Source organism: Lepidochelys kempii, chromosome 12 (assembly GCF_965140265.1).
Source record: "Lepidochelys kempii isolate rLepKem1 chromosome 12, rLepKem1.hap2, whole genome shotgun sequence".
Classification (NCBI taxonomy): domain Eukaryota; kingdom Metazoa; phylum Chordata; order Testudines; family Cheloniidae; genus Lepidochelys; species Lepidochelys kempii.
The window spans coordinates 32,996,308-33,284,665 of NC_133267.1; the positions used below are offsets into that span (position 1 = coordinate 32,996,308).

General features: G+C 43.1%; 5 protein-coding genes, 1 long non-coding RNA gene and 1 pseudogene across 16 annotated transcripts; 4 read left to right on the forward strand and 3 right to left on the reverse strand.

The window, feature by feature from the left end:
• Positions 1 to 1,676: 1,676 nt before the first annotated feature.
• Positions 1,677 to 95,848, forward strand: PLCG2 (phospholipase C gamma 2). 7 transcript variants are annotated; one of them, XM_073308054.1, is made up of 35 exons: positions 1,677 to 1,950; positions 2,830 to 2,946; positions 3,973 to 4,042; positions 8,880 to 9,118; positions 34,324 to 34,464; positions 38,104 to 38,197; positions 39,582 to 39,629; positions 44,625 to 44,709; positions 45,508 to 45,591; positions 47,064 to 47,107; positions 48,397 to 48,469; positions 50,024 to 50,125; positions 50,317 to 50,435; positions 52,556 to 52,641; positions 53,709 to 53,829; positions 54,858 to 55,026; positions 56,998 to 57,102; positions 57,393 to 57,482; positions 61,549 to 61,727; positions 63,195 to 63,395; positions 64,536 to 64,655; positions 66,187 to 66,367; positions 66,944 to 67,012; positions 68,000 to 68,109; positions 69,603 to 69,699; positions 71,404 to 71,470; positions 71,707 to 71,864; positions 74,558 to 74,660; positions 75,563 to 75,772; positions 77,364 to 77,509; positions 79,864 to 79,978; positions 81,721 to 81,888; positions 82,815 to 82,903; positions 86,869 to 87,053; positions 88,375 to 88,462. In XM_073308054.1, exons 4-35 carry the CDS (start codon positions 8,923 to 8,925, stop codon positions 88,421 to 88,423), a joined length of 3,804 nt encoding a protein of 1,267 aa, XP_073164155.1. In that variant the 5' UTR covers positions 1,677 to 1,950; positions 2,830 to 2,946; positions 3,973 to 4,042; positions 8,880 to 8,922; the 3' UTR covers positions 88,424 to 88,462. The 7 variants fall into 7 exon arrangements, with proteins under 7 accessions (XP_073164155.1, XP_073164154.1, XP_073164156.1 ...); XM_073308053.1 differs by lacking the exon at positions 2,830 to 2,946; XM_073308055.1 differs by lacking the exons at positions 2,830 to 2,946; positions 3,973 to 4,042 and having other exon boundaries at positions 88,419 to 95,848.
• Positions 95,849 to 99,509: 3,661 nt separating this feature from the next.
• SDR42E1 (short chain dehydrogenase/reductase family 42E, member 1) lies at positions 99,510 to 109,048 on the reverse strand. 3 transcript variants are annotated; one of them, XM_073308060.1, is made up of 3 exons: positions 108,958 to 109,048; positions 102,172 to 102,278; positions 99,510 to 101,422 (listed from the first exon to the last, which is right to left on the reverse strand). In XM_073308060.1, exons 2-3 carry the CDS (start codon positions 102,237 to 102,239, stop codon positions 100,315 to 100,317), a joined length of 1,176 nt encoding a protein of 391 aa, XP_073164161.1. In that variant the 5' UTR covers positions 102,240 to 102,278; positions 108,958 to 109,048; the 3' UTR covers positions 99,510 to 100,314. The 3 variants fall into 3 exon arrangements, with proteins under 3 accessions (XP_073164161.1, XP_073164162.1, XP_073164163.1); XM_073308061.1 differs by lacking the exon at positions 108,958 to 109,048 and adding an exon at positions 108,076 to 108,776; XM_073308062.1 differs by lacking the exon at positions 108,958 to 109,048 and adding an exon at positions 106,765 to 107,007.
• A 27,695-nt stretch (positions 109,049 to 136,743) lies between these two features.
• HSD17B2 (hydroxysteroid 17-beta dehydrogenase 2) lies at positions 136,744 to 166,949 on the forward strand. 3 transcript variants are annotated; one of them, XM_073308051.1, is made up of 6 exons: positions 136,744 to 136,758; positions 141,952 to 144,235; positions 151,659 to 151,871; positions 152,308 to 152,493; positions 158,850 to 158,987; positions 159,656 to 161,306. In XM_073308051.1, exons 2-6 carry the CDS (start codon positions 143,923 to 143,925, stop codon positions 159,802 to 159,804), a joined length of 999 nt encoding a protein of 332 aa, XP_073164152.1. In that variant the 5' UTR covers positions 136,744 to 136,758; positions 141,952 to 143,922; the 3' UTR covers positions 159,805 to 161,306. The 3 variants fall into 3 exon arrangements, with proteins under 3 accessions (XP_073164152.1, XP_073164151.1, XP_073164150.1); XM_073308050.1 differs by lacking the exons at positions 158,850 to 158,987; positions 159,656 to 161,306 and adding an exon at positions 164,878 to 166,949; XM_073308049.1 differs by lacking the exons at positions 136,744 to 136,758; positions 159,656 to 161,306 and adding an exon at positions 164,878 to 166,949.
• A 61,584-nt stretch (positions 166,950 to 228,533) lies between these two features.
• On the forward strand, positions 228,534 to 236,283 carry LOC140896364 (arylamine N-acetyltransferase, pineal gland isozyme NAT-3-like). The gene is made up of 2 exons (XM_073308063.1): positions 228,534 to 228,707; positions 231,339 to 236,283. Exon 2 carries the CDS (start codon positions 231,344 to 231,346, stop codon positions 232,214 to 232,216), a length of 873 nt encoding a protein of 290 aa, XP_073164164.1. The 5' UTR covers positions 228,534 to 228,707; positions 231,339 to 231,343; the 3' UTR covers positions 232,217 to 236,283.
• Positions 233,788 to 238,783, reverse strand: LOC140896367 (uncharacterized). The gene is made up of 4 exons (XR_012154533.1): positions 238,573 to 238,783; positions 235,531 to 235,600; positions 234,272 to 234,405; positions 233,788 to 234,037 (listed from the first exon to the last, which is right to left on the reverse strand). It is a non-coding gene; the product is annotated as an uncharacterized lncRNA (long non-coding RNA).
• A 3,332-nt stretch (positions 238,784 to 242,115) lies between these two features.
• LOC140896366 (arylamine N-acetyltransferase, pineal gland isozyme NAT-10-like) lies at positions 242,116 to 250,865 on the forward strand (annotated as a pseudogene).
• Positions 250,866 to 253,851: 2,986 nt separating this feature from the next.
• On the reverse strand, positions 253,852 to 266,685 carry MPHOSPH6 (M-phase phosphoprotein 6). Its single transcript, XM_073308064.1, has 5 exons — positions 266,490 to 266,685; positions 259,394 to 259,506; positions 258,109 to 258,199; positions 255,218 to 255,315; positions 253,852 to 254,771 (listed from the first exon to the last, which is right to left on the reverse strand). Exons 1-5 carry the CDS (start codon positions 266,538 to 266,540, stop codon positions 254,636 to 254,638), a joined length of 489 nt encoding a protein of 162 aa, XP_073164165.1. The 5' UTR covers positions 266,541 to 266,685; the 3' UTR covers positions 253,852 to 254,635.
• Positions 266,686 to 288,358: the final 21,673 nt, after the last annotated feature.

The following is a 288,358-nucleotide window of genomic DNA, read 5'->3' on the forward strand; positions in this document are numbered from 1 at the left end:
TGGTTCTGTATATCCTGCTGGATAATGTGTGCAGTGTTTATAGTGCTCATAATTGCCATGGTGATCTGAGCGAGCTCCATGTTCCCAGTGGTATGGCATCTGTGCTGAGAAAAGGCACGAAATGATTGTCTGCCATTGCTCTGACGGAGGAAGGGGCGACTGACAACATGGCTTACAGGGTTGGCTTACAGGGAATTAAAATCAACAAAGGAGGTGGCTTTGGATCAAGGAGAAACAGAATGGCCCCCTCAAAGATAGAACTCAGAACCCTGGGTTTAGCAGGCCATTGATTTCATGGAGGGAGGGAGGGGGGAGAAAATGAATACAAAACAAATCTGGTCTATTTCTTGTTTTGATCCACTTCATCTATCTTTATACATCTTGCTGGCAGCAGACGGTGCAGTACGACTGCTAGCCATAGTCGTCTCCTGGCTCCTCCTCAGAAGATGGTGCAGTATGACTGCCGGCAGGACTGAATCACCATGAGATGAAACTCAAAAGGAAATGACCTGGCTGAGTCACTCCCATGTCTACCCAGGTGCCTGTGACCAAACTCACCGAGGTTGGCTAAAAGAGCACCCTGGAGTACGGCGATGATGGCTACCAGTCATACTGCACTGTCTGCTGCCAAAAGGCAATGAGCTGCTGCTGTGTAGCAATGCAGTACCACATTTGCCAGCACCCAGGGACATACGGTGACGGTGAGCTGAGCGGGCTCCATGCTTGCCCTGGTATGGTGTCTGCACTGGTAGCCCAGGAAAAAAGGCAAGAAACGATTGTCTGTCATTGCTTTCACAGAGGGAGGGAGGGCCCGGGGGGGGGAGGGGGGCTGACGATATGTACCCAGAACCACCCGCGACAATGTTTTTGCCCCATCAAGCATTGGGATTTCTACCCAGAATTCAAATGGGCGGCGGAGACTGTGGGAACTGTGGGATAGCTACCCACAGTGCAACGCTCCAGATGTTGACGGTTGCCTCGGTACTGTGGACACACTCCGCCGATTACATGCACTTAGAGCATTTGTGTGGGGACACACACAATCGACTGTATAAAAACGCTTTCCACAAAACCAACTTCTATAAATTCGACCTAATTTCATAGTGTAGACATACCCTTAGTCTTACCCCTAAAGCCCCAGCATCTGGAGTCCCCTAAGAGATGGGCGAATCTCAGCTTTTAGTGAAACATAATGACATTTCTAGCCCTCCAGGGGAGCAGAGAAAAGTTCTCGCACCCTGACCCCCAAGCCCTACGCACCAAAGCCGGGGGGAAATAGGCTGACCAGATGTTCCGATTTTATAGGGACAGTTCCGATTTTAGGGGCTTTTTCCTATCCAGGTGCCTATTACCCCTCCCACCCCCATCCGGAGTTTTTACACTGCCTATCCGGTCACCCCAGAGGGAAAGGACTGGGAGCTTAGTATTAACAAAACCGTACAGCCCCGCAACCCCCCCGCCTGGGATTTTCAATCCGAGCTGGTTTCTGGGGGTCTGTGAACTCTTGGGATGGGTCAGACTGAAGGCTGCGCTACGGCCTCGACCCGCGGGGTCCCGACCTGCCCCGGGGGTGGGGGGAGCCGGCCCCCCACCCCCTCGGATCCCGCCCAGCCTCCCCGCCCCTGAGGGGAGCCGGCCCCCAACCCAGGGTCCCGCCCCCGCCGGCCGTGGGGGCGGGGGGGGGGACAGAGGCGCCTGCCCCGCCTCAGCCTCCCCCGGGGCCCAGGCTCCTCTCCCCGCACCGCCAGTAGGTGGCCGGGGCAGGTCACATGACCCCCCCCAGTTGCTACCGCAGAAGCAGAAGCGGGGAGCCTCGGAGAGTCCCAGCCACCGACCGGCCCGGCAGCGGCAACGGGGGAGGCACCGGCACCGGCACCCTCGGCTCCGCCGCCGTCTCCAGCGCAGGGCACCGGCCGGGAGGCTCCCGGGGCTGCAGCTCCCCGCGCCCAGGTGAGGCGGGAAGGGGGGCGAGCGAGCGAGCCCGAGGCTGCGGGTGAGGGGGCTGGAGGAGGGTGCGCGCGCTCCCCGGCCGTTGGCCCGGCGCGCCACCCCCCCTCCCCGGCCGTTGGCCCGGCGCGCCACCCCCCCTCCCCGGCCGTTGGCCCAGCGCCCGGGCGGCACCTGTCCCCCGGCCGGGGGCTCTCGCCAGCCCTGGGCTCTGCAGCGGCGGGGCCGGGGCCGGGGCCGGTCTGCAAAAAGAAGGAAGGAAACGCTGCAGCGCTGGGAGCCTTTGACAGCTGCAGGCGCGGCCCGAGCGAGGCGGGGCGCGTGCAGCCGGAGCTCCCTGCGCTCGGGGTCGGGGAGGGCGGCGGGCGAGCCGGGGAGCGGGTGCAGAGCTCTGGGTGTTTGGGCCTGGCCTTGCAGGGTTGTTCCTGGGGCTGCAGCGGGGCACTTGGGTAGAAAGGCCCTCTGGGGCTGCTTCTCCCTTCCCTTCTGGCCGGCCTGAAGCTGTCCCGAGGGTAACTTCTGCTGAGAGCCCTGCCCAGTTGCGCTAGGCGCTGTACAAACCCAGCTCGAGGCGGTCCCTGCCCAAACAGCGCTTGCGATCTAAGTAACTAAGACCAAGCAGGGTGGTGAATGCAGGTACTACTAACTCCTTTTACAAAGGGGATTTAGGCCAAACAAATAGTGAGTGACCTGCCAGAGGTCTCCAGATGCTGCTGCCACACCATCCTTCCTGTCCCACCTAGGATCCCTGGAAAGTACCTTGCATATCATGTGTGCAACTACAAGAAATTATTATCATAACAAATGCTGCAGCATCACATGAGCCTACATTTGTTATAATTTGCATTTAGTGCAGTTCTTTCTCTTTTCCCTGCTTCGCAGAAAAGATCTGTTAGCAGGTAGGTGTGGAGAGCTCTTGGAATACAAAGAAGTTGTCTTTACAAATTATGAAGCACTATAATAGAGTAACTCAAGTTACCGTTGCCTGAATAAATAAAGGTAGTATATCTTCTGTTCGCATTGTAGTTGTTCTTAGTTATTTGAAATGTTTTTCTAGCCTTTAGTGCCAATTAGTGAGATTATACAGTAAATTCAGCGTTCCCAGTCCTGCAGTGTGATGTGTGCAAGACCCCCCATCACCTCTATTGTCTGCCCACATCAGACTGTGGGAGTAGGAAGGGATAATCTAGTTAACTGGGGACTAGATATGTGTTTAGAACTGTTACTGTGTTCAATTCCCAGCTCAGTCATAGACTTCTTTTGCACTGGTCATTTATTTTCCCCTCTACTCCAGGTCCTTATCTTTAAAAGAGGGATAACACTTCTGTTCGTCACAGTGGTACTGTGAGGCTGAAGTCCACTGACTGTGACATGCTCAGATACTGTGATAATAAATAAATACTTTGATGAATAGACAAAAAAAATTTCTGATAGGTCAAATAGTACATCTACATTGGTTAAAAAAAACAAAACAAAAAAACACAAGGAGTCCTTGTGGCACCTTAAAGACTAACAAATGTATTTGGGCATAAGCTTTTGTAGGCTAGAACCCACTTCATCAGATGTATGAAGTAAAAGATACAGGACCAGGTATAAATACATGAAAGGATGTGAGTTGCTTTACCAAGTGTTAGGTCAGTCTAAGGAGATAAATCAGTTAAGAGCAGGATACCAAGGGAGGAGAAATAACTATTGAAGTGGTAAGAGAATGGCTCATTACAGACAGTTGAGAAGAAGGTGTGAGTAACAGTAGGGAGAAATTAGTACTGGGGAAATTAAGTTTAGGTTTTGTAATGACCCAACCGCTCCCAGTTTTTATTCAGGCCTAATCTGATGGTATCTAGTTTGCAAATTAATTCCAGTTCTGCAGCTTCATGTTGGAGTCCGTTTTTGACGTTTTTGTTGAAGAATTACCACTTTGAGGTCTGTTACTGAGTGACCAGAGAGACTGAAGTGTTCTCCTACTGGTTTTTGAATGTTATGATTCCTGATGTCAGATTTGTGTCCATTTATTCTTTTGCATAGAGGCTGTCCGGTTTGGTCAATGTACATGGCAGAGGGGCATTGCTGGCACATGATGGCATATATTACATTGGTAAGATGTGCAGGTGAATGAGCCCCGGATGGTGTGGCTGATGTGGTAAGGTGTCCCTTGAATAGATATGTGGACAGAGTTGGAACCGGGGTTTGTAGCAGGGTTTGGTCCCTGGGTTGGTGTTTTTGTTGTGTGGTGTGTAGTTGCTGGTGAGTATTTGCTTCAGGTTGGGGGGCTGTCTGTCAATTTAAGATTTTTAGTCCACCCAACAGATCTTTCTCCATGTCTGTTCAATGAAGTAGATATAATTAAATATAGGATGATTTCAGAGTACAGCACAAACCTGATCACTGATATGTATCTTGAGATTTAGAATAAATGATCAAATAACTAATGAAGATGGATACATCTTTAGCGGGGAAAAGATAATCTTTTATAATTCTCAGAAAATTTAGGAGCAGAAATTTATTAAAACCAATGTACCATAAACATTGAAAAGTGTACAAAAGACCACCCTCACTAGGCAACTTCCTGTGTTAAAAGACTGCCCAAAAGCATTCCTCAAATGAAATAAACATAATTCTTTAATTTGTCAGGTTTCTCTTCACAGTTAGTGTTGGTCCCTATAAAAGACTGTTTTGTTAGATTATCAAGAAAATGAGATAAATTTAGTAGTCAGGCCCTTGACTGTATATAATTCAGTGGAGCATTAAAAAACCCGAACTTCTAAAAGTTATTTTTTTAAGACTCAGTGCTACAGATTTGAATTATGGTCTGATGGATGTTAATGCAATTCTTAATTTTGGGTCGTGTGCGGGGTGGGGGGGGCGGAGGAAGGAAGGAAAGAAAGAGTGAGAACAGTAGTGCATGTTTAAAAGTCAGATCAAGGATTTCCTTTGATTTTTTTTCCCCCCCTCATGAATTGCCATTATATCCTGTTATTGGAAGGCATTGTAACAAGGGATTATGGGTAGATCACTAGATATGAATCCGCTATAATTTCATGAATGAATTATGTGATTAGTCCTATAGAGACAAAAGGGTTGATTGCACTTTCGGCTAAATCCTACCCACACAATGGCCCTGATAGGTAATTTGTCATCGTTCCCTGGGGATTGGCATATATAACTCCCATTAGAGTTAGTAGAAGAATTTAATATGAATAAATGGGTACAGAACACCATAAACCTCTGTAGTGCTTTGCAAAACATGGGCTAAGGCATGGTCCCTGCTCCAGAGAGCTTAGAATCTAATATAAAATGAGATAACAGGGAAGGTAAGAGATCATTATTTTCTTCATCAGTGTACAGTAGGAAGAATTCAGTGAAGAAGTATTATTTAAGAAGGGATTTGAAAGAGAAGGGTGACTATAGCACAGAACTTTGAGAAGGTTGGGAGAATGGACATTGTGAAAGGAGTGGATGATGAGATGGTGAAAAGAAAGTAAGTATTGAGAGAGAGGAGGAGGGAGATCTGAAGAGAATAGTATGTAGTAAGGATCAGGTCGGGAAACGGTGATGGGGGGGAAGATAGGTTAAAGAAGGAGGTTACAAGGGAAACAAGCAGCAGCAGATTCAGATTGGTTATCCACATGGAAACTGAAACTGTTCATGTTGAAGGGTAGTGGATTTAGGAGAGGAAGAGAACCAGAGGAGATTCTGGAGCTGGTAGTTGAAGCTGCTCTGAGGGGCTTTAAGCCCTTCCTACTACTGGCCTTGGTTGAGAGAGATGTCAAGAAAGCTGTGGTGACAGCCACTGCTTCTTGTGCAAAAATTAAACCACTTCCTCCTTTGCTCGTGGATGAAAGAGTAGGCTCCACAGTGTCCATTGTGTGCAGGATTCTGCACCAGGGTGAGGTGTACCTGCGACTGTAATTAATTCACGGCTGCAGTGATGTGCAGGAGACTGAGACTTGGAAGCCTTTCGATATTTATGAGAGTTGCAGCATGTGTATTGGGCCTCTTGTGTCTCTCAGCAGTGCTTAATTTGTGCCAGGTCTCTAGGCTTGCCAGTTCATAGTCCCGGCACCTCTGGGCTTGCTGCATTAGTTATGAATGTAAAAAAAATGGCTTGAGCCTCTGCACCTCTCTCATTACAAATTAAGCACTGTGTTGCAGTGGTCTCCTCGCTTGATGGCTGTCATGTACAGAAACATGTGCCATCTGTCACATAAATAAGAGTTGAAGTGACCATGTGGAGATGTAAGTACCGTATGGTCATAAGGCTTTAAAAGTGCAAAGACTGACATTAAATACAATATTGTAATTTGTTTGTATTTTTCCCTGTGGTCTTTCTTGTCCTCTTCTGAGTCATGGGTCATAGCCTCAACTGGTGTAAATTGTCATCACTCTACTAACTTCAGTGGAACCTTGACAGTTTACACCAACTGAGGATCTGACCCAGGATGTAGCCTTTTCTTGCATTATCCCAAGTTTCAGTCACCATCCTTCCTGCAGCACTCTCAGCTCCTCTTGGTGTAGTGGCAGAGAGACAGCAACACTAATTTGGGTTCTTCCCAGCCAACTTTCTGCCCAGACATCAAAAGCCCCCTCAAGTGTCAATTTAATACTTTCTTTATAGGACAGAGCAAGAGAAGAATTAGTTCTTTTTCCCTTCTCACCCCAATTAGAAATAATCCAGGCTTTCCCCCAAGCAGTTTATAAGCAGCATTTGCACCCTGGGAGAAGGCCAGACTCAGAGTTAGGGATAAATTATTTAAGAATGGTAAGTTTTTTGGCATACTTGAAAACTGTTGCAGAGCCTTTTTCTCCCTTATTGGTATCTAAGCCACTATGCTCTTAATACCCAGGATGTAAAGGGTTTCTAGAGATTTCTGACAGGAAGGGAAATCGTAATATCCGGCTTTCAGGCTCAAAGGGTATGTCTACACTGCAATTAAAAACCTGTGGCTGGCCTGTGCCAGCTCACTCAGGCTTGCTGGGCTCAGTCATGTAGATATCTGCAGGTGGGAGGGTCCCAGACCTCAGGCTGCAGCCCAAGCTGGAATATCTAAACCACAATTAAACAGTATGTTAGCCCAAGCCCTGTGAGTCTAAGTCGCTGGCACGGGCCAGCCGCGGGTGTCTAAATGCAGTGTCAACGTGCCCTAAAAGTTTTAGTTTGCACATAGAACACTTGAAAAAAACTGATATAGAAGATAAATATGGTGGTATTCTAAAATGGGAAGACTTATAGGGAGAGAAAGTGAGCAGTGCTTTCACATTTGGAATAAAGCTGCTACCTTCTCTATATGTGTCTCTATTAAAGAGAATTGCTAAGAGTGACGGGTCAGTGGTCCCTCTCTCCTTGTAAAACTAATAATTTTAAAATAGAAAAAACCCTTTCTGACGGTTGTTGGAGAGCTGGGCCATGGGGTGGAAGGTACGTCATTTAACATGTGCTGAGACTACCCAAAGAAGGCCAAATTCTGGACATTTGCCTGTGATTTAATCTTTGAATTCATCGGATCCAGACTGCATTGGCCCCTCTAGTGATACTACTGGGTCGCCATGTAAAAGAGAATTATTCGCTGAAGGATTCAAAGCTTATTTTTTCCTTTTGGTGTAAATGGGGTGTACCTTAGTAAAAGAAAGACCCTGTAGACATTATTATGTGGCGTAAAAGGACCCAGGGCACACTTCTTATGGAAAAGTTTACTGACCACACAGAAATGAGTTCCAGTGGTTACAATACAATTTGGATCAATTTGTTAGGCCAAGTCTATGCTGGAAAAGGGTTGCCAGTCTAGATATACTAGATATACTGGTATACTAGATACTAGGTATACTAGATATACTGGTATAGCTATACTGGCAAACTCTCCTGTTGTTGACACAGTTTATACTGGTAAAAAAGGTTATTTTGCTGGTATAGTTTATACTGGTTTGGTAAGCAAAATAAGATATACTGACAAGTATTTTTGTGCCAGTGGAAACTGCATTATACTAGGCCTTTTGCTGCTTTAGAAATGTTGCAAACAAATCACACTTCTAACTGAGGTTCCTATACCAGCAAAAGTTTCTAATGTAGACCTAGACTTAGAATTTGAACAAAATAATCCCTCACACTTATCTGGTTTCTTGATTATTTTTAGCTGCTTTCTTTGTTATAAGATAGGCACAGTCTTCTCTCATGTACACGTGCATCTCCTTTTAGTTTCAGATGCTTTCTCCTCTTTGTCACAGCTATGCTTATAGTGAGCGTATCTCTTATGTCTCTTCTTATACTGTTTTCTCTCCCATGTCTTCTCTGTTGTTTCTGGGGAGAATCAAATCATCCACTGTATAAAATATAATTTTGAGCCTCCTGCATAATGTTGCAGATAATATTTGAAAGAGACAGACCACATTTGTAACTGTGTGTGCATGCAAATCAAGAGTCGTGCATTTGTGCTACCTTTTCATGCTTGCAATCCCAGCTTTCCTGCATACACCAAAGAGATGGGGAGAGCATTTGTTCACATACTGTTATAAATTTGGGCCAGAATGACCTTAGCACGCCTTATGCTACTATGGAACGTTAGATAGTCATTATCGTTGCATTGTTGATGAAACAGTGGAGTTCTTGTTTTGTTGTTTAGAATCTGAGATCATATTTCATTTAACGCTAAGGCTGCTCCACCCAGCTGATTGTTCTGAATCCTGCTACACTGGGTCACTGATCCCTCCCCCAGTGAAACACTTTTCATAAAACCTCACAGACTAGGTAGGACTGTTGTCAAGGTTAACCAGATAGCTATAAGACAATATGCTTGCACCTGAAGTGCAGTGATTCATACTGATCTTTTTTCAACACTGATGTGCTTTTTTTTTTTTTTTTTGGTAAATTGAAGGAATTAAAACAAAATAAAGTTATTTAAATATTAAATTTTGCTCCCTTCTCTCCTCCCCCTTTTCAGCACATCAGGAACGTATCAGTTTGATGAAATTTGATTTTAAAAAATGTCCAGGAAGAGCACAGACTATGGAGTGCTGCCGGAGTATGAGAAGAGCCAGATCAAAAGGGCTCTGGAGCTGGGAACAGTTATGACAGTATTCAGTCTCAAGAAGTTTACTCCAGAAAGGAGAACTATCCAAGTCATAATGGAAACCAGGCAGGTGGCCTGGAGCAAGACAGCTGACAAGATTGAAGGTTTCTGTGAGTATTGGCAAGGCATGTCAGAACTTGGAATTTATTACTGATAAATGTAATTGACAAAGGGTCATTTAAATCAGTATTTAACAGTTTGCTTCTTTTCACCCAAGAGCATAATTAAACTTTAAAAATTGCATTCTGCGAGCCCTGTTGGTTTACTGTAATGTAGACCAAATGTCTCCTACAGTTCACTAGTTAGGCAGCTAGCCCCGCTGAAGGCTAACTTATTGCTACTCAGGCTTTTCTTCAGGCCTTTTGTCAAAGACTAAAGATTCAGATCCTGATTTTGCAACCTTACTTTCCATGAGTAAGGGATAACTTGCATAATTAAAAGTAGTAGTATCAGGCTGTAAATACTTACTAAAAAAACAAACGCAACCAAATTTAAAACATGCTGGAAAGAAACTTAACTCAGTTTGAATGAACTAGGGAGGCTGGGTTGGGAAAGCTGACTTGCAAACTTTGTTGTTGTTTTTCTTTACCTGTAACTCATTAATGTTTTTAAAAATAAATGTTTGCAGATTATTAGTTTGTACTAAGAGTCCGTGTCTTAGATTATTTTCAATTCTGAGCCATTTCATTACAAGAGGGGGAAAATATTCTGAGTATCGATGGCAAACTGGGATCATCCATTAATTGCAGTCTCATTGTAAGGGCACAGAGGTCTGAAATGCAACCCTACCTTAAATTTTACTAGATGTGCAAAGGTGTGTTTCCTTGGTATGAAAGCTTTGTTGCCATAGGCTCTGTGTTTAAAAAAATAAAAATCATTTCTGTATACATGGATCTCTTAGTCTTCAAAATCAAATCAAATCACAATTAATTAAAAAAATAAAACCAGACAACAAAAATAACACACAAAAATGAAAGTATCCCACAAAAACTACTTTGGGATCTGAAGGAAAAGGACAAAAGAATCACAGAAATATAGGACTGGAAGAGGCCTTGAGAAGTCATTAAGTTCAATCCCTGTGCTGAGGTAGGACTAAGTATACCTAGACCATCCCTGACAGATGTTTGTGTAACCTATTCTTATCAACCTCCTTTGGAAACCTATTCCAGAACTTAACTACCCTTTCCTCGGTGGGTGGGATTGAACCGGGGACCTCTGGAGCTTAGTGCATGACCCTCTACCGCCTGACCTAAAAGCCCGCTGGATGAAGTGCAGACTCATTTAACTCTCTCTCTTTCTAAGTGGTCTTGGTGCCACTAGATGGGACAGAACACCACCCCCACGAGATGTGTAGGTTACATACTTCCCCTAGCTGAGAAAGCACCTCCCGAGCTTCAGAGACTTTTTAGTTGAAGTCCCAGATGAGCCCCTACTTGTAATGCCAACAGACCCCAGTTGTTGGTGGGATTGAACCAGGGACCTCGGGAGCTTAGTGCATGAGCCTCTACCGCATGAGCTAGAAGCCAACTGTCTGTTAGCTACGGCTGTAGAGCAGACTCATTTAACTCTCTCTCTTTAAGTGGTCTCGGTGCCACTAGATGGGACAGAACACCACACCCAGAAGGTGTCTGGGTTATGTAACCACATCACATTGTTGACTTTTATTCAATTTGTGATCCTCTGTCACTTCCAGATCCTTTTCAGCAGTACTACCACCTAGCCAGTTATTCCCATTTTGTAGCTGTGCATTTGATTTTTCTTTCCGAAGTGAAATACTTGTCTTTATTGAATTTCATCTTACTGATTTCAGACCAGTTCTCTAATTTGTCAAGGTGGTTTTGAATTCTAATTCTGTCCTCCAAAGTAATAGCAGCCCCTCCCAGCTCGGTGTCATCCATGGATTTTATAAGCATGCTCTCTACTCTATTATCCAAGTCATTAAGGAAAATGTTGACAAGTACCAAACCCAAGACTGACCCTTGTGGGACTCGCTAAATACATCCTCTCAGTTTGACAGCAAACTATTGATAACTACTCTTTGAGTATGTTTTTTCAACCAGTTGTCCACCCATTTTATAGTAATTTCATCTAGACCATATTTCCCTAGTTTGTTTATGAGAATGTCATGTGGTATTGTGTCAAAAGCCTTACTAACATCAAGTTATATCATGTCTACTATTTCTTCTCATCCACTAAGCCAGTAACCCTATCAAAGATGGAAACTGTGTTGGTTTGGCACAATTTATTCTTGACAATGCCATGCTGGCTACTCCTTATAACCCTGTTGTCCTTTAGGTGGTCACAAATTGATTGTTTAATAATTTGTTCCAATATCTTTCCAAGTATCTAAGTTAGGGCTGCCTGGTTTATAATGCCACGGGTCTTCCTTGTTTCTCTTTTTAAAGATATGTACTGTGTTTGCCCTTCTTCAGTACTCTTGGACTTCACCCGTCTTCCATGAGTTCTGGAAGATAATTGCTAATGGTTCTAAGATTGCATTAGCTGCTTAAAGTATCCTAGAATGAATTTCATAAGCCCCTGCTGACATGAATACATTTAACTTATCTAAATAGACTTTAACCTGTTCTTTCTCTCTTTTAGCTTGCATTCCTTACTCCTTGTCAATGTTAATTATCTTGAGTATTTGGTCACCATTAATCGTTTTAGTGCAGACTGAAGCAAAATAGACATTGAACCGCAGCCTTCTTGTTGTCATCATTTTTTAGCTCTCTTTTGCCATGAAGTAGAGGACCAATACTTTCCTTCATATTTCTGTTGCCCCTAATGTAGAAAGTAAATTTGAAGTACTCTAGTAGCTAGCCATTATGGACAACTACTAATTATTTTCTCGTTATGCCCAGGAAGTCCCTTTTGCCCGGATTCTGCAATGGAATCTATCTGGTTAGTCCAGTTGGCTTCAGTGGGACTCTAAACTGGTAGATCTAAATTTGCAGAATTAGGGAGATAATCTGGAATTTACAGGTTTGGGTAATTTTCCCCTGGTCCTCTCCTTTAACCCAGTGGTGTGTGTGTGTGTGTGTGTGTGTGTGTGTGTATGTATGTGTGTTTATATATATATGTGTGTGTGTGTGTATGTATGTGTGTTTATATATATGTGTGTGTGTGTGTGTATATATATATAATTAATAAGCATATGTGTATGTATGTATTACCATAGGAGATGTCTGATTGCAGAATATCAGGTGCAAATACTTTGTCAATGTGGTGCAAGTTTCTGTAAAAGTGAAATCCACAATTTTTGGCCTGAAAGGTATTGAATTAGCCTCTGTTTCTATATAGCATAAAATCTGGTTTAATATCTGAGGCTGATCCCATACTTCAAGGACCTTTTATTTTATCACTGTACTGTTTTTGTCTGCCTATTTCCATTATAATATTGTACTATGTAAGAAAGCAAATTAAAATAGTTAAAAGAACTATAGTGGTGTGTGAGAGAGAGACAGGAATTAGACAATAATTTTACCAGTATACATTACTGACAACATTTTCCTTTCTTTTTACAAAGTTGCATTTAAAATGAAAATGATATATAAATGTGTCAGTCCTGTTCAAGACATTAAAATGATGAATTCTTGTCCATGTTTCCAGTAGAAATAAGTATGTTGACATTTTAAAATGTATATGTATTTAATTTTTTTGTTTTAATTTTCTTCCTGTCCCTGTATACGGAAAAAGTTGTCCTTTCCTCTCTGTGGTAGTGGCAAGCTTGCTTTTCCATGACCCGCCCTTATTCTTTCAATAAAGAAATTGAAGATGAAAGGGATGCTGTTAAGTATTTTAGGTCCAGAATGTGAGGTTTAATTATATTTAATTAAAAAGTAAAATTGAAAACATATTTTCCATGCAAAGTTGGACACTTTAACACTAACAGTATTCTGATAATGGTAAAGAGCCAGAAAGTGAGAGTGATTATAAACAATCAAACTGACAAGTTCAGCTTCATTGTCCAATTTAAGTGTCAGGTATATAGTAGTAAAAAAAAAATTATAAATTGTAAAATGTAAATTTTAAACTTCCACAGTTAAAGTGTTTCCTTATCTGTTTTATTCATAGTATCTTAATTTTTTTTAAACATCTAAGATTTTGGAGTCTCATTCACCATTCTGTTACTCTAGTTGTACACTAGTATGACAGTAATATTATGGCAGTAAAAATGGTGTATTGTAGTGATCGTCAGAGATGCTTTCTGAAGCTTAATCAATAAATATTTAAACAGTGCTCTGAGATTCTTGGATGAAAGAAACTGTATTGTGGGTGGGGCTGGTAGTGCTACCTATTCAGGTTACTTGATCTCCCCATTACAAGACCCTGTTTTTAGTTGCTTATAACTTTGTCAGACTTTAACTATTTGAGCTGAAATGTTCCATGCTGGATGTCTGCCTCAGGGGAATTATTATTATTATTTTATTTTAATTTCAGACACAAGAGTGAAGCTAGATATGTTGTTTTACCCTTGTTAAGTTCTGATGACCTTTTATTTGAAAAGCTCTAACGCCCCCATGCTTTGGAGCAGGGACTCGAAATTTAACAGGTGGGCTAAAGATGTGTCTGGGATGTGCCTTTTGCATCCCTGTGAAAATCCACTTAAGTTTGGCCAAGGCCTTTGAAAAATGGCAGTTTGCACATGCTCAGCAGACATGACTTAGACTTTAGCAGCTAAATTCCACAAAGATTCTGTCCTCAGTGAGCATGCTCCAGCACAGGGCTGAGCAGGACTTTACTTGCAGTTCTGGACTGCGGTGGGCCATCCTGGGTCTGGGCATCTGAACTGAGATCAGGGAGCCTATATGTCCTGTGCTCTCAATGACCTCCCTACTGGGCCCAGGCAGCATGGAGGGGAAAACTGCTTGCTTCAGATGCAGAGGGGACAAGTGCTAGACCTGTGCGAGGGGAAGGTGGCAGGGGAAATGTATTGGGACAAGGAGCCTGGGAGTGGGGCAGAAATTGGTACTGGAGACTGATAGTGGGTAGGGAAGAGGGAAACTGGGATTGGGAGGGTAGGGTAGATTGGGATTGACTGGGTAAAGAGACTGGAACTGGGAGCCAAGAAGCAAAACGGGTGAGTGTGCTGGGAGCCAGAGAGTGGGCGGATGAAAGACTGAGACAAATAGTATGTGATAATGCAATTAAAGACTGTATCATGATGCATACACAGAAGGGGGCATTTCCTAACTTTTGAATGATTGACTTTGCAACCTTCTTTTAATGTAGCTTTGGTGGTTTGTGTAATAATAATCCTTGTTATTTATATAGTTCTTTACATTCATAAAAATGTACCAAAGCAATTTGCAAAGGTGGATGAGCAACGTTATCTCCATTTTACACTTGGGAAAACCAAGGCACAGAGAAGCCTAGCAACTTGTTTATGGATATGCAGTGATTCAGTAGCAGAGCTGGGAATATAATCCATGTGTCTTGATTCTTAGTCCTGTGATTTACCATTGGGGCCATGTTGCTTCTCTCCGTGTAAGCGCAAGTATTAATGTAATTCGACTTCACAGTTATGTAATTACCCTTTTTAACGATGGAATTTTGCAAATATGAAGTGTCCCTAGGCATGAAAATCAAAAGATTCCATTGTAAAATACTATTTTGCAGGATCTTTTCTTTAGGACATGCTGTAACTCATGTTAATGACAAATCACAGCTGATCTGCTTGAAAGTAAAGTTACTGTAACTTTGACTGGTTGACAGTGTTTCTGCTTAAGAGGAAGAAAACCTGTTTTTTTAAATTAAAGCTTGTTTTTGCCTTTTTTCACAAATATGAACCCAGACTTCCACTTTGTTGAGGCAGTAGAGGTAGTTTATGAATCTAAAGTTTATGTAGCACAGTGGTTAAATGTCAATGGAACTCAAAAGAATTAAAAATATCTCCATCCAAAAGAATTATAACTCTTATTTCTACAGAGCTATAACATAGAGATATCAAGCTTGTCGTAGTTTTAAAAAAAATGAAAATCCCTGTCAAACTGTGTAAAATATAAAAGAGAGAAAATATTCAGCTACAAATTATGGTAACATTGTAAAAAACCACATCTGGAATATTTTAATGGTCAAGAAAATGAGTCCTTACTCAGTTTTCTATTACACAGTTAAAAAAAAAAGTCATGTAGAAGTTGCAACAAAACTGAAGTTGCACTAATAAAAGGGTTTTTTGAATATAGTTTAATAATTTTCAATATATCAGGCAACATGGCACGGTATGGTGAAACCTGGAGCTTCTGAAAGATAATCCTGGTAATAAAATATACACTGAAGACAGCAAATATGTAAGTGATTTTATTACTTAAATAGCACACACAGAAAATGTTTTCTTACTGTTAAAAATGTAGAAAATTTGAAAACAAAAAACTTCATTTAACATTAGTTAAGTTTGTTCTCATCCATAAATTAAACCATAATATATTAGGAAATACAAAGTTAAGGATTAAAAGGTTGCGAATTCAAGCACTCTCAAATTGGTACCAGAATTAATGTTCCCATGCAGCCTTAATTTGTCCCCCTGATTCTTTCAGCGTACAAGATGGATCTGCTCTGGGGATGAATCAGGATTGTGTAATGAAGGAATCTGTTTTCTGTAGAATCCCTGCTTCTTCATATCTGCATGTTGTTAAAGGCTGTATCATAATGCATGCTCACGGGGGGACCAAATTAAGGTTGCATGGGCAATGTTCATTTTGGCTTTTCCTGTTTTGAGAGTTCTTGACTTTGTAATCTTTTACAGTAGAACCTCAGAGTTACAAACACCTTAGGAATGGAGGCTGCTCATAACTATGAAATGTTTGTAACTCTGAACAAAATGTTATGGCTGTTCTTTCAACAGTTTACAACTGAACATAGACTTAATACAGCTTTGAAACTTTACCATGCAGAAGAAAAATACTGATTTCCATGTATTTTTTTAGTAGTTTATTTAACACGGTACTGTACTATATTTGCTTTTTTTTTTTTTTTTTGTCTTTGCTGTTGTCTGGTAGTATACTTTTGATTCCAGATGGGGGGTACGGTTGACTAATCAGTTCGTAACTCTGGTGTTCATAACTCTGAGGTTCTTTTTTAATCCTTAACTTCGTATTTTCTAACTTTGCGTAGCTTTGCTCATTGATGAGAGCAAACATAATTAATGTTAAATGAAGTTTTTTGTTTGTGAATACCAGTATAATTCCCTGTATATACATTCATATTCTGTTATATAAGAGGGTCTTTTTCTGATTTAGTTTGTCATTTTGGAAGTGGTTAAAGTTAAGATTAATAAAAAAGCCACTTTTTTGTTCTGAAATAAGTGCGTCCATGCAGAAGGGATATATGGGTATAATTACAGCTGTTTATTTCTAAGGTATAACTCGAAGAATCTCCTGTATAGATGATTCCTGAGTCTCAGGGCATGACAGTACTTGTATGGTTGAAATCCTGTTTCCTCTTGGAGAGAGTTGTGATTGTGGTCATTTCTGTATAACAGCCTGTCTGTCTTTAATGGGATGGTGGAGTTTCTAAAACTGCACTTCATTTCCAGCCCAATGCAAGCGGTTGTTGCTGGACAAAGAATTTTGGATGGAGATACTTCCCTGGTTCCAGAAGAGGTGATCCGTTAAAGCCTAGAGACCTGGGCCTTACAGGTGATAGCAAATGAGGATGCCCAGAGGCTAGCCAATCTCCATTTTCACAGTCCTCAACTCCACTATGGTATTTTATGTTCTGTTTTAAACTTAAAACTTCCCTCTGCCAGCTTGACTGGACGAGCATTTCATTATAGAGAGTATCAACAATTTAAACATCGCGGTGTACAAAGGAGATTTTTTTGACAAAAGTAGTCTTGTGTGAAACCGTTTTGTGTTTCTTTCACTCAGAGTTACGTATTACTCATGTTCTCTTGGAAGGAAGTGCTGTGTCAATGAAAGATCACTGGGCCAGATTTACAACTGAAATAAATCAAGTAAATCCCTTGACTTCAACAGAGCTACACTGATTTAGAGCTGCTAAGAATCTGGCCCCTATGTGTTTGGCCTATGCATTACTCCAATGGAAATGAGACTGCTGCTTCTAATATCTTTGGGACTAAGAATACTTATTTATTTAGGGAGGAGGGGTCTGACTTTACAATCCAGCCTGAATAAGGGATAGCAGGTTGCAATCTTGTTCCTGCTTCCCCTGGCTCTGTGTAGGAGGAAGAGGAAGTAATGTGCCCCAGCACTTCTGGCACAACTTACTTCCCACTCTGCCCGTCAGCAATAATATTGCTAAGTGCCTTGTTGACAGAAGAAGCAAACGTCAGCCCCTGATGTGTTTGTTATCAATCTCCTTTGTGACCTGGAGAATGTCTAGCTTTAGTGCTGTGGCATCTGAGGTGAATCTAAGGAAATCTAAGTTGGGCAAGAGGATTAAAGTAGATTTTATTAGGTGCACTAGAAATTCCAGAGCCTTTAGGAAATGCACTGTGGCTGGTGTGTGCAGATTCCTAGCTCTGCTGAAATTGAGATACCAGATCAGTTGCTTGCTTTCCTTTGTGGCTGCATCTTCTGTTGCAGAGGAGTAAGACTTGCCTTCTAGTTGGAAGGTGAGAGGTTGCCAATAAGTAATCAAGCATCTGCGTGTCCCAGGCTGCTTGACTAGATTTAATGTGTCCCTTAAAGGTTCTTGGTGCCAGTATTCTTTTTCTTTCCACTCCCAATATTTTATTACTGCAGAATAGCCTATGTAGCCCTCCTGCTAGCTATGCTGTGTAAAAATCAAATGTAGCCTGTTGTGCAGTTTAAAAGCCAGATAGACTGAAGAAAATAACACACCTTTGTGAGAGAGCTTTTCCCAGCAGGTGCTGGGCACAGAGGATTTTGTGAACTTATTAAAATTAAAACCAACAACATGTGTATCCTTATATGGCAATGCAAAGTATTATGCAAATAGCTGTCTGTGAGAAACAGATCTGAGCTTGCACTGGCCATGTTCACTCATGCTTGAGGTGTTTTTGGCCATCTTGATATTGTTCTGCACAAAAAGACATTTTTTATGTTTGTGCAGCACTGAATTCCCCAAGATACAAAACAGTGAGATAAATTCAACTGCAGAAATTGGCTGCAAAATAATGGGTTTCTTCCCAAACCCCCAGTTGTTATATACTGTTCCTTATAGCACCTCAGATAGTCCTCCTGACACCTTAGAAACTGTCATACATATAAGATATTTTAGAGGGGCGAAGGTATTGGTGATCAGCTACCAAACCTCTAAGTCACTAGCTCAAAACCATCCTATATTAGCAGTAACCAAAAATTATTTAACCTCAGATGGCTGAAACTTTGCCCGTAAACTGGTTTCCATTGTGCTTAAATACCACACCCTCCCATTTGTAGTACATGGGATTACCCAGTATTCAGAAACCTTCATTTTATTTTTATTTCAAATTTTTGGTAATGCTGTGCACTTTGGGCTCCATCTTGCGTCCTCCAAAGTCCGTGGGAATCTTATCATTGATTTCAATAGGAGTATTGGTCCCATATTACTTCAGTGGATTTGCACTGATGAGCTTTGCAGAAGAAGTGTGCTTTAAGGATAGATCTGAGTGATTACCGTGTGGTCATTTTGGTGTAAGAGCACTGGACTGTTCATCAGGAGGCTTGGGTTATATTTCTGTCTCTGCCTCTGTGACTCTTGGCATATTACTTAACCTTTGTGTCTCAGTTTCTCCATCTGTAAAATAGAGATAATGCTGCTGTTGTAAAGCATTTTGAGAGTAAAAAAACAATTGTTATCTTAGGATAGGGCAAGAAGTTCTGGATGGAGGTGATAGCATGTGAGAAAGTGCAACGAAAGATTTTTGTGACAAAGACGCACCGTCCCACTAGAATTTTTACTGGAGATGCTCACAGGCCCTGAACTTTGACACACTGCTGCTAGTATCTAACACATCTTCAAGATAAGGAAGCTGATCTCATAAAGGACAGGTCTACGCTACCGCTTAAGTTGATCTAACTTATGTTACTCAGGGGTGGGAAAAAGACACTTCCTGACTCTGAGCCAGGGGTGCCAGAACAGGGTGGGCCAGGGGGCTGTGTCCCTCCAACTTTTTACCAGCCGTAAAGGCGAGCAACAGGGAGAGGTGGTGGAGAGGAGCAAACGGGGGGCAGGGCCTCTGGGGAAGAGGTGGCGCGGGGGAGGGGCCTCGGAGGAAGAGGCAGTGCGGGGGAGGGGCCTCAAAGAGGTGGCATGAAGGCAGGGGCTCAGGGAGAAGGGGAGGTGTGAGGGCAGATATTGGGGGAAGGGCCCTGGTTCAGGTGCCTGTGGCCCTCCCACTTTCAGGACGCTTCCACTGCTCCTACCTTGAGTGATGCAAGTTACAGCAACCTAAGCGCTGTCCACGCTGGTGCTGTGTCGGCTGGAGATGCTCTTCCACCAACATAGTTTCCACCTCTCATGGAGGTGGAGTATTTATGCTGACAGGAGAGCACTCTCCTGTTGGCATAGAGCGTCTTCACCAGAGGTGTTATATCATCGCAGGTGTGCTGATGTAGGACTTAGACCTGCCCAAAGTCTAGATCCTTTAATCACTGTAGCAAAGCTGAAATAATGGTGGTATCATGGTCTAATCCAGAAAGGAAGGCTTGGAGTGTCTGACATTGGGTGCATTAATTTGTTCTTTTAATTTGCAGCAATTGTTTCTGTTTTGCCCATACCATCTTAGAGATGTTGGGGATGCAGTTGCAAGGTTCTAACTCATGCTGACCTTGGTTAGCAGTGCCTTGTTCGTTATGTGGTTTCCTGACAGTTCTGCTGTATATTTTCAGTGCCTAGGTGGTCTTGAATTTAAGACTAAGTATGCGTCTGGCTACTTTTGGACTGTATGAAAGGTTGAAGATCTCTTCGCCCATGAGTTTGCTAGTGAAAGTGTATTTTCTGCTCCAACCTCTTCTGTTAGTGTAATATGAGAACAGTCAGCGAGAGTAGCAGGCAGTTGTTGTTGGTCTTTTCTAGCCAAGCCAGGATTTCCTATAATAATAATAATTAGAATATTTTCATCTAAGCCTATCTAATTTAGCCTCACAAATCTCCTGGTATTATGATGTCCCTTTTACAGATGAGTAAACTGAGACCTAGAGAAGTTATGACTTGCTCAGGATCATGCAGCAAGCAGTTGACAAGATCAGGGCTCCAAGAGACCAATCCATAACAACCATTTCATCCTTTAACTACATTGAGCTGCTTCGTGGAAAGCCTCTGAGGGGAAGTTTGTGGTGACTAGGTTCTGCTGGAGTCACTGGAAGATTTGCAATTTTCTGCAAACCTGTTCCTGGATTCCCACTGCTTAACTTCCAGCTGGATGATTCACAGCTGTGCGAACTTACACTCAGATGAGTTAATGGTGTCGCAGTTGAATGTGAAAAAGGTGTGTGTGCGTGCGTGCATGCATGCAAAGATTTTGAAAAGAAGCTTCTTGCTGAAGGTAACAGGGTGCATTATCTTGACATTTCTTTATCTACTGGGTCATTTTGAGAGCACCTCCAATCCTCTGTAAAATGACTTCTGCAATCTTTTTTTAAGAAAAAGGACGTTGACCTAGATTGTCAATATTTTTGATTTCTTCCATTGTGGTAAAATCAAGTTAACTTTCAGATATGTGGGAATGTTTATAAAACTGGGACAGGTCATATCTACTAGTCAGGAAGTGGGGGAAAATTTGGGAAGGTTCCTCTTTTCGCTAGCTCTTGGCAATAAATGCCAGCAGTTTGATCCTACAGTTTGGAATAAACATATTATGGGCTAGCTCCTTCCCAGGTGTATATTTCCCTCTCCCACTTGTCAAATTTAAAAAAGACTTTGATTTTAAAGATATCCAAACTAGAGTGGTAAATTTTATTTAAAAAAAACCAATTAATTGATTTAAAAAGAAATTAAATTAACTACAGGGTTATTTCTTAAAAATAAATAATTTTTTAAAATTAAATTTGAAATTGACCATGTATGTTAAGGCCTACATTTATTATAATCTATTAACATAATTTAAATTAAATACAAAAATATTAAACAGTACCTGTTTGCCACCAAGTTAAAAATTTTTTAAAAAAAACCACTGAACTGGCGGAAGTCACTAGCTAAGCACCTAGAAGGGGCTAACCCAGTTTTTGACAACAACAGCCTCTTCTGCAGGTGCAGAGAGAATATTTTTTTCAGTTTATTCAACCAGTTCAGTTCCATTGATTAGTTCATTCAAAGTTAGGAAACCAGCTGGGAGTTGAAAAATAGGGAAAGCTTGTCTTCATTTTCCAATCTATGAATGAAAATGAGATGTGAGAGTATGAGACCTACTAGTTTTTAAAATCTTAAAGGACATGGTGATGAGAAACAATCAGTTTAATTAATTAATTACAGGTAATATTTCCTTTGTTTAATACATTGAAAAACATGTTTTGATAAAGTTTTTTTTTCTTATGTATCCAGCACATTGAAGGGAATTTTATTTAATAATAAAATTAAAATGCTGTTTTTATGTATTTTAAATTAAATTTGGATTTCCATCCAAACAGAGCTTGACTCAAATTGCAAATAAAAAAGAAATAAGAAATGGATTAGTCACCATATCCTGACACAATAAAAAAATAAAAATTAAGAGTATAAAGTTAAGCTATGTAATTGCTTAAATAAATGTGTATAGGTGTAGTCTATTCTGTTGGTTAGCAAAAAGAAACACCAAATTTACTGTAAAGGCTATATTTAATTGCAAATCAACATGTTTTAAACCAATGACAATCAACCTTTCTTTAGGAAAATAACTAAAAAGTAAAAATGTAAAACACATTTAAAACTGATAAATTAAAATCAAGGTTTCCTTCTTGCTGAATTAAAATCAGTGATTTAAATCACTTTGATTTAAATCAGTCCACCTTGATCCAAATCAGTCCACCCTGATCCAAAACCATTAAGCTTCTGTTTGGAAGCTGGTATGTCAGTAGATACTAACTAGGTAATCCTAGCATCCCATCAGACTACTGATATAGTTGTCCGTAGGGTGCATAGTTCTCATCCTCTGAGAACTCTAAACTCCTGTTGGATTCGTTTAGGCAGGGAGTGAGGTAACAGGAAGGCTGGTTAAAATAATCAAGGCAAGAGGTGACCAAGGCACAGACAAGGATTTTAGCTGGTAGAATGGAGAGGAAAGGATGAAGTTTAAAGGAGGAAGTTACAGGATTTGGTGATGGTCTGGTTGTGGGAGAAGTGGGCAGAGATACATCTGACGTGCAGATTGTGAGCATCACTAGGCTGTAGGGAGGGCGATGGAATTATTGACATTGATGGAAGGGGGAAGTTTTGCAAGGAAGCTGAGAAGTTCAGTTTTCAGTTGGAAGTGGGATATACAGAAAAAAATGGTCAGTCATGTGTGGCTGCACAGAAGGTAAAGGTAGATTTTGAGAGTCAGCAGGGTAAAGGTGGGAATTGTAGCCATAAGAATAGACTATGCCACCCAGGGATAAGTTGGAGAGGCAGAATAGGAGGGAGGTCAAGGACGGAGGTAGGCTGACAGTTTGGGAGGAGAGAAATGCGTGTAGATGTGGTCTCCTCTTCTTATTACTTATAATTATTAAATTGTCTGTTCTCTGTCTCTCTCTGCACACTTCTGCCACAGTATGGCTGCTAGTCCCACATCGAGCCCCTGTCAGCTCTCTCTGAGTTTGCAACAAACATGGGGTTTTGCTGTTGTGCAAATCCAAGCTCTTCATGAGCTGTCTGTGATCTGCATAAGAACTGGACTGACAGTAAAGCTCACAAAATTTCATTTGGAATGGAGTCTCCAAGTCTTCTTCCTCTTTCTCATCATCATTCTCTTTATAGTATTGTAGTAGCTGCTTGGAACCTGAATCGGGGCCCATTGGGCTAGGTACTTTACAAACACTTTCTAGAAAGATGGTTCTTGTCCCAAGAGCTTACAATTGAAGTATAAGATGGGAGATAACAGTTAGATACAAAAAATGGGTGTGGGGAGTCAAGACAGCAGTGGGATGGTTATGAAGAGTCATCAACTGTGGTTGTAGCATATCAGCTGTCAGACCTTTATCTGATGTGTTTTTTGGTAGGCCTCACATCAGCAGGGAGTTTCAAGGAGAACAATCAGGAGGTTTTTTTTAACGGTCTTTATTTTTTCTGCAATTGTTGTTTTTCTTAGAAGGTTAAACAGCTGTGTTTGTGAGTGACAGACATGGACACCCAGAGGCTTTGCACAGATAATGGGCTAACCGTTGCTAAACACTGGAATATAAGCTATCTGAATTAAGGCTTTTAATGCTGATGATATGCATCAGAGTAGAGCATAATAACCATTTATTCTTTCTTAAGCCCAGTGCTAGCTGGATGCAGTGTAAGAATATTGTGCTTGCTGCTGTCTGCTACTTCCTTCATTTCTAGTGGAAAGATGTGAAAAGCTCCATAGTGCAGCATATTTTATTTTAGTATAAACTAAAATAAAATACTTATTATTTAACATAACCTCTTGCTGCCTCAGTTTCTTAATTTGTAAAAAGAACATAATTTTTGTATTCTAGCTAAAAAATAAATCTGGCTATGGAGAACTTTTTCCTCTTAGTTCTCCCCTTTCCAATATTGGCATGTAAATATGTCTTTATAACATATGGCCTGTGTTTTCTGATTGCAGCTACCCTTCTTGCACATGCAAATATTAAAGATTTGGGGAAGCATTGTGGCCTAGCAGATAGAGAACTGCACTAGGGTCAGAAGATTTGGGGTCTATTTCTGGCTCTGTCACCGGCCTGCTGGGTGACTTCAGCAGGTCACTTCCCCTTTCTATGCCTCAGTTTCCCTGTCTGTAAGAGGGGATAATGATACTGACCTCTTTGTAAAGCGCTTTGTCATCTACTGATGGAAAGCTTTATAAAAGGGCTTGGTATTATTATTTGTGCTTGTAAATTGGGTGGTTAAGTTCCCAACTATCCGATGTACAATCATGAACCATATGGGTTTTTGTGAGAGACTGCATTGTGGAAAATGTGGGCTTAAGAGCTTTGTAACAGCCCTGTGAAATAGGCACTATTCTACCCATGCAGTCCAGGAGCCTTGAGAGTCCCGCTGCCTAACAAAGGGAATTCCACTGAATTCATGTTTAAAACAATCAACCAACCAACCCTTTCCCTCCTCCCCCACTTCCTTTCTGGAGGATAGGTGGGATTTTCATGCTCCAGTACTGTATTTACAGTGGATGAATTTAAGGCAGAGAATTAATCTGGCAAGTCAGTGGCAGACAGAAATAGAATCTAGGAGTCCTGTTTTGTGGGTCTGCTCATGAGATTGCACTGCTTTTGTTCTCATTCTCAGATTGGATTACTCTGTAGATAGGAAACTCTGCCCGTGAAATGTGTCCCTTGTAGTATTTCACCCTTTTAAGAGGATATCTGATTATCAAGGTTTGCCAGAGCTGCACTACACAGAAGCATAGTGTGATTATCTGGATACCAGATGGCAGACCGGGCAGCCATCAGGATTGGACAAGAGGAGTTTGATGTAGATATTGATACAGTCATATCTATCATGCCAAAGATATCGCCACTCTGATTACTAAGGGTGGTATTTCTTTTAAATTAAATTCTGATCTGTATAGCTCTTGAACTGTATACTGTTGTGCAAAGTTTGTGTCTGAAAACAACTGTTAATTTTAGTTTGAGAATCTTAGTTAATGGCCTTCCAATGAGAGAACAATTCAATTGTGCACAACTCCCCAGCCTTCAGAGACAGGGGTAAACATTTTTTAAAACACCTGTGAGTGCTATTTTAAAAGTGATGTAAGTGCTTAAATCTCATTGAAAGTCACTGGGATTTTGCCTCCTCAGCATGTGAGTTGCTTTTGAAAATGTAACTTAGGCACCTGACTCACTTAGTTGCTTTTGAAAGTTTTACTCAAGATCATCTTGCTGAAGGGAACATGCTGTGTTGTGGAAAACGCTCGTCTCTTTCCCCTTCATATGAACTGATCTAAAAACCAAAAATAAACATTCACGCCACCTACACCTTATGGGAAAAGTGGTGAATATTTTGCATATTTTCCTATTGAGAAGTGAAGGTTTTTACTGTGTGTAAAACAATAGGAGTGCTTCTGTTGGCTGAATTTTAGGGTTGATTATGTCAATTTCTAGGAGTAACTTTTATTTTCTTGGTTGTCAGAGCCTTGTCACTCTTCCTTTTACCTGTCTGAATTTCCTTAATTAGCAATGTATGTATACATGTAAAGTTTTACCACACCAATCTCTTTAAAATTGCATTCCATCACTTCCTTTTTCTTGCATATCCTAAATGCCAGCTATCTGTTTTATTAGCTCATCTTAAAAATATAATTTACTTTTTGATTTGTATGAAGTTACTTTTCAAAGAGACATTAAAATTCACCATTTTTTTCCCCTTTTGAAGCTGATCTATTTCAGTTCTTACCCAAGGGACTTTCAAGTACTTTGGTGTTAGTGTACATGTGTTTTTTTTTTTTCTGCTGGGTATTTAGAGCTTGGTTTCTGTGGTAAAATGAAAAGATGAACATGTGTAGCTTTTAACTGCTATGTGATCACTTCTTCCCTTCAGCAGCTCATGCACTTTGTGTTTACATGCTAATTTACAAAGGCCAGACTTCCTGTTACGGCCAATCAGTGAAACAGGGACAGCGTTAAATGAACTTTATAGCACTTCTGCACCATAAATGTCCATAAATGCACCAAGCATCCACAGCTCCCATTGACTTCAGTCAGTATTTTATTCTTCAAAGCCCAGGACTCCATTTCCATTAAATGTACCTTTTATTTATTTTTATTTTACTTCTTGGGATTTAATCCTCCTCTCCCCCCACCTCACGGCCGACTTTTTTTGTGTGCAAGTAAATCAGGGGTGGGCAAACTTTTTGGCCCAAGGGCCACATTTGGGTATGGAAGTTGTATGGTGGGCCATGAACGCTCATGAAATGGGAGATTGGGGTGTGGGAGGGGGTGCGGGCTCTGGGGTGGGGTGGGGTGGGGGATGAGGCGTTGAGGTTGCAGTAGGGTGCTCCAGGCTGGGACTGAGGGGTTTGGAGGGCAGGAGGGGATCAGGGCTGGGGCAGGGGGTTGGGGCATGGTAGGGGTGAAGGCTCCGGGTGGCGCTTACCTCAAGCAGCTCCCAGAAGCAGTGACATGTCTCCCCTCCAGCTCCTACGTGGAGGCGTGGCCAGGCAGCTCTGCGCGCTGCCCCGTCCGCAGGTGCTGCGCCTGGAGCTCCCATTCACCGTAATTCCTGGCCAATGTGAACTGCAGGGCAGTGCTTGGGGTGGGTGCAGGTGCGGAGCCTCCTGGCTGCCCCTATGCGTAGGAGCTGGAGGGGGGGGACATGCTGCTGTTTCCAGAAGCTGCGTGGAGCGGGGCAAGCCCCTGACCTCGTTCCCAGGCTAGAACACCAGAGCGGGGCAAGCTCAGGCCCCGGATCCCGCTCCCCAGCGGGAGCTTGAAGGCTGGATGTGGCCCCCAGGCTGTAGTTTGCCTACCCCGATGTAAATGTTACAAAGTGGGATAGAAATAGTTACATGATTAGGGTGACTTTGCCTTACAATTTCAAGCCCTAGCCTTTTCACATTGACTGCTGCCTAATCTAAAAGATCCCAAACTAGAGAGAACTATAAAAAGTTCCGTGAAGTTTTGTGAGCTGCCTAGTGAGAAGTCTTCTGTTTAAAATGTAGTTATAGTCAGGAAAATGGTACTTGTGTGACCTGAATTTGTTAAACTATGGGTGTTAACTGTGCACCTCCCACTAGTTCAGTCTGTCACATGGCTAAATTCCCTGTCCTTTGGAACTTTAGCCCTGTGTGTCTTCTGCGTTGTATCAAATCCTTAGGTTTTGTAACTGTGTTTCAAATAGTTTTGTGGTTTATAATCTTTGCTCAGTCCACTACAGTATAGTACTTCTCATTAAATTTTACTATCCTTGGATCAGGGCTTAATTTCTCAGAGTATTTCCTGGAGTGCCAGGGTTAGGGGCTTATGCCCCATGAGGGGCACTGGGGCTCAGGACTTGTGTCCCATGGCGGGGGGGCGAGGCTTGGGGCTTCTGCCCCACGGGTTTGAAAATATTTACCAGAGCTCTGCTCTGGACAGCTTCGGCTGAACTGAAGCGCTGCCTTGAGTCAAGTTTGTTTTCCAAACTGTATGTACACCAAGGTGTGTGAGTTTTCTAGGGTGTGTACTGTCTGTAGATGGCCAGGCCACCTTACTCTCTGATGGAAAAACATTGCTTTGCACTCACAGCCGCACACCATATTCATGTTTTGACTAAAACAACAGGTGTACAGTGGCACACCTTGTCAGTGGCAATTTGATAGTTAATTCTTGGGTTATGTGGAAGTGAGAATGGAGCCATTGTCTCTGCTAACCACAGCAAGGTGCATTTGCAAAAGGAAACTAAAAAAGCTTTTTTATATTCGCTGGGTGCTCATTTGCACACTTTCCTACACTGCAGAGTTCTGTGTGTCTGTCGGATCAAGTCAGGTTTCTGCCCCTCCAAAGAAGAAACCTTCTCATTTTGCAAATGGCTGATTATATTTTTGGAAATCCATTTTTCAAATGCATGAGCAAAATTTTGGCTACAGGCAAAATCATCCTCTGTTCCTGTGTTTTAAGTATGTATGTGTACTCCTATCCATACTTACGTATATATTTCTCTCTGATCATACCACTAAAGTTTTCGAAGCTTCTTATCTTTTCACATTTTATAATCTGTCACCGTCTTCTCTCTCGTCTTCCTGAGACCCTACTTATTCCATCAGGTCCATTCAAAGCACTGCTCCTAAATTACACTTCTTGACATGTTGTTCTGACCATGTTGCCCCCTCTTTGAGTCCCTTCACGGACTCCCCCTTCTCCAGCACATCAAAAACTGACTTCTGGGTCTGATCCTTAACCTGTTGATGTCCTTAGAAAGACTCTGATGGACTTCACTAGGGTTTGGATAAGGTTCCTGGTCCTTACCTGTAAGGCAGTTCATAGCTCAGTTTTTCCCTCCCTACTTACTTGTCCTTATGTATTATCACTTCAGCCCGGCCCCACTAATGAAGTCAGCCTCCATTGTCTGTTTGTCCATGTCTTACACAGGCATCTTTATACGTTCTTTTATGCCTACCTCTCATGCACACAAGACCCTCTGTGGAGTTGTCCATCAAACCACTACTCTTCCTTCCTTCCTGGAAGAAAATGGAGCAAATAATTAAGCAATCCATTTGCAAACACCTAGAAGATAATAATGTGATAAGTAACAGTCAGGAACAGATCGTGTCAAACCAACCTGATAGCTTTCTTTGACAGGTTAACAAGCCTTGTGGATGGGGGGGAAGCAGTACACATGATATATCTTTCAGAGTAGCAGCTGTGTTAGTCTGTATTTGCAAAAAGAAAAGGAGTACTTGTGGCATCTTAGAGACTAAGACATTTATTTGAGCATAAGCTTTCGTGAACTACAGCTCACTTCATCGGATGCATTCAGACTAACAAATTTATTTGAGCACAAACTTTCGTGTAGCTCATGAAAGCTTATGCTCAAATAAATTTGTTAGTCTCTAAGGTGCCAAAAGTACTCATTTTCTTTTTTTGGTATATCTTGACTTTAGTGAAGCTTTCGATACAGTCTCACATGACCTTCTCATAAACAAACTAGGGAAATACAACCTAGATGGAGCTACTATAAGGTGGGTGCAAAACTGTTCCCAGAGAGTAGTTATCAGTGGTTCACAGTCATGCTGGAAGGTGCATAACGAGTGGGGTCCTGCAGGCATCCGTTCTGGGTCTCGTTCTGTTCAATATCTTCATCAGTGATTTAGATAATGACCTAGAGAGTACACTTATAAAGTTTGCGGACGATACCAAGCTGGGAGGGATTGCAAGTGCTTTGGAGGATAGGATTAAAATTAAAAATGATCTGGACAAACTGGAGAAATGGTCTGAAGTAAATAGAATGAAATTCAATAAGGACAAATGCAAAGTACTCCACTTAGGAAGGAACAATGAGTTGCACACATACAAAATGGGAAATGACTGCTTAGCAAGGAGAACTGCGGAAAGGGATCTTGGGGTCATAGTGGACCATAAGCTAAATATGAGTCACCAGTGTAACACTGTTGCAAAAAAAGCGAACATGATTCTGGGATGTATTAGGAGGAGTATTGTAAGCAAGACACGAGAAGTTACAGTTGGTAACAGCTGGGTAGATGGCTTGTAGGGATTTCTGAAGTTTATTTTATTTATTGGTTACAATGAATAAATATATATCGGACTTGGAACCATTTAGCTGGGGTGAAGCTGGCCTATGCATATGCATTTTCTTAGAGAAACTTTCTGTTTCCAATTGTTTGTTACATCCAGAGGGTTAATTTTGTCATTTATTCTGAGTTTGTACAGCACAATGCATAAGGGTCCCAGTCCTGATTAGTCCTTGCCTCTAGGCACTACTGTATTAAAAATAATAGTCAGATTGTTCAAAATAGGCATTATTTAAATAAGTATTTATCTTGGTAACTTGTTTGAATAGAGAAAAATAAAGATTTCTTGGGTCAAAAGTTGTCGGGCAAAAAACTTGAGCCCTGCTGCAATGGGAGCTCCTGGAGGCATGGTGCATATAATCCATGCAACATCTGTGTTGTTATACTATTTATCTACTTCCCAATCCATAGAAATTAAGACTTGCCTAAAGCCATTCATCTCATTGGCAGAACTGGAATTTGAGCCACATGCTTAGGCCACTATACCACGAGTCCACTTGAATAAGTTGTCAAAATCGAGAAGATGACTGACTAGCCTCCCAAGGAAATCCTTTTAAACTCCACAGAAATAGCCATATAATGGAATGGATGAAATGTAAACTAGAAGCCTGACATTTTGAAACTGGTTTAGCGGGTTCTGGCTGTCCAAACTGGCATGAGATTTACTAGAATAAATGTGAGGTTTTTCTCTTTCTCACCTTGCTGGGTTTGAGTCTGTTGCTTTATTTGATTTGTTTTATGGTTCTATATTTCCTTGGGATGTGTGCCAGTTGTATTGTTCTGAGTACTCTTTTATGGACTAACAGAGTTTCAGAGTAACAGCCGTGTTAGTCTGTATTCGCAAAAAGAAAAGGAGTACTTGTGGCACCTTAGAGACTAACCAATTTATTTGAGCATAAGCTTTCGTGAGCTACAGCTCACTTCACCGGGGTTGAAACTCTAAGTACTACCTTTCAGGCCCTGTGTGATTTCCATTATCTGGTGGGAGCACGATCAGGCCATTGGTGTCAAAATTTACCCTTGGACATACATACTGATGTAATGGGAGTCCTTGTGCATATCTGGGGGTGGAACTTGGCTTTATATTTTGAGCACACAGTTGGGAAGATGAAAGGGTCTAATGCTTCAAGACAGCAAGAGAGTGTCAAATGATAGAATTTCTGGTGCATTCTACGAGTATCGCTGGGGCAGGAGTTATTTTCTGTTTGTATTTCCCAGTAAAAGACCATTCTGTTCAACTGCCAGTGCATTATAGATCTTTGATTATAAGATCTTGTCAGTATAGCAAACTTATCAGACTGAATTTGCGACATTTTTAATAAAATCTTTCTCCAGGGTATGGATTTCCCTGGCTATACCCTTTTCTCATTCAGTCAGGGGCAGCCAGATTGGATAGTGGAGTTGTAGAGTTTGATCCTACGGTGAGCTCTATGCCTGTGAAGTCAGCAGAACTCTGCACAACAGCAGGGTCATGTCTGTTGTGGCTCTTCCCCTCTCTCTCTGGGGGTCTAGCCCACGATTTTCACCATGACAGTGCCCTGGAGAGAGCACTTGTTCCATGCGTGTTGTCCCCCCTCACAATACACAATATAGGCCGTATGGAGAAGCCTATAGTACTTAATACAAAAGGATAGCCTTCTTTAGGGTGGCCTAGTTTTAGTCATATAAAATTCAACACACAATTATGTATCTTTATATAAAATTCAACAAAGGTGGTTAAAAAACAGCCTTATAGAATGGTTATCCTTTTCTATTCTAGAGTTTATTTAGGATAGTTTCTACAGCAACCTATTGATTTCATCCCTATAAAGTTCTATAGAATGTTTTTTCTAAGGGAAATAAAGTATAATAATTTCAGGAACATAAAAGATACTGAATTTGAACTCTTGAAAGGGAAGTTGACCTATGTCACACTCATTTTTTCTGTTCTCCCTCCCTCGTAACCTCCTTCCCTCATGGTTGAGCTTAGTCACATAGGTCCAGTTTTTTAAAGGTATTTAGGTGTTTTTGTGCTCACTTGGTGCCTAAATCCCTTTTGAAAATGAGATCTAGACACCTAAATCTGTTAGGCATTGCAACACTGAGCAGAACAATGCCTAAATATCTTTTAAAAATCTGATCCTAACCATTCAGCTACCTGTTCTAACTGGGTAATAAGTTTACTACCTTATTTGTCCTCCAATTAAATGAATTCTAAAGCACATCTGAGCAGAGCCTGGGGTGCAGTGTGGCTCTTCTCATCCACACACAAAACTTGTTCCACTTTAACTATGCCGATATAGTTAAAACTGTATAACCCCTGCTAGTATAAAAGTGCTTATAACTGGTATAGCTTATCCCTGTAAGGAAAGGGGAATGAGCTGTACCTTATATCAGTATAACTGCGTCCATGCTAGGGGTTGTACCAGTATAACTATATTGATTTAAAAAAAAAAAATCACGTCCTTAACCAAAATAACACACACACACACACACACATACACACACACACACCCCAGAGAGGGTGAGAGCACGAGAGTGAGGTATCAGGGCTATAATGCAGAGAAAAGATGGGGTGTGTGTGTGCGTGTCTGTGTGCGTGCGTGCAATAGAGAGAAGAAATTAAGCAAGCTTGACTCTTTCTATGTTAGAGGTCAGTATGGAGAAATAGTAACTCAAAGTGGAAACAACAATTAGGGTTGGGAAATCTTAGTTTTTATCTCTGGGTTTTGTGTATGGTGTTCAGTAGAGTTACAGTGAAGTCAAATTTCAGAGTAGCAGCTGTGTTAGTCTGTATTCGCAAAAAGAAAAGGAGTACTTGTGGCACCTTAGAGACTAACAAAGTGAGCTGTAGCTCACGAAAGCTTATGCTCAAATAAATTTGTTGGTCTCTAAGGTGCCACAAGTCCTCCTTTTCTTTTAGCGAAGTCAAAGTTTCCCCAAGCCAATGGCTCATTGGGCTGACATGGTTAAAACATGTCAGTTTCATAGCTCACAGTACACAAGGGAGGGATGAGGCCAGTATCATGTCAGACTGCCTTTGACTGCCCTAACCCCATGGATCAGGTACCCATTTTGCAGTTGTGTGAACTGAAGGTGGCCTTTCATTTTGAGATCCATCAAGACAAAACCCATAACCTTCAAGACTGGAGGTCTGGAGTGGTGGCTGAGTGGTTAAGGCACTCAAGTAAAGTTACAGGGAATCTGATAAATGTTTCCCTGTTGCTTTACTTTGAATTGAAATCTGCTATCTGCATCCTGATGTGTCTTTGTCAAACTCCTTTTGACATGCTTGAGAAGTAACACCAACATTTTCAAATGTGGATGCTGTGACACTACGGTAACCTGTCACAGACACCTTAAGATAAGCTGAGATCCATTTTAGGTACCTAAGTAAGAATTTCAGAGGGGCTGAACATTCAGTGGGAGCTCTTCATTGCTCAACATTTCTGATATTCAGGCTACATATTTCAATACCTAAATGTATATTTAGGAGCCTACTCTATGCAGCCACATTTGAAAAATTTGGATGGAGATTTTTTCCACACTATTCTTACTGAGAGTTGTTGGGTGGAGTCTGGGAGAAGGAGTGGTCACTTTATTTTGCAGATAAATATCTGGGGGACATAAAGCTCCTTGGGGCAGGGACTGTATCTTTGTTCCATGTTTCTACAGAACCTGGTCAAAGGCTGCAGCTTATAAGGGCTACCTCAATACAAAATAATAATTTTCTTCCCCTTTCCTAGCAGTAATGTCATCTCTGGGATAAACAACTCCAAATGGAGAAGTAAGTTTGGCCTGGGATAGTCTCACTCACAATAAGAACTTCCCAGGTGTATGACTATTCTACCATCCAGGCTTTGCTGATCAACCCTCTCCACCACCGCACACCAAACTACATCACACAAAAATTAATCATCCCACAGAGCTTTAGAAACAGGTGGTTAGCCCTTCCCCTCTTTATTTCACTACATTTGATATGTTGTGATCTAGTAGCAAGGAGATGCTCTTTTAAAATACATTGTCTGTATCCCTGAATTGTAAACACACACAAACAGAAACCCCCAGTCAGTTTCCTCTGACACTGTATGGTTTGATAAACACATTTCAAGAGCAGCTGTGCAACTTTATTTATTTATTTATTTTTGGTTCAGTCCTCATCCTGTAAGCAGTAACTCTTGACTTGTCAAAAGTAGGAAGAGCCGTGTGTACTTCTGTCCAGTCTACGGGCAGAACGAAACCACTTCCTCAGTTTTCTAATAAATATCTTATCGTAAGAGAGCACATATTCTATTTCAGTGCTGCCTCACAAATATTATGCAGACCCAGGCCTCCGACTATGATAAGCAGAGGACTGACTCTAGGCCACATATCAGCACAGTGTTCTCCTTTCATGATTTTTTTAAAGTGTAGCTGTGCTCTGTGGGAAGGCATAGGTCACTCAGCAGTGCTAAAAGCTGTATTAAAAGACAGAGACCTGTTTGGATCTGAGCAGAGGAAGGTTCATAGATAGCTTAATGGTTACATTGAGGCTTAGCCAAAGAAAGTTCTAAAACATAAGTGTAAAGTGTAGATTTCCCCACAAAAACTGCTCAAGTTCTGCAGACCAGAAAAGGTTTGAGTTGGTTTCATGGTGCAAATAAAGTAACATCAAGTGGTGGTGGTGGTGGTGTGTTGTCCCTTTAGAGTACCCTCAAACAGTTTGCCAGTCAAAAAGGGAACTCCAGCGTCAAAGTAAATGACACTTGCAAAAGTGTGCGGACAACTCTTCCCGTCAAGCCTATTGATTTTATACATAACTTGGTCAGTGGAGAGAGTGTAACAGTCCCAGGAATGTTGTCACTGCATTATTTTAAGTTTCTGCAAAAAAGCTACCCTCTTCTTCCTCTCCCACTCTCCTCTGTCCCAGCCTTGAGGGCAGAAACACATTTAAGCAGTCACCACCATAGCAAGTCCCAATACAATGATAATAATTAATAAATGTTTTGACATGTTTGTCTTCCTGCATTGGTCTCTGCTGGAATTATGTAAGTACAGTTTGTACTGACACATGTTATTTTCTTTCAGTGGATCTGAGGGAAATAAAGGAAATTCGCCCTGGGAAAAATGCAAAGGATTTTGAGCGCGGGAAAGCAACACAGCATAAAGAGCATTGCTTCACTATTTTTTACGGTACCCAGTTTGTTCTCAACACCTTAAGCTTAGCAGGTAATTTTTTTTGTCTGTCTTCTTTAAGCCTCAAATAGTAAACCTTTTAGACGAGAGACCTATAGCATTGACAGAGCAGTAATGCAAAGCTTAGGCTGTTTTTCTTTTTCCCTGGCCTTCCTAAAACATACCAAACATTCAAAATTGAGGAGGGTGAGAGAGAGCACCCTTTCCCACTTACTGCTTTTAATGCCCTTGAATTGTGGCATTTGTAATTTTTGTGTAAAATAATGTAATTTTTATGTAAAAATAATTTATTAGGTGAGAATTTTTTCCTTGTGCTGTTTAAAAGGATCATTTTCATGGCTTATGAGTGGGTCATTTTAGGTGTTTGAATTGTTGCAAGCAGTCTTGTACCCTCCTTGACACCAGCTCTGTATGTTTTAGGAAGATGAAATGCCTATCACTCATTGCAAGGCACAAGTATAAGTGAGGTATAAGCAGCAAATATATAGTAAATCCCTATGTGTGTGTTTCTGTTGATTCATTTCTTTATACCCTGCAGCTCCCTGATGTCCCTTTAGAAGGAACATTATAGAGAGGCTTTTTTATGAAGTACTTATCTTTTATTCATTCACTCATGTTTAGCAGTGTAGATCCTTTCTGGTTAAATATCTCAGGTGAGATTTTTTTTTTAACACTGGAGGCCTGTGTGAAATCCTGGCCCTATTGAAGTCAATGGAGATTTTGCCATTGGCTTTACTGCGGCCAGAGTCTCGCCCCTGAGTCTGAAACCTGCTTGGGGTCACACATAAAAGTGAATTTAGGATCCATAGCCTACTTCTTAGTGACCACATCAGAAAAAACTACCACACAACTGGCAGGGTCTGTTTACTTAGGCCTGTTTATACTGCAAAATTAAGTCAACCTAACTTACGTTGGCATATGGCTGTGGCAGTAATTACATTGCTTGTGTGTGTCTACACTTTGCTTCTTGTGTCAGCAGTGTGCTTCCTTACCAGGAGCACTTGTATCAATTGTACTGTCAGTGTGGGACGGCTTGTGAAAGCCAGCAACAGTCGATGTAAGCAATGCAGTGTGTGCGCTGACGTTGTATTGACCTAGCTATACGACTGTGACTTTACACTCCTAATGGAAGTGGAGTTATTAAGTCGGCGTAGCAGGGCAGTTACATCAGTGGGAGTGAAATTTAAGTGTAGACACTTCCATGGTTAGGTCAACCTAAAATGGCTTGCCTCGACCTAACTCGGTAGTGTTGACCAGACCCTACGAGAGGGCAAGGACTGGAATAGGAGGTGAATTGCATGCTCAAGTGCACCGTAAGGGCTGTGCATGTCTATATGAGGAGAAGGGATGTTAATCAAATTGAAAGACAGGGAATCAAAAACTAATACAAGGAAATACTTTTTATGTGCAACACAATATTATGCTATGAATCTCTTTGTCACAAGATATCATTGGACACACAAGCTTAGAAAGATTAAAAAATGGATTGGATATTTTTATGGAAAATGAGATAATCGAATTACATTAAAAAGGGTGTTTTTAAAAAGAGCAAAAACTAGAGTTTTGGATGTGATATAAACCCTTATACTTCAGGGCATAAGACAGTTCCTAATCAGTGAGATTAGGAAGAAATTTCTCTTTAAGACGGGGATAACTACCTACTGAAGGGGTCTTGAATCTTCTTTGTTACAGGAATATATGGACTGCTGGTTTCATTGCTTATGGGAATTCCCTTGGTCCTATGCTAGATCAGCATTGTCAGTTTCATGAGCATTAAATTCATTTGCAAAATTGTAATAAAAACTGAAGTAATTTTTAAGATGTTCCTAGTAGAGTAGAGAAGTGATCAGTGTGTTGTAAGTGTTATAATCCTAACAGTCATAGAGATTTTTTTTAAATGTGGAAGTGATGCTCTCCCTAGTTGAGGTACTTTCCCATGTGTGTAAGTAAACCCTGTATTTATGCTTGTAAAATAATGTACAGTTAATTGCACAGAGGATTGGTGTACTAAATGTGGGTTTGCATGTGAAGGAGTATGCTCAAATTTTGTGTGTTGAAAATTAATGGTTGCTTGTGAAAATTTGGCTCTACATACCAGATTTGAATTTAGATTAAGCCCAGAATATCCTTGAAATTTCAGAATGTGCAGCATCATTTTAAATATAATTGTGCCCTGAGCACTGTTGGGCTGTATTTTCCCCTTGTTTTTTTTTTCTCAGAATCTAGTCTCTGTAAGTAGTTTGAGAACAATCAGTACGAGGAGGTCTGTTGCCATAACACAGATTCTTAGAACAACATGACTGATATTTTCAATATCAGGAAAATCCTTTTCTTTGTTAAAGCACTTTGTCTTGGTTTCTGAGAACAATACAAGGTAACTGTTACTTAACGGGGAATGGCAGCTTTCTTTACACACAGAATAACTTTGGGACAGTTAGACTAGCAGTGGGTGGTGTCTGTCCTTTCCAGAAACGTAACTAATTGAAAAAGATTTCCACAGGGATCTGAAGCTGGGCTCTGCTTCAGTTTTGGAGAATACAGCATTGTTTGAAAGTATAATTTTAAAAACAATGTGTATCTTTTGAGAGACTGTTTTTGTTTTAAAGGATATTGCAGAAATTGCTCAAGTTGGAGATATTGGCAGGAAATAATTCTTCGGGAGGACTGTTTTGGTGGAGGGAAGCTTTGATGAATTTCTGAACTGGAATGCTATAATGCAGGGCTGTCCAAATTCTGCCCAAAGGCTGCACCTAATCTGCAGCATGAAAGGGAAATTGCAGCCCACCTGCACCTTTAATAATACAAATTTGTGTCCCTCAGGGTCTGTAGCTCCCAGAATGCAACGCATGAACTTGATCTGACTAGTAGGTACTCAGATCAAGTTGGATCATTACCAGCAAGCCCTTCTGGTTTGCATCTGGTACTAGAAGTGTAGATGCAAACTCATTTTGGAACAAAATAAAATTTCTAGCTATTTTCCTTCTGAAAATAGACTTGAAAATGTAAAGCTAAGGATGAACGGATCAAGCATTTGAGCTCTAATCCTGCCGCAGGAGTCTGTGGGAACTTAAAGACTCTTCTCCCAAATGCACCTTTTATGCAAGAAGTTAACTTTCCCACAAACCATAGTCTGGCATAGACTGTGCATAGTGGTGTGATTATGGCAGTCAGGATGAAGGATTTGTTTTGCAAGCCACTCAGAAATGTTAAGGGTTAGAATTAGAGCATTGCATGTTGGAATCTGTAGTATCCACAGGTCACATGTTAATTTTAAAGGAGAGGGTGGCTCTGGGCTACATTCAGCCCACGGCAGGTACTTTGGCCACCTTAAGAACAGAAGATGGAAAAAAGCAAAAATTCTGCTGTTGTCACAGTGAGAGTTGTAGGTTGGCAGTAATTCTGTTGCAGCTTTGGAACGTCTTATGTTCTGATTAACAAAGTTTTAAAAGGAGATGTTTTTGATAGGTCTAGCGGTTTTTTTTTTTTTAATCCTTAAAAACTAACATAGATTCTTTCACTGGGATGTGTTGGATTGATAGCGTAAAGCTCTGTAATGAGATTATCACAGAGAATGGGTAGCCAACCCACGTTATACACTAGGGTTTATATAAACATCACAGATTATGTCTTTGTTATGTATTAATGTTTCTCACAGTGTATTAATCTTTGCAGCTGATTCCAAAGATGATGCTGATAAATGGCTGTGTGGCTTGAATATCTTGCATCAAGAGGTTATGAATGCTTCCACACCTGCAATCACAGAGAGGTACATGGAATTTTCCCCCTTTGTTTATGAGAGACTCTTCAACAGCTTGACATTTCTTTGCAATTTGATAGTGAAAAACTGAAAAGACATTTTCAAGGATGAAACCAGTGTGGTCTGTAAGTTACATTAAGAGCAATACTCTACAGACAACATGCTATACTTAGAAAGTGTGGTCCAAATTCAGGTCTTGTAAAAGCATATGCCACTTAATAGTCTTCTATGGAGTTATGGCTACTTACACTGTGATGGATTTGGCTCTCTGGTTGGTTGGTTTGTTATATAAACTCTCCTGGTTCCAGGTTTGGATGCCAAAGAAAGTATTTAAGAAGTTCATGGGAATGTCTGGTCTATGTGTGTGTTGGCATCTCCATTTCAGGTGACTCAGAGTTTCTCAGGATCTCACAACTAGACCCTCTCCCCCTTCCCACCACTCAGCCATGGGCAGAGAATCCCTCTCTTCTCAACAGGCCCTGAGCCCCCTCCCAGACTTGATCTTTTCTCACCCCATTCACCTTTCGTTCACAGTGGGGAAAAGTCATAGCCTGTCTTTCTTCATTGGTTGTTTGTCCAAATTACAGCTCAGGTGTTGACGCCCTGCCCATCTAAATCCAATTTCAGCTGGGAAAAAGTATTCCTCACTTCCTGTCTTTAACTTTTGTGTGGTATTGCTCTGTACTGTTATACAGTTGCTGTGCATCACTCTCGAGGTGGCTGCATTTCAGCAACAACAAAGTGATTCCTGTATAGACAGAGTATATGAGTTTTTTAGTGAAATGCTATGATTATCCTTTGGGGTGAAACCTGTCTATATGAACAGAGCTTCCCTGTCAGTATTGCCAATATCATTAAAGGGATGCTGGTCCTAAAATTGACACTTCTGTCTGATTTATGGTTTTTTAACCTAAGATAGGTAAAAGATTACTACAGCTGAAAGAGATTAAGCGGATTTTCTTTTTCATTTTTACTTCATGCATTTGATGATATTTGGGACCACATCCTCAGCTAGAGCCAATCAGTGTAGCTCCATTAAAGCTATGCCAGTTTATACCAGCTGCAGATCCTGGCTCTTTTGTGTCCAGTTATTTTCACTGTTTCCCATTTGTATGGTTAGTCATTACCCTTGTTTACATGGGCTTGTCACACACAACAAGGGGACAAAAACATTTTGTTTAGAAATAGGAAAATATTATTGTAAAGCCACAAAAATGAACCAGGGCAGATGCAGCACCTGAAAATTCTTGTGACTCGTTTTTCAGAATGTGCTAGATTTCCAGTTTAAATATCTCTGCTTACTTTCATCACTGAAATTGCGATATTGAACAGGCTCTGTTTGTTTTTAATTCTTAAAATAACTTTTCTGTTTTGTTTTGTTTTGTTTTTTAAGCTGGCTGAGAAAGCAGATCTACTCTGTTGACCAGACTAGAAGGAACAGGTATGAATCTCACCCTTTTTAGGTTTTGCTTAGTTTTCATGGTCAGTTTTTCTACATGAAGTATAGGAGTGGAATTTAAAGTAACAAACATCACTTTGTATAAGAAAGATGTGACGTACGTAACATGTGAGAGTCCAGGACGCTGTACCTGCTCTTTCGTTAGGAATTTGTGTTCTGTTTTGTTATGGAGACATCAAGCATATGAAATTCACTGATGTGTATAACAGAGAAGGAAATGACCACCACTGTATCATTTTGCTTTCTGCCCTTTCTTCATGGCTGGAACTGGGATACATGTAGTTTTAGGCAGGGAGAGGGGATTCTTTCTCCCTCCCACTTTTAGCTCCCCACTCCCAGCAGCACCTAGCTGCTTCCTTTGTAGAGGCTGTTGCCCCTTTGCCAATCAAGTGGGAACCCAGAGGCTGGGACTCTGCTCTCCTGCCTTGGCTAGGCCCCCAGCACTGCCTGAGAGGGTGAAGAGAGTGAGGTGGGTCACAGAGGGAGTTGGACTAACAGCAACAGCCACAACAGTCATTTTTCCCCACAGTGAGTCAGAGCCTTGAGGAGGGAGAGCATGATGGGGTGAAAGGACAGGGGAATTCTTGGAAGGCGAGGTAGGGACAAGGAGATCCCTGGGGGACAGTGTGAGTAGGGACAGAGAAACCAACGGAGGGGCGTCATCATGGAGATCTTGGGAGTGGGGTAGGTTAGGCAATGGGAACACAAGATAGTCCTTGAACATAGAGGTGGGAGGAAGCCAGCAGTGGTCTTTCAGAATTAGATTGAGGACTCTGGCACTGTTCCAGAGAGTTTGTAGAGTTATCACTTGCAAGGACTTGCTTTGGAAAATATAACTTGGTGAAACTGGCTTGGTCGTTTGCGATTGTTACTCTGTTATGTGTTGGTGAGGAGACCTAGGCTTAGGAGTTACCTCAGGATTCATGCTTCTCAGTTGAGGAAGCCGCAGCATATTGTAACTATGGAGGTGGCATATTTGGGTTCTTGTGGGAAATGGAAGCTGCTCACTGCAGGCCCATGCAAAAAATGGTGTAGATTTTAGTCTTCAAAATTTCCTTTTATGGTGAGTGAGAGTGAGAGAGAATCCTTGCTCTGCTAGCTGAGGTGCCGGATAGCCTGTTGCAGTGCAGAGTATGCTCTCTTGCAAATTCAGCTGCAAATTTCTCTTTAGAATTTTTGTAAGTTGTACGATGCCTTGAGAAGGAAATTAACTCCTTGGTGGGTGACACTTTAATGCAGCTTAGCTACCCCCTTTTCCCAGCAGCATTAATGTTTGTACTTCTAGTTCAGTGCAGAAAATAACATTCGTTTCCTCTCATTTAGCCTTTTCCTAAGAGTAAAATAAAACATGTTCTCATTGTGTGGATGAAAACATGTTATTTCAGGAAATAACACCATTCTTCAAGCAATCTGTGGTACTGGGAAGATGATTGCTATACAAAGAGAGATGGAAGGGCATGAACGGAATTTGGTTCCCAAGCATAGGGGCTCAGAGAGATTTTAGATATCAGAGACAGACTCGCTTAGTCAGGAGGGGAAGGACAAAGTGTGCCAGCTGCACCATTCTTTACTGGATGCCAGATCACGTCACTGCACTTGGCTCTTGCTCTGCTGCTGCTGTGTTTCCGTAAGAAAGCACCACAATAGGGGAGAACCATGAAACAAAGGAAAGCCATAGGGCAGAGAAGCTTCAGCTGATACTACATCTAGTTAAGGTTATGTTAGTTTCCATAGTTGTTTTACTACTGGAAGGTAACATAACTGATCCCCCTTTGATATGTGCTGAATTGTGAGGTGATGGTGTTTCCACTTTACCCAGAGAGAATTCCCACCTTTAGAAAACTCCAGGAAACAGATGAATGCTGCAATTAACCTTTTTTTTTTTTTTTTTTTTAATTTTTAGTCAGCTAATTATAAAGCTGATACTTCCTGGCTGGCCCCAGCAGTGAAGCTTTGCTGCCATATACAGTAATGAAGTCAGCCCTAGCTTAAGGCCTTTGCTTGCCTGTCCAGAAAGAGCTGTTGAGTGGCAGTGTGATCAGCCCCGGGGGTGCAGTGGGAGAAGTGCGTGTTCTCATGGTCTGACAGCAGGACCGGGAGCCAGGAGCTTCCTGAGTTCTAATCTTGGCTCCAACACTGACTCCCTCTTTGGCTATTGACTGATCTCTCAGTTTCCCCATCTCTCAACTGCTCTGCCTCACTTTCCGTATCTGCAAAGTGGGGATGATGACACCTCACAGGGCAGCTGTGTGGATGAATATTTGTAAAACACTTTTTGAAGAGCAAAAGGGTTTCTTATAAGTGTTAATTGTTGGGGTTTTTGATCTCTGGTGAGCATTTCTGGCCAGTGCTTGGAGCAGCATTGTCATCTAAAGGGTCACAACAAAGGCCTAGAACTTGAGGCCTTGGTTCCCACCCCTGCTCTGCCAGAGACACCCTGTGTGACTACTTAGTCGTGGTGTGCCTCAGTTTCCCCATCTGTAAAATGGGGATGATAGCACTGCTCTGGAGATATGTAAATTAAAGATTGTGAGGCACTCTGATACTGTGGTAATTGGTGCCATAAAAGTATCTAAGATACACTGAAACCAAAGCTGAGGTTGATGAGGGAGGTGGGAGGTCTGAAGCCCCATTCACTCCTCAGTTGCTGTGGGAGGGGTCACTGTACAGAGGGAGCTGCTCCACAGTTTGCTCAGCCCCCTTGCATCTGGACTCCCCCACTGAGCCCTCTGCACCCGAGCCCCTACCCTGCTGAGCCTTACCTCTGCATCAGGACCCTCAACCCTGCACCCAAACCACCCCCCACTGAGCCCTCTACACTCGGAGCTGCACCTCCAACACCTGGACCACCCCAACGAGCAACCCGCACCTGGACCCCCACCCCACTGAGCCCCAACCAGCGACATCTGGATCCCCACATCTCCAGCAACCGGAGCCCCTGACACCCAGAGCCCCCCTTAGTCCCAACCACCATTGCTTGGACCCCCCCTGCAGAGTCCCATTACCCCCCACTGAGCCCCCCCCTACACACCCAGGCTCTCCACTGAGCCGCCTGCACCTAGATTGCCCCACACAGAACCTTATTACCCCACAGCTGGATCCCCACACTAAACCTCTCCACATTTCGATCTTGCTAGGCTGAGCCTGTGTGCCCCACACATGGATTGTTCCTCTTGCACCTGGATTGTCTTGGTGCACCTGGCACAGGGGGGCAGGACCCTGGTGCATTTCTGGGGCAGACCTGGCCCTTGTGCTGTGTCTGCTTCAGGTGCAGCCTCACTGCCAAGTCCGTGTCCCAGGGTGGGAGGATGGGAGCTGCAGGGTTTTTAGTTTTTTGGTGTAGAATTATTATTTTTTTGGCACAGAATTCCCTTGGGAGTATTGTAGTTCTTCTCTAAATCCTCTCCAGTGTATCCAATTGTGAATTATAGACAATGGACAATGGGTGTGGATGATGCTATGTCTTCAAAGGAACCCATTCCTGGAGTTATTCACATGCAAATTCTGCTTGAGTAAGGAGTATAGGAGCATGCCCCAGCGTTGCATGAGGAGTCTTTCACCAATAAAAACCAACTGTAATACCTTAATGTAAAGCGATTGGAACTGAGGTCTGACATTATCAAATGCTGTTCTAGATTTCACATTCCTAAAAATGTGTGTAAAAGTGTTGTTCCTGCATGATTGCAGAATACCTGTTTTGCACATGGAGAAGGACAACTGTTGGAGATGTGCCAATTATCCATTTGTGTCTGTATTTGTCTGTGCATAAACAGGTTCAGGCTGAATTTTATGGGCCCCAGAACTGATATGCTATTTTTTTATCACAAAACCAGGGACTGATTTAAGGGCCATTGAATTTTTTATCTTCAACTTTTACAACATTTGCTACCTACTTATCTTTAAAAAGGAAATTTACTGTTTTTATAACAAGGTCAGTATAGTTTAGTCCAGGAGTGGGCAAACTTTTTGGCCCGAGGGCCACATCTGGGTATAAAAATTGTATATTAGGCCATGAATGCTCACAAAATTGAGTTTGGGGTGTGGGAGGGGGTGAGGGCTCTGGCTGGGGTGCAGCGCCGGGGCGGGGTCAGAAATGAGGAGTACAGGGTGCAGGAGGGGACTCCTGGCAGGGGGTTGGGGTGCGGGGTAGTGGGCAGGGCTCCGGCTGGGGGCGCAGCTGGGGATGAGGGGTTTAGAGTGTAAGAGGGTGCTCTGGGATGGGACTGAGGGGTTCGGAGGGTGGGTGGGGGATCAGGGCTGGGACAGGGGGTTGGGGCATGGGGGGGTGCAGGCTCTGGGGTGGGGCTGGGAATGAGGGGTTTGGGTTGTGGGAGGGTGCTCTGGGATGGGACCGAGGGGTTTGGAGGGTGGGAGGAGGATCAGGGCTAGGGCAGGGGGTTGGGGCACAGGGGGGTGGCTCAGGGGTACAGGCTCAGGGCAGCACTTACCTCAAGTGGCTCCTGCGAGCAGCAGCATGTTCCCCTCTCTGGCTCCTATGCAGAGGCACGGCCAGGTGGCTCTGCTGTGTGCTGCCCTGTCCGCAAGTGCCGCCCCCGCAGCTCCCATTGGCTGCAGTTCCTGGCCAATGGGAGCTGCGGGGGCAGCGTGCGGAGCCCCCTGGCTGCTGCTACGCATAGAAGCTGGAGTGGGGACATGCTGCGGCTTTTGGGAGCCGTGCAGAGTGCCCCCAACCCTGCTCCGCGGCTAGAGTCCCGGAGTGGGGCAAGCTCCAGACCCCAGTAGGAGCTCAAGGATGCAATTAAAGTGGCTGGGCCGTAGTTTGCCCACCCCTGGTTTAGTCCAACTCCTAAAGAAGTCAGTAGACTTCTGTTGCACTTGGATTGATCTATGGACAGAGAATGTTTTAAAAGTGTATCAATAATTCAACTTACGTGTTGATGAAAATGGTATACCGCTGGATAGTTGTAGGTTGCATGCATACTAATAGAATGCTGTTTTTGCCCTCTTGTTTTTCAGTATCAGCCTTAGAGAACTGAAGACCATACTTCCCTTAGTAAACTTCAAAGTAGGCAGCGTGAAATACTTGAAGGATAAATTTGCGGTAATTATCCAAAGCACCTGATGTCCAATATTTGGTGAAAATATGTATTGATTCTTACACACAGCATCTTGCCTGTGGCTTTTGCTTCTTAGCATGTGAATTAATCTGATTTGTATTGGTTAATTTCAGAGTTTAGGTTTGAATGTCATGCAGAAGAGTTTTTTAATGATCTTTATTACTGGTATTAATATTGCAGTACTGTCCAAAGTCAAAATCAGGCTCATGGCCCTCTTGTCGGCACTGTGCAAATATATACGAAAATCTGGTCACTGCCTGTTTTAAGGGTAGAATTTACATTATGAATGAAGTGATACTTTTAGTTTCTCTTCAACATGAACTACTGTTAATAACTTTTGAGGCCCCTTTGCATCCCTGCAGGAACATTAAAGATCCCTTTATTTTTCCTGCTTTATACCTCTCTATTCTCCAAGTCCCAAATTATAGTTACTGGTACTCTGGATAATGAGCACTGAATGAGTCATTCTTGAGAATCTGCCAGCAGTCGTCTTAAGGGAGCAACTGGCTAACTGCCTGCTGGTACTCTGAGCCTGGGTGGTGGACAGAGATGAGGGGCAGGAACAGTGTATTACAAATTAAGATTCTGTTTGTTCAATTAGCATATTAATGTTTCTCTTAAGAAATCAATTAGCCATCATGTCAAAACAATTAAAGTAAAAGTATGGCAGCCATATGTGCCTTGGAAGACTATGGCACCTGGAAAGGGTATGTCAAATTTGTTGCTATACAGATATAACCTAGGATATTCCAAATATGCTGTTTAATACTTCCTCCTCACAGGAAATAGGAGCTCCCAAGGAAGAACTTAGCTTTGAACAATTTCACCTGTTCTACAAGAAAATTATGTTTGAACAGCAGAAATCGGTAAGCTCATATATAGATAGATACTATTATCCTGTCTGGTTTGAATAAAAGGTGAATTCTGATTTCTCCTCCCTTCCCCCACCATCACCACCATAGAAAAGCCCTCACTTACCGTATTGTATTTGATGTGTCTGTGACAAGCAATGCCAATAACTGGATTCATAAAATAAATAGATAAGAAGTTTGTGTTGCTTCTTGGGTGTTTAAAAGGTGAAATTGTGCACACATGTAATGGGATTTTGTTTGTCATGTGAGTCTTTCTGTCTGGTTTGTAGGATATCCTTAGTCAGGTGCAATTAATAAATGTTAAGTGAAATACAGGTTTCATTTTTGCATGACTTCCCAGTTTAATTTATCCCATATGCCAAAGGATACTCTTTTATTTATGGCGCTGACATGTCATGATCACCAAATAATGACCACTGCCATTCTCACTTGTGTCTGGAGATGATACGTGAATATATTCGGTGTACTGCATGACATGCTTGTGACAGTCACTGGGATGTGTCAATGCCATGGAATTATGCTAGGGATCTATTTGGCTAACTATTTTATCACTACTTCCAAATGTTCATTCCATCCAGATTCATGAAGTCAATGGGAGCTGTAAGTGTTTAGCATCTCTGAAAATCAGGGCTCTTATTTAGGTGCCTCACTTTAAACACCCAAGTTTGAAAATGTTGACATAAATATCTGAATGCTAGTTTCTGTACCCTGTTAACTGTGCCTGCAAATATGTAGGACATTGTTAAAACTGAAACCTTCTTTCCTCAGTTGTACATGGGCATGGTTTATTAGTAATTCTCTTTTTCAGCTTTGCAGATTAAGCATAATCATTGTAATCTAGATCTGTACAATGCTATTAAAAAGAACCATACGCTTGAAGTAAGACGACTTTGTTTTGCTAACCTTATTGATATGTCTCTTTTCATGATACTTCACTTAAACACTGTAAACAGAAAGAAGTTACTTAAAAAGGAGAGCATAGCACAGTATAGTGAGGTTATCTGATGTACTGGTTATCTGATTGTCCACACCTTTGGTGCACCATTTCAAGGAGACTCCTCATCTTGCTTAACTACTGTTTACAGCTAAGTTTCCCAAGCTCTGTACTCTGCTGGTCCAACCTGGAGGCCATTTAGTTTAGATTTTGTAGCCAGGTGACTAAATATGATACAAGATACACGTTTCCAGTTTTTCCAGACTATCTAGCAGGAAACTTGACTGCTTGTGTTTATTATGTGCATTAGCAAAACCAAGTTTGGCTGTGAATTGTGTGCTTTTACATGGAGAAGGCCTGAAGTGAAATCACGACACATGACAGCCTGTTGTTTCTCACCTTTCATTTTAACTCAAAATTTATTGCGCTACCATAGCTTGTATAAAATGCAAGTAGACATTTCTGTTCCTGCTAAGAGTTACAGATATTTCTGATTATTGTGTGTCTCTCTTTTCCCCCCCTTCCTCTTAAGATTCTTGATGAATTCAAAAAGGATTCTTCCGTGTTCATTCTTGGGTGAGATTTCCTGTTACTATAATTTTGTGCATGTATGCGTTAGTTATAACACTGCAGGACTTTGCATACCCAAAGTTTTCATGGAATCTCAAAGTCCATTCATATTTTTAAGTGATGTCACTGTTCTCTATCATGATATTTTCATTAGTGACTAGAGGTGGCATATCTTGTTGCTCTGGTATTCGTTAAGATGAATGAAAATTTTTCATATACCGTTTTATACAAATTTTAACATCTCACATTTTAAGGCACTCTTCCTAAAATTCTGACTTAAGTGGAAGATTTCCTGAGTAAGGACAGAGTAAAAGTGGCATAAGGAAGCTGTGGATAATAGCCAACACCTTGCCCACAGATGGATTTCAGTCGGAGGTGCTCATGCTTAGCGTAGGACAGAAGTTGTCTCTGTGTTTTCTGATGGAGAAGTTTTAATTTTTAACTGAAGAGGTGTGTGGTGCATGGACTTGACAGTAGCAGGGCAGAATTCTAATCCCAAATGATGTACTGTCATTGCATCTCAGTTTCCCTGTCTGTAAAATGGGTATAATATTTATTTAGGGGAGTTGAAAATTAACTGATTGTACAGCATGTTGAAGAAATGAGATGCTGCAGCATAAAAGGGACAAGCATTGCTGCTATTATGCTTTTCTGAAACTAGTTTATCATAACTTTGAATATTACATCTACAATTTTGTTTAAAACATTTGAGAAGTTCCATTAGAAATGGTTGCCTTTTAATATAGGGCCCAATTCTTTAGCCTCCTGGGTAGAATTTATAGAACTTATTGGGACTGCTGGCATCAGGTTTTGGTTTTCCATGTCAGCTCATCCAATAAGTATCCAGAAGAAATGGCTTGTGGGATTATGGCTATGCAAATAATTTACAATAATAATATTTTTATAGTGCCATAATTAAGCTGCACAACCTCCTAATGAGATAAGTCAGTGTTGTTCCCACTTTACAAAAGGGTAAACCGAGAGAAGTTAAGTAACTTGCCCAGGGTCACAGAGTGAGTCATTATGAAAGCTGGGAGGGGAACCCAGAAGCTCTGATTCAAAGTCTTCTGATCCAGATGCTAGACAGTTGCTTGTGGGGCCTGATCCAAAGCCCATTAAAGATAATGGAAAGACCCCCTTCAACTTCAGTCGATTTTGGATAACGTTGTAAATTCATGATATAATATATTGAGTTCTCTACTATGGCTCTGACTTAAATGATATTTGATCTACTCCCCCCCCTTTTTTTTTAATGAAACATTTTTTCTAAAATTTTTCCCTTTCCTCTGGTCTAGAAATACTGACCGTCCAGATGCTTCCGCAGTTCATTTGCATGACTTCCAGAGATTTTTGCTACACGAGCAGCAGGTGAGAAGGTTATGAAACTCTGAATTCTTCCTCACCAAGGCTCAGAGCGTTATGTATTTTTCAAAGAGTCACAGTCTGACATACAGAATGACTGATGATAATTGGCATTGAACCTTGTGGGCTAAATCTGAGCATTAGTCTTAATGATTAAGATGTGATCTTTCATTGAGCTAACGTTTTTCAACTGCACAAAGAACAAAAAGGTGTGCAAATGGATTTTTCTGGCCTTTGCTAGGCTGCTAAATAAACTGAGGTGGTTATTGACAGACATCATGTAGATGTCAAGGATGATATCCTGTCCCCATTGTGGGTGAAACCTTGTAAACCTTTGGACTGAAATCCTGGCTCTGGCCTCATTGTGGCTGACACGATGTAAATGTTTGGGATGGTGTGCTGTCCCCACTGGAATCAAAGAGAGTTTTGCCATTGACTTGAAAAGGGTCAGAATTTCACTCCTGATGGGTGCTCTCTTTGAAGAAGTTGCTGTGTACTTGCAGGCAGTTGTGTTCAGTGATCTGGGAAGGGGCTTGTCTTCATCTGTAACAGCTCTGATCCTGATTCACAGACAGCATGGTTTAGTTGGACTGATAAAATAATTAATGAATTAAAAAAATTGTAGGCAAAAGATTCACTAAAGGAACAAAGCAGTTCATTTTTGAAGCTGCCTGTTGTTTACAGTGTGCATATTCTACGTCTTTGAAAAGTTTGGAGGTCTTCTGTATGTTTAAGCTTTATGATGTTCCACAGCCCCTTCTGAACTCCAGGTTTGCAAATTTGTTTGGACGCTCAAATCAAACACAGAAGTTCATTGTTCCCATGCATTCCCTGTATGGGAATACCTAATATCTTTTCCCCTACAAAACGATGTTGAAAGAGCATAAAGGTTGCAAAGTCAAGCACTCAAAAGTTAGGAGAGACCAGAATGAAGATCTTTTCTGTCTTCAGTAGGGCCAGGATTTCATCCATATATAGAGTACTCACCTGTGGCAGCCTAGCATTTAGACAGAGGGCATCTTAGATCCCTAAAACATCACATAGGCTTTTCTTCAGCTAGGAAAGACATTATCTTTTATTTTTAAACTATCATTTATTATTTGTAATTTTTTTTATGCCTACGAGCTGAGTCACTGACCAGAGCTTATTGTGCTAGGCCTGGACAAACATTTAACAAAAAGACATTCCTGACTATCCTTTGGGGGAAAAAAGCATGAGCCTAAATTACAGTAGAAAAATTCAGTGAACTCAAACAGCTAGAGAGGTTTGTAAAAGCTCCAAATATTCTGGTTTCACCCGGTACGTGATCTTAAACACTGATTTTAAATGCAACAGTAGCCTGAACCACTGATAGTCTTTCTTACTGTCTGGGTTCATCAAAAGATGCAGTTCTGTTAACTGTAGGCAGTTAAGAACGCTGTTTAGTAAATCACTGCTATAGGTGTCTGTCTGTCTGTCTCTTTTGTATTATATAATATATAATTTCATTCACAAAATCTTATTACCTTTTTTGGTAATAAAATAAAACAACTTAAATGATAAACTTTTCTTAATTTAAAGGAATCTTGGGCACAGGATCTCAGTAAAGTCCGAGAACGAATGACAAAGTTTATAGATGACACTATGAGAGAAACTACTGAGCCCTTCCTCTTTGTAGATGAGGTGAGATAAAATATTTTCTCTTACTCTATATACATTTAACTTTCTCTTCTAGTTCTTTGAAATTTAGTTTGCTGGGCAAATCCCCCTCTATTAGCAAGAGAGCAGTTTCTCTAAGCTCCATTGTTAGTGTTATATTCTTTTCTTTTTTCTATTGAATGCATTTAAATCCATTCTCTTTTTTTATGTTTTAGTTTCTCACTTACCTTTTCTCAAAAGAAAACAGTATTTGGGATGATAAATATGATGTAGTAGATGCTCAGGATATGAATAACCCTTTGTCCCACTACTGGATTTCTTCCTCTCACAACACGTAAGTTTCCAAAATCTTTATCGTCTCTGATCAGACAGACCTGGTGTATGTTAAGAGAAGCAAATATTAATTTAAGTTTTATGCCAGGGGTGCTCAAACTGGATCTGTGAAGGCTTCCTGAGAAATTGCATCTGATAAGATTCACTCAGTTATAGTGTCAGAAAACACACCCCTTCCCTCCATCTCCTGCCCCCAACAGAAGAGCACAAGAAACTTTGTTAAAAGAATGTAGTCCAGAAGCTGAGCTCAGACTGCCACAGTGAGCTTCCTGAAACTCCTTGATGCCAGAAGATGGCGATTGAATGACTGCGGGTGCAAAATTTCATGCTAATGAGGGAGTCTCCACTCCTCCTGACACCTACAGCCCTGTTCAGTTAGCCTCATTACAATGCCTAAAGAGTCAAATCCTGCTGGCCACATGTAGCAGGATGTTTGCCTGAGACTGGGCTGCAGAATTTGGGTCAAAGTCCTCTGTCAGAGAGTCTCCCTGGCACACCTTATTTACCACGTCATTTCACTGTGGTGGGTTGTATTTACAGAGAGATACCGATACTCTGAGCATCACCTGTATTACAGCATTTTAATCTGTTGGGCATGCATCTGTGATTATAAACATCTAGAGAAAGGTTATGATAATATTTTGAGTTTATATGTTATCTGCAGTTACAAAAGAAGTGTGTGACAGGACCTGGAATAGAACCCTGGTGTCCTGGCTCCCAGGCTGCTTCTAAAACCAAGATAATATGTAATATAACTTTAACATGGTTGGATCATCTTGAGGAAACTGTCATCCTCCTTTATGTGACCTGAAATGTAGCAGAACTGTGGTGGTTGTGCTGAGCAAGATGGGGGAAGAGCAGGCTGCTGGTGGGGGTGGGAACTCTGGGCGAGACCACAGCTCTGTGACAGTTTACACTGCAGAAGGGGGTGACTCAGGGAAGAGAAAGCATGTGGCTAGTGGATCTTGGTACAACATGTTTCCACTGGTCAGGAACTAGCCCTTTTTATGGGAGACAAGGATTCTAGCAGAGAGGGACCATATGTGCCTCTATACCCAGGCATGTGGGAGCGGAATTAAAAGTAACAACCTTCAACAACCTTCCTTATTGTTTGTTACAGTAGTGCCTAAGGACCAAGAATGGGGCCCTGTTGTGTTAGGTGCTGTAGAGAGTATTAGATGGTCTCTGTCCCAGACAGCTTACAATCTGAATAGACAAGACACACACAGCATAAGGGAAGTATAACACAAGTAGAGTGAGCAGTTTGATGGCAGCAAAAGGCATGTTTGTGCCATATTAATTTTTTGGGGTGGGTTTACTTAGGGATCAGCTAGATGGAAAGAGAAGAAAACCAGGGTGAGGAGGTACAGGTCAGGGGAGAAGAGGGTAAGGGGAGCAGGTGTGGAGTGAAACTGAGGTGAAGAGACTGCGTAGGAGTGGTAGGGAGAGAGGGGGACGGTTGGAGCAAACAGCCAATCGGCACAAGGCAGAGAAAGCTTGGTCAAAACCGTAGAAATTCTCTGAATTGTTGTAAGGCTCTCAGTACTTGTCCTCTGTGAACTGTGACATGCAAACTGCTAGGCCAGATACAAATCTATGTGATGGTTAATTTTCATACTTAAACAGTACTGGATGCAACAACAACATAACAAACTAGAACGTTCATTCACTGGAATGGGGAATTTTATCATCTAACATTGTTTTAAAAAAAGAAAAAGTGGAGAAAATATCCCAAGGAATTTAAATAACATGTACAATTAAAAAAAAAAAAAAGGCTTGTGAAGTGTATAGGGACCTTTCCCTTTCACTAGACAGGTATGCTGTTTGACCTGGCCTCGACTTGGTGGAGTTTGGATATATTGTAGAGATATGTTCTACTCTACAAAAAGCTGGCAAGGGGCAATGAATGAACTCTTGGAAATTCTTGCTAACTGATCCATGCCAAGGTGCTTTAGCATCTGATTCAGAGGAGTCCACTCGCTTCACAGAAAGTCAAAAATTCAAGTATTCCAAGCCTCCACAATAGAAAAAGATTTAACATTCAGAAACTCAGCAACAGAATATATGGGACCCTTTTTGGAATTGTTGCCTTCCTTCTGATGGTCTCTCTTTACTGTTCAGATACCTCACAGGAGACCAGCTTCGAAGTGAATCTTCCACAGAAGCTTATATCAGGTGCCTTCGAATGGGATGTCGATGTATTGAGTGTGAGTAACAAGCTTGTGGAGTGGTTTGTGACAGGAATGCTTTTGTTCTCCACCTTTGCATAGCTTCCTGTGGTTGCTAAGCACAGCAAAACCAAAACTTGTTGTTTTTTAACACAAAATTATTCCTCTCTTTTTGTTTAAATGATGTGTTAACTATTAGAACCAACATTCTTCAGAATTCCATCATTTTCCTGCTCTTCTTTTATTCCTTTGAAGCACTAAAATTCAAGCAGCTCTTTTAAAACCTATTTGAGTGTGTACACCAGAGATGAAGCTACCAGAATGACCAAATTAATTGGTTAAGCCCCAGCATGCCCTTCTCCAGTACATCTGTGATAGAGGTTTGCAGCTAATTGTTTTAATTACCTTCATGCATATTTTCTTAATTTAGACAAAGCCACAATCCCTCTAGATTTTTATGTTTTGGTGTCACAAAATTCATATCTGCCCAACTAACTTTTTATAAAAGTTAATTTCACCATGCTCTGTTTTCCACTAACTGCAAGAAAAGAGCTTCTTTAGTTCTGCTCTTGTGCATCTTACAGAAGGGTTTGGCCAGAACCTCATGATATTTCACCACTTCAGTCTGGCCACTGACTCTTTGTTGCACTTATTGCTATTGCTTCTCAGTCCTAATTACAGGAGTCCCCCGTCTGCAGTTGTTTACTCTGATACTCAAGAGTTTATCTTGAGTAAGGACTTCAGGACTGGGATCAAGAAGACTTCACAGGACAAACTTTCAGAATCTCTCTTGGAGCAGCATATTTGCCACTTTGAACTCTGGTGAACACTAGTAAACCCAGAATTCAGCTGCCTAAACTCCTACTTTTCTGTTCCTAGCTGTGTGCGCTTTTAGAACCTCCATACTGTATTTTTTTTATCACCATTACTTCATGCAAACTTAACCTCCTCTGTGAGGGATATAAATCTACTTAGCAAATCATTTTAATATAACATAAAAGTATATGACTCATTGTAGGAAACACAGTGGAGCGCTGAATGTGTGTTGCATTCTGTATATTGGAGTTATTTAGATGCCCTCTTCTTTCTTCCGTTGTCTGCTGTAGTGGATTGCTGGGATGGTCCTGACGGGAAGCCGATCATTTATCACGGATGGACACGGACAACAAAAATCAAATTCGATGATGTGGTGCAGGCAATCAAGGATCATGCATTTGTCACATCTGAGTGGGTTTTTGTTAATTTATAAACCTGGTTTAGAGGATTTTAGAACTTTCCTCAGGAGAAAAGGAACCTTTCATATTTGGTTAATTGAAAAGGCCAAGGTGCCTGTCTTTTCCCCATTTCCCTGCTTGAGATCTTCTCTATAAAGATGAGTTTGCATCTGTAAAACTTTAATAAGTGTGATTTTTAAAAATACGAGAAGTGGAAGACAGAGCATTAGTGAGAGGGAAGCTCATAGCCCCAAACTTACCGTCGTAGATGAGGTTGCAGCTGAGGAGATGGGGAATCCCTGCTCATGCTTCCTGCAGTGGTAACATGGGCTGCAGCAGTGTCTCAGCTCTCTCCTCTTCAGGCCCTTCATTAAAACACCTTTAATAGGAAAAGTGTTATCTGTCGGCAGGGAAGGGATAGGAGGGAGATGGGGCTACAGAATCCTTTACTCCTCACCGTGTAAGGTAACTGGCTGGCCATAGAGGAGAGAACAAATTTCACCCTCTTGTGGGTGGGACAGGCTAGGAGATCTAGGAGATGACGTACTTCCCAAAGCTCCCACTGGGGTTGTTGCTGTCTACATGAGTCTGAGCCTGTACTCAGTAGCTGCAATCCGGCACATCATTATTTTGGTTGGAAACACTTCCTGGATGGGATTTTGGGAGCTCGATAATGAAGAAAAGGCATGTCTTAATATTCAGGGTGTTCCAAGCCTCTTTTCTGTGGTTGGCTTACTGAGCTGCATGGGTATCCTCACCACGGATAGACATTCAGCTAACCATGTACAGTGCACATAGAGGTCCCCGTGCTTCAGACGTGTCAAACCATCAGCATGGTGAACGTATCGAGGACTGCAGTGACACTTCCTCACACTGCTCATGTTTGGTGGTGGTGGTGCGACCCAGTGATTGTACGTCTGTGGACTTGCCCCAGAGCCACTCAGTCCTCAGTTTGCTTTGGATATTTTTTTTCCCCTTTCCTGGCTTTTTTAGATGCAGAAATTGAATGCAGCCTCTGCCTTTCTGTTCCCTTCTACCAAGGTTCCCAGTGATCCTGTCGATTGAAGAGCACTGCAGTGTGGAACAGCAGCGCCACATGGCCAAAGTATTCAAGGAGGTGTTTGGGAATCAACTCCTAATGAAGCCAGTCGAAGTCAGTGCAGATCAGCTGCCGTCGCCAACCCAGCTGAAAGAAAAATTCGTCATCAAGGCACGTGTCCTTTCTTTCAGACCGGATCTGGATACTAGAATATTTGAAAGCAAGTGGATTTAATGCAAACACTGTTAATCTATTTTAAAAAATAAATATTTGGCAAAATTTAATTACAAAAATGAACGGCATTGTCCTGAAATAAGAAACTGAGGGTAGAACTATAGCTTGGCATAACAGGTTTTTCAGATCACTGGCAGTTTGGGGGGGGGGGGGGGGGAGGAATGTGGGTTGAACTGAAAATAATTCTTTTGTGAAGGCAAATATTTTCCCCAGCAAATTGAAAAGTTGAAAAAAATAATTTTGTGTCAAATGAAACATTCCATTTCAGCAAAATTGAAACGTTTCATTTTGATTTCAACCATTTTTAAATGATTTTTATTTTTTAAAAATAAAATTAAAGGAAATTTTGAAATTAAGTAATTTTGAACTAGAAAATTGAAACTTTTTGTCTCTAAACAAATGTCAAAATGAAACATTTTGATTTTTTTCTGAGATTTTTCTTTTCCCAACTGAAACAATTTGGCAAAGTCAACACAAATTCATGCAACATTTCAGTGTAATCAAATCTACATTTTTTTTATGAGAAAATGGTCGAAAAATTTTGCCCAGCTCTAGTAAGAATCCTTTCTGTCTACTTCGTGCATCATATGCCCTGTCCAGTTCCTCTTTCAGAAACTCCTGTCATAAAATATTGCATCTACTGCCATTTCATCTGTTTAACCTTCTTTGGAGTATCAGTCACATTGGTTAGGTCTTCACTTCGTTTTCTATTTGTGCAGTCCTGTTCTATCCCTTTACAATATATCTCCGTGTCACACTGGGATGCTTTGAATCTTTGCTGTATCTTTTTTCATTATAGCTGAGGACTTTGTTCCATATATCATAGTTGAGATTACACACAAGCTGAAAACTCTCTTCTCCAGGGTACTGGCATATGCTTTGCATGTACTTTCCATCAGCCAAAACTTGGTCCCCTGAACAAAATAAAAAGCTTCATGTCTATATTTGTACAACAAGAATCCTCTTCCTCCCCCATCTGTGAGCACCCATGTAGTTCCTTTGCTCCCAGTAGGTGGGATTTTGTAATTACAGACCCACTAGCTGTGCCCTTAAAGTGCCCACATCATGCCTGAGTCCCCACCTTCATCCTCCCAGTATTCTCCCCCCCTCACCCCCACCACTGCTCTAGAGAGATCTGCCATGGAACACTTCTCTGTGGCATGCATGTGGCCTTTTACCCCTTGCACAGTAGTAGTGGTGCTAAAGAGGTTAGGGCTTTATATCCCTATGTGGAGAAGCAAGCAGGATTTGGTCACACTGAGAAATAATCACCCCTGTTTCCTTCTTGTAGTCCTTTTCCTGTTTCCTCTTTAATTTCTCTCCTTTTACTCATGTTCTTTTTCTCTTCACCTTGAGGTCTGACAACTACTCCTCTTTTATCTTCATTCCTTCCTTGCCACATAAAGGTCACTTAACTTTCTGTCTTCTCTAATGAATTGTGGACTCTTATCAGAGTAACTGATCCTCTGTCTCCCTCATTTGAAACTTGCTGTCAGGAAGTTAGAGGAGCACTTGGCTCATCTATATGGTGAGCTACTGCCAGGGTGTAAATCTATAGCACATCAGCATGCTGAACCTTAATGACTCTGTGTGGACATTGCTACAGTGCAGTGCAAGCCCTCGTGTGTGGTTCTCATTGCATTGTAGCAATGTCCAGTGTGTGGCAGGCTGGTGCACTGTCGATTCGCACCCTGGCTTGGTGCACACTAACTCACCATGCAGACAAACCCTCAGGTTAAATTTGCAGTCAGTGGGGAAAACTAATGTTTAAGACTGCATGTAGCCTCCACTCTCAACGTCCAAACAAAGGAGAGACGCTCGAGAGGAGGGGTGTGTCAGATAATATTACCAAGATGTTCCAAGGTGATCTGACCAGGCTTACGTATGATTTTTATTTATATTTTTTAGCATAAAAAATTGGGACCAAAGGGAGACATAGATACGAACCCAGAAGACAAGAAAGAGGAGAAAAAGCAACAAGGAGAACTCTACATGTGGGATACGATAGAACAGGTATTATTTCCTAGATATTTGCTGCAGTTTGTTGCAAGGTTTTTTAATTTCTTTAGCATTTGAGATTTAAATGAGCATTCTCAATAGCAGTAGGGAAAAATATTTGCTCTTAGCTGACCCAATGTGAGTATGGAAAAGAGACGCTGCGTAAGATGTTACATTGTTAAATTACTACTTTATTATTACAGCTTCTTGGTGGTGGTTAGGAGTTTCTATTTTTATCTCTTTAATTTTATGGATAGAGTTGTCGTCTTGTGTTAACAGTTTTAACACTTGTCTTTGTGTTCTAGACATGGACTCGGCACTATTGTGCTATAGCAGATGAAAAGCTCTCGTTCAGTGATGATATAGAACAGAACGCTGATGACGATTCGTCAAAGGTGATTACTGGGCTTTTTGTTGTTTAAGTTTATTCCTGTTACTCTAATCCCTTGGTAAAAACTAGCTAAATGTATTTTAGTGTCCTCATTAGGCTGGAGAAATTAAAAATCATCTAGTTTGTTATCCCAAACTTCCAGAAATGAACACATTTCCATCTTCCTCACTTCTGCTTTAAGCCAAATAGAGAATTCTACCACTATGGGTTTCTGAATAAAAAAGGAGAGATGCACTGAAGTTCTTTTCTGCTTATATGGAATAAGTTTAAAGGGAATTGCAGTGCAGAATGATGTGGGGTTACTCACTTCATAGTATTAAATACAACTCCTGTCTGGTTTGAATACTTAATTATATACCAGGGGTGGCCAAACTGTGGCTCGTGGGCCACATGTGGCTCTTTTACCATTAAAGTGTGCCTCATGGAGCCCCCCTCTCCCCCCCATTCTCCACCTACCAGACTGGGACTGGGGGTGGGGTGGGAAGGGAAGCTCGGGACCTCTGCCTTGCAGTGCGGAGGGGGGTGTAGGGCCTTCTGCCCTGCGCAGAGGGGGGGCTGAAGCCCGGTCCTGGCAGGCACCTCCCATGGAGCTGAAGCCCTGAGCCCCAGCAGGTGCACCCTCGCTCTCAAACTTCTGAAGATTGTCATATGGGGCTCAGAGGGTCAGTAAATTTGCCCACTCCTGGAAGAATTACACTGTCTAAGGGAGTGTCATTCTTCCTTATCTCTTGGCCAATGGGAATTACGTGCTCACATCAAGAGAATAATAAAATATTCTTTTCTCCCTTTAATATAAAACCAAAGGGAGATGAGTTATACATGAAGCTTTTTGACATGTAAGGTCAAATTCATCCTCTTAAACTGCCCCTGCAGTGTTTACAGATGCATTTGTTTGCAATTCACAAATCATTTGCACGTGCAATTGTTCAGTGGAGGGTCTGTGCCAGATAATTGGGTGCACCTGCAGAGGTCACTTAATGAAAATTTGGGTCTTTATTAAGCACTTTGATAACCCAGTTTTCAATAAAACAAAATATCTTTAGTGCATGGTTAATGTTCAGTGTAGACGAGCATACGAGACAGTGAAATTGCTTGTGGGCAGTTAAGTGCTGAAACAGGTGTGTTTAACAACAGTCAAATGCTTTATTGTGAGTATATTCATCTGCCAGGATATTATTCCTATTCTAGGACTAAACAAAAAATGATTAATTAAATAATGATACATAACACAACACACCTTTTTTTTTTCTTTTTACTGTTTGTTTTGGAAGCATTAACAAGTTTAGAAATCTTTATTATGTAAATATCAGACACAAAACAATAATCATTACAACAGTGTGCTTTTTGTTTAAAGAGGCATTACACAGGAATATGGTAATCAGATCTCTCTAGCAGGGTGTTACCATATTTCAGAATAAGCATCATTATAACACCTATAACATGTAAAAAGAAAAGGAGTACTTGTGGCACCTTAAAGACTAACAAATTTATTTGAGCATAAGCTTTCGTGAGCTACAGCTCACTTCATCGGATGCATTGTTGTTTCTAGTGATTTTATGAAACTGAGTGAAATGTCTGATTATGCGTATTTAACAGACCAGGCAAGACTACCAACTGTTAATATTCAAAACAATTAGACAAGTGTACTGGTTTGTTTGCAGGTGAATCTACTTTGCCTGAGTATTGAATAAAAGATAACCAAATATCTAAGTTTATTATTTATCTTTGTTTATTTTCCTGGGTTCACAATCGGTCTGTTAATTTTCCCATAGCAACAACCTCTCATTTGTTTTAACTGTTCCTCTATGGTAGGACTGTCTTTCTTATCCAGTGAGAGATTACTGATAGCTGTGCAACTCCTAACAAAAGAGAGGTTAATTTTTCATTTCCTTTTGTGTGACCATTTCCACTAGAAATCCCCAGGAGAATTTCCAAAGGATCATTTGGGAATAAATATCTAATAGTTTGTGATATCTGGTTATGGATTGCATCCCAATACTCTCTAGTGACTGGCAATGTTTCCTCTCATTTTCCCATGCATGTGCGGAATGAATTTTGTTATGGACGTGATGTGTGGCAGGGGTGGGGCCAAGGGGTTCGGAATGTGGGAGAGGAGTCATGGCTGGGGCAGAGGGTTGGGATGCGGGGGGGGAACGGGTGGGCTCTGGCTGGAGGTGTGGGCTCTGGGGTGAGGCCACAGATGACGGGTTCAGGGTGCTGGAGGGGGCACAGGGCTGGGGCAGAGGATTGGAGTGCAGGGGGGCGAGGGCTGGGGGTACGGGCTCCGGGCTGGGACCAGGGATGAGGGGTTTGGAGTGCAGGCGCCTCTCCTCGCAGCAGCATCTGGGGTGGGGGGGAGAGGTGCCTCTCCCAGCTGCGGCAGCTCCAGGGCTGTGGCCGGGGGAGAAGGGTCTTTCCACGCCTCTCCCTGCCATGGCAGGTTTGGGGCTGGGATTGCGGGAGATGGGCCTCTCCCCGCCGCAGCCGTGAGCACCTGTGTGGCCCTTGATAGGCTGATGCATGGCTGCGCAGCTTAGAGGGAACTTAGGTGACCAGAGAGATCCACCATATATGCATAAAACCTCCTTCTTCAGCATAATTTCTCCAACATGTATTCCTGTTCAACATATATTAACCTGATTGGTGCGAGGTACCATTGAAATAGTATCTTAAAGAAATTTTCTTTTATTGGTTGCTCTGAGGTTGCGGGCCCTCATTTCCAGATCAATCCCCATTCCTCTGGGATAATTTGTCGATCATGGTCCTTTTCCCAGTGTATCACATATGGACATTTTTTGGTTAGGAAAATTGTCTGCAGAGATTGATATAAATTAATTATAATAAAAAGAAAAGGAGTACTTGTGGCACCTTAGAGATTAAGCAATTTATTTGAGCATAAGTTTTCGTGAGCTACAGCTCACTTCATCAGATGCTGTAGCTCATGAAAGCTTATACTCAAATAAATTGTTTAGTCTCTAAGGTGCCGCAAGTACTCCTTTTCTTTTTGCGAATACAGACTAACACAGCTGCTACTCTGAAACCCATTAATTATAATGTTTTTGTTTCCTAATTGACCAGGTGCCATCACTTCTACTAAAGTTATCTTTCTGTATAGACAGTTTGCTAGAAAGTTGAGAAACATAATGCCTAACTTGAAAGTACTGGTACGATGGGAGAGTGGGCCATTTAAAATGACCTTTGATCTCTAAATAAGTTAGAAAAGTTTCTTTACTAGGTAGTTGGCTTCCACTGCTTGTGTATTTCACTGCGCTCCCAATCTTTAAAGCTCTCTGGCTTGACAGCACATCTCTGTAAATAGCACTTGTCATCCAAAGGTCTTTAAGAGATGACCAGTTATTATCCCCATTTTATAGATGTTAAAGCTGAGGCACAGGACTCAGTAAGGGCTGGAATTTCAGCGATGCCTCAACCTGGCTTCCACCTGTCAACATGGAAGTTTGCATGTGCGCTCTTTTATCACTAACATCTGTATGCACAGTTCCGCCACATGCAAGCCAGATCACCTGTTCATGCAGGTTTTAATGGTGGGAGGGCCATATATGATTATTCAGGGCTGTGATTAGCTAAAATCCTCTTGTCAAAAAACCCTAAAATAGAAGATGCTCTGATCTATAAGAGTATTTTGTTTAAATTTCTGGCCACAGATCATAACTACTTGCACAAGTCTAGGAAGGTGAAAATCTTTTGAGCTTAAGTAACCTGAAAAGTGATCTGAATTACCTGAATGCACGTTATAACCATAATAAACCTCTCCATGCTGAGGAAAGGGGAATGTGAAAATCCTGACACAGAACTTTTTGAGGAATATTAAGAAAAGGTGCACAATAGCCATAACCCCCCACAGCACATGTCTAATAGTTTGTTTTTCGTTTGACAGCAAACCATACTTCAGATTTTAGACAAATATTCCTTTTTTTTAAGGGTATTGAAAGTTCAAGGAAGCTAGAAAATTGACCTACCATTGTAGAAGTCCTTTTAACCGAGACAGAACCCTTTACTATCATGGTAAAATATAAGTTAAAAATGGGAACTCTTCTCTTGTGATCTAGGAGGTGAAACATACTGAGCTGCACTGCAGCGAGAAATGGTTCCATGGGAAAATGAAAGAGGGGAGAACAACTGCTGAGAGGCTGATCCAGGAATATTGTGCTGAAATGGGTGGCAAGGATGGAACATTCCTAGTTAGGGAAAGCGAAACTTTCCCTAATGATTACACCCTGTCATTCTGGTATGGCTGTTTTTTTGATACTGGTGTTGTTTGTTCTACTATATTGTGTAAGAATATATTTTTTAGAAAATATGATTTTACAGCTGCTATGGGAGGAAGTAGGAGTGGGGGATTTAGTGCAGTTGTGGAAAGATCACACTTTTTTAATTAAGGTTGTGACGGGGCAAGGCCAGATGGCTATGGAAAATGGAAAGTGGGAGATAGATATATTAGCTCCAGGCTAAACAAATCCCTGGTACCAGGATAAGTGAAATGGCAGCTGCTCCAGAGCCAATTAAGAACTTTCCAGAAGGCAGGGAGAATGCTAGGTTGATTGGGACACCTGAAGCCAATCAGGGTCTGGCTGAAACTAGTTGAAAGCCCCCCAGTTAGTCAGGTGGGGGTGCATGTCAGGAGCTGTGGGAGGAAGTTGTGCTGTTGGAGAGACTGAGTAGTACACACCATATCAGGCACAAGGAAGGAGGCCCTGAGGTAAGGGTGAAGTGGAGCTTGAGGAAGTAAGGGCTGCTGTGGGGGAAGTAGCCCAGGGAATTGTACATGTCATGTTTCTAAAAAGTCAGCTACCATAGCTGATACTATTAGGGTCCCTGGGCTGGAGCCTGGAGTAGAGGGTGGGCCTGGGCTCCCCTTCCCTTCCACCTTTGCCCCCGATTAATCACTGAGACTGGGAGACAACAGAGACTGTGCAAGGAAGGATAACTTCTCCTCACCTCCCTCGCTGGCTTATGATGAAAATGGCTCAGTAGACTGTGACCCTTGTCTCTAGAGAGAGAAGGGTTACGTCGAGGGTCACAGTGAGCCTCTGAGGCTAGCGAAATCCGCCAGGAAATGCAGGACCCATGGAGGCAAGGACAGAGCTTTGTCACAAGGTGCAATTTAGTCTAACGTTCCTAGGCATGATTGGGCTCCATTTGGGGTTATGTTCATTGATTGGAATAGATAATAGAGGTCTAATTGGTCTAATCTTCCACTTCTCTAAAGCTATAGGAGCATGAAGGGTTTGTTACAATATTTCTTCAATATGTGGGCCAAAATTGTATTTAATTTGCACTGGTGTAAATCATCGGTTTCCAAGCTGAGCAGATAGTTTCCCAAGTTCGTTTCCCAAGTTCATTTCCCTTGGCAGAGTTTGATCTTGTTGATAAAAGAGGATGTCCCTATAGGGGAAAAAATAAAAGATTTTGCCTAACTTTTCCCAGTCTGGAGTTATAAATAACAGTATATCAGATAGATCTACTGGTGAGAGAGCCTTCTGCGCTAATTCTACAGTGATGCATATTGCGACATCTGAAACTCTGTAGGTTGAAAAGAACAACTCCCAACAATCTTATTATTTGTTAAAGAAAGAACATGATTTGCTGTGACTTTATAAACTCACAAACTAGAATTAACCAGGAACAAGTTAGATAACATCCTAAATGTCCATCTTTATTAACTGTTATTTTTCCTCCCTCTTCATTTTTTAAGGAGGTCAGGTAGGGTCCAGCATTGCCGTATCCGTTCTAATAGTGAAGGAGATACCATGAAATATTACCTGACCGACAACCTCACCTTTGATAGTATTTATGATCTCGTTCAACACTACAAGGAAGCCCACTTGCGATGTGCCGAGTTTGAGCTGCGTCTGACTGATGCTGTGCCTAACCCCAAACCTCATGAAACTAAAGAGTATGTACAGATGAAGGGAAGTGCTTGGGTTGTGTTAAAGGGTGGAACTTTTTGTTGTCATTTATGGCCATGGATTTCATGCATTCAGGAACACTTTGGTAGCAGCTGTCATGGGAATAAACTTCATTGATTTCTAAGAACCTTGAAAGATTCAGCTTCTACTCTGGGCTTCATGGGGGGCTAATGGTAAAGCAGGTGCTCACTGGTAACTATCCTCAGTTCAGAGAAACAGTGAAAGCTGCAATTCACCCAGAGGGTACCAAGTCCTTCGTCTCCCTGCTCTCTTTCTTTGCTTGATAATTTAAAGAACTCAGCAAGTAGGGTTAGGTGTTGAGTTGTTGCCTGTGGTCTTGCAACGAATTCAGAAGTTACTGTTCGTGCACCATGTGCACTTTTGGTCCATTGTTTGGTCTACAGATTGAAAAAGAGATTATTTTGTGTTCAAAACTTATGTCCATGACTTTCGACAGTTTTCATGGTCTGGTCCCTGGTTCTGTACGGTCCTATACATCCTGAGATATCTTTTGAAGTCAGTGTGAGTTGAGGATGCCTGCTGGGACTCAGCTGATTTTGTTTTTACACCACCGCAACTAATGTAAATTGTTCTAGCTCCACTGAAATCAATGGAGCGAGAACATTTTACATCAGCTGTAGCTCTCCCCCTTGGTGCTCATTAAGAGCCAGATTCTACCATTGTTACTCACCTTGAGTAGTACTTGTGAGAGACAGAATCTGGTCCTAAGGAAGTATCCAATGTCTGCTGTTTTTCCCTAGCCCATATCTGGACTCTTCCTTAAAATCTTCCACATCAAAACTCTGGCTCCTGTCTGGCATTTGGTTATGAACAGATAAAGCAGCATCTGCCACTGTTCTATGGAGACAAGTTGATTTATGTTATATTACTATAAGCAGACAAGGTGTTCTGATGTTTTCCTGATGGTTTTACCCAAAATAAGCTGATGCGTTACAGTATTTTGCTTTAAGATGCTGTCATATGTGCCATGATGAGGAAAATCTAATGTATAATTTATCTTGTAATGTCTCAGGCTATAATTCTAGTAACACCGCCAGTTATTCTTACTGAGTGACACTTTGACAAGCTTTGTAATCGCTTGTCCATTTTCTTTCCCTCTACTGTAGCTGGTACTACCCTAACCTGAGTCGAGGAGAAGCAGAAGACATGTTGATGCGAATTCCTCGAGATGGAGCATTTCTGATTAGAAAGAGAGATGAGCCCGATTCATTTGCCATGACATTCAGGTAAGAGAAGACACATGTGACTGTGCAAGGGATAGCTCAGTGGTTTGAGCATTGGCCTGCTAAACCCAGGGTTGTGAGTTCAATCCTTGAGGGGGCCATTTAGGGATCTGGGGCAAAAATTGGGGATTGGTCCTGCTTTGAGCAGGGGGTTGGACTAGATGATCTCCTGAGGTCCCTTCCAACCCTGATATTCTATGACTCTAACATATAGGGCCATTCATGCTCTCTGGTTCTGAACATTTAAAATCTTCCTGTTGTATCTTTTGCATGTATAAAATCTGAGTTTGCTCTTGCAGCTTAGGTAGTTAGCCACACAGTTTCTTGATGTGCACACATAAGTGGATGCATGGGCAAAATATATGTGCACGTATGGATGGAGTGGATAATTTTGAGTATGGCTAAAAACTTGGCCCAGGATATCTCATACTGTAGTGCGTGTGTGGACCTTTCTTGGCTTCTGTGGAGCTGTATGCCAGTGCAGTTCTCTGTGCCGGATCAGCACTACAGATCCCAGGTCTCTGACCAGAGGAAACCTAGTTAAGTTGCATAATAATTTGAGGTTCATTCATTCAGCATCTGTTACATTATGCAGCTCACTAAAAACGAAAGTTGCCATTTGTCTGCTGTTAAGTATCCTTGCTAATAGCAACTGCTTTATAACAACAGTTTCTCTTATTGAAACTGTGTGTTTATAAGAACTGTAATGTACTCTATTGCAATTTTGAATCATATTAAGTTTCTTCAATCGTGTCTGTTAATGCAGTATAGAATATTGTCTTGGAGAGCAGATACATGCTGTCTTTTATTTATGTACTTTACATTGAAGATTTTCAGACTTCTCAAGTCTGCAGTGAGCTCTAGTTTCATCTTTCTCCTATTGGGAAGATAGGGTATTAAAGTCCAGTATGGATTCTAGACAGTAATGTCCTTATGAAAACAATTCATAGCCAGAAAAGTTTGTAGGTCTGGAAATTTTGTAGGTATCTTCCATGTATAGAAAAGTGGTTGGGTGGTGGTTTTTACAGTGATTACCAAAAATTCAAAAAATTTTCAAGTTGATAGGAATTTTTCCTTTAAAAGTAGATTGTAGTGGCTATCAGAAGCATTATGGGGATAAAGTAGCCACTGTTTCTGGGGAGACTGCTTCTTGTCACTTAAGTGATTGACAGTGACAGGCTTCCAAAGAGAATCTTAGTCCAGATAAATTCTTTTTGGCTAGATGACTGGTGAAGCTGAGAGGAGTCTGGAGTGTGAGGGTTAGTGGGCAAACGAAAACAGGAAAAAGATGAGGATATTTCCAATGCTCCACATATTGGAGATGGGAAAGACAATTCCTGAATCCGTTCTATTTGTGAATTGAATGGGGGAACCTGAAATTAATTTGGATAAATGAGGCTTTGGAAAAGTGCAGAACTTTTAATACATTTACATGTGTCAAGGGATAATGGTAACAGTTCATGGTAAGTGAGGTTTTACTGTGTTAGGCCCCAGTGACTTTTAAAGTATCACAGCACCTGTACTAATTCCACAGAGCTGAGGGGAAAGTGAAGCACTTCAGAATTCAACAAGAAGGCCGCCTCTTTGTGCTGGGCACCTCTGCCTATTTTGAAAGCTTAGTTGAACTGGTGACCTACTACGAAAAGCACACGCTGTACAGGAAAATGAAACTGCGTTACCCTGTGACTGAGGAACTGCTAGAGCGCTACAGCACGGCAAGTGATTACCTTTGTAATGAAGTGATTCAGTGAAAGATAAACACCCTCCTCCGTAGTAGTAGGAGGTGAAGGAGGATAAAATTCCAACCCTCCCTCCCCCCTCCCAGGGGAAAAAAAGTAACCGCGTACATCAAAGCAGCTTTTTGCAGCTTAGTTTTTTGTCTGTTAAAGAAAAGCTAGGAGACCTGCAGTGATTATGAACCAAATCCATAGCACCACCTGCTAGTTTTTTCAGTTCCACATAATCTCCCTCAGCCTCTCCAAGTTCTTCACAAGCATTTAATGAATTAAGTGATACTTCTGTGAGGTGGTGTGGTTCTACTACTGTTTGATTAAAGATAGGCATAGGCAGGTTAAATGACTTTCCCAAGGCTACATGATGAGCTAGTGATAGAAATGGGCCTCTAATAGAAGTCGGGACTCCCAGCTCTGGTCAGCCCCACAGTTTCTGAATTGCTGAAGTGATACTGTAGATACGTGTGTACAGCACATAAGGATCCCCCACTCTGTAGAACAGTCCTGTTGTAGATTTAAAATATATTTTCTTAACTGTTTTTTCCTCTCCATTTTTAGGAGAAAGATATTAATGCGCTCTATGATGTCAAGATGTATGTGGAGCCTAATGAAATAACCCCATCAGTGGTATGTTTACGTTCAAGTGGTTTTTCGAACTAAACCTTCCTGTAGTGCCTGAAAAGATGTCAGAACATTTGTGTTGATTTTTCTGTTAATTTCAATCACACTTTTCAATATTTGTATCTGGCTTGTGGGGGAAGGTAAAACTCAAGAGGGGTATAATTTTTCCCTACACATTTTCTATATGCAAAGCTAGTATTTACTCATGCAGACAAGAAATTGAGCAGCTGGCTTCTCAGTGTGCATAGGTGATTCTGATATTCACATGAATGCTTGTGTGGATGTGCCTGGAAATTTGAACCTACATATATGCACCGAGTAAAAATGATTACTTGTGCAGGGTTTTGCATGCAAATGAAGGTGGACAGTCTTGCACACTTCTTATACAGTATTGAACTTTTAAAATTTCTTTTATTATGCATGTTTTTAAATGTTAAACAAAAATGGCATGGTAAATACATATTTAGCTGTAATTCTCGCAAAAGCCATCTTGGCTGTAAATGCACATTCAGCTGTAATTCTTTCCCTTCGTGACTAATGATTGTGCATTACTGTGGAAGAATTCAGGTAGAAGTAAATTTCAAGATAAGGAAATTGCTTGTCCTGACAGAAACTTGGGTTTCCTAGAGGAAATGTATTCTGTAGTATTGTTGAGGTTTTGAAGGGGATGATAGGACTGATGCATACCCTGAAGAGAGAGAGACCGCATCCCAAACCCTGAGGCTCAGATTGTATCTGGGTATATGTGAGCAGGGATGATAGCTCACAGTTCTCTGTGTAGAATAACCATGCATCCACAAAAGAAGTACTCTTTTGGCTGGTGTTTGAAGAATACTGGTTAAACAGTGCCACTTCCTTACACCAGCAGATGTCACTCTGGAACCTTGGAGTTAAGCTTACCCAGTCTAAGATCTTTTTTCTTTTGAGATGGATTTATTGATCATTTTGTGACCTGTCCCTCTCTCTGACCCTTTTATTTTGTTTTTTTTACAGCCTCAGAGAACAGTGAAAGCCATATATGACTATAAAGCTAAGAGAAGTGATGAACTGAGCTTCTGCAGAGGGGCCCTAATTCATAACGTCACAAAGGAATCAGGAGGCTGGTAAGGAGAGTGATTCCTTGTAGAAGAGCCGCCACAGAGTGTATGTGATGAGGAAATGAATTCAGCTTTGTGCAGGGGTTCTTAAAATCTCTGCTTCTGACCCAGCCACTGTTCCTTATACATCCCAGAAGTTGATGAAGAAAGAAAATCCCCTTTTACTTTTCTCACCTTCCCACCTTGACACACGTTGTTCCTGCCTGGCTTTTTGACAAGAAGTACTGTAAAGTGTTTGGTAACTGTCAAAGAGCTTTTGAGAGGAGTGACCATGTGGATAGCGCTCTCTGCTGCTGTGTGACATCCAGGTTTGAGTCCTAGCCAGTCCTTTGCTGTCTGGGATGGAAGGGGCAGGGGTCACTGTCTTTACCAGGAGGGAGTGACTTGCATCGCTTGGTAACTGCATTGTGGACAAGCCAATAATGAGGTTGATGGGATCTGAAAGTAGTCCTATCCGTCTCTCCTAGGTAGTGGCATTGCTAGCCCTCGAAGGAAATGGGAGAGAAATGGGCAGGGGAAAAATCTTCCACTGGGAATAGTAAAACTTCTGCTATGAAGGAAATCAGTGCTGCTCTCTGGAACAGCTGGCAGTAGTGGTTCCAAGTATGGCATGGCTTGATTTTTTGCTGCTACCCACATTCTTTTGCAAAAAGAAAAGGAGGACTTGTGGCACCTTAGAGACTAACCAATTTATTTGAGCATGAGCTTTCGTGAGCTACAGCTCACTTCATCTGATGAAGTGAGCTGTAGCTCACGAAAGCTCATGCTCAAATAAATTGGTTAGTCTCTAAGGTGCCACAAGTCCTCCTTTTCTTTTTGCGAATACAGACTAACACGGCTGTTCCTCTGAAACCCACATTCTTTTGATGATCACCCTTTATTGCAGCCTCAGCGCTCCCTTCATTGCTTTCTCCCACTGTCATATCTGTACCTTCCCCCGATACCAAGAACCTATGCTTGGTACAGCCTCCCTATCTCAGGGTGTCAGGCCTGCTTCCTTTCCCCATTCATATCCCTCCCAAAAACCCACCTCTTGCAGGAGACCCTCCAAAGGCTAACCCTGGGTCAGTGCAGCATCCCTCTCCATGCTTTGCACAACACCCCTTGAAAACCAAAATGGATTTAGGTTATCTCCATCCTCTGAGTATCTGCCCACAAGTTTTCATTCCTACCTGGCTTATAAATTGATTGGAATGCTTAGGAATCTAATGTCCTCTAGTTGTTTCCACGAAGCAATCAACCACATAATAGTGTTTAGTGCTGGAGGGGAAGCTCCTTAAGTCATTAACTGCAGTTTGCAATAGCTGCAATCCCTTTGAAATCACCTACCACAGTTAATGATCTCTTTGTTAGAGCTTTTAGCTGCTTCATCACTTTTATTTTGGCAATAGCCAACTAGCAAGCTGGTCTTGGGTATTAATGACCAATTTCTTGAAGATTATTGCTTAATTAATGGTCTGTGTTTGAAGGTCTTCAGTTGTCTCTTTTTTAAATTTCAGGTGGCAAGGAGACTATGGAGAAAAAGTCCAACACTATTTTCCATCTAATTACGTTGAAGACATGTCAACTGATAACTTAGCAGACCTTGAAAGCCAGGTGAGGAGTTCAGGGTTTGGTTCATGTCTTCCATTAGCACGATGCTGCCCTCTGCACACTGAGTTGGTTTCTCTCATTCATGGGATTATAACTATATGTTGTGCATGATGCAGCCTTAGCATAGAGTAGAAAAGTACACATAGTGTTTGCCGTCCTTGGGGCTGTGCAGACACAATTGTCTTCTGTCCTTGATGCCACTAGTTTTGTTTGGCAGGTTATTCCTAGTGGAACTGCATTTGGGGAGAGGTATTGACGGGGTGTGTTATAAGCAATTCCCTGCAGGCTAAAGATTAGCATACAGTAACTCCTCACTAAACAGTCTAGTTATGTTCTTGAAAAATGCGACTTTAAGCGAAACGATGTTAAGCGAATCCAATTTCCCCATAAGAATTAATATAAATGGGGGGGTTAGATTCCAGGAAAATTTTTTTTCACCAGACAAAAGACATTATATACATATACAGTATAAGTTTTAAACAATTTTAAACAAATAATTAATTTAATACTGTACTCAGCAGTGATGATTGTGAAGCTTGGTTGAGGTGGTGGAGTCAGAGGGTGAAAGAGGGTGGATCGTCTGGCTGCTCCTCTTGCTATTCTTTCCAATGTGCTGGGCTACTCAACCCCCCAGCTCTGCCCCAGGCCCACCTCCACTCCACACCCCCGGCCTCTTCCTGCCTCTGCTCCACTGCCCTCCCCAAAGCATGCCATATCCTCACTCCTCTCCCTCCCCCTCCCCCAGCCTCCTGAATGCCACAAAACAGCTGATCTTGGAGTTGCTGATCCATGGGGCTGCCGGTGGGTGGGAGGTGCTGGGTGTGGGTGTGGAAGGAAGCTGATGGGGGCTGCCGGCCCACCCTGGTTCCAAGCCCCCACGGCCAAACAACGTTATAAGTAAACATTGTTCTACTTTAAATAAGTATGTTCTCTAATAGATCAACAGCGTAACAACAAAACAACGCTACCCAGGACAACGTTAAATAAGGAATTTCTGTACATGGTCAGATTTTCAGATAGATATGTGGAACAATTATGTGCCCCACATATGCACTTAATTTGCCAACATAGTTACTGCAATGGTTTTTGCAAATGGGAAAACGGAATGCACAAATGCATCTAATTAGCTGTTTTCACACCCTGTTACCCAGTAGGTAATTGAACCAATTGTGCCAGCCAAAAGCATGTGAAAATGTGTTCCAGAGTCTTTGACAAAGAGCAATTTAATCTAACAAATGAAAGCAAAAGTCTGAGTAGGCAGTTATTAAATTGCATGAATCCTTTTGGTTTTTTAAAATAAAATGTTTGATGAACCCTCAGATCAGTGATGCCTTGGGTGTGTGTGGGGAAATTTATATGAACACTTCGGTTTTTCTGGTATTGTAAAGGAAAGCTTTAAAAATGAGTAATTATGCTAGGACAGTAGCTTTGTAATGTAATAGTCAAAATACAGTGAACCGGTTGAATTGAAGACCCACAGATGAACCAGGGTTATTCCCAGCCTCACTAGACATCTTTCATCCATAATGAGAGATCCTCTCACTAAAAGTGAACTTTTTAAACAGAGCCCTTGACGGTTTCTCCATGACACTGTGGGCAGTTATAGGCGGTTAACTTTGTGTTTAATTTTTGTTATGCATCCTGTGACTACTGATTAAAAAGGGAAAAGATTAAGAGAATCAAATTAAACCCATTGTTTCCTCACAGATTATTGAGGACAACCCCTTAGGATCTCTGTGTCGTGGCATACTGGTCCTCAATGCATACAATGTCGGTACGTAGCCTCTGAAGCTTGTAGCGGGATTCCTAGATTTTCCTCCTTTATTTGGGCTGTTTCCCCTAGAGAAGGAAAGATGATGCTATCTATTCAGCCTGACAAGAGATTTTATCATAGTGGAAATCTGTATGGTTGGCTGCTGCATTGAACCAGCCATTCATACAGCATGCAGGTAAGACTAAAAGAGTTGATACATTTTTGTATGTGTCTGTTGTTACTGTGCTGTCCAATAGTGAAAATGCCACAAGGGAAGTATGGCAAGGCTTTTGTCTTCGTACTGGAACCCAAGAATCCAGAAGACCCTCCGGTTGAATTTGCAACAGATACAGTGGAAGAGCTGTTTGAATGGTTCCAAGGCATCAGGGAAATCACACGGAAAACTGCAGAAGAGGTACCAGTAGAAAAGGAAATTTTTGTTTTATTTTGCAATGGATAGTTATAAAATTAGGAAATAATGAGTCTTCGGCCATTTGAGAACCACTTAAGCTCCCCAAACCTCACTAAAGCCTGAACCGCTGAAGTCTCTTGCATATTTATTTTACAGGACTTGGTTCTGCAGTTTGACTTCAGTGCGACTATTTACATGGTTAAAGTAAAACACCTCACTAATCTGGGTCTTGTTTTCTAAATTTTCAGGCACCTCAGGATAGTTAGCAGAACGTCAGCCATCAAAGAGAATTTTAACACTTTCAGCAGAGTTCTCCCTCAAGTTGATGACTTGAGTGCTTTATGCCTTGTGGTGTTGCCTGCATCTATGCAGAGTAAATAGGATATACTAAAAAATGATAATGGTAGTGTTTTACGTCCACTTAGCACAGGTGTAAGTTATGGCATGCCTTGTGCAAGGCAGTGGAGAACCAAGCTTGACAAGTATTATAGTAAATCCCCGAATGTATGTGCTATCTGAGCTCCTTTGCCTAAACTCCTCTTCATAATCCTGCTTCCTACCTCTGCTGTCTAGTGTATACATTTGTAAAACACTTTCCTACTTGTGCCAATAACTTTATTATATACGGCTAGTAATAATTTGCAGTTTGGAATTCCTCACTTTATCTTCACCTGGGTGTTTTCCAGGTCTCTGAAGATTTCCCCCCACTTCAGCTTCTCAACTCAGGGCTTTATCCACTTTGTCATCCCTGTTTTATATCGGCACTAACCGTGTCCTAGGAATAGTCTATTATTGTTGGTATTCATTCCTGGTTAGCTATCCTTAGAAGTGTACTTTTAAGAACGAGTTTACAGCACCTGGAAATGCTCCTTTGCTCGTGAAAACATTGCTTTTAAGTGAAAGCTGTATGTCTATTAGGATGTTACACTGTGGTGGGTCACTATGTATTACAAAGAGGTAATAGCTTATATCTGCACTTCTCCAAGGCTATGTCAGTTCATAATACTAAATTCCTCTTTGCTTTTCTTAGACCACAGCACACAGTCTCTGGTCTGGTGACTGCTTCTGGAAAAACGTCTCTCTGCAGCTCCTGTTTTCCTCCCTCCTCCTGCTGTTGTGAGAATTTCTTTTGGAGATTTCCTATTTCCTACTGCTTTGTAGCCTTTTGTACTGAAGCTAGTAACTATTCAGTATGTGACTCCATTTATACTTCCTATCCTGCAATCACTTCTTGAATCTTTTTTGTAATTTTGATCACTTCCTGCCAAATTCTACCTTCACTTGATGCAGGGCTCTCATTGACTTCAGTGGCTTCTAATCTGCACCAGGAATGGCCATGAATAGCTGCTGCCTGCCAAAGTGAGGAGTAGCCTGGTTCCCCAACTCCCATTTGAATGGGTTGCAGGTATCCTCATTCAGCTCCCACAACACCAAGATTTAAACCATCTAGTATTGCAGTAGATTATGGACTTTTCCATAATGATGCCTGTTTGATAGTAAATTATTTTTTCATACCTGGAAACGCTGGCTTGCTTTGCAAAAAGTGAACTGCTGGAGCAGCGCGCTTTGCATTTGGAGACAGCTGGAATTCAGTCTTGGAGGCACAAGAGATACTTAATCCTGATCGAGATCATAAATAAATGGAGATAAACTTCATTATGCTTTGCATTTTTTTGTCTGTGCATTTATATGAGGGTGTTGAGTCAAGAATTTAGCTAGATTTATATGGATGTACATAAAAACAGTAATTTAGCTGCCAAGCTTCTTTATATGATTCCGATTCAGGAAAATGCTTAGGCCTAGATTTTTAAAGGTATTGAGGCGGTTGCTGCACTCAACTTGCAATGTCTAAGTCTCATTTTGAAAATTAATTTAGATACTTAGGAACCTGAGTGCCTAAATCCCTTTTGAAAACGAGACTTAAACTGCTAAACCCATTAGGTATTGCAACACTGAGTGCAGCAACACTTAAATGCCTTTAAAAATCTGGGCCTTAAGCACATGCTTAACTGCTTTCTTGAATTGGGGATAAATGTGTATGTAGGACCTCTGGTTTTAGGTTTTAACCAATAAAGACCACCTCCCCCCATTAAAAAAATGAAATAGGTGTTTTTATCCAGCAAACACTGGATAAACACTGTAAATGGTTATTTGCCTCTAAGGGCCTGTCCAAACAGAGCAGTAATGTGGACTACAGGAGTGTGATTCCTAAAGCACAATAGGATGTTGTACATTAATTGGTCCATGTAGACCCTGCTGGTGTGCACTAAAGGCTCCCTAGTGTGCTTTTATGTAGTGCTGTTTGAAACAGCACTATGTTAAAGTGCCTTAGGGAACATTACAAAGAGATTACTTGTTACAGTATATACTACTGTAATGAGTAATGGATATAAGATAATATCCATTACTCATTACAGTATACAAGTGAGAGACCCGAAAACCCCGAGTTATTGGAAACCTACATAAAACTAAAAAATTGTTAAAAATGAACACCCAAAATTATATTAATAAACCCTGAAAAACAGAAGCCCTAAATATATGTCACATCCAAGTGCATTTATGAAGTGTTAAATATGAAATCAGGGAGCTGGGAGTATTTTAACATAATCATCCTTTCTTTAGAATATGTCCTAGTTTATTGTGCCATCATGTTCTACATATGTGCAATCTAAAAATATTTTTTTAATCTTAAACAGGAGACTAGGAGGAAGTACTGGGAAAAGAATCAATTAATTGCCATTGAATTATCTGACTTGGTAATCTACTGCAAACCTACAAGCAAATCCAAGGACAATTTAGGTGATTTATTTTTAATAATAATTTTCGCCTTGCCTGCTTGCATGCTAATCCAGTTCAAAGAAACATTATTTGAAATTTCAGAATTGAAAATAAAATACCTCCTTTCTGTACTGGGAGAGCTCATGCAGCAGGATTTTCAGTGGCAAATTGGAACTGTACACTGGAGAGAGCTTTATAGTATTCAAATGATAAAGTGTCAGGTAAAATCTAGTGAGTTATTAGAATTGTTTTGAGCATACATCTCAACCTGTCGAGGCTCAAGTCTGGGACAAAATGTGGAACAAACTCAATCTAAAATAGACTTGCTCTACATTATGTAATATTTTGCTGTAACAGTCTGATTGTCACTTACAATAAGACCCCTTGAAGCTACTGGAGTGACATGAAGATGTCTTAATGTAAATGAGAATGTGGGGCAATAACAGTAAAAATTTCTGGATTGACACTGAAATTGATTACTTGCTGGGTTTTTGCCATTGTAACCAGATCCATGGAATACCCAACAAATATCCCCTTCCTGCTTAAGATTCTTTGTGAATGCTTGCAGTAAGCCGTAAAGGTAGATTTGAGGTGTTAACCATGGCTTGCCCTCCATTCCTCCACTTACATACAGGAAAGGATGTGCTGCAGTGCTCAAATGAGCATTATTAGCAGTGATGGGATGAGAACAACACTGTAGCCTTCATCCAGTCCCACCACAATGAGCAGTTAGAGAACTTGTCAGGCAGACAGGTTATTTTAATTTTCAGACTTGATGTTCAACTTGCGGTGTGTGTATTAACAAGAAGTCAATTATTCTGTGTTAAAGGGTGAGGTAAAGCAAGGCTCCAGTGGAAATGGAGAATAAATGGTGGTTTCTTTCTCCTTTTTTTGCCTTTTTCTCCTCCCCTCCTTCTGTGTAGAAAATCCTGATTTCAGAGAAGTCCGTTCTTTTGTGGAAAACAAAGCTGAAAGTGTTGTCAGGCAGAAGCCTGGTGAGCTGTTGAAATACAACCAAAAGGGACTGACGCGGGTCTACCCTAAAGGACAGAGGGTTGACTCATCTAACTATGACCCATTTCGCCTCTGGTTTTGTGGCGCCCAGATGGTGTCTCTTAATTTCCAGACCCCAGGTAACATTCTCATAAAGAGGAGCTTTAATTTGTTTTTCATTCTTTCAATTGACCATTAAGAAGTTCCCCCTCTAGTTTCTCCACCACCCTGGACATTGTGGTTGATATCTTACGAAAACAGGAAGATAGATGGAAGAAGGAATGTGAGTGCTTGAGAGGATTGAAACTATATGAGTTGTTTGCTTGTGACTCTGTGGATTGGCTACTTGGGCAGATCACAGAAAATTCATCTCCATACACCCTGCAGAGTTCACTTGTGGGACCTGATCCAACTCCTTTGAAATAGTGGAGTCTTTCTCTTAACTTTAATGGGTGTTGGACTGGCATGTACGACCACAACAAGTGTAAATCAGCATAGCTCTACTGATTTCGATAGTGACACCGATTAACAGCAGCTGAGGATCAGGCCCTCTTACTTCCGTAGGCGCCGACTTCTACTTGCGCCGGTTGGTGCTCGACCCCCCCTTTTCCCCCGGCCCGGCTCCACCCGCTCTCTCCCTGCCCCTATTCCAACTTCTGCCCAAAATCCCCATCTCAGCCCTGTCTCCTCCCCTGAGCGCACCACGTTCCCGCTCCTCCCCCCTCCCTCCCAGAGCTTGCTACACTGCCAACAGCTGTTTGGCAGCAGCAAACGCTGGGAGGTAGGCAGAGGAGCAGGGATGCGGCTCACTCAGGGGAGAAGGTGGAGGAGGAGATGAGGGGTAGGGTGGGGAGAGGAGCTTGGCTGCCGGTGGGTGCACAGTAGCTACTAATTTTTCCCCATGGGTGCTCCAGCTCCGGAGCACCCACGGAGTCGGCACCTATGCTTACTTCACATTGTACTGTGTTGTGTTAACTGAGTAACTCAATTTAATGATCAAGAGATACTAGATGAGCTGGTTGGAGAAATTTTGGTGTCAGAATACACAGTACCATTAAAATTGATACACTTCATGAAATTGTGTCAGGTGCACAAGAATTTCATTTCCTGTTTTAACATTTTTGGATATGAATTGTATAGATTTTTTTTCATTTTGAGATCACTTTCATTTTGTTTCTTAATTTTGTATGATCATAAAACTATTTTTAAAAGATCAGAATCTAAACGAAATATTTCAATTTTGTCAAAATGAAATGTTTTGATTGACTTGGAAAAAAATTGCAGAATTTTCTTTCATGGGGAATTTTGAAATGTTCCATTTTTGTTCCTTTCAAAACCTCAAGATGTTTTCTGAAAGTAGCTTTTTCCCTTTGCACAGCTCTAGCGATATCAGCTTGTATTTGTTACTATATTGATATTTTGACCAGTTCACTGGCAAGGGAAAATGTGTTTGAATTGGAAATTCACAACATTTCTGGTTTGACAGAATTTTCTCTTGGCTTTGATATGAAGTTCAGTGTGAATCCAAGTGTCTCTTTTAGATTTCTAATCAGTGGACCAATGACAATCAGTTCTAATTACTGAAGTGAAACGTTAGTCATCACCTAGTCTTTGTGAAAGTGGCAACCAGTGGGAATGGCACTAAAGAGCCATCAAATTGATACTTTGTCGTCCTTTTGGATTTAATAAAATGGGAACTCTACTGTCATGGCTATTTCATTCTTTCCCTAGATAAATACATGCAAATAAACCATGCCTTGTTTTCACTTAATGGACGGACTGGATACATTCTGCAGCCAGAAAGCATGCGAAATGAGGACTATGACCCAATGCCAAGTGAATCAAAGAGGAAACTGCAGATGCTTTTGACAGTGAGGGTAAATGTTTTCTTTTGTAAATATATTCTTACTAGTAGTAAAGGTCTATATGACTCACTACAAATAAAACTATTATATTTTCAGAGCAAGAGCTGTGACAATTATCAAAACATACTTTATTTAAATGTCAGTGTTTTAGGAATAAAACTAATTCTGCTACTTTCCCTGAAATGAAATAAGTTTCTCTCTGTCACGTCAATGAATATAGAACAGAAAAAAATGGAATGCATATGGTGACTATTCAAAATCAAATCAAATCAACTTACATTGAACCCCACCTTAGTTCTCATTAGAAAGATCCGATTAGAGACTGGTTAGCAACAGAGTTATTAGTTCAGCAGGTTTCCAATTTGACAGAAATAGGTTTTTATAATGAAAAAAAGAAACTAAGAAAAAAATTAGCTTTAACACGATAGGGGAAAATGCAGCTATTTTGGTTCACTTCATCCTTTCTGAATCTCATTTTTCATTAAGAAAAAGAGTTTCTTGTTTGAAAATTACACTACAGTGGGTCCTGGCACCATCTGTAAGCTGAACTTGTTTGTGTTCTCAGCTGCTATTCAGTAAGAGAGACGTCTTCCAAAATAGCATATGTTTTATGAGAAATGATGGTAAGGAACAAACACACTGTAACCACTTCTCACTGCAGTTTGGATGCAGACACGGGCTATAAAAGTAAAGCAAAAGAACAAGTGCTTTTTAAAAAATGTAAGAAGTGCTAAAAGAGTACAGAACCTCACTATTATCTCGTCATCTTGAGAGTGGAACTGTGGCATTTGAAGTGAGGCATCTTCTGTATGTTCTGTGAAAGTGTGGTATACAGAGCTGAATTTTCAGACACAGTTCTCCATTTTTGCAGACACATTTTTGTACCCATACTTATTTATGCTCATGATTTAGGTCACTTAAATGTTTGTCAAGTGCATTCATTGACATGCATTTACAAGTGCATTCATTGACCAGCATGTGGAAGTGACCAGAACTGTGGTCACAAATAATTGCTTGTGCCGGATTACACCTCAAATAATTTGTGCTTGCAAGAATGGAGGTCCACTTAAAACTGGATTGAAAATTTGATTCAGACTCTTGAATGCATATGAGCAAGAGAGAAAGAAAGAAAAAGAGGTTGTGTGTGTATCTATATATTGCATCCAAAAAAATCGACCTTGAAAGATGTTCAGATTGCAAAGATAAGCACACACAAATCAGGAAATGCCAGAGTTATGTTTGCATGTGCAACTCTGATTCAACCCCCTTGTGTATACATTGAGGTACAGTCTTTAATTATATAGTCACATACTATTTTTTCCACAGAATCTCACCTCATTCGGTAAGATTGAGGTGCACTCCCTTTCCTCTTATCCATTTTTCACTCCTCTGCATTTGAGTCAGGCACCTTCCTCCTTCTACACCATGATGCCTGCAGGGAAGTATTGAGAGCACAGGAGGAACAGCCTCCCTGCTCTCAGTTTCTGTGTCTGCTGCCACAGTGGCCCCTTAGCAGCTGGGAAGAGCAATTGCAAGCAAAGTCCTGCTCAGCCTCCCTGCAACCCTTCACTCACTGTAGGGAAGGCACATGCACAGTCTAGTTGGCACATAAGAGCTGTGAGGGGATGGAGCATGCCCAGTACAGAGAGAATCACTGGAGAATTTAGCTGCTAAATTCTAACAAGTCTGTTCTGAGCATGTGATTTTTTTTGGAGGCTTATAACTTGGCCATATTTGCACGTATCTTCACAAGGATGTCAATGGGCACCTCCCTGACAGCAGGGAAATCCCTTGCCAAATTTCAAGTCCCTGCTCTAGAGTGTGGAGGTGCTAGAGCTTCTTAATGAAATGGTTATAAGAGGGGTTTTTTTGTTTGTTTCCCTCCCCTTCCCCCTCCCACCGCAGACCAAATATCCTATTTTTCTCTAATCTCATTTCGGAAATGGCTGAACCATTTTAGCTGAAAATTAAAAATAAACAAACAAGCCACTCTTCCCCATCAGCCTGAGGCAGATACTCAGCATGGAAAATTTTAGCTTGAATCGTTCAAGCTTGGAGTTATGCAAAGTTATAAGCAACTGAAAACAGGATTTTACATTGGAAAGTGTAGGGCAATCTTAACTATAAGTGTAGTTACCTGTGCCAGTGATACTTGTGTGTGTTTGTAAATATATATATTTCTACACACATCCATCTGTCCAGGAGAGAAAGGGCATATATGCGTGCTCTCTTGAGGACTATTTGATAAGAAAAATAGTTGCCTTTTTCAGTGGCACTGTTTAATAGTTCTGTAGACCACTAGCAGTGGTAAAATGCAGTGCCAAGTTTTTTTTCAAATACTGGTATAACCTATTGTCCGTTTATAGGTTTTAGGTGCTCGCCATCTGCCTAAACCCGGCAGAAGCATTGCCTGTCCATTTGTAGAGGTGGAGATTTGTGGGGCCGAATGTGATAATAGCAAGTTCAAGACAACAGTTGTGAGTGAGTATCTGCACAACTTTCTGGGTGGGAGTGGAGTTATATTTGCAGTGCACTAAATAAAATTGGTAGAGGACATCCATCATGCATGCTATCTATAATTAAGGTTAAAATTTTGTCATGATTATTTTTAGTAAAAGTCATGGACAGGCTGCGGGTAATAAACAGAAATTTACAGAAGCTTGTGACTTGTCCGACTTTTACTAAAAATAATGGGTAGAGGGTTGACCGGTGGACAATTGAGCGGGAGGGAGGGCGGGAGCCTTGCTGTGGGGCGGGGTGACCAGCACCTGCTGCATGCAGTGCCTCGGAGCTGCAGGGTCTCCCCACAACCCCAGTGCTGAAGTGGAAAATGTCACGGAGGTCTCTGAAAGTCACAAAATTCGTGACTTCCATGAAATAATCTTTTCCTTATCTATAATTTACAAATATCATAGACCAGAAGGATAAGGTGACTTTATTGCTCTTAACTGGTGATCATGTATTAGTAGGCTAGTGCTTGCCTCAGAACCAATTAATTTTAGAACCTTCACTTTGTGTCAAATTCAGGCAGAGAAACATGCAAGTGTTAAACTGTGTTAGGTTCATAATGTGCATTTCTGTTAAGTTTCTGACTATGTGTAATTTCCATATTTTAAAATTGCTTGGTAAGTTGAAAGTGTCTCTGAAGATGCTAGATGCAGTGTTCAGAGCTCTGTGTAGCTTGAAAGCTTGTCTCTTTCACCAACAGAAGTTGGTCCAATAAAAGATATTACCTCACCCACCTTGTCTTTTTGAAGATGCTAGTCAGTTTCTGAAGGTGCACTCCAAACAGAAAGATTCTAAGTCCTGAGGCTATTATATTTAGGTTTGAGTTCAAAGATTAGATCATTTCTTTGGCGATATCTTGGACAAGAAGGGCGGTAATACAGCTATGGAGCATGCAAAGTGTTATCGTCTTGATCCAGAGCCCAATAAAGTCAAGGAAATACCCCATTGATCTCATGGAGCTGTGTGTGCAAATGAGGTTCATTTACTAAATGTATCTGTGTGGGCCAGAGTTACACTAAAAGCCAAACCGGGGTAAGGATTTTAAATGTGAGGGTCCTACTCCACGATTTTTCTTACTTTAAGCCATGTGATTGGCTGTCTATTTTAGTGCCTGATTTTGGCATTTCTAGATGCACTGCTGTTTCTCTGTGACAGATGAGGCCGTGCAAAATTCTGGGTGTGGAATGAGTTCAGAATGTTCAGTAGAGAGCTGCACCAGTAGGGGAAACTGCAGTGTTTCCCAGAGAAGAGTATTTTGACCTTTATATTTTGTATTTGTATCGACCTTCAGAGCCAGATTTTCAGCCTCCAGCACACGTGCAGATGACCCCACAAAACTCCACCAATGAGTATGCAAACTGGATAGGTGCATATCTGTCTACTTAGTATGTTTCATGCTAGTGTCTGTTTTTAAGCTCAGACCTGGGGCTTGTTTTTCATTAATTCGTGGGAAGCAATTCCCCTTTTAAAAATAGATGTCCAGGGAGGTTTGTTTATATAAATATATTAAATATGAAGAAATGTATTTAAATTTAGATTTTTTAAAATAGATTTGTCCTCCCCCCAAGAACTTCTTGAGTGGGCATACAAAAACAGCTGGGATAAGGAATTTCAGACTTCATATATAATCCCAGCATCTGCCCTTGGATATACACTTGTATGTGCATAAAGGGAAGTGATTGCATCATATCAAAAATTTTTTCTTTTCATTTCAGATGACAATGGCCTTAACCCAGTTTGGGTACCCTGTCCAGAGCAAGTGAAGTTTGAAATTTATGATCCTAACCTAGCGTTTCTGCGCTTCGTTGTTTACGAGGAGGATATGTTCAGTGACCCCAACTTCTTAGCACATGCCACTTTTCCCATCAAAGGAATCAAATCAGGTAAAGATCAATAGGGTGTCATAAAGTGTTAAGCAAGAAACATGGTCTTTAGAACTGGTAGTACTGCGCATTTGCTCTCAAAACTTAGGTAGTAAAGGGCCCATCCAGCTGAAACACACCTTGGGAGATAGCTACTCTAAACTGAAAATACCACACCCTCGCTCTGAACAAGGATGTCCGGCGTGTTGAAAATAATCTTTTAAATGAATCGCCCACCACCAAATTGTTTTTCATTCTTTCTGCAAGAGGAAAGGGTTACACAGAACAAGTTGTATCAGCAACGAGAAAGTGGGTATGGAACAACCTACTACTGCAGTATGATCAGTTTCACGGTGGGAAGTAAAGGCATCTCCTGCATTCTTGGTCCCACTAGTTTGAGACTGATAGATTTAAATCTGACCCTCTCGATTAGGAGAGAGCAAATGCCAAAAAAGGATCGATGTTCTCCACCCTGCTCAACACCCAGTTATAGGTTTATTTTGGAGAGGTAACAGTATCAGCAGTGCTGTGTTTGTGCCTACCTTCTAATGATTTGATTATGGAATGATTACTGTGATTTAATTCATTTTGCCACAGTCTCCGTTTCATTAATGTGATTGTGTGCCCAGAATGAGTTCTGGAGAGATCACTGCTTAAGATTCTTCTGCTTGTGTTCTACCTTTGCTTTTTTAGCTGATCCAAATGTGGGCATCCCTTGAGTTAACTTCTGATTTCTCCAGACCTGGTTTGATTTGCAGGGCTGTGGGAAAACTTCGTCACCCCATCTCTGCCTGCCGCTTCCTTGTAAACTTCAAAGCTCTGCCTGCTCCAAGGAATGGAGCAGGTGAGCAGAATGGAAGGATCTACCCAATCCCATACATGCTTGCCCCCAACTGCAAGCAACCCTTCCTCCTTACTTTAATTACCTCTGTGTACCTTCTCCCCAGGTTTTAGGTCAGTACCTCTCAAAAATGGTTACAGTGAAGATACAGAGCTGGCTTCCCTTCTGGTTTTCTGTGAAATGCAGCAAGTTCTGGTAAGTGCAAAGCCACTTCCTGTGTGTTACACTTTCCTCATCACTTCCGCTACGCCCAAAGCATGGGTCAGTGAGTCCTTTGTGGTAACTAAGAGGTGATAGTTCGCTCATATATTTCTGCCTGATATTGTGTGACCCTTAAATCTTTCACACTGGTTCCTGAATGTTCATTAACCAGAATTCAGTTGCTCGCTATCTGGGTGGAGAGATGTCTCACTCTTTTAAAGAGTGTTCTGCTCACACAGCAGCATTGCCGCTGGCCTCCTTGATTTGAATAAAACCGGCTAGAATTTAATTCTCTGGCAGTAGGAAAGAGCTCTTCTCAAGCTTTTATGCCCTTCTTGGAGGTGAGACTCACTAATATTGAAGCCGCACTTGGCAGTAGATACTCAGGACAGAATATATTCCTTCTCCAGTCTTCAGAATCAATCTATGGGAAAAATAGAAGGCTTTGCCAAAGAGCAAAAGTAAAAACAATAATTGCCAATATTTCATAAAAAACAGAGACCCAGCACTGGATCCCATTGCAGATAAACCTGCCTCATTTTAAGCCTTCACAGAACATCTGTTTGAACCACTATAATTTTGTGTGCACATAATCCTCTTCTTGGAAAAAAATTACAAATCGTTAGGAATGGAATCAGCCAGGCAGGTGGGTGAGCCACACGCAGTTAATTACTATTGATACCCAAAGTTATTGCATACAGTACTTTAAACCAGACCCATCTTGTCTAGTTAGTGCTCTTTCCACTTTCCAAATTTTCAAGTCACAATTCTCCAGGCTTGATAGACACTCTATGAAACAAGTGAGATGCTAGGGAGTCAAGGTGATCTCCCACATACTGCAAATTTCAGAGGAAAAAATACTCTGTTTCTGCTTTACGTTGGTGTAAGCCCACTGGAGTTGATGGAGTGACTCCAAACACAAGCTGCTGTAACTGACACCAGAATCTGGCCACTGCATTTCTTACAGCAGAACACTATGTGCTTCTCATCAGTAAGTCACTGGGTTTCTGGAGGGATTTAGTCCTGCAGCTATGTAGACACTGAACTGGAAGGTATTGCATTTACAGACATGCTCAGTTTCACAGGAGAAGCAGCAGACTTGGAGGAGTTGGGAAACACTCTTTTCCAAGTTGTGCAGAAAGTCTCACGAGACCCCCTATGCAATGACTGTATGCAATCCTGTCAGCTTCTTGGCAGCCATTGTAGCTTTCCATTACCCACTGGAGAAGGGAGAGAAAAGAGGAGTTGCAATGAGCGGGGGTCTGAGGGAAAATAAGAGGTCAGGATCATGAGGGGGAAGGAAGGGTGCCAAGGAAAAAAAGGGGTCAAAGGTGAGGGATCGCAAGGGGGGAGAGGGTCATAATATGAGACTTGTGTATATAAATAAAATGTATATCCTTTAAAAAAGAGTTTTTAAACACATAAGGTCTCAAATCCCATGGGGATGAGCCTGGCATAGAAGGCTAGATAGGACTTTGTTGTTGCCACCTCCTACAAATCCCTCCACCGATAGTGACTCAGTGCTTTACAAAGTGATATCCATGTTCAATATGTAAATATGCTGAGAATCCCTGGTGTCTGGGATTTTCTTCAAAAAATCCAACTCATTATTTGCCTGGGGCAGTGGTGTCTTTTAAAGTGTTGTTCATAGCAGCCGTGCACCTCTCAACCTTCTCAGCAATAAGTCCTTTGACTATAGCACATCTCCCAGCCTCAGTCCCCTTTCTTCCAGCTTGGTAAACCAAAATTGAGATGCAGCGCAAATGTATATTTACAGTGATGAAACCTCAGGATGCTGATTCAGTGGTGGGAGAAATTTTAAAGATTTTTTTTTTTTGGACAGTCTATAGTGAACAAAGACTTGCCATGGTCATAAAACTTTTAGAACCTTTGCCAAACCAACCTAGAAGCATCATAAAAACGATCAAGGTATTTTCCATCTGTTACGCTGCTTTTAAAGAAAATCCTCCATAAAATGTTATAATTTAATAACAGATCTATTTATACAGAAACCCCACCTGCATACACTTGGAGAGGCAATCTAACATTATGAAAGGTCTTGCAGATGGTTTTGAAATTTGTTGAGACATAATTTATACACTGTTATAACATATTTGCATCTTTATCATGTCAGCCCTTATCCAGTTCCTATTGAAATTAACTGGAGTCTTTCCATATAGTCTAGAAATGTAAGTGTATTAAGAAAGTTTTTAAATTTAGAAGCATGTCTTATTTGCTTGCAAATTTGATTTACTTGCTGTCAAAAGTATGACTGTTTTTGAAGCATTTTCAGATTATCATCAGTTTAGCTGGCATTTGTGTTTTTAACAGAAATTCCCAAAGTGTCCACTTCAATCTTACTTTTCAAATCCAGCGTTGGTGGATACAGTTACTTGTGAGAATAAATGAGGGCATGTAGCTGTCTAAGTGGTCAGCAATTGGCCATTTGCATGTCCTCATTTATGACTGAAGGAGGCAAGCTTGGTCCCCTTTAAAAATGAGACCCTTTATTTCATATTTTTAAAATGCGTACTATGTAGGGTAGAGCAGAGAGGTTGTGCTTCAGCTCCTTGACATCCCCAGAGAGGGAGCTGCAGCACGGTATCAGCTGTAGTGCAGGGGGATGGTGTGCGTGTGTGTATGTGTATCCTTGATTTTACAGTTTGTTAACCTGGTAAGCATGTTGCGAAGCTCATCCATTATCTTAGGCATCTGGGGAGCCAGTGGGCTGAGGGGTGAAAGGAGCTTGATTATTAGTATGTCTGCTGTGACAGTGCCTTCTGTTTACTGGTCGCATGTTTCTTTGTTGGTGTGGGATGTTTTGATATTGGTGTGGAACTTAAGACCCCAGTCCTGCCAAGATTTACACAGATGGGCACTACACAGATGAGATTACCCGTGTGCATAATGTTTTAAAATAGTCCATAAATGGCTCCCGGTGTCAAAGGGGTATTGTGGTTTACTAACTGTTTGTTTGTGAAGAATTTTGAGAGCCCTTTTTCTAGAAGATGACATGCAAGTACAAATGCAAATTAAAGGCCTAATCCTGCAAACATTAAGGATAAGCTTGCACTGCAGCTGGGACCCCTCAGCCTGGTGAACAGACGCGCTCAAGCATAGTTCAAGCTAGCGTGCGAAACATAGCAATGTGGACTTAGTGGCTTGAGTGGCAGCTTGAAGTCTCCAGCCCACCTGACCCCCTGGGTCTGAACTTGGGTGGCTAGCCTGAGTCTCTGCCAGAGCTGCAACCTCTGACATTATTTTTAGTGTACTAGCTTGAGTCCCACTAGCCAAGTGTATCTGCTGGGATTGGAAGGCTCATTCCTGGCTGCAGTTTAGACATATCCTAAGGAGCAGATACTTCGCTGGTGTAAACTGTCATAGCTGCAGTGAAGTCAATAGAGCTATGACAGCTTACACCAGTGAAGAATCTGCCCCCTTAGCCATAGTACTGATGGCCATGAATGGTCCCATTTAATGCTTGGTGTTTGAAGAATCTGACCTTTCGTTTGCAGCTTAATAAGAAACTCCATTGGAAGCAATGAGACTTAGTAATAGCCCAATCCTTGGTAGTGTTTGCATACTGGGCTCTATCAGATATAACCTTCAAAAATTAAAATGTCTTTCCAGTGTTTCAAGACTATTAGAAGATAAAGTAACTGCAATTGTAACACACAGCCTCCTCCCTTTCTTTCCTCAGCATACCTGTATACGTCATCAAATGCTTTCTCTGTAATCCATTTATTTCTCACTGATCACCATGGTGTTTGAACACCTTACCTTTTTTAAAAGCTTATTTTTATGAGCATCTTCTTTTTTTCAGTGTTTTCTCAGTTATTTATTTTGTTTCCACATGTGTCTTACAAAAAATAATTTACAAACTACTACTTAGAAAAATCAGGGAAGAATAGCTTGTGTAAGATGCTGAATTGGTTTCTGGTGTTCTTTTTCTCTTGAAGGAAAGCGAAGAGGCGCTTTATTCATCATGTCGGCAGCTTCGGAAGCGCCAGGCAGAGCTGAACAACCAGCTCTTCCTGTATGACACCCACCAGAACTTAAGGAACCCTAACAGAGATGCCTTACTAAAAGAATTCAGTGTGAATGAGAACCAATTACAAATGTATCAAGAGACATGCAGCAGGAGGTAGGTTGATCCTCTTTATTCTGCCCAGGGTCCCCCAAAAGGGTCCTCATATCTAAGGGGTCCTGTATGGCACAAAGGCTTCAGCTTTATTAAGATAAGATAATTTCTGGCCCACTTGGCTTGGACTAGAAGCCATGCTTCACTCTTGTAAAGGGAGTTTGAGCCTCCACTGAACCAGACTCCAGCAGCCCATGCTGATGAGTGTCTTGGTCCCAGTGACTCACTGAATGCCACAATCTTTGGAGCTTAGACCCTTTCCTACCATCCAGCTCAAACAGCCAAATAAATTACCCACCATAAAGACTGCATTGTGACATAAACATACTGGAACATGTGGGACCAGAACATAGTTCCGGTTTGACTCAAACACCAATGAAAACACAATGGTTAGTCTTAGCGACAACATGGAATTGCCAGTTATTCCCAGACTCTATCCTAAGGAAAAAAGACCCCTTGCCCTAAGCCTTGCCCCAGCTTATGGGTGGGTACAGGGAGAACAGGACCTTCCTGTAGCAGGAGGAGATCCTGAATGGATGTTTGCTCCTCCCCCAGCCTAAAGCGGGGAGAGGGGTCAAATCCTTTCCTCCCAGCCAATCAGAGGCCAGTCTTTCAGGTCTCTTTAGAACCAGAGAAGTGACCAATGCCACAGCTCAATGCAGAGCCAGGGTTATGATTGGTCAGTAGGAGCAAGGTGCTGCTGGCATTCATCCAAGGAAAACCCAGTTGGCAACTATCCTGTCACCCTGTGAGTCTGTGGTAGAGCTGAAGGTGGGGAGCTGAGCTGAGTTAATATTATGGGCTAGTGGTAGGCGCAAAGGACTGAGAGTTGAGATTCATGAGTTCTATTCATAAGTCCACATAATTTCTGTGTACTGGTGCATCTCTGTGTTCAGTGGGGATGATATTTACTCACTTCCTTGGGGTGTGGTGTGTTTTTGAGATTCCTGGATGGAAGGTGCTGTAAGTATATGTTGTGATAATTATAAGCACACCCCAAGAGACACTTACCTTTTAGTAAACTGGGTGGAAACTGGAATATTTGGGGACCAAATATTTAAAGATGGGAAAATGGATATTCCTAGAAGGACCAGCATTTCAGCATGCAAATAGAGAGTTATGAAAGTAGTTTGTGTGTGCATTTTTGTGGGAATGTCCATGACATTGTTCTTTGAATTTTTTGGCTCTTTTTAAAAAATATATGTACAAAGCTTTGAATATATGAAGTGCCATATATATGCTGTTACTGTGTTTACATTTTAATTTAAAGAAAAGAAATGGAAGTACACAGAGTTGCTGAGTTGACCTTTGTATTTTTTCTTAGAATACCTAGCAGAATTGTTGACTTGAATTTTCTTTTTCCTGAAGATTAAAGGAGAAGAAAGTCAGTAACAGCAAATTCTACTCCTAGAGAAGCTATTCCTTTTGGTGCACCTTTTAGAAAGCCATTCAGGAAGAGACATTAATTTACCCTGATCGTCATACTCAATGAAGGTCTCATCAGGCTGAATTTACTAAGAAGAAAGATGGGTTTCCTTAATTTTTCTTGTAGGAGGAACTATTTTCATTGTTGTTTAATTTATCTTCTGTACAAAGCATACACACAGTGCAGGCTAGATTTTCTGCATATTCGAGTCATTATTTGCATCCAGTATCACAAACCTTAGAGTAAGAAGGAAACTAAGGGTCAGCTTTTCACAGCTACAGGGTGTGCAGACAACTTGCATGCATTTGTGCAGGGCTAACTTACCCTTACGAATACCCAAAGTACAAGTACAAATCATCTACAGTATTTGTGTGCACAGGACACAAGTTAGGCATTCACAACCATTTGCACACACACAACATTAATAATCTGACTCCTTATGATTGACAGATAATGGGTTTAATTTATTACATGCTGTAAAAGCACTTTTACAATATGATTGTGACATCAGATACAGCAGATTGTATCCCCCACACATAACCATCCATTGCCCAGAATATTTTATGCTGTATTTTCTTCTGATAGATGTTTCTTGTTACATTTTTTAATGCCAGTGAATGAGTTAATTTTCTAAAACTAAATGTACTCCAAGATTGTAGATGGGTTATTTGTTGGATTCTGTGAAAAGCTTTAAAAAAAAAAGAGAGAGAAATACGACATTATTTTGTGTCACGTAAATCAGCTCCGTCAAGGCAGTGCAAGAAAATATTTTTTATACATAAGGTAGGAGCGAGAAAGAAAAGGTATTTTAAACTCCAGTTGGATAATTTACTTCGGTGTAACATCGTTTCTCACATCCTTCCAGCTGCTAATCTGCATACAAATGAATTGTTTGAAAACTGTCCATCTGTAGTCTTGCAGACCTTCTTACAAGATAATGTCAATCAGTGCTGTTTGGTTTTTTTAATGTTGTCTGTTTACCCAAAATATATTTAATCCATAACATAACTGTGCAGAAATACAGATAGATACATTATCCTTATGGCTTCAGTCACTAGTAGGAACATACAAGTTATAGATGGAAAAAAACCTATGAGATCAGCAAGTTTGTTTCTCTGCAAGAGCATAGAATCATAGAATATCAGGGTTGGAAGGGATCTCAGGAGGTCATCTAGTCAAACCCCCTGCTCAAAGCAGGACCAGTCCCCAACTAAATCATCCCAGCCAGGGCTTTGTCAAGCCTGACCTTAAAAACTTATAAGGAAGGAGATTCCACCACCGCCCTAGGTAATGCATGCCAGTGTTTCACCACCCTCCTAGTGAAAAAGTTTTTCCTAATATCCAACCTAAACCTCCCCCACTGCAACTTGAGACCATTACTTCTCGTTCTGTCATCTGCTACCACTGAGAACAGTCGAGATCCATCCTCTTTGAAACCCCCTCATTCTTCTCTTCCGCAGACTAAACAATCCCAGTTCCCTCAGCCTCTCCTCATAAGTCATGTGTTCCAGTCCCCTAATCATTTTTGTTGCCCCCTGCTGGACATTTTCCAATTTTTCCACATCCTTCTTGTAGTGTGGGGCCCAAAACTGGACATAGTACTCCAGATGAGGCCACACCAATGTCGAATACAGGGGAACAATCACGTCCCTCGATCTGCTGGCAATGCCCCTACTTATACAGCCCAAAATGCCATTGGCCTTCTTGGCAACAAGGGCACACTGTTGACTCATATCCAGCTTCTCCTCCACTGTAACCCCTAGGTCCTTTTCTGCAGAACTGCTGCCCAGCCATTTGGTCCCTAGTCTGTAGCAGTGCATGGGATTCTTCCGTACTAAGTGCAGGACTCCGCACTTGTTCTTATTGAACCACGTCAGATTTCTTTTGGCCCAATCCTCTAATTTGTCTAGGTCCCTCTGTATCCTATCCCTACCCTCCAGCGTATCTACCTCTCCTCCCAGTTTAGTGTCATCTGCAAACTTGCTGAGGGTGCAATCCACACCCTCCTCCAGATCATTTATGAAGATATTGAACAAAACTGGCCCGAGGACCGACCCTTGGGGCACTCCACTTGATAGCGGCTGCCAACTAGATATGGAGCCATTGATCACTACCCGTTGAGCCCGACGATCCAGCCAGCTTTCTATCCACCTTATAGTCCGAACATCCAGCCCATACTTCTTTAACTTGCTGGCAAGAATACTGTGGGAGACTGTGTCAAAAGCTTTGCTAAAGTCAAGGAACAACACGTCCACTGCTTTCCTCTCATCCACAGAGCCAGTTATCTCGTCATAGAAATCAGTTAGGTTAATCAGGCATGACTTGCCCTTGGTGAATCCATGCTGACTGTTCCTGATCACTTTCTTCTCCTCTAAGTGCTTCAGAATGGATTCCTTGAGGACCTGCTCCATGATTTTTCCGGGGACTCAGGTGAGGCTGACTGGCCTGTGGTTCCCAGGATCCTCCTTCTTCCCTTTTTTAAAGATGGGCACTACATTAGCCTTTTTCCAGTCATCCGGGACTTCCCCTGATCGCCATGAGTTTTCAAAGATAATGGCCAATGGCTCTGCAATCACATCCGTCAACTCCTTTAGCACTCTCGGATGCAGCGCATCCGGCCCCATGGACTTGTGCGCGTCCAGCTTTTCTAAATAGTCCTGAACCACTTCTTTCTCCACAGAGTGCTGGTCACCTCCTCCCCATGCTATGCTGTGCTGTGCTGCCCAGTGCAGTAGTCTGGGAACTGACCTTGTTCGTGAAGACAGAGGCAAAAAAAGCATTGAGTACATTAGCTTTTTCCACATCCTCTGTCACTAGGTTGTCTCCCTCATTCAGTAAGGGGCCCACATTTTCCTTGACTTTCTTCTTGTTGCTAACATACCTGAAGAAACCCTTCTTGTTACTCTTAACATCTCTTGCTAGCTGCAACTCCAGGTGTGATTTGGCCTTCCTGATTTCACTCCTGCATGCCCGAGCAATATTTTTATACTCTTCCCTGGTTATTTGTCCAATCTTCCACTTCTTGTAAGCTTCTTTTTTGTGTTTTAAGATCAGCAAGGATTTCACTGACAAGCCAAGCTGGTCGCCTGCCATATTTACTATTCTTTCTACGCATCGCGATGGTTTGTCCCTGTAACCTCAATAAGGATTCTTTAAAATACAGCCAGCTCTCCTGGACTCCTTCCCCGTCATGTTATTCTCCCAGGGGATCCTGCCCATCAGTTCCTGAGGGAGTCGAAGTCTGCTTTTCTGAAGTCCAGGGTGCGTATTCTGCTCCTCTCCTTTCTTCCCTATGTCAGGATCCTGAACTCGACCATCTCATGGTCACTGCCTCCCAGGTTCCCATCCACTTTTGCTTCCTCTACTAATTCTTCCCGGTTTGTGAGCAGCAGGTCAAGAAGAGCTCTGCCCCTAGTTGGTTCCTCCAACACTTGCACCAGGAAATTGTCCCCTACACTTTCCAAAAACTTCCTGGATTGTTTGTGCATCACTGTATTGCTCTCCCAGCAAATATCAGGGTGATTGAAGTCTCCCATGAGAACCAGGGTCTGTGATCTAATGACTTCCGTGAGTTGCCAGAAGAAAGCCTCATCTACCTCATCCCCCTGGTCCGGTGGTCTATAGCAGACTCCCACCACGACATCACCCTTGTTGCTCACACTTCTAAACTTAATCCAGAGACTCTCAGGTTTTTCTGCATTCATACTTGAGCTCTGAGCAGTCATACTGCTCCCTTACATACAATGCAACTCCCCCACCTTTTCTACCCTGCCTGTCCTTCCTGAACAGTTTATATCCATCCATGACAGTACTCCAGTTATGTGAGTTATCCTACCAAGTCTCTGTTGTTCCAATCACATCATAATTCCTTGACTGTGCCAGGACTTCCAGTTCTCCCTGCTTGTTTCCCAGGCTTCTTGCATTTGTGTATAGGCACTTGAGATAACTCACTGATCGTCCCTCTTTCTCAGTATGAGGCAGGAGCCCTCCCCTCTCGCGTGCTCCTGCTCGTGCTTCTTCCCGGTATCCCACTTCCCCACTTACCTCAGGGCTTTGGTCTCCTTCCCCCGGTGAACCTCGTTTAAAGCCCTCCTCACTAGGTTAGCCAGCCTGCTTGCGAAGATGCTCTTCCCTCTCTTCATTAGGTGGAGCCCGCCTCTGCCTAGCACTCCTCCTTCTTGGAACACCATCCCACCAGCAGAAGCGTTTGGATGATGTATCAGATACCAAACATCTTAATATTTGTATGCATTGATTCTTCATGTTAGTAGCACATTACTCATTAATAAGAAATGACTAGTCACAGTATGCATATGTGGGTGGAGTTTTGCAATCTGTATGTTTGAATGTACATTTCAGGTAAGTGCAGAAGAGCTTCTTTTCTTCTGTCTAAGTAATTGCCCAAGGCTTAAAGTGACACACAGGTAATGTTGGATCTCTCACCACTGAAAGCGTGTTTGCGTTTGGAATTCATTGCACAGTGAACTGCCTCAGCGATTTTCAGTTTCCCTTGCTCCCCATGCCACCACTTCTGCTGATCTGCTATCTCAAAATTCATTTAATTGATTCCACTATGCATTCACAGCTGATATTTCAAGGAGCACCCTTGAGGTTTCAGTTACTCCAGAAAGACAGTCTTGTCTCATTTATCTTCATATGAAAGTGCTATAGCAGAGAGTCAGGAAATACTAGGGTTGGGTTTTGAATTTCCCTCTGCATACAAGCTCCCTGAAGATGCAGGCTTCTCTTGTACATTTTTTGGAAATTAAATACCAGGTACCAAATCCAAAAGATAAGAGAGGAGTAGCACGTTAAAGTACGTTTACTCTTCTCCTTCCTGATAAGTCGAAAAACTATTCTGTCCCCAAATGAAGTTGGGATGCACAGCTTGGGACTTAAAGGAAAAGAACTTTTTGCATGTGGATTCAGATTTCTTCCCCATCCTGCTTCCTGCCAAATCACCACCACAGACCATATTGCCTAGGGGCTGCCCTGGGGGAGTTTGCTACAATGCCAGGCAGCCAATTAACAGGCAGGTCGGGAAAGCGAAAATTCCAGAAATCCTTGCATGCTAGACCACTAGGTGCCCAAAAAGTTTGTTCTTACAGGAAATCCACCTCCCTTAAAAAAAAAAAAAAATAGACACTTTGAACAGCTCCTCGAGCCATATGTAAGATTAACACCCTGACAATGCTGTGTTCTCATTTCTCAGTGAAGTATTTTGGATATAGTGTTATGACTGCCAGAGCCCCGAAGTGAGAGATTCTCCTTGGACAAGATCCCAATAATTTTCTGCCAAAAATTCAAAACTAAATAAAAACATCAGCTCTGGCTTCTGGACATAAATTGTCCACATGGCATAATTGTCCTGGCTTCTCTCATTGTTATAAGCATTGCTGCCACAGAGCAGCATATGTATGATGAATCATATTGCCCTCTACTACTGCTGTGTAAATGTTTATGAATTAGCACATTGCACCACACTTCAAAGATTCTCTGCACATGTGCTATGTTAAACTGGTTGTGAGAAGAGCCCTTAAATGTATGTTTAAGTTCAACTCATTTTACAGTGAGCTACTTTTCCAGAATCACTCTTCCCAAATATTGTACTGTACCTGGAAGGAAAAGGGTTGAATTACCAATTTTGCAGACATTCAAGGCCTTGTCAAAATTGAGCAATAGTTCTTTCTATCCTAATTTCTTGTGTTCTATGTTAGAACACATTTACCCAAAAGCCTCTGGATACTTTGCCAGGGTAAACTCCATGTCAATTCTCTCATGGCTTTGAGGCTGTTATGATTCTGTTGATATTGATGTATGTCAGATGTTATTCACCCTAGAGGTGAAGTCTTACCAAGACAAAACTGAAGGCTGTATCTACTTGGAAGGACAGTAATCCTGATGTTCACCAGACATTAAATTAGGGAACAAATTTCTGCATATGCAATTTCCTTAATTACACAGGCAAATGCCATTTGCATGAGCGCCCAGTTACCTGCTCATGTGGTAAATTTTATGTCACTTGGGGTCCTTCAATCAAGGCTGGAAGTCTTTCTAACAGATCAGTTCTAGTTCAGCTACATGTTACTTTGTGTGATGCAGGTGAAATGTGTAGCCGGGGTCACGCAGGAGGTCAAACTAGATGGTCTTAATGGCCTCTGCTGGCCTTTAAATCTATGAATATGTGTATGTGCCAAATTAGAGGCCAAGTTGAGGCTGACTGAAAATTTGCATCTGTGGCTTGTTACATACATTCTGAATGTTTTCCTCAGACACATCTGGAAATTTCTCCATTTTGGCCATGATTCTATTTTTTTAATATTGCAGTTTCTTTTAACTAACATTCCAAATGAGAGATGAATTCAGAGGTTCAGAAAAGATCATTATTGAATACTCTGGAACCAATCAAGAGGCAGTGGTCTGACTGACTGTAGTATGAGTTGAGGGGAAATTTTTATTGACCTCAGCTGATTGAGTTAGGATGTAGTTATTTCCATGTGTGATCTCACTGGTTGACTTAGTTCCAGGCCAGAATATTGTTTACCTCCTCAGAAATAGTAGAAATTTACTGATTCTCATCACATGACTATTTTAGCCCATCAGGAGCCAAGATTTTCTTCTCCTATGTAACAGCAGTGTTTATGGGCATGTCTACAAAGCATCTGGGCCTGAGCCTTCCAGCCCAGGTCTACAGACTCATGTTGGTGGGGCTCACACTAGCTCTGTACAAATAGCTGTGTAGATGCCGCGGCTTGGGCTGGAGCTTGGAGCAACCATGGCTTGGGCTGGGAAGCTTGCTTTCAGATTCAGTGTACACTTAGTCCTTGGAATCAAACAAACCTCCCAGAGCTACTAAAGATAAGGATTTCTGACACGCTTAGAATAATGTTCCTTGAGGATCATTTCGTATTGTTAGATTAAACAATCCAGTGTATTGTTGAAAATTTGGGGACTTTTTCAGTAATTAGAAAATAATGAACATTTTTGAAGGAAAATGCATTGTTTTTTTTTTTGTTTTTTTTAGCAGCAGAGGCTGTAAAAACCCAGTCAGTTCTCTGGGAGCTGGGGTGGAGATAATTGAAATTTAATTTATTTTTTTTTAAATAAATAAGTATATATGTGCATATGTAAGTGTGTGCGTGTTCATTGGTATCTGTTACTTTTGTGACCGGTTAAAGAGCTGCCATAAATTCTCAATGAATCTCTAGTGTGTTAGTTTCTTATTTACAAATATCAGCCTCGCTACTTCAACTCTTTAAAGATGTTTTGAGAAGGAAGGGAGGGACACATGTCAAGTGTTGACGTAGTTTGAGCACTAGAAATTTTAATGGCATCTCTTCTAAAATTTCAATAGATACATTTTCAATTTGTAGTTGTACTTTTGATAATTCACATTCAGGAACACCAAGCGTGTACTAAATTTTGGAAACCTTGTGGCATAGTCTGCGAGTTAAAGTAATACCTTAATGATCTTTACCCAGTTGCACAAGGAAAAAAAAATGTGGAGCTGGCTTAGATAAAGGATCATTATAAAACACTGGAAATGGAACATCTGCAGCTGATTTTTGGGGATGTTTAAAATTATTTTTCTTAGTAAGCTGCAGGTTTCCTATTTTGATTTTGAAAAGTGAAAGAGGCAAGGTGTCCCTCACTCCTTTCTATCACCAGTCCTTTGTTCTATTTACTAGGAAGAGCTGGAAGACAGAAGAATTATTGACAATACCAAATGCTGATCTAGTATGGACTAGCGTATACAGTGCTTTTCATCCATAGATCTCAAAGTGCTGTACAAAGGGAGATCAGCATCATTATCCCCATATTACTCACATACAGCTAACTAGTTTTGGGAGTGGGTGAGCAGGCTATTTTGGGGGCTGGGAAGAAGGTGTGTTCCTCCCTGTGCATGCTGTCTCAGGAAAAGGGTCTGGAGCTAAAGGATCTGCCATTTCGTGGATCCACATGTCCTTCCACCTGCAGGGAGCAGGAGGGAGTAATGGCTATGGACCAGCTCCGTGGATGAGCAGAGAATGATTCCTCCTGCATCCTGCTTGCTTCTGTGCAGTTCTCCTGTGTCCAGCTGAGCTCCATAGGCAGGTCAGGCACTGGGGAGAGGCTCCTGGAGCAAATCATGTGCTTTTGGGGTTATTTTTCTTTGGTTTGTGTGCATTTTGTCTCACTGCATGAAAAAACTACCTTCCTCACAGTTTTGCTTGTCCTGGATGATCCCAGAGCCCTTACTCTTGCAAATAATCTAGTTTAAGTGATCCAGGCCTGCTCTTATAAGTAATGGCTAAAAGCAATCCAGTGCTCTACATAATCTTTATCCATACAGCCATCCAGGCCTTTTTGCTCATCAGAAATATTGTCACGGGTTAATCTTTTCACTCAAGATGTTGGCACATCTCCCTGAGGTTCCCAGCAAAGCTGTTGTTGAGGCATTATAAACACACAGGTTTTCATTGTCTGCTCTGAGCCAAGGTCCTCAAACACAGGGCACGACTTATTTGCTGCGTTGGCCTCAGTGCTGCCTTCTATCATGGGCCCAAGACTGGAATCTCTTTGATCTTCCACTAAGAATGAATCCCTTATCTGGCATTGCCTGGCGCTAGTTAATTTGAAAGTGGCAGTGAAGAGCAAACCAGTACAGCATATTTAGGCACAATAGCCTTTGTGACAATGCAGGAAGAACTCCCCTCAGTGCCTACTCTTCATTTGGCATAGTAACCACTGGCACCAATTCCAGACATATCCTCTGCTGCCAATGTCTGTCTTGGCACAGCAAGTCCTTACAGATGCCTGTCAAGGTAAAAGTAAGAAGAGAGAATCAATAAGAGGGGCATAAGAAAAAGAGGAAGTGCCGTCTTTCTCCTTTATACTCTGACCCTTGAAGGTCATGGATTAGGAGATGTATAGAACCCTGCTGCATCTCAGCTAGGAAACCAGTACCCCTTAGTTTAAACACCCATTCCATGGGAGCTGTTGCAGCCCCAGTGGCCTGGCTTAGGCAGGTGCCCCCTGGTGGAGTTAAGCAAAGCAGCAACTTCAAGTTTGATGCACACTTTCATCACATGCTGCTCCTCAGATGCCCAGTTTGGAAGAGCGGTGCTACAACTTGTGTTTAGCTAAGAACTCCTCAGCCACCATCCCCCAGGTGGAGTACTGGCTCTTGAAGAAGGGAGGTTATGGACTGTGTGTGTTGTTCAAGAGTTGCCTCTGTGTATTTCCGCTAGCCATCCACCTTCCCCTCAGAGCTGGAGTTCTATATAAGCTCAGAACTGCAGGCTAGGCAGCAAGAACTAAGGCTGTCAGGCAGACTGAACTTAAATTGCTGGGGAATTTCTTTTAAACATCAGAATTAGGGTAGCTCCAATGTCAAAACGAGACTATTTAAAATTTAGATAAAAAACCAAGTGTGAATTTGACTTGTCAACATAAAGGGCAGGAACAAAATTGTTGTTCCCAAAATTATGGATGCTAAAACGTATCAGTATTTCCCCCGTGTCGTAAACTGAAAAATAGTCTACTTAAAAAGGCTGCTGTGAGTGGAATTCAAAGTTTCATAATATAAAATGTTCATAGCTCCTCATATAAAAACATGAAGTCCTTTTGGGGTGATACTACATGTTAAGGAAATTATTGTAATAGTATTTTTAGAAGCTTGAATAACAATGGAACACAAAAATAATTGTTAGCCAAGGGCAGTTGATGGAATGGTGTTTAACTGCTTGATAATACTGAGGCCCTCAGCTACTTAACACTTGAACCAACTCCTTCATTTTAAATAAGCATTTTTTATAGTTGGAAAAATCTAGAAACGTGAGCTTCTTCAAGCACTTTAATAGTAATTGCTACAGATTAGCCTACTGTATAGAAGTGTGTTCCAGAATAAGACATTACACATCTAATACCTTTAACCCATAAAAGCACCCCCAAAACTTCTAGTTCCGTGTTTAATTTTTTTCCCCTTGTAAGCACACTGCTTGGTCAATAGCAAATCCACCCACTGTGAGTCAAATTCTTCTGTAATGTAACTCTACTTAATTCAATACCAGAGATGAATTTGGCCTCTGAATGAAAAGATGGCTGCACCAATGTTAGTTTGCAAATCATCAAACCTTCTACTAGATCTATTAGAGTTGCAGAACCTGAAGACTAGTTGTAAGGGTTAGAACTAACAGATTTCCTAGATAAATTGGATTTACTACATGTTTGCTTTCTGTTTAACACCAGTGTGCCAGATCATTATGAGATGACCAAAAGTAACTCACGTGGTACAAATTCTCAAGCAAGATCTTGACACCAACTGGTGGTTTATACTCCCAAGCATGTATACTCCCAATCCACCAATAATCAGAGTAGCCAATGATCCTGTCACACTACCTAATTCACTGTTCCTGTGACAGTAAGAGGTATTAGGGTCATAGATCTTATCTAGTATGACAAAATTGACTAATGTGCAGGGATTAACCACTCGAGCGTATTTCAACCTTTTTGATGTTAATCCTAATGGAAAAATTCCCTGTGTGAATTGGAATTAGAGTGAATTTACCACCTCTGTACATGAGGAAGCTTTAGGTATATCCCTCTATCTTAGATCACAGCTCATTTTTGGTCAGGTCTGAGTGCACCGAAGGCTAGGAGTGAACCATAGAATACCAGGGTTGGAAGGGACCTCAGGAGGTCATCTAGTCCAACCCCCTGCTCATAGCAGGACCAATCCCCAATTTTTGCCCCAGATCCCTAAATGGCCCCCTCAAGGATTGAACTCACAACCCTGGGTTTAGCAGGCCAATGCTCAAACCACTGAGCTATCCCTCCCCCCAAGGGACAATGTATGAACTTTTCAGAATACAGTTCCTTTGGACAGGGGTACAGGAATCTTCTCAGTAGCAAGGATCATGGATATAATTCTCTCAATGTGAAAAAGGCCAAATGAAGACAATTGGTTATACACCTTGCAGCATGCCTCTATAACTGAAAACAAAATGCCATTTGCAATCATTGAACTTCACACCCCGTGTATGACTCTCTGCTAAATGAAAGTGCAGTTCTATTTTGAGAAGAGACTGTACACAAAAAAGTCACATTTGTAATCAGTGGTTCCATTCTGTTCGTGTATTCACCAATCACACCTATTTACTCTAGTGACACCAATGAATTGTTCCAGTCCTTTGCTCCAACCACTGAAAGCATGTGAGCTGGATTCTGTTCTTCTTATGCATCACCCACCAAATCAGCATCAGCCAGTTCCAATCAGTTATACCTGTGCAAGCTGCTGAAAGCACTAATGGCATAACTGGAATACAACAGGATTGTAGATGTCTCTGGGGGCCCAATTTGGCCTGCAGAACCTTTATTTCTTGTGATGATAGGCAAGAAGGAAAGAAGCTTAACATTCAGTGTGAAGGATGAGAATGTAAGGGGCTCAGTTAAAGAGAAAACCTCTCATTTGATATGGAAGTCACAGAGTCATGTGGAAACCTGCAATACCATTATTTCAATGTATGGCCGCACTTTAATGTACAGTGGATTATATTATAAATATATACACATAATTTTGTTTAAAAAAACACAGCAATACTGTTAATCCATTGAAACAGAATAGTCCCTTCAGCAGACATAAAACAAACATATGGACTACCAATGCTAAAATATTCTGGTATGTATTATTACATTGTTCTGGAACGCCAAAACTTTTGAAACTGGCAAAGTTATTTTCATCACTGAATGTATGCACTTTTTCAGAGAACAGTGAGATCTAATTTTATTTTAAGTTTCAAGTACTTTGTATATTTTATCACCCTATAAAAAGAGCCCAAGCTCAATGTTCAACATCTATCAAACAGAGAGTGTTACTGCTGCTGGAAGCCATGAGAGCACCACTGCGGCCAACAGCAAGATCAACCCTCCATCCCTAATCAGATGTTTTATAGTATAGATTCTGAGTTTTCTTCCATGTCCCTGGGATTTAAACCACTCAACTACTTCGGTCAGACTAAACTGCTCAGGTTTGTACCCTAGTTCTTTCCTGGCCTTTTCCATACTGAAATAATGTGTGATGCCAGTTTTGTAAACCTCAGTGCGAGTGAGGAGAGGCTGAAAATTATAAATTCGTCCTACAAAAAAATGGACCATTTCAGTTAGGAATGCAGAAAAATATACAACGGAGAGAGAAACACGAACAGTTGGGAATTGGTAACCCAAGCCTTCAACTAAAGGTCGGAAAAATTCAAAGTTGTTTATTGGCTTGCCATCTGAAATGAAGTAAGCTTGGCCTGCAGCTATGTGCTGTTTAGTGGCTTTGAGTGCCTCTGAAGCAAGGATATGAGCCTGAACTAGGTTATCTACATGGACAAATTCCACTAAACTCAGAGGGTCTCCATATACAAATTTAAACAATCCCCTTTCAATGTAGCTAACTATTCTTGGAAGATGCCTTTGCTCTCCGGGCCCATAGATGCCTGCTGGTCGGAGAGCACAGGTCCTTAACACACCTTTCCCTTCTTCAAGTTCAGTGTCATTTGCCTGCAGCACTTTCATCTCAGCTAAAGACTTGGTCCGGGAGTAGTGATCAGGATGAAGGTGAAGTGGTAGATAAGGCAGAGATTCATCCCCGTTTTCTATAACTTGGCCCCCAAAGACTACATTGTATGTACTTGTATAAATCAGACTTGACACTCCTGTTTTCCTGCAAGCCTGGATGATATTTTCTGTTCCTCTCACATTAACGTCTTCTATAAGTTTTCGGTTCAGCTGCTCCCTGCCAGACATTCCATAGGAAGCAATATGGAATACACAGATTACATCTCTGAGAGCTTTTTCCACTTCAGAGAGACAGCAGACATTCCCCTGTATGAACTTCACTCCCTCTGGCACAGGTTGGATTGGCTTCAGGACATCAAAGAGAATCACGTCAACTCCCTTTTCGTATAGGGCACAACCTAAACTAAAACATGACCGAGACCATATGTTACTAAGATACATAGCGTAACGATGAATGAAACATTTCACCCATGAGTAGAAGAAACTGGTAAACTATTTCAGTGCTGAATTCTTGCTGGTCAGAGTTGTCTGAGGGTTGGCCTACATTGAATACTTACATTACGCACAGCTATGTCTCTCAAGGTGCGTGAAAAATCCACACCCCTGCAGACATAGTTATGCTGACCTCACCTCTCGTGTAGACAGTGCTAGATTGATGGAAGAATTCTTCTGTCAACATAGCTACTGCCTCTTGGGAAAGTGGATTAACTACAACAATGGGTGAACCCCTCCTGTCGCTATAGCCAGTGTCTACATGGAAGCCCTTTAGCTGCACTGGTTTAAGTGTAGACATATTCCAAGAATCTGTGCTACCTATTCAGGTGTGAGTAAGGCACAGCAGCTTCATAGCCAACAGTATACAAGGGAGTGACGGCCAGCATCACATCTGACCACCTTTGACTGCCCAAACCTGGTAAATCAGGTACTCGTTTTGCAGCTGGTGAACTAGAGGTAGCCTTTCAATATAAGAGCAACTGAGCTCAAGCCCATGATCTTTAGCATTGTCTTTGAGGCACTGGAATCACTAAGAGACAAGAAGCACAGAGCCCTGTGGTGCTATTTTTACAGACTCACTTCACTAAAAAGATCTGCACTCTAAAGTGTTTGCTACTATATTTAATGTAAAATAAAGTTAATATTTTATGCACTAACCGGAAACCAAAGTAACCACCTCCTCCTGTAATAAGGACTGTTTCCTTGGTCACATTTTCTATGTGCATCCTTTTTCCTTTGGCACTACTTTATTTGAGCAAATTGACCTGCAAATTAAAAAAAAAAAATGCATGACAAAACTGCATAATTAAAATAATTTTCACTGCATTTTAACATCTCCCAATATTTAGCAATTCTAAGTTATATGTTTGTGCTTTAATTTTAGGAGACTGACTACATCATTTGCTAAGTAATGCAGGAATAGATCCCGTCCCTTTATTCTTCTAAAGGCATATACAAACAAATAACAAAAAGACCACATTGTGAATATGACAGTTACTAATATATGAACTACTAATAGCCAAATAAGCAAGAGGGTTCTCAGTTTCCATTAAATTAGGCCATATTCTGATGTTATACAGGTGTGTACTGAATAATTCAATTAAACTCACTACAAAACTACCCGGTACTATAGAAATGCCACTAATTTATACACTGAATACATTTGCATAACAATTCCATATCAAATATCCATATACCTGAAGCTTTATTAGTGTACTGTGATAATACATCAAGTACTCATATATACATAGTTGTATGTGTATATCTTTATGCAGAAATGGCACCAACTATGGCCTTAATATATATACTCATTCCCTACCTAAGCCATCATACCTGTCGAAGTATTATGTGTATATTTCACCTGTATACTTACTTGTAAATATCCCTAAAATACTCAAAGAGTGGGAAAACAAAGGGCCAGTATACTTCCTTGGCCCCAAACCTGCACAGCATAGGTTTATACACATTCCCACTCAAATCCAGAGGCCAACTCATGCCCATAAACCTACACAAAAGCCTAAGTCTATATAAGCAGCAGAGTCCTGTGGCACGTTATAAACTAACAGACGTATTGGAGCATAAGCTTTCATGGGTGAATACCCATTTCGTCGGATTATATAAGTCTATATAAGATTGTCAGGCTTTTTTATTTTCTGGGACACCACCTTAACAACATGTGTATCCAGATACACATGCTCCCTATGAAGCCAGCCAATGCAATGCACTCAGTGGAATAGGGGAGGAGAGCTGTGGATGACAGAGGGCTTGTCACTTAGCCCTGGTCTACACTAGAACTTTAGGTCGAATTTAGCAGCGTTAAATCGATGTAAACCTGCACCCGTCCACACAATGAAGCCCTTTATTTCGACTTAAAGGGCTCTTAAAATCGATTTCCTTACTCCACCCCTGACAAGTGGATTAGCGCTTAAATCGACGTTGCCGGCTCGAATTTGGGGTACTGTGGACACAATTCGATGGTATTGGCCTCCAGGAGCTATCCCAGAGTGCTCCATTATGACCGCTCTGGACAGCACTCTCAACTCAGATGCACTGGCCAGGTAGACAGGAAAAGAACCGCGAACTTTTGAATCTCATTTCCTGTTTGGCCAGCGTGGCAAGCTGCAGGTGACCATGCAGAGCTCATCAGCACAGGTGACCATGATGGAGTCCCAGAATCGCAAAAGAGCTCCAGCATGGACCGAATGGGAGGTACGGGATCTGATCGCTGTTTGGGGAGAGGAATCCGTGCTATCAGAACTCCGTTCCAGTTTTCGAAATGCCAAAACCTTTGTCAAAATCTCCCAGGGCATGAAGGACAGAGGCCATAACAGGGACCCGAAGCAGTGCCGCGTGAAACTGAAGAAGCTGAGGCAAGCCTACCAGAGAGGCGAACAGCCGCTTTGGGTCAGAGCCCCAAACATGCCGCTTCTATGATGAGCTGCATGCCATTTTAGGGGGTTCAGCCACCACTACCCCAGCTGTGTTGTTTGACTCCTTCAATGGAGATGGAGGCAATACGGAAGCAGGTTTTGGGGATGAAGAAGATGATGAGGAGGAGGAGGTTGTAGATAGCTCACAGCAAGCAAGCGGAGAAACCGGTTTTCCCAACAGCCAGGAACTGTTTCTCACCCTAGACCTGGAGCCAGTACCCCCCCGAACCCACCCAAGGCTGCCTCCTGGACCCAGCAGGCGGAGAAGGGACCTCTGGTGAGTGTACCTTTTAAAATACTATACATGGTTTAAAAGCAAGCATGTGAAAGGATTACTTTGCCCTGGCATTTGCGGTTCTCCTAGATGTAGTCCTAAAGCCTTTGCAAAAGGTTTCTGGGGAGGGCAGCCTTATTGCGTCCTTCATGGTAGGACACTTTACCACTCCAGGCCAGTAACACGTACTCGGGAATCATTGTAGAACAAAGCATTGCAGTGTATGTTTGCTGGCATTCAAACAACATCCGTTCTTTATCTCTCTGTGTTATCCTCAGGGGAGTGAGATATAATTCATGGTCACCTGGTTGAAATAGAGTGCTTTTCTTCAGGGGACACTCAGAGGAGCCCATTCCTGCTGGGCTGTTTGCCTGTGGCTAAACAGAAATGTTCCCCGCTGTTAGCCACAGGGAGGGGGGAAGGTTGAGGGGGTAGTCACGCAGTGGGAGGAGGCAAAATGCGACCTTGTAACGAAAGCACATGTGCTATGTATGTAATGTTAACAGCAAGGTTTACCCTGAAAGAGTGTAGCCACTGTTTTATAAAATGTGTCTTTTTAAATACCGCTGTCCCTTTTTTTTTCTCCACCAGCTGCATGTGTTTCAATGATCACAGGATCTTCTCCTTCCCAGAGGCTAGTGAAGCTTAGAAAGAAAAAAAAAACGCACTCGCGATGAAATGTTCTTCGAGCTCATGCTGTCCTCCCACACTGACAGAGCACAGACGAATGCGTGGAGGCAAATAATGTCAGAGTGCAGGAAAGCACAAAATGACCGGGAGGAGGGGTGGCGGGCTGAAGAGAGTAAGTGGCGGGCTGAAGAGAGGGCTGAAGCTCAAATGTGGCGGCAGCGTGATGAGAGGAGGCAGGATTCAATGCTGAGGCTGCTGCAGCACCAAACCAGTATGCTCCAGTGTATGGTTGAGCTGCAGCAAAGGCAGCTGGAGCACAGACTGCCACTGCAGCCCCTCTGTAACCAACCTCCCTCCTCCTCAAGTTCCATAGGGAAGTTCCATAAGCCTCCACACCCAGACGCCCAAGAACGCGGTGGGGGGGCCTCCGGCCAACCAGCCACTCCACCACAGAGGATTGCCCCAAAAAAAGAAGGCTGGCATTTAATAAATTTTAAAGTTGTAAACTTTTAAAGTGCTGTGCTTAAAGTGCTGTGTGGCATTTTCCTTCCCTCCTCCACCACCCCTCCTGGGCTACCTTGGTAGTCATCCCCCTATTTGTGTGATGAATGAATAAAGAATGCATGAATGTGAAGCAACAATGACTTTATTGCCTCTGCAAGCAGTGATTGAAGGGAGGAGGGGCGGGTGGTTAGCTTACAGGGAAGTAGAGTGAACCAAGGGGCGGGGGGTTTCATCAAGGAGAAACAAAGAGAACTTTCACACCGTAGCCTGGCCAGTCATGAAACTGGTTTTCAAAGCTTCTCTGATGCATACCGCGCCCTCCTGTGCTCTTCTAACCGCCCTGGTGTCTGGCTGCGCGTAACCAGCAGCCAGGCGATTTGCCTCAACCTCCCACCCCGCCATAAACGTCTCCCCCTTACTCTCACAGATATTGTGGAGCACACAGCAAGCAGTAACAGTGGGAATATTGGTTTTGCTGAGGTCTAAGCGAGTCAGTAAACTGCGCCAGCGCGCCTTTAAACGTCCAAATGCACATTCTACCACCATTCTGCACTTGCTCAGCCTGTAGTTGAACAGCTCCTGACTACTGTCCAGGCTGCCTGTGTACGGCTTCATGAGCCATGGCATTAAGGGGTAGGCGGGGTCCCCAAGGATACATATAGGCATTTCAACATCCCCAACAGTTATTTTCTGGTCTGGGAATAAAGTCCCTTCCTGCAGCTTTTGAAACAGACCAGAGTTCCTGAAGATGCAAGCATCATGCACCTTTCCCGGCCATCCCACATTGATGTTGGTGAAACGTCCCTTGTGATCCACCAGAGCTTGCAGCACTATCGAAAAGTACCCCTTGCGGTTTATGTACTCGTCGGCTTGGTGCTCCGGTGCCAAGATAGGGATATGGGTTCCGTCTATAGCCCCACCACAGTTAGGGAATCCCATTGCAGCAAAGCCATCCACTATGACCTGCACATTTCCCAGGGTCACTACCCTTGATATCAGCAGATCTTTGATTGCGTGGGCTACTTGAATCACAGCAGCCCCCACAGTAGATTTGCCCACTCCAAATTGATTCCCAACTGACCGGTAGCTGTCTGGCGTTGCAAGCTTCCACAGGGCTATCGCCACTCGCTTCTCAACTGTGAGGGCTGCTCTCATCTTGGTATTCATGCGCCTCAGGGCAGGGGAAAGCAAGTCACAAAGTTCCATGAAAGTGCCCTTACGCATGCGAAAATTTCGCAGCCACTGGGAATCGTCCCAGACCTGCAACACTATGCGGTCCCACCAGTCTGTGCTTGTTTCCCGAGCCCAGAATCGGCGTTCCACAGCATGAACCTGCCCCATTAGCAACTTGATGCATGCATTGGCAGGGCCTATGCTTTCAGAGAAATCTGTGTCCATGCCCTGATCACTCACGTGACCGCGCTGACGTCGCCTCCTCGCCCGGTATCGCTTTGCCAGGTTCTGGTGCTGCATATACTGCTGGATAATGCGTGTGGTGTTTAATGTGCTCCTAATTGCCAAAGTGAGCTGAGCGGCCTCCATGCTTGCCTTGGTATGGCGTCCGCACAGAAAAAAGGCGCGGAACGATTGTCTGCCGTTGCTCTGACGGAGGGAGGGGCGACTGACGACACGGCTTACAGGGTTGGCTTCAGGGAGCTAAAATCAACAAAGGGGGTGTCTGTACATCAAGGAGTATTTCAGGCAGGACTTCACGGAGGGTTCCAATAAGAAATGGTGCACCTAAGTTATCGTTCTTATTGGAACAAGGAGGTTAGCCTGGCCTCTGATTGATACATGGCTAGATTTACCTCGCTGCACCTTCTCTGTGAGTGACTGCAGTGTGACCTAGAAGAATGAGTCCCCTAGACAGGGGAGGGGGGGAAGCAAATGAGTACAAAACAAATCTGGTCTATTTCTTGTTTTGATCCACTCCATCTATCTTTTACATCTTTGGCTGGCAGCAGACGGTGCAGAAGGACTGCATGCCATCCACATCTCATGGCTGCTCGGCAGAAGATGGTACAGTACGACTGCTAGCAGTCCGCATCGCCTGCCCGCTCACCATAAGACGGTTCAATAGGACTGACTGCAGGACTAAAGAGAATGACCTGGTCAAGTCACTCCAAATTTAGTCCCTGTGCCCATGTCTGCCCAGGCGCTCCCAGCCGACGTGGCCAGGAGCACCTCGGACATGACGATGACGGCTACGAGTCGTACTGTACCGTCTGCTGCCACAAGGCAAGGGGTTGCTGCTACTGTGTAGCAATGCCGTACCGCGTCTGCCAGCACCCAGGAGACATAGGGTGACGGTTACCTGAGCAGGCTCCATGTTTGCCGTGGTATGGCGTCTGCACAGGTAACTCAGGAAAAAAGGCGCGAAACGATTGTCTGCCCTTGCTTTCACGGAGGGAGGGAGGGAACGGGGGCCTGACGATATGTACCCAGAACCACCCGCGACAATGTTTTAGCCCCATCAGGCATTGGGATCTCAACCCAGAACTCCAATGGGCAGCGGAGACTGCGGGAACTGTGGGATAGCTACCCACAGTGCAACGCTTCGGAAGTCGACTCTAGCCTCGGTAGTGTGGAAGCGCTCCGCCGAGTTAATGCACTTAATGCACTTAGAGCATTTTCTGTGGGGACACACACACTCGAATATATAAAACCGATTTCTAAAAAAACCGACTTCTATAAATTCGACCTTATTCCGTCGTGTAGACATACCCTTATTACTGGAGCCGATCGGTGCCTCGGAGGTCGACTTAGTGGGGCGAGTGAAGATCTGCTAAGTCAGCTGCTGATTGCTCTCCCCTCCCCTCCACCGGACCCAGAAGAGTGGGCAGGAGAGCATCTCCCATCCACCCTGCAGTCAGCGGATCTAAGCGAGGTGGATACGCTCTTCACGTAACTCAGATTGCCTAGCTTAGACCGACTTTTCCCCTTGGCTTGGTCTCCACTGGCTCCTTCTGTCGGTCAAACGTTTGCCAGTCCGGCGTGTGCAGAGAGCAGCCCCTGAGCGCCCGACGTGGCGGTGCCGACAGCGCTAGGCGGGCAGGAGACGCGCTCCCGCGGGCAGAGCTAACGCTGCCAGGGGCGGCTCGCTGCCGGGGAGACCGGCCAGGGGCAGGGCCGCCGCCTGGCCGTGCTGACCCGCTGGGGAGCGGCGAGACAAGCGGAGGAGATACGCTCCGCGGCTGGACTCAGTCTGCCGGGGCCTGAGACAGGCGCTCGAGACCCGCCCTCCCGGCTCGGCCCGCTCTGCCGGCGACAGGCCCCGACGGCTTCCCCGCGGCGGGGAGTCGGCAGTAGGCCGGGGCAGACCGGCTCTCACAGCCAGGCCCCGCCGCCTGCCGGGGGAGCGGCCTCACAGCGACGGGGAGGCGCGCCCTGAGCCCCGGGCTGCCAGCGCCCCCCGCCCCGGCCGGGGGAGCGCGCTTGGCAAAGCGCCCGGGGCCGCCCCCATCGGTAGCAGGGCGCACAAGTCACAGCGATGTGGGGCGGACGGACGGACGGACGGACACAGAGCTCCCACCCCCCGGGGGCTCACCACAGGCGGGGCGGGGCCTGCGGACCCCTTGCGAACGGTGCCCCCCCGCCGCCCCTTACCTCCCAGCAGCTCCGGGCTCTCTCCCTCTCAGCCCCGCCCCGGCCCGCGGGGTGAGCCGCTGCCGGAGGCGGGCCCGCGCTGCTCCCTTCCCCCGCCCCATCCCCATCCACATCCACCCGCGCGCGGAGCAATCGCGCGTGTCCGGGGCACCGTCGCCGGCGGAGCAGAGCATAGCGTGGGCTTTACTGAACTGAATGGGCTTCCGTAGGGCGGGTCCTTCTGGGAGTCCGTACAACACGATGGCGGCGCTCTCGTGATCACAAGCAGGTTTCGCGCAGCAAGGGGGCGGCCGCTTGAAACGCCGCTGCCGGTTCCGTACAACAAGATGGCGGTTCCCAACGTGCCTTGAGCGGGAATTGTGGGGCCATGGCGGGGAATCTGAAGGCGAGCGAGCTGCGCTCTGTGCTGCGGAGGCTGGACTCGGCCAACCGGGCTCTGGGTAAGGGAGGCCGCCCCAGTTGGTCGGGGGAGGGGGTCATCGCGAGCTGCTGGCCACCCCAGCCCTGCTTTCGTTTCATCAGCCCCCGCCCCATGGCTGAGTCCCGGACTCCGGCTGCCCGGTGCCCACGCTGGAGACCCGGCCCTTGGGACTTGGCCTTGGGGCCTCAGGTTTCCAAGCCCCGGCTTGAGCGTCCACACGCACTGCATTGTAACCCTGACTGACTGGCTCTGGCCCCAGGTCTCTCAGCCGTGCTAACGGCTCCACACGGCACTAGGGGCCGACTGGCTGGGGTATGTATGTGGCATGAGCTGTGCCCGTGATGCAAAATAACAGGAATTGAACCGGAGTCACCCTCCCCTCCCCCGTGCAGATCTAGGAACCCCGGGCCTGAGTGCTCACTGACCCTCATCAGACTGACTTGTGTGTGGATGGAAGAGGGCCCAAACCTGAGCAGTGTAGACCTACCCGGTGCGGCTCTGGTTTTGTATTAGAAAATCTGGGTCTGCAGTGCTGGCTGGTGGTGGTCAGAGCCTGCCTCTTTCCTCCCTATAGTGACCCCCTCAGGGGCTACTACTGAACCATGCAGAAGTCTGTCTTTTGAGTAAGGGCATATCACATTTTCATGATGCTCAAACTCTACTGTGGTGCTCAACCTGACTCCTCTGTACCCCAGTCCGGTATTGCTGTAACTCGGATACTGTCTCTAGGCTTGGGAAGTGTCTTTTGGGAGCAGTCCAAATGCAGTTGCAATTTATAGTTCATGCAATTGAATAGGTATAGAAGATGGCCATGCTGACTAATTAAGTCTGCATGGGAAACCTGGAATCACCAGTGTTGCAAAGCCAAATCCTGCATCAGCGCTGGTATGAACAATGGTTTTAAGCACCTGTGTTAGAAACTAGCAGAGGTGGGATAGCCTTGGTTTTAAGGCACTACATTTGGACTCAGGAAATCTAGGTTTATGCCTGTAGTTTGAAGTGACTGATGATTTTGGGTGCCCAATCTGAGGCCTCTTTAAAGAAGTCTGATTTTCAGAAGGTGGGTGCTCAGCAGAAAATCAGGCACCTCAAAATGTTTCAAATTGGGCACCCAAAGTCTGAAGAATTTAGGCTTACCCAAACTCTGTCACAGCCTGCCTGTTTCAGAGTAGCAGCCATGTTAGTCTGGTTCACAAAAAGAAAAGGAGTACTTGTGGCACCTTAGAGACTAACAAATTTATTTGAGCATAAGCTTTCGTGAGCTACAGCTCACTTCATCGGATGCATTCAGTGGAAAATACAGCCTGCCTGTGTGACCTTGATCTTTCTGTATCTCGGTTCCAAATCTATAAAATAAGTAATAATACTTCCTCCCACCTTTTGTCTATTTAGATTGTAAGCTCCTTGAGGTGGGGATTGTCTCTTGCTATGTCTATGTATAGTGCCTCGCACAATGGAGCCTTGCAAATGCTTGGGGTCTTTAGGTACTACTGTAAAACAAACAAACAAAAAATTAAATAATAGCATAACCATGAGGTCTGTCCTAAATGCCAATTCCACAATGAGCAATTTAAATCAGGTGGTGATTTAGAATTCAAAATCTATCATCTTTGCTCTTTGTACGGCCAGAATCTGTACCTCTTTTGTTCATTAGTCTTTACAAGTGTAATACCTGCAGTGCCCCCTTTGAATTGCCAAAAGGTCTGAGATGTTTGAGATTATCATATTTACAGGTGTCTGGCTGGAATCTGTGTGTCAGGGCCCTTGGAATCACTTTCTGTATCTAGAGCAAGATGCCAGATTCTGATCTTAGTTACATTGTTGTAAATCTGGAAGAAATTTGCCATGTTCTGAGTTGCCAAGTTTGCCATGTTCTGCCCTGGGAAGTTACATTGCAGTAGGAATGCAACCATGAGGAGCTGGGGTAAGTAACACATAGCTTTGTCATGTGAGCCCTTGCCTACACAGAGGCTATGTTAAATGCAACAGTCTTATCCTTTACCTGAATACATACAGTTGCGTTCCACCATGATGTAACTTTTCAGTGTAAACAAGCCCTGTATGTCTTGTACAGTGCTAATATGGGTTTGTTACTAAGCAAACAATGCATAATGGCAACAGAGATCAGTAGAATCACTACAGCTTTACATTAATGTACTTTATGTCAGAATCTGGTCCAAGGAGTCTAAAACTTAACCGGTAACAACAACAACAATTAAAAAAAAAAATGTAAAATCGCATTACTAATGCTTTTCTTTATTTCAGAGACATGTATTCAGTCACTTGGAGAATGTCAGAAAACACTCCAAAAATCAATTCAGTGTCAGAACTACTTAAATCACGTAAGCATGATTATAGTTTCTAATTTTCAAAAATCTTAAGAGGAAAGTAGGAAAAATGTGCTGCTACTTGTTTTGTTTTTTGTTTTGTTTTAAATTCATGGCTGGTAAGAGTAAAACCAAGATCTATGGAAAGTTATTCATTGTTCAGAGGGTACCTTATTTATTAACCTTTTTAATAACATTCACATCTTATCAACAGTGTGTTCCAAGGTAAAATTTATGCATAACATCTGAAACTATAAGGCATTATGTATTTATTTTAGCCTTCTGATTTAAAATTTCTTTTGGCTTTTAACTATATACGTATATAATGGGCATACTCTTGTGAACATTTATTCATTCGTATGGTTAATTATTTGTAGGATTGGTCTCTAATATGTAAACATTTGAAAAGTAAGATACTGAGCCCTGAATTTGGATTGAGATCTGCTAGCATTGTCCCATAGTGGATTCTGATGCGATATTGGTACTTTGTACTGTTAAAACAGATTGCACTTCCATCTGAATATGTTCAGACACAGTTATAGCGTGGAATGGAGCAATATTATCCTAACTACTGCCCTGATCCTGGACAACGCTCTGTGTGAGCAGGGCCATGCTCTTGCATGGAGTTCTATTGATCTCAGCGGTACTCTGCGTAGGCTTACAGATCTATCTATGCAGAGCAATTTGTAGGATCAGGATCTATCTCTTTTGTAAGTAATGGTTTTATGTACTTTCACTCCTTTCTTGCCTTTAGCATATTAACTGTGTTATATGGAGTGTTAAGAAGTTAGTTCAGATTTTTTGGTACCTACTGGCAGATATTAACTCCATAAACCATACAGCATCTATGTGAGAAAGGTGGGCAAATATTATTCTCATTTTATGGTGGTAGAGCTGGGTTTAGAACTCAAGTGTGTATGGGGAGGAAAGGATTTTTGGACCCTTCCCTACGGACAATCAACTAGTCCATACTGCCTCACACTTTAATAAAATAAAATCTCTGGCTTTCTTAAGACTATAAGGGTGCTTACTAAAGTCAAGTATATCATATAATCTTACAAATAGACTTCTCATTCTAGTTTCCTTGTTCTTATACAGTGGAACACATGCCTTTTGAAATCTTACACAAGTTTTAATTCCAGTTGGCTGAGGTGGGGTGAAGTTTACTGCTTCAAACATAAGCCCTGTCAACATTTCAAATTTTACTACTTTTTAAAGTACTCAACATATCAGAGACCTGTGTTCCCTCTAAGCTACGTGGCTGCTCAGGAGTGATTCAAGTGCCACACACTTGATTAGCAGAGCTGCGCACATCTGGCAGCATTTGGTCAGGTGCCCCTCCCGCCCTGGTGCTTTGCAGCCACATTGCTCCTGCAGCTGCTCCTTGGACCCTCCTACTGGCTGTGCAGAGCGGGAGGGGAGGGGGGTTCTGATATCAGGGCATCCCCCTCCTCCTGCCCCATACCTCATCCCCACAGAGCAGGGGAGAGGGGACAGGGCTCAGGATTTGGAGCAGGAGAGAGCTGCTGAGGTCTGAATGAGCCTCCGGGCAGTGAGGGAGTTCCTTAGAGACAGTGCATGGTCTCTCAAACTTCCCCACCAACCAGCTCTCACTCTGTGTGTGTGTGTGTCTCTCTCTCTTTCTGCCTCCCTCCCCCCCGCCCATGTACCCCATCTCTGCAGAGCGGGGACGGGGGGACAGGGCTCAGTCAGGAGCTGGAGAGGTTTCAGTGAGTGCCTTAAAGAGCGCACGGCACCTTTCAGAAAGTTCCCCAGCAGCCAGCGTGCAGACAGTCGTTCTCTCTGACCTCCCAACATATACTTGTATTGTTGTTGTTAGTTTTTGGTACTTCCTGCAATGCACATATATTCTCTGTAATTTTATTCTTTCAAAGTGTGTTATTTTAGTCTTTGACCTATGCATTTCATAATTTTTATTTCTCTTACACTTAAATTGAATTCTTTGAGGAGTGAGTTCTAAAATGCTTAACCTGTCCTGGCTGGAGTAATTATCCCTATGGTAGCTTTTAAAAAATATGTAGATTATAGCTAGGTTTTTTGTTTCTACTGATGGCGCGCATCTGCACGTTTATTCTACACATGATGGAAAAAATTAGAGAGAACATTGTCAGAGACCCAAACATATTATAACATGGCTTGTTTTGCCTATGTGAAGAGGATCAAGCTGTTATAACCCTTTTAAGGAATTGCTCTCTAACGTGGAATCCTTAAATGGCAAAATGTCTTGTGTAAATGGTGTCTTATTTGTCATGGCTTTAAATGAACCTGAACTTCTGTGCAGTGATGCATAGGGATTTTTAAATCAGCAGTTAAATGGAGCAAAGTAAGCAGCTGTAGTGAACCACATAAATTAGAAAGAATGAGCAGCCAGCTCATTAATACCCCAATTTTTAGCATGCTGATTCTCTGCTATTTAAAATGCTTAATTAGTAAAACGATTTTGCCATCAAATCACAAGGCATGCCAACCATCCTATATTGGAGCCCAAGACAATAAGTTCCTATAAGAATCCACCTTACTGGTTTTACTTTTATTGGGAGAATAAACTTTAATTATGCTATTTTATATGATATAAACTGATTAATTTTGTTTTCTTTTTCCTTGGCTATTCAATTGGAGGAAAGAGGGAAACAAGACTTATAATTACAAATGTGTTAAATCCATGAGAGCCCAAAACATCCTAATGGACTTGCAAAATGTGTAAAACAGTTTGGTTTAAATTATACAAAAACAGGTGGAAATAATTGAGTATATTGTGGGAGGTGAGAGAGAGATTTGTAATGTCTGAAATAAAAATAAATCTTGACGCTTCTTAAAAAGGAAGATTTTTAGAGGGCAAGGATAGTCCTATGGGTAAAACAGTTGGGAAACATGAGTTCTGCTGCTGACTCTGCTGTAGACTTTCTGTGTGACCTGACCAAACCATTTTCCTCACTTATAAAGTGAGGGTGATATTGCACTTATCTGCTGCTATGAAGCTAAATTCATTAATGTCAACAAATCTCTTCGAGTTCCTCAGGTGGATGATGCTTTATAAATTACTCCTGGGGGAATTGTGCGCCAAAAAATTAAATTCTGCACACAATATTTTAAAATTCTCCATATTTTATTTGTCAAAATAATACCATATAATCACAGCAGTTTCAATTATTTTTGTAATATATTTCAAAATACCTGTCAGCAAGTATGTCTGTAACAGTACAGACAACAAAAAAGATTCAGGAAATGTTTTTTGACAAATAGATTCCTTACTAGGTATATTAATACAGAACTCTGAGTAATTCATTTAAACTGCAGTTCAGAACTGTATTTCTCGTACCCCACAGAAGCAGTGCAAAAGCTTGGGAGAGTCAGGGATAAAGGAGGAGCTGAGGGAGAGGGAAGTAATTGCTGGGAAGGAGCCTGGGTGTGAACTTGGAGGGTTGTTGGGTACAGGTGGGAAAAATATGGAACAGGTTTTTTAGGGGGGGCAGGAAGGGATTGTTAGGGAACATCCCCCATGTAGACCTTGGCTGACCTCTAGCCTCTCCCATTCAGTCAGGCACCTCTGCTCCTGTGCCCAAGTGTCTCTGCACCCCCATCTAAGTGTCCCTCCACCCTCACTCAGATGCCCCCTCCCTCTGTCCCCATGTGTCTGTGTGTCCCTATCCCCATGTGTCCCTGTGCCCCCTCAGCCAGCCCTCTCCACTCATCTTCATGTGTCCCTTCATGGCCTGTCCCCATGTGTCTGTGCCCCCACTCAGCCTTCCTCCCTGTAGCTCTGCACTCCTTCCCTCTCTGCCGATATGTCCCTGCAACCCCTCAGCTAGCCCCCTCCTCTCATCTCCATGTGCACCTCCCTCCCCCCTGTGGCCCTGTGCTTCCACTCCCATTCAACCCCTGCCTCAGTCTGTCCTCCCCCACTAGCCCTCATGAGCCCCTGTCTGACCCCTCAGCAACCTAACGCTGTCTGTCTCCCCATATCTCTTGTCGCCTGACCTGGTCCGACAAGCACTAAAAAGAAGGCATGCTCTTTTTCTTTCCTGTCATAGCTTGGTCTGGCCAGGAGTGGCCGTTGTGTTCTAGGCATCACAGCAACCTCTAGTGGGCAAAAGGAAGAACTGTAGTAACTTTTCAGCAGAAGCTATTTTCTGCCCAAAAAACCCAAACAAAGAAAAATATGCACAGCTCATGAAATATGCACACACATGGTGGCACAGAATTTCCGCAGGAATAATAAATATAATGGTACTGCTCCCAGACAGCAGGGACCTGGGGCTGGAAGCCATCACAGCCTGGCCTCATCCCCTCGGCACCAATGGGGCTCTCATTGGGGAGCTCTGCCTGTAGTAGGGGAGCCAGACTGTAGGTACTTGGCTCTGGGAACATACCTTCAGAACTTCAGTCGTTTGTGTGTGGGTTTTTGTTATTTTAACCGTGTCCATCTGCCACTACCCATGTCTGTCCTTTGCGTCATAGCATCAGCCCTCCTATCTGCATTCCTTGTTATCGTGTCCCTCTACAGTTTCCACCACCTCTACCTACTCTGCTTCCCCTCTCTACCCTATCTATCGCACCTCTCACCAGCACAAATCTAGATTCCGCATCCTCCGCCTTACCTCTGGTGACCCTTGCCTCAGTCCTGGCCTTCCTTCATCCCAACACTCTTTGCCTCCCACACATAAGCTGCTTATCTTCACTTTCATGACTCTTTGTGGCCTAACTCCACACTACCTATTGTGACATTCTCGACCTGGGGGGAGCGTCCTGTAACTCCCATGTTCCTCCTTTATATGTAATTATGATCTTATCTTACATGGCATTCTTTATATGCATCGGGAAAAGCTTATGAACTGCCCAAATATCTAAATATGTATAGCATTAGTGCATATGAAGTTATGAGATTGTGTTGTATGGTTGTCGGTAATACATGCAAGGAAAGTAATCAACGCCCAGGCGGATGTCAAACATCAACAGCTATTGTCCAGCAAGGGAGTTACAATTCAATGGCTCATCTGCATAAGACCACACACCAGGGGAATTGTTTAACCTTGCCAGGGGACTCAGGAATGCCCACCAGACATGCCTGGACTTGTGTTCTCCAAGCACATGGACTAAGGGTATAAAACAGAACATAGTGGCCACATGCTTGGCCTTGCTCCTTCCATCACCTACACTGCAAGTAGCAAGGACACTGAGAAGACTGAAGACTCCAACAGAGGGGACTGACCCAGATTTCAAGGGTGAAACCTGCGTAATATGAACTGTAATATCCAGTGGGGTGAGAAACTGCTTAATCAAGGTGTTGCCCACTTTAATAGGGTTGAGAGTTTAGACTGTGCTTATATTTTATTTTAGTAACTAACTCAAATTTATTGACTCCAAAAGATAGTTTTTAACTGTTTATCCCTACCAGTGAGTTTGCCTGAAGCGTTTGGTAGTCTGCTCAGGTTTGCAAAGGCTAGTGTGTATCCACTTTCCATTGATGAAGTAGTGAACCAATTAATAAATTTGCACTGCAAGACCATATATTCCTGAGGTACAAGGCTGGGAGCTGGGGGGATTTGGCTGGAGCCTTTCTCTGTGTGATTCAAGAGTGGCTCAGGGAGTGTTCATGCAATCTAGCCGGGTGTTGGGTCTCCTTATGGGGTTGTACTGAGTGATAGCAGTGTCTGGAGGGGTTTGGTGCTGGTCACTAGGAAGGCATTGTGAGAGACAGCCCAGGCTGGAGAGTTAAGGGGGCACAGTGGTCCAACAGTCCCAGGCTGTACTCTGGGGATCCCGGCACACCTGTCCTCTCTCATTCACCATCAAATCGCCTCCCGTCAGCCATGGATGCCAGCCTCCATTGCCCATATGTTAGATTTTCAAACAGGAACCTTTGTGCTTTCTCTCATCCTGTCTCAGGATGTTCCCCATAAATACTGACAATGTTTCCTCCTTCAAATCTCTCCTTCAAACTCTCCTGTGCCACGATGACTACAAATACTTGACAGTGGTTAGGTTACTGATGCCACTACTGGTCATGCTGACTAGTATTGTCTCATTGGTTTTTTTGCACTTCCCTGTCTGTATCCTGTTGTCTGTTTATATTATACTTAATCTCTACCCCAGAGAGTTTAGAATCTATTTTTGTTCTGCTTGTGCAGCACCTCGCACAATAGGATCCTGTTGCATCACAGAGGCTCCGGCGTACTACGGTAGTAATACTTATTAATAAACAGGAATCAGTTATGTGGCTTACAGATTTTTGGTATGTAAGCAAGTCTGACACTGAAAATTGAGACCATGCCTTTACCTAAGGGTCTTTATTGTTTATAACATGGTATTGCTCTAGGAAAGTCTACCTTTAGACATGCAGAAAACCCCACACATAATGCACTTATCTCGGCATAGAAACAATCCAGCAAGAATAAATCCTTCCATTATTGAAACTATTTGTTCCACAGCAAGAAAAGAAAAAAAGATTTAAAAGTTAATGGCATTTGCTGTTTCCCTGGCACTAATTCAAATAGCTTGATATTTGCTTATCTTAACAGTTCTCTCATCACTCTTTCTCTGACCTACCTTCCTGTACAGAATGTGTGTGTATTATTTAATGCAAACGATACTTCAAGCACTAACTGGAAGAAAGTGGGATCTGATAATTAGAGCAGAGGATTCCCAGTCAAAATGGCAAATACCATCATCAATTTTGAAATTCCTTTCTCTTCTTACTGTGAAAGAACTTATCTCTGAAACAAGTCATCCAAACTTTATTTGCCTCAATTTACCTATGGGTAAAATGGATGCTGGAGTAATCTCTTTTTTACAGGAATCTTGTGAGGCTGTAAGCTGTTTGTGAAGCATTTTGAGATCCTTGGATGAAAGGTGGTGTGTAATAGTTTGCATTATGGTGGTTAGAATTACATAGTACCAAAAAGGTATATATGAGTCCCTATATATTTCTTCCAGTGTATATCAAACATGACATATTGCAGCAGTGCCAATCCAGTCCTAGGCTTCTAATGTTCTCATCAAGTTTTTGGATGAATATCCTTTTGTGTATGGCCAGAAGTCAAGTCCGAAAGAGACTCCATACTACGACCTAGTCAACCACACACCTGGGCTTTACTTTTCAGCAGCAAAGTGGTGGGTTTAATATTTAGGTAGTTGCCTCTGCGACTACTGTATTTTTCACTCTGATCTGGCAGATGGTGCTGTTGTACCACACACCTGATTTAACACCTTTCAGAGACGTTTTGCAAAACTATCATAATTATATCATCGGTACCATAGCGTCAGTACTTGCATTTTAACTACTGATTAGGGGCAGCACATTCATAGCATACCAGCAAGCTACAGGAAAAGAAAGGCTAGCTAATTTTGTTCTGTATATGCAGGTCTAGAATCAGTACAATTTATGTCGGATAGTTGCTCTTGGCTGTGTCGGGATGTACAGGAGGCTTTCAACGTGTAATATGATGTATACAGCTAGAAAATCAGTGTTTTGGGTCTTCTGTAACAGTTCTAAAAAATTTCACTATTTTTAGCACATGAACTTGATTCAGGCTTGATAAGAAAGATTGTATATGTTTTATTCTGATAGGTTTCAGAGTAGCAGCCGTGTTAGTCTGTATTCACAAAAAGAAAAGGAGGACTTGTGGCACCTTAGAGACTAACCAATTTATTTGAGCATAAGCTTTCATGGGTTACAGCTCACTTCATCGGATGCATTCTGTGGAAAATACAGTGGGGAGATTTATATACACAGAGAACACGAAACAATGGGTGTTACCATACATACTGTAAGAAGAGTGATCACTTAAGATGAGCTAATACCAGCGGGGGCGGGGAGAAAACCTCTTATAGTGATAATCAAGGTGGGCCATTTCCAGCAGTTGACAAGAATGTCTGAGGAACGGTGGGCGGGGGGGAGGGGGATAAACATGGGGAAATAGTTTTACTTTGTGTAATGACCCATCCACTCCCAGTCTCCATTCAAGCCTAAGTTAATTGTATCCAGTTTGCAAATTAATTCCAATTCAGCAGTCTCCCGTTGGAGTCTGTTTTTGAAGTTTTTTTGTTGAAGAATTGTCACTTTTAGGTCTCTAATCGAGTGACCAGAGAAATTGAAGTGTTCTCAGACTGGTTTTTGAATGTGTTAATTCTTGATGTCTGATTTGTGTCCATTTATTTTTACATAGAGACTGTCCAGTTTGACCAGTGTACATGGCAGAGGGGCATTGCTGGCACATGATGGCATATATCACACTGGTGGATGAGCAGATGAATGAACCTCTGATAGTGTGGCTGATGTGATTAGGCCCTATGATGATGTCCCCTGAATAGATATGTGGACACAGTTGGCAACGGGCTTTGTTGCAAGGATAGGTTCCTGGGTTAGTGGTTCTGTTGTGTGGTTGCTGGTGAGTATTTGATTCAGTTTGGGAGGCTGTCTGTAAGCAAGGACTGGCCTGTCTCCCAAGATCTGAGAGAGTGATGGGTCATCCTTCAGGATAGGTTGTAGATCCTTGATGATGTGTTGGAGAGCTTTCAGTTGGGGGCTGAAGGTGATGGCTTGTGGCGTTCTGTTATTGACTTTGTTGGGCCTGTGCTGTAGTAGGTGACTTCTGGGAACTCTTCTGGCTCTATCAGTCTGTTTCTTCACTTCTGCAGGTGGGTATTGTAGTTGTAAGAATGCTTGATAGAGATCTTGTAGGTGTTTGTCTCTGTCTGAGGGGTTGGAGCAAATGTGGTTGTATCGTAGAGCTTGGCTGTAGACAATGGATTATGTGGTGTGATCTGGGTGAAAGCTGGAGGCAAGTAGTTAGGAATAGCGGTCAGTAGGTTTCCGGTATAGGGTGGTGTTTATGTGACCATTGCTTATTAGCACCATAGTGTCCAGGAAGTGGATCTCTTGTGTGGATTGGCCCAGGCTGAGGTTGATGGTGGGATGAAAATTGTTGAAATCATGGTGGAATTCCTCAAGGGCTTCTTTTCCATGGGTCCAGATGATGAAGATGTCATCAAGATAGTGCAAGTAGAGTAGGGGTGTCATAAATATAAAGGGAAGGGTAAACCCCTTTGAAATCCCTCCTGGCCAGGGGAAAGCTCCTCTCACCTGTAAAGGGTTAAGAAGCTAAAGGTAACCTCGCTGGCAAAATGACCAATGAGGAGACAAGATACTTTCAAAAGCTGGGAGGAGGGAGAGAAACAAAGGGTCTCTGTCTGTCCATATGCTGTTTCTGCTGGGGATAGACCAGGAATGGAGTCTTAGAACTTTTAGTAAGTAATCTAGCTAGGTATGCGTTAGATTATGATTTCTTTAAATGGCTGAGAAAAGAATTGTGCTGAATAGAATAACTATTTCTGTCTGTGTATCTTTTTTGTAACTTAAGATTTTGCCTAGAGGGGTTCTCTATGTTTTGAATCTAATTACCCTGTAAGGTATCTACCATCCTGATTTTACAGAGGTGATTTCTTTACTTCTGTTTACTCCTATTTCTATTAAAAGTCTTCTTGTAAGAAAACTGAATGCTTTTTCATTGTTCTCAGATCCAATTGTTTGGGTCTGTGGTCACCTATGCAAATTGGTGAGGCTTTTTATCCGACATTTCCCAAGAAAGGGGGGGTGCAAGTGTTGGGAGGATTGTTCATTGTTCTTAAGATCCAAGGGTCTGGATCTGTAGTTACCTAGGCAAATTGGTGAGGCTTTTTACCAAACCTTGCCCAGGAAGTGGGGTGCAAGGTTTTGGGAAGTATTTTAGGGGGGAAAGACGTTTCCAAACAGCTCTTCCCCAGTAACCAGTATTTGTTTGGTGGTGGTAGCGGCCAATCCAAGGACAAAGGGTGGAATATTTTGTACCTTGGGGAAGTTTTGACCTAAGCTAGTAAAGATAAGCTTAGGAGGTTTTTCATGCAGGTCCCCACATCTGTACTCTAGCGTTCAGAGTGGGGAAGGAACCTTGACAAGGGTCATTAGGGGTTGAGAGCTGAGGAAGCGTTGTTCTAAGTCAGCCATAAAAATTTTGGCATACTGTGGGGCCAGGTGGGTACCCATAGCAGTGCCGCTGATTTGAAGGGATACATTGTCCCCAAATGCCCAATAGTTATGGGTGAGGACAAAGTCACAAAGTTCAGCCACCAGGTTTGCCATGACATTATCGGGGATAGTGTTCCTGACGGCTTGTAGTCCATCTTTGTGTGGAAGGTTGGTGTAGAGGGCTTCTACATCCACAGTGGCCAGGATGGTGTTTTCAGGAAGATCACTGATGGATTGTAGTTTCCTCAGGAAGTCAGTGGTGTCTCGAAGATAGCTGGGAGTGCTGGTAGCGTAGGGCCTGAGGAGGGAGTCTACGTAGCCAGACAATCCTGCTGTTAGGGTGCCAATGCCTGAGATGATGGGGCGCACAGGATTTCCAGGTTCTTCCCCCTCTCCCACCCAGCCCCGCTCTCCTGCTGGTATTAGCTCATCTTAAGTGGTCACTCTCCTTGCAGTGTGTATGGTAACACCCATTGTTTCGTGTTCTCTGTGTATATAAATCTCCCCACTGTATTTTCCACAGAATGCATCTGATGAAGTGAGCTGTAGCTCACGAAAGCTTATGCTCAGATAAATTGGTTATTCTCTAAGGTGCCACAAGTCCTCCTTTTCTTTTTATTCTGATGAATCAAAAATTTACTTTTTTTCCCTCTACCAAAGTCGTCCTTTTAAAAATCTAGGTTTACATAAATTCAAGGTGGTCATTTTTGTTATGTTGGGCTTTTTATAAAAATTAAAAGAAACCTTACATATTTTGCAGCAAGTTAGTGGCTAGAAGATGCAGCCAAAGGTCAGAACTCCTGTTTTCTCTTTTATAGCTTTAGCATCTGTTTACTGAGTGACTTTGAACAAGTCGATTTAACCAAACTTTTCAAAAGTGGCTGCTCATGTTGTATCTCCGTGTTTGGGTTTCCTACTAGAGGCATTTAGGGCCTAATTTTCAGAGAGGCTGAGTACTAACTCCAGCAGAAGTAAATGGGTAATGGGTACTTAAGGTCTCTTAAAACATTCTTATGTATCTCAGGCTGGGCACCTAAAATTAGTAACCAACTTAAAAATGTTGATATTAACTTTTCTTGGCTCTAGTTTCTCCATTTTTAACAGGGAAGCTATACTTCCTGGCTCATGGGTGTTGTGAGGTTCAAATAACTACTGTTTGTAAATATATTGATTGGGAAGTGTTCCAGTGTTGTTGCAGCTGTGTTTTGGAGGTAGGGGAGGCTTAATTTCATATTCTATAATTTTAAGTACAAGGGACCCAATCCTTGGTGAATAGTTCCAGTAATTCAGCACAACTACATATAAAAGCAAGAGCTGCAGAGTTTTGCTTCCCAGAGACTAAAACCATTTAAAAGTAAATGTATATAAAACGTCTTTCAAAGACTTAGAATATTGTTGGAGAGAGAAACTTAAATGCAAGATTTTCATAGCTGTGTCTGTTCTCATAAATAAGGACAGAATCTGAGCTTCAATTTTTGAATCTCTTGGCTTTAGTCACTTGAAACTAGACTCCCAATTATGTAAAAAGACTTTATAATTCTGAGATAATAATATATTAAGTTCAATGATAAATTGAGTTCCCATTGTGGTTGATGTTCATCCAAGTGCACTGATCTACAAAACAGATAACAAGGAAGGTTCATCACATGCTAGTAATTCATACAGCTGTCTGTGAATCCATACGTTTTCACTGATGTGTGATGACCTCAGTTTCTCATCTTGTGTGAGAGCTGTGTCAAATCAACCTGCCATGAATCCTCAGCTCTAATTATTGAAGGTGAGAGGTGCGCTTCCTTTGATCATTTGGAAGAAATTAAAATCTCTCAGCTGCATAAACTTTAGGTTACATGTAAGGTACAACATATGCAACTATCTTTAGGCAAAATTTCTCTTTGATCTGTACATCATACTGCATTAACTGTGCAGCAACAATGACTCTGTAGGTACAAGCAGCAGTGATGTAGGAGGTATTTCAGCAATAACAAGTGTGACCTAACTAAAAGCATGAATATTCCTGGTTATGTTTTTGAAGCTCTTTCCTCCACAACTTCTGGATTCTCTTTCCCTCCCTCCCCAATAAACATGTATGGAAGCTTTGTGCATTGTATTGAAAAAGAGTACTCAAATGGCACATGCTTATGACTTCTGATTTTTCAGAGAAATCCATCAATAGTTTGCTATTAAACTGGTAGAAGGTATCTAGCATGATCACATGGGGCTGTTAATATTCAATATTTTCACTCGTGATTTGGATAATGGAGTGGAGAGTCCGCTTATAAAACTTGTGTGTGACACTAAACTGGGAGGGGTTACAAGCCCTTTGGAAGACAAGATTAGAATTCAAAAGGACCATGACCTTGGATACTTGGTCTGAAATTGGCAAGATGAAATTCAATAAGGACAAATGCAAAGTACTACACTTTAAGAAGGAAAAATTAAATTGAATATGCGCCAACAGTGTGGTGCAGTTGCAAAACAGGCTTGTACTTCGCGGTGTACTAACAGCAGTGTCCTATCTAAGGCATAGGAGGTAATTGTTCCTCTTTACTTGGCACTGGTGAGGTCTTTGCTGGAGTTATTGCGTCCAGTTTTGGGCACCAAACTCTAAGAAGAATGTGGACAAACGAAGTCTAGAGAACAACAAAAATGACAAAAGGCTTAGAAAACCTGATCTAAGAGGAAAAGTTCAAACCAACCCCAACAAAACAAACTGGGCATGTTTAGTCCTGAGACTCAAAGATTGAGTGGGGACCAGTTAAGTCTTCAGCTATGTGGAGGGCTGTTATACAAAGGACGGCGATTAATTCTGCATATCCACTGAAGATAGGGCAAGAAGTAATCAGTTTAATCTCCAGCAAAGGAGATATAGGTAGTTAAATACTGAAATAAGCTTCCAAGGGAGGTTGTTGAAGCCTGTCTTTGGAGGTTTTTTCAGAACTGGGTTAGACAAACAACTGTCAGGGATGTTCTAGTTTACTTGGTCCTACCTCAGCACAGGGGTCTGAACTAGATGACCTTTGGAGGTCCCTTCCAGCCTTTCATTTCTAAGATTGTATATCCAAAATGACTGTATTTTATAACAACTTCAGGATTGTGACACAGACCAACTGTAATGTGTCCAATGGGATATCTGGTCTATGTGAATAGAGCATGCTGAAAGGACATCCACGGTATTTTTCATACTTTAAACATTTCTAATCAAGATAAAGTGGAGCAAATCTGAGCCCTCATCCTTGGAAAAGCCATTCCACTGGTACTTCAAGACCCAAGTTTCAGTATGTATCTTTCCCTTCATCCTTACTAACTGCTTCAAAGTCCCATGTTGTTATCCAGCAGACAATATTACCTATCTTTTTCCAGTTTCACGAAGCAGCTACAGTTGTCAGTGTCCTGATCTGACAAGAATCCCTAGCATCCCTGTGCTGGTGACATAAGTAGACCTTACGATTAGTAATGGAAGAGGAAGCTAGTCTGGTGGGGGAAGTAAGAAAGGTATTCTGGGTTCTTTTATAATAGCCCTTATTCTTCTTAAGTTTTATATCCTTTAGGATGTAACAGGAGCATACTTTCACTTTCTCAGTCAAATTCATTAGTATTTATATAAAATATTCATGAAGCTTTACAGTGATGTAATAATGTCTCATCCTGAAGAGTTGATAGTGTTACGGGATGTTGATGTCATAGAACAGTGGTGGTGGGCTTATTGTCATAGCCATTGGTAAATGTGGAAGAATGGTAACCTAGAATTGGGAAAGATCTAACCAATGGTTTTCAATGCAAAAAACAATGTAAGTAGTCTTGGGGACAGAGCAAATCTGGAAACGAGAGGCATTCAAACTGTCCCACTTGCCATGCCCCTCATGTTTGTGATACAGTGGCTGCGGTTTAGACAATGGGCTCCTAATTTTCAAGTATTAACAATGTAAAACAAGCAAACATGCAAAGTTCTTAGCCTGCATATGCATTCCACCCACTGCTAAAAAACTTAGTATGTATTATTCAAGACATAGTTTGGTAATAGAGAGGGGGAAGGAGGGAAGATTGAAAGTGAAAGCAAAAACAAAACACTTTTTTTAAATAGATGCAAACTTTGTTCGGGGGGGGGGTCCTACTTTTAAAAGATGATATTTAAAATGTAAAATCAAAGGGCCAGTGTTACTGAAAACTATTGAATGGTTGGACTCATTATTGTAATTCAAGGAGATGACCCTGCTACTGAAGCTTTTAACTCTGGTAGGTTTTGGTACTATTTATTTTAAAACTTCATTCATGCGGAAACAGTGGCAAGAGTCCTTGCTTTAAATGCATTTAATCTAAAATGATTTGCATATGAAATATTTAACCACCCTCTGATATTTGCAATAGCACCACTATCTTCCACCTTGATATTCTACCTCTGTGCCCAATGAAGTTTGACTATGGAGTTCTGAGAATCTCTCGTAGGGAAATTTGTCCAAAAGTTCATAAACCTTTGAGCAGCACTGATTTATCATGTTCGTTCCAAATCATGCAAAATCAAGTGGCTTTGCTTTGTTTGGAGTTTGTTCAAAACCAAAAACTCCAAAAGAATTTGCGTTTGAGAATCCACTCTAAAGGAAACCAGGAAAAAAACACCCATGAATTTCTTGGAGGCAGCTGCTTTCTCACTCATCTATAGGTAGTTGCAGGTGCTGTAGAGTCAGTTTTAGACAAGTTTGAAATATACCATATAAAGCACTGAATAATGGCGAGGTTACGTGGTTACAAACATTTCTTCCTTTTATCAAGCTATTTACTTTCCATTTGAAACTCTTATCTGTACAGTTTGCTTTGCTTTGTCTGGAATGGTAACACGCAAGAATATGGTAACATGAGAATTATTCAAATGTGGTGTATAGTGGGATTTTAACCACTCTATCTAACTAAGCATCTGTTATGTTCCAGTTACCGTTCGTTAATCGATTGACTGTTTTGCATCTGCTATAATTATGTAATGCAATAGCATTGCTGTCTTGCCTGTGTGGCTGCATTTCGTTATGCATGTGGTCATCTTAATTATATGATAGCAAGAACTGGGAATAGCATATAAGTACTTGCTAAGGGCTTGTTCCTGTGAGGTTTCTATACCTTCTCAATTATCATTCACTTCAACAAAAGTTGAGTGCTCTATGCATCTCCCAAGCATGCTTAGGTTCTGGCTGTAAATGATTTATTACAAATAATTAATATTTTTGCTACTTTAGGGGAACGAGGAGAACTGAATAGTTGTGGAATTTAAATATATGACCTATAGCAACGAGTTTTTTGTTTAGTTCAGACAGTAAAACTAGGATGATTGAATCTTGCATTTAAACACCTTTCTTTCCCCTCTCCCCCTTTGTCTTTTACAGAGTATTCAGCCTATCAAAGCAGGCTTTGTGCCAAATGAAAATGCTAGAACTGTTCCAGGGCATGCAGCAATTTAACTCTTCATCTGTCACAGCAATGTGTAGGAGTCAAATTACAAGTATATTCATATTTGTGTATAATTCCATCAAACATGCAATGGATGAATTGACACTGACATCTTTCTCAATCTCTGGATGACTTTGTCTAGAGGGAAATGTTATTTTAATGGTAGAAGAGCTGCAGTTTGTAGAAATTGAATATCCTGATGCTGTGCACTAGTAGTGTTCTCAATTCTAAGCTCTAACTTCCATAGTTAATTTATTTTTTACATGTACAGAACTGTAATATTCCAAACAATTCTTGGTATATTGATTGAATAAAATTACATAGGGAAAAGTTACCAACTTAGTTACTTTACCCACTATGTTTTTAAACAAAGCACGGGGATTATTTTCTGTAATTGGTGCTGTAGCAGTATGATCTAATATGGCCAAGGCTTTGTTCTGTTCCTAGTTCTGCCACTGATACATTATATTATTACAATCTTGTGGGAGTCATTTTAACCTTTTTGCACCTCTTCCTGCCCAGTTTTAAAATAATGCCCTCCTTTTGTAAAAGCACTTTGAACTCTGCAGTTATACAGTGATTGTCACCTGTAAAATATTATATTAATATTATAGCCAAACTAAGTGATAAACTCCCATCTGCCGGTAATCTCTTGCCTGAGAGAGATTGTTCTCAGGAAATATGTGTTTTATCTGTGCTAGGAGCAGGAATCTACTAAGTCACTTAATGTTAGGCCAATTCATTCATAACTTGGCTGCAACCTGCGAGAGAGGACCATTTTTTATTTATTTTAGTTTTTTTAATAACTTGTAAGCTATAGGAACCTTACTATCAAATAAAAATGCAATTCAGAATCATCACACCCCCATCCACTCCCCCAGCCAGAGACCACACCCCTACCCCAGCCTGCTCCCACTCTCCAAACCCCTTGGCCCCAGCCCAGAGACCCCCTCCTCCACCCCAAACCCCCTGTCCAGCCTGGTGAAAGTGAGTGAAGATGGGGGAGAGTGAGCGATGGGGGATGGAGTGAGTGCAGGGGTAGGGGCCTCAGAGAAGGGGTGGAGTAGGGGTGGGGCCTTGGCAAAGGGGCGAGGGTGGGGCAAGGGTGTTCAGTTTTGTGCAATTATAAAGTTGGCAAGCCTAGCTCTAGCTGTCTCGAACCTCTGCGCCTATCTGTTCAAAAATATGGGCTTTGCAGCATGCCCTGAAGGCAATAAATGAGTGAATTCCAAAGTTGGGGCGGGGAAGCCCTCATAAAACCTGTACCCCTGTTCCTTCTACCTACAAAGAGAATTTCTGTGCAAGAGTTCTCTTAATTACATTTGTGGCAGGATCGCATAAGGAGAGAGGCAGTCTCTCCCTCCAGATTATTAAATGTTTAAAGAAAGTTTCTCAGGTTATAAACATGAATGTTTATTAAGCTATCAACACACTCCAACTATCCTCTGGCAGGAACATTCTCTACACAAGAGCAAAGAACCCCTTAGGTAGCTTAAGCTGAGCCACCAAAAAGTGAGGCTCACAAAATTAATGGACTTTAAAACATTTTGGTCCCTAGACCACTAGTTATAAGTCTTGTAAGTGTGTGTGTGGAATAAAGAAGCTATGAAAAAGAAACTTGTACTTGCTCCTTTTTTAATTGAATGAGGGAGAAAAGTTTAGTACAAAAAAGGAAGCATACCGCTGTGAATGTTACAAACTACAGCACATACAAAGGGCGCATGGCCTCTTTCCTGCACCAAGCCAGAGTAAAAGGGCTTAACAAAGGTGCTTTATTGGAGGATGTAATCCTGCCCCTCTTGTCTTCCCAAAACTGTGCTATGTGGCACTTCTGCAGTCCTACACTTGCAGTAGCCATGGTGCCAGCTGTACTATTCCCAGCCCCCATCACTCTCTTCAGGACACGGAATGGGTTGGGTAGTGGAGCTGGGTAATTTAGGTTTTGCTAGTTATCAGACTGTGTATGCTTGCGGGTAGGGGAGACGTTAACCCTTAAGTATTCAGAAAAGTCTTCATTATCTATATCTTGCCATAAAATAGCTATGTGATGTATTTTTTCTATTAAATAGTAGCCAGAGGAAAACACCAATTTTTTTAATTCCCCACCCACACAACTTTTTTTTAAAAAGCCTCTGTTTCCCAGTAAGATGTATTTCCCATCTTTTCTGTGATCGCTCAATTTAATAGAAGTTTTGGGTGTTCCTTGGGACTTCAGTGAAATTGAGCTTTACCTGCATTTTTACAAAAGACTCATTTATAGTAAGACAGCACAAAACAATGTAAAAGATAGTGTTCATACTTAAAAATCAATGGATGAAAATTAATTGTTGCTAACTCTGATTTTATTGCCAGTCTCACAATATTTGATACTTTTCTGAAAATCTCAGTTCTTGCAGTCATGAGAACCTGAGCTTTCATTTAAAAAAGAAAGAAGTTTCTACTCCTCATGGTTAGGACCCTGTGTAAATCACAATTTATTTTTAGAAAATACATGGCAGTGTAAATAGCAAAGTATTGAATTTCAGAGTTTGCACTGAATGAATTTTACAAGTAATGTTGGTCAATTTCAAGGACGGAATGAATTTTACAAGTAATCATTTGTCCTAAATTGACTAATTGAGGTGTAAAATTCATTTTGTCCTTGAAATTGACTAGCTAAGTTAATTTTTTTGTATGAAAGACTGTGGTAGACATTTTCCTTTTCTAAAGAAAATATTTAAAAGATCATGGTGTGGGGACATTTTCATGATTTCCATGCCCTTTGTGAAATTGTGATTTATATAAGGTCCTACTTGGGGTTGGGAAGAGGAGCTTGAAATTGTAAACCCTAAAGACTTAAAAGCAAGACAGCAACTAAAGAGACCCTCAAATGTATTAACTTTAAAGATGTCTCATGATCTTTAAACCAATCTTATGCTTTTTTGCCAGATTCATGGTTGGTGAATATGTGGAGTTGGCAATACTGAAATTGAGATTCTTGAGTTTGTGATAGCAAATAAGTAATGCCAGTGAAGCAAATCTGAATGAAGACTTAAGAGAAAGTACACAGGAGAAATGGAATATAAAAGTTATAGAATCATAGAATATCAGGGTTGGAAGGGACCTCAGGAGATCATCTAGTCCAACCCCCTGCTCAAAGCAGGACCAATCCCCAATTTTTGCCCCAGATCCTTAAATGGCCCCCTCAAGGATTGAACTCACAACCCTGGGTTTAGCAGGCCAATGCTCAAACCACTGAGCTATCCCTCCCCCCTATATAGTTTTCCTTAGAATGAAAGTGCAGCTACAGCACGTTTCTGAGAAGCGAAACATACTAGGTATGTCATAAGTAGTAATTGTCTAAGGGAGAATCACCATGTTCTTTTTTGCACACAAAGAAGCAGACAGGAATGGAGGTCAGTGTTCCCTGTAAGCTGTGTGCTTGGGCAGCCGAGCCGTTGATTAGCAGAACCACGCACATCCAGCCTGCAGCGTGTGTTCAGGTGTGGCCCCCCCGCCCTCGCCCCACTTTGCAGCCACATTGCTGCTGCAGCTGCTTCCAGGACTCTCCTGCTGGCTGTGCAGTGTGTGTGTGGGGGGGAGGGGGGTGCAGGGGTGGAAAGGGAGGGTGCTGATGTCAGGGTTTCCCCCAGCCCCCATACCCCATCTCCACAGAGCAGGGTAGAGAGGACAGGGTTCATCAGGACTCTCAGCAGCTCTGAGGTCTGAACTAGGCTTCAGGTGAATGCCTTAAAGAGACAGCGCACGGTCTCTTGGAGACTTCCCCGGCAGCCAACACATACACTGTCTGTCTGTCTCACACACATGAGCGTGCATGCACTCTGTCTCAACCCCCAGCCCCATGTATCCCAGCTCTGCAGAACGGGGGAGACAGCAGGTGGGCGTCTCTCAGAAACTTCCCCAGCAGCCAGCACACACACACAGTCTCTGTGTCTCACACACACTCTGTGTCTCACATGCAAGCAATCACACACACACACAGTCTGTCACAAACTGTCTTTCTAATGTTTGTCTCACGCACACATTCTGTATGTCTGTCTCTGTCACACACAGTCTCTCTCTCTCTCTCACTCACACACACACTCTGTCTCTGTCACGTACCTCCCAACATTATTGTTGTTATTTCTTGGTACTTCCTGTAATGCATATATATTCTCTGTAATTTTATTCTTTCAAAGTGTGTTATTTTATGTTTTTGACTGGTCTATGCATTTCATAATTTTTATTTCTCTTACACTTTAAATTTAATTCTTTGAGTAGAGAGTTCTAAAATGCCTAACTTGTCCTGGCTGGAGTTAGTATCCCTATTGGTAACTTTTAAAAATATATATTATATCTAGGTTTTTTGTTTCTACTGGTGGCGCACATCTGCACATTACCTTGGTGCACATAACATTTATTCTGCACATGGGTGGAAAAAATTCGAGGGAACATTGGTGGAGGTGATGTTTGCGTACGTGAGAGCCATGACTCCTGTGTTTTGTTCCTGTCTTTGTTGCTGGCTTGCTGTGTGACTCTCTGTGACACATTTTACTCATCTGTACAATGAGGGTAATAGTGCTAAACCTACCTTAACAGGGAGTTTGTGAAGATTCAGTTGCTTATGGTTGTAAAAGACATTCCTGAATGAAAGACATCATTTAAATGCAAACTACTTAGAATAATTAACTGTGGTAGTTTCCCTTCTCAAAAGTTTTTTTCATTTATATATAAAATTATTCTTTTTAGTAGGGGTTGATTTTCAAAGTTGCAAAGGACACAAAGGGAAGTCAGTGGGATTTGGGTGCCTAATTCCCATTTGTGCCTTTGGAAATCTTCCCCTGGAGGAAGATAAGCATAATTATAACCATTTAGCAACACTTAAACATGTGGTGCTAAAATTATACTCTCGGGTACATAAGAACCTTGCGGGTCGCTGGGAGCAGAATTTAGCCCATTGTTGTTTTTTCCAGCACCAACTAAATTCTGTGTTCATTTGGCAGACTTTTGGCATAATTGTGAGACTTTGCTTTTTCAGCTGTTTTGAAAGCATATTGCCATTCTCTTGTATGCGGCTACTGAGTGGCATTTCCCAGGTCTTGACCTGCATCATGAGGCAGTCAATATGTGGTGAATTATTATATTTTGACTATAAATAATTCAAATTAAATCTGTTTCAAACTAATGGTAATTAACTCTTCTTTGTAATGAAATGTAATCATTGGAATTCTTAAAGCCCCTCTTATGACACAACAGTTTTATTTTAACTGCTGGAAAAAAAAATTGGAATGGAAACTTTGCTTAAATGAAAAATTGCTTCTAGGCAGAGACTGTGGATGCCAATTTTCAGCCCAGAATAAACATTTTAACACATGAGTTAGAAAGCCATGAAATAAGAGGTTTTTAAAAATGGGAAACACTTAACCTTAACAATTGTAGTTGTAGTCTCTGATTTAAAATCTCTGATGTGCTGTAGGGTATGTTTAGAAAGAGGGGAAAATGAAAACAGTTAGGATCTCATTATTGATAGCAATTTAGGGCTAAACTCTGTCCCCGGATGTGTATGCTGCTCCCACTGAAGTAACAGTATGTGTCTGAGATCAGAACTTCTGTCTAAAACAATCTGTCTTAAATAGTTTGAATTCATCTACTGTATCTTGGGTCTTATTGTTTCGTACGTAACTTCTAGGATGATTACATGATTCAGGAGGCTGGTAACTAATAAAGATCCTGTTCAGTAATGAGCAAAAGAGTGAAATGAGTCAAATGGTCGCAGTCCTGTTCCACCGGGATATTTATCAGTACAATTGATGCCCTCGTTTGCAGTCTCAAAAGAGCCAAAGGAGGAGAAATGAACTATCTTAAAGATACTCCCCCTATGGCAGGGCCCAGGTGGAGGGTTATCACTAGTGATAAAATTCATTAAATGTATCAAGAAGAATCTATTGATGTTCCCACAGGAGGCTGTAGAGTAGACGGTAAGTGCGGCAGGACCGCTTAAACTTCATTTACTCTGTCCACAGGAAATAATCTCTGGAGACTGAAATTTCACTTTTTTTTTTTCTTTGCTGCATTGGGCTAAACTACAGTGAATGGAGGAGTTCCTAAAACATGTCAGCCCATAAGAGCCTGCATACAACTGCAGAACAGAGCTGTACTCTGGCATCACTTTCATGGGTTAATTCAGTCACTTCTAGGAGAGCTGCTGCTTGTTTTTTAAAAAAGAGTGGAGACAAGACACAGAACTTGTATATCAGCTGACATGCCTGACAAGCTCTCCAGAATTAATCTGTCTGGGAGCTGCAGTGCTGAGTTTAATTATGGAAAGACTGCATCTGTGTTCAAAGCAATTGAGAAAAAGAAGAAAGTAAAAAGTCTGTTTATCCATCAGGCTGAAAGCAGTTAATCAAAGACAGATGGTTACTCTATATATTTTGTTTAATGGATCGTGGAGCTGTATTCTGTGAGTAAATTAAACCTATCTGGTCAGAATCTGCCTTTGAAGATGCATGTTGCAACCCTCATTGACTCCAATAAGAGTTATATGCAAGCATCCTGCGGCAGATTCAGGCCCTGAGGTTGTAGTACACTGTGTTTAAAATGCAATTTTGAAATGAAACTTAAAAGGCAAGTGATGCTTTACAGTATTGGTAAAACTGTTCATGGTGGATTATTCAGAGTTCAGGAAGCCTCTTCCATGAATGATTTGTTAAAAGTATAGCAGAGTAGTCAGAAAAGTTTCTTCTCTCTACCCACACAGATATGACCGCCCCTTCTCCCCCCCACCAGGCTTTGCAATATTTAAGTCCTTACCATATAAACATGTAAAAGCCTCAGTTTTTTTTGCACTGCAGATTGTTTCAAATAAACACCTAAGTATTTGATATGGTTGCAATTGGGTCCTGAGGCGTGAATTTTTTGTGTGTGTGTTTAATAAGGTAAATATGTTGTGGTAGAGATAAACACTACAATATGGGAAGAAATCAAATTCAGGTAGTTTTCTTCTCTCAGGTCGCAATCCTGCAAGCATGCGCATGCTTCACCAAGCTTTTGAGCAATTCTACTGAAGTCAATGGGACTACTTAATACATATAGTTAAGTACATGTGTGTCTGCAGGATCAAGGCCTTAGTGTGTATTTAGTTTGTGTTGCTTGGTCCCCTTGGTCACTTCTACTGCAATAGGAGGGGAAAAAAAAGAAAACCTACAGCAGCAAGGCTCAAAGTCTAGGTCAGCTGACTCAGGCTCCAGCTATAGGGCTAAAAATAGCAGTGTAGACATTCCTGCTTGAGCTCTGAAACCAGAGAGGGAGAGGGGGTGTCAGTCGACCTAGGCTCTGAGGCTCTCTGCCCTGTGTGTGTGTGTGTGTGTGTGTGGTGGTGGGGGGGGGGGGGTTGTTTTCTTTTTTGCAGTATAGACATACCCTTAGACCCCAAATCAACAATGTACTTAAAGTTACTCGCAGGCTTATGAATAGTTCAGCTGATTTCATGGAACTACTCATCTGCTTATAGCTAGGCACCTTCTGAATCAGGGCCTTAGATGAGCCCATAATATACAAGATCTAAGATGAACCGTATGATAAAGGAACACAAAAGTATTAAACAATCCAGATATCTAAAAATGATACTTCCTTATGTTCAGCTTATGTGTAAGCCCACAAAATGAATGTGCACAAGTCACTACACTTGCACAGAAATGGGTTTACTTCAGCAGATTGTAAGTAAGAACATTACTATTTGCTACAGCCAGAGCATTTTCCTATTGAAAAATGGTATTTAGCTAAAACTCTTCTTACTGTTGTTGACCGTGTTAGAATGAGATTGAAGCAGTTTTGCAGCAGCACAAACTAGTGTTTAAAAATAACAAAATCAAATCAATAGCATTAAAGGATAGCGGGTGATGCTTTGTATGTAGCACTCTGTATTTAATACAAATAATAAGGTAAGTCAATGAATATGGACAAGGTGAAGTCATGATTATTTAACAGGGTATGTACTTACTTGGCTTACTTCCCAATTCATAACCAAATGACTTGTTTTTCAAGTGAGAGGAAACAGATGTGTGTCAGATAACTTCCATTTTGCCACAGTTGATCACTTAATCCTATATTCCAATAGGGGCACTTCAGTTGCAAGAGGAATAATGTTTCACTGTATAGAAGGCTGCCCTGGGCTTTGTGAAACCTAGCTTTGATTCCCCACAGCACCACAGATGTTATGCAGGCGTATCTTTTGCCAGGGCTTGGATTGGATTGGCCAATGTGGCAGTCTGGCATGATGACACCTCTTTCAAGATGCTATCTTGTTCTCCAGATTCCCAGCTTTCATTTATTAAAAAAAAAAAAAAAAGTCCTTGTCTCTACTAAAAACTTAAACTGGCATAGTTGTGGTGGTCAGAGGTGTGAAAAAATACACACCCCTGACCAACAACCAACCTCCGTTGGAAATGGGAAGGAGTTTTCATAACACCAGAGGTTTCACTAATTCAGGATGTCTTGGTCTGTTGCACAAAATTTGCAAAGTGTTTATCTAATAGTTAAACTGGCACAAAGCTTAGTTTTGATGGGCCTGAAATAGGAGGGAGATTTTCCCTTTTGAAGTATTAGATCTTATAATATCAAAAGTGGGCAACTGCAGTTGCTTATTCACTGTAAATCAAATCCAATTTATTAATATAGTATTTTAGTCTTAAGTAATACTGAATATCAGATAACCACATGTTTTTAAAATCAACAAAGTTCAATAAATTGGATACATATTTTAAATATACAAAAAATTTTAAAAACCCACAAAATTAACCCATCATCCTCACCAACATGAAAATAAAATAAGAGTTAAAAATACCCAATTTCATCTAGAGCATAAGGAACCTCTCTTTCACTTGTACTTGTTTTTGTGGCCAACCAGGCAAATAGTGCATCAGCCTGTATAATTAAGATATTTTCACTACATAACAAGTATTTTTGTTTTTTAGCTGGTGTGGTAAAAGGTTTTTGAGCCAGGAATGGAGCTAAGCATTTATTTCTTACATGACAGTACAGGTTACAGGAAAGCTGACGTGTGCTACATCTTTGATCTGGCCACACCTGCACAGAGAAAGGTGATTGTCTCTCAATACCAGCATACATCCCTTTCAGATAGGCTGAGAGCATAAGAACATAAAAGGTTCATCTGGTCCAGTATCCTGTCTTCTGACAGTGGCCAATGGAATGAACAGAACAGGTAATCAAGTGATTCATCCTCTGTCACCCATTCCCAGTTTCTGGCAAATAGAGGTTATGGACACCATCCCTGCCTATCCTGGCCTAATAGCCATTGATGGACCTATCCTCCATGAATTTATCTATCATAGCTTGAAAATGGAGAACCGCAAAAGCTCTCCTTAAAACGTTGTTGTTAAAAATGTCCAAATATTTCTCAGAACTGAATATTGTTTTAAATGAGAAAGCCAAGGGGGTATTTGTTGTAGGAATATCTTCCATATCCAATTGTTTGTAAATAGCTTCTGCTCCAAACATGATTATAAAGACTTCACACTTTTGTCCAGGTCTTGCCAGGTCAAGTTCCAAGAAGTCCAAAGACCGAAGCAGGGACTTAAAGTCAGAGAAACTTTAGGGTATGTGTTTTGTTAAGTTGTTCCTTCAGACATTGCCTTGGAAGATGCTGTGGATTCATAAGCTGAATACACAGCCAAGAATTAATATAAATTCACTGAGCTTTACTCAGAATAGCACATTTCCCTACCTGTGGTCTAAGTAAGGCAGCTGGTGTGAAATTTGAGAGGCTGAGCATTTTCCTTAAAAACTTGTTTTGCTCAACTCCTAAGACTCTTAGGAGTTTTCCAGCCCCAGATTTCCACACCACGTAATATTTGGTCATGGAGTTTAGCCTTTAGCCCTCTAAGAGGAAAAAGTGATTAAATTGCCCCCTGCCCTGGATCCGCTTGCCTGGAACTTAATGCTTTTTTTTATTACTTCGTCCAGATGTTTATCCTGTTGGCTATTATATTAAAACAAACACCTAAATAGGGGAAAAACATGACCTGTTAAAATGTAGTGGAACATCAGTCATCCATTTATGTAGCCTTGCTTTGCGGGCAAAGGAAATTACTTTAGTTTTCTGGTAATTTGTGGTCAAGGATTCCTGGTAAACAGAATCAAAATCCTGTAACATATGCTTCAACCCCAGACGCGTTTGGGACAGCAAAACCACGCTGTGTACGTAAAGAGGGACCAATACACACCAGTTCACAATTTTGGAAGAAAAATACTACAACCCTTCTAAAACCATCACAGCCTGTAAAATTTTAACTGGAAATGTGCTAATAAACAACCCTGATGGACGTTCTTTGTGATGGATAGAGGGTCAGTTAGCTTACCTTGCCACTCTATCCTAACAGCTGCCCTTTGGCTGTGAAGGGTTCAAAAAAGTAGCAGATGTTCTAGACTCGTAGACTTTAAGGTCAGAATGGACATCATGATCATCTAGTCCGATCTCCTGCACATTGCAGGCCACAGAACCTCACTCACCCACTCCTATAGTAGACCCCTAACTTCTTGCTGAGTTTACTGAAGTCCTCAAATCATGGCTGAAAGACTTCAAGTTACAGAGAATCCACTAACGCTAGTTTAAACCTGCAAGTGACCTGTGCCCCAAATCTAGCCCAGTCCTCAAAAGTTTCTCCCTGAGGTGACCTCTGTCAATGGAGTCAAAAGGCAATTTCAGGTCAGCAATGGCTATTAAAATTTTACATCCACTGTGGAGCAATATTTATGAATCAAAGGAGCAAAAGAGTTATCAATGGTAGAGTGGCCATTCCTGACACTGGCTTGTTCCTTTGCAAATAAATTACAGTTCTTCACCCAATCCTCTAATCTCCCCAGATATAGATTTTAAAACCCATAATTAAGAGGCTAATTAGTCAATAATTCCCAGGATCATTTGTTGCCTTTTTTTATAAAGAAAATAATACTGGTGGACCAACCTGGTGGAGAAATTCCTGTATTATTTATATTAGTAAATAATTTTGCTAACAATGAGGCCCACTGATCAAAATTGTTCCCATAAACTTCTGCGGAGATAAAATCCTACCCAGGAGTTTTATTATGATGTAGTTGGTTTCTCAAAACTCTAACTTGCCTTGGGGTCTTTCTGGAAAGGGACAACAGGTGGGGTCCATGAAGATAGACTGTACCATATGGTTGATAGATGGGGTATCATGAAAGGCAAAAAAATCTCTCCCAAGCATGTATGAGGATAAGGGCTGCTTTAGTTACTATAATAATAGCTAGTTACATGTATCATGGGTAGTTGCCACCAATGTCCAAAATACAGATGAATTTTTCCCTCTGGCCACAAGTTCAAATTCTTTCAAAGGGCTCTTTGATTATCCAACTTTTTCTAACTCAGAAATTTTTTTATATTCCCTCCTAAGGATCTTTAATAGGATTGGGGAACCATTATTTTGGACAGCTCTTGCGACTGAAGGTGTTTCTTATGAGTGAAGCAAGCTAAATAAAACAGGATTTTTAAAAAATCTTTTGAAGGGTGAAGATATCTCTTTTAGGTGGTTAGATTATCCTGTTTTTTGTTTTTAAATCTCAGTCTATACTCTGGGGGGCTTGTGATGGATCACTAAGGTCCAAAAGTTGGTTTTTCAGAACTAACAAATCGCTGGATATAAGTTCTCTCTGATTTTAGACAATTAGTGGATTCCTCTCAATTTGCTTCAAATTTATAGCTTAAAAGATCGGGAGTTTAGATGCAATTGGCCAAAATTCGTCTGGGGAAAAAGTAGACAGAGGGCAGAAATTGACTTAGGAGTTGATGATTGCTGTCCAGTTTAAAAGCCACTAAAGCACCTGAGAAACAAGACCAGTTTTAAATTGCAACTGATATTAATCAATCCCACAGCCCCTTTAGGAGAGCTTTAAAATGACCCTCCAAATCATCACCCCCTCTACCATTCAAAACTCCAGCCAAAATTTATTTAAAATTTCAGAAAATTTATAACCTTAAAATAGCAAAGGGGAAATGAAGGTGAGTAAACCTCATTTACTCAGTTGGAGGGTAGATTAAAGACTTCCTTATCCTCAGAACCCACTCGGACATTAATCTCCCAGAAGGACAAAATTACGAGATTTAAGCTCTGTCCATAAAGACTCTCTAGGTAAAGGAGAATCCAGAGGGGGCAAACAAACCAGCAGAGCTAAAGGAATAGCTCTCTCAGCAACTAATAATGTAGGCCTGAAAACAGGCTACTAGCAGTTAATGTGTTAGTTATAGCATTTAATTTGGCACAAATGGAAAGTGCTTGACCATGTGCCAGTCAATCCCTCAGTGCATGCTTAACAACCCCTCTAAAAAGGATTCAAAGCCTGGTAAATAAATGAAAGCATCCTTAGAAGGTCAAGGTCCTTGGAGGAAAACTCAGTCAAATTGAGATAAATAATTCCTAAAAGTCCAAATCCACGAAACAATTTTGAAAGAGGTTTTACTGGAATCCCTATCAGGCCCATCTAGGGCCTCAGCTGACAAACTGCCATGGAAAAACTGCACCATTGGTTTTGTAGTTAGGCCAAGTTCTCCCAGAATTGTGATAGTCAACTCTCTGGATGGCTTGTAAGTTGGGAACAATATGGCCTAAAGCAGTGGTTCTCAACCAGGATCTGGGGCCCCGTGGGGGACCATGAGCAGGTTTCAGGGGGGACTGCCAAGCAGGGACAGTGTTAGACTTGCTGGGACCCAGTGCAGAAAGCTCAAGCCCCAGTGTGTGGCTCCCAGCCTTGCCACCTGGGGCTGAAGCCTGAGCAATTTAGCCACAAAGCTCTTCTTAACTAGAAAAGCCATGTGACAGAAAAAGTCAAAAGAAAACAATATGTGAATATGCAAACCAAAAAAATGTCTGTCTAAACAACACAGTAAATGACCAGGGCTCCCACAAAAACCTGTTGGACAATATCCCATAGGTGAAACCAAATGGCCTACCCTTATCCTAGGGGTTCTCACCCTTTTTCTTTCTGAGCCTGCCCCCCTAACATGCTATGAAAATTCCACGGCCTGTCAATGACACAACTGTTTCTCCATAGAAAAACAAGGAACAGCATTAGGGGATAGCAAGCAGGGGCCCCAGGCAATTGCCCTGCTTGCTATCCCCTCTGGCGTAGAAGTGCCTGTCATTACAATTTATTCTTCTTATTGTGCTATGCTGCCGTGGAAGCTTCTGTTCACAGGGCCTTGTGGCTGCAGGCATTTTAGGCACATGTGAGGTAGGAGCCTTTCCAAATCTCCTGTCCCCACTTCCTTTCCTCTCTACCTCCACCCATGCTGTCCGTTTGCACCTATCCCTCCTGTTTTCAAAATGGGAGTGGCTCCGGTCAGGCAATATGCCTCCGTCTCCTGCTAAAGCCCTGACTCCTGACCGTTTTCTAGCCCATGCCATGGTGGTTCTTGTATGTTACTGTCTGCTGCTGGAGCCACTTCCACTCTCATTCTGGCTCAGGGCTGCTGCTTGGGATTCTCTCCCACTACCACTTCCCCTTCCCCTCAGCTGCAAGGGTTATCACGGATTCACCGTGAAGTGATCCCCAGGAATTTACTGTCCACTTAGCAAGTTAAAAGCCTGTGAACGTATTTCTGAGGCCAAAATCTTTCAGAATGAACAATTTAAAAGACTTAAATAACTGACCAAAGAGACTTTTTTTTTTTTTTCCCCTTGAGCTGATAGACTAGTAACGTAGTTCTCAGCCTTCTAATGTATTGATACCTGGTACCATGGGGGTTATTTCCCATAAGTAAATATTAGCCATATAGTATAATGAAAAAGGAGACTCGAGGTTGTGTATTTTCAGGTCTTGTCTACTCCTTGTATATGTTCAACTTTATGCCTGTTCTTTCAATACACTAACACGTGTATGCATAGGGGCTTCTATTTAGCCAGGTACTTAAGCACATACTTAACTTTAAGCACATGAGTAGTCTCAGTGACTTAAGTGGGGCTACTCACATGCTTAAAGCTAAGCACATGCTTTATATACGTTGCTGAATAGGGGCCAAAGGACTGATCTTAACATGGTGTGAGAGGTAGATAGATAGATTTTGCACATAAAATGTCTATCCGGCCAAATGGGTTTTGTGCATGAAGGAGTTGCAGTCTTTCAGCTGTTCACAAAGGTGGTGTTCCACCCAAATGTAAATATGTAAAGTTGTACAGGCACAGAGGGAAGCTGTGGGAAGGCCTGACTAAAAATCAGGCTCTTGTAAACCAAAGACAGATTATCTTTGATTTTAAGAAGTGATTTAAGAAGAATCAGTTACTGTTTCCCTCAACTAGTAAACCCAAACTAGTAAATGATTTAATATTTTCCCCCACTCCTGAATATATCTGCTCATGGATATACTTTTACAGACTTGGTTAATAATACATTTGGTGGAAAAAAATCCAATTTATTTCATGCTGGTTTTATTTTCCAGGAGAAAGGGTCTAGCCAAGAATCTCTCCACATGGCTTCAAAGAGAATAAGTCAAGTACCCAAATCTTAATTTGATTCCAAGATCAGTTCTCATACTTAAAAACCTCTTGTCTGTAACTTCCTGCAGTAGTTGAGTTCCTTAAATTAAAATGGATATTAATAATAATAATCTCTAAAGTGCTATTTTACTTGAATATCGTACCTTTGACTAGAGCTTTTTCTAGACTGAGTAAGTGTACATTAGCAGATTGTATTTGAATGATTCTGTAAGTACCTGTTTACTTATGAAACTTTTAGTTTGATATTTATAATCCTGAATTTTTTCTGTTTTGACATAGGGTTCATAGAATCATTGAATATCAAGATTGGAGGGGACCTCAGGAGGTCATCTAGTCCAACCCCGTGCTCAAAGCAGGACCTAATCCACAACTAAATCATCCCAACCAGGGCTTTGTCAAGCCTGACCTTAAAAACCTCAAAGGAAGGAGATTCCACCACCTCCCTAGGAAACGCATTTCAGTGCTTCACCACCCTCCTAGTGAAAAAGTTTTTCCTAATATCCAACCTAACCTCCCCCATGGCAACTTGAGACAATAACTCCTTGTTCTGTCATCTGCTACCACTGAGAACAGTCTAGATCCATCCCCTTTGGAACCCCCTTTCAGGTAGTTGAAAGCAGCTATCAAATCCCCCCTCATTCTTCTCTTCTGCAGACTAATTAATCCCAGTTCCCTCAGCCTCTCGTAAATCATGTGCTCCAGCCCCCTAATCATTTTTGTTACCCGCTGCTGGACTCTTTCCAATTTTTGCACATCCTTCTTGTAGTGTGGGGCCCAAAACTGGACACAGTACTCCAGATGAGGCCTCACCAATGTCGAATAGAGGGCAATAATTCAAATAATTAAAAGTAAATTAACATAGGTTAGTATGGTTGGTTATGAATTAAAAACAAACCTTTAGGCTCACGGTCTTCTAAGGAATAATGACCTCATCTGAAATATACACTAGATAATAGCCATACATAAACATTTTTATTAGCTTTTAAAAGAATTTATGACAAATAGAAATATTATTTCCTAAAACTAAAGTCATGAATGGAGAAAAATTACTTGTATCTTTTGTTGGATTCACATGCCACCAAGTTGTACTTAAATACCCAGTAATCTCTTAGACTCTGTTTAGACTAGAAAAAAAGATACATCTTAAAATCAGATTAACTAAAAGATTGAAACACCACTTAGCACTTGTAGTAGACACAAATTTAACACCTTTAAAATCATGTTAGTGGGTTCTTGGGGTAAGCCCAGTTTATAACATGATTGACCAATATGGTTTAAAAAGTGTTAGTATTTAGATACAGATTTAAGTGATGTTTCAATCAATTTAGCTAATTCTGTTGTAGCATTGACTTTTTTTAATTTAAAAAGACCTTCAAATACCCCAGCGTAGATGTTAAATATTTCTAATCCAATTTATTGACCGTCTCCAACCTTCATGTTGTTGGACACAATTTTGAACAGCACGCACCTGCCAAAACTTGCTTAACAAAGCCTTTAAAGTTCAGTCCAAGATTTGGTCTGAAGTTAGTTGACTAGTGCTTATTTGGAATCATATTCTCAGAAACATGAGGCAAAGCCCCTCCAATTTCAATCAACCAAAACCACAATGATCATATGATATGAATATGGGTACGGAATGTGTCAATATCCAAAGGAACACATTAAATCCAGGAAAGGCAATCTTGTTTAGCTTTAGTGTTTCCTTGAGATAAAGTGGGTGATGATAGCATGATGGAAACACTGAAAATATTAAAGTAACATTAGTGCAATGACAGCGACATATTCTGAATTAGAAAGAGTAAACACTGCAGGCCTGATTCTCAACATATGCCAGTGTAAATCAGAAGTAAACTCCACTGAAGTCAGGCCCCCAAATTCATAGGAAGGACACTTCTGTTTTTCTATTTAGTGAAACTCCATTTAAGTGTTGTCAAACATGTTAAAGTTACGTTTTGTCCTAGACCAGGGCTTGCTACTTCATGTCCTGGCTCTGTCAATCATTATCCAACCAGTGTATGGGGTGGAGCTGAAACTCAATAAAAATAAAAGAGGTGAGAAGGAGAAGTGTTCTAGTATTTATACCAGTACCAGAAGTGATTCAGATAAACCAGTCTTTCATTTTGCAATATTTCTTTCTTAACTTCAGGATCCTAAACAAATTCCCCTTTTCCTGCCCCACCCCCTCACCCAGTTCATATAAAACTCACTCTGCCTTTAGCAACACCTTGCTAGGCTGTTGTCTGTTAGTGCATGAGTGTCTGCCTTCTCTCTAGGAGAATGGACACTTACATCTCTACAGCTGACCCTTCTGTCTTGTTCTGCTTGGGTGTGACTGCAGCATTTGGAATAATCACCTTTTACAAAGTCAAGAAGAACCAGGTGGAGAAAAAGCGTATATTTGCCCGTGATCTCCTTGTGCTACTTTTATTGGAAATACTCTGTTTTGTCACACTGAAAAGTTACGTAGGCTTAATCCTGTTCTCTATGGCATGTCTCATCTGTTACATTTACTTACCAGTTCAAACAATGTTACCTGTGGATAACAAAGCTGTATTGATCACAGGTAAGAGGGAACATGCAAAGTTTGGGGAGTCAAATCTGCCCCATTAAACAGATATGCTGTACAAATTTGTGTAATCTTAAAGGTTATTTACTAAATATCTTGTATTCTTTTTATTAATTTTCCCAGCATTCTTTTTGCAGGTAATTAAAGGTTCTGAAATCATGTAGGAAAATATTCTTTGTGCTTATTTTATTATTTTTAGTGGCTTTGTTTCTTGAAAAGAAATTTTACAGATAGATTTTCAAGATGCGCTGCTAGTTTCTTTAACTAATATTTATTAGTGAAATACATATGATGTTGCTTATGATTGTTAAGCTTTTTAGAACTAAGATTTTAATGAGTAGATGCATTTTAAATGTTACCTTTGTTTACTTCTGGAAAATGTTTTTATTAAACTATGCACGTGCATACAATTATTTTTGACTTATACCTTTAAACACTACATAGTCCCAAAGAATATCCAATTCAATACAGTAAAATATTATACACACACAATGTGTACATTATCTGTCCATCTCTATGAAATGATTAATGAATGAGAGATTTTCCTAACAATGGAAGTTCATATACGTAACATTGCTAATGAGCTTTGCTACTGTATGAACTAACTGTGACATGTTTCAGAGTAACAGCCGTGTTAGTCTGTATTCGCAAAAAGAAAAGGAGTAACTGTAGCTCACGAAAGCTCATGCTCAAATAAATTGGTTAGTCTCTAAGGTGCCACAAGTACTCCTTTTCTAACTGTGACATGTTGCTCATCTGTTTTTTGCTAAATGTTTTTATTTTGTCATTTAAATATTTCAATCTGCTGTTTTGTCTGGAGCAATTTCCTGGTGCTCAGTTGCCTTCGTAGCCCTTTCTTTCTTATTTATTTATTTATTTATTTGTTTATGTATATTTTTGTACCTGAAAGGGTGGATTGAATCTGAGTTGTAAAGCTGATTCATTTGGCTGAGAGTTTATACGGAAACTTGAAAAGTAATTTAGTTTGGATTGACAAGTGTTATTACTGAGATGAAAAAAGACAAATGATAAAACCACATCAGCAGCAAGGTCACGTCTTTTCTTGTAGCTCAGCCAAGTTCTGTCTGCTGCTTCCAGTCATGGTTCATTTGCAGTGGTGTATGGAATGAGGATGGATGTGAGCAGTGGGTGAATAGGGAATAGATGATTGTGAATGAATGCACAAACTTGAATTGATTATCTGTAGCAATACTCTAGGTTTACGCTCCGGGCTCTGGAGTTGCTTTTCTCTTTTCTTTTTTTCTAATACCTTTTGCAAGACGTTTAGATTTTGTCATTCTTTAATAAAAACCCATCAGTTTCTCAGGACTTATCTACACCAGATTGTGTGGATTAATCAGTTGTGCTTCAGCTGATTATATTGCATTGAATCAAGTTCCAGTCCACCTTCAGTTGGTTTAAAATTTGCCTTTGCATCAACATAAGGGCTGCCCTAAACCAATAAAGGTATAGGCTGTCCTCTTTGAACTAGGAGGAGGTTTTCCATTGCCGACTGGCACACAATCAATTGAAAGCAGGGCTTATCCCCAACGCATTTCTATGTTAAGCTGCACCAATTGTTGCCTCCCCACTGACTGAAGCAATTATGTGTGTAGATGCAAGGTGCTGTCCGGTCAATTTCAGTGTTGTTTACTCCAAGGCAGACAAGGCCAGAGGGAGAGTTTTAATGACATGGTGTATTTCTCTTCCCTTTTTTTCCCTAAATTGTTGTGGAGTATTGCGGTACGCTGTTACACTCCTACGTACACTATGTACACATGACTTTTAAAAACACTCTGTATTTGTGGGTAATCTAAGCACTGTACCCAGATGTACAGACACTCTGTTCTCGACCTATGTATTACATCATTTTTTTTAACATTATTTTTTTAAAATTTTTTTAAAACATAATTTTTTTTACTATTAGCTGTAGTAAAGTTTTTAAATCTGTTCTCTGACATGCCAGAACAATGCATTCTTGGGATTACCTCTAGGCAAACATGAAAGAGGCTGCAGATGTCACTAAAACCAAACGGTGGTGTTTTTTTTTTCAATTTGTTGAAGTAAAATCACATTTCTGTGCTGAAAGTCCCACCTGCCCTTTCCTCTGCCCTGCCTGTTAAGTGAGAACATACAATAAAGAGATCTGAGCTTAACTCAATTGTTAGCTGAGGTTTGCAACACAGCCTTAAGGAGGGAAAGGGTGAAGCAGTGGGGAAAAGGGGCAGGGTTAGCAATGATGAGGAGGAAATGCAACATTTCTTTCACCTGATTGTTAGGCACCTCTCTCTGGCTTCCAACCAAGCTTCCAACCAATTCACCTCTGTCCCATACAAACCTGATTTGGGGCCAGCCCTGCTCCCACTGAAGTCAAGGCACTTTTGTATCTTTGTTCATGGATTCGGTCATCAATTTTAAGGCCAGAAGGGACCATTAGATCATCTAATCTGACCTCCACAGGCCATAGAACTTCACCCAGATACCCATGTTTGGGGCCCAATAACTTGGGCTTGACTAAAGCACATCTTCCAGAAAGGCATCATCCAGTCCTTATCTGAAGACATCAAGAGATGAAGAATCTACCATTAATCTGACTATTAGTACCCATAACCTGCCAGTTGACATCCAACATGCTGACTCATGAAGCCATATGGAGGAAAACGTTGCATGTTCTGAAGAAATTCGTCCCACAGCACGTAAAGCTTTCTCTTCCTCAGCTAGTCCATAGCATCGTCTCAGCTCTTTTATAGCATTTGAGTCTGTCACTTATTTCAGAGAACTGTAGCATGTATTTGGGTCTGGGAATCCTTCAAGCTATATGACAGGTTTCAGAGTAGCAGCCGTGTTAGTCTGTATCTGCAAAGAGAACAGGAGGACTTGTGGCACCTTAGAGACTAACAAATTTATTTGAGCATAAGCTTTTGTGGGCTACAGCCCACTTCATCAGTTGCATAGAATGGAACATATAGTATGAATAACAATCTATAATATGTTTCAGAGTAGCAGCTGTGTTAGTCTGTATTCGCGAAAAGGAGTACTTGTGGCACCTTAGAGACTAACCAATTTATTTGAGCATAAGCTTTCTTGAGCTACACATCTGATGAAATGAGCTGTAGCTCGCGAAAGCTTATGCTCAAATAAATTGGTTAGTCTCTAGGGTGCCACAAGTACTCCTTTTCTTTAATCTATAATATGTTACGTGTTTATCATGATCCATCGCAAAGACCCAGAAAAAGCATTTTACAAAACTTTAAACTGAAATACAAAATATGCACAAAGATCACTTCTTCCTCCACTGCAATGCAGCCATCTCAAGAGTGGAATGTGCCTTGACTTCAGTGGGAGCAGGGCTGGCCCCAAATCAGGTTTGTATGGGATGGAGGTGGATTGCCTGGAAGCAAGAGAGGTGCCTAACAATCAGGTAAAAGAAATGTTGCATTTCCTCCTTGTCATTGCTAAATCTGTCGCTTTCACCAACACTTCACCCTTTCCCTCCTTAAGGCTGTGTTGTAAATCTCAGCTAACAATTGAGTTAAGCGCAGATCTCTGTATTTGTATGTGTTATGTAAAGCCTCTGCTCAATCCAGCAGAATGGGATTGTAAGATTTGTAACTTTTCAGTCATTGCTAGTATGATTGTTAAATTCTGTAACCTTTTTGCAAACTTTGTAACTTTAGTTCTTGTTAGCATAGCCTTTTAAGCTTTGTAACCTTTTCAGTTACTGCTTGTATAAACCTCCAAGCTTTGCAATACCCCATCAGGCAATCAGAGAGAGTGTGAACAAGGGAGTGTATGTGGGACTGGGTGGAGAGGAACTGCAAGGAGAATAGAGCCAGGAGCCAGGTGTGTCTGATGTAATCTGCCCTAAGAAGGCAATCATGGGGTGCTGTAAAGAAAAGAAGAACCTGGTATGCATGAAAGGAACGAAGTCTGGGAATGCTTCTTGGTGACAGACACAGAAGGGAAACTCTGTACATGACAGGAGCCACCCAGTTCCAGCACAAGGAAGAAGGCACACACACAAGCCCCCTGCTTCTTGACCTGCTTGCCGGCCCGGATCCATGACCACAGGTGGACACACCAGATCTACTATGCTTTGGCTTCCTCTGCTGTCTCTGGTAACTCTCCGCCTGTGTGCGTGTGTGGGTGCATGAGGGTATGAATGTGATGAATGGGTGCATGGACGAATAAGCCCCATCCCTTTTCTTTTGATCCAACAGTGGCATTTAATAAAAACAATATAAGTAATCCTGGGTTGGTGTGGGGGCTGCTAAGTCGGCGCTTGGGGTGGGGGTAGCTTGCAGAGACCCCCCCGCCCCGGCCCTGCCTCCACCTTGGAGCTGCAGCTGGACATGCCGGCCGCTTCTGGGAGCGGTGCAGAGCCAGGGCAGGCAGGGAGCCTGCCTTAGCCCTGCTGCACCACCGGACTGTTAGTGGCCTAAAATCTCCTGGATTGGCTTCAGTATCCTCCAGAAAATTGAGCCCAATTCCAGGAGACCCTGGGCCAAACCGGGAGAGTTGGCAACCCTAAACAATGCTCAATTTAATTTTAGTGACTACAAGACACATGTAACCAATAAAATATGTGCTGAATGTGTTAAAATAATCCTGAACCATATCCTGCAATCAAAACTTCCATTGACTCAGGACTTTTGCTACAGTAAGGACTTCAGGATTGGGTCCAACACCAATAATACATAATACTTTTACTCTTCACAGTGTTTTACAGAGATTAATCATCATTAGCCCACAGTGAGGTTGGTAAGTAAGCAGTATTATCCCTGTTTTACAAAAGAGGAAACTGAGGCAGAGAGGTTCAATGACTTCCTTGGGGCCACAGAAAGGTTTAATGTCAGGACTAGGATTAGGCTCAGGAGTGCTCGCTTGTAGGCCTGTGTTCAGATGTCTAAGCCATACTGCATAGTTTATTTGGAAGTCAGGGGTCTTCTAGCCAATGAATTTCCATTATGTGAAATAGCCAGATGGTAGTGTAGCACCCTTGCCTTCAATGTACATTACATAGTGCAAGAGCTTCTGTGGTGCAGATGTGTAGCCACATTGTTTAATGCACTACTGGAGGATACTCAACTACTACAGGGAAGAGTGCAGTGCAAAAACCCAGACAGATCAGAATAACAAGAAGGCATGTTATGACTTAACGATATTTCTCTTCTTTATAATGTGGGACATCCATGTTCTGAGACTCGGCATTACACTCTTTGGCGTGCAAATGATAGCTTTCAAACACAAGCTTAGCATGACCCCTCCCACTATGGCCACACTACCTGAGCTCCTCCTGGACCATTTCCTCAGGAATCTCATTGAGGAGATGAGGTAGGACAGTGCTTAGCAAGTGAGGAAGGGTCAAACAAGGGATTCTGTTTGGTGGGAAGGGTCAGAGACAAGAATCAAGGATTTGTTGCTAGTATTTTAACAAGATACTTCCCAATCCCACCCCCTCCCACCCTTTGTGGTTATTTCTGTGTGAAGGGATGCAGTGAGCTCCCAGAGAGGTGAGAGACTGGTGAATGCATTCATGTAGTAAAAACACATCACTGTCTATGATGAGTGGAACTGCACAGCTGTCACCAAGAGAGAAGCAATGTCAAACAAATTTACTTATGGGCTTCTGCTGGACACAGTTACAGAGTTTTCCCCCCACGGTGTATTGGGTTGGAACACTATGCTCAGAGCCGGTAGTTTTGAAGTAGGGGTGGGTGGTTAAGGGGCACAGGGAACTATTCTCACCTGATACAGTTTCTGAAAGAAAAAAAAAAAACACAACCTTGATAGTTGGTGCTATTTGGTCTGTTCTACAGATAGAAATTTGCTCTTTAGAAGTATTTTTATGAGCCTCGGGGATAAATCCTCCATACGGGGCTGGGCTCTCTTCCAGACTGAGAAACCACTTGCCTCTCTCCAGTTTGGTGGCAGAATGTGACCAGAAGAGCTGCCTTCTGTACACTGATATTCTGACTGTATTTTATATAATGTAATCTCTCTTGGCTCGAAAGTCATTTTGCAGAGTGATTGCTTTGAGATCCAAAAGTACTTTGGAAGATTGTCTGTTTCAGCTGAGATTTCAAGACCTGCAACAGTAGATATCTCTTAGGTTTTGCTTTGTTTTTTTCGCAGAACAGCTTTGCTACAACCAAGATTTCAATCTGAACGCTATCTTGCACTGAAGCAATTCAGCATTTTTCATTCCATTTCTCTTGTATATGTGGAGTCAAATCCTAATGGTGCACCTGTTTGTGATGAAATGAGCAGACGCCATCATCTCCAGAGCCTGACCTACTGGGAGACATTCTCTCTGAGTCTTTCAGCTGTGTTTTCTTATATGCATAAAGGATAGGGTTTCATAGGCAGTCTCCAAGTTCCCACAGATGCTGCTCCTAAAGCCGTACCTAACTTCCTTATATTTAGGCTTGGAATGATTAGGTTTCTATCAGTAAATGTCAGTAAACGTCAATTTCACAGCACACACACAAACCAACAAAAAATACTTTCATCAATAATCAAAATTTGCAGAGAGGTAAAGTACGAAAAATGCTGCTTGAGAACTTAGGGTTTGATTGAAGGATATTTGCCTTGTATATTTCAACATGTAATGTTGACAGCTTGCATTTGAAAGGTTATAAAGGTTTAGCTTTTAAAATCTCAGTGAACACTGCCATTAAATAATTGTCCGAGCCACAGAATTTCCTGCAATGTGAGAACTTATACAGATTCCAAATCTTAAAAAAATGCTTAGAAATAAACATCTGTTACCCATCAAAATTATAAAAAAACCAAAAATTGAATTCTGCCAGGCCTACTTATATTGCATGTTAAACACCAATGCACTAACGGACCAATTATCTAAGGATCCTTTACTTGGCCTCCATTTGGATATATGCATGGTTTTCCTGGCAGTCATTTTACATTATTATATTATTCTTAATAGATGATAAAGAACTGTACGAAAGTTTTCAGTCAACTTTTTTTGCCAAACCATTCAGATATGAGTTGAGCCAAAATATTTCAGTGACTTGTGTCAAACTCACTGATGTTTTTTGTCAAAAATCACACAATAATAATAATAATTAATAATAAAAGAAACGTTTCATTTTGCAATTTGCTTCATTTTATCTTAATTTTATTTTGAAAGATTAAAAAACACACCCCAAACAAAACCAAATGTTTCTTTTAGGGTCGAAAAAAATGTTTCATTTGACCCAAACTAATGTTTTTTAATTTTTCCGTTCAATGAAAATTTAAAAAAAAATAAATCATTTCAGACCAACTCAAAACAATTATTTTTCCTGAACAGTCAGTGAACCAAAAAAACTAACAGAAACAAACATTCTTACAGCTCTGTTTAGGAAGGAGTTTTTGTTTTATTTTGCCTAAGGTGTCTTTCTGATTTTGATGTTTTCAGGAAGTGATTCCGGGATTGGACATGCATTGGCAAAGTACTTTGACAGTTTAGGATTTGTTGTATTTGCTAGTGTCTTGAATAAAAAAGGACCTGGGGCTGAAGAATTAAAAAGAAGCTGTTCCCAGAGACTTTGTATCCTGCAGCTGGATATAACCAGTTCTTCACAAATTAAGGAAGCCTATCTTAACATTTCAGAGATGGTGCAAAATACAGGTATGGTTTCTGTGACATTTTACGGGGTGGTGTGCAGATACCTCTTGCAAGGGGCTTCCATTGCATCACTGTTTGAAAATGTGTCCGTGTGTGTGTTCTGCATTTCCCGCCCCATCTCTGTACCTCTATACCAGTAAGGATATTTATACTGAAGAGACTTTTGCTTTATGGAGCACTCCAAAAATGGGATCCTTGTCAAATGGCACTAGTATGCCACCTACAAGAAGCAAGTGGGCCGAGAGGAGGAAAGGTGCAATGTGGGTACATGTACCTACAATTGCACAGCATCCTAACTTTGGTTTTGGCTGGGCCAACCAGACTAGAAGCTGGCATTTTAACAGTTGCGCTTTCTCCTTGTTAGGGAAGTTATATTTACTTACCTTCTCTGGCAGCATGGACTCTGTAACAGAAGTGTACGTTTTCTTCTCTTCCTCAGGGTTATGGGGTGTTGTCAACAATGCTGGAATCCTGGGGTTTACTGCAGATGGTGAGCTGCTGCCCATGAGTGTGTACAAGCAGTGTATGGATGTGAATTTCTTTGGGCATGTAGAGGTGACCAAAATGTTCTTACCGTTACTTCGGAAATCCAAAGGAAGGCTAATTAATATATCAAGTATGGCAGGTGAGTTAAACTAAAGTTTCAAGTTGACGGTGCTATATCAATAATTATTTAGAATTTACCTGATGTAAATATTGAACAAGGTTTTGGTCAATATATCTCTGTTTGCTAATTCTCAGAAGTCCATATCTGCTTATTATTTCATTATCTATAGGCTTCTGTAATGAACCGTCTATTTTGTCTAGTGACTGCCTCCGATAACCAACCCCTAAAGAAGAAGAGTTTTATAGGGATAAAAACAGTAGCATCCTAGAGAAATTAACTCTTGTTCCATAGAAACTAATATAATAATCTAGCATGCCTAGATCTGGATGTGAAAGGTGAAAAATCCCCAGCAGGAGAACAAGGAAACCAGGTGTTGGTAGGGGCGCAAACATAGGTGCTGGAACTGCGGGGGGGGGGGGTGTTCCTGCAGGACCCCCTGGCTTGAAGTGGTTTCTGTCATATGCAGGGTTTACAGATTGGTTCAATGGCTCTTAGAACCCCTAAAAGTTGTTCCAGGACCCCTTGGCACATATAAACTTGAGGGACTCACAGAGCAAGACATCAGGAAGCTTTGGGTAGGAGTGAGGGACAAGCTTTCGTAGTGGCGGTTTTCTGTCTAATTATGGGCCCAACCACAGTCCTAGAAAACTAGCTGACCTTGAAAGGGAGAGAAGAGCCATGATTCTGAAGGGGAAGGATCCTGGGCACCTAAGAGGTCTCTGCCCAAATCCAAAGAACTTTCCAGGATAGTGAGGAAACTGAGGCAGGGAGATGTTTATTGGGGTGTTTATGATTTTTGTCTAGATCTGCTTACCCCTCAGGTTAAATCAAGAGTATGTGTGTTTACAGTCCTGTGCAGAGTGGGTGCGCCTGTTGGCTTTCACTTGCGTGCCACTGAGCAGTTAGACGCTGAGTGCCCCTGCAGGTGGAGTTCTGGGATAGGGCGTATTTAAGCTACAGAGAACTCTGAGAGGTCAGCATTAGTCCCAGGGACTGGGCTGCTAGATAAAAGATCTGCATCCCAGGAGTCTGCCTAGGGACCCCACCCACAGGCAGAGCTTGGACACTGTTTAGACAAATTGGGCTTAAAGAACAGGGGGTTTAATGAGGTGGTCCCCAAACAGAACATAACTGATAAGTGTCCATTCAGGAGGGTTCTGTGTGTGACAGTGTTGAAGCCCACTCAGGCAGAATAGCCTGTTAACAATTTAAGGTCTGAAATATATATATTTTTTTAAATAAAAAAAGATTTCAATTCATGTTGAGGGATGTATTTTTATCCCAGCCTCCACATTTGCAAATACAGTTTTGTGAGCACAGTTATTTGTCACAGAAGAGCCAAATTCATGCACGTAAGTGGTACTTGGGAACTCACATCGGGGCTATCGTCCACCTCACTAGTCTGAGCAACGACTGTTGGCTTACACAAATTTTAAATGCATTGGTATAACTTTGGAGATGATGTAACATAACAAGGGATCTGTATTTCAACTAGCTGGCTCCCACTGAAGTATATGGCAATCTCTCATTGGCTCTGGTATGAGCAAACTCAAGTGCTCATACTCAGGGTGAAATCCTGGCCCTATGGAAGTCAATGAGAATTTTGCCATTGATTTTGATGGATCCAAAATTTCACCTAACTTAGTTCCCCCAAAATTATATGCTCCCTCAGCAAGCCAATGGAAAAAAGTCACATTTCTATGCAATGATGGACTTATCTCCAGGTCATGTTTTCATATCTATGAGACCTTATAATTTTACAGTGAAGGAAACAGTGGATCGAGCATTTTAAAACAGTCTTTTCTAATTTGGGTGATCACCTGGAAACATGTGCAATAATAGGAGCTGGCAGCCATTAGCTGAGGTGTTAGAGCTCCGCAGGATCCCACACTGCCAGGAGAGTTTGGTTTGATGAAGACAAGTTAAAGGGTTACTGTATCGGTTTGTTTAAAAATGTTCCTTTGACTTGTTTTGGCTGCTCCGAACCTTCGTTTGCAGTGCAGCTGGCAGCCAGGTGCTGAATGTAAGAGCAAAGACATTTGCCAATTTCAGCTGCTGAATCTGGTTTGTGACAAGTGTCTAGAAAGCGGTAAGATGTACGAACAATAGCAAGGAAGGAAGCCAGCTGAGGGCACGGAGTGACAAGCTGATACCTTCATGCAGTCTGTGATCACCACAAAGCCAGTGGCTTGGGTGTCTTACTGCTGCATTGCCCAGCTAAGCAGAGCATTGTGCTCCATTAATTCTCCCAGTTTATAATAATGCCTATTTCTTACATAGTGCTTGTCATCCGTAGATCTCGAAGCACCTCACAATCTTCAGTGTAGTTATCCTCAAATGCCCCAGGAAGTAGGGAAACATTATTAGTCCCACTTTAAAGATGGGGAACTGTTACAGGAGATGGCCTTATTTTTGCTTTGAAATCTTTTGTATTTTAATATGTCTGGCGCCTGTCCACATAACCTAAAAGCGTGTTTACTGTTTTAGCATTTACAGGTTTAATGGAATTGGAAGTACTGAGTTGGCATTAGAAACATTACACATAAGGTTTGTTTTCAAAATGTGGCTTCTGATTTTGTGTCTAACGTCTAACGTCCATTGCAGGCACAAATGATAGAATGTAGACACCAGCCTAATGTGTGAGTATAAAGTTTGCATTGTAGGTGCATTCAGGTAGATGTCTGAATTCTTATCATTTATGCCCCAGAATTGATTTCTGGCACAAAATTAGCAATTAGGGACCTTTTAATAACTTGCCTTTAGAGGCATATCAAATGATCCTGCTGTCACATTCTGGGTTGCAATCCAGATCAGTGAGAGTTTCTGTCACCTCTTACCCTGGAACCCTGAGTGCCTTGCCACTCTGGCTCTCTGCCTGGGATGAACGCTGCCAGTCAGCAACAAGCATACGCTCTGTCTATGTATTGGGCAGCCTTGATCCAATGCTTTGGAGCCTCCTGCAATACCACAGATTTCCACTGGCTTCCACCAGCCGTGATTACCAACTGGCAAGGTGACTCCACGCTTTCTCCAGCCCCGAATTTCCCCCAAAACGTGTGTTCTGAAATGTACTTTACTGGAGCAATCAGTGGGATACATGGGTGGCTGGGTGGACACCCCAATCAGGGAGAATAGCCCCCTTCTGCACAAGGCCCCATCTGGCCAGAGAAGCTCCAGGCCCACTGGAACCCTGAGCCCCCCTGCTGCTGAAGTAGCCTGGCTGGCCCAAGTAGCTTCCTCCAGCCACCCAGCAGAAGAATGCTGATCTTTTGGTATGCGCCATGCAGGTTCTGGGGTGGCTGAGGAGGTGGTATGTGGTACTCAGCTTCCAGGGTTCACCATTAATCTCTCTGGAGTCCAGGGAGATTACTGATGAACCCCAGAAGCTGAATAGAAAATACTGTCTCTTAAACTGCCCCAGAACCTGCCTAACACATAAGAATAAGTAAAAACCTAAAACCCAGCATCCAATGTAAGGGGCTGTGCCAGGGAAGGCTTAGCTTTCCCTGGTCTATTATGTGCACCACCTATGGTGGGATATTAAAGTTAATTGCCCCTTTAAGGTGTCAATATTCAACAGTTTGCAACTTTGACTGGAGTTACCAAACAGTTCAGTTTAAACACTGTCCTGGGTTGGTTTAGATTAAAAATAAAACAAGTCATGAACAAAAGAAGATGGGATTTTAAGTGAATTCAGGTGTGGGAGAGAAAGTTAGAAATCGTTACCAGCAAATAAAAGTGAAAACATGCAAGTAAGTCTAAATTTTAACCTAGCAAGGTTTGGTTCAAGGCTTCATTTAAGATGGCCCAAAGGGGCTGGTGCTTTTGGTTTCTGAGGTGAAAGAGAGAACTTGGGGTTTTCTGCCCCTTTCTTTTATACTCTAGTGAACCTTTGAAGTGGTTCTGAAGGTTACCCCTCAAAGTTTATTTAAGTAAAGATGAAGGTGACATGGAGTCTGGTGATAAGGACGTGCCATGCTTTATTCCCCCACCCACTTGTGTTTGCTGAAATGCAAATTGTTCTTTTTCCTGCTCTCTCCTCCCCCTGTTGAACTGAGGACCCTGTTTATTGCTTATATGTAAATTGAGATAAGCACACATTCCTTTGTTTAGGATAGACCTGTTTAACAACTTTTGCCTATGCAGTGTAGTCTGGTTATGAACATGCGTCTAATAACATCAAACGGGGAATTCATAACTTTAAATACACTGTTGCTACGTTCATTTCACGTTCATATTACTGACCCGCAAGTTATGATTTTTTAAATGATACCTCACCAGGCATGTTTTGTACAAAGATGATTACAGTAGTGTGTAGGGTGTGAATCCAGGGGTGCTTTGGTCACACCCACTTTACTTACAAATACTGTATTTACATGAATGCATGGATACCCTGGCCAGTGCTGGTAAATGTGCCGATATTAAGGGGAGCGTGCATTCTTTTGGTAAAACACTAGCAGAGCAGTTAGGGAAGTCGCATTATGCATGGTCTGTGCTTGCCTGTGTCTGGGTGGAGGAAGGTTGCTCTTTAACTTGAGTTAAGGTTAGACTGACCTCAAAGGAAAGGAATGTTGTCGGTTTAAGGAAGAAGGAGTTAATGTCAGTTCGGATTACTCAGAAGACAATGAGTAATTGTCCTTTTAATGGCCTTTTAATAACAGAGCATGGCATTATGTGTGTCTTATTTTGAGCATGTACTGCAAGTACCAGTGAGACTAACTGTGGGTGCAGCAGGGGGGTTGGGCTTGATGACCTATTGGAAGAGAGTTCTAATCTGACACCGGGGGTTCTATACTCTCCTGCAGCCATCCTCTTCACTGTAAAAGCATGGCCTTTGGAGATTAAAGTTCCCTACAAGAGTTGGTTGAAAATTTTCTGTCAAAAAGAAAAGTTTTCATATAAAAAATTAGTTTTCTAAAATTTTTCAGTTTTCAAAACCTAAAAATTCTGAAAAATCTGGAAATTTTCTCCCCCCCAAATTTTGTTAAATTTTTAATTGCTTTTGGAGTTTTTCAAGAAAATTCTTGTTGTTTTCCAACTCTTCCCTAAGGCAGTATACTGTTGCATTTTCTTGATCCAAAGGAAGGCTGGTTGGATGGAAATAGCACAATGCATTCTGGGACCTGTGACTATATCTGTTCCCTTTTATGCAATGTAATTGTGACCTTTGGTTTGGCCTAATAGATTTCTCTTAGCTCTAATCTCACCTTTTTCAAGCAGATGTTAATAACACATGGAGAATCTACTGCCGGTATATGAGGTGGTTTTATAAGGCCTGGTCTACACTACATGGTTAGGTTGCCATAAGATGCCTTGCGTTGACCTACCTGTGGAAGTGTCTTCACTTAAATTTGACTCCTGAAAACGTCAGTGCCTCTCTGAGCCAATTTAGTAACACCACCTCCCCGAGCAGCGTAGAGACATGGTCAAAGTAATTAGGACGACGCAGCGTCAGTATAGACGCTGTGTTTTTTCCATTCACTGTTACTGGCCTCCAGAAGCTATCCCACAATGCCTCACACACTGACACTATAATTGATACCAGTGCTCGTGGTGAGGACATGTATTGCTGACATAAGGAGTCAAGTGTGGACATATACAAGTGATTTAATAACTGTGGTAGCTATATGCCCACGTAAGCTATGTCGACATAATTCTGCAGTAAGAAGAAAAGGAGTACTTGTGGCACCTTAGAGACTAACAAATGTATTTGAGCATAAGCTTTCGTGAGCTACAGCTCAAGTGAGCTATAGTTCATGAAAGCTTATGCTCAAATACATTTATTAGTCTCTAAGGTGCCACAAGTACTCCTTTTCTTTTTTGTGGATACAGACTAACATGGCTGCTACTCTGAAACCTGTCATAATTCTGTAGTGTAGACATGGCCTTTAAAACTGGAATTGAGACTGTGTTAACTGACGGGGACTTCAATGGGTGACTTTATTCACCCATTAAAAACAACAGAACAACACACCATTTATCCACCCATTAAAAACAACAGAACAAAACACCATTGCTTAATTATTAACACTATCTAACATGTTCTCTGTGTGATTTCCCTTTCTGAATCTAACTGCAATTGTGATTCTCTGCATTGTATCCCAAAATGCAATACAATTTACTCTCCCTGTGTTTAAAAGTGATGGATGGCCAGGTGTGATTCTGACTGCAGCTGCTTCGAGCTACTGCTGATTTAAGAATTTTTTTTTGTGCCAGAAAAAAATGAGTCCCGCGATGTCTTGTCTTTAGCCTCAGTGAGAGCTGCATAATTTTGGGTTACGCTATGATCATTCTTTTAAATTATTGAAATAAAGTTTCAGTAGCCTAGAAAGCACGGGAGTCAAACTTTATCATGGTTTATATTGCTCCTGTAGGAGGCATTCCGATGCCAAGATTTGCCGCGTATGGTGCATCAAAAGCCGCTCTGTCCATGTTTTCTGGAGTAATGAGGCAGGAGCTTGCCAAATGGGGAATTAAAGTTGCTGCAGTTCATCCAGCAGGCTTCAGAACGTGTACGTATTTGACATTTCAGCTAGTTCTCCTTCTTCCTTCAGATTATTCCTTAGAGACCAACATCCTCAAGTAAAAGTCATGAATGATTCTCAGCAGTCACAGTTACTTCCTATACTTCTCTTCCATTACTCAAATTGAGCCAGCTTTCTTAAGGGAATTAAAAAAAAACAAACAAACAAACCCACCAACCTCCCCCTACATAGGTAGTGAGCAATTTTTTTGCTTCCAAGCAGTTAACCTTTAGGCAATAATCTTTACCAAGGGATGACTGAAAACCTTATTTTGCCTTTCCTGATGAATAGAATGTAGTGAATAACTAGGCAGTGGCATGCCTAAGGGTGTGTCTACACTATGGAATTAAGTCGATTTTATAGAAGTCGATTTTTAGAAATCTATTTTATACAGTCAATTGCGTATGTCCCCACTAAGAGCATTAAGTCGGCGGAGTGCGTCCTCACTACCGTGGCTAGCATCGACTTACGGACCGGTGCACTGTGAGTGACCACAGTTCCCGCAGTCTCTGCTGCCCATTGGAATTCTGGGCTAAGCTCTCAATGCCTGATGGGGCAAAACATTGTCACGGGTGGTTTTGGGTACATGTCGTCAGTCACCCCTCCCTCCATGAAAGCAACTGCAGACAATCGTTTCGCGCCTTTTTTCCATGCAGACGCCATACCATGGCAAGCATGGAGCCCGCTCAGCTCAGCTCACCATCATGGCTGCTGTTGTGTCCTGGGTGCTGCTGTCAGCAGATGGTGCAGTAGGACTGCTAACAGTAGTCATCAACCATTTCCACTGCAACTCCTGGTTCCATGAATCCACCTTGCAGGTCCTCTCGTCGTTCTGTATAAATATCTATTCTTGTGGCATCTGTTGTCATCCACCACTTCCGCTGTAACTCTGCTCTCCTGCAGATGCCATACCACGGCAAGCATGGAGCCCACTCAGATCACTGCTGCTGTTGTGAACATTGTAAATGCCTCGTGCAGTATGTGCAGAACCTACAAAAGCAGGCAAGGAGGCGATGTCAACGTGATCACGATAGTGATGAAGACATGGACACAGACTTCTCTCAAAGCACAGGCCCTGGCAATTGGACATCAGGGTGGTAATGGGGCAGGTTCCTGCTGTGGAACGCCGATTCTGGGCCTGGGAAACAAGCCCAGACTGGTGGGACCGCATAGTGTTGAAGGTCTGGGATGATTCCCAGTGGCTGCGAAACTTTTGCATGCGTAAGGGCACTTTCATGGAACTTTGTGACTTGCTTTCCCCTGCCCTGAAGCACAAGAATACCAAGATGAGAGCAACCCTCACAGTTGAGAAGCAAGTGGTGATAACCCTCTGGAAGCTTGCAATGACAGACTGCTACCAGTCAGCTGGGAATCAATTTGGAGTGGGTAAATCTACTGTGGGGGCTGCTGTGATGCAAGTAGCTAACGCAATCACTGAGCTGCTGCTATCAAGGGAAGTGACTCAGGGAACCCCATTGCAGCAAAGCCATACACTATGACCTGTACATTTCCCAAACTGTGGTGGGGCGACAGATGGAATGCATATCGCTATCTTGGGACCGGACCACCCTGGTAGCCACTACGTAAACTGCAAGGGGTACTTTACAATGGTGCTGCAAGCACTGGTGGATCACAAGGGACGTTTCACCAACATCAATGTGGGATGGCTGGGAAAGGTTCATGACGCTTGCATCTTCAGGAACTCTGGTCTGTTTCAACAGCTGCAGGAAGGAACTTACTTCCCAGACCAGAAAATTACCATTGGGGATGTTGAAATGCCTATAGTTATCCTTGGGGACCCAGCCTACCCCTTAATACCATGGCTCATGAAGCCATACACAGGCACCCTGGACAGTAGTCAAGAGCAGTTCAACTATAGGCTGAGCAAGTGCAGAATGGTAGTAGAATGCATTTGGACGTTTAAAAGCTCGCTGGCACAGTTTACTGACTAGGTTAGACCTCAGTGAAACCAATATTCCCATCGTTATTGCAGCTTGCTGTGTGCTCCACAATATCTGAGAGTATGGGGGAGACGTTTATGGCGGGGTGAGCGGTTGAGGCAAATCACCTGGCGGTCGATTATGCGCAGCCAGACACCAGGGTGATTAGAAGAGCACACCTGGGTGCCCTGCTCATCAGAGAAGCTTTGAAAACCAGTTTCATGAATGGCCAGGCTACGTCAGTTCTCTTTGTTTCTCCTTGATGAAAACCTGCCCCCTTGGTTGACTCTACTTCCATGTAAGCCAACCGACTTCCCCCCCTTTGATCACCGCTTTCAGAGGCAATAAAGTCGTCATTTTTTCAAAATCATGCATTCTTTATTAATTCATCGCACAAATGGAGGGAAACTTGCAAGGTAGGGGTGGGTGAGGAGGAAAGCACCGGGTGGGGTGGGGGAAGAGAGGAGGGAAGGACAAGGCCACACTACAGTTCAAAACCTATTGAATGCCAGCCTTCTGTTACTTGGGCAATCCTCTGGGGTGGAGTTGCTGGGTGCCCATAGCCTCCCCCTGCCCCGTGTTCTTGGGCGTCTGAGTGAGGAGGCTATGGGACTTGGGGAGGAGGACAGGCGGTTATACAGGGGCTGCAGCGGTGGTCTGTGCTCCTGCTGCCATTCCTGCAGCTCCACCAGATGCCTGAGCATGTCACTTTGCTCCCCCATTAGCCTCAGCATTGCATCCTGTCTCCTCTCATCGTGCTCCTCCCTCCTCTCATTGTGTTCATTTAACGCTTTCCTGGACTCTGCCATTGTTTGCCTCCGTGCATTTTGCTGAGCTCTTTCAGAGTGGCAGGACTGCATGAGCTCTGAGAACATGTCATCACGAGAGCTTTTTTTTTTTTTGCCTTCTAATCTGCGCTAGCCTCTGGGACGGAGATGATGGGGGAGCATAGAAACATTTGCAGCTGCAGGAGGGAAAAAAAGGGAGAGTAGTATTTAAAAAGACACATTTTAGACAGGGGCAGCTCTCCCAATTTTGCCGCCTCAAGCAGTCGCCGCTGAATTGTTGCGGTGGCGGGAAGAGCAGCGGAGCTGCCGCCGAATTGCCCCCACGGGACACGGACTGCCGCCCCATTCTGACGGCCGCCCCAAGCACTTGCTTGGAAAGCAGGTGCCTGGAGCTGGCCCTGATTTTAGAGAACAAAGAGAAAACTATTTCACACTGAACCAAGTGATTCACATTACATAGCACATGTGCTTTTGGTAAAAGGTCGCATTTTGCCTCTTATATTGAGTGCCTGCCAGTTTGGTGTGAGACATCACACATGCTCAGCTGGGCAACAGAATTCGGCTTGCAGGCAGACATGGTAAGGCAAAGGGTTTCAACTTCTTCAACCTTCATAACATGTGGGAATGGTTTCAAACAGCAGCGCCCTCCTTTCCCATACCAAGCAAAGCCTGTTGGGTTGCCCATTTAAAAAGAGGGGGTGTGGTTTTAGGGTGAATGTGCAGCACAACCCCCCCACCAATTCTCTGGGATGATCACTTCACCCCCCATCCCACACGCACACACCATGTGGCTAGTATCAGGGACGATCCCTGTCAGCTAAACACGAACAGCTCAGCCTGAACGGGCCTCCCCCCACCGCGTGGCTAGTAGCGGGGAGGATTTCTTTTCAGCCAAAGGCAAACAGCCCAGCAGGAATGGGCACCTCGGAGTGTCCCCTTAAACAAATTTCCCGTATTTCAACCAGGTGACCATGAATGATATCACTTTCCTGAGGCTAACACAGAGAGATGAACAGATGTTGCTTGAATGCCACCAAAGCCCGGGCCCATTCGCTGCAATGATTCCAGACTACTTGCTACTGGCTCGGCGTGGTAAAGTGTCGTACCATGGAGGACGGAATAAGGCTGCCCTCCCCAGAAACCTTCTGCAAAGGCTTTTAGAATACCTTCAGGAGAGCTTCATAGAGATATCCCTGGAGGATTTCCGCTCCATCCCCAGACACATTAACAGACTTTTCCAATAGCTATACTGGCCGCAAATGCATCCCAAGTCTTCAGGGCAAATTAATCATTAATCACGCTTGCTTTTAAACCCTGTATTATATTTTAAAAGGTACACTCACCAGAGGTGCCTTCTCCGGCTTCATGGTCCAGGATCCTGCCTTGGGAGGGTATTGGCTCCAGGGAGATGAACAGTTCCTGGCTGCTGGGGAGAAGAGATTGTCCTTTGCCTCCTTTGTTTTTTGATAGGCTTGCCTGAGCTCCTTAGTTTTCATGCGGCACCTCTGTGTGTCCCTGGTATAGCCTCTGTCCATCATGCCCTTGGAGATTTTGGCATATATATTGGCATTTTGTCCTTTGGAACGGAGTTCTGCCTGCACGGATTCTTCTCCCCATCCAGTGATCAGATCTGGTACCTGCTGTTTGGTCCATGCTGGAGCTCTTTTGCAATTCTGGGACTGCATGGTCACCTCTGCTGATCAGTTCACCATGCTGGCCAAACAGGAAATGAAATTCAAAAGTTCCCGGGGCTTTTCCTGTCTACCTGGTCAGTGCATCTGAGTTGAGAGTACTGTCCAGAGGGGTCACAATGGAGCACTCTGGGATAGCTCCCAGAGGCCAGTACCGTAGAATTGCATCCACACTACCCCAAATTTGACCCAGCAAGGTCGATTTTAGTGCTAAACCCCTTGCCAGGGAGGAGTATAGAAATCGATTTTAAGAGCTCTTTAAATGGACAAAACAGGCTTGGTTGTGTGGACGGGTGCAGGGTTAAATCGACCTAACGCTGCTAAATTCAACCTAAACTCGTAGGGTAGACCAGGGCTATGTGTTTGTCAGTCATTCCTAATGGGGGAGGCAATCATTTCTTCTTTGCCTTTACCTGCCTTGCCAAAAGTAAAAAACAGACTTCTGTGTGGGTTTGACTTGATTAAGGAAGCCACAAGAACTAATGAAGAACTTCAAATCTGCCAATAATAGGTAAAACTGCATAGGACACAGTGTTCTAATGCTCTTTATCAAACTGTTTTCCCGTGTAAGGGGTTCCATCTGTATAATGGGTGTCCTGGTGCATTGTTTCAAGGTGCTACTCATTTTTACTATGTAACTGAGGTGCCTATCTTTTTAATCTCTCCTACCGACATTCCAATAGCCCTTTCAACTCTAAATTCTTCTTCTCTCCACCCTGTTAGAGAAGAAAACCAGGTTTCTACAGAATTCCTTTCCAAGTCACAAAAGTTATAAGTGACAGAAGAGATTTCAAGCATTCAGTGGAAACCAAAGTAGTGGTGTCTAGCTAGCTAGTTTAAGTACTTGAAGACTAGGCCCTACAGAACACAGTTGAGGGCCTGTAGAAGAGCATTATGAGGACGCCGGCATTCCCAGTCTCTGTGGATGTGCTTGTTCTTCTGGTGAGGAAAATGGAAGGGTTGAGTTTCCAGTGCTATCTATTCAGCACCTTTTATTAGCCCTAAAAATTGTGTTTACAAAGACATTAAAAAGCAAAGAGAATTTTCCTTATCTATAAACCCCCATTACGCTTTCCATGGAAAATAACTTGGAATGGCCTTACTGAGTGTTTGTTTTTCATAAGGGACAGGGCTCTAAAATTTCCTGTCTCTTCCTCTGTGTTTAGATATGGTTTACGTTAGCAAAGTACAAGCTTGATAGCAAAGACGAAAAAGGAGTGAAGTCCCTCAATCCATACTTTACAATAGGCTGTCCTGTCCTAGCTGCAACTTAGCCATACTTTTGTTATATTTTTAAGAACTTCGGGCTTACCATCAAATAATGAAACTTTTGATGCAGTTTAGATGTGCAGAACAAGATAGGGAGGAAAAGACTCGATGTACTTATTTACCAGTTGAACTGGATTGTCAAGTTAATGTACAAAAGCCCAAACTCATAAACTTTAGTTTGTTTTTCCAGGCATACAAGGTACATCTGAGCTGTGGGCTAAGCAAGAAAAGCATCTTCTGGAGAATCTCACACCAGATGTGAAGAAAGATTACGGTGAAGACTACATTCAAGCACTGAAAAATTTCCTCCTGCACATGCCAGTTCATTGTGCCTCTGACCTCTCTCCAGTACTAGATGATGTTCTCCATGCTTTATTGGCAAAGAGTCCACATGGTTTATACACTCCAGGCAAAAGTGCTTACCTAGGTCTATGTACCTTTTGCTATTTTCCTCTCTGGTTTTATGATTTTTTCATGGGTAAGATGCAAAGTACCAAGAGTGTACCCAGCGCGTTAAAGGCATCAGAGGCCAAAAACAAGAACACATAGGCAGAGTATGGAATTCTGTCAGCATTTTAAATTACACCGTGAGACCAGGGCAAGGTTTTGTGTGAAGACAGCGTTTGCTACATCGTAATTTACTGGGGCCCTTTGCTCACCAAGTTGCATTCCAGCTACTGGGCAACTGGGTTAATCTTGAAGCTTTGTGTATTTTAGGCCTTGTCTACGTGGCGATGGTGGTGGTGGGGGAGATTGATCTACATTATACAACTTCAGCTAAATGAATAACTTAGATCTACTTATCGCAGGGTCCACACTATGCTATGCTATGTTGACTGGTGACTCTCTCCTGTCAACTCCCCTTGCACTTCTTATTCAGGTGGAGTACAGGAGTCGACAGGAGCATGATCGGTGGTCGATTTACCTGCTAAATCAACTGCCAATGCATCGATCGCCACGCATTCAACCCCCAGTAAGTGTAGACAAGCTCTTAGTGTTCATGAAAGGTGGAGGAAGGGCAGCACTAGCAGGAACAGTGATGACTTCCCCTCACAGTGCCCCTTACCCCACATTGTGCCTTTCTCTTGGGGAAGTATGTGGCTAGCTCAGGCTCCATGCCCTATCCGTCCACCTTTTTGCTGAGTTTGCTTCAGCCGGCCAGTGAATGCCACACATCATGAAGCTCATTATGAAACCACACATTGTATGACACAGGCCTCTGTGCCGACAGGGGCATAAGATCCTACCCCACATTGCTGCATTAACACTCTCTGAATATGGCTTCAGGACCTGGAAGGAAGGAAGGGGGCTGCATCCCTGGTACTCCCTTGTTGGGGTTATAGACCCCATGCTGATGAGGACGGGGCCAGAGATCCTGGGAGCCAAGGCTAGCCCCATCCCCTCAGCCCTGTCAACAATGTATGGTAGGGAGGATGCCTTTAAAAAGGAGGAAACTAAACTGCAGACAGATGGGCGCGGAGCATGATTGCAGTAAGCAGGAGACTGCTGGAGTGACTCCTCAAGCCACAGCCACGAGATCTTCACCCTAACCCTACAGAGAGTGCAGCGAGCTCACACTCTAAGCCCGCTCAGCAGCCCCGCCAGAGAGATCTCTCAAAACTCCTATGCAGGTGGTATTGTTGGCACTATTGTGGGCCCCCCGCCCCCAACACCTTTGGGAGATCCTGGGAAGGAGATAGCCTCCAATGCATCGGGGCATTTGACTTTCCTTTTGATTTCCCCATCCCGAGAGACTTAAGAATGCCTGCAAAGGGCAGGGCCCCCTTGTAAGTAGTAAGAAAGTGGGGTCTGTGCTGGAGCCACCTGGGTGTGGTCAGGTTCTCCCACCATCTGGGAGAAAAGCTTCAGGGGTCTCCCTTCCCTCTCTGGTAGGTGAGTGTGGGGCAGGGGTTAGAGAGGGCCAGGCATCACCTTATCTCTGCTTCCCATCAGCCCAGCTAGCACAGGGGAGTGGGGGCAAAGGCAGATGGTGTGGCAGAAGCATGCTGCACCCAGTAAAGGGGAAGGGGCAGAGGGCATCCCTTACCCAGGTCTGACTCTTAAAGTCTCAAGCTAGCCCATAATGTTTAAAGCCATATTGTCATGAGCCTCACTTTGGAAATGAACATAGCAATAGATCAGGCTGGTCTTCTCTCTTTAGGATTATGAATGCTCTCTCCTGTTGGGGTGTGGATACATGGATGTCCTACTTGCAGTAGAATTTGCCTGGTTTCTAACAAATAAATTGACTTTTTGCCAAAATGACTAATGGCTGTACTTTTTTAGCACCACTCATCCTGTGTGTCTTACCCTGGGGATAAAGAAGGGGAAAGCCTGGCCCTATTGAAAGACAAAGGGACTTTTGCCATTGAATTCAGTGGATCCAGAATGTCACCTAGAGATTTTCACCTTTACTATGTTCCGGTCAGGATTTCCATACACAGAACTTTGTTTCTTAGCTGTATCTCTTTAAGCACATCTTTTGAGAAGGCATTTGCACTTGCTGAGGACTAGCTTCTTGGCAAGTTTTAAAAATAACTTCATTTTATTTGAGTGCCAAAAAAGTTATTTTAAGTACTTGGGGATCAAATGCTTTCATATATGGGATAACTCAATTGTGGTCAAATTAAGTTTTACTTTAAAACATTCTCTCTTTGGGTTCAGAACATATATGAGAAATTTTGGTTCTCCTAAGGGTAATTTTTCTGAAAAAGTTTTTGGGGCTTAAAAATTAAAAATGAAAATGTTGCTTCCCCATCAGGACTTAAAAACACCTTCAACATTTGTACATGTTGACTGGCAAGTGAGATTTTCAATTTTCAAGACACTGTGTCTATGTGATGCTTATTTTCAGTGAACAAAGCCAAGTAATGAAGCAAGAGTAACAACTTTTGGAGCCAAGGCTGTTTTTAGCAGGCCCATATGATAACCTGATAAGTGCTTCCTTGATGTATGGATTTTCAAAAGACAGTAAATGACCTGAGAGCATAAGTGCAACTGAAAGTCCAACATGTGACCAAGGGTCAGATTTTTAAAGGTATTTAGAGGCCTGATCAGATTGTCTAAAGTGCCTTGGCACACAACACCCAATTAAATCAATGAGTTTTAGGCAACCAGATATTTTTGAAAAACCCCACTAGGCACCTAAATACCTTTTAAAAAAAAAACAACCCTGCTGCTGCATCACTTAGAAGCACAAGTCAAACATGTGACTGTTATTCATGGGAAAAATCAATTGGCTTTGTGCTCCTAAATTATTTGATTACGTAAGACACCTCGGAACAGTAGCACATAAATCAATTAGGCTCTTTCAAAATTCCATGCAGCAATGATAAGTAGCTTCCAGACTATCACATAAGCCTTCTAAACACAACCCTAATTACAATAGTTTTTACTCTTGCCACATTACTTGACTTTATTCATATGCATATTTAATCTCAGATTTGCAATTGTGATACATGGTTATTTATTTGCACAGCGTGGGGTGTGTGCCAGGCATTTTACAGACTGGCTTAAAGATTTTATTTCCCCATGAAGGACAAAAAGTAGCTAGCTGGGATAGATGGCCCTTGGAGCAGCTTTTGGTGTTGCATAGTGAAGCCAAACTGGACAGGGTTATACTTGACGTTGCTATTAAACACATAGCTTTGGACATACCTGGACCATCAACAGCACATTCTCATGAAGGTAATCCAAGCTAAAAAAAAAGATAGATTGGGGGAAACGGTGGGGGGAGGAAATTTTTTTTGTTAAGATGATTTAAAAAAAAAAAGTGAACGGTACAGAGTTTAAGCATAGAAGTTCCTGGTTATCAGGGAATAATGTACAGATTATCAAGGGGTGCAAAGTTCAGTCCATGACCTCTCTTCTTGCCTACCTAATCTCATTGCTAATGTGGTGTCAAACACCAAGCAAAGGAAACAGCTGATACCCTAAAGGGCTCATGTTTCAGAGTAGCAGCCGTGTTAGTCTGTATCCGCAAAAAGTAAAGGAGTACTTGTGGCACTTTAGAGACTAACAAATTTATTTGAGCATAAGCTTTCATCACATCTGATGAAGTAAGCTGTAGCTCATGAAAGTTTATGCTCAAATGAATTTGTTAGTCTCTAAGGTGCCACAAGTACTCCTTTTCTTTTAAAGGGATCATGGAAGTCTTCACTTTGGCTTCAATGGATCAAACCATATGTTTCATCCTCCTCCCCCAACCCCTTTAAACAACCATTTGCACAGTTAAGATGATCCTTTTGGTTGTATAAATTACAACGCTCTTCCTTTGAGTATTCAGACATGGACAAGGCCTGATGGTCAAACTTTGTGCAGCTCTAAGTGATGGAGAAACAAATGAGTAATTGATTAATCATATAAAAGAGAAATAAGAATTAGAATTATCAAGTGCCCTAGAAAGATTATTGAACAGACAGCTATCAACTGGCTCACGCCTCACCTTTGTGGAGAGAATAACAACAGCACATAGACACGCAATTTATTTACACACAGTGATCGCTAGCAGAATCAATCTGTTCTGGCACAAGATATCCACGTTACCTGGGACTGACATTTTTCTGGTCACTCATGCATAGGAGCTTGCAAATAACTTCAGGGCCCAGTTTGATAAAAAGCCAACCTACTCAGTAAATATCTATAAACATCTGAATATTCTTCAGAGCAATATGACTGACACCAGTGCAAAATGTAAGCACGTGCTAGGGCCTTGACCATGCTGTGATGCACAAAAGAGAACTCTGTGATTAAGATGTGGCTAGGCAAAAACAGACAGAATAGAAGACAGGAAACCAATACAGGGAGCTTGACTCTCCCAATTGCAAGATCTCTTGGAGGAAAACTATGTAAAAGAACCAAAACATAAGTAATAACATACCATACTATGATTTCAACTTTCCAGGGAAGTCTATCATTAGCTACACCAAACCCTATGGGTGAAATCCTGCCTCCACTGAATCCACAAGCTCCCATTGACTTCAATAGCGTCAGGATTTCACCAGGTTCTGTGTATAGAGAAACTCACCTGGCTGGCTGCCCTCTACTTGTTTACAAAATGGTTTATTACACCGAATTCCAACTATCAGTGTTAACACTGGCCTGTTTACACTCCTGCCTTACTGCCTGTTCACATCCTTAAGCTGCATATACATAATTACACTCTGTGGCTGCAACTGTTTACTCAGTTGGGTAGTGTCCTGAAACCATTCATCTGACACACCTGACTAATTACTGAAATAAAAGCCCTCTAAGACTCATGGGAAACCTGCCACCCTAAAGACACTGCCTGGAACTGGTAAAAGAAGCTCGGTGGACTTTCTTGTATTGCTTCCATAGCATCCAGAGCCAGGCGCATTCGAACCAGAATGGTCCTGCTCATTTTTGTTGATACTTCACCAGCTCCGCTGACGCAAGCTGATTCTAACAAACACCCATATCGTGTGTCGGCCTGACAACAATGTAAATGCTTGGCTTTCAAAATGACTGAGCTTTGGGGCCTATCAAAGGAACATTGAGTTAGGAAGAATGACTAGGGCCTTGCTCGTGACTGTTGTAGTTTAAACCGGATTAATGTGGAAGTGACGTTGGGTCAGTGCAGCTCTGCTGATTTCCAACAGCTCAGGGCCTACCCCTCACATTCATGACCACAGTTGGAAAGCAGTTTCAGGGTGAACTCCTGGCCTCATTGAAGTTCATCGAAAAAACTTCCATTGGCTTCAGAGGGGCCTGGAGGGCACCCTCCATCATAGAAACTTATGGCTGGAATGGAGCTCCAGAGGGCTGCTACTTCAGCCCCCTGCACTGAGGAAAGACCAGGTAACCCTAGGCATGCCTGAGACAGATTAAGGGGACCGAGGCCAAAGTGAGGGGGAGGGGGCCCACCCCACCTCTTCTGCCTGTGGTCCCGCTCCTGTTCCACCCCTTCCACCTGCGGTCCTGCCCACAGCCCCACCATTTTCTGCCCCTCCCCCAGGAACCTGCTCCTGTTCCACCCAGGGTTCCCCCATTCTGCCTCACTCCACTGCACCCATGCAACCCGTTTGTGCCTTTCTGCCTGCCCCCCACAATGTGGCCCCAAGACCGGAGCAGCTCTGTCCCCCATGTCACAACCCCAGGGCCACACAAGGGAGAAAGAGCTTCTCTAGTCCGAGGGCCACAGCAGGGGGCCAGGTGCTGGGGCTTCTCCTGCCCTGCTTGCCTGGTGCTTCTGTCGGGGACGGGGTTGGGGTTGAGTGTGGGGGCTTCCCTGTCATCTTGCAGCTTCTTCTGGGGATGGGGCGAAGACACTGGTGGGAGCCAGGGGACTTCCCCTGCCACACTGCGACATCTGCCAGGGACAGGGTCAGGGGGCACTGGGGGCTTCCCCTGCCACCCCATAGCTTCTGCTGGGTGGGGGGGCTTCCCCATCCAGTGGTGTCTGCTGGGGATGGCGGCCATTGCGGGGGGTGGCTTCCTGGGGATGGGGGCATGCTGGGGGGGATTTCCCTGCCACCTTGCAGCTTCTGCAAGGGACGGGGGTCGGGGGCCACTGAGGGGGGCTTCCATTATCCCGCAACTTCTGCTGGGGATGGGGTCATGGCATGGGGATTTCCCCTACCCTGGCTGCCAGGGCTCTGGGCTTCTGCCATCCGGTGGCAGATTTTTTTTCCAGGATCCCCAAGTTGGCCGGGGCCTCTGGGCCCAGGCCCAGTCACCCCAGAGTCTAATCCACCACTGCTGACCAATGTTTGTCCAACCTGTTCTTGAAAATCTCCAATGATGGGGATTCCACAACCTGCCTTAGGCAGCTGTTCGAGTGTTTAACTTGCCTTTATAATTATACAGCTTCTGGATTAATATCTCACCTCAATCTCTCTTGCTGCAGCTTAAGCTGCTTACTACTTGTCCTACCATCAGTGGATATGGAGACCAATTGGTCTTTGTCCTCTTTGTAAGACCCCTTAATGTGTCTGAAGAATTATCAGGGTCCCCCTGAGTCTTCTTGTCTCAAGACTAAACACACCCAGGTTTTTTTTAAACCATTCCTCAGCGGTCAGTTTTTTTCAACACCTTTAATCATTTTGTTCCTCTCCTCTGGACTCGCTCCAATTTGGCCACATTTTAAAGTGTGGACATTAGAACTGGACCTAGTACTCCAGCTGAGGCCTTACCAGTGCCGTGTAGAGTGGGACAGTTACCTCTTGTGTCTTACAAATGACACGCCTCTTAATATACACCAGAATGCTAGTAGGGTTTTCTGCAACTGCATCATATTATTGACTCCATTATAACCCCCAATGCCTTTTCAGCAGTGCAACCACCTTGCCAGTTATGTACTTGTACATTGGACTTTTCCTTTCTAAGCTTAGTACCTAGTAAAGTGCAAGCAACATCCCCCCCCGCCCCCTCAGCTTGGTGTCACAATCACCGCCAACCTAAAACACTTTCAGACTCAACCATGGGGGGGATCACATTTCAAAGGTAATATTATTACATTTCCAAACCCAGGAAAAACAATAATAAGCACATTTCATCTTGATAATAAGAGTGCCAAAAACACACTGAAGGTAGGTGGTTAAAAATGTTCCACACAATTACATTCCAACCTATCTCGGAGTGAAACGCGACTGCACCCTCTCCTTCCATGATCATCCTGAGAAAGTAGCTACAAAAATTAAAAACAAGAGCCAACATAATCCAGAAACTAGCAGGTACAACCTGGTATGCATCAGCATCACTGTTGCGAACATCTGCAATAGCCTTTGGATATTCAGTAGCTGAATATTGGGCACTGGTATGCAGCAGATGCAGCCACATACGACTTGTGGATACCCAGCTAAATACAGTGATGTGATGCATCACGGGAACCCTTAAGTTGGCTTCAACACCATGGCTACCTGTCCTGTCTAATGTCACTCCCGCACCAATACGCCAAACTACTGCAAGATTCCATGAAGCTCAGCGAATCTAGGAAAAGAGATGTCTTCCGATACGATCTGGACAGTGTCACTTCCCCCCACCCCCCAATAGTTTAAGAGCTGCAAGCCTTTCTGGGAATATTTGTTTAGCGTCATGCAATCAGGCTATGATCAGAAGGAGGCCTGGAAAGCAGATTGGGCTAAACAAGATTTAAAAAGTAAGCACCTTGTGCCAGATCCCATGTAGAAGGTTCCTGGGTTTGACCTTCCATGGTCATCTTGGTCAACTCTGAACTGAATTCGAACCAACCATGGTAGATGCGGAGGGCTAATGAACAAATGGAAAAATCAAGGCCTCCCCAGTGTGCGAGTGTGGGTCCCCATGACAGACCATTGAACAGATCGTTACCTACTGCTCAATTTATAAATATGAAAGAGGCATTACTGCAATAAATTCTGCTACTCCTGATGTAGCCATTTGGCTCTATCAACTTCAGGGGAAATTGTAATTGCTGCTGTACACCAGCCAGGTGACTGAAGAAGAAGAGTACATGGGGTTCGTACACACACGCACACCCCGAGGCATGTCAAAGAGTCTCAAAACATGTCAACACTCATTTAGCAAAAGCCAGTCCAGAACTTGTCTGCAATGTGTTTTTCCTCTTAGCGGCTGCACCTTGACTCCGTGTTAGGGTAGTAATAACAGTGCCTGACTTTTTACAAGGAACATAGTGAAACTCCACTCATGGGTAACCCATGCGCAGCAGACCTGACCAAAATGCTATACATCTGTTTCTAAGAATTTTCCAGTGTGTCATTCTGACACGTGACAAGCTGTGGGATCCTTTTTGGAATTGCAGAGATGAAGGGCTTGCCCTGGTTCCAGTCAATTGTGTATCTCCACCACGGCAGACCCTAGTGTAGACCTGCAAAGCCGCTATTTTCACTAGTAGAGGCTGCTTCTGTTTGAAAAGGGGATTAAACCCCATTGACATAAATGGCAGCTGTGCCCATCTACACTGGAATTGGTACTGGTGCAGCTATCCTGAAGGCCAGAATCAGAACAACTCCCAGGGTAGCTGAGGCCTCTGTCTTCTCGAGTCAACCAAACTGTTTGTTCTCATAGATCTGCAATGCAGCGCTGGCTTGAAGGGAATTTTAAAAATGATAGGCAGTGACCAAGCACAAGGAGACTAATTTATCCCCAGCTGTATTCAACAGATTTGCATCAGAGATAGATTTGTCCCAAGCAGTGCCTATATCCCCAGGGACATGGTACTTTCCTCTATACGGAATGAAACCTTTCCTATCGCTTTTGGCAACCAAGAAACAGCTTTTCTGCATGAGTTACTGCAGCTGACTGTAGTTCAAAAGGCATTTAAAGCGGCAAAAAATTTCAGGCTAAGCTCACAGAAAAGTTTAGGGTGAAACTGTAGTGTGAAATGCCCTCTAAAATATAGAGAGTGTTGCACGGCTGGATGGATACATTGAAACAAAAAATTAACATTGTTAGGAGACAAGTGTGGTCATAAAAAAAGCCCACATGACGGAATGCAATGCTTGAAATTTGACACTTGCTTGAAAGTCATCCCCTTCCAAGACCTGCAAACCAATCATCACATTTTATGGAGCTATCTCAGCTACCTTCAGCTTCCATGGTTATTATAGTTGTAAAAGGACAGAACTGAATCAAGAGAAGACCTAACTAGTGGATGGTGGCTCTGTTAAAGCAGAGTTTATCTGTAAAATCACTCATTTGCATGCAATGAGGATAATTTCATAACCCAAGTAAATATTTTCTTCCCAATGTCTGGTAAAAAGGCGTGGGAGGCTTGAGTATATTTCCCAGAACTCTGGCTACCGCTGGTTGGCTATTTGGAAATGCATTTCAGGTGGTGTTAGAGCTAGCTACAGATCAGAAACAACACAAGGTACCAACTATAAGTAAAAAAAATGTGTCAATGGCAGTAACCGTTTTTCAGAATGCTCAGACACACGTGTTCCGCACGAAGATGCATACACACCTTCGTCTACATTGCCCAGCAAGGTGCTCCAATGGAAAAACCCTGTCTCTTTTTTCACTCTGGATAATTTGCAAAGTCATGAACACCGGAAAACATAAGCCCAACTCGTCATACAAAATGATGGGCGCTGAATTAGCTGTTACCATGAAAGCATGAGATCTTGGAGTCATTGTCGATAGTTCTCTGAAAACATTCACAGAATGGGCAGTAGCAGGCAAAAAAGCCATCAGAATATTAGGAACCATTTAGGAAAGGGACAGCTAAGACAGAAAATATCATAATACCACTTTATAAATCCATGGTATGCCCACACTTTGAATACTGCCTGCAGTTCTGGTCACCCCATCTTACTATATATTAGAATTGGGAAAAGTACAGAGGAAAATTATTAGGGGTAGGGGACAGCTCCCACATGAGGAGAGATTAAAAAGACTCAGACTATTCATCTTGGAAAAGAGATGACTAAGCGGGGTGGGGGGAGGGGCATATGTTGGAGGTCTATAAAATCATGACTGGTGTAGAGGAAGTGAATAAGGAAGTGTTATTTACTCCTTCACATAACATAGGAACTAGGGAGGTCACCCATTAAATTAATAGTCAGCAGGTTTAAAACAAACGAAAGAGAGTACTTCTTCACACAACGCACAATCAGCCTGTGGAATTCTTTGCCCAGGGATGTTGTGAAGGTCAAAGCTACAGGGGGGGTTCAAAAAAAGAACTAGATAAGTTCATGGAGGATAGATCCATCAATGGCTATTAACCAGTATGGCCAGGAATGCAACTCTGCATTCTGGGTGTCCCTAGCTTCTGATTCCCAGAGGCCAGGAGCGGACAACAGGGGATGGATCACTCAGTGATTGTCTGTTCTGTTAATTCCCTCTGAAACATCTGGCATAGGCCATTGTCCAAAGGAAGGATACTGGGTTAGATGGACTATTGCTCTGATCTGGTATGGCCATTCTTATGTTTGCATGGAAGGACATGTCTCTTGTTTGGGATTGAGAAGTATAAGGTATATAGACCTAGAGTAGTGTGTATAAACACATTTGCTTTATTTTGAATGGGATTTAGATGAACACTGTAGCTCACAAAAGCTTATGCTCAGATAAATTTGTTAGTCTTGTGAAAGTAGAATGAATTATATTGAAATTATAATTCATTAAAGAAATGCTACTTGAAGGGTTTGTTGAAATATAGTTGTCAGGAAGAGAAACATTAAGGAGTGTGAGACAATGGGTCCTCAAACTAATTAACTTAGAGCTCCTACTGAGCTAGGAGATTGGTAAACGTTAGTATGCAAATAAGATATGTATGTATATTTGTCAGTTTCTGCTTTCTTTTGTCTCTTATGTTAAATTGGCTTTGGCTTAGCTGTATAAATAAGTTATCTTGAGCCTCAGAGAGGGGCTCATATCTGGGTGCATTAGCAAAGCGCTTTGCTAATAAACAGAGTGGTCTGACAAATTATGTGAGTTCTGAATCTGACTTTGACAGTCTCTAAGGTGCCACAAGTCCTCCTTTTCTTTTTGCGAATACAGACTAACACGCTGCTACTCTGAAACCAGGATTATAAAAGCAACCCTAAAATGGGTATTTTGAGAACATGCTGAGTGAGTGTTTGTGTGAATGGCATAGAAGCAATGACAGTTTTCTGTAGGTCATAAGTCAAGTCCATGGCTTTAATGATTAGAAGTCATGGGCATACCTCAACTGTTAACTCAGAGAAGGGATGTAAACTCATGGCGTGTTGCTCTCATGCTTCTCTATGTTGAAATTATGCATGTGTTTGCAGTCTAAAACAAAAGAACTGTCAACTGGGAGGGAGGTTCTAAAATGGACCAAAGGTTAAGCTTAACTTGGACCATGTTGTCAGGGTATGAGAGCTGTGGTACACTGAGTCACTTGGAAGGAGTCCTGGGAGGCGCAATGGGGAGCCATCTGTTTGAATCATACCCCTAAAGGTGAAAGTAAACACAGGAGAAGCATGTTTTTCTCAAGCCATCATGACAACAAGAAAGATGGCTGATGCCCCTACTTTCCCTGGGCTAGCCCAAAGGAAAGAGTAGATTCAGACCATCACAGACCAGAAGGCCGTACAGCATGTATCAAGCCGTATCAAGCGAGAAGAAATCATCTGACTTTGACCAAGCAAGCTGAAGAGCTGTTCCTTTTTCTTTTCTAGATAAGATTTTTTCCCTTTTGTTTCTTTATTTTGAATATACTTGTTCAGAGACATCTGCCAATTGATGATTTGCTTAAGCTTTTTTGAAGTGTTAATGTATGAATGTTTAAGTAGTAGCATGTAGGTACGTCTATTAAAAATGACACCATTAATTAGTTACTAACCTAAAGTTTAAACACATCCTACTGCAAAGGGAATCATGAGTTGCTGCTCACCATTGTATTGAAAGTAGAGAAGTTAGCTGGAATGGGAGCAAATAAGAGTACATCAATCAAGCTACCGTGCTCCGACGGAGTGTAGTCGCATTTCAGCTTTGGAAAAGAGACTAGGCCTATTTGATTGGTTTATTTTAGTTTTTGTAACATTCATGATATATTACACTGACTTCATAATCTGATAATTGATTGTGTTGAGCAGATGACTTGCTCAGTTGTTGATCCCATTTCATGTTTTTGTTAATTCCCTGATTTAGTAATTAAACCTCAATTGTAATTTTCATTTGATCGTTGCATGATCATAAATTTCCCTAAGCCAATTGAAAATATACAAGTAAATTTTTCAGATATATTTGTTTAGTTTCATTTATTCTTATTTATATTTTCTTAATATAATCGATAAAGAGTACACTTCCTTAGTTCTCTCTCACCAAATGGGAATGTGGGTGCCTTCTTTCTTCGTGCAAAATTAAAAATAAAATAATAAAAATAAAAATAAAATAATAAATAAATAAATAAAGTAAGCAGATAGACATACTCAGACAGGAAATAGGGTGTACATTTTTAAATAGTGAGGATAACTAACCATGAGAGCAACTAACCAAGAGTTGTAGGGAGTTCTTCATCACTGGCAATTTTTAAATCAAGACTGGATGTTTTCCTAAAAGAGCTGCTCTAGGAATTATTTTGGGGCAGTTCTATGGCCTGTTAGTTATACTGGAGGTCAGACTAGATGACAACAAAGGTCTCTTCTGGCTTTGAAATTTATAACAGAATAACCAGCAATGCAATCACCCAGAAGCAATCACTGCATCAGCTTATAAGTAATATCAAGTCCAGAAACTCACAGTCAGTTGATCTACTTATGCCTGGAATGTTGATTACAAAGTAGGAAAAATTTCAATGGCCATTACATTTGCCATTTATGCTGGAAATAACAGTGGCTTATTATTCATATAGCGTTGTGTTCCAAAAACCTTGAGGACACTGGGCTCCAAACATAGCAATAAACGTAATGCTTTAATTATTAGAGCATGGCCTAATGCATAAACCAAGCAACTCTGTCATGCTGTGAAAGGAGCCAAATGGTGAATCTCTCTGATGGTGAGGTAATTGTGGTTTTCAAAGATGTTGTACAGGTCATCATAACCTGAGTTAATGATTCTGGCCTTTACGTCCTTCGTGAGGGTAATTATCATGATGAAAATTGCAACTTAGGCAGTTATAGTACGTTAGGCATCTGAGCTAAACAAGTTTACAGGCATACCTGTGTGCTGCCTTCAGCTCACTTGAGAACACCGTACAAGGAGGAACATGAGAGCCAAATATTTGTCTCAGCACTGATTGAGAAGGATGCAAGTGGAGAAGGCTTAGCGTCTAAGGATTAGGTACAATCATTTCCAACGTAAGAACCTGAGAGATCTTATGGGAGGTGTTTCCGCCTCCGATTACATGTGAGCCCACAGCATCAACAATAGTGGCTCTAAGCTACTTATCACTCTACCAAGATGGGAGAAAACCTCTAAAATGAGCATAATCAGGAGAATAAAACAAATTACTGGAAGGTGAAGGAGAGAGGTGTGCATGAAGAGCCTGGCCCTTGGCTGATTGCAGAGCTTAGCTGATCATCACGTGGGTGAGATTCTTACCTTTAAGAACCAGGGTTACAAATCATCATTATGGGTGCTACATTATAGCTCCTTCACAGGAGCTGGCTGCTGGTGACTTCTGGAGCAGGGAGTGCTGCACATCTGCTCAAGGGTGATGTGATGGTAGGAGTCTACTACAGACCACCTAACCAGGAAGAAGAGGTGGATGAGGCTTTTTTGAAAACAACTAACAAAATCATCCAAAACACAGGAGATGGTGGTGATGGGGGATTTCAACTGCCCATCCATCTGTTGGGAAAATAAAAGAGGAGGGCACAGATTACCCAACTAGTTATTGGTAGGCACTAGACACAACTTTTTATTACAAAAGGTGAAGAAAGCAGCTAGGGGAGGCTACCCTAGGTCTGACAAATAAGGAGGAACTGGTAGAGAATTTGGACATGGAAGACAGCTTGGGGTGAAAGTGAAATGATAGAGTTCCTGGTTCTAAGGCATGGTAGAAGGGAAAACAGCAGAATAAATACAATGGACTTTAAGAAGGCCGACTTTAGTAAACTCAGAGAATTGATAGGTAATATCCCATGGGAAGCAGACTTAAGAGAAGAACAGTTTGGGAGAGTTGGCAGTTTTTTAAAGAGACATTATTAAGAGCCAGGGCCGGTTCCAGGCACCAGCGAAGGAAGCAGGTGCCTGGGACGGCCAATAGAAAGGGGGGCAGCATGTCATTATTGGGGGCAGCAATTTGGCAGCGAGCCCTTCACTCCCTCCCTTCCTCTTCGGCGGCAGCTCAATCGGGTGTTTCTTTTTTTTTTTCTTCGCCGCTTGGGGCAGCAAAAAGGCTGGAGCAGGCCCTGTTAAGAGCACAAGAGCAAACTATACCTATATGTAGAAAAGATAGGAAGTATGGTAAGAAATCACCCTGGCTTAAATAGGAAATTGCCAAAGACCTGAAACTCAAGAAGTATTATACAAAAAGTGGACATTACAAAGGCTGAAGATAAAAAAAGACACCAACATGTAGGGATAAAGTTAGAAAGTCCAAGGCACAAACCAAGATTAAATTAATTGGGGACATAAAGGATATCGAGAAAACATTTTGCAAATACATTAGAAGAAAGAGGAAGATCAAGGACAGGGTAGGCCCTTTACTCAATGAGGAGAGAAAATCAATAACAGAAAATGCAGCAGTGGCCAAAGTATTAGATGTCTTTTTTGTTTCAGTTTTCACCAAAAACAGTTAGCAGTGATCAGATAACTAATGTAGTGAACATCAGCGTAGAGGGGGTAGGATCTGAGCCTAAAATAGAGAAAGAACAAGTTAAGACTTACTTAGAAAAGTAATGTCTTCAGGTCCTGATGAAATACGTACTTAAGGAACTGGCTAAAGAGATCTTTGTGTCACTAGTGATTATTTCTGGGAACTTGTGGAGGATGGGAGAGAGTCCAGAGGACTGGAAAAGGGCAAATATAGCACCTATCTATAAAACAATAATAAGGACAAACCAGGGAATTATAGACCGTTAGTTTAACTTTGGTACCTGGAAAGATAATGGAGCAAATAAATGAACAATTAGTTAGTAAGATCTAGAAGATAATAAGGTGATAAGCAAGAGTTAACAATGATTTGTCAAGAACAAACCATGACAAACCAACCTAATGAGCTGTGTGGATGGAGGGGAAGCAGTAAATGTGATAGATCTTGACCTAGTAAGCCTTTTGGTGCTATCTCCCATGACCTTCTCATAAGCAAACTAGGGGAATATAGCCTAGATGAACCTACTATATGGTGGTTGTAGAACTATTTGGAAAACCGTAGTCAGAGAGTAGTTATCAATGGTTCACAGTCAAGCTAGACGTACATATTGAATGAGGTCCCACAGGGATCTGTCCTGGGCTCAATTTTATTCAATATCTTCATAAATGATTTGGCTAATGGAATAAAGACTACACTTCTAAAGCTTGTGGACAATACTGAGCTGGGATAGATTGCAAGCTATTTGGAGGCCACAACTAGAATTCAAAATCATCTTGACAAACTGGAGAAATGGTCTGAAATAAGTAGGACAAAATTCAATAAGTACAAATACAAAGTAGGTTTCAGAGTAACAGCCGTGTTAGTTTGTATTCACAGAAAGAAAAGGAGTACTTGTGGCACCTTAGAGACTAACCAATTTATTTGAGCATAAGCTTTCGTGAGCTACATCGGTATGCATCCGATGAAGTGAGCTGTAGCTCACAAAAGCTTATGCTCAAATAAATTGGTTAGTCTCTAAAGTGCCACAAGTACTCCTTTTCTTTCTCCCAGTCTCTATTCAAGCCTAAGTTAATTGTATCCAATTTGCAAACGAATTCCAATTCAACAATCTCTCGCTGGAGTCTGTTTTTTTGGATACAATTAATTTAGGCTTGAATACAGACTGGGAGAGGCTAAGTCATTATGCAAGGTAATCTATTTCCCCTTGTTTTTTCCTATGCACCTCCCCACCCCCCCAGACATTCTTGTTAAACCTTGGATTTGTGCTGGAAATGGCCCACCTTGATTATCATACACATTGTAAGGAGAGTGATCACTTTAGATAAGCTATTACCAACAGGAGACTGGGTTTGTGGGGGGAGAGAAAATCTTTTGTAGTGGTAAACACCCATTCTTTCATGCTTTGTGTGTATAAAAGATCTTCTATACTTTCCACAGTATGCATCCGATGAAGTGAGCTGTAACTCACGAAAGCTTAGCCCTGGTCTACACTAGGACTTTAGGTCGAATTTAGCAGCGTTAAATCGATGTAAACCTGCACCGGTCCACACAATGAAGCCCTTTATTTCGACTTAAAGGGCTCTTAAAATCGATTTCCTTACTCCACCCCTGACAAGTGGATTAGTGCTTAAATCGACGTTGCCGGCTCGAATTTGGGGTACTGTGGACACAATTCGACGGTATTGGCCTCCAGGAGCTATCCCAGAGTGCTCCATTATGACCGCTCTGGACAGCACTCTCAACTCAGATGCACTGCCCAGGTAGACAGGAAAAGAACCGCGAACTTTTGAATCTCATTTCCTGTTTGACCAGCGTGGCAAGCTGCAGGTGACCATGCAGAGCTCATCAGCACAGGTGACCATGATGGAGTCCCAGAATCGCAAAAGAGCTCCAGCATGGACCGAACGGGAGGTATGGGATCTGATCGCTGTTTGGGGAGAGGAATCCGTGCTATCAGAACTCCGTTCCAGTTTTCGAAATGCCAAAACCTTTGTCAAAATCTCCCAGGGCATGAAGGACATAGACCATAACAGGGACCCGAAGCAGTGCCGCGTGAAACTGAAGGAGCTGAGGCAAGCCTACCAGAAAACCAGAGTGGCGAACAGCCGCTCTGGGTCAGAGCCCCAAACATGCCGCTTCTATGATGAGCTGCATGCCATTTTAGGGGGTTCAGCTACCACTACCCCAGCCGTGTTGTTTGACTCCTTCAATGGAGATAGAGGCAATACGGAAGCAGGTTTTGGGGACGAAGAAGATGATGATGATGAGGAGGTTGTAGATAGCTCACAGCAAGCAAGCGGAGAAACCGGTTTTCCCGACAGCCAGGAACTGTTTCTCACCCTAGACCTGGAGCCAGTACCCCCCGAACCCACCCAAGGCTGCCTCCTGGACCCAGCAGGCGGAGAAGGGACCTCTGGTGAGTGTACCTTTTAAAATACTATACATGGTTTAAAAGCAAGCATGTGAAAGGATTACTTTGCCCTGGCATTTGCGGTTCTCCTAGATGTAGTCCTAAAGCCTTTGCAAAAGGTTTCTGGGGAGGGCAGCCTTATTGCGTCCTTCATGGTAGGACACTTTACCACTCCAGGCCAGTAACACGTACTCGGGAATCACTGTAGAACAAAGCATTGCAGTGTATGTTTGCTGGCATTCAAACAACATCCATTCTTTATCTCTCTGTGTTATCCTCAGGAGAGTGAGATATATTTCATGGTCACCTGGTTGAAATAGAGTGCTTTTCTTCAGGGGACACTCAGAGGAGCCCATTCCTGCTGGGCTGTTTGCCTGTGGCAAAACAGAAATGTTCCCCGCTGTTAGCCACAGGGAGGGGGGAAGGTTGAGGGGGTAGTCACGCAGTGGGAGGAGGCAAAATGCGACCTTGTAACGAAAGCACATGTGCTATGTATGTAATGTTAACAGCAAGGTTTACCCTGAAAGAGTGTAGCCACTGTTTTATAAAATGTGTCTTTTTAAATACCACTGTCCCTTTTTTTTTCTCCACCAGCTGCATGTGTTTCAATGATCACAGGATCTTCTCCTTCCCAGAGGCTAGTGAAGCTTAGAAAGAAAAAAAAACGCACTCGCGATGAAATGTTCTCCGAGCTCATGCTGTCCTCCCATACTGACAGAGCACAGACGAATGCGTGGAGGCAAATCATGTAAGAGTGCAGGAAAGCACAAAATGACCGGGAGGAGAGGTGGCGGGCTGAAGAGAGTAAGTGGCGGGCTGAAGACAGGGCTGAAGCTCAAATGTGGCGGCAGCGTGATGAGAGGAGGCAGGATTCAATGCTGAGGCTGCTGCAGGACCAAACCAGTATGCTCCAGTGTATGGTTGAGCTGCAGCAAAGGCAGCTGGAGCACAGACTGCCACTGCAGCCCCTCTGTAACCAACCTCCCTCCTCCCCAAGTTCCATAGCCTCCACACCCAGACACCCAAGAACGCGGTGGGGGGGCCTCCGGCCAACTAGCAACTCCACCACAGAGGATTGCCCCAAAAAAAGAAGGCTGGCATTCAATAAATTTTAAAGTTGTTAACTTTTAAAGTGCTGTGCTTAAAGTGCTGTGTGGCATTTTCCTTCCCTCTTCCACCACCCCTCCTGGGCTACCTTGGTAGTCATCCCCCTATTTGTGTGATGAATGAATAAAGAATGCATGAATGTGAAGCAACAATGACTTTATTGCCTCTGCAAGCGGTGATTGAAGGGAGGAGGGGCGGGTGGTTAGCTTACAGGGAAGTAGAGTGAACCAAGGGGCGGGGGGTTTCATCAAGGAGAAACAAACAGAACTTTCACACCGTAGTCTGGCCAGTCATGAAACTGGTTTTCAAAGCTTCTCTGATGCGTACCGCGCCCTCCTGTGCTCTTCTAACCGCCCTGGTGTCTGGCTGCGCGTAACCAGCAGCCAGACGATTTGCCTCAACCTCCCACCCCACCATAAACGTCTCCCCCTTACTCTCACAGATATTGTGGAGCACACAGCAAGCAGTAATAATAGTGGGAATATTGGTTTTGCTGAGGTCTAAGCGAGTCAGTAAACTGCGCCAGCGCGCCTTTAAACGTCCAAATGCACATTCTACCACCATTCTGCACTTGCTCAGCCTGTAGTTGAACAGCTCCTGACTACTGTCCAGGCTGCCTGTGTACGGCTTCATGAGCCATGGCATTAAGGGGTAGGCTGGGTCCCCAAGGATACATATAGGCATTTCAACATCCCCAACAGTTATTTTCTGGTCTGGGAATAAAGTCCCTTCCTGCAGCTTTTGAAACAGACCAGAGTTCCTGAAGATGCGAGCGTCATGCACCTTTCCCGGCCATCCCACGTTGATGTTGGTGAAACGTCCCTTGTGATCCACCAGAGCTTGCAGCACTATCGAAAAGTACCCCTTGCGGTTTATGTACTCGGCGGCTTGGTGCTCCGGTGCCAAGATAGGGATATGGGTTCCGTCTATAGCCCCACCACAGTTAGGGAATCCCATTGCAGCAAAGCCATCCACTATGACCTGCACATTTCCCAGGGTCACTACCCTTGATATCAGCAGATCTTTGATTGCGTGGGCTACTTGCATCACAGCAGCCCCCACAGTAGATTTGCCCACTCCAAATTGATTTCCAACTGACCGGTAGCTGTCTGGCGTTGCAAGCTTCCAGAGGGCTATCGCCACTCGCTTCTCAACTGTGAGGGCTGCTCTCATCTTGGTATTCATGCGCCTCAGGGCAGGGGAAAGCAAGTCACAAAGTTCCATGAAAGTGCCCTTACGCATGCGAAGGCACTCCCAGCCAATGTGGCCAGGAGCACCTCGGACACGACGAGGACGACTACCAGTCGTATTGCACCGTCTGCTGCCAGAAGGCAATGGGTTGCTGCTACTGTGTAGCAAAGCCGTACCGCGTCTGCCAGCACCCAGGAGACATAGGGTGACGGTTACCTGAGTGGGCTCCATGCTTGCCGTGGTATGGCGTCTGCACAGGTAACTCAGGAAAAAAGGCGCGAAATGATTGTCTGCCCTTGCTTTCACGGAGGGAGGGAGGGAACGGGGGCCTGACGATATGTACCCAGAACCACCCGCGACAATGTTTTAGCCCCATCAGAGTGCTCCATTGTGACTGCTCTGGACAGCACTCTCAGATGCCCGATTGTTTGCCGTTGCTCTGACGCTGGGAGGGGTGACTGAGGACACGGCTTACAGGGTTGGCTTCAGGGAGCTAAAATCAACAAAGGGGGTGTCTTTACATCAAGGAGTATTTCAGGCAGGACTTCACGGAGGGTTCCAATAAGAAATGGTGCACCTAAGTTATCGTTCTTATTGGAACAAGAAGGTTAGCCTGGCCTCTGATTGATACATGGCTAGATTTACCTCGCTGCACCTTCTCTGTGAGTGACTGCAGTGTGACCTAGAAGAATGAGTCCCCTAGACAGGGGAGGGGGGGAAGCAAATGAGTACAAAACAAATCTGGTCTATTTCTTGTTTTGATCCACTCCATCTATCTTTTACATCTTTGGCTGGCAGCAGACAGTGCAGAAGGACTGCATGCCATCCACATCTCATGGCTGCTCGGCAGAAGATGGTACAGTACGACTGCTAGCAGTCCGTATCGCCTGCCCGCTCACCATAAGACGGTTCAATAGGACTGACTGCAGGACTAAAGAGAATGACCTGGTCAAGTCACTCCAAATTTAGTCCCTGTGCCCATGTCTGCCCAGGCACTCCCAGCCGACGTGGCCAGGAGCACCTCGGACATGACGATGACGGCTACCAGTCGTACTGTACCGTCTGCTGCCACAAGGCAAGGGGTTGCTGCTACTGTGTAGCAATGCCGTACCGCGTCTGCCAGCACCCAGGAGTCATAGGGTGACGGTTACCTGAGCGGGCTCCATGCTTGCCGTGGTATGGCGTCTGCACAGGTAACTCAGGAAAAAAGGTGCGAAACGATTGTCTGCCCTTGCTTTCACGGAGGGAGGGAGGGAACGGGGGCCTGACGATACGTACCCAGAACCACCCGCGACAATGTTTTAGCCCCATCAGGCATTGGGATCTCAACCCAGAATTCCAATGGGCAGCGGAGACTGCGGGAACTGTGGGTTAGCTACCCACAGTGCAACGCTCCGGAAATCGACTCTAGCCTCGGTAGTGTGGAAGCGCTCCGCCGAGTTAATGCACTTAGAGCATTTTCTGTGGGGACACACACACTCGAATATATAAAACCGATTTCTAAAAAACCGACTTCTATAAATTCGACCTTATTCCGTAGTGTAGACATACCCTTATGCTCAAATAAATTGGTTAGTCTCTAAGGTGCCACAAGTACTCCTTTTCTTTTTGCAAATACAAAGTACTACACTTAGGAAGGAATGTTCAGTTACACAAGTACAAGATGGGAAATAATTGCTTAAGAAGGAGTACTGCATAAAAGCATCTGGGGTTAGAGTGGATTATAAACTAAATATGAGTCAACAATGTAAAACTGTTGCAAAAAATGCAAAAAAGGCAAACATTCTGGGATGTATTAATGGGCGTGTTGTAAGCAAGACATGAGAAGTAATTCTGCCACTCCACCCAGTACTGATAAGGGTTCAACCGGAGTACTGTGTCCAGTCGGAGCACCACACTTTGGGAAAGATGTGGACAAATTGTAGAAAGTTCAGAGATGAGCCACAAAAATGACTAAAGTCTTAGAAAAACATGACCTATGAGGAAAGACTGAAAAAACTGGGGGTGTTTGAGTGAGTCTGGAGAAGAGAAGACTGAAGGGTGACAGTCTTCAAGTATGTAAAAGATTGTTATAAAGAGGAGAGTGATAAATTGTTCTCCTTATTCACTGAGGACAGGACAAGAAGCAATGGGCTTAAATTGCAACAAGGGAGATTTAAGAAATTAGGAAAAATTTCCTAGTTGTAAGGATAGTTACACACTGGAACAAATTACCTAGGGAGGCTGTGGAATCCCCATCACTGGAGGCTTTTAAGAACAGGATAGACAAACACTTGTTACAGATAGTCAAGATAATACTTTGTCCAGCCTCAGTGCAGGGGATTGGACCAGATGACCTATTGAGGTCCCTTCCAGTCCTTCATTTAGACGAGTCTATATCTCAGAAAGCATCTTCATGCCTTTAATTTCCAACAGAAACACAATTAATAGCCCTAAGGAGAAGTTCCTGATGGGCTAATTTAATTAAAAGACGATGAAGAAAAGGCTCCAAAGTAGAGCAAATATGATCTAATTATTGTCCTTTAATATATATACATGCAGCTGTGGAATCCTGCTAAGTGCCTGACAAAGATGAATTAGAAGACTAATAGGAGATTTTAAAAATTCAGCACTTTTCCAAATCTTTTTTATCACAGAAAATCTTGTTAAAAATTCATGCAGGGAATATGCCATTTTCTAGTCTCCTTTGAAACATATGCACATGCACAAACGCAATGTCCCTTAAACCTGCTATCCGCAAGACCTATGGTCATGGCTTAATGCCCTGGGATGGGGTGAGGGGTGCGGGGACTTGGTGATCAGCACAAGAAGGAGGGTGATAAAAGAAACTCAAATAGCAACTTGGAAATGTCCCCCTGTGACATCACTACTGTGCCCCAAGGCTCTTTGAAGAACTCTCAAGGACAGGAAAAGGTTAAAAAAGGGAACAAATCAACACGATAGCTGAATATGCTCAGCCTCCAGGTTTAACATATATTTCAGAGTAGCAAATGGGACTTGGTGACAGCCATGCTCACAACATAATGAATGGCCATATTCAAAACACACAGTTGCACAGCAATCAACCTCAAGTAGTGCTGGCTGGATTATTTAAAGTCATGTACGCCCAAGCAGCAATTACTCAACTCCAAAAAGAACCAGAGTCCTACTAACTTTCCAGAAAACAGAGCTAGTGTACCAAGTGCACCTTACGGACATCTTCTGGCGAGGAATTTCTGTAACTCCCAATCACCACAGTATCTGGATACCTTCCCAATATTAAAACTATATAACACTGTCTCTCTTCCCAGCATGTAAGGGGAATAGCTCGTCTGGGTCTCTCTCGCTCTCTTTTTTTGTTGTTGGGGTGTGTACGGAGGAAGTAAATGAACTTGAACTTGTGTGTAGAATGTACTCAGGGACACCTAGATCAAAGAAACAAGTTTTGCATTAAATTGCATCAGTGTTGAGGTCCAGTGGTCAGTCATTCTTATCTCCTGTGAGAGTGAAGTTCTACTGGTGAAAATCAGTCCCTAAGACTTTGGTTTTTGTGGGTTTAGGCTGCTAAATCTCCAGCTTTTGAAAGCACATCATCCCTTTGCTACTTGTCCTGACTTGGCCACTTGACCATGCTGCAATGTCTCCACTGTAAGCAGCATTACTCTCACTGACAAGAAGGGTTGTCACCACACAGAGGTCACTTTAGGCCGCAATGGGCGCAAAGTAGCCGATAGCGGCAGTACAAGGCACAGAGCAAACTTTTCCTTTACTTCACTATTCTCTTTATCTCTATCTCTGTCAGCTCCAGACTGGATTACTGCTATTTGCGCTGCTTGGGTGACACCTGAAGACCACGCAAACTTCAGCTGGTCAACAATGCAGCAGCCCATTTGCTTATCAGTGCTTCTCAAGGGGATGTGCTGCAGGGATGGCACTAGCTTCTGATTGATTTCTAGAGGCAAGTCAAGGTGTTGGTTGAAGCCCTTATGGGTGGATCCTGAATATGTTTGAGACTCAGGTTCCAAACAGCATGTGTGATCAGCTAGGATGCTCAAGCTGACTGTACTAAATTGGTGTAACCTCAGACAGCAAAGCACCGCAACTTGCTGCTCCTTGTTCTGGCAGACCCTGAGTTTACTGACCTTCAGGAGGGCTGTTTGGGCAGGGGTGGGGTTTTGTGTTTCTGTGTGGTGGAGAAGAGTCATTTTGACTGCATTAGTTCACATTTAGTACCGTTGGGTCTGATTCTGATCTCAGTGACAACAGGATAGCTCAGAAATAACTCCAGCAGTAAATGCAGAGTTACTCCAGATTTACAGTTGCATAGCTGAGAACAGCATCCAGCCTGTTGTGTCTATTGCAAGTGCACCCAAAGATTAAGCAGTAGATTCACAAATAGCTAAATAAATGTAACCCTTCTGCCCATCAGAGTTGGCAGCAACAAGGGCCAGGTTCAGTATCTAGGGGTTCCTCTTCAATAACACAGTGCAAAACCGGCTCGAGCCCCCACCCAGTGACCTGGGACAAATATATACCACCCCCGCTGGGCGCCTCTAAGAGGCAATACTTCCCGTCTCGCAAGCACAGAGTCTGAGTGTAGCAAAAGCCTTTTAATACAGGAGGGAAACAATGCAACATTATGCTGGGGAAACACCACAAACAGGATTCATAACACAAACCATGAGCAAAAGATCCACCCCAAGTAAGTTAGGCAGTGTCCTTTTCGCCCCAGGGTCTCAAGTCCAGCAACCCAAAAGTCACCCAACCCACAGTTGGTGTCCTTGGTCAGTGCAGCCCCAGAGTTCAGAAGTTCATCTGCAAAGTTCACCTCCAAGCCTGGGTGGAAGGGGTGGAGGCATGGAGGCACCTTGCAGTCTCCGCTGCTCGAGCCCTCGACGGCTGATTGCCATGCCTCTCTGTGGGTTCTGCTCCAGTCCTCTCCGCCAGCCACCCAGCTGACCGCGCCTCTCCCCTAGCCGTTCTGCTAGCCGCACCTCTCCACCAGCCACCCCGCTGGCCGCACCTCACATATTTGCCACACCTCTCTGCTAGCCGCTCACCAATATGTCGTCAGCCCTGCCACTTAACACAGCTCTCAGTGATTTCAACTATTAGTAGGGGAGCCTCACTGCTGGTGCCCCTGGATAATCTTCTTGCATCAGAACCACTAGCCCAAAGTAGGGCTTATGCTTAGACCTAGGTATCAGTGATTGCAGCTCTGCAGAATGTAACAAGACTCCTAATTGAGTCCAACTTAGCTCTGTTATTACACAGTGGAGAGAGGAGGGGTCAAAGTGGTCTTTCGGGCTCTCAAACGGGGCCCACACTACCAAGTACAAATACCTGTCCCCAACCTCTCTCAATTCACTGGGCTTTGGAACCCATGTCCCTTGCCTAGCGAATGCTGCTTAGTTGAGGGTGAGTTTCCACTTGCAATGAATTCCTCGGACAACCATTAAAAAGCTTGCCAATAAAAGTTGTCAACGTATTTAAACTAAGTCAAGTAATTAGTGTTGATTCCCTAGAGGGTCACAACCGTTGTTTTATCATCAAAGAATCACAATCCCTTTACTTCAAAATGTTGCTGTCATTTTCCCATGAAGCTGGGATGAGGGAAACTTGTTTTTTTTCGGGTCTCACTAGTGGCAAAAAGCTGTTTTACACACTGCTCTTGTGTCAGGGTGACCTCGATGGTTCATTTCCCCATAGGTCAGGAGAAGACAGCAGTTCAGTTTCCCCCACAGGTGCCATTCTACCTATTTTCAAGAGACACTCTAACCCAACCCAAATAAATCCTGTCTTGCCCTTCTTTATTTAATTTGCAGAGTCAGCTACAACCTGGGAGTGGTCGTAACACGCAGTCCTGTTAGGTTTCAGAGTAACAGCCGTGTTAGTCTGTATTCGCAAAAAGAAAAGGAGTACTCGTGGCACCTTAGAGACTAACCAATTTATTTGAGCATAAGCTTTTGTGAGCTACAGCTCACTTCATCGGATGCATACTATGGAAAGTGTAGAAGATCTTTTTATACACACAAAGCATGAAAAAATACCTCCCCCCACCCCACTCTTCTGCTGGTAATAGCTTATCTAAAGTGATCACTCTCCTTACAATGTGTATGATAATCAAGTTGGGCCATTTCCAGCACAAATCCAGGTTTTCTCACACCCCCCCCCCACACACAAACCCACTCTCCTGCTGGTAATAGCTTATCTAAAGTGATCACTCTCCTTACAATGTGTATGATAATCAAGGTGGGCCATTTCCAGCACAAATCCAGGGTTTAACAAGAACGTCTGGGGGGCGGGGGGTAGGAAAAAACAAGGGGAAATAGGTTACCTTGCATAATGACTTAGCCACTCCCAGTCTCTATTCAAGCCTAAGTTAATTGTATCCAATTTGCAAATGAATTCCAATTCAACAGTTTCTCGCTGGAGTCTGGATTTGAAGTTTTTTTGTTGTAATATCACAACTTTCATGTCTGTAATCGCGTGACCAGAGAGATTGAAGTGTTCTCCAACTGGTTTATGAATGTTATAATTCTTGACTTCTGATTTGTGTCCATTTATTCTTTTACGTAGAGACTGTCCAGTTTGACCAATGTAAGGAGAGTGATCACTTTAGATAAGCTATTACCAGCAGAAGAGTGGGGTGGGGGGAGGTATTTTTTCATGCTTTGTGTGTATAAAAAGATCTTCTACACTTTCCACAGTATGCATCCGATGCAGTGAGCTGTAGCTCACGAAAGCTTATGCTCAAATAAATTGGTTAGTCCTGTTAAGGGTGCCAGTTTTGGTTGGACGTATTCCTGGAGATTTCTCATCACATGACCATCTTTAATGAAAGATTGATCGTTAATTCCTAGAGACTTCAGGCTGAGCAACTGCAAATCCTGTACATGCCATACCTCATTGCAAGTCCATTAAGGAGATGGAACTAGTCTCTGTGCTTAGCGCATGCTAATTTACCTCATCATTTAACACAAGGTGTGTTAGTTAGGGCCATGTTTACATCAGGGGGAGTAGAACAGCTTAGCGATGGCACCATACCTCTGCCGATATAACGCCACAGCCTCAGCGGCGTAGCTAGGAATGTAAGTTTGTGTGGGCCGCAAATTATTACGGACGGGCAATATCCCACCCACACATTTCCTTACAGGCATGGCTTTGTTTTTGATTGGCTAAAGTCTTTTCAAAAATTGTCTATTTGCCCAATAGGATGCACCATTAAAAAAAATCCTGGTATAAATTTACTTGAAATTTGCATTGAACTGGCCGACATGGGCAGAGGGAGCCGGGCTTTGGTTCCAGATCCCCATGGAGCCAGCCTGACATGGGCAGAGGGAGATGGGTTCTGTTCCTCTATTCCCATAGAGCTGGCATGATCCGGGCAGAAGGAGTCAGGCTCTGTTCCGGGAGCACCACAGAGCCAGCCCAACAAGGGGAGAGGGAGCCAGGCTCTGTTACTAGAGCCCCATGGAGCCAGCCCAACACGGGCAGAGGGAGCCATATTTGGGTGGGTCCATATGCTAAGTGGATGGGCTGCATCCCATTCAGGCCCAGCTGTGTCTATGCCATTGTCATTGTCATAGATGCAGCCTACAGAGACAGGAGGGGTTTTTCCATTACTTTACTACCTCCCTATACAATGGTAACTAGGTCTATAGATGTTGTGACTGGTACCTAGGATGGGCCACTCTGAGAATGCCACACTCAGGGAAGACTGCAAGAAACAGGGTGGGCAATCCCCCCAAACTGGGAGTTTATTCTATAGTTGTCACCACACCAGTGATCAAAAGAGCTTCTGCAGTACCACACAGGTAAATAGGAAGCCAAACACAGTCCTCTTTAGGCATTCCAGTCCTTAGCTGCTATCTAGGTAAACACACCTAATATAATGAGGGGTTATTGAAAATCCAGTTCACCATATGTGAGGTTCTACTAATCTTAAAGGATCAGACACTTATCCCCAGGTCAATATGTATCTTAGATCACAGCCAAATACCACACTGTCAGCCAGTCCTTAGTAAACCAACTAAAGATTTACTAATAAAAGAAAAGAAGAGAGTTATTGAATGGTTAAAAGATTATATACATCAGCAGTTCTCAACCAGGGGGCCGCGAGAATGTTTCAGAGGGTCCACTAACCCGAGCTGCCGATAGACTCACTGGGACCCGGGGCAGAAAACTGAAGTTCTGTCGCGCAGGCTGAATCTAGTGGCCCTGAGCCCTGGGGCTGAAGCCAAAGCCTGAGCAACTTAGCTTTGTGGAGCCCCCTGTGGCATGCGGCCCCGGGCAATTGCCCTGCTTTCTACCTCTGAACACTGGCCCTGGCTTTTATATGCAGAAAAACAGTTGTGGCACAGGTGGGCCATGGAGTTTTTACAGAACATTGTGGGGGCTTCAGAAAGAAAGAGGTTGAGAACCCCTGATTATACATTATAAATACTTGCAAGGCCCTTATATTAGATTTGTAGCAGTGATGGCTCAGTCTGCTGGCTTGCAAAAATCGCTCGGGAATCATCCCAAAAGAACAGAATCCAAAATGCAGCTTAAAGGTAAAATCAGTTAGAGTCTTTCCGTGCATTTTCCAGGATATTCCAAATAACTACTTGGAAGATCTCAGTCCATGGCTTAAACTTTCCCTGCTTAAAGTTCACCAGACTAGAGATGAAAGGATCAGGCCCCAGGTTTCTCTTTAGAGCGGAAGCAGATTTTTCAAGTGCTTTGCGCACAGCATGTGGCTGAGGATTCTCTGTTGAGCGCGCACTGTCCCATCACTTAGAAGTTAACAATCTATTTACGATGCATACACACCTCTGTGCACCATGGCTTTGTAAACCTAAATTTTAAGTGTAGACCAGGCCTAAATCTAGGCAAGACAGCCCAGAGTCTGATGACTGCTTGTGGATCCCAGAGTCTGTGAAACACACGTAGAATCATAGGACCGGAAGGGACCTTGAGAGGTCATCTGGTTCAGTCCCCTGCATGACTTACAACTGATTAAAACTAGGTAAATGAGTAAGAAAAGTTCAGTAACAACCACTTAGTGAAGTGGAGAAAGCAGGACTCCACCATCACTTCATGCATGGGCTACTCAAGATATATGTTGTTGTTGGATAGTCAAATAGACTATGCTATGAGCTAAAGCTCTCAGAGCAGTTATTGTTCAACAGAAACATTTATTCAGTACCTAAGTTAGGGTCCTTTTAATGTGCTAATTGAGTTGTCTGTTTTAAAGATTTAACTGAAAGGGCTGAAAGAAAATAGCAGATTTAACAATTTGAGTCTGTTATTGTGGTGGCTGCAGGGATTGAGATTGGGCATTTTAGTGGACAGGGAAATGTATGACATTCACACTAAACTTATTAAGCTGGTTGAAAAATAAAAGAACTTGACTGTTCATCACTTGATGCATCAGGAGAATGAAATGCACTTTACGGAGACTCTTTATTACCTTGCTATTTGAAGTGGCCAGAATGAAAGCACGTGAAATGCTGCCATAAAATAGCTTATTGCTCTCAAAGTATATTTGTCTCTCTAAATATTAGGAGACTAAATGCTCCACTAAAAGGGTAAAGGGCTCAGTCCTATTCTACAAAGCAACCCCCTGAATCAGCAGTTATGTGAACAGCCCATCTGATGAGTGCCAATGTGACAAAATGTAAAACTTTTCTTCCAACGGGCCTTACATTCGGGGTTACATTTCTATGTGAGGAGAAAATAAACTGTTCAAATGCTTAAAAAACAAAACCCCAGGGATGCTTCACAATGGCAGAGTAATGCAATCTTGGCTAGAAAGCAGCGGAGTTCGCGTTTAACAATTAATGCTGTGATGAGACAGTTTTAGGCACCTAAGTAAGTGGCTATGTATTCCAGCTAGCATGGACTTCAGCCTCGGCCAGCTGCCCAAATAAGCACCCAAGGTTTGTGAAGCTTCACTTCTATTGGTACTTGAGCCAGCTAGATTAAAGCTAGCTCAGGTATGTCTACATATGCTGCAATCACACACCTCAACTGCACTGTAGATATAGCATTAGTGTCTGGAACTCTAGTGCTAGCAATAGATGCCACAGCTTGACCATTTCGAGCCAGCTTCATGCAAGTTGTCATGGGGAGGTGTGATTTATCCTGCCTTCCCCAGAGGGTCTCACCTAGGAGGAAGTGCAGGAGAGGCCAGAGGTCATTATGCCTAGAAAATGGAGGAAAGTTTCTCCTTCCACCTGGAAGCCTCCAGATACTTTCCAGCAACCGCTTAGTGTCATTTTAAGAGAAGAAAGACTAATCTCAAATCTTTTAAAGAAGTAACATTCACATCGTATGCATATAGTAGGGCTTGCATTCTTTGAAGTCAATGGCAAGTTGGCCATTGATTTCAGTTGGAGCAGGACTGAGTCTGCGATATGTGCCGTTAATATGCGAGGTGTCGGTGTGAACGGATATGTGGTGAACGAGGTTTTTCTTTCTTGATAAAGAGAATGGTTATGTTGCTGAATATATTTAGGTACAGAATAAAAGATAAAAAATAGGAGCCAATTTCAATTAACGATGCAGCTAGGTCTTTGATAACATGTATAGGAGACCTGTCAGCCGGAGATTAAAACTTTTAATGAATTTGAACTGAAATTAACCCTGCAAAATTTGTAACCATGCTAAGGAAATAGAAAAGTAAAAATATCCTGGCTGGCCATCAGCTGAACTCATTGAGCTACCGCAACTGGGTTTCTGTTAGTGAATAAATGTGTCTAATATCTAGTGCTTAAAATAGGATGTATTCAGTTAGATTTCATTGGGACTCTGATTAAAAGCTGATTCATGGCAAACGGCTTTACAAGCAGAAATAACAAAGAGCCTGCATTTTTGATATGCAAAGCAGGAGGAAAATGTCAAAAATGCACAGGCAAGCATATGTGGATGAGTCAGAGAGCTTAGAAAACCAGGTAGCTTAACAAAGAGAAGGTTAAGTGGTGATTTGATTACAGTCCATAAACACCTACACGGGGAACACATCTTTAATAATGGGCTTTTCAATCTAGCAGAGAAAGTTATGATGCAATGGCTGGAAGCTGAAGCTAGAATAATTCAGACTGGAAATTTGTAATGGTGAGAGTAATTAGCCTTTGGAACAATTTACCCAGGGCTGTGGTGGATTCGCCATCACGGGCAATTCTGAAAACAAGGCTGGATGATTTTCTAAGATATCTATGCTAGGAATCTTTTGGGGGCAGTTCGAAAGATGTTATTCAGGGCGTCAGACTAGATGACCACAACAGTCCCTTATGACCTTCGAATCTATGACTTTATGCACAGAACCCAGTGACGAGTTTTGTGAAGACGTGTTTTATGCGATTAGAAGGGCAGGTTCATCAGCAATTAAATGTGAAAAGTTACAGTTTTGTTTGCAGTCGGTCGCCTGCCTTACAAGTGTGGTTGAAAAGGCAGTGTGGAGAGAATGTATATCACCAGCCCTCCTTGCAAGTCACTGCTTCTCCTCCTTCCTGAGAGGATGCCATTTATCCGCAGTAAATCAGAAGTCAGGATGGCACAAAGAGTCGGATGGTGGTGAAGATGTCCTTATGGGATAGCCAGGAATGGATGTTTCACAATCAGTCCAGTTCTAAAGGATTCTCTTTCCTGGACATTGCCTGTATTTATACCACTCTCCAGATAAAAAGGACTCAGACAGGCTGTCAAACTATCCTTCCCACCCGGGGCATCCCTCTCCTCATGATGATCCTTATAATGGGAACACATGCTTTTGCGGAGACTAGACTTGACCGGACGCTGTTCCAATGATCTAGCTCATGAATGCTTTCAATATGGTACACGAGGCTCATTTCTTTGACTACAGCAGGGTTCAAAAAAGAACTAGATAAGTTCATGGAGGTTAGGCCCATCAATGGTTATTTGCCAGGATGGGCAGGGATGGTGTCCCTAGCCTCCGTTTGCCAAAAGCTGGGAATGGGCAATAGGGGATGGGTCACCTGATGATTCTCTGTTCTGTTCATTCCCTCTGGGGCATCTGGTACTGGCCTCTGTTGGCAGACAGGATCCTGAGCTAGATGGACCTTTCGTCTGACCCGGTATGGCCATTCTTATGTCATGTTCTTGAGCCTTCTAGGCCAGAGGTTAGAAATAAAAGTTGTCCCAGAAAATTAACCCAGGAAACAACTTAAAAATGGCATCTAGGATTGGGAATGCCACAATGACAATGATGTCAGAGTCCTAGTTGTTATTATTTACTATTTGTGTCACTGGTTATAGACTAGGCCCTGATTGTGTTAGGTGCTATACAAAAACAGAACAAAACAGTGGTCCCTATCTCTATGAGTTTACAACCTAAATATCATTCAGAAGACAACAAATCAATACAGACAGATGGGGGAGTGCAAGGTAACAGTCCCAGCCACCAGGCCATGGAGGTGCTGCAGCCTCTACTCTCGACATTTCTAGGATTCTGTAATTCTGTAACAGATCAGCGTAGTTTCCTCTCACATAGAGACCTCGTCTGTTACATTGGTTCTGGGATTCTATGCCCCATGTAGGTTAAGCAGGATTTTTGTTTTCACTGCTATATTGCTCTGCTTTTGGCTGTGAGCATGTGTATGAATGGTGAAATAATTTTCTTTTGCAGCTTAAGGGCCCTTAGGGTATATCTATACTGCAATGAAATACCCATGGATGGCCCATATCAGCTGACTCAGGCTTGTGGAACTCAGGCACTGGGCCTATAAAATTGCAGTGTAGATGTTCAGGATAGGGCTGGAGCAAGGAGCCAGGGTCCCAGATCCTTGGCTTCACCCTGAGCCTGAACATTTACACTGCAATTTTATAGCCACACAGCCCGAGCCCAAGTCAGATAACACGGGCCAGCCCAAAGGTGTTTTATTGCAGTGTATACATTCCCTTTGTACTCAACAATTTCAGGAGCTTGGCTGGAGAGATGAGTTTATTTTATATATGTATATGCCCCCATCCCCATGGTATCTGAGCGCATCACAATCTGTAATGTATTTATCCACACAATTTCTCTGTGAAGTAGTCAGTGCTGTTATCCCCATTTTGCAGATGGGTAACAGGCACACAGAGACCAGATTTTCAAAGGTGTTTAAGTTTCAAAAGCCCCTAGGCATCTAACTCCCATGACGTGCCCAAGGTCACACAGGACATCTGTGGCAGAGCAGGAAATTGAATGCGGGTCTCAAAAGTCCCACTGGTTGTCTCTAAGCACCAGCATGGAAATAACTCTGCTTTTTTAGAAGTTAGAGTCACAATTTTTTCATGTCTTTGGCCCAGCAGAAGGATTGTTGGGTAACTCCTTCAATGTAAACTGGCAGTTTAAACTAGATTAGTAACACCGCACAATTGATTGTCTGGCAAAACAGCAGGAAAGTTTAAAATTACTAGCAAAGTCTCCTAGGGTGAAAGAGACTAAGAAATGGGAGTTAAGGTTCATTGTCTCAGAAAGAATACACCCTCACCTTCACCAAGGGGAACGTCAGATTTCTGCGGGCTCTGGCATGTAGAAACATAGCATGTTGTGCTGTGTGTCCTCTGCTTGGATCTCTGGGAACACAGACCACACAGCAAAAAGGGAGCAAGTAAATTGAGTTAAACTTTCGCAACAGTTCATTTTATTCTGTACAGGGCAATTACTGCTGCTGTCAGCCAGAGCCAAATTCACCATCCCAAGAAGGCATAAAAAGTGAAGTGTACTCTGCAAATTACAGAGTAGGCGGTGGGAAAATGAGACACTGCCTCCTCTAAGGAGCTGTCTCTTCCCATTTGGAAAGGCAGATGCTTCGGTACTGAACACATTGCTCAAAAGCTGCTGTAAACACATGGCTAGTCAGTGCATTGCAACTCCACAGCAGTTCAGCAGAGGAGAAAGCATCACAGGGCACCCCTTGCACTCCCTTTATTAAGGGACAGAAGGTTTCTCAGCGTGGGAAGAGAAAGGGTATGGAAGTAGTAAGGAGACTGGAAAGCTGTGGTTGTCTGCTTCTTTGGTGGTGACAGAGAACGCCAGATTCTTCAGCACCAAAAGGTTAATGGCGCCCAGGGGCTGCTATGGCAGCTGGGCTCAGCTGGATTCAGAAGTGTCCTGGCCACACCCAGTTTTCCTCCAGTCACTCCTCCTGCACAGGGCTATCATAGGACCTGTTATGGTGCCTCCACAGCACAGAAAGATGACTCTTTGTAGAGGGACTGGACTGGTCATCTGTTGACACCAGACCGGCAGAAAACGTTTGGAGTACTCTAGAGAACTGCCCTCTTGTTCTTTTTGGCTGCTGGCTGTTTGCATGAAACGCAAGTTGTCCTAGTCAGGAGATCGCGTGTGCTTACAAACAAAAATCAGAGCGTGAGCCGTTCCTGCAGCTGGGGTGTCAATCTCCCCTCCTTGTGGGAAAGTGGCTGTTGGGAGGTGAAAGGCCACCCATATTTTTAGGGTCTGCACATGTAAAAATGTATTGGTGTAATTCCGGTGAAGTCAGCGGTGTTCCGCCAGGGATGTATTTCTCCCTTTCAACTCAGTTTCCCACGTGCTTTCCAGAGACATTTTTTTCATCATGGATTTTAAGGCCAGAAGGGATCATTAGATTATTTAGTCAGAGCACCATTCTGAGTATTCTTTGGGCCAAGAATTGTCTCCTCTCAGCTCCTCCTAGGCTCCTCTGGGTTCTTGGCTGCTCCTTCCTGAGCAGCCACTCCCAGTCCTGCCTAGCTGGAGTCTTTGCTCCCCTGGGATCTCAGAGTCTCCTCACAAGCCTTCTCCAGGCCTTTGTGGAAGTCTCTCTCCCCCTTCTGTCACAACCTAGGTCTCCCCCTGATTGAGTCACTTGACTCATTTCCCTCACAGGGGGAGGCACGCTGGCTGCTTTAACAGGTGAGACTCATCTCCCTTCAAAGGGCCAGTCACCCTGTGACCATCCACTCCCCAGATCCTTGCCCATCCTGAGGCAAGCTCTCTGCAGTCCAAACTTTATTTCTTCCTTTGCCCCTTGCCAGTCTGTTTTTCACTCCACAGTCCTTCCCCTCCCCTTTCAGCTGACTGATCTCTGACAATAACTGGTCCCGTTCTCCTAGCGCTCCCGGCATGTCAGACAGCAGGAGATGAAGTCCATCTCCCTCGGCATTTCTATCTCTGCCTCTACCAAAGTCTCTCCTGCTCATTACCCAGGCCTCTCCCTTATCTACCCAGAAGTCTGTTTGGGTCACATGACCCATTTTCCCCCGCTGGAGAGGCAAGTTGGTTGTGTCCCAGATGGGGCTGAGGCCCATATCTCTGTAAAGGACCAACCTCCCTGTGACAGAGATTGTGGGTTTTGGCCCCCACCTAGGCTATGCTGGCCAGTTGACAGCCATAGCTTGAGCTCGCTTATAACAGTGCAGAACATCCACCTATCGACAACAACCAACACCATGCTGGAGTGAACATCTGCCCGGTTTTACTATATCCGGGCGTGGTGAAAATGAACATATGGGGGTGCAACTGTTGAGTCCTAGGATGCGCTGTACATTCATTGTTCAGTTAATAAGAAGTGGAGATCGTCTTTCATGGAGCAGGGGAACTGAATTAACCAACAAGAAAAGAAGAGAAAAAAACCCCCCAAAAACCAACCCAGTGATGTGAGAGCTTCCATTTTATTGTTCAGTCAAGGGCACAGTTTGTGATCAGAGGGGAACAAACTAAACAACTTTATTTCTTGTTGTCAAGAATGGAGATCAACATCATAAAAGATTATTCAGCTAAACTCAAAATTGTAAGAGCTTGAGAAACAAATTAAATTGCCCCACAAAGCAAATATTTGCTGGTGAAGTCAATGAACCTGGCCCAGAGAGTCAGTGGCAGAACAGGCATCAAGCAAAGTTTATGTCCATTAGCAAATGTTTTCTGCTGACTGGCATTGGCTTTGCTTAAATTACTGGGGCTATTGTAGCGTCTCATTGTCCTCAGAAGTATTTGTGGGAGGACATAGAGGAGAGCTGGGGACAAAACCACAAAGGTAAGAGCAGTGAAAGCAATGTGAAGAAGAGCGGCGCTGGTTGAAGAACGCTTTGAAGACAGTAACCCAGATTCTTCTCTCACCCCCTATCTTCTGGCTGCAGTTGGGAAAATAAGCATTGCAAAGAAGCCCCCTGCAGCCCTCTGATTCTGGGACTAGAAACATATTGCCCCCAGGTCCTTTAGAGCCATCTAGCATCTGATCTAAGTTTTGCTGGCTGCCTATGGTCCTCAGCAGTGTGGTTTTGTTCTGCCTATACCTGTCCCCCACCCTTCCTGTCCCCTGGTCTGTGGAAAGGGCTGGTGTAGGAGCTAGCTTTGCCAGCTGGGAGAATCCCTAACTGGGGAAAGCTACTACCTTTCCAGTCATTTTGCGTCCTCAGAGCAGTGCACAAAGAGGCTGGATTGCAAAAGAAAAAAGGACTCTATGTTTTTGGCCTCTGCCTTAAATTATCTTTAATAGCTTTGCTTCTGAAACTTTGAAGACCAACCTGAAATGCTTTAACTAATAGATGTTCTTTGCTAATTGCATCAGTATTTCACATTAGGGAGAGGCTGGCTTGTGGAGATAAGAAGCTGATAAAACATGGCATTAATAGCCAAGGGTGATAAATTGCAAGTGATTAAACTTTAACTCACTGTGTGCATTGAGTTAAAGTTCAACCAGACACAATTTATTAAGAGTGCAATGGGGCACTCTGTACTTCACTCTGTTAACACACTTGAACTTCATCTCAGACTCTAGCTTATGTCCCGGGGCAGGTCTTATCATAGTCCATGTTCTGTTTGTATTACCATCTTGTATCAGCGTTCTGTCACTTTCAATGGCAGCTGCCTCTCCTCAGGGTGCTTAGTACACCTCCTGCTAGTCAGTCATCTTGTTCCAGTCCTACCAACCTGGGTGGCCTAAATCAGCGGCCCATCTTGATCCTCAGAGCGAAGGTATTTACCAATAGGTGCGGTCATGTATAACTTAACAAGCATTTTCAAGCCTAATTTAAGTTGGACTGGAGTCATCATCTCTTTGAACTTGACCTTCTGACGTAGGGCAAGAAGCCAGTCATAGTGCGTGTTACGAGGGTTATTGCTACAGTGCTAGTCATGGTTAGGTTGGTAGTGACCAATTCTGTTATTGTCTGGCAGCTGATTGGAGGTTGAAGGGAATGAATTGGAGCTATATGGACTTGTCTCCTCATCCCCAAAATGATCACCAGAATGATCGCTGATCGCCAGCAGTCAAGGTGGCAATCTCCGCAGAATCCCCAGGCCTGATTCCTTGTGGCATTGCTCCAGTTTTACACTAATGTCTACACTACGAAATTAGGTCGAATTTATAGAAGTCGGTTTTGAAGAAAGTGTTTTTACACAGTGGATTGTGTGTGTCCCCACACAAATGGCCTAAGTGCATGTAGTCAGCGGAGTGTGTCCACAGTACCGAGGCAACCGTCAACTTCTGGAGCGTTGCACTGTGGGTAGCTATCCCACAGTTCCCACAGTCTCCGCCGCCCATTTGAATTCTGGGTAGAAATCCCAATGCCTGATGGGGCTAAAACATTGTCGCGGGTGGTTCTGGGTATATATTGTCAGGCCCCTCTTCCCTCCCTCCCTCCGTGAAAGCAAGGGCAGACAATCGTTTTGCACCTTTTTTCTTGAGTTACCTGTGCAGACGCCATACCACAGCAAGCGTGGAGCCCACTCAGCTAACCGTCACCGTATGTCTCCTGGGTGCTGGCAGACGTGGTACTGCATTGCTACACAGGAGCAGTTTATTGCCTTTTGGCAGCAGACAGTGCAGTATGACTGGTAGCCGTCATCAACGTAGTCTTGGGTGCTCTTTTAACTGGGCGCCTGGGCAAACATGACTCAGCCAGGTCATTTCCCTTGTTTTGTCTAGTGGCGATTCAGTCCTACCGGCAGTGCACTGTCTTTTATCCTCCAGCGAGCAGAAGATGATGGCTAGTCGTCATACTGCACCGTCTTCTGCCGAGTACCCAGGAGACGACTATGGCTAGCAGTCGTACTGCACAGTCTGCTGCCAGCAAGATGTATAAAGATAGATGAAGTGGCTCAAAACAAGAAATAGACCAGATTTGTTTTGTATTAATTTTCTCCTCCCTCCCTCCCTCCGTGAAATCAACGGCCTGCTAAACCCAGTTTTGAGTTCTATCCTGGAGGGGGCCATTCAGTTTCTTGCAAAGCCACCCCCTTTGTTGATTTTAATTCCCTGTAAGCCAACCCTTTAAGCCATGTCATCAGTTGCCCCTCCCTCCGACAGGGCAACGGCAGACAATCGTTCCGTGCCTTTTTTCTGTGCAGACGCCATAGCACGGCAAGCATGGAACCCGCTCAGCTCACTTTGGCAATTAGGAGCACATTAAACACCACACGCATTATCCAGCAGTATATGTAGCACCAGAACCTGGACAAGCGAAACTGGGCGAGGAGGTGACATCAGCGCGGTCGCGTGAGTGATGAGGACATGGACACAGATTTCTCTCAAAGCATGGGCCCTGGCAATGTGGGCATCATGGTGCTAATTGGGAGGTTCATGGCGTGGAATGCCGATTCTGGGCTCGGGAAACAAGCACAGACTGGTGGGACCACATAGTGTTGCAGGTCTGGGATGATTCCCAGTGGCTGCGAAACTTTCACATGCGTAAGGGCACTTTCATGGAACTTTGTGACTTGCTTTCCCCTGCCCTGAGGCGCAAGAATACCAAGATGAGAGCAGCCCTCACAGTTGAGAAGCGAGTGGTGATAGCCCTGTGGAAGCTTGCAACGCCAGACAGCTACCGGTCAATTGGGAATCAATTTGGAGTGGGCAAATCTACTGTGGGGGCTGCTGTGATGCAAGTAGCCCACGCAATCAAAGATCTGCTGATATCAAGGGTAGTGACCCTGGGAAATGTGCAGGTCATAGTGGACGGCTTTGCTGCAATGGGATTCCCTAACTGTGGTGGGGCCATAAATGGAACCCATATCCCTATCTTGGCACCGGAGCACCAAGCCGCCGAGTACATAAACCGCAAGGGGTACTTTTCGATAGTGCTGCAAGCTCTGGTGGATCACAAGGGACGTTTCACCAACATCAACGTGGGATGGCCGGGAAAGGTACATGATGCTCGCATCTTCAGGAACGCTGATCTGTTTCAAAAGCTGCAGGAAGGGACTTTATTCCCAGACCAGAAAATAACTGTTGGGGATGTTGAAATGCCTATATGTATCCTTGGGGACCCAGCCTACCCCTTAATGCCATGGCTCATGAAGCCGTACACAGGCAGCCTGGACAGTAGTCAGGAGCTGTTCAACTACAGGCTGAGCAAGTGCAGAATGATGGTTGAATGTGCATTTGGAAGTTTAAAGGCGCGCTGGTGCAGTTTACTGACTCGCTTAGACCTCAGCGAAACCAATATTCCCACTGTTATTACTGCTTGCTGTGTGCTCCACAATATCTGTGAGAGTAAGGGGGAGACGTTTATTGCGGGGTGGGAGGTTGAGGCAAATCGCCTGGCTGCTGGTTTCGCACAGCCAGACACCAGGGCAGTTAGAAGAGCACAGGAGGGCGCGGTACGCATCAGAGAAGCTTTGAAAACCAGTTTCATGACTGGCCAGGCTACGGTGTGAAAATTCTGTTTGTTTCTCCTTAATGAAACCCCCTGCCCCTTGATTCAATTTACTTCCCTGTAAGCTAACCACCCTCCCCTCCTCCCTTCGATCACCGCTTGCAGATGCAATAAAGTCATTGTTGCTTCACATTCATGCATTGTTTATTAATTCATCACACAAATAGGGCGATAACTATCAAGATAGCCCAGGAGGGGTGGTGGAGGAGAGAAGCACCAGGAGGGGTGGTGGAGGAGGGAAGAACAAGGCCATACACACTTTAAAAGTTTAAAACTTATTGAATGCCAGCCTTCTGTTGCTTGGGCAATCCTCTGTGGTGGAGTGGCTGGGTGGCTGGAGGCCCCCCTACCACGTTCTTGGGCGTCTGGGTGAGGAGGCTATGGAACTTGGGTAGGAGGGGGGTTGGTTACACAGGGGCTGTAGCAGCGGTCTGTGCTCCTGCTGCCTTTCCTGCAGCTCAACCATACACTGGAACATATTGGTTTGATCCTCCAGCAGCCTCGGCATTGAATCCTGCCTCCTCTCATCATGCTGCCGCCACCTTTCAGCTTCAGCCCGCTCTTCAGTCCGCCACTTACTCTCTTCAGCCCACCACTTACTCTCTTCAGCCTGCCACCTCTCGTCCCAGTCATTTTGTGCTTTCCTGCACTCTGACATTGTCTGCCTCCGCATATTCGTCTGTGCTCTGTCAGTGTGGGAGGACAGCATGAGTTCAGAGAACATTTCATCACGAGTGTGTTTTTTTCGCCTTCTAATCTTCACTAGCCTCTGGGAAGGAGAAGATCCTGTGATCCTTAAAACACATGCAGCTGGTGGAGAAAAAAAAAAGACAGTGGTATTTAAAAAGACACATTTTCTAGAACAATGGCTACACTCTTTCACGGTAAACCTTGCTGTTAACATTACATACATAGCACATGTGCTTTCGTTCCAAGGTCGCATTTTGCCTCCCCCCACCACGTGGCTAGCCCCTCCCCCCTCCCCATGGCTAACAGCGGGGAACATTTCTGTTCAGCCACAGGCAAACAGCCCAGCAGGAACGGGCACCTCTGAGTGTCCCCTTAAGAAAAGCACCCTATTTCAACCAGGTGACCATGAATGATATCACTCTCCTGGGGATAACACAGAGAGATAAAAAACGGATGTTGTTTGAATGCCAGCAAACATACACTGCAATGCTTTGTTCTACAATGATTCCCCGAGTATGTGCTACTGGCCTGGTGTGGTAAAGTGTCCTACCATGGTGGATGGAATAAGGCTGCCCTCCCCAGAAACCTTTTGCAAAGGCTTTGGGAGTACATCCAGGAGAGCAGCAAATGCCAGGGAAAATTAATCATTAAACATGCTTGCTTTTAAACCATGTATAGTATTTTAAAAGGTACACTCACCAGAGGTTCCTTCTCTGCCTGGCGGGTCTGGGAGGCAGCCTGGGGTGGGTTCGGGGGGTACTGGCTCCAGGTCCAGGGTGAGAAACAGTTCCTGGCTGTCAGTTTCCAGTTTCTCCGCTTGCTTGCTGTGAGCTATCTACAATTTCATCATCATCATCTTCCTCGTCCACAAAACCTGCTTCTGTGTTGCCTCCATCTCCATTGAAGGAGTCAAACAACACGGCTGGGGTAGTGGTGGCTGAACCCCCTAAAATGGCATGCAGCTCATCATAGAAGCGGCATGTTTGGGGCTCTGACCTGGAGCGGCCATTTGCCTCTCTGGTTTTCTGGTAGACTTGCCTCAGCTCCTTAAGTTTCAAGCGGCATTGGTTCGGGTCCCTGTTGTGGCCTCTGTCCTTCATGCCCTGGGAGATTTTGACAAATATTTTGGCATTTCGAAAACTGGAACAGAGTTCTGATAGCATGGATTCCTCTCCCCATACAGCGATCAGATCCCATACCTCCCGTTCGGTCCATGTTGGAGCTCTTTTGCGATTCTGGGACTCCATCATGGTCACCTCTGCTGATGAGCTCTGGCCAGCGTGACAATGCAAACAGGAAATTGAAATTCAAAAGTTTGCGGGCCTTTTCCTGTCTACCTGGCCAGTGCATCTGAGTTGAGAGTGCTGTCCAGAGCGGTCACAGTAGAGCACTCTGGGATAGCTCCCGGAGGCCAATACCGTCTAATTGTGTCCACAGTACCCCAAATTCGACCCGGCAAGGCCGATTTAAGTGCTAATCCACTTGTCAGGGGTGGAGTAAGGAAATCGATTTTAAGAGCCCTTTAAGTCAAAAAAAGGGCTTCATCGTGTGGACGGGTGCAGGTTTACATTGATTTAACGCTGCTAAATTCGACCTAAACTCCTAGTGTAGACCAGGGCTCAGGCCTGGAAGCTGAAATGTTCTCTGTAACCACTGGAGGTCTGTGTTGATACACTTTGGTCTGACCTTGAGGGAGAATCTTGCATTCCTACTGGGGTATTGACAGAGAACTTCAGATTGCACAGTTATCACACTAGTGACTTTCAAAACAACCAAGTGCATGTTTTAGAAAGTGTTTCCTGAGACCACGGGATCAGCTTCTGTTGCCAAGGACTGACTCTTTCCCTCATTACACAGATGACGGGTGCCTCCTGATACTGGAGGGGCACAACGTAAAGAGGAGGACACGTGACCGCTCAACATGTCTCCTCTGGGAGGAATTCCAGCCCCACCTCCCTGGGCTAGGGCAGCCAATCCCACCAGCTCCTGGGAGGCTGGAGCCACAAGAGCAGGGAGCACGTGCCTCTGGGCCTGGCAGTGCAGAGGCCAGGGAACCTGCTCCCAGAGCCTTCCCTAGTGCCCCCCCCCCAACCTGTGACTAGCCAGGTGACCACTGCTCTCTCCCCTCCTCACCAGAGTTACCTGGGGATGCTGTCCTTCTCCCACTGCACCTCCAACCCTCCCCCAGCATGTTCAGCCCCTGTCCCTGGCAGCCAGCCCTGGGAGGGGAGCAGAGAAGTCAGGCTCCCCAACTGGGCTCTCGCAGGCAGCCGCCACGCTGCACAGAGCAGCACCGCAGAGTGGCCGGTGTCCTAGGTGCTGGAGGTAGGGATGCTGGGGGTGCTGCCGCACCCCCTGGCTTGAAGTGTTTTCCATCAGATACAAGGTTTACAGGGCGGTTCAATGACTCTTAGCACCCCCACAATACCAATTGTTCTAGCCCCCCTGGCCGGCATGAGAAGAGGCTGGTCCTGCGCTTCTGCTCCCCACCCGGGTATTGCTGCCAGGGATGGAAGTCAAGCGTGCTGGGGGGTTGGGGGGGGAGCCTCAGAGGAGGACAGAGCCGCTCTTCCAGCCCCACCCCCAAGAAATCTGGGAGGGCACTTGACACCCCCCCCCATGATTCCCCTCTCCCCACCCATGCATCACCTATGCCTCATTACTCTTCTGAGAGGAGGCAAAGGAAAGATTCAGCACAGTAATTTCCTTCCATAATTATTCTTTAGGCAAAGTGCTTCCGAGCCTGTCGTTAAGAACACAGTCACAGAGCAGTCCGTCCTCCATTAGTCAAGGGGAGGAGAAGAGTCTGGGAATTCAGTCAGTCACTGCACCACTAAGAACAAAACAAACACTGCATGATAGATGCTGTAAATACAGAGCCAACTGCAATTATTACTGATACATGTAAATATTGAAAGAAGCCAATGAATATAAAGCATGCAAGGGTTCACAGACCTCGAGAACATTAATATGCCCAGTGCTACTAATGTCACCGAAGGTACTGCTCAGAACTCAGGACTTTCAGAGCCTGGGTAGGCAATTGCCTACCTATTAACTCCAAATGTAAAAGAACACAAATGCCCTGGAGAAATACTATGGATATCCAGAAAGCACTGCTGACACCTGACTGAATCAGTAATGAGAGAACACAGGCGAATATACCACAGAAATTGCATGTACCAGTGGAGGTCTAGAGATAAAGGTTAACAATTCCATTTCTTCACTGACCTGTCTTCAGCTGTGATGGGAAGAGTTTACCCACCTAGCCTTTTCCCTCATATGATCCTTCTTTCTGTCCCTGTGTGGACACTCATTTTGGTTTAAAAGTGACATAGTTTTGTTTAGTTTAAGCCAATTCCTAATCAACTTAAGCTAAACAGAAATAAGTCACTCATTCAAACAGGGGTTTGCACAGTGTTAAGTACATTGGTTTAAAATCACACCTTACCTTTAGTTCAACTAGCGTGGCTTTGTCATGCAGACAAGCCTGTAGGCTCCTAAGTCATTTAGGCATTTTTGAACATTTTACTCTTGGTTCTTAAAAAAACCCCTAATGCCCCTCCCTTCCCAGTAAAACTCAATAAGAAAAGTCTCTGATACGTGAACAGGAGCCAAGATTTCACTTTTATTATTTAATTTGGTTTAGTCCTTTAGTTTTTCTCTGTCGGTTACATTTTTGTACAAAGTGATCTTGATGAAAAATGTTTCAATACTTGTCCAAGCAATGTAACCAAATGATAGACGTGATGCAATTGCAACCATCCAGCATGGGTTTGGCCTTCTGAGCAATAAAATGGACCAGTACATGTCTATAAAGTTGGTTGACGCACTCCAAGAAGGAGGAGTTCTCGGGGGGGCAGAGGAGAGATGGAAGGAGGGCAGAGTTTTGAAAAGAAAAGTTTGAAAGGAACTCAAAACCTGTGATCACTGACAGCTAATAATAAATAATAATACCCAGCACTTATCCAGGGCTTGTCATCTTCAGAGTGCTTTACCATCATCAACTAATTATTTAAATGATACCTAGAGATAGTGATAAAATGCCTGCATCCTCTAGGCACCGTATAAGGCCAGATCCCTCTCTGACTTACATTGGTGTAACTCCATTGATTTCAGTGATGCTCCTCCTTGCTCTGCACCTGCATGAGGATAAGTGAGAGAAGAATCAACCCACCTGTAATTCCTTCTGCTACTTATCCACCCGCAACCCAAATGGCTCTGTAAAGAAGGGAGAAAATTATTTTGCTTTAAAAATAAGTACATTGCTACGATTTCTCAGTTCTCTCCAGTGCATCCTTCACACTCATGCCAGGAATTACAAGTTAATCCAGCCCTACTATTTCCCCTACTCAGATTCCTGGCTCCACTCTAGAAGCATTCTCTCCTGGGAGTGATATAGGACTTCTGCTCAAACTGTGCTCAATCCAGGGCCTGGCTCAGATAGAATTTAGATCAGTTCAGGATCACTGCAGTGACCCAACTCCCAGCTTCTCCACCCTGCCCACATGCCTGCAGTGCAGGGGGGCAGAAGCTGCTGGCATAGAGCTGGCTATACTGACTTTATGCCTCCTGGGGATTCCCCTAAACAGGCATAATCTCCATCCATCTTATTAGGGCATATTGCTGATTATGTGGCAACACCTGAGCAGTACAAACAACCAGAAAACAGGAGAGTATCTAGCTCTCTGTTACGATTCTCCTTTTCTCCCAAATGTCTGACATTTAGTCTTTGTGGTTTTTCTTCTTAATTTTTTGAGCAGTGCATGTGGAGCTAGTGAAATCCAAGGAGTTACGCCCACTTACACCAGGGCTTAAGTTGGTCTGAGAGGGGCAAGTCTACTGATTTATGGTGGGTGGGGGGTTACACTAAGATCCTTCATTAGATGAAATAGCATTGATGTGATGTGTGTTACATTCTGAGGTGCAATCCAAACCAGTGGAGAGTTGTCAACTCTGACCCTATAACCTTTAAATGCCTTAAAACTTTGTTTAAGCTCTCTGCTGGGAATGTCCACAGTCAGAAACAAACATGCACTTTATGTCTGTGTATTGGGCAGTCCTGGTCCAATGTTTTGGATCCAGAAGCCTGCCTGCAATACCACGGATTTCCACTCGTCTCCACTAGTCTTGGTTAACAACTGACTTCACACTTTCCCCAGCCCAGAATTTCCCCCCAAACACGTATTATGAAATATCCAGCCCTGTCCCGGACAATCAGCAGAATGGTAATGTTCATTACTCTTTAAAGAGTCAACATCCAACAGTTTGTTACTTTAACTGGAGTTACCAAAATGTTCAGTTCAAACACAGCTCTGGACTGGTTTAAATTAAAAGTAAAACAAGTGAATTTTCATTTCAAAGACAGAGGTGTTAGGGAGTACAAGCATAAGGGTTAAAGTCGGCAATTGTGACAAGAGAAATATAGATAAAATGCTTTCTACTAACTAAAAATTAGCAAAGAAAACTTGGTTCAAAGTAAAATCCTCAGCATGTGTTTCCATCAAAATGGCTGATGGCGCTCCTGGATCAGGATATATCCTCCAAAGTCAAAAGGCTGGTACCCTTGTCTTCTTAGGTGAAGGATAGATGATAAATTGGGTTTCTGGACTCCTCTCTTTTATCGTCCATTGAATCTTTGAAGAGGATTCTTCTGAAGGAGACATCCAGACAAAAGTCTATTTCCAGCTGCGAAGTAGGCAACATGGAGTCTGTCTTGAAGGGCGTGTTCTGCTGCATCTTCCCCTGCTTGGGTTATCTGCTAAAATGCAAATTATTTAGTTTCTGCCCCCTCTGGTGCAACTGAATGAACATTAGACATGTGATTGCCAATCTCCTTCCCCCACCCCATAGTGTAACAATTGCCTTCACATCCCTGTTAGCTTGATGGGTCTGTTTATGTGGCATGTAAATACATTCTCATTGTCTTTCCAAGTACTTTGGAAGTCATTTCCAGGTGGGGAAATGACATTCCTTTGTCTAAGGTAGATTAATTCCTGCGTGGCTGGAAAACACATTTTAAGAATTATAATTTCAGTTGATGTCCATAACTTTGCATCAGATGCTTGCATCTACATCACACAATGATATTAATAACCAGTGAGTCACGAGCTTTTCACTGACACCTTGCATGACACTTACCAGATACATTTCATGACATTAAAGACTTGGGGTACACTTGAACTGGTTAAGCCAGCTACAATTCATTACCAGATATTTTGGTGCCCCTAGCCCTCTGCCCTGGGGCTGTTCTTAACGTCACAGTGTGTCACCAGCGTGAGATTTTCCAATCCATCTAGCATTGGCCTAAATATGCTTCCATTGAAGTCAGTGGTAAAATTCCCATTGATTTTAATGGCAGCAGCATTAGGCCAATAACTGAATTCTTTTGAAAATACCGCCCTAAGGAAAGGAGACAGGAAACATTTGGGACAATAATAATTGATAATAGTATCATTAATACTCATTCAATGACATTCATTATCTTCTAGTTTGTCTGCACATTTGACATTATGCATTAAGTGGAGTTCAGTGTGACAGAATGGCGCAAATTTGCAGTGAAGACAATTCTGCTTCACAATTTATAAAGAGAGGGTCAGTTTCCCCCCCAGCTGAGCCACAAAATTCAAAGAGAGTTTAAAGCTATCAATTTTCTTTTGCTCACCTATAAGATGAAAGGAGTTCGACCTCAAGGAAACAGATTAAATTCGCATGGCAGCTTGGTAGATAAATAGAAAGACCATCCAGACAGAATACAGATCACAAAGCCGCAGTGTCCTGAATCACAAATAGGAACGTCAAAAGCAAAACAAGGTGGCTTCAGAAGTGATCTAATAAAAGATATTACCTCCACCACCTTGTCTCTCTCATATCCTGGAGCCAATACAGGTGCAAAAACACGGCAACAAACCAAATATTGCAGGCATAATAATCCAATGTACCAGGTCACCTGAGGTGTTGGGATTAATATAGATAGACAAGTGGAATAACTCATTTTAAACTAACAAGAATGAAAAATAGCAAAACATATACTGCTTTGCATAAAGAAGTTCACCTAAAGCAGGATTAGGGGCTTAGCCTCAGCTCCCATTAGTGCCTATGGTAGGTTACATGTGGGCCGAGGCCCTCAAAGGTATTTCAGTGCCTAGTGCCCATTGAAATCAACCTGTTTACTAGAGAACTGGTTTAGAAGAACATAAACCTTTGTGGACATTCAAGTTGAAATTTTTCTTCTGGGTCCTACTGGTAGCAGCTGACAATTCACTTTTGGAACAGAACAAAGGATCCATGGGCTACCCTTTCCCAGAGCTACCAGTCTTCCGACTAACAGAGATCAGTAGAAACCAACAGAGACCCTGTTCCAAGTAAAAGTTAATCCATCATTGAATCTCTGAAACCAAAAATGACAGTCAAACTGCTGACCAGGAAGAAGGAAGTTCAAGAAAACCCTCCTTTACCCCTGCCTGTGCCCACAAAGGAAATAATAGTTACTCCAGCTCCTAGGAAGCCATGGTTTGAAGAGGGAGGGAAAGGTACCTGTCCCTCCCATTCATGATTGCTGTTGTTGTAGCTGTGTTGGTCCCAGGATATTAGGTAGACAAGATAGGTGAGGTCATATCTTGTATTGGACCAAAGAGACAAGCTTTTGAGCTTACACAGACCTGAAGAAGAGTTGGAAAGCTTGCTTATTCACCCACAGAAGTTGATCCAGTACAAGATAGTACCTCACCCACCTTGTCTCTCCCATTCATGAGGCCTTGAAGGGAAATACATGTTGGAAATTAGGATTCTTATTCACAAGGTATTCATAGAATCATAAACTTTAATATCAGAAGGGACCATTATGATCATCTAGTCTGACCTCCTGCACAATGCAGGCCACGGAATCTCACCCACCCACTCCTGTAACAAACCTCTAACCTATGTCTTCTAACCTATTTGAAGTCCTCAAATTGTGGTTTAAAGACTTTGAGGTGCAGAGAATCCTCCAGCAAGTGACCCGTGCCCCACGCTGCAGAGAAAGGCGAAAACCCCCCAGGGCCTCTGCCAATCTGCCCTGGAGGAAAATTCCTTCCTGACCCCAAATATGGCGATCAGCTAACCCCTGAGCATGTGGGCAAGACTCACCATCCAGAGACCCAGGAAAGAATTCTCTGTAGTAACTCAGATCCCACCCCATCTCACATCCCATCACAGGCCATTGGGCATATCTACTGCTAACAGTTGAAGATCAATTAATTGCCAAAATTAGGCTATCCCATCATATCATCCCTTCCATAAATTTATCGAGCTTAATCTTGAAGCCAGATATGTCTTTTGCACCCACTGCTTCCCTTGGAAGGGTGTTCTAGAACTTCACTCCTCTGATGGTTAGAAACCTTCATCTAATTTCAAATCTAAACTTCCTGATGGCCAGTTGTAGCCAGACAGCCAGCCCCCCCCCTTCTCAGACCAGCATTGCTGGAAACACAGGAGGAAGCCGGAACAGGGCACTTAACATATATTCCAGCACAGCCTTTGAAGCTGTGAAAAGCACAGGTGTGCTGCTACAATGTGCCTCTGGGAGCAGATACAAGGATTAAGCTCACAGCAGGCAGAGGCCCTGTGACAGACATGGCTCTTAGCCCCTACTAAATAGGGTGATGCACACACACCAACATCCTAGGTGGGAAAATATTTACCCTGATAAAAGAAATGTCCAGTAGTCGAAACTTATTGTTTCTCTCCCTTGCAAGTGTAAACTACTCTTGCAAAAGCTGGCGTCACCCCGACAGACCAGCCTCAATTTGGCATAAGAAAGGAGAAAGAGAATAAAGGAGTACAGAGGTATAAGTAGGGGACCTACAGCACCATGATTTTTGAGTGCTTTTCACTATCTATCTGCTGGTCAGATAAGTGACAGCCTCCCAAGGCTTCTGCAGCTAAGAGGGTCCCTACGCCTTGTCCCTTATTCGTCTTTCCGCGGAATTGAGTGACCGATCCTGGCTTGGCACCGCTGGAATCGAGAGATGCAAGGAGGGTAAGAAGCACCCACACCTGATCTCCTATCTTTAGTGTACACATATTTTGAAATAGAGCTCTATACTTTGTTTTCTTTCTTTGGGATTGTGGCTTCAGTTTTGTAACTTGTTTGTATGTGTAACATCTCTACATTTAAATAAGTAGGCACTAGCAATTTTGTAACCACATGATTAGAATTTAGCTTAATAAATTTTGGTAACCATTTATGCATAAGCCTGACTTGTTTTCTCTGGTTTACTGTAAAGCAGCCAACACAATTAAAGAACCTCAGCCGTTTTGGCTCTAAAGCCTGGCCATTAGGTGAGAGTACTAAGAGCCTAGCGTTGAGTTGTGCCGCCTCCACGGGGCAAACTCTTGGGGCACCTGTCAGTCAATCCTGGCTGCCCGCTGCGAAGGAGCTCTGAGCTCTAGCAGTTAAAGTCACGGGTGTGGAGAGGCTCTTAGTGCTGCCATTGGGGCACCTGTCAGTCAGTATTGACTGCCCGCTGCGAAGGAGCTCTGAGCTCTAGCAGTTAAAGTCACGGGTGGTTAGGACCTTGGGGCACCCGTCAGCCTAGCCCGGGCTGCCCGCCACGAAGGGACAGTGCGTCCTAGCGGTTAAAGTCACGGATGGTATAAACGGGCATAGCTGGCACCTCACCAAACATCCTTGGCCGTCGGCTAACACCAGTTTATATCCATTTGTTCTTGTGTACACATTGGTACTGAGCTTAAATAATTCTTCTCCCTCCATGGTATTTATCCCTCTGATATATTTATAGAGAGCAATCATATCTCTCCTCAGCCTTCTTTTGGTTAGGCTAAACAAGCCAAGCTCTTTGAGTCTTCGTTCATAAGACAGGTTTTCCATTCCTTGGATCATCCTAGTAGCCCTTCTCTGTACCTGTTCCAGTTTGAATTCATCTTTCTTAAACATGGGAGACCAGAACTTCACACAATATTCCAGATGAGGTCTCACCAGTGCCTAGTATAATGATACTAACACCTCCTTATCTCTACTGGAAATACCTCCCCTGATGCATCCCAAGGCCGCATTAGCTTTTTTCACAGCCATATCACATTGGCAGCTCATAGTCATCCTGTGATCAACCAATATTCCAAGGTCCTTCTCCTCCTCTGTTATTTCCAAGTGATGCATCCCCAGTTTATAACAAAAATTATTGTTATTAATCCCTAAATGCGTGACCTTGCACTTTCCGCTATTAAATTGCATCCTATTACTATTATTCCAGTTTACAAGGTCATCCAGATCCTCCTGTATGATAGCCCGGTCCTTCTCTGTATTGGCAATACCTCCCAGCTTCGTGTCATCTGCAAACTTTATTAGCACATTCTCACTTTTTGTGCCAAGGTCAGTAATAAAAAGATTAAATAAGATTGGTCCCCAAAGCGATCCCTGAGAAACTCCACTAATAACCTCCTTCCAGCCTGACAGTTCACCTTTCAGTGTGACCCATTGTAATCTCCCCTTTAACCAGTTCCTTATCCACCTTTTAATTTTCATATTGATCCCCATCTTTTCCAATTTAGCTCATAATTCCCCATGTGGAAATGTATCAAATGCATTACTGAAATTGAGGTAAATTAGATCCACTGTATTTCCTTTGTCTAAAAAATCTGTTACCTTCTCAAAGAAGGAGATCAGGTTGGTTTGACACAATCTACCTTTTGTAAAACCATGTTGTATTTTGTCCCAATTACCATTGACCTCAATGTCCTTAACTACTTTCTCCTTCAAAATTTTTTCCAAGACCTTGCATACTACAGATGTCAAACTAACAGGCCTGTAGTTACCTGTATCACATTTTTTCCCTTAAAAATAGGAACTGTGTTAGCAATTTTCCAGTCATACAATACAACCCCTGAGTTTACAGATTCATTAAAAATTTTTGCTAATGGGCTTGCAATTTCATGTGCCAATTCCTTTAATATTCTTGGATGAAGATTATCTGGGCCCCACAATTTAGTCCCATTAAGCTGTTCAAGTTTGGCTTCTACCAAAATGTGGTCATAGCTACCTCCATATCCTCCTTCCCATTTGTCGTCCTACCATTATCCCTAAGCTCCTCATTATCCTCATTAAAAACTGAGGCAAAGTATTTGTTTAGATATTGGGCCATGCCTAGATTATCCTTAACCTCCATTCCATCCTCAGTGTTTAGCAGTCCCACGTCATCTTTCTTTGTTTTCTTCTTATTTATATGGCTATAGAACCTTTTACTATTGGTTTTAATTCCCTTGGCAAGGTCCAACTCTACATGGCTTTTTGGCCTCTCTCACTTTACCCCTACTTGTTCTGATGAGAATCTAGCAGTAACATTTGTTCCCACATGAAGGACAATCAGTGGATTCTTTCCCGCTCCTGTTAGGATCCTCTTCAGCCTCAGGTCCACATCCCATATCTCAGCACCCGGGAGACAGCACACCCTTCTGTTCTCTGGATCAGCCCTTGTTACAGGCCTGTCTATTCTTCTCGGTAAGGAGTCCCCAATCATACAGACCTGCCTTTTCCTGGCGATGGCGCAATTCTCCACTATCCCCTGTTCCCTCTGGCTGCAGGTCCTCTCGATTCCTATTGTCCCTTGCAATCCTCTGCAATCCATCCCGTATTCTCCTGGGGCTCATATTTGCTGTTATCTCCATTGACTCTTGCCCTCTTCCGATAGGACTAGCTGGATATCTAGCTTTGCTTGGCTCCTTTTACACATCTTATCTGGTTGACCAGTCTGTTTCTGAGGTCAGTCATGGAGCGCCAGCTCCCTATGGACCAGCCTCTCCATCCCTGACAACAGAAGTTCCTGATTCCCCTGGGTGAATGCCAGGAATGGAGGGGAAGGGCTAGTGAACAAACTTTGAGCTAAGGGCTTTTTCATTCCTTTCTTAGCAGGTTGATAATCAGACATCTGGAAAAGGACTCCTGGGTCAAACTCCAGTATCCAGATCCAAGCACTTCTGAATTTTGAAGGTGTCAGAATTGTGAATGCAGGTCTAGATCAGAATTTTTAACAGTCCATTTTTCTTTAGAATGGTCTGAAACAAAACCTCAGACCCAGACACCCTTCAGCTTTGGAGTTTTTGAAATCCAGATCCAAATATGGTAGCTTCAGCTCATGTGCAGGTAAGCTGTCTGGGGCAAACTCTCTGAAGCATGCTCAGCAGATTCCCTAGTGCCATGCGCAAGAGCCTAGTTGCAGGGTGAGAGCGTCTCCACTGAGGAAGGGGAGACACAGAGTCCAGCTGTGCTCCATGGCTGCTGCAGGTAGGCGATTTAACACCCTGAAATGGTGTTTTGTCCCAGCAGCTGCACTGTAAGGAAGATGTTTTAAACTAGTGAAGCCATTGGGTTTATTCTTTGCACAATGATTACTTCAGCTGTTAACAGAATTTCGTGAGCTGCCACCAAAACAAGTAGGTTTATTACTGGAAGAGTATGGCTCAGGCTGCACGGGAATGATGGGATTCCCTTTTGACGCCCAAGTTCCTAGCTCAAGCTAAGAAAATTGCCCAGAAGCAGGCGGAAAATGCTGAGTGCCACTGAGCCTCACCCTTTATACTATGGCAAATCTGCTTTTTGGAAAATAGAGGCCATGGTCAGATGCCCCAGTGGTGGGTGGCATGGAAGAACCTATGTAGGTTTTCCTCTGCTTCAGCATCACCTGAGAGGTAGCTCTGTCTAGTAAACTGGCTTATGCTAGCACATTTCTGCTTAAATATGCCATGTGTGTGGGGTGGTGGCGGTGTTTGAGGGAATGGGCGGATGGACTGATTTGTTGTTGTCATTCAATACTGCATGATTTTCACAGAGATGTTACTGTCTGCCTTTGTATCCATGCATAAATACTGTTGCACACAATGCCAGGGAATGTAAGATGCTCTCTCTCGCTCTCTCTCTCTTGCTCTCCTGATGGCAGGGAGCTTGAGGAGTGATTCAAGCAAGGAAGGTGATCCGAGAAGCTGTGATTTTAATGGACTGAGGGGTGCAGTGTAGGAAACAAGGAGCTAGAGGGGAGAATGACAGTAATCAAGACATGAGATAATGACGGACTGGATGAGAGTCTGAGCTGTAGGGATTTCAATGGGAGTTAGGTGTCTAAATATCTCTGAGGATCTAGGCCAGAAAGAAAAGTTCAGCTCTTAGAGGAGTTACAGAGGATGATGTGGCAAGATCTGGACACTTGCCAGTGCACATAACATACATATTATTATTAGACTGAATGTGTAAACATGCGTGTTTTAAATCAGCACGCTAATCCCAAGAGCACATATTGTTACCTCCAAAGGCAAACAATGACTCCCCTGGGTGATGATCATAAGTCAATAACCTGAATCAACATTACTAATCACTGGCAGGCAGGAAAGTGAGAATTGTACAGGTGCAATTACTGGAATATAGTATCTAAGCAATCCTTTGCTCTTCTGTATTTATGCAAGAAGAATTGATCGTGTACATCAGCGGTTTCACATTTCTTTTTATACTATTGTAGTCAAATTGCACCTGGATGGCAGTCCCAGTGTCTGATGAAGACCCCCAAAAACTGAACCAAAGCTTCTTTTCTGAGTGGAAACATTTGCAAGTCAAAGCAATCAGTGAATTTCATTTTTACAGGTGCCGGTCTTGATTGAAGTTCTGAGCCATGCACAATTTCTTTTGTACTTAGACACTATGTTTCACCGAGCAAATGAAAACAATTTTGAATTTAGCTCAGAAGAGCTTGGCTTTTTACAGACTATTTTGTCTAACTTGTCTTGAAAGACAACAGGGCCTCCGTAGTTAAAAGGATCTTGTGATAGAAGGGGAATTGGAAAGATCCTTTAAATAAGGATGTCTCCAGTACTTCTTGCCCTGGGATGAATAGTTTTGGTTCCAAGAGGAGAAACAGCATAACGCTAGGGGAGAAAAAAATCTTCACTTCTATGACAAAGCTGGTTACAGATATCCTGAGGCTAAGGGATAGATACTGTGGATCCTTTGGGAATGTAGAATGAACAGATACCTCTATTGGTCGGAATGGTGGGTCTGATGGGGCCATATTACACCACTGATTTTTAAACAGCACTTCCCAATGATTTTAATGGTGAGGCTCTGATTGAAAAATAATCAATGGTATTATATCACCCATGGCATTTCAAATACCATATATTACACCTTTACAACAGAGCCATGGTAATGTACTAGGACAAAATGGAGATTAAAGCGGAGTTGACTTTGAAGGTGTTTTCAGTTACTGAATCTGTACAGGCAAGTAAGCTAGATGAAATGCTCACATAGATTTCCTTAGGCTCAGAGAACCTGCTTAACTTGTGTTACAAAAGAACAAAGATGATCAGTTTAAAGAGTAGAGCTTTGAAGAGATGATCAGTTTAAAGAGAAAACAAACTCTTCATCTTGGGCAAGGCACATGGGATTGATTTTTGTGGATAGAATAGTTTCCCTCTTGTGTACCTGTGGCAAGAAGAAATGCAGGAAACAGAGTCAAATTCATGGCTAGGACAGGGTAAGTGACGGCAAATTTAGCGAAACCTGCGGAAAAATTGACCCTTGGAGAATAAACACAGTGGGACAGATTCACAAGCAGGAGTAGCTCCACGGAAGTCAGTGGAGATCAACTGGTGTCAATCAGTTTAAGAGATGATCCAGTGTAGGGATACTTACATCATTTTAATAGCATATTTTAACACCCTGGTGGGCCAGCTGACTTGGGGTGGTTTGCCATTAGACACAGAATCTTTCGGTTCTAGGATATATTGGTTAATCTGTGCTCCAGATTGGTGGTGACTGGATACGCTGGCTGTTCACTAGTCTAGGCGTAGTGTGTTGGGATACTGCCGGATCTCAGTTCTGCCTCCAATGGACACATACCCACGTCGCTCACAGCCCAATTAGCACTAATTTCTACTCTGGCTGGCAGGCCTAGCAGAGATGCAGATTTAAATGATAACATTTAATTGCCTGATTTTCAATGGTGGGGCACTTACTTGGCCCCTTTTATGTGTGCACAATCTAGCATTCATGCATACCTACACACGTGAACACACATTGGTGCAGGTGCTAGAATATGCACATACAAAAGTAATTGGGCATCATGCCAGTGTGTGTATGTATTTGGGTATAGATGCACACAATTGATTGCAGATGGAGGCTGGGTTTGAAAATTAGGCTTTAATGCCATGAACTTTTGGAATGTGCTGCAAAAATCTATTGTAGTACTTTGCTGCTCTCACATGAGCTTGTGCCAGTTGTGAATAAAAGTCACAGAAGTTCCTGTTTGGTATTATGAGCATTACTGCAAATCTTTGGATGTTGGACTTTGGCTGGAATGGCTGCAGGTTAACAATTAAACTATCAGAGATAATGAAAATGAACGCTTTAACTCTGGTGTTTTACCGGGACTGTTGGCACTGAGTGCTAGAACTCTTCACTTTCCTATAGCTTGGGCTGTGGAACTATACAAAGCAATGTAGATGTTCAGTCTTAGGCTGGAGCGAGCCTGATTGTCTACACTGCAATTTTAATCCGTGCAGACTGAGCCCCGCAAGCCCAAGACTGCTGACACACGCTTTGAGACTCAGTGCCCTGGGTTTTTTATTGCCGCATAGATGTACCCCTAAATGACTTACCCCCTTGATGGTGGAGCAGAGAATTAAATGCAGGTCTTCTGAATCCCAGGCTAATAGCCTAACCACTGGATTGTCCTTCCTTTAGGAAAGTTTCTTTCTCCCAAGGCAGCTTTGGACCAGTGTACCCGAATCCTCCATAAGTTTTGTCTATGAAGGACTCAGTTAAAGAAATTCCTCTCGCTTAGGGCGAGGAAGTTGACCTTTCACGACTACTTCTAAAGGAAGTGGGAAGAGCTTTCTGGATCCAGAACAAAAAGATTCTTTCCTCAGGATTTTCAGCTAAGGCTGCTCTTCTACCAACTGGTGGTAGAATCTGCTTTTTATGAATACGTTTTCCATTCATCTGCACTGATAGGTTTGGATCACACCCTTTAGTATCTGTTTCTAATGTTGACACTTACCACTGAACAATGCAAATTTTGGGGATGATCCTCCTGCAGACAACAGGTGATACATTTTATCACATAAACAAGTCAGGTATTATGCATTCTTTCCCATCATTCAGCCGATGCCATCACAATCTCACCAAGGTTTGTCTTTTGGCATATTCTTAGGTCCGGTCTACACTAAAAAATTAAGTTGACCCAGCTATGTCACTCAGGGATGTGAAAAATCCACACCTTTGAGTGTCATGGGTAAGCTGACCTGACTCCCAGTGTAGACAGCTCATGGTCAACAGAAGAATTCGTCCACTGACCTAGTACTGCCTCTTGAGGAGGTGAATGTCCTATGTTGACGGGAGAACTCTTCCCATCAGCGTATGTAGTGTCTACACTGAAGTCCTACAGTGACACCACTACAGCACTGCAATTGGGCTGCTGAAGCATTTCCGGTGTCAACAAGCCCTTAGTTCCTTTTAGAATATCAGAACTCTCAATGATAATTGAAAATATAATACAAACTGAATTATTACTATTTTCATTCTGTTTTCCCTTAATTCTTATTGTTATATTCAACAAGAAGCTGTAACAGTATATTGAAATAGTACTATACCCTTTGCAGTGTATTGAATAGTACTATACTCTTAAAAGTTCCTTTTAATCTTAAACTAACTTTAATTCCAGACAATGTTCCCCCTAATTTTAGATAGGCCGTGTGCGCAGAAAATGTCTTCTGTGCAAATTTTTGACAGGCCGTGTGCGCAAAAAATTTCTTCTGTGCAAATTTTTGTGCGCAGGGTGTTTCGCCGGGTGCGTGGGGTTTAGGATCTGTGTGTGCGCACACATGCGCACAGCTTAGAGGGAACAGTGATTCCAGGTGAGTTTATTTATTCCAGCCTCCAGCATGGGAAATTTGATGCCCAATTTTGTTCTACATTAGATAACTTCCAGAGTTAGCTATCAAATTAACATTCCAATGCCAAACACTAAAATGCTTTTTTTCATTTCAAATTAAACATTTGTTCATTAACCAAAATTAATACAATAAACAACTTGATTATAATTAATCCTATTTTCTAATACAAAAACATAACTCCATGTAATTGTTAAAGGACACTCCCATATGTAAAAGCATGTATATGTAACTCAGCATCTCACTGATACTAAACAACTTTATTACAATTCTTAAAACAATAGTAACTAATTACAATTAAATTTATAACTATTTTAACTTGGATATTTAGTGAAATTTAACCCACAGCACTATACTTAGAACTTCAGAAATAATCATACAAAGAAATATTTGTTGTCAGTTTGATTTCTCACATAACGATCACAATCTCTCTTTGGGCTACTGGGTTTTTATTTTACAAAGATGATAAAAGTTACACTTAAGCTAGTGGTTCCCAACTTGAAAATCTTAGGACTTCACCAAAAACTTTTATATTCATTTACATCTTACCAGGAGTCTTTTAAATGATGGCTTGTACTAGTGAGTGACCCTTGGGGTTCTGCTTGTTTAGAGACAAGCAAAAGTTGTCCCCAAACCAATCTGAGGATCTGTTTTATGTCAACACCAACTGCTATCCCGCTCTTCCAACATCCTTGGTGAAGATTTAATTATGACTCTCTTAAAAGCAACTTTAGCAAATCTGCCAGAATAGTTACTTGTCTGTCTGGTAGAGATGCCTAGGTTATGGTATTCTTTTATTATCCCTATACAGTACATGAGATGTCTACAGTGGACATTTATTTTGTTGTTGTCACATATTTCATATTATACCAATTACGAATGCAATATTATGATCTTGGAAAGGTAACAATCCCTTTAGATTCGAAATGATCGGAATCTGTACAACTTAAAAAAGGTGGAAACCAAAACAACCCCAGAGGGGTGAAACAGAGGATAAATTCTTCCCTGTGAGCTTCACAGCTGGGATAGTTTCAAGGATGAAAGAAGGCTGTCTGGCTGTCCTCCTTTCACAGAATTTATTGCTCTTTCCAAAAAATAGATAAGGGTTCCAGTAGGCAGCATAAACCTGTAAACTAATCACCAGAAAGGAAACAAAGCACTAATTTGTACCTCTCAAAGATCACCCAGAGGTTTTCTTGGCCTTATAAAATGTAGGTCTTTCAATTTCAACATTAAACCCTCTATCAATTATTCCTTAGTAATACGTCTACGTTGCCATTTCTAAATACAAATAAATGACATCACACATGCCTCGATCAAAATTAACCCCTGACATGCCACTCCCGCATTTGCTAACTGAATCAGTTAGTATGGGGGTTAGTTACCATCTACAATTAAAAAGAAAAGGAGTACTTGTGACAGCTTAGAGACTAACAAATTTATTTGAGCATAAGCTTTCGTGAGCTACAGCTCACTTCATCGGATGAAGTTGCATGCGATGAAGTGAGCTGTAGCTCACAAAAGCTTACGCTCAACTAAATGTGTTAGTCTCTAAGGTGCCACAAGTCCTCCTGTTCTTTTTGCGGATACAGACTAACACGGCTGCTACTCTGAAACCTGTCATCTACAATTAGTCTCTCATCCAAGTCTTTTTCTTTGTCCCTTATACTGGGAAATTGCATATAGGATATCACCAGTTGTTTGTTAAATACTCCTTGGTGGGTTCTGCCAATGTCCATGAATATTATAGTTTGGTTCAGCAAGTGAATACTACTAAACAATAGCTTAGGGTTCCCTTTTTCTTCAGGTTTATATGAGAATAAATCCACACGTGGCCTTTTCTACCTCTTGGGTAAAGGGCTAGCTCGCTAATGCTCCTCCACCCATCCCAATCCACCAGTCAGGCACAGCTCTTCCTAATCAGGGCTACTCCAGAGCAACTGCTGTTGTTACAGTGCCCAGAGTGCAGCCTCAGTTGCTGTTTCCCAGCACTCTGTCACACATCTCCCCCCTTACCTGAGAGGAAGGTGTTTTCTTTCCCTCATTACTGGAGGAGCTGCCCGGCGGGGCTCCCTTTGTCATACTCCAGATTCCGCTTGTGGGGTCCGCTCATTCTTCACCCATAGCAATCACCGCTGGCGGGGGGGTGGTCACCTCCATAGCTCTGTTTCGGCCCATAACTCTTCATGCCATGGGCATCCTGGGGGGTTGCGCTCTCTAGTCTCCTCCTTTCTATCTGCTGGCTCAAGGACTGTCCTGTGCCCCAACACTGCCACAGCCCTACAAACCTTGTGTCTGACCGCTACTGCTAATGATGACAGGGAAATACTCTTTTCCGAGCTCCTTGGACCATCCGAGAGGCAGTGTGGTCTGGTGTTCAGAGACAGCCCACGGAACTAAGCTCTGTAAAGAAAAGGAGTTAGGCACAGGTGCGAGAACTCGGGGTGCTGCAGCAGCATCCCCTGGCTTGAAGTGGTTTTCATCATATACAGGCATAGGCGCCAACTCCGTGGATGCTCCAGGGCTGGAGCACCTGTGGAAAAAAATTAAGCTCCCCTTCCACCCACCTGAAGCCCCCACTGATCAACTCCTCCTCCTCCCTGCCAGCGCCTCCTGCATGCCATGGAACAGCTGTTCAGCGGTATGCAGGAGGCGCTGGGATGGAGGGAGAGGAGCGGGGACAGGGCTCGCTCGGGGGAGGGGGTGGAAAGAGGCTGGGAAGAGGTGGGGTGGGGTGGGGCCTTGTGGGAAGGGATGGGTGGGGGTGGGGCTGGGGGTGGAGCAGGGGCAGGAAGAGGCGGGGTGGGGGCTTGGAGGAAGGGGTGGAGTTCGGGCGGAGCCTGGGGCTGAGAAGGGTTTGCCTACCCCTAGGGAAAATTAGAAGCCAGCGCCTGTGTGTACAGGGATTACCGTTTGGTTCAGTGGCTCTCAGCACTCCCTCTATACAAATTGTTCCAGCAACCCTGGAGTTAGGGTTTGGTTTATACCATATATATTCACCATCTTCCAGACATCAGTGCCTTACAGCATACAGATATTTGCAGTGTTGTTGTTGCCGTGTTGGTTTCAGGATATGAGACAGTAATATTACCTCATCCATCATGTCTCTCGATTTATAGATATGTCATTCATGCACGAAATGGAGCCATAAACTGATCTGTGAATCCATTTCCTTAAAAAGTTCAATAGATTACCTTCAATAAACAGAGTTGACTCTGTGTTTCCTAATCCATTTACAGGAATACTTTCCTGGAACTACATTTTCTGATGTAAAAACAAGTCAAGTTTAAACAAAAATAAGACACAAAGTTTGTGTTGACAAAAGTGACACAGCAGTTTAATCTCTTGAACTTTGCTGCTTGAGAAGAGGTCTTTTCAAATGCAAATAGTTTCTTCTTTCTACAGCACAAGTCCAAAGTCCAATAGCTAACCCTGAGGTGTATAGGAACCATCAGGATCAGACTGGTAAGTACTCACATGGGTTATAAGTACATTAGAAAAAAGTAAATTGTGTCCAGTCACATTCGGGGTCTGAAGAAATTGACACACTCAAAATCTGGGTTATCAAGTTCCCCACCAAGGCTCTTTTTAAAAAAATTGGTAGTTCCTTGCACATCAACTCAGCCTCAAAACTACTGGTAATGGTTCAACCAAAGGCAAGTGTTTAGGTCTGAGTTCCTTTGCCAGACCGGAAGAAGAGCTCTGTATAGCTGGAAAGCGTGTCTGTTTCACCAACAGAAGTTGGTCCAATAAAGATATTATCTCACCTCTCTCTAATATGCTGGTACCAACATGGCTACAACATCACTACAGACAACTTTCTTTTCTGTAAACTTTATATTTGGAATAGTTTTCTGATCACTAATAATGGTTTTTTTAAGGGGCCTTTAACATAAGCCTATCAGAGTGCAAGGGAATTGCATCAGTTTGTTAGGTGTGAAGACCAAGTAAACTTACAGTGACATCTAGTGACCATTAAGATTTCACCGTGGTACCAGCAGTAACAGAAGAATATATATTTGTTGCTAGAGAGCATTTTAATCACACGGTTTTCAGAATTTGATTATTAAAGTAGGTAAGAGAATGAATTAAAATGCTGATGGATGTAATAACGTGACCAACCCTATAATTTATTGAAAACAGGCTTGCAAATTCTTAAGAATGCAAAGGATGATTACAATCAGACCTGGTTAATGTGAATGCATCACAAATAACATGTTTATTCAGCCTGAAATACGAGAGAATGTGGTTAATAAAGTGTTCTCTGTGGTCAGAGAAACAACCAGATCACCTGCCCATCCCCAATAAGAGAAATTGGAGAAATTGAATGTAGCAAAGATCTGCAATTGCCCATTTATTAAATGTATCTGTATAAACAGCTAGAGCTGTACAATTTCATGTGAAGACAAATATCAATTATAGAACAGTTTCATGGTCACTATACTGTCGGGTTGTTAAAAACAGTGATTGTGCTTTAATTCCCACAGGCGGCACATCAGTTTGAAATCCCAGGCAAGAGAACACTCTGCCTGGATCTTGGGCTGGGAAGACCTGCACTAAGACACACATGGCGGGGATAAAGTCTGAACGTGGACTGTTTGGACTCATAAGACTCAGCTGTGTCCTTCTGCATTGAGCCGGGGTGCTTGCTGTCATTTTAACCCCTCAAGGGGTTCCAATAGCACCCTGTTTAAGACCCACAGTGGTGACTGAATCCTAATGCCTTCATGGGGGCTGCCACAGTCCCACTCTGCCATTCCTCATCCACCCAAACTGCTCTGATGGCAACAGACATTTCAGGTATTCAAGGAATGCAGGACTGGACTCTGCGATCATCCTCAGTAAGGAACCAGAGGGCGCTCTGTTCACTTCAGAGTGGTGTGTCTGTTGTACCTACCCTGTGTCCCAGCTGGGCCACCAGCAGAAGGGCTCAAACCTGGGCATCTCTGGTTCTTTGCATAAGCCTCTACTAGAAGACCTCTCTTTGTGAGCCAATGCTGCAGCAGGCTCATCGCTCTCAGGCCAAGCCTCCTCTAGAGAGGGGCAGAGCACAATGCTGAGCGGGTGGGGTTACCCTGTAAAAGAATAGTCCCCACCACCAGCAGTGTGCCTGCTGCCCAGGAGCTCAGCTGCCATAGGAGGGGTCAGCATGCACCTCTTGAACCCATTCCTGAGCCTGCTGATTAGCAGGGCTGGGGATGCTGCAGAGCCAGGGGGTTGTGGCCTTGTGCTGCTCCCAAATGACACTTTGTAGCGGACTGAAGGGAAGCTGCTGATGAGAGCTGTGGCCAGCCTTTCCCTCTGTGTTGAAAGATCACTGGGAAGCAGGTTCTTTCAGGGCATGATCCAGTGCCCACTGAAATTAGTGGGAAGACCCACTAACTTCACTAGGCTCAGGGAGAGGGGAGGGATGGAAGGGGAAATGTGTGAGGAAAGGGTAGAGATCTGCCCTGAAATCAAGAAAGTTCTGCACGGAGGAAGCAGTTAAAGGCTGTGTTGTGGGAAATGGGTTCTTTTAGGTGTCGGACTGGCAGCGCTTACACTGAGCCTGGCTCTAATTAGGGCTCTCAGTCCCTCACTTCCCCATAACGCCCCAAATGGGGAAATTCCTAGTGAGATTTAAAAAGCAGAAGAATGCTTAGAGTACACCGCTGTCTGATTGCTTGGGGTTTGGCTTGCTTTCCAGTAAAACACTGGGTTCTGACTCTGTAAGTACGGCAGGACCTCACCTGGACAGTTAAATCTGTTAAGTGTTGAAATCTGGAAAATTATCTTTGTCTGTTTACAAACATGGAGCTTCCCAGGGGTTGTCCGCCTATGTCAAGCACTCTGTTCCCTTGATGATAACGTGGCTTGGACCTGAGCACAGTCACATGGAGTGAAAGACCATCCACAGATGGCAATGACAAAGAGCAAAGTATTGAGATGGGGGACAGGTTGTGCAGTGGGTTACCATAGAAATCTGTGCCTGAACTTATTTATCTGCCCAATCAGTAGTTTAGTGAAATGTTTTGTTGATATTAAATTAGGATGTTGCTGAGCACAGAGAATTAATACAAAAGAATCTAGAAATAGTTGAGACTTGGGAGGAAAATAGCAAAATGAGGTTTAGCTTAGAAAAATACATCCTAATCCTTAGGTGGAAAGCAATATGAGTTATACTTAGTGATGGGGGGAATCCTACATAGCAGTAGTTATTCTTTAATTCTTATGTAGCAGTAGCATCCAGAGGCTCCAAGAAGACACAGCCCCTGCCCCAAAGAACTTACAGTCTACAAAATCTACTGTAATCCACAAAGAAATGTAGCAGCGACAAAGGATAACAAATTAGACACTAAACTACAATACAAGAATTTGGGTTTGCTGCCCAATCAGCACTAGGGTTTATGTTTGTGTTCAACAGTGCTAGAATCTTGTCATTCTTGTGACATATCAAATAGTGAAAATCTTCTCAGGCCAACTGTTCATGAACTTTCAGCCCTAAATTCTTGACCAACACTTAGCTGCCTAATTTCCGGAAAGAAGTATCACCCTCCGATATTATAATGTTATTGAAAAAAATAACTCTCTCTCTCCCCCACAACCAACCAGTGGATTTAGCCACTGAAAAAGACAAAACAGTGTGCGTTCTAATGAGCAGAGTTAGAATCCTCATTATGTCAGTGCAACTAAAATTTGCTAGCTCATTACAGCTGAACTCCTCCCTCCTCTGGCTTTGGCGATCAGTTACAGAAGAAAGTGAAAGTGACGTGATGAAAGAAGGAATTTCTCTCAAGAGAAGCTGGAGAACTGTTGTGTATTCCCAACTTCACTGCATAAAGGACTGAAAACCAGGCCAGACGGTTTACTGCCTAAGGAAGCGAGAGTAAAAACTGATACACTTGTGGTTGAACTGTTTTTACAGGTAAGACACTTTTTAAACCTAGAATCTTTGTGGCTGATTTGGTCAGAAACGTGCATTCAAATCTGGCGTATGAACAAACATTGCAGGAAATGGCTACACTGCATAAGAAGTGAGAGGGAATGTTGAACCGATTTCAGATTTGACTTCTCTTGTGTCAGTGTAACAGACTTACTGGCTTATTCTCTCAATTATCAGACTCAGCCAGAATACACATTCACATCATCTGGCTTGGTTCAGATGCCAGTGTGAAAGGTGACCCAGAAATAACCATGACAGACGGACAGATTCAGACACTTCTGATGTTATGCCTGCTTCTGATAATTGTAAGCAATAATAAATCTTACTTTGTTGTCAAAGCCAACATACTTTCAATACATTTAAAATTAGAGCAGCAACAACACAGTAAGATTTCCCTTGAAGTGGAAAAAATCATTTAAAATACTGTCTTTATTGCTACCCAAAAAGAAACAAAAGGAATTGAGTTGGATAGCAGGGTTGACAACTCTTGTGATATTTGATGGTTTTCTTAAAACTTTCAAAGCTGGAATCAGGTTATTACTTGACAATCTCAGATCTCATTTTTTTTTTTAAATATTTTTTCTATCCCTCATGGTTGCTGTGAAAAACTTGAAAATGTGACCTCTAAATGCGCCAGTACCAGAACATAAAGAAAAAGAACCCAAATTTATTATTTTTTAAAATCTCATGATTTTTAAGCCAACTGTGTGCTTTTTGGGGGCCCGACATTTGAACTTTTGGGGTTGATGATACTGGGATAGCTACAATTTACATTTCTATACATTCTGAACAGCACTAGTTGGGGACATTTCTGACCCTGCCTGCATATTGTCCTAATTGGGAGCAATATTGTTTTATATTTGGGGTATTTTCCCCATTTCTTTCATATGATGGGGTTTTTGTGGGTTTTTCAGTACTGCACACTGATAACTTTATCCAGATTGAATACTTCTTATATCCTTAGTGTAGTAAGTTTAAAATACACAAATCATGTAAACCAAGGAGGAAGTGCTACCTAGAGAGCAGAGCAATGGGACTTTTATCCCATGGGCTTAGGACACCTTTTTCTTAAGGCACAAAAGGTACCTGAGAATGTTTGAGGCCTCTCGGATCAATCATGTGCGCTCTGCAGTCATTCTGAATCTGATCCTCAGAGTAGGCTGATGTTTGGTGGTTTTAACTCTTTGGTCCTCTGGGTATAAATGTCAGCCTATTCGTCCATATCAAAATCCCTGCTTCCTTCCCAAAGAGCCACCTATCCCCTGGATTTTCTCCGCCAGGTCCTGGCTTCCCTCCTGCATTGCTTACTGTGAGCTGTGATCTTGAGTAGTGATCTCTGCCCACCCAGGACATTACATTCTGGGAACAGCCAGCTAGCCTGCGCACCTTGATTTGATCTTCAGCTGCTGCTGGCTGGCTCGTCTTTCATTCCCCCAGCAATGGGAAGGAGAACCTGGTCTCATTGCTGGCCACACTGCCCTTTGTATACTGAAATCTGGGAGTCCACAGAGTGTGTTGAATTGATGGGTGGTGCATTCCCTAATCCCAGTGCATTTTGGGCTCCCTCTCAGGCCCGAGAGTTTCTAAAAGGCAGTGTGGCAGGAACAACGGTGTAGATGGAGAGGGTCAGGTCCTGCTGCTGTCAGGTAAAGGGGTTGTAGATCTACTTGACCATCCTTGACAATTGACTTCCAGGCACAGGGCCTGCTAGTTGCCTCTGAAGATTGTGGGAAGGAACAGTGAGTAGGGAGAATAAGGGCAACCTATCTTCCCTGTTGTATCTCACATTATGTTGTGGGAGGGGAAGAGCCTGTTGTGGATATGATGCTCTATCACGGTCCTTGATTTCCTTCTTTTGGAAAGTGAGTGTCTTCTTCCTGCTCTGAACACCTCACTTAGACCAGTAAGGCACAAAGCTGGGGAGCTAAGCCACCAGGAATGGTGGTGAGTAAGAGGCAGAAAACGAGCCCCTCCCATTCACTCCTGCTAAGGAGAGGAGAATGGAGATGCCAGACTCACTGAAAGTCCACAGCACCAGGAGTGCTAATCTGCTTCTAGCTCCTGTCAGCACTAAGAGCAGAAGACAGTGGGATGGGTGCCCTCTGCCAACCAGCATGAATAACACAGGAAATATTTAACCAAGCCGTGCCTAGAAGACTGGCCCTGCAGTTAAAGAACTGGATTGGGGTTTAGGAGTGCTGGGTGTGGTTTCTGGCTCCCACTATGACTTTGAGTACATCCTTTAAACACAGATCCTCTAACTCTCCCTGTGGTAGGCACCTAAATATCTTTGATAATCTGGGCCACAGTTGTCTCCCTGACTCAATACCCCACCTGAAAAATGGGAACAATACCACTTCCTTTGTCTGACTGGTCTATTTAGATTGTAAGCTCTTCCGGACAGGAAGTACCTCTTAAAACATGTATGTAGAGTGCCTAGCACACCTGGAGCCACTAGGCACAATGGTAAAACAAGCAAACTCATCTCCTTCTCTTCTGCAAGGGGTTTAATCATTTTAAACAGGGTGTAATGAGGTTCTGCTCCTATGACGGATGGTGACACTCATCCAAGCATTTCAGACACATACTATTGTTCTTTTACTCACCGTACAGGTAGCATGAACATCACGGAATATTTCACCCGAATTTCTTATAATGGCTCCTACAAAAACCTGGATTTCGAGACCTTGACTGCAATATTCCAGCACCACATCAGGGCTGTTCCTTTTGAAAACCTCAGCATCCACTGCGGTGAAACCATCGAGTTAGACTTAGAACCAGTTTATGACAAAATAGTGAGGAAGAAACGCGGTGGCTGGTGTATGGAAAACAACCATCTTTTATCTTGGGTTCTGAAAACGCTGGGATATGACACCACCATTATAGGAGCAAAAGTTTACAGCCCAGAAGAAAATGCATATAATGATCATATTAATCACCTTCTGCTAAAGGTGGTCCTGGATGGGAAAGCCTATATAGTGGACGGCGGCTTTGGAATGGTCTATCAAATGTGGCAGCCAATGGAACTGATTTCTGGGAAAGACCAGCCCCAGGTTCCCGGCATCTTTCGCTTCATGGAAGACAATGGGATCTGGTACTTTGAGAAAATCAAAAGGAAGCAATATAATCCCAACCAAAGCTTCTCTAATTCCAGTAATCTGGGAAAAAATGCATGTAGGAAACTTTACCTGTTTACCCTTGAGCCACGAGAGATAGAAGATTTCAGGCCCCAGAGTGTGTATCTCCAGACATCTCCAGATTCCCTGTTTGTAACAAAGTCCATCTGTAGCCTCCAGACCACTGATGGCCTTTGGGCTTTAGTTGGGTGGAAACTCACCAAGGTAAAATACAATTACAAGGAGAACATGGATCTGATGGAATCCACAACACTTACAGATGAGGAGGTGGAAAAAACACTGAAAGACAAATTCAGAGTAATGCTAGATCATAAACTCATCCCAGTTAACAGCAGCAGATTGTCTATGTTTTAATTTATTGGCCAGAATATAATTACATACAGCAACAAAGAGAATCTCTTTCCCAGCATTCAATTATTGAAGAAAATGAAGGACTAGGCTGTCACTTTCTGCCTAGCATAGAACAAGGGGTGGCACGTAGCAGTGCTACCCCAGCAAAGAAATTGTGACTCCTGGAGCTACAATTTCTTCCCTGCTTCTCCCCTGGCTTCAGCTGGTAAATTACGTCTTCCAGGCTTATGCCAGTAGCAGAGTACTTTCCACTCTGTTGGGCTCCACTGCACGTGCTGGTGCATAGGGTGAGGTTGGGGTTGGGGGCTGGAGGCAAGTTTCTGCCCCTTCCCTGCTTCTTCAATCCCATGGAGCTGCCCTTTCCATATGCAGAATGGCAAAGTGAAGATTTTTCCAGGGACTGAGGTGAGGCTGACTGGCCTGTAGTTCCCCAGATCCTCCTTCTTCCCTTTTTTAAAGATGGGCATGACGTTAGCCTTTTTCCAGTCATCCAGAACCTCCCCTAATCGCCATGAGTTTTCAAAGATAATGGCCAATGGCTCTGCAATCACATCCGCCAACTCCTTTAGCACCCTCGGATGCAGCGCATCCGGCCCCATGGACTTGTGCTCATCCAGCTTTTCTAAATAGTCCTGAACCACTTCTTTCTCCACAGAGGGCTGGTCACCTCCTCCCCATGCTGTGCTGCCCAGTGCAGCAGTCTGGGAGCTGACCTTGTTCGTGAAGATAAAGGCAAAAAAAGCATTGAGTACATTAGCTTTTTCCACATCCTCTCTCACTAGGCTGCCTCCCCCATTCAGTAAGGATAAATACATTAAAGATATGACGGTAATGAGGGTGAAATACATACTTAAGATAGCTCGAGTTGATGTCTCTTATATTATGATGTGTGATGGGACACCCATGTTGCCAGCTAGACCCTGCAAGAATTTCATTTGAAAATCTGGACACACTGTACTGAGCCCATTTCTATGGTATTTCTCTGTATGTTCTTGCTTTAGAATTTCATTTCCTCTTGTGGCAGGAAGAGGGAAGGCATGAGCTGTTATAAATAAACACCGCACGTGTGCAGCAAGGCTGACTGGATTCACCATGTGAGAGTCTGGGGGCACTTGAATATCACAGCAGATGGTGCAGAGGGAAGTTATTCTGTCTACATGGAACACTTTGCATTTCTGTTTCTTAAACCACATTTAACTCATGTGAGCCCATTTTTTGTGACTGCTCAGCATTTTAATCATATCTTTCAAATGGCACCACTGATGGATGGCAAAATACCTATTAGCTGAGTGAGTCAATGCCCCTTGAAGGAAAGGATACAATTTCCTGATAGAGCCCCTATCTGATAGTAAACTGATACTAAGCTTGATTTTAATGCAAAAGCTTCTTTTTAATAATTCATCATCAACAACCAGAATATTAAATGACTTTTCACCTGAAAAGGAATCTGGGCTGTTGATCAATAAGAACAACAGAACACAGGTCACTTTCTATGCCCCTCACATATGGAAGCAACCCCATTAACTCATGTATCAACTATGTGTATGACTAAGATTTTGTAAGACAACAGCCCCTGTTATTAACCAGTGCATACAATGGTTACACCCACGCACATCACACAACAAAATGAGCCTTAGAGATATTTTATTGTACAAGGCTGGTCTTCATAAAATATTTCTGAACATACAAATAATCATGACAAACAGAACAGTCTTTATGAATGCTTAGTTGTTTTTGGCAGGGGAATAACAACCCTTTCCAAGTCTCAGTGATGAGTGTAGGACCAGTTGGTAGATTGATTAAAAAGAAATGACCAAGTTCTTCCTGAAGGAGAATAAAAGTCATTAATATGCAATAATATGATGAGTAGAAATCATATGCATTGCAGCCCTGATATTCTATGATTCTATTCTATTATTACAAGCACCCCATAGCTAGGAAAGGGCTATTATCCCCATTTTACAGATGAGGAACTGAGGTGGGGAGAGAGAGAGAGAGACTAAAGCCTAGATTCTCAGTGGTAGTCAGGATTTCAATAGAAATTAGGAATCTAAATACCTTTGAGGATCTGGGCCTACGTGACCTGTCCAAGGTTACACAGAGGGGCTGTGGCACAGCAGGGATTTGAAGTCAGGTCTCTTCAGTCTCCGAATAGCATCCTAGTCAGTAGGCCATCCTTTCTCTATAAGCCACTGTCATAAATATAAAGGGAAGGGTAAACACCTTTAAAATCCCTCCTGGCCCGAGGAAAAACCCTTTCACCTGTAAAGGGTTAAGAAGCTAAAGATAACCTCGCTGGCACCTGACCACAATGACCAATGAGGAGACAAGATACTTTCAAAGCTGGAGGGGGGGAGAAACAAAGGGTCGGGGTCTGTCTGTGTGATGCTTTTGCCGGGGACAGAACAGGAATGGAGTCTTAGAACTTAGTAAGTAATCTAGCTAGAGCTGCATTAGATTCTGTTTGTTTAAATGGCTGAGAAAATAAGCTGTGCTGAATGGAATGGATATTCCTGTTTTTGTGTCTTTTTGTAACTTAAGGTTTTGCCTAGAGGGATTCTCTGTGTTTTGAATCTGATTACCCTGTAAGGTATTTACCATCCTGATTTTACAGAGGTGATTCTTTTTCACTTTTTCTTCTATTAAAATTCTTCTTTTAAGAAACTGAATGCTTTTTTCATTGTTCTTAAGATCCAAGGGTTTGGGTCTGTGGTCACCTATGCAAATTGGTGAGGATTTTTATCAAGCCTTCCCCAGGAAAGGGGGTGTAAAGGTAAGGGAGGATTTTGGGGGGAAAGACGTTTCCAAACGGGCTCTTTCCTAATAATAATAATACCGGTTAGATGTTTGGTGGTGGCAGCGGAAGTCCAAGGGCAAAGGGTAAAATAGTTTGTACCTTGGGGAAGTCTTAACCTAAGCGGGTAAAAATAAGCTTAGGGGGTTTTCATGCAGGTCCCCACATCTGTACCCTAGCATTCAGAGTGGGGAAGGAACCTTGACAGCCACATAGAGAATGGATACACTACACCTGGGCCTGAGGGCTACCTGAAAGGCTGAGGAGTGCTCCTCTCCTCAAGCCCATATGTACATTATTACGGGCATGTTGGAGCTGTGTTTTGAACAACACATAGGAGATTTTAGGGTTTCCAAAGAATGGGGGAAATACAGGCAACACAGACACAGCGCCCCAAACTAGATGGAGCAGTTTGACAGACAGGCCTGATGCTCAGTCCAGAAGTGCTGGAGGAAACTACAAGGCCAAATATCCCAGCTTTACAAGCGACCAAAATAATGCATGCAGATAACATGTTACTCACAGAAATACTGACACCTGGTGACTATGTGATGGCAGAGCCCACCTGGTCATCTCAGCTGGCCAAGGGGCACCTGGGAAGTTACATACACTTATGGTGAATTCACCCAGCAGTATTGACACCACGGCATGCACCTAGCTTGCTGGAACCTCTGCACTTCCATGTGTATGAGGGGTGGGTGGGAAAGGCTGCTTAGGAGTAGGCATGGTACTCTGGAGGGGACAGAATGGGCCAGAACTCCAGGCCAGCTCTACACAAGCCAGTGCAGAGGGGAAATTTGTGGTTAGCCAGTCCATCAGCTAATGTGGATCCCCACACCTGGGCTGGAATGACAGCCCAGAAGGGGCTGTTGTGCAGTTCCAGACCCTCCTCTTGTCACAGTACCTAGGTAGGCTGCTCCTTCTGAGACTCTCACCCTTCCAGGTGACAGGCCCGTGCCTCCACTCCTCCTTGGGGCGGGAGTCTGCAGTGCAATCCAACCACTTTCTGACTGGCTCTCTGGGTTATACCTCCCTGGTATACCATGATACCGAGCAGCTCCCCGTGGGATTGACCCTGCCAGAGTTCTCCTTTGGAGCTAGTGGTCAGTAATACTATGCAGTAATACAGAAGCCAGTTCTCTAAATCAAAGTATGATTTATTTGTCCAAACAGTACACAGAGCTGAGAGTAGATTTAAAAAATAACAGAGAGACCTACACGCATATTGTTTTACCTATGCTTGGCACTCCCTTTCAGCCCTGAGGTAGATATCACTAAGCTTTGGTGTCCCCTATTCTTTCTGGGTACCACGTTACAGCTAGCTGGCTGCAGATCCTGGCTCTCAGGACAGTGGCCCTCACTGCTGACTCTGCATCCCTACCAGCTGAGCTGACCATATTCACCCTCCCTCCCTTTCTCCCAGGGCAGCTTTTTAACCCCGAGGGTCTTTTGAACTCAGCCTTAGCCCTGGGAAGAGAAAAACATCTTAAGCTGGATGGTTCCAGCTTCTTTCCCCAACTGATGGCCAAGCCCTTGTTGTCTTAACTCCTTTAAGTGGGAACCTCAGAGACTGTCTTATCTGTGTCATTGTTTTAACAACCCCCTTTTACAGGCTGTTTTGATTTAACTCTGTGCAATTGGTCAGGCAGCAGTATAAACCTGAATGAGAAAACCAAGTCAGACATAAGATTTCTATACGGTCATACAGATATTTCCAGTTTGTCATAACGCTGCAAAAACAGCTTTAGTAGAGGGAACCAAAAGGACCGGTCTCTTAGGGTATATCCACGTCCACAAGATGTGATGGCAGCTCAGGCAAATATGCCTAAGTTTAAATCCAGCAGTGAAGCCATGGCATGCCATGCTTCCAGAACCCAAGCTAGCTCATGTCTACATGAGCTGTAATCACAGGCCAGGACTGCCACGCAGACATACCCTTAGTTGACTCTTCCCTCAGTCACTCTCCCTGCAACCTGTGGCCTGTTACACAGCTAAACACTTCTCTGTCAACTGTTTTGATGCTCACTGTTCTGGACTTATTGCTCAACATACTCAGAGAGGAGCTGATGAGATCCCTGGGCCAAGCATGGGTCATTCAGCAAACCCACATTCTCACATGTCAACTATTTGGTCTTTTCTTAATGGTATCTCAGCCGTTGGAATCTTAAAGGCAGAGCAGCCACATGGGCTCAGATAATCCAGAGTACGTTGTCTAAAGCATCCACAGCAGTGAGCCGCTGAGCCCAGGGCTCATGCTACAGTGCTGAAAATAGCTGTGTAGAGATTGCGGCTTGGGCTGGAGCTCCGAAGCTGAAGTCCACCCCCATCCCTAGGCTTCAGAGCCTGAGCTTCAGCCCAAGGCGCAACATAAAAGCACAATCTCTTACAGCTGTTAATGCTGTAGTGTGAGCCTGAGCCTGTCGAGTTGGACTTAGAGGCTCGCTGTCATGGTCTGCTGCTGGCTGTGTAGATGTACCCTCAGAGACTGGCTGGGAATAGAACCCCACCTTCACTGAATGAGGTGCCTCCAGGGATTGATATAGGGACACAAGAACTCCTCACCATACACTACCAGTTCAAAAGTTGCCCAGCCTGTCTGCAGATCAGTGACTTTAGTGGAATGAATTGGTAGCTCTCCATCTCAGTCTGGGCAGGTGTCATCCATGTGAACACCACCATCACAGTCATGGGGGCTTGTGGATACTGAGCAGGGGGGCCAAGGACTGGAAGTCCCTCGAGACAGAACTACTCTGATTGTCCCTGGAGGGCAGGTTTGTGGGGGCACTTTGGAACACTGCATAAGGAAAATTTACCCTGGGGATGCCTGTGCTGTGCTTGCTCTCGATTCAGCGTGTAATGCTGAAGGTTTAAACTTATTTAGGTTGTGAGCCTTTTGCTCTGTGTTTTTACCGCACCTAGCACAAGGGGGTCCTAGGCCATGACTACGGGTCCTAGGACCTATGACAATACAAATAAACAAAATTATTATTATTAATAAGGTATAACACAAAAGAAGGCACTACCCTCTTTCCCTAAATGGCTCTGCCAGAGAGTGAAACACTCAGTTCTGCTATATGGTGAAAAGGGGTTTGCATCTTTAAGAGCAGGAGTTTCCAATGCAAATATTTTCAGGGAACTTTGGCGAGAGCCAGAAGGGAAAGCCTGACACTTGCTAGTTTACAGGGGATTGCCTAGGTGTCCTATTCTTAACTTGATCTGTTAGATACATTCAATGGGGTACAGAAATGACATTTTTTGTGGCTGCAGCATTCCACTGCTTGCACCTACTTCTGCTATTCATAATGGGGAAGTTTTAAAAATAAACCAAGCAAAATGTGTTGTAAGGCAGCAGCCATACTTTTCTAAGTAAAAGTAGCAAATTTATGTGTTTTTAAGCTAAAATGTTTGAAACTTAAACTAAGCATGTCCAATGGAAGTGTATAAAAATCAGCTCCAATCTCAGATGCAATGCAACCGTACAAAAAACGAACAGTTTAGCTGCATGCAAGAGACTCATACTTTGCAAGGTTTTCATGAATGTTAGCAGTGATGAACTATTTCTTACCATTCATTCTAATTACGAGAAGATACAGATATCCCCAGCAGGGGCGGCGAGTTGTATGGGCTCATGGTGCCTGGGCTCCAGCAAATTCAGGGCTCAGAGGGCCCGGTTCCACCAATGTTCGGGGCCGGGTCTCTCTCCGCTGCTGGAGGGGAGAGGGCTGGGGGGAGTCCTCCTCTCTGTCTCCCCACCCCCACCCCCAGCCCTGCACAGCCTGCTGCTGCATCCCAAACTCCTCATCCCTGGCCCAGCCCCACACCTTGCACCCCCTCCCGCACTCCAACCCCCTGTCCTAGCCCAGAGCCTGCACCCAAACTCTCCCAGATCCTGCACCCCAAACCCCCTACTGTACCCAAACTCCCTCCCAGAGCCCGCACCCCTCCCACACCCCAAACTCTCTCCCAGAGCCTGCACCCCAAACCCCCTCCTGCACCTCAAACCCCTGCCCCAGCCCAGAGCCTGCACCCAACACCCAAACTCTATCCCAGAGCTCACACCCCAAACTCCCTCCCAGAGCCTTAGGCAGGTGTGTGTGTGTGAGGGAGGTGGGGGGGGACTTGGACCTGTTCTGGGCACCACCAAAAATTATACAAACCTGCCGCCCCGATCCCCAGGGAAGTTTGCAGATAGACAGAATTAACGTGTGAATCTTGCTAGCTGATCCCATGCATGCTGAATGAAATCCTGCTGCTGTGGGAATAAAAATAAATGAGTGAGATCAGATTCAGGGCCTATATTTTTTGCAATCCAGGTTTGGAATACAGACTGGTTACACACACACACTATCTAGTATACCAGGGCTTGCTCTCATTTCAGTATGATCACTAGTGAGGTGAGAGCAGTTGCACAGAGCAATCCAGCCTGTCACAAGAAAGGACACTTGCTCTAGGAAATTTAAAATGAAAGACACATGGCTTACGTGATTTCTGCCTGTCTACACTCATGAAGTCAGTGACTTTATATCAGAGACACAAACATGCACTGGCCCTAATTGAGACCACACCCATTATTGTAGGCACTGTACATATACCCTGTGAGGGACCGTCCCAACCTTAGAGAATTTACAATCTAGATAGACAGAGGCAAAGAAATGGTGGAATGGGAAATGGAGGCACAGAGTAGTGATGTGATTTGCCCAAGGTCACACACATGGTCAGTGGCACAGGCAGAGTTGTGAGCACTGTATGTGTAACGTGTGCATTCTGGTTTTGGTGATTGCTAATAAATAGAGGATAAGGATATTACTGTGTAAGGTTCTTTCACTGGTAAAAGATCCTGCACACCTGCAGAAGTAGTATACACCCAGAGCCCTATGTATTGGGAAAGGGTGTGGGTACTTAAATTGGCCAGGTTAGTTATACCCTGAGCCCTACGAATTGGGTAAGGGTAGGTGCTTCTTGCCTGGAGCCCTACGGACTGGGAAAAGGTGGGGTGCCCTAATCTGTGCAGGTAACAACTCCCTCCCTATCAGAGAAGGTATACACAATGCCACATCACCACATACACAGTCACATTTTAATACAATGTACCCCATAGGTGTTAATGCTAATTCAGTAAAATTTAACTTCACTCAGTAAAATTTATCTTAATTCCATAAGGCTTTGTGCAGGATATTGTGAGTTTGTCACAGTTGATATTATCTAATTCTACACAACTATGCTAGATAGAGCTTTTACAATCTCAAGGTAACCCCCCCCATAAAGTTAACATTAAAATATGTTAAACTGACTGCCAACTTGAGCAAATAAATTCACAATAAACTTAACTATACCATTAACTAATTTTAATATACCAGTATCATGTCTTTTCTTAATCATCTTCCCCTTTTCAAACCAAATCCTCCTAGTCCTTTTAATCTCTTAATACGGAAATTGCCATATATTTCTATTATTTTTTGTTCCTCTGGATCTTGTTTTATTTCTTGTATTCTCTTTTTTTTTTTAAAGTAGGTGACAAACCCTAGTGCAGAATTAAAAGTGAGGCTGTATCACAAAAGTCCTCTAATATTTTCAGTATAATTCTCCATCTCCTCCTTAATATATTTTTACAAATAATTCACGTCCTTGAACAGACTGTAATTGATAGCTGAGCAGATGTCTTTCTTCAGCAGTCCACAATAACACCCAGGAGAGGTTATGACTTAGTCAGAACACACCAGGGAGTAGGATGTGATTCAATGACACTGAAAACTTGTAAGTTCTGAATTCCATTTCCTTATCAGAAATGGTGGGCAATTTACATCGGGTCACATTTTCAAAAATGCCCTGTAATTTCAGGTGCCCAACTTTTAATGCCAAGGGTCTGATTTTCTAAGTCTTTGAGTACCTACAACTCCAAAGAAGGCAACAGGAGCTCCTGAAAAATCAGGCCCATGGTATCTAAAATGGAGGCAATGAAAATTAGATGCCACCTTTGAAAATATGACTCTTCACCTCTTTATGCCTAATTTTCATTCAGCTATAAAATGGGCAGACATGGACATTTCTTGCAATATCCTTGAAATACTTTATTGTATTAAGTTTATGTAGAATTGTGGGCTTGGCTGGGATTGTATAACCTCTCTAGGGGAGAGATGTAACAGATATTGTAACCCCATGTAGTATCTTTGGGGTTGCAAGATCTTGCAAGAACCAGAGTCTATCCCTGGCTCTGCTGCACACTTGGGCAGGTCTCAGTGTGCTAGGCAGATTTGGGACCTTTGACAAACAGCATGGTCTGGAAGTTTGGAGCCAGGTTTTCCCGAGTTCTAATTCCTGCTTTGCCAACAAGGCACTGTGTAGCTGTTGCCAAATCACTGAGGGCTTGATCGTGGCAAGGTGCTGCTGATGGCCCTGATCCAGCACAGCACTCCAAGCACTCGACGTCAATGGAACTGTTCATGTGCTTAATGCTAAGCACATACTTAAGTGTTTTGCTGGATCAGGGCCAACATGCCCTGCATTTTGCAGGATGAAGCACTTGATCTTTTTGCCTCACTTTCTCCTTCTGTAAAATGGGGATCATACCTGCTCCACAGAGGTAGAATTAATTAATGTCTGTACAACACTTTGGCCATGGAAAGTGCCACGTATTACTATTGAAATAAATGACTTATTTTTTCTAATATATACATAAAATTGTGTTTACGACGTATTTGTCATGGTATTCATTGTTTATCTATAAAACATCAAGTCAGTGCAATGAAAGTTTTAAAAACATCAAAAAAAAAAAAAGGGAACTTGTTAGTGAAGAATGGTTCTATGTACTTGGTCCTTTGAAAATTGAACCTGCAACACCTGAACAACATATTCAATTTCCTAAGAGGAAAGAAAAGACTGGCTTTCCGAATGCCAATGGTTATTGTATGCTGTTCAAGAGAAAATACATCATCCAGCAACAGAGGAATGTGTATGGAATATTTTTTTTTTCGGGGGTGGGGTGGGGGAAGGGGGAGACTGAAAATCTAGTTCATTCTGATTTTAACCAGTGGAAAAAATAACAAATCTCTTAAAAGGAAGATACAAAGTTTAATCAGCTCATGGATCAATGAAGTCCAAATATGTGCACTCATTTCAGATGGACTCTGCCCTCTCTTGGATTTTAAGATCTAGTACTGAACATCCCTGAGGCAGACGTGCATTAGTTAGAAAAAGAAGCTTGTAGAGGGGAAGCCTTGCAATCTGTGTCTGTTCCTGATTTACCGATCCAAAAACAAACAAACAACCAACCAACACCCTCCCCCCCCAAAACGGGTGCAAAACCAGATACAACTGTTTTCAAAGGTAAGCTCCTTTTAAAAACCAGATTCTTTGTGTACTGTTAAGATCCTGGAGAAACATGCAATCTCAACTGTCCATAGGACCAAGGTTTGTGAAAAATGGTGCATGAAAAATGCTATAGAAATGGAAACAAAACACAGCCATCTTGGTTTAATGCCATCTCTCAAAAGTGGCAAAACAATACTAGAAATATGTATTGGTTTTTTCTCTCATTTTTAGCACCACACCTATTCATCTAAACTTGGATATTCCAGATTCTACAGCCTGTTCCCAAAAATGATTAATTCTTTTATTTTTTTAATTTTGCACATGCAGTAGATTCTTAATAAAGGAAGCAAAGACAAACAAACTAGCCAATAACAGAGTTCATATTAAAAGAGGTAAGATAATTCACAAAAATAACTTTAAAAAAAATGAAGTTATTAGACTGTGCTTTCCTTACTGCAAAATGGTCTGGGAACAATAGGTTAATAGTAGTTAGATGCATGATGGATCATTTGCAAATGGATTTACTGCGATAGCGTGTACAGTCATGGTAACTGAATGTGCAAATATAGTGCATCAGTGTCCATACATTTTTACACGTGCATCTGCGTTCCTAGACTTCTGAAAGTCAGGCCTCAAAATTTCTTTTGTTGATTATTTTCTCTGTATAATGGTGGTCAATAAGTCTGTGAAATCGTCTCTCAAATATTCTGGTTTTCATCCAAAAATTTCTAATAGTTCCACAACTCAAAATAACTGTAGCTTGCACCTCCTAAGAGTTTATGCAGTTCAATTACATTATGGAGCTGCAGAGAGGTCTTACATTACTCAGAGGGCCTACTTTGCATTGGTGTGACCTGTTTTCAGTATTTAATGACCAGAAATTGATTGAGTAGGATAGTTATTACTTAGGATGGAAGAGCTGGAGTTGATTCAGGTGATGAGGTTCAACAAGGACAAGTGCAGAGTCCTGTACTTAGGACAGAAGAATCCAATGCACCGCTACAGACTAGGGACCAAATGGCTAGGCAGCAGTTCTGCAGAGAAGGACCAAGGGGTGACAGTGGACGAGAAGCTGGATATGAATCAACAGTGTGCCCTTGTTGCCAAGAAGGCCAATGGCATTTTGGGGTGTATAAGTAGGGGCATTGCCAGCAGATTGAGGGACGTGATCGTTCCCCTCTATTCAACATTGGTGAGGCCTCATCTGGAGTACTGTGTCCAGTTTTGGGCCCCACACTACAAGAAGGATGTGGAGAAATTGGAGAGAGTCCAGCGAAGGGCAACAAAAATGCTTAGGGGTCTGGAACACATGACTTATGAGAAGAGGCTAAGGGAACTGGGATTGTTTAGTCCACAGAAGAGAAGAATGAGGGGGGATTTGATAGCTGCTTTTAACTACCTGAAAGGTGGATCCAAAGAGGATGGATCTAGACTATTCTCAGTGATAGCAGATGACAGGACAAGGAGTAATGGTCTCAAGTTGCAGTGGGGAAGATTTAGGTTGGATATTAGGAAAAACTTTTTCACTAGGAGGGTGGTGAAACACTGGAATGCATTACCTAGGGAGGTGGTGGAATCCCCTTCCTTAGAAGTTTTTAAGGTCAGGCTTGACAAAGCCCTGGCTGGGATGATTTAGTTGGGGATTGGCCCTGCTCTGGGCAGGGGGTTGGACTAGATGACCTCCAGAGGTCCCTTCCAACTCTGTTTATTCTATGATTTTATGATTGCATCATAGAATCATAGACTTTAAGGACAGAAGGGATCATTACGATCATCTAGTTTAACCTACTGCACAACGCAGGCCACAGAATCTCACCCACCCACTCCTATAACAAACCTCTAACCTATGTCTGAGCTATTGAAGTCCTCAAATTGTGGTTTAAAGACTTCAAGGTGCAGAGAATCCTCCAGCAAGTGACCCGTGCCCCACACTGCAGAGGAAGGTGAAAAATCCCCAGGGCCTCTCCCAATCTGCCCTGGAGGAAAATTCCTTCCTGACCCCAAATATGGCGATCAGCTAAACCCTGACCATGTGGGCAAGACTCACCATCCAGAAACCCAGGAAAGAATTCTCTGTAGTAACTCAGATCCCACCCCATCTAACATCCCATCACAGGCCATATCTACCGCTAATAGTTGAAGATCAATTAATTGCCAAAATTAGGCTATCCCTTCATATCATACCTTCCATAAACTTATTAAGCTTAGTCTTGAAGCCAGATATGTCTTTTGCCCCCACTGCTTCCCTTGGAAGGGTGTTCCAGAACTTCACTCCTCTGATGGTTAGAAACCTTCATCTAATTTCAAGTCTAAAACTTCCTGATGGCCAGTTTACATCCATTTGTTCTTGCGTCCACATTGGTACTGAGCTTAAATAATTCTTCTCCCTCCGTGGTATTTATCCCTCTGATATATTTATAGAGAGCAATCATATCTCTCCTCAGCCTTCTTTTGGTTAGGCTAAACAAACCAAGCTCTTTGAGTCTCCGTTCATAAGACAGGTTTTCCATTCCTTGGATCATCCTAGTAGCCCTTCTCTGTACCTGTTCGTTTGAATTCATCCTTCTTAAACATGGGAGACCAGAACTGCACACAATATTCCAGATGAGGTCTCACCAGTGCCTTGTATAATGGTACTAACACCTCCTTATTTCTACTGGAAATACCTTGTCTGATGCATCCCAAGACTGCATTAGCTTTTTTTATGGCCATATCACATTGGCAGCTCATAGTCATCCTGTGATCAACCAATACTCTGAGGTCCTTCTCCTCCTCTATTACTTCCAAGTGATGCATCCCCAGTTTATAACAAAAATTATTGTTATTAATCCCTAAATGCGTGACCTTGCACTTTTCACTAATTGCTAATGCTGGGACTCTCTACTAACTTTGGACAGCATGTGTTGCCTACACCATGCATAGCATGAATCTTTCACTGAAAACCATTTTATGATTCATCCTGAGAAATTTCATCTGGCAGTAAACACTCAGCAGCTCCTTGATGAGTTTATCTCAATGCAGTAGATTGATTCCTTGAGTTGACAGAATGGTACTAACAGTCTAAACATCAGCTTACCATAGAGCTTCCATTGTGTACACAGAAATATTTCAAGGTAAGTTTACAAGTTGTCAAGAAAATAAACATTTGAAGCGACATGGAGTGCTCAAAATGGTTTGTGTTCCGAGCAAGGGGACAGGCTGTAAGAAAACCTTCAAAGTATTTGTGCACAGGACCCACTTTCAAATGGAGCAACTTACAGACACTTGCTGTGTCTCCCACTTGGAATGTAGCAAGTCATTGAGAAGGGTCAGAACATTTCAATGCATGACGTCTCAGCTGCACAGCAAGGCAGGAAAACAAGCTGAATAATTCCTATGCAGAAATGCTGACAGTGAGCAGTTATTTGGGCTGTTCAAACTTGCCTGCTTGGTATAGGCTGAATCTTGCTCCTTCTTCATGTTCACAAAAGACTCAAGAAGACATAATGGAACTGGTCCAGTTCTTTCGTATGCCAGCTGGGGGTGCATAATAGGGTTGAGAAAGCCTGGTTCAAAGGGCCAGATATGAACCAGATCTCGCCAGCTGAGGATTTTTCTGATGTAGGGGAATCCTTGGGTGCTGTCAAACCAGGTAACGGGTTCCTATACCACCTCTTGCTGCTGTCATCACAGAGGTTGTGTGGTGAGCATTTCCAGTTTGGAGAAAGAACATGGCTACATTGTGCTATGCTCCAGCAATTCCTGGCCAGTGGCATATTTCATAGCAGCCCAGTATCAAACAGCCCACTACCCCCTTCATCTGCACCTAGGTGACGGAGAGCACGGCTGAGAACAGAGGCTACGGTTTTAGTCTTTCTGGGAGTTTACCTGCCTCTTCTGAGAATCTTTATTCCAACACCAAAGTGTCACGACTGTATCAAACTAGACAGGATTAGGGTTTAGTGATTTGTGATTCTCAAAAAAAAAAAAAAAAATCAGACGTTTAGTTAATCATCAGATGGTCTGAATTTATAACAAGACTTGACACTTCTATAGCACCTGTAATCCAATAATCTCCAAGTGCTTTACCAATGTGCAGGGAATATTATTTTCCTCGTTTTACAGATGAGGAAACTGAGGCATACAGAAAATGAGTGGCTTACTTATGATCTCAGACACACACTTAAGAACAGAACCCAGGACTCCTGACTCCCACGTGCCTGCTCTGACCACTAGATAACACTGCTTCCTTCATCATTTCTTCAGATGAGAATATGGACATGAGAGCTGTCTTCTTCAAAAACCTGTTAACGTTTCCTAATTTTGTCCTATTTTGACTGAGTCCTGCTATCACACTAACCTAATGTAGATACCAAAAATCTCCCTTACATACATATGGGCACATGAGGGGGGCATTGCTCTATTGTGTCCATCCTTGACAAGAGATGGTCCTGGACCAAAAACTCAGATCCCAACATCTATGCCCTAACGTTACTCCTGCATTTCTCTACTCCAAGAATCGGTTTTTTTTCCAATACTACTCAGTATTCAGTACTATTCCAGTAGGGGCTCAGTAGACCACTGCATCTGTGCTAGCCGGAATCAACAAGAAATCCCTTCACACTGTCATAAATAATTAACTTTTTTGTTAATGTTACTTCCTTTACAGGCAGTATGTACATCAAAGAATATTTAGCAAGAATTGGATACAAAGGCTCCCATGAAAAACATGATTTGGAAACCTTAACTGCAATCTTCCAGTACCACATCTGAACTGCTCCATTTGAAAATCTCAGCATCCATTGCGGTGAAACCATTATCTTGGATTTAGACCAGGTTTACAACAAAATTGTGAGGAAGAAGCGTGGAGGACGGTGCATGGAACACAACCAACTTTTATGCTGGGTGCTGAAAACACTGGGATATGACACGACTCTTTTAGGAGCATATATATATATATATATATATATATATATATACACACACACACAACCCACACCAAAACACATATGCTTCCCACATGACCCACCTTCTGCCAAAGGTGGATATTGATGACAGAGCCTATATCCTGGATGGAGGCTTTGGTATGTCCTGCCAAATGTGGCAACCAATAGAACTTGTTTCTGGGAAAGACCAGCCTCAGACTCCTGGCATCTTTTGCTTCACAGAAAACAATGGGACCTGGTACTCTGAGAAAATAAGAAGGAAACAATGTGTTCCCAACCAAAGCTTCTCTAATTCTGATCTTCTGGAAAGAAGTGAGTGCAGGAAAATTTACTTGTTCAGTCTTGAGCCATGAATAATCAAAGATTTCCAGTTCCAATGTACATATCTTCAGACATCTCCAGATTCCCTGTTTACAAAGAAGTCAATCTGTAGCCTGCAGACCACTGATGGGTTTCAAGCTTTAATTGGATGGACAATCATTGAGACAACTTACAACTACAAGGACAACACAGATCTGGTAGAATTCATGACTCTTAAAGACAAAGAGGTGGAGGAGACACTGAAAGATAAATTCAGAGTAACGTTAGAGAGAAAATTTGTCCCAATTAACCTCAAAGGATTGTACGTGATTTAGTGTAGTATATAAAACATACAATAATTCTATGCAATTGCAGCATCTTTCACAATCTAATATGACATTCAATAAATGACCTAAAATACATTAATACCAGGTTAAAATGAGAACTTAAGTTCAGAAAAACAGGCACTTCAGAGTCCCATGTTGATTAGTTACCACTGAGAGAATAAATGGAGCCCACACACACTTTTTTGGGCACAAATTCTAGAGACTGGTTTGAGGCTGGATGAAGATCTGGGAGGACATGTGGTCCAAGGAGAAAAGTTTTCTAGTGGCTTAAGAACACAACTGGGAGAGGAGTACTGGGGTTTCTGTGCTACTGACATATATATGCTCTGTGACCATTAGGGAAATCACATTGGCTGAAATTTCCAAACTTGGCTGCTTAAATTTAGACACCTGAAGATCAGACCAGTTATTTAGGTCTGAAATGTGGATTTAGAAGTACCAAGAACTCAACTCCATTTCCCCATTTGTAAAATGGGGATAATATACTTCCCCACCTCCAGGATGTGTTAGGAGGAATAATTCGTTCATGTTTGTAGGGCACTTTAAGGTCCTGAGACCAAAGGTGCTACAAGTGCAAAGTATTATCCAATTGGTCTCTCTGTGATTACTACAATGAACCACCCATTAATTATTTTTATTATGTCCATATTTTTCTTATGATGCTTTTGTAGTGGTACTAATTCACATCCTGTATAAAGGATGAATTGTAATATGGTGCCCAAACTTGCTTCTCTATTGTGCCTACTTCCATTCAACATGGCCACAAACTGAAATTCCTTAATGACAGATACAACTGGGAATGTTATCAAGGGGATGAGCATAAAAAGCATCCAACTGAATCAAGTCTATTTAAAGAAACTCCTTGTCTAACTAATGAGTCCCCTCTTCTAATATCTGTGGTTTTGCAATTGCAGTTTCCTATTCTAAAAATGTTTCTCTCTGTCTTGTTGCTATGTGAATGACCCACAAAAACAGAGAAACTGACTGTACAGGTGAAACAGTGTCAAAACAAAGTTAAGAGAGTAGATCACTGAGAAAAATAATTCTCTCTCCAGTCGTTTTTCCTGATGATAATCTTACATGCTGCTTTTAACAATAGCAGGTTAAAGAAGATAATCAAGATATTTTCTTTTCAGTGGATAGCCTCCTTGTTCAAACATGATTTATGCAAAACTCTTATGAAATACAAAAGTACATTAAAATAAATAAATGAAAAACAACAGTCTTTGCAAGTATCAATTGTAATTAAGTTTTTATACCCTAAATATCAGATAAGTACCAAGTGTTTCAAGTAAAACTCAGCCCTTTCTCTTTAGCTGGGAGGAATTTTCATCTGGTGCTCACAGTCCATAGCACAGAAACCCCTCTTTTCTACGTAGCAGACCACTGCCTCCTTTATGCTGATAATAGCTCCTTCTCTCTCTTTCTCCGTTTGGCTTCAATGTAGCCTTTGACATCCTGGTTATTCCATCCTCCTGTGTCCCTCCAGAGGTGCCTCTAATTCTGCTGCCACCTAACTGCTCCTGCTGTCTACTAAAGGCCTATTCCCTGTAGAGCTCCACATGGGTCAGTCCTCAACTCTTCCATCCTCTGCATGGTCATTTATAACAACTCTCCCACAGAGATTTTTCCCCAGACTTGACAATTATTACTAGGTCCTGGCTTTACAGTGTCAGGGCAAATGGAGCTCTGCTGATTTACACCTGCCCAAAGATCAGTTTTTCAGCGTGGCAAATTCTCTGAGTTGATAAATACAGTAGTTATTTAGCTGTGTGTACCCCAAAACTCTCCAAAGACAGATAACTAGGGCTAAGATAAGAATGGTATTAAATATAAAGAAACTATAAGAGTCACCAAACCAGTCTCATACCATTAGGGAGGCCTTGTGATAGGTGCCTTCCCACAGGAAAAGGAAAGGAATACTAATTTCTAAAAGGATCCGGCAGGCTGCCATAGGAGAGATTTATACTCCTGTTATGCTGATAAACATGGGATCTTACATCCACAGGGAGCTGTAGCTCACGAAAGCTTATGCTCAAATACATTTGTTAGTCTCTAAGGTGCCACAAGTCCTCCTTTTCTTTTTGCGAATACAGACTAACACAGCTGCTACTCTGAAACCTGTCAAAATACATCTAATGGGCAATTCAGCCGACACCTTTCCCCTGCAATACATGTTAAAGTTAAAGTGGACCATCTCTCTTTCAGGCTAGTTTAATGAGACTCCAAACTATTGTGCAGCATTTTAGCTGCAGCATATTGTCACGTCATGTGGCACCAACACTTGCAAAATGTATCTGGAATTAGGAAAGCATGGTATCTTGATTTACAGGAAGACAAGGAAACTTTGCTTTCAGGCTGAGATCTGAATAATTGTAAAATTAATGGGAGCTGGGTGTTCAAATCCGATAGATGGCTCTGAATAATCTCAGCCTAACTAACCATTACATATATCCAAAGCTCAAAGGAAAATACCATCCATTAACAAATTGTATACGGAGTGTCTTTCAGAAACAATTACAAGTAATAGGAGAAAACCAGTTCAAACTTCATTTCACCATTGGAAAAAGCAATTAAAAAACAACAAGGAACAAAGTTTAATCAGCTCATGGATCAGTGGAGGTAAGATACAGGATGAGCACTCACTTCAGCTAGACTCTGCCCCTATGGCTTTCAAAGTCTAGCATCAATTAGATCAAAAGAGACAAGATGGGGGAAGTGAAGGGAAGGGAAGTTGTGTAATCCTCATCTATTTCAAACATTGGCAACTACAGCAGTGGTAAAAATTTCAACCCAACTGGCACCAAAGAGAGGAAAGAGAGAACTAGCTCAATTGTTGCATTATTATTTCAGACAAATCACTGAAGTTAATCATCTTTGAGTTATTTTCTCTTGCAAGTTTCATTTCATCTAACTGTGTAGGCAACGGCTAGCAAATATAAAAGGAAACCACCAAGTTTTAAAGCCTCTGGGGAGCGGGGAGAAAGCGGGGTGTGGGGGAGATAAAAACACTGCCCTATTTTCTATTATTTTATTGGATCCCGATATGTACAATTTAATTATTCACAGCATGCTAGATAAGCTGTTAATCCATTCTCAACAATGCTGAATGCATTGACTCACGAGTGCATCCGAACAGAGGGTGAATAAAAAATAAGCTAGCTACCTGCCTCAGTTTCCTTGTTACCACCACCAAGCAGGAGAAGAAACCGATGACTTGCTAACTCATTTTGTAGTTTTCCTGAATTTCTTCTCTGGCTCCTCTCAGCCAGCGTACCTCATATGACACTTCAGGAAGAGCAATGATGGCTAATGATATGTGCTTTCCTCGCACAATGAAGTATTAGACAGATAGTGAATCTGGACCTAAAAGGTCACTCTCACAGAGGACAGGACAAATAGTTCTAGATGTCTGAAGACAAAGTTTAAACTATTCTTACTGGTATGAACTCTCAATGAGCACATGAATGCCAGCTGCTGTAAAGACTGCAACCATCACGTTTTTCCTTGGTCTCATTCTTGGTCAGAGTTGTGCCAAATTCACACATTATTCATTTCACACCATTTGCACAAACAATTCTGCTGTTCTATGCACCTCCCTCCTCCAAACTTTGCTTTATTCGCAAGCTTGAGAAAATGGCTACTTCCAAACCAAAAATGCTCATTCTAAAATCCAAATTACATCTTCAATCAGAAAGGGGTCCTTTTTGATTGAGAAACAGGTCCATTTATGCTTTAAAAACTGCAGCTTAACAAAACTATCCACAACAATGGGTCTATTTTTGAGTTTGTAACAAAGGCAAAAATGCTTGATTAAATGTAGATTTGCATCATGAACATTTCACATCTACACTTAAGCCTCCATAGTGGTCTAGTTATAGTAATGAACTACGTATAGCAAAATTTTGTAACACACCTAGATGACTTAGAAGCCTAGGATCAGATTTTTAAAGATATCTAGGTACTTAAAGATGCAGATAGGCATCAGAGAGATACCTACTGGGATTTTCACAAGCATCTAGGCACTTCTGCAACTCCTACTAGGCACTTATATTTTGCTGATTCTACAATACCGTTGACGCTCCAAGATAGCGGCGTGAATAAGGAGGTTGCCCTAACCTCAGCAGCTATTTTTAAAGGGATGATTTAACTGGGAATTGGTCCTGCTTCGAGCAGGGGGTTGGACTAGATGACCTTCTGGGGTCCCTTCCAACCCTGATATTCTATGATTCTATGAAAGTTGCATTTGAATAGTTCATTTAGTCACCATCAAAAGCGGTTCAATCAAACTTCTGGCCAGTAGGGCACCAACCTTTAAAGATTACATACTGCTAATAATTGTTGCGGGGTTATGCGCATTTTCTTATAACCCTGCAATAACAGAATGTAAGTTTTCTGTGAAGCTGTTGAAATTCAAGTCACTTCACCTTCAAAACCTTCCACACAAACACACACAATGCAGAGTACACTCCAGGACTCAGAGATATCTCACTATAGAGCTGGTTTTGTTTTTCTCCCAATCACATGCAGCTATTCTGCCTTGGAATGAAGGACACAGAAGGTGTCCTCTCTGCATACATTCTCTGTGCAGAGAAGCCTCTGTGTAAAGTTTTATGCTCTTTTTATTATATGCATGCCTCAACTAATTATTCAATCAAAGGAACTTTCAGACAAGATTATGTGAAAGCAACAGAATGTCATCAGTTCAAGAATCCTGAAGCCCAAGCAAAATTTTAGTGACATCTAGTGGTCACTAGTGTCTCACTAGAATATAATTTCCCCAAAATACCTTGCACTATTATTCAGAAATCCTGCCATCACCAAATAAATCTATTCATATAACGGGGAGTCATTTCCTAGTAATAAGCAAGAAAGACTAATGGGATATATTCTGATTTTTTCTTGTGATGAGCAACAATAAATCACTTTGTAGTTCAGGTCACATTTGGGAAGAAAAATGTCTTGCGATCATTAACTTTTGTTCAATTGATGATTTTATATAGTCAAGTTTTAAGTAATTGAACTAGTATCATTTAATTAGCTCTGAAAACCTATATGAGATCATGAATCATAGACTTTCCACCTTTATGACGCTCCCTTACTAGGTTAAAAGTGTATTTCTCTTTCCGTGTGTGATCCATCTTGAATATCTAATGAGGTGCTTTTGATATTTGGATTATAGTCCATATATCATACATGCAAACTACTGTAGATGTACGGCCTCTTACTTTATATAATTGAGTTTCGTGTCTTGCTTCACTGAGCTGTTCCAAAAAGAGAAGAAAAAAACCGACTCGTGTCCATAATGGAACTGCCCTACTTGCTTCCATTTAGCAAACTCCTCCAAATCCCTCCTTTCTCGAGAGGGCCAGCATCCTGGACGAGCAACCTGGACAACTAGCCAGGGAAATAAAATAAGAGAAAGCATATTTCTTGCTGAAGGTTGGGATACAGAAAACTGCTATAATTTTAGATGTGACACATGCTGACAACAAATTTCATTATGCCCAGAGCACCAATTGACGGAAGGCCAGTACTGTCTTTCTGTGCAACAATGCTTGAAACTGCTTCATTACTTTCTAACTAGAAAAGGCATTTCAACTCAACTAATATTTTGGGGCATGTGCTTAAGGCCCAGTTTTTTAAAGCTATTGAGGTGTTGCTGTGCTCAGCATTGCAATGCTTAATTGATTTAGGATCCTAAGTTTCATTCTCAAAAGGGATGTAGGCATTTAGGAGCCTAAATCCCATTGACGGTCAATCTCTAAAGCCCTTTTCAAAATTAGATTTAGGCTCCTAAATCAGTTAGGTATTGCAATGCTAAGTGCATCAATGTCTAAATACATTTAAAAATCTGGGCCTGAATCTAAACACTATCAAACAATGCACTACACATCTCACAGGGTATGTTAAGTTCCAGTGTTTATATTATATTACCTAAACAACAATAATCAGACACAAAAGTCTTTTAAAAAGTTTTTATTCAGTTTAAGATGTGTTTCTTAAGCAGTCATTATGCTGCTATCACAGATCTTGTTTACAAGATTGGAAAATTTTTGCCAGAAAAGAAAACCACAACCAAAGGAACATTAGAATTTTTTTTTTTGGAGGCAAGACATTGAGCAGATCATGATTCATACATGTCAAAGTGAAAACATCACCCAATATAAATGCTTCTATTACAAAAACCTCTCTTTAAACAGATTTTATAAAAAAAATAAAATTCAATGAAATGGATTTAATCTCTCTGTTCCTTTTTCAAAGTATTTTTAGAATTGTTAAAGAAACGTATGTTTCTGCAGACTATTTCTTTCAATTTAGAAAGTGTAAGGGGTTTCAATTTATACAGTAAAAAAAAACACTGAAAGCAGAATTGCTTTATAAGATTGGCCACAGCTCATCTTTAGCTGAAATACTTGCGTTCAATTACCATCATAAAATGTAAAGATCATTGCTCTCAAACACACGGGATAGCCATCTTACTTATGCACAATATTTAAACAGCTAATTGGCTTAGAGCCCCATGGTCACTACAACTTGCTCAGATAGGAAAGGATGTATGACATCCATTATACATGTATCCACTTTACAAGTATGTTTGTCATGTGGACAGCAGAAATTTCAATCAGAATAGACTTAGATTTTACACACGTATCTTACATTATTTGGTGGAAAATAAACACTCCCCAGTTCATGTTACTCTGACCTGTAGATGACATTTCTATTAGCTCCAATTGTGCAGTTCACATCAATCCTGGGGTTTTAAGAACATTTTCTTTGCTTTGCTAGGTCTCATGTTACTGTTCTCATCTTCACCCTGTAGCACACGCTGGTCTCTCTTTTTCAAGAATTTCTTCCCAATAGTTCTGACTAACGTTTCATATCTGTTAAGATATTTAAATTAAAATACAAATCACTATTCTTCATAAAATCAAAGCAAACTCGTGCACAGCAAGTCATAAATCCTATCAGCTATACCAATCTGTGGTGCAACAAAGGATTGCCTATGTCACTCCTTTTACAACACAGTGTAAGAGACACAGCTACTGCCTCTATCAAGATATCAGCATAATATTAAGGGGCCAATTTTGCTTTCTGTCACACTGAATGACACAATAGAGAGCAAAAAGGTGTAGCGGAGGGTAAAAAATGGCCCCAAGTTATTTCCCCAGGAAGTAATGAAGCTACTCCATTGAACACTTTCTTCAAAATTCTTATTTAAAAATATCTTGTGCACAACACAAAAGTTTGCTCTTTTATAAACACTCTGATGAGAGTGCAGCAACACATCATTTTGGTAATTTTAACTATGCCATAAAACATAAATTACCTTCTGGCCATTTCTTCATCTGATACATCAGCCTCGGCTGTATCATCTGCTTCAATTTCTTCTTTCTTGTACCTAGAGTTCATTTGGATCATTAACTTCTGAAAATGAAATGGGAAATCAGTTTAACAGTTAACTCGTTCACAGAATTTCAATTATATAGATATTACTGATAAGAAATTCATTTTTAATATGGACAAGCAAAACTCTGGGGGTAAAGAGTCCTAACTGAAGCTACTTTCCCTTCTTTGTAGTATGAATTTAGGGCTAGATCATGGATTTATCATGAGCCATGAATAAAAGGGAGCACGCAGCCGTGCTTTGCTGGGTGAAGACAAGGGAATGAATGAACTGTGACTGGCTGCTTCCCCCTTGCTCCCCAGGTTGGTAGTGGTGGTGATTCGCACCAGTGCTATACCTGGTGGAGCTTAGTTCCCCACCTGCACAGTGATTCAGATAGCTTGTGTAGGGGAGTGTCTTCGGTCCTCATACAACCCAGCATGGCCCTGAAAGCAGCTCATGACCCAGCCCTTAGAAAACTTAAAATAATGAGTTTTGTTATAATTTTCCTGCATCTTAAAATTGTTCTAATATAAACACACCTATTTTTGGTTCCTTCCTTGTTTGCGCACCAGCACGGTGCCTGGCATCTGGGACTAGGTTTTCTTAGCACTCTTTACGATTGTTGCCATTTAAGTGGTAATGCACTATCGATCGTAGTGGACAAATCTTTTAAAAAAGTTATGTAGCAGATCTGTTTTTTCATTGTCAAGTATAATCCAGTGTATATAATTCCCAGATCTTAAGAGTGGGTCAAATTTCGGAACTAAGCCACTTAAAAATGTTTATTTAGCAGGGAGAATCTGTCTGAAAGCTTTACAATAAAATGCTATTTGCATTAAAAAAATGCAAAAAAAAAAGCCAGTGAAAATGCCAACCCTGGTGAGACAGTAATCATAATTCCCCCTCAATCATATTAGATCTGAATTGAGCATCAGTAACTTTTCATCTTAGGCAGTTATTTAGCTGCGAGAGACAGATTAATGGCAGTCTTGTTGTTACTATTATAGCACCATAGACGTGTGTGACGTTGAACAGAAGTTAAAGACACCTCTGCTCAAAAGAGTTTTTATTTTAAAGGCATGATTCTGTAAGACCTTATTCACAGGAGTAGTTTCCAGTCAACAGGGCTGACAGTTTGCAGGTTTGGGCCCTAAATTAAGCAGCAATATGATGACTAAAGATCCAGACTGGAAGAAAAGTGGTAGAGCAGTGAGATTGGGCAGTTGTTTTGCTGAGCAGTACATGGAACATGGAGGCTTTGTTCTTGGAGGGGAGGAAAATGTATAGGAATCATGAAACTATTGAGCTGTTGACATATGGGAGGGGGAGCCAGATATTTACCAGAAATAGCACTTTATTTATTTCCAAAATCTTGGCTTGAATCACAATCATATTGAATCACAATGTGGAAATACATTTTGTTTAAGACAACGCCTGCAGAAAGCACTGCATTGACAGAGTACCAGCAAACAGCATGAGCTCCTCCATATCACCGGCATGTATGTCTTAGTGCTAATCTGGAGCCATCTCTATCTAAGTGGAGGATGGCAGTTCAGACTCCAAACTCATTCAGCTGAGATAAACAACATGGGTGCCAATGGACGTTAGTGTGTGACATGGACTTGTGTCAATCTGGGACTGGAAAGACTCATTTCATAGTGCCAGACAGATTTCATCCCTCTTGACTTGGGAAAAAGCTCCTCAGAGGTGACAGGCTCCATTTGTTCAAATGGATCAAACATATACAACACAAGTGAATATACCACTTTTCATCCACAGATTTTTTTTTTTTAAATTATTAGGACCTCTTTTCACAGCTGGATAAATCAGGCAGAGAGAAGTAAAGAGACTCGGACCTAGGTCACAGAGCAAATGAAAGGCAGAAGCAGGAACAAGTCTCTTAAGTACCAATCCAGTACCTAGGCTCTTACTGAGGCAGTGTGATCAAAAGTAAATACTCCCCATAATGTTGTATTTTCAGTACAGAATTGCAAACATTTAATAAAATCATTCAATCTTCTTTGCCTGCATTTTGATTTATTTTCAAATTCCTGCAATCAAACAGCTCTACTTCTAAAGGTTGAAAACAACAAGTGCAAGCACAGAGAGAGCATATTAACACAGGAATTAATGACTGAGTATCAACAACCCAGTTAGAAGAGCTGCTGATTTTGCTGACCAGCAATGGGAATGTTGAATAGGAGGAAGAAGGGAAGCTGAGTTGGAAATTACCATTTTCATCCTACCTAGCAGAGCTCAAATTAGAAGCATGAAGATTGGACACATTTAGGCAATAATCCACTTTGTGCTATAAACTATATAAAGCTCAATTGACTCTCACTGAAGTCAACCAAAAGACACTTCTTGATTTCAATGGAAGCCACGTTGAGACCTAACTCCAATTTATAGTTTTTCTTAGTTACTACCTGGTGCGGTGCGTTGGTGCCACCCCCTCTGGCCAACTGTAGCCCAGCCCCCAATGGGGCTGTCTGTCTATTCATGGTGCCCAGGGGTCTGAAAACCCTTTCTTCACTCCCCACCCACTCCACCGGGTTCCAACTCAGGGCCCTCAAGTTAGGTAAGCAGGATCAGAGTTCTTCAACTCTGACAATGCCCTGAGCTTCTTCCTACCTTCCCCTGGATCTCTGCAGGTTCTCCAGCCTATTGGTCCGTTCATCCCCATCTGCTTCCCAGCCCTTTTTACCCTCCTAGCTGCTGTGAGGCTTCCAATCAGCAGTGGCTGGCAGTGCCTGTATTAACCCTTTGGTTGCTGGTCCAGTGTGGGGTACATACACTCCATGACCCTAACAGAGTAGAACATTTGACAGTACCTCAACTTCTGGATTGAACCCTTTAAAGGACATTCTGCCATAAAGTAGGTCTTCACATGGCATAAAGCTTCTCTCTTCTATTATAAAACTCCTGCACAATAAACAAAGCCAAGTATTTGTCTGAACAGCATGTCTTAACATAGTCACAAGAACCAAAAGCAATAAAAAGCAAAAACCAAAAAAATGAAGTGTCTTAGGCCAGGTCTAGGTCTGAAAAAGTTTGCCGGTATAAGAAATGTTGCTCTCCTCCCGCAAAAAAACCCAGCCAGACTCAAAAAACCCACCCAAACCAAAAAAAAACCCACCACAAATAAAAACCCTCAAAAAACCAAACACACAAACCCTCACACTCCTAGGTGACATTTCTATACCAGCAAATTTCTAGTGTAGAGCTGGCCCTAGTAGAGACTGATAGGAAGTAAAACCATGTGGTTCTCTCTTCAAAGATTGTTTTCTTTTCTCTTTTAATGAACAAACCAAGAGACAAAAAGAAGTCTGCCCCCAGGAATTATCACATACATGTACTACAGAAGTGTTCCACCTTCTCATCCCCACCCTGCACATGTAAAATACTGAATATCAGTAACGTTAATCACATGTAATTAATTCTCTGAACTCCAAACGTTAAGAAGAGACTCCCTCTTGCTAAAAAAATTCCCTCTTTTAAAGGACAAAATAAACTATTTTTAAAATAGTTTTTTTTTTTACTGTTTATAGCACCTCTTCAGAAGGCAGGAATGGAAGTTTGTGCCCTTACTAGAAGAGGTTTTCCTTATTGTTGCATCTCCATTATGGATTCTGCAACTGGATATTCATGGATTGACCCTGTGCCTGAATGAAACCTTAATGAAATCAGTGAAGCTGCATGAAGGAGCCAGATTCTCTCTCATGGACTTGATTGCAAGATTGGGGCCTAATTTATAAGGTTTCAGCCATTTTTTTTTTTTAAAAAAAGCAAAAGCAGCATTAAGTCACCTGGTCACTAAAAAGAAAATAATTACATGGATACTAGGAAAACATACAGATGGGAAAAAAAAGGGGGGGGGGGGCGGGGGAAGTAGGTCAAACTCTGGATTTATAAACCTTGAGAGTGGTTCCTTAGAATAAAATGCTGCATAAGTATGCTACACCTACCAATCTGCCTATTTTACTAATGTCTACTGGTGACTAAGAGTTATTATTATTCTTGAGGTATTTCTTGGACAGAAAAGGATTAATAGACAACACTTTGTTTTGCCTCCCAAACAGTCCAGATATAAGTAATGGAAAAATATGACAAACTTACTCCTTTTCTTTGAGTTCTGGTAAATCCAGATACCAGTGCTCTTCACTGATTATCTTCTTTTCCTCCTCCTCTAGTTGTTTTTTGGTTTCTGAATCCAATCCTCTTTGCATGAACTGAAAGAAACGCACACAAAGATTTTTCTGCATGAAGTGTCTTTTCCCCATATGTGAGTTACAACTATTTAATAGGTTGCCTGACATTTATTGTTCATGCAATATTTCATGAAAAAAGTTAAGAAGTTTTGCCTGACTCTTTTAAAAGTCAGCTCAAAGTTAGGGCAATTGCCAATGTACAGACAGAAACAATGGCAATATTAAAATTCAGTTGCATCACCACTTACATACCCAGGTGACCAGCACTCTAGTAACACTGGAGATAGTTTTGACTTCCTTGGCTTATTACCATCCTGCAATTCCTGGGGGTCTGGCAAAGGACTGAGGAAAATTTAACTATTTCAAAGCTGTGGCTGCATACCAGATGCCAAATGGTTACACTCCACCACATAAAGCGGTCAGGGGACAAACTGGACCTGGCTTAGGCCAGGTTAGCATTTGTTTTTTTCCAGTATTCTTTTGAGGGCGCCCCCTTGTCCTCCAGATTCTCAGATTTCATTTAAAAAAATAAAAGTTCGACTCTAGCCCCCAAGGCTGCAAAGAGAGCCCTTATAGTAAACGAATGTTAGGCCTGGTTTTCACTTAAAAACTAGGCTATGTCTACACTTAAACCACTACAGCAGCACAGCTGCATCTGCGCTGCTAGAGTGCTTCAGCATAGCCACTCATTACAGTGATAGTAGGGGTTTTCCTGCCGCTGTAATTAATCTACCTCCCCAGAAGCAGTAGTTAGGTTGATGGAAGAATTTTTCCATTGACTTAGTGCTGTCTGCCCCAGGGATTAGGTTGGTTTACCTACATTGCTCACGAGTGTGGATTTTTCACATCCACGAGAGACATAAATCGGTCAACCTAACTTTTTTAGTGTAGACCTAGCTACATTGTTAAGGGGTGAGGAAAATTCACATTGCTGAGTGCTATGGTTAAGCTGACCTCCCCCCAAGTGTAGATGCCACTCAGAGAGGTGGATTAACTACAGCAATGGGAAAACTGAAGGAAGTGTCTACACTATGGCCATAGTGTAGATATGGAGTAATGCAATGATGTTTGAGGAGTTCACAGAGAGACTGGAACAACAGCTTGAAGAAGTGTGAGCTGCCCATTTCATCTCCATGGGGTGTTAACTCAAGTGAGTTCAATTAAAAGTCAATGTTAACAATTTCAGCGACCAAACCATGACCGAACGTTGAAGGTTCACTTTCTCCACAACGAGAAAAGCTATAAACATTTCTTTTTAAAATTAATGTTCACGATTGGAGCTGGGGCCTCAGGCCTGGTCTACAGACAACTTTTGTACCAGTATAAATATGTCTGTTAGGGGATGTGATTTTTTACCCACAGTAATACTGATAAAACCCCTAGAGTAGATGTAATTCTACTGCTATAGCTTATTCCCCTTCCCGAATGGGAATGTTATACTGGTATAAGAACATTTATACCAGTATAATTAGGGCTCTACCAAATTCACAGTCCTTTTTGGTCAATTTCCCAGTCATAGGATTTTAAAAATAGTCAATTTCACGGTTTCAGATGTTTACATCTGAAATTTCATGTATTGTAACGATGTGGGTCTCAACCTGAAAGAGTGTCGTGGGGGGTCACAAAGCTACTGTGTGCCCGTGTGGGGGAAAGAACACAGGACATATGAGGGTCATCACTTTTGTGGGGGGACAGGGCTGGCCAGGGCCCCATGGTCCCTGCCCGCCATCCAATGGCCCCTTTAAATCTTGAGCATTGGGCTTGGAGCTGGGGAGCGGCAGGGCTGGGGGCGCCCCATCCAGCAGCTCATACTGTGCGCTGGGCTCCTGCTGCTAGTCCCTGGAGCACCAGGGGAAGAGATACTCCCAGGGCTGGGTCAGACCTACCTCCAGGAACCTCCCCTGGCCGCAGTAGGGGAGGGGCGGGGGCCGCTGCAGGGAAAGAGGAAGTCCCATCCCTCCCGAGCCCAGAGGGCACTAGCAGCTGGAGCTCAGTGCATGGTAGGAGCCCCTGGCTGGTGCACCCCTGGACCTGCCCCTCCCCTACAATAGCCAGATATCACAGGGGAGATCAGATTTCATGGTTTGTGATGCATTTTTCATGGCCATGAATTTGGTAGAGCCCTAAGTATAATTGCATTCATAGTGGGCGGGGGGAAGGCAGTTGGAGGAGAGGCAGGGGAGAGAGGTGCACCTCTAACTGCACTGGTAAAGCAGTACAACCTGTATTTAGACAAGCCCTTAGGCACATCCCTATCACACTTACATCTTTATCTGGCATTAGCCATGAGTACATCCAAACCTTACCAGAGAAGATGCTAGCAAAGCACAGCAGAGCATGCATGACCCTATTTTAAACATCTGCACAATCTACTGTGACAAATCATTTTGGTGTCCCAAGTAGACAGAGATTGGCTTGTGGATGAAGATTGGAATGTGCCACTACTTCCCCACCCCCAAACAAATATATTTATAAATGGACAATCAGAAATTAAAAGTTGGTTTATCATTTTTCAGGCTATGCAAAACATTAAGTGTATTGTTTTAATTATTCAATTTATATATTCAATAGCACAGTCTGAAAAGTGATAAGCCACCTCAATTTCTCATGTTCCATTTTTACTTCTATATGTACCCAACTCTGTGTGAGTTTCTTAACTAAAGAAAACGGAGTTTTGTTTTCTGAAAGAATTCAAAAACATGTCAAAGCCTTACATTTAAAATTACAGTATCTGGATTTTCTCATAAGTGAGTAAAATGAGAGTCTATGTGGAAAAACATGTTAATCAAGGAAACTGGTTAGCTAGACTTAAGTCTCAATGGGAGAAGTTTTATTATAAGCACCCAATCAATGTTCATTTTTATTGATTATGTACCTAAAAACAAATGATCTAGGAGATCTCTTGGATACAACTATCTGGTTACTTACATTTAAAATGATAAAAAAAATACAGATTGCAATAATTGCAAAGCACGTAAAACATGCCGAGTGTTTCTTTGTGTCAAAGTTTAGTCTCCATAGAAACACAGATGTAAGCCTTTGGTGAGCAGAGACTTGTAATTGTGCTAATTATTCTGCTACCTTTATGGAAAGTGAACTCTGCTACAACTGAGGACTGAACTGAGACTGTAAAACTCGTTTCACTTAGTACTTTGAAGGACTATGGCCCCAAATACCAAGCTAAAAAAGGAATGGCAAAACTAAAATGTAGCAAACAAGGCATGAAGTCTCTGCTATATTAAGTTATAAATATTTAATGAATATTTATGTTTTTAAAAAATTAATGGCAATTCAGCTTCTGTGTTGTTCGGCAGAAACAGAGAGAGCATCAATCATGCCAGTGTGTACTCTACTGAATTATGTGTTGCATTACACGACATGAACCAGAGTCCATTAGCCACTGAGCTGAGACTAATTTCACTTTGGACTTGATGCTAGATTCACAATTCCAAGGGCGATGGCTAGGTCAGTACTTTATTAATATCCCTCTCTCATGCTACTACATTTATGAATTGTTAAAAGAGTGGGGGGGGGGAAGAGGGAGGGACAATGGTCTAAGTTAACACCGTTATAGGATATTAAGCCAGAACTGGCCAGAAAAATCAGTGCACAACAAAATCCAAGGCTAGGAAATATTTCGAGTCAAGGCAGCTCAACCAAATGTGGCAAGCAAAGGGAATATTTTAAATTAAAGATATAAAGAAAAAGAGTTTGAACACTTATGTTCATGATAAAGAGGCCAGCACAGATAGCTCCTGGGAAGAAAAGAATTTTCAGATTGTTTCCAGCAAAGAAATCCCAGTTTTGCTTATGCAAGATTTTGCTGAAATAAGGAAGGTAGTTCACAATATGTTTCTGGATCAAAACAACAGGCACCCTATAGTTAAAAACCACTGGATACTTCTTATAGGAGTCTAACGAGTTAGATGTTTGGCTACAAGTGAAGATACCGTGGTACTCAAGATAGTGTTATAAATGCCATTTCACCAGGGGTTAGCACAGCCATTTTTTCTAGTGTTTGTAGTACAACTACTGAGTGCAACTTCATGTCATCAGTTTAGTAGTTACAACAGAAGAACTATGGATTTTCTTTAGCCAAACCTTCTAATGTCATCATTGCCAGTGCCATGTTGTTTAGTATATTTCTAGAGCGCTAATAATGAACATCTGAGAAAGCTGGAGAACTGATGAAGAGAGCAAGCGAAGCTAGAATTACCTGATGCGAACTTTTCCTTAAAGTGTCAATGATATATACCTTTAAAAATTCTTAACAAGGACAAGAGGGGCATTCACTACATAACTGACCTTATAAACCAAAACAAATAAGAAAAATGTAAAGAGAAAAGCTGGATGAGGTAATATCTTTTATTGGACCAACTTCTACTGGTGAGAGAGATAAGCTTTCAAGCTTCAGAAAGCTTTTCTTCAGGTGTAGCTTGAAAGCTCATCTCTCACCAACAGAAGTTGATTCAATAAAAGATATTACCTCACCCCGACCTTGTTTGTCTAATATCCTGGGACCAACATGGCCACATGCATACAAGAAATATTTAAGTCAGTTAGTGAGGTGAAGAGGAACATAATTTGAAATGACAACAACAAGACAAGGCAAATTTAAATGTGTGGCCTTGTTTATCCTGGGAAAATGTACTGTGGTAGAAAAGGTGTTAACTAAGAAAATTAAAATACAATTTTGCCCTTAGTACAGACAAGGACAGTTGTGTTTAAAACCATATTAGATCATTGTGGTTAACCCTAGGTTTCTACATGCACGTCCCTTGCCAAGTATTTTCTACCCGTGACTTATGATTCATCCATTAATTTGCTGAGTCAGGGTCTCATTTACTGTACAGGACCCAGTCCCGAATCAGGCAAATTTCCACCTAGATCAGGACTCCAGGTGTGGGTCCTGAATCATGCAACAGCAGCAGACACTGTGAGCCCATCTCCCCTTCCATCCACCCAAAATCTCAAGGAACATTTAATCCTCATCCCTCATTATGTTATTTGACCACTGTTTTCAAGATGGGTTTTCCTATACTACGTATTTACTACAGAATTCTTACAATAGGTTTTTGGTTTACACTGTATTTACATGTTTTTATCTACACAGATGAGCGTACCACCCTGTGGCTTATGTTATACTTTGGTTTAGTTTATATACACCATTAGTGTCTATGCCTCCTACGGGCCTGATGACATGTATCCCTTTGCACTGGCTCAGGACAAGGGCCCTCATTCCAGAAACAGCACACAGCACTTTGATTCAAGCCCCTTGTCCAAGCTGGCTGGCCTGGCTGTGGAAAAGTCTGTAGCAGAGAAGGGGGTGCTGGTTATAATACCATGTCTCTTCCTTGTTTACACTGCAAAAGCCATCTTATGACCTAGCTCTGTTTAGTTTCCCACCTCCATACCTTTCAAACATGCTCTTCTCCATGTCCTTCCAAGCCCAGAGAGGCCCTCAGCTTCCCATCGCCCCATATCACTTAGTCCCATGTAGTCTTTTAACCCCTCCCCCCATACTTCCAAGTACAACAGCAAACAGCAATATACAAATGCCTAGGCAGAAACACAAATCCTCACCCTCAGCTTCCATGCCAGCCCCCCAATCCCAATGCCCTGCTCCCTATCCTCTCATCTCTGGAGAGCCCTAACTAGTTCAGCTTCCCCACTGCCAAGGTCATCTCCCCTGCTACCCTAAAGAGGCATTCTTCCCCATCCGCACCACCCCTGGGAATGGTCTCCTTTCTGTGACTCCCCAATTCTTTCACAGTGGGGAGCAATGCTAAAGTACCCTGGAAAATGTGTGTGTGTGTGTGGGGAGGGGCGTTATCATAACGAGGGAGCAGTAGTTTTGGTGGAACAGAGTATAATGTATATTCTTCAGGAACCTAGGTAAATTTAAAACAAAATGTTTTTCTGGATCTGTGACCCCTCGTGACCACCCTCCCCCTCAAATACGTCTCCCCCACACGTCTCATGCCGTGTGCAGAATCCTCCCAGATCTCTTCCCATGAGCTCAAATCCCAGTGCAACCTGCCCTTCCTCCCCTCCAAGCCTCCTAAATACCTACCCCCCCCGCCCTACACGTCAGCCTTTACCTTACAGCCCCACAATCCACCCAGGGGTCACCAACCCCAAACCTTGCTCCCTAAGCCGACAGTCCCAGCTCTGCCACCAGGGTAGGCTCCCCCAATCACGTCTCCACCTGGGAACCCCTTCCCCATCCCTCCCTAGGGGGGCAGCTTATCCCTCAGCCCCCCCCCCACCTGATTTCAACTCCCCTCACTCCCTCTCCCAGAGCCTCCAGCTCTCCCCATTCCCCACTGCCCCCAAACCCTCCCCAGGGGGCATCTTGCTCCATACACCCCCTGTCACCCGCCCCCAACCCCCCTCACTCTCTGCCTCACCCCCCATGCTCTCCCCATCCCGTCCCCCACGCTCTTCCCCAGGGTCCCCACCCCTCCCCAAGGGACACTCCCTCTCCCAGAGCCCCCAGCTCTCCCCATTCCCCACTGCCCCCAAACCCTCCCCAGGGGGCATCTTGCTCCATACACCCCCTGTCACCCGCCCCCAACCCCCCTCACTCTCTGCCTCACCCCCCATGCTCTCCCCATCCCGCCCCCCACGCTCTTCCCCAGGGTCCCCACCCCTCCCCAAGGGACACTCCCTCTCCCAGAGCCCCCAGCTCTCCCCATTCCCCACTGCCCCCAAACCCTCCCCAGGGGGCATCTTGCTCCATACACCCCCTGTCACCCGCCCCCAACCCCCCTCACTCTCTGCCTCACCCCCCATGCTCTCCCCATCCCGCCCCCCACGCTCTTCCCCAGGGCCCCCATCCCCCGGCGTTGGCTGCCCCACACGCCACCTAACATCCCTCACGCGGATCAGCCCCGCAACCCGCCCCTCCGCCCGGCCTGCCCCTGCCCGGGCTCCCAACGGCGGCCCCCCCGCCCCGCGGCCTGCTGCTCCCCCTCCCCGCGCCGGGAGCCGCCGCCTCTCACCTTCATGCGCAGCAGGTTCTTGGACAGCTTGGTCTTCACCTCCCCGGCCATTGCGGTGCCGGGCCTGGGCCGCGGGCGGGCCCCGCTCGATCCCCGCCCTCCCCTGCTGCTGCAGCCGCCTCCTGAGGCCGCGCACTGGCCGCCACGCGCACAGGCCGGGAGCCGGCGGGGTGGGCAGGGCCAGATTTCCGCCCAGGGGCCTCTGCGGCCGGGCTGGAGCGGGCGGCGAAGCCGCCGCGCAGTTGCGATGCGACCGGCTCGGCCCAGCCCGCCTCACGGGCCTGGGGCGGCTTCAAGCGGCGCTGGGGTGTTTTCCAGCGGAACGGGGCACCCCCCGAGCCTGGCGTCTGCACGGGAACAGGGAGTGGGGCTCAGACAGAATGGGGAGACCCCCCCCCCGAGCCTGGCTCTCATCCGAAGGGGCAGGGAGAGGGGCTCAGATCCCACCTGTAGCAAACTCGCCTGAGCCTGACTCACATGGGGGGACAGGGGTGGGGGTCAGACCACCACAGATGGGCAAGGGTCCCCCAGAGCCCGGCATAGATATGGGGGAAGCTGGGAGCAGAATTCAGGCACCATGCGGGGGGGAGACCCCCCTAGATCCTAGCTCACATAAGGAATAGGGATAGGGTTGCCAATTTTGGTTGGATGTATTCCTGGAGGTTTCATCCCATGTCATAATCTTTAATTCCTGGATGCTCCAGGGCAATCCTGGAGGGTTGGGCTCAGATCCCCCACAACAGCAACTCTACCAAACCTGGCTCATGTGAGGGGCGCACAGAGATGGTATGTGTGTGGGGGCTCCTTAAAGCCTGGCGCACACATGGGCAGGGGCATGGAGAGGCTTACACACCTTGGGAACAGGGACCCACAGATCCCAAGTCACAAAGGGGAGTCATGGAGAGGGGCTCAGACCCTCCCAGATAGGTAAGTCCCCGCCAGAACCTGGCTCACATGAAGGGGGAAGGGAAGGTGGGGGTCACATAGCTGTCGCTGGGGGGGGGGGGGTCTATAAAGTGTGACACACATATGGCTGGGGAATGTGAGTCTGACAGGTGCCCCTGCCCCCTATTCTTCCCCAGTCCTCCTGTCACTCACCCCCATTTCTTCTTTCCTCTTGTTCCACCCTCCCCTCCTACATCCCTTAGTCTCCCTCCTTTCTCCATCCCCTGATCTCCCAGTTCCTTTCCTTCTATTCCCACCTCCCCTCCCAGTGAGCATTCGCTTATGTAGTATATTTTCTTTTCAAAACACAGTTTTAGCACCTTCTCAATATTCTGCTGTACTCAGAACAAGAATCTCCATTTGACAGAGGCATATTGGAACAATATTCCTGTTTCGTTTTTTAACTTGAGATTTCTGCTCGGAGCTGGATTCAAACCTCACACTACCTGGGATTCTATTCAGATTTAATAATTGTTACAGCCCCTCAGAGTAACCCAAGTTTTAGGGGTGGTAATTTCTCAGATAGTTAGCCTGTCTCTCTGCATATGCTCAATGTACTCCATTAGGATTGCAAATGGACCCACAAATCATAGCGTGCCTAGCTGAAGAAGCAAATTCTTTTTCAAAGAACATTTTCGTTTATCCTTCCCTCCGCTCCTCCCCCATGGTCCCTTAAGGGCCCCCACTCCAGGCTGCTGGCTCGTCAGCCATCATCTCTCTTGGGTAGAGACTCACATCTCTCTCCCTCGTGACTGGGCTTTTTTTCTGGGCTGCACAGATCCCTGCCTACACTATGTTATTCCCAGCAAGCCAAACGGCTTAACCAGGCCAACGTTTGTGCTTCGCTTTCAATTTGAAAGTTATGAACGATGTAATTGCCAGCAGTTATAAGTTACCGCACAGATTTTTAGAAGTAAGTATATTTATTCTTAAGGTGAAAGCATTACATAGAAAACATATTAAAAACAATAAGAGTTCCTACATGCATGCAAAACCTTACCAGAGGTAACCCATCAGTCTTATGAGGTCTCAGTAGGCCAATACCTTCTAGTACCCCCCAGGAACGATTGGGGCCCCCTGTGGACAGAGGGTCCTGTCCATTTGCTGGATCAGAAAGGTCATGTATCAGTTTAAACCCAGGCTATTATCTAAACTTCTTTCTTTGTCTGTTAGTCTCTGGGGAATCCAGTTTGAACTGGTATACCTGAGCCTTTCCAGATAGTGGTACTTCTCTGGAGGTGTTACAACCTGAATGAATTTGCCTAAGCACTCCTCCTTCCCCTCCACCCCATACGTGGCCAGCCAGAACGTCAGTCTTTGCAGTCTCCTAAGCACAGGGATAGTTCCTTGCACCCCTTGTGGGGCAGGGAGGTTTCAGGACCATGACCGAGCCCAATGGGGAGCTCCAGGACAGTTGTGCCATCCCAGAGCTCCCACTGTGTTGCGGCCTCTCCACACCACCATCCACTGCTTTACCTAACTGAGCCCCAGCTGGTGTAAGTAGTTGTATAATGATTTACACCAAATGAAGATCTGGCCCAGTATGTTCAAGTCTGAAGCGCTCTGTTTTGTAATCAATACAGCATGGTAGATGTTATGTTTATTTAGAGAGGCAGAGATTGTAAAAAGGGTGCCTCAACATATGATCTACTTGGGCCATAAAAAAGCATCAAAGAAATGTTTTTAGATTGCATCTCTGAGCATCTATACCCCTCAATTGGATGGTGAGGAGGCTAGACAGCTGTCAGACATATTTTGGGTAAGATCATGCTTGGGTATTACACTGATTAAACATTCCATTGATTTCAGTGGAGATCTTCACAAGTTACACTTGTGTCAAGGAGAGCAGAATCTGGCTCTAGCTCTTCAACCTCTGATGATATGAGGTTAGTCTAAATGAAAGAATTAAAAAAAGTGGTTCTAGTGATGGGAGGTAGGAGGGTCATTCTGAATGACCTTTCACCTCAATTCTGACAGCTAAAATTGCAACTCTGCTTTCAACCTACAAATGCATTTATTTTTTCCAAAAGAGAATATCTCACTGAAATAGCACAGGGGAGAACAAAACTTAAATCATCAAAGATTCTGCATTAAACGGACAGATCAAAGATGTTATTTCCTAGGAGACAGAGGGTCCTTTTCTTCAGTGAATATCAAAGTTAAATCAAAGTTTTAATTAACATTATTTAAAGAGTAGTTTCTCTTTAAATAATGTGAAATAGTTCTTAAATGATCTTTGTGAACTGATTTCATGCTAAGTGGGTTCCAGTTTTAGATAGTGCAAAGGTTACCTACCTGCTAATATTATTTTTCCCCTTTAATAAGTGCATTTATACTTCCAGAATGATTGTAATTCTAGCAGACTATACCTATTTCAAGCATTGTACTGGCCTTTGAATTGACTAGGATTCCTTTAGAACCACCTTTGGATTCTGAGTTGCCTTTTAAAAACCTCTGAATATTTTAAACTGATTATTTCTGTAAAAACAAGCCCCTTAAAGTGTGGCAGCTAGGTCATTAATTTGTGCCAAAATCCTCAACTATATTGTAATTAGGGGTAATACATATGTGTCATGACTCATCAGGAGCTAAGCTCCTTGTGCAGCAAGCCTCTTGCTAGCCATATAATAGTTAATTGAAATTCAATACAAAATGACCACATGGGCTTTTAAACTCCACAACAAATAAATAGTTTGTCCTATGGTATAACTGAAGATGCAGTCAGTTTGTTAAGCCCAGTTCTCTGTTCAGAACAAGGACCCTCCACTACTGTCCCAACGTCACCTAGCACTCCCCTTAAGAAGATGTAAGCAAGCTTTTTTTATTTCACCTACTGGATCCTGATTGCCTACTGCCTTCTCTTGGCCTTTCTAGCCACTGGATGTCTAAAACTTGTTAGTTCTGCTGGTTCCAGAGCCTGAGTGGCCTTTTTAGGTAGTACTCAGAGGTCTAAACTCACTGCCCCTCTTTCCCAGTGATACTTTTCCTTTGGGCTGGTGATGCCTCCAGCAAGGAGTAGGGCTAGTACACTCCATCACAATGTGTCTAAAAACAAGCAAATGAGACAGAGGTAGGTGTCGGTGGTAAGTTTGAAAACTGTAAAATGTTGTAGTGGCCTGTGGGTTGCATACTACTGTCCTCCACTGAATGCAATACAACTACTTAGTTGTGTATCCTAAGCCCTGTACAGAAATAGCAGTTAAATGAGTTTTCTTTTAGCTTTAGGGATAGAGTCCTGTGTTTTGAAGGGGAAAGAGCTGATCTCTATCTCAGATACTGCCATGACATTCTGAGCAGATATAGCATTCTAACAACTCTGAAGGTCCTAGGTGGCCAGAGATGTTAAAAAATCATTAGCCTTTGATGCATGCATGTGTAGTGTAATCCACTGGTCAGTATGCAATTTTCTTTGTAAAAATCCAGAGTATATAGGTCTGTTACAGCTCTTTGTTTGAGTGGTTAGCTTGGTGTAACTACAGTAACTCATGCTTTTAGTTCGTGAAGTCCCCAGTTCAAACCCTGGTGTTGGCTGAGATGGCAGTTTTCACACATGTACATCTGATTATCTTACACCGAGCTCCTGTGTTCCTTTGTGCACTCCAAACTCCTGTGATTGCAGATGAGAGTTTGGGGTGCACACTGAATGCAGCACTAAGTCCCATATAAGAGTTAAACTGGAAACATTCTGGGGGCAATAGACTTGCATGTCCAGTGTCATGTTCCAGTTGGTTATGTGGAATCTGTGTTTCCCTCTGAATAGATTTTCATAACCTTGCACCTCAAAAGATAGAATGAAGAGTCATGAATTTAGAATGCATCTTGGAACAAAATAAGGGAAAGTGTCTCAAAATGACAAAGAGATGTTTTATCTGAGGAAACATCTGTTTTCAGTCTGAGAAACGACAGTTTCTCTAAAGTGTTTGGCAGCCCAAACGGCAGGGAGGCTATTTATGTAATTCCTTTCTGCTTACGGATAGCAACTGCCTCAATAATAGCCGCTCGGCTCCTTAATTTCAACCCCGCTCCTACACTGGAACTGCTCTAGATGTCTGTTATTTCCTTGGTATGTAAGAAAACCTGGAAGTTTGGTCCCATATTGCAGTGACTTTCCTGTCTCCTGATGCTGGGGCCTAGAGCCAAAAGCCTTTACGTAATGTCAGTCTCTTTGCTTTCCTTGAAAAATAGCTAGAGGGCTTAAACTTTCTGGCTTTGCCATAATCACAATTAAAAAAGAAAAAAGGAAATCATCATAATCCATTTGTTAAGTATAAAAATGCAAACCAGCAGAAATGGTGACAGTTTGCAATTTCCCAGGTCAATAAATGGCTCCCATGACTTTAACATTGATGCTGAAAGCTTGTTCCAGAACGACTGAACCTTTTTATAGTTTCAGCCACTCACATTGCATCATGGCATGAAAAGTTGGAGGTTTTTTGTATTTTTTCCTCAAGAGGGTTGGTCCTGATTGATTAAATTGTCATTGTTTGAGTTAATAGCTGAATTATAACTTGGCATTTTTAACAGTGTGATTTGTTTAAAGAGACAGCTTTTTGATACAGCAAACTAGCTGATAATTTTTAAGTAGAAAAAGGAGCTTTAATTTGCTACGTGTACTCAGCCTTTCACCACTACTTTTGGGAAATAATGTAGAGATTATGACACAAAGAGAAAGTACACCAGATTCAAACCTACTCCTTCTTTAACATATCATAGGCCTGGTCTATATATGGTACTTATATGGCCTCCACATAGTATCTGAGCACCGTACCATCTTAAATGGATTCAGCCTCCAATAGGATAGGGAAGTACTATTATCCCAATTTTACAGGAAGGGAACCTAGGCCCAATTTAATGGAAGTGAGGTGCCTACATACTTTTAAGGATCTGAGCCAGAGAGACTTGTGCCAGACTCCTTGCCCAAGGTCACACCAGAAGTTTGTGCAAAGCCAAGAATCAAATTCCCGTCTCCTGAGTCTAAAGCTAGCATCCTAATAATTGAACAATGCTTCCTCTACGTAGCAAGCTTCAGCCAAACATTACAAAGCAATTTATAAAGGTAGGCAAGTATCATATTTTACATGGAAAAACAGAGTGGCAGAGGACTATTTTATCACATGGGCATGGATTTCTTTGCACCAAAATGATGAGCCATGTGATCCAAAGAGCTTCTGAACACCCCCAAATTACTCTGACTTCAGCCAGACTTGAGGTTATTTAGCACCTCCCAGAGCATGCCCCGTCCTGGACCAGCTATCCAAATCCAGGTAAAAAGCCCATAATTTTTGATGCAAAGAAACTCGTGTCCATGTGATGCAGATTTTTTTACTCTCATGAACGGTTACACATGTTCTTCATATGGCTAGCTGGTTGCTTCCAAGCCCCTGTACAGTATATTTCTCCCTGACCTGATTTAAATCAGCATTCCACAATCGCATAGTCCACAAATCAAACAACAAACATGCTTGTCTTTAACGTAAAACCAGTGGCAGCAGAATAACGTATGTAGGGGAGATACTGATTAGTGCAGGGAGTGGCAGTCTGGAGACCTTAGCTTTATTCATATCTGTGTTACTCCAGGTTTATCTGATATAACAACATAGTGGTAAATTAGACCTATGAGCTGTAAACCCGAGTCAGTCACTAATTTGCAGCGTAATCTTAACCTACCACTCTGAAACCTGTCAACATAATCTTAGTTATTCCATTAAACAGTTTTTGCCTCAGTTTCACCATGTCAAATGAGATACTTGCCTACTTTTACAAATCTTTGGATGACGCATGCTACATCAGTCCACAGAAAGCATTATTATCATTACACCACTACTTTTATCAAGTCAGCAGTGACATTAAACTTCAAACTTCTTATACGCCTTAGGTCCCAGCTGTTCTTCTGCTAATATGGCTACAGTGGAATTCACTGAGATTGGAGGTCATAGACTGATATGCTGTAGGTCAGTGTTTCCCAAACTTGGGACACCGCTTGTGCAGGGAAAGCCCCTGGTGGGCCGGGCCAGTTTGTTTACCTGCCGCGTCCACAGTTTCGGCCAATTGTGGCTCCCAGTGGCCACGGTTTGCCGCTCCAGGCTAATGGGAGTTGCTGGAAGCAGCGCGGGCCGGGATGTGCTGGCCGCCCTTCCTGCAGCCGCCATTGTCCTGGAGTGGTGAACCGCGGCCAGTGGGAGCTGCGATCAGCCGAACCTGCGGACGCGGCAGGTAAACAAACCGGCCCGGCCCGCCAGGGGCTTTCCCTGAACAAGGGGCGTCCCAAGTTTGGGAAACACTGCTGTAGGTAGATTGTTTTATGACCACTGATCACCCTCAATGTAGAGTCACAGACTTTAAGGCCAGAAGGGAACACCAGATCATTTAGTTTGACCTCCTGTATATCACCATCCACCAACCCCACCCAGCACCCGCATATTAAACCCAACAATCGAAATTAGACCAAAAATATTACAGTTCACAGGAATTCAACTATTATGTGCCATGGGAAGACAATAAGAGGGACTGAGGTGCACCAGCCCAAGGACAAGTAATTGATTGTGAGATGGCAAGTAAATGATTGTGAGATATACCCAGATAATCCAGCCAAGTGACCGGCATCTCATGCTGCAGAGCAAGGCAACCCCCCCCTCCCACCAGTTTACTGCCAATGTGACCTGGAGGGAAATTCCTTCCTGACCCCACATCTGGTGATCACCCTGCAGGTAACTATTTGAAGCTCTGAAGCATGAGCTGTAGGAACATGAGACACAAACCAGAAGGGACCCACAGGAATGCAGAGCCCTGCTCCCTACCCTCAAAAGCAACCATACAATTCCACTCATAAATTTGTACAGCTCTCTTTTAAAGCTAATTAAGTTGTTTGCCCCCACACCTCCCATTGGGAGACTGTTCCAGAACCTCACTCCTCTGATGATTGGAAATCATCTAATTTCCAGCCTGGGAATTTGGTCATAGTCAGTTTATACCCTTTCAAGGTTCCTTCCCCACTCTGAACTCTAGGGTACAGATGTGGGGACCTGCATGAAAAAACCCTTAAGCTTATTTTTACCAGCTTAGGTTAAAACTTCCCCAAGGTACGAACTATTTTACCTTTTATCCCTGGACTTTATTGCTGCCACCATCAAGCATCTAACAAATATAACTGGGAAAGAGCCCACTTGGAAATGTCTTTCCCCCCAAAATTCCCCCAAGCCCTACACCCCCTTTCCTGGAGAAGGCTTGATAAAAATCCTCACCATTTTGCATAGGTGAACACAGACCGAAACCCTTGGATCTTAAGAACCAGGAAAAAGCAATCTGGTTCTTAAAAGAAGAATTTTAATTGAAGAAAAAGTAAAAGAATCACCTCTGTAAAATCAGGATGGTAAATACCTTACAGGATAATCAGATTCAAAACATAGAGAATCCCTCTAGGCTAAACCTTAAGTTACAAAAAGACACAAAAACAGGAATATACATTCCATTCAGCACAACTTATTTTATCAGCCATTTAAACAAAACAGAATCTAATGCATATCTAACTAGATTGCTTATTAACTCTTTACAGGAGTTCTGACCTGCATTCCTGCTCTGGTCCCGGCAAAAGCCACAGACAGACAGAGAGAACCCTTTGCTCCCCCCCCCCCCCACAGCTTTGAAAGTATCTTGTCTCCTCATTGGTCATTTTGGTCAGGTGCCAGCGAGGTTATCTTTAGCTTCTTAACCCTTTACAGGTGAAAGGGTTTTTCCTCTGCCCAGGAGGGATTTAAAGGTGGTTAGCCTTCCCTTCATATTTGTGACATATCCATTTGTTCTTCTTCGAGTGCTTGCTCATATCGATTCCAATTAGGTGTGCATGCGCTGCGTGCACGATTGTTGGAAGATTTTTACCCCAGCAACACTCATTGGGTCAGCTGAGGCGCTCCCTGGAGTGGTGCCTTCATGGCGCTGGATATATGCCCCAGCCGACCCAGCGCCCCCTCAGTTCCTTCTTACCACTCGTGACGGTCATTGGAACTGTGGAGCGCAACGTAGCTGATCTCCACTCTCCCTAGCTTTCTCTCTTAATACCTGTTAATAGTTGTAATTAGTTGTTAACAGTTAGTGTAGTTAGTGTACTTATTTGGGTGGGGCGGGGTCTTCCCTGTCCCCCGTCCTGGTACCAGGGCCCATGCCTGGGTCTCTGGGCTTCAAACCCTGCTCAGCTTGCCTGAAACTGATGCCAACGGGAGACCCCCATGATTCTTGCCTAAGGTGTCTGGGGGAATCCCACCAAGCGGACAAGTGCTGCATTTGCAAAGCCTTCAAGCTGAGGACCAAAAAGGAGTGGGACTTTATACTCAAGCAGCTCCTTATGGAGGTGGCACTTAGCCCGGTCCCTTCCTCCGAACACCAGGACTTGGCGGCGTCTTCGGTGCTGGACTGGTCCAGCACCGCGTTCAGACTCTGCTAAAGACTCACTGCGTCAGGCCCCCCTGGCACCTCCACCACTGCAGCGCCGGTCCCTGTCTCTGGGCCAGAAGAAGAGACCAAGCAGGTGCTGATTGTTTCTTCTTTGTCGGTTCGACATGCACCGACACTTCCCGCACCGCAGTCGGAGCCGCGTCCATTGCTGGAGCACACAGGACAAGTAATGGCTCCTGCACCATCGACTCTGGCACTGCAAGGGCCATCAAGTCCGGTGCATGTGAGCTTCCCCGGTGCACATCGCAGTCAAGCTAAGGCTGCCCTCCACACTGGAGACCTTCTCTATAGCGCGGGACTTGATCGTGCTCACAGAGCTGATTCCCCTGCAGCCAGCGGCACCTCCGGTGCGGGCAGTGCCGTCGAAGGGAAAACCGTCCCTGATACAACCTCCGTCGCAGAGTGAAGGAGGGCGGCACTGGTCTTGGTCCTGGCACCTTTCACGGCGTCGCTCACAATCTCGGCACCAATCCTGTTCTCGGCACTGGTCATAGTCGCGATGCTGCTCTGGCTCACGAAGATCCGAATCACAGTACAGCCGGTACCGATTGGACTCTCGGCATCGCTCCCAGTACCAGTCAGAGCGGCGCTCGACCTGGAGCCGTTCCCAACGCCGATCTCATCGAAGGTTGCTGTTGAGATCCAGATCAGGCTCCCGTATCGATACGACCACAGGCACCAATCAACGTCTTGGTACCATTCTACATCATGCCACCTGTCCACGGCACCGTACACTACCGGGGAACTCTGCACCGACACGTTCGGCACCATCTTGGCCGCTCACAAGGTGGCCACCACGCCCAGGACCAGGGCGAGGACGGTGCAGGCCAGTGCCTGGATGAAGGCCAGGACCCGGGCCAAGGACCTCCGCAGTGGTCTTTTTGGACCCCCTGGGCATACCATCAGGCCCCAGGGGTTCCTTCGGGGGCTTTCCGTTCTGCCCCTTCGGAGCCCCAAGTACCAGAGTCCACTGTGTCTCGCCCCCACCCTCGCCCGGGGATTCTGAGGGGACTGCTCCAGCGCCAACACAGGCTCACACCCCTAATGTGGTGGACCTTGGGCAACAAGTTCCTCCACATGACCCCACGCAGGATCCCTTAGTCCCAGGGGTATCTTCCTCGTCCTCGCCTGATGAGGCAGTGGCAGGGACTACGGTTTCGGGCCCTCCTCCTATGGACCTCTGTGCCCACCAGGAGCTGCTCCACAGGGTGGCGCATAATATGAACCTCCAGGTAGAGGAGGTGGTGGAGGTAGAGGACCCGGTTGGCGACATTCTGTCCATGGAGGCACCGTCCAGGGTGGCCCTCCCAGTCATATGAACTATAGAGGCCAATGCCAAGTCAATCCGGTAATCACCAGCCTCTATTCCAAGGGGAAGGGCGTGGAAGGGGGTGGAAAGGAAGTACTTTGTCCCCTCAAAGGAGTAAGAGTACTCTACACGCACCCTCAACCGTGTTCCCTTGTCATGGCTTCGGTCAACGAGAAGGAACGGCATGGTCAGCAGGCCCCGGCGCCTAAATCAAAGGACGCTAGGCGCCTAGACTTGTTTGGGTGCAAGGTGTACTTGGCCGGAGACTTGCAGCTCAGGGTGGCCAACCAACAGGCACTTCTGAGCAGATATGATTATAATTCGTGGCACTCTATGGAGAAATGCAAAGAGTTGGTTCCACAGGAATCCAGAGAGGAATTTGGGGCTCTAGTGGAGGAGGGCAAGAAGGTGACCAGAATCTCCCTGCAAGCCTCTCTGGACACGGCGGACTCGGTGGCTAGGACCCTGGCCTTGGGCATAGCCATGCACCGCATCTTGTGGCTGCAGGTCTCTGGCTTACCACCAGAGTTGCAGCAGACCCTCCAGGACCTACCCTTTGATGGCCAGAGCCTATTCTCAGACAAAACAGACTCAAGGTGCAGAGTCTGAAGGACTCGAGAACTATTATGCACTCTCTGGGAATGCATACCCCAGTAACGCAGAGAAGGCCCTTCAGACCGCAGCCTCAGAAGTCCTACCCTCCCCCTCAGCCAAGACAGGACTTCTTTAGAAGATGCGGCCAAGGTGGTAGAAGAAGACAAACTGGTCACCAAGCTAGCCAAGGCCAGGGCCCTCCCAAGCCATGGGCTGGGCCTAAGCAGATCTTTTGAAGGTGTGCCCAAGGACAGAGCACCAGCCTCCAATCAGGATCCTTCCCCGCCTTTCCAAGATCGTCTCTCCCATTTCCTCTGTGCGTGGTCTCACATAACATCAGACCATTGGGTCCTTCGCACGGTGGAAAGGATTACTTCCTTCAATTTGCTTTCTCCCCCCCACACCCCATCCCTCTTCCGGGACTCTTCTCACGAACACCTCCTTCTACAGGAGGTCCAATCACTCCTAGCTGTAGGGGCGATAGAGGAGGTTCCAAGAGAGTCAAGGGGCAGGGGTTTTTATTCCTGCTACTTCCTAATCACCAAGGCCAAGGGCAGGCTTCAGCCCATCCTGGACCTACGCGGACTCAACAAATTCATGGTAAAGTTGAAGTTCCGCATGGTCTCTCTAGGCACAGTTATTTCTTCCTTAGATCCTGGAGACTGGTACACTGCCCTCAACATGAAGGATGTGTACTTCCACATTGCAATCTACCCAGCACACAGATGCTTCCTTCACTTTGTGGTCAATCAACAGCACTTTCAATTCACCGTCCTTCCTTTTGGCCTATCTACGGCCCCCAGGGTGTTTACCAAGTGCATGGCTGTTGTGGCTACCTCCCTTCATCAACAACGGATCCAAGTGTTCCCATACCTCGACGACTGGCTTATTTGGGGCCATTCCAGGGATCAGGTGCAGTCTCATGTCCAGCTCATCATGAACATGTTAAATCGACTGGGCCTGCTGCTCAATGTCGCAAAATCTACTCTGGTACCAACCTAGAGGATAGAATTCATAGAAGCAGTCTTAGACTCAGACCTAGCCCGAGCACTTCTGCTGGAAGCACGCTTCCAATCCCTGGTGAACATCGTCCACAGTCCATAAAACTTCCCAACCTTGACCATAAAAATATGCCTATGCCTCCTGGGACATATGGCCTCTTGCACAAATGTGACCATGCACGCCAGGCTGCGACTACGTCCACTCCAAGCCTGGCTATCAACAGTATACTGCCCAGGTCGGGACAGCTAGAGCACGGTGGTTACCATCCTGCCAGGGATATTAGCCTCTCTAGGCTGGTGGCTGGACCCCAAACCAGTGTGCGAAGGGGCGCCATTTCACGTCCCGACCTGCAATCTCTCCACCTCACAGCTTGGATGCTGCATGGCTAACTCAATCTGAGCTGTGCTGCTCTCGCTTGGTACAGAAGGTGCTTTTGGGTAGCAGGAAGCCCTCTACCAGGTCCACGTACTTAGCCAAGTGGAAGCGTTTTTCCTACTGGTGTGCTCAGAGTCATACAACCCCGCTACAGGCATCAGTACCTATCATCTTGGACTACCTCCTTAAAACAGCAGGGCTTGGCAATATCATCCATCAGAGTGCAACTGGCAGCTATTTCGGCTTTCCACCGGGGCGAAAACGGGCGTTCGGTCTTCTCCAATCCCATGGTTAGCAGATTTCTCAAGGGGTTGGAGCGCCTGTTCTCACGAATTTGACAATTCGCAGGGCCCTTGCCTTCTACATCGAGCGAATGAAACCTTTCAGGAAAATGTCGCAGCTGTTTGTTGCTGTGGCAGGCCGGATGAAGGATCTTCTGGTCTCCTCCCAGCACATCTCGTCCTGGATCACATCATGTATCAGTGCGTGCTATGATTTGGCTGGTGTCCCAACTACGCACCTTACCACCCACTCCACGTGGGCTCAGGCTTCATCTTCTGCTTTCCTGGCACACATACCCATACAGGAGATATGTAGGGCAGCAACTTGGTCATCGGTGCATACCTTCGCCGCCCACTATACGATAATTCTGCAGTCCAGGGGTGATACTGCATTTGGTTCAGCGGTCCTTCACTCCGCAACATCTCACTCCGACCCCACCGCCTAGGTAAGGCTTGGGAGTCACCTATTTGAAATCGATATGAGCAAGCACTCAAAGAAGAAAAGATGGTTACTCACCTTTGTAACTGTTGTTCTTCGAGATGTGTTGCTCATATCCATTCCAAATCCGCCCTCCTTACCCTCTGTCGGAGTAGCCGTCAAGAAGGAACTGAGGGGGCGCTGGGTCAGCTGGGGCATATATCCAGCACCATGAAGGCGCCACTCCAGGGGGCATCTCAGCCGACCCACCGCGTGTTGCTGGGGTGAAAATCTTCCAACGATCTTGCACGCAGTGCGCGCACACCTAATTGGAATGGATATGGGCAACACGTCTCAAAGAACAACAGTTACAAAGGTGAGTAACCATCTTTTCTTGTGCCAACATTGTTCTTAAATAGCTTAAATATCTCATCGCTCTCCCTGCTGTTTACTTTCCTGATGTATTTGTAGAGAGCAATCATATCCCCTCTCAGCCTTCTTTTTGCTAGGCTAAACAAGTCAAACTCTTTCATTCTCTTCTCATAAGATGAGCCCTTCATTCCCTTGATGAGTAGTTCTTCTCTGCACCTGTTCCAGTTTGAATTCATCTTTCTTGAACTTGGTTGACCAGAATTGTACACAGTATTCCAGATGAGACACTACCAGTGCATTGTACAATGGCATTAATACTTCAATACATTAATACTTCTCTATCTCTACTGGAAATGCCTCACCTTGGAGGCACCTAGGATCACATTTGCCTTTTTTGCAGCTGGTAGTCAAGGTACTCAAGTGGAATCTATCAGCTGAGAAGAGTTTTCTTTATGTGAATGCCTTCCAACTGTCGATCATCCCCAAAACTTCCTCATAGCACCAATCCTAAGCCATCAGATGATCTTCATTATCTTGGCACGTCTTTATCCTCCCTCTCCAGGGACTGGAAGTATTCTGCTGAAGATCACCTGGCCTTTCGCTTCTTACAAAGTCTTGCATAATCATCTTTGATCCATACCAGTGGGAATCTAGCAGTGTCTTTCATGCTGACATTCAGCATAATCAGTGAATTATGCCCCACTTCCATTAGGATCCTTTTCAGCCTCCTGTCCATATCTCTCATCCTTTCTCCTGGCAGATAGCACACTCGTCTGTTCTCTTGATCTTGTCCAGTGACAAGCCTGTGGATTCTTCTTAGTACTGTGCTCCCGATCACTGTCCTGTCTCTTCCTGGTGTTGGTGAGAATTTGTCTTATGTTCTCTCTTGCAGTCCCATGTACATCATCCTCATTTCCTTGGGTGCCGGTCCCTGACTGTCTCCATGGTCCCTTGTTCCCTTCTGCAGGGACTGGCTTCCCTTCTTTTCCACACTGTCTTCTGCCTATTTCTCCTCCTTGTTCCCCAGTGCAGCAAACCTGTTACTCAATCCTATTTCACTTCCACTAGTCAGTCTCTTCCTCTGCCTTATCCTCATGTTCACGTTTTTCCATGGATCACTCTCCTTTCCTGACAACCCACCCTCCAGGTCCTTTTGTTTGTCAGGTGTTCACAAGTCTTGAGTTGTCTCTCCTCCTCTCCTGCATTATACCTTCAGTTCCCCGTATGCATTCCATCATTGTTCCCAGCTCCATCTCTAATCCTCAGATCCTCTTTGCCATGTTACATTTCATGCGTCTGTACCTTCCATCAGAGATCCATTCAAGGATTACATACATCCCACAACTTCTGCATCTAATCAACTTCTTTGTCTCCTCCACTCCTTCGCTCATTTCTGATGCTGCCTCGGTAGCCATCATTGTCTTCTCTTCCTAGTCCCTACTGCAAGAGGGGAAAAAAAGGAAAAAAGAATCCCTCCTGCAAACTTCCCCTCCAACTGAAACTCTGCTGTTAGCTGCTAGCTGTTACAAGTATGGATAAGCAGATCCATTCATGGGCCAGGAAGAAACTTTCCAATCATCAATTTAGAACACTGCACTGCTAGCCAGGTGCATTATGGGTGTTTAAACTTTCCACTGAAGTATCAACAATGGTAACTCCTGGAAGCAGGATACTGAGCTAGACGATGGATCACTGCTCTGATCCAATGTGGCAAATCCTGTGTTTCTAACCAGTGAAGGACGTCACAATGGGATACTGGTATATGAACAAACTTTTAATGTTCAGTGGATGGTGCAGTATTCTACTCTATTTATTAGTAAATATATCATAACAGAAAATAATATGTAGTCAAGAGTAGTCATTTTCATGTGTTTTCAGAATAATCTGTAAGCCCTTGTCAGTAGTAGGAAATAAGCTGTAACAAAAAAGGGTAAAACATTCATTAAAACTAGAATGATTTATATCATAACATTCTGAGGTAGTATACTTCACCTCTTAAAACAGCAACCCCTCAATGACTGTTTTCCTAATTTGCATAAGTAACTGACCTCTCATTAGCATCTCATTAGAAAAATTGAGGTGCTGTGACAAACGCAAACCCACTGCGAGAGAGCCTCTGCATATGGATATATTATTGAAAACTCAGCTGGTTTTTTAAAAGGAAGGTCCAGTTATGCTTGATTTCTCTGAAAATATGAGTTTCATTTAACTCTGGAAATGAAAAAGTTGGACCAAAATTTGCACACTCAAGCATCTAAAGTTAGGCCCTGAAATCCATACTATGACAGATTACTCAGTATTTGATTTTCAAATATTTTGAGCAGGGAAAGCTTTTGTTTCAGGTAATCACAGTTGTAGGTGATCAACACATTTTTGGAAAAAATCAGCCCACTTATTTAGATGCCTAAATACAGAATTAGGTGCCTAACTTTAGGCAGACAGGTTTGAAAATCCAGGTCCCCAAATCCACAACAAAGTACTTAAGTAAGTAGGGCCTGCTTTTCAGAAGTACTGATCACCTACCCCCAGTTTCCATTGACTTCAGTCTGGATTTAGGGTATGAAAAGGAGCAACAATTCTGAACATTTTGGCTACGAGTTGTTGTGATTAGCATCTTGGAGATTTCAAATGAAGGTGTCTGGAGGTACAACTCATCTTTTTCACAGAAGCTAATAAGCAATACGTGAATGTTAATAAGCCCAAATATCAATTTTTACACGTATCAGAGCATTAACCTAAATAACCTTTTTGGTCTGTTTTTCTAGGGACTGATTAATCATTGTTAACTTAACTTTTCCCCACAGCTGTCTTGGAGAGAGCTGTGCATTTATTGCACAGTTTTACAAGCCCTGTCTGCTGCTGGACAAATTCTCAAAGCTCCATTCTATTTAGATAAGCCCTAAAAAAGTTCAGACATTTAGGTGAAACACATCTGAAGGTAGCTGAACTTTTGAGGCCCAAGTTATTTTTTCATTACAAGACTATGAGAAAGGAAAAGGAAAGGTCCCTTTTTTACTGGCTCAGACTTGCACTGCATAGGAGAAGAGAAGAACCTCAAAAAGAAAAGGAGTACTTGTGGCACCTTAGAGACTAACCAGTTTATTTGAGCATAAGCTTTCGTGAGCTACAGCTCAGTTCATCGGATGCATACTGTGGAAAGTTTAGAAGATCTTATTATATACACACAAAGCATGAAAAAATACCTCCTCCCACCCCACTCTCCTGCTGGTAATAGCTTATCTAAAGTGATCACTCTCCTTACAATGTGTATGATAATCAAATTGGACCATTTCCAGCACAAATCCAGGTTTTCTGGTATGTGGTTGCTGGTGAGTATTTGCTTCAGGTTGGGGGGCTGTCTGTAGGCAAGGACTGGCCTGTGTCCCAAGATTTGTGAGAGTGTTGGGTCATCCTTCAGGATAGGTTGTAGATCCTTAATAATGCGTTGGAGGGGTTTTAGTTGGGGGCTGAAGGTGACGGCTAGTGGCGTTCTGTTATTTTCTTTGTTAGGCCTGTCCTGTAGTAGGTGACTTCTGGGAACTCTTCTGGCTCTATCAATCTGTTTCTTCACTTCCACAGGTGGGTATTGTAGTTGTAAGAATGCTTGATAGAGATCTTGTAGGTGTCTGTCTCAGTCTGAGGGGCTGGAGCAAATGCGGTTGTATCGCAGAGCTTGGCTGTAGACGATGGATCGTGTGGTGTGGTCAGGGTGAAATACTCACCAGCAACCACATACCACACAACAGAACCACTATCCCAGGAACCTATCCTTGCAACAAAGCCCGTTGCCAACTGTGCCCACATATCTATTCAGGGGACACCATCACAGGCCTAATCACATCAGCCACACTATCAGAGGCTCGTTCACCTGCACATCCACCAATGTGATATATGCCATCATGTGCCAGCAATGCCCCTCTGCCATGTACATTGGTCAAACTGGACAGTCTCTACGTAAAAGAGTAAATGGACACAAATCAGATGTCAAGAATTATAACATTCATAAACCAGTTGGAGAACACTTCAATCTCTCTGGTCACGCGATTACAGACATGAAAGTCACTATTTTACAACAAAAAACCTTCAAATCCAGACTCCAGCGAGAAACTGCTGAATTGGAATTCATTTGCAAATTGGATACAATTAACTTAGGCTTGAATAGAGACTGGGAGTGGCTTAGTCATTATGCAAGGTAGCCTATTTCCCCTTGTTTTTTCCTACCACCCCCCCCCCAGACACTCTTGTTAAACCCTGGATTTGTGCTGGAAATGGCCCACCTTGATTATCATACACAATGTAAGGAGAGTGGTCACTTTGGATAAGCTATTACCAGCAAGAGAGTGAGTTTGTGTGTGTGTGGGGGGGGTGGGGTGAGAAAACCTGGATTTGTGTTGGAAATGGCCCACCTTGATTATCATACACATTGTAAGGAGAGGTTTCAGAGTAACAGCCGTGTTAGTCTGTATTCGCAAAAAGAAAAGGAGTACTTGTGGCACCTTAGAGACTAACCAATTTATTAGAGCATAAGCTTTCGTGAGCTACAGCTCACTTCCTCAGATGCATATCGTGGAAACTGCAGCAGGCTTTATATATACACAGAGAATATGAAACAATACCTCCTCCCACCCCACTGTCCTGCTGGTAATAGCTTATCTAAAGTGATCATCAGGTGGGCCATTTCCAGCACAAATCCAGGTTTTCTCACCCTCCACCCCCCCACACAAATTCACTCTCCTGCTGGTGATAGCCCATCCAAAGTGACAACTCTTTACACAATGTGCATGACAATCAAGTTGAGCTATTTCCTGCACAAATCCAGGTTTTCTCACATCCCCCCCACCCCCATACACACACAAACTCACTCTCCTGCTGGTAATAGCTCATCCAAACTGACCACTCTTCAAGTTTAAATCCAAGTTAAACCAGAACATCTGGGGGGGGGGAGGAAAAAACAAGAGGAAACAGGCTACCTTGCATAATGACTTAGCCAGTCCCAGTCTCTATTTAAGCCTAAATTAATAGTATCCAATTTGCAAATGAATTCCAATTCAGCAGTTTCTCGCTGGAGTCTGGATTTGAAGTTTTTTTGTTTTAAGATAGCGACCTTCATGTCTGTGATTGCGTGACCAGAGAGATTGAAGTGTTCTCCGACTGGTTTATGAATGTTATAATTCTTGACATCTGATTTGTGTCCATTTATTCTTTTACGTAGAGACTGTCCAGTTTGACCAATGTATATGGCAGAGGGGCATTGCTGGCACATGATGGCATATATCACATTGGTGGATGTGCAGGTGAACGAGCCTCTGATAGTGTGGCTGATGTTATTAGGCCCTGTGATGGTGTCCCCTGAATAGATATGTGGGCACAATTGGCAACGGGCTTTGTTGCAAGGATAAGTTCCTGGGTTAGTGGTTCTGTTGTGTTAGATAAGCTATTACCAGCAGGAGAGTGGGGTGGGAGGAGGTATTGTTTCATGGTCTCTGTGTATATAATGTCTTCTGCAGTTTCCACAGTATGCATCCAATGAAGTGAGCTGTAGCTCACGAAAGCTCATGCTCAAATAAATTGGTTAATCTCTAAGGTGCCACAAGTACTCCTTTTCTTTTTGCGAATACAGACTAACACGGCTGCTACTCTGAAAGAAGAACCTCAGTGACCCTCAGCAGTATCAGCTAACAGAACTCCGCATCTGAAGAGGGAATGAAAGCAATGGAGTAATGAGAGAAAGAATATGAAAAAGGGGTGGCGCAGATGATCCAGATCTGCACTGGGAAAGAAGAGAAAAGCAGGAACAAATACTTTTTCAGTTCAGGGAGAGTATCTGTTGAACAAGCGACAAGACTACAGGCCAGAAACTGCTACCCAGGCCTCAGTGAGAGTTGAACTTATGATTCCTGGTTTATGAGACCAATGTGGTAACCCCTGAGCTATGGAGCTGGGGCCCAGATACCCTCAGCACTGGGTGGAAGTTGGTTCTGGCCAATGAGTGATGAGTGACTGATGAACAAACTGTATGAAAAGTTAGTTTTTCCACATTCTTCTGTTTCAACTTTGTTCTTCTATCACTGATCACAATATGTGCTTGTGGGTGGGCTATCACATGACTTTATCTTGGCATGTCTGCATGTATGTTTCATTCTGACAACTGACAAGCTGCTAAGATAGGAGGCACAACGATGATGATGATGAGTTTTTCCTGTTACGGAGGGAAAAGCTGGCGTTGATATGCTCTGTAGGCAAACAGGATTACTCAATCTTCTATGACATTTAAAGAGAACAGGTCAAACTACAAGAGAAGAGATAAACAGCAGTCAGTTAGGTTCCTTCATTGTAAAACATGTTGTGTCTACACCAGGGGTCGGCAGCCTTTCAGAATTGGCGTGCCGAGTCTTCATTTATTCACTTTAATTTAAGGTTTTGTGTGCCAATACTACATTTTAACGTTTTTTAGAAGGTCTCTATAAGTCATTATATTATATTACTAAACTATTGTCGTATGTAAAGTAAACAAGGTTTTAAAAATGTTTTAAGAAGCTTCATTTAAAATTAAATTAAAATGCTGATCTTGCACTGCCGGCCCGCTCAGCCGGCTGCGGGTCTGGGGTTCCGTTCACCTAGGCCGGCAGCGGGTTGAGCGGGGCCTGCGGCCGGGACCCTGGCTGGCAAGAGGCCGGCAGCCAGAACCCCAGACTGGCAGCAGGCTGAGCGGGGCCGGCGGCTCAGCCCACTGCCACTCAGCCTGCTGTCAGTCTGGGATTCTGTCCACTGGCTTCTGCCAGCCAGGGTCCTGGCTGCCGGCCCCGCTCAGCTCGCTGCCAGTCTGGGGTCCCGGCCCTGTCCACATAGAGTGGGTACCTACCTTCTCCCTGGTTCTAGCCATTCTCTTCCTCTCTCTCTGCACTAAGATGAGGGTGGGAGTGTGCTGAGAACAGGGCTGGGGTGAAGGAGCAGGCTGGGGGTGGGGTGCAGGGTCTGGACAGGAGCTAGAATGAGGGAGGGGGCTCAGGGTTGGGGCAGGAGGTTTGGGTGTGGAGCGCTTACCTGGGCAGCTCCCATTTGGTGCGAGGGTGCAGGTGGGAGTGTGTAGGGGGATGGAGGGGGTGCAGGAGCTCCCGTTTGGTGCTCAGGGTGGGGGTGGGGGTGCAAGAGTCAGGGCACAGGGTATGGGGGGCTGGGAATGTGTTGGGGGTTCAGGAGTCAGGGCAGGGGGCTGGGTTTGTGTGTGGGGGGTGCCGGAGTCAAGGCTAGGGTTGTGGGGGAGGGTGCAGGGGTCAGGGAGCAGCTCATGGCAGGGGGATCCACCCCTCTTCCCCAAGGTCCCCAGAGCAGAGAGCATGCTGCGGCTCCGCTTTTCCCTTTCCCCCTCTGTAGCAAGGGCCATCAGCTGATCGGCCGCAGGGAGGGAGAGGAGGAAGGGCAGGAACCCAGCATGCTGGGGGAAGAGGTTGGGGGGGGAGGGGGAAGCTTACCTGCTCTGCAAAGAGAGAGCAGTAGGCGGGGGTCAGAGAAGAGCGGGCTGGTCTGGGCCGGGCAGGATTTTTAATGGCACGCTGCTGTACGCTGGGGTCTCCGGCAGACAGCAGTGTGCCATTAAAAATTGGCTCACGTGCTGTCTTTGGCACGCGTGCCATAGGTTGCCGACCCCTGGTCTATACCAAAGGCTGTGTTGGAAGTATACCAAGGGATGAGAATCTCATTCTACATCTCTAATCCTGGTCAACTGAGGTTGGTTCTTGGGTCTCTTTCATGGTGGTGCAGATCACAGTAATTCTCTAGGCTCTTGCCATTTGGTTTGAACCCAGTTTAGGAATGAAATGTCCTCAAAAAATGGCAAATGGCTCCAGATAAAGGAAAAGGTTTTCTGCTGCTTGCCGACAGACATAGCGCGGTTGAGGATAGTGAGGATATCATAAGTGATCAACTTTCTGTTCTTTGGAACTTGAACTTTCCATCACCACTGACAAACATGGCGTGATCTATCAGTGTTGCTTCATAAATGAAGGTTTCCTCACTGGACTAGCTATGAAAGGATTACATGTAGCCTTGGTGTAAGCCTCTGGTTTCACTGGAGCTTTGCAACCTTACAGTAGGGCTGAATTTGGCCTGAAAGGTGGATTTAGGT

Bases quoted from the DNA above. Each gene is read 5' to 3' on its own strand.
- PLCG2 (XM_073308054.1), top strand. From the start codon at position 8,923: ATGTCCAGGAAGAGCACAGACTATGGAGTGCTGCCGGAGTATGAGAAG. The intron at 52,642-53,708 runs GTGAGTAACAAG...TGTCTGCTGTAG, and splicing joins GGGATGTCGATGTATTGAGT to TGGATTGCTGGGATGGTCCT. The intron at 74,661-75,562 runs GTGATTTATTTT...CCTTCTGTGTAG, and splicing joins CAAATCCAAGGACAATTTAG to AAAATCCTGATTTCAGAGAA.
- LOC140896364 (XM_073308063.1), top strand. From the start codon at position 231,344: ATGAACATCACGGAATATTTCACCCGAATTTCTTATAATGGCTCCTAC.
- MPHOSPH6 (XM_073308064.1), bottom strand. From the start codon at position 266,540: ATGGCCGGGGAGGTGAAGACCAAGCTGTCCAAGAACCTGCTGCGCATG. The intron at 259,507-266,489 runs GTGAGAGGCGGC...CGTTTCTTTCAG, and splicing joins AGAACCTGCTGCGCATGAAG to TTCATGCAAAGAGGATTGGA. The intron at 254,772-255,217 runs GTAATTTATGTT...ATATCTTAACAG, and splicing joins GATGAAGAAATGGCCAGAAG to ATATGAAACGTTAGTCAGAA.
- SDR42E1 (XM_073308060.1), bottom strand. From the start codon at position 102,239: ATGCACATAGAAAATGTGACCAAGGAAACAGTCCTTATTACAGGAGGA. The intron at 101,423-102,171 runs GTTAGTGCATAA...GTCATGTTTTAG, and splicing joins GGTGGTTACTTTGGTTTCCG to TTTAGGTTGTGCCCTATACG.
- HSD17B2 (XM_073308049.1), top strand. From the start codon at position 143,923: ATGAGTGTCTGCCTTCTCTCTAGGAGAATGGACACTTACATCTCTACA. The intron at 151,872-152,307 runs GTATGGTTTCTG...TCTCTTCCTCAG, and splicing joins AGAGATGGTGCAAAATACAG to GGTTATGGGGTGTTGTCAAC. The intron at 158,988-164,877 runs GTACGTATTTGA...TTGTTTTTCCAG, and splicing joins TCCAGCAGGCTTCAGAACGT to GCATACAAGGTACATCTGAG.